Here is a 288358-nt window from a genome sequence, read left to right as displayed (position 1 = left end):
TGCGACTTTAGCTTCCAAGCTGAATTCTAGCACCTTCCAATACTGCGCTATTTGGAATTTTGTCCTGCCAGGTGATGCCAAAAATATGTCGGAGACAGCGTATATGAATGTACATTGAGCGTATATGCATATATGAATGAACATTGCTCCTAGAAGCACGAAGCTGATAACACCAGCCTGAAGATGACGAATGAGACTTCGTCGAAACGTCGCCAAGACACTTCCAATTTTACGCGGGAGAAAACCCGAATAACCAAAGACCTACATACAAACACCCGCGAAAACCTCAGAAAACATACATACATATGTACATACATACATATTACACATAGGGTTTTACCATTCCTAATATTGTAAGCCATGAGATGAGTGGCAAACAAATTTAATAAATATGCAAGCAAAACAAACACCCGTCCAGAAAAGCCGCCGAATCATTCCATGAGGCCTAGTTGAGCAAATCCAATCTTTGTGTGGAAAGAAACAGGGTGGGGGTGGGTAAGTATCTGTCAGCCCTACCAGCCTTATGGGACAGCCCCCTCCCCACAGTGTGGGTGGACAAAAAATGTGGGCCAGGAGGAAGCAAGGTGCTTGGGTGTGTGAGATGCGAGTGCAACAGGCATCAGGGATGACGCAGAGAAGAGGCCCAGCCTGCCTCACATGTGTGGTGGTGAAGATACAGCCACAGAGCGGGTTACCTTGATCTTGTGCCTCTGAGGCAGCTTGGAAACAACAAATGCCTTTCGCTGTGCTTTATTTTGCACAGCGTTATGGATGAGGAGCCATGAAGGGTCCAAGTGGGTGGTTTCTTACAGATTTAACTCCATTTCTCCATATCCTATATCCTCGCCAAGCTGCCTGCAGCACATTAAGGCAGCTGGTTCTTATTTTTTTTTGCAAAAAATGGGAGCATTAACAGGAAAATCATTTACACCTTCGTTTTGCACCCAGTACCCTTTAATCTGCAAAGGGAAATTAGTGTCTTCACTTATTTTGGAGTGTCATAAATATTCTTATGGGTTTACTTCTCCCCCCACCCCTCTTTCTTGTTAGTGTGTGGTTTATTTATTCAGTCGAACCGGTTGTTAGGCCTCTCCTGTATCCCTCTTAAGAAATAACAGTCTCAGACCTACATATCTGAATAAATAAAACTTTTGTTCATCCTGCTCTTCGGCCCAGGAGTAAGTCAAGTTTGCCGTTTTGAAGCCCTGTATAGCTCTTGGTTTAATTCCAAAATATCTCTGCAAGAGATCAGTTCAGACCACTGGTTGAAATGTTATCTGCCTCATCTCTGCAACCTGCTGTTTGGAGGAATGAGGGTGAGAGAATGAGAGGGAGTCAGAACAAAGGGGGGAGGAATCAATCATCCACACTATTTTGGTTTACCCTCAACCTATTTGTGTGTGTGTATTCTCTCTCTGTCTCTGTCTCTCTCTCTGTCTGTCTGTCTGTGTGTGTGTGTGTGTGTGTGTGTGTGTGTGTCTCTGTGTCTCTCTGTCTTTCTCTCTCTCTTTGTCTCTCTCTCTCTCTCTCTGGTCTCTGTCTGTCTGTCTGTCTTTCTCTCTCTCTCTCTCTCTCTCTCTGTGTCTCTCTGTCTCTCTGTCGCTCTCTCTCTCTGTCTGCCTGTCTCTCTGTCTCAGTCTCTCTCTCTCTCTGTGTCTCTCTCCCTCTGTGTCTCTGTCTTTCTCTCTGTCTCTGTCTCTGTCTCTCTCTCTGTCTGTCTGTCTCTTTCTCTCTGTCTTTGTCTCTCTTTCTCTCTGTCTCTCTCCTCTGTGTCTCTGTCTCTCTCTCTTTCTCTCTCTCTGTCTCTCTCTCTCTGTCTCTCTTTCTTTCTCTGTCTCTGTCTCTGTCTCTTTCTCACTTTCTGTCTCTCTCTCTCTCTCTCTCTCCCTCTGTGTCTCTCTGTCTCTCTCTCTCTGTCTGTCTCTGTCTGCCTGTCTGTCTCTCTGTCTCTATCTCTCTCTTTGTCTCTCTCCCTCTCCCTCTGTGTCTCTGTCTCTCTCTCTTTCTCTCTGTCTCTCTCTCTGTCTCTCTCTGTCTCTCTCTGCCTCTTTCTCTCTCTCTTTCTCTGTCTCTCTGTCTCTCTCCCTCCTACCTGCTATCTGGCCTCTAATAGATTATCTTGGAAGCAATGTCTCAACACAACTAAAAGTTATATATTTTTTATTATTTGTTGTTCTTACACTGGGCACTGATTCCTCTGAGTAGCTTTTATACAGTACAGTATTAGGGATTCATTAAACAGTTTGTTTGTTTGTTTGTTTGTTTGTTTACTTACTTACAAAATTTATATATATTTGGGCGAATAGGTTGCAAAAAAGTGCTTTTAAAAAGTAAAAAAAAAGGTTATGAGGATCACAGCTGTGGCATGTGATCATTAGAGCCTTTTTTTAACCTTTTAAAAGCAGGAAGTAACGACACCCGGGTGGGTGGGTGGAGCTTTGCTCCACCATCGCTACCGGATCGCTGAACTACCGGCCATGATCGCTACCGGATAATGCAATCCGGTCCGATCCGGGAGCATTTCACCGCTGCTACAAACCCAGTTAAGGTTGTTGATATTGACTTGCATGCTCTAATGATCCCTCAACCTCTCATTAAAAGCTTGCCCAGCCTTTCTGATTGGATTTGTTTGGGAAGGACATTTAGCGCCTTACTTCCTGATTGCTTAGAAAATCTGTACAGGTATCTCTCTCTTATGCCAGCCTCTTAAGTGTTAAAGAATGTTAAAGTGAATTCTTTTTTTAAAAAAAATTAGATACTAGATGCTGGTTGTTGTTAGCCACTGAGAGTAAAAGGTAGAGTATAAATCAAACCGCTAAATATTAACCAATTGTTTTTTAAATCCCAACAGGATTGTTGTCGTGTCTGTCATTAGCAGGGCTGAAAGATTACTACCACCAATATATGATTATGTAGCTGGTAAGCTGTGTATTATTACGCATTCATCGACAACACCTACAGCAGCAGGACTTCCTGCCTAATACAGCCCAATGTCCCATGGGAAGATATGGAAAAAAAAAGAGTCATGCCATTTCACCATGTTTGCTGTCACTTCACCTGGCACCTCCTATATCTATGTCCATTTAAAGCATTGCCAGCTCTAACACCTGGCATCCTTGGGTACCTGCCAGGCAATTCCACCTTGGGTGGCCCCATTTCTGATGCCTGTCCTTCTGTTTTCCCTTTCTAACTGGCGCTCTCAGCAGCAGTACCTTGCAGAGTCAAGTGGCCATATTTGTTTACCATGATATCCCTGGTGTAAGGATCGTTTCAGGGGATTTGGGGGAAATTTAAAAGACAGTCTTGTGCCACGCTGATGCCACTGTATCTAGTTAGCCAATGAGGGTGCCTTGCTTGATTAAGCATTGCTCAAGAAAGTTTTCAAATCAAGACTCAGTCCTCAAGTCAAAAACTGGCTGCAGACGGCCCAGAAAAAGACAATCGGAGGTATTTGGATGGATGCTTGTTTCTCATCCAACACTGGATCTTCATTGTTGGTGGCACAATAATCATGGAAGGAACCATTGATCTTCCCAATGTTGGATTCCAGGCTCTAATAGCCTCACCACAGGTGGGTTTCAGCAAGTTCTGACCAGTTCCGGAGAACCAGTAGCGGAAATTTTGAGTAGTTTGGAGAACCGATAGTAAAAATTCTGACTGGCCCCATCCCCACCTATTCTCTGCCTCCCGAGTCCCAGCTGATTGGGAGGAAATGGGGATTTTACAGTATCCTTCCCCTGCCACACCCACCAAGCCATGCCACGCCCACCAAGCCACGCCCACAGAACCGCTGTAAAAAATTTTGAAACCCACCACTGAGCTTCACCCAGCATGAACAATGATAAGGGATGCAGAGAGTTCAGCAGTTTTTGGTGGCCAGGGCCATCAGAGAGGGCACTGCGTGCCGCCTCTGGCACACATGCCATAGGTTGGCCATCACAGATCTAGTGGATGATCATATACACTTAAATTTAAAAAAAGAATAAACAGCTTGCTGTGTTAGTGAGCCAGTTATTGTCTTTCATTCTTCGTTTGTGCTGGACTCTGGTCCATGTTTTCTTTGGTCATCATCCAGCAAATTTCTCAAAGGAATTTTGTCTTTTCCATGAACACCATCCAGGTAGCTGCAAGAAGACCTTCTCAGAATTCCAATCATGGCCTTTTAGATGAGGGATTCTTAGGGATCCTAACTTGGGGCTCGGTTCACTCTTCAGCAACTCATTCTCCAGGTTTCCTTGCACAAATCCCTGCCTCTCGACTCCCCATACCCCTGGATGTCACATGGAAGCACTGACCTAGCTCAGAAAGGGAGAAGCAGAGATAAGGGCTGTAAAAAGAGACCTATATAATTAATAAGCCCTATTCCCAGAAGCTAAGCAGAGAATAGCAAGCGTGAACTCAGCCACCTACACACACCCAGCTGCACAGCTGTTTTGTGCTTGTTGTGAAACAATTCTTTATAGATGTCACAAGTCAGCCTGGAGCATCCTGTTGGGTTTAAAAAGTATTGGGGGTGGGGAGGGAAATAAGAAGAACAGAATATCAGTATCTCTGTGGAAAAGATTGCTAGAGCAGTGGTCACCAACTGGTAGTCCGTGGACCACTGGTGGTCCACGAGAAAATTTTGGTGGTCCACAGAAAAATTATTTGCATTTTTTATATTGCACTAAATCAAGGGTCCTTAAACTATGCCTCCTGGACTGGATACATGCAATGGACGCTTTTGTTACTGCAGAGGGTCTCCCCCTTCAGGGTCTTCTTGTGCAGGTCGGTGGGGGGGAGAAATTCTAATTTGGGGTCTGCTTCATCCTCCTGGTGTGGGGCTTTGGGCGAAGGCTGGAAGGAAGTGCCGCTGGTGGCAAGGAGGGCCTTGTTCCAGTGGGACTGCATTATGGCCTGGAACTGACTGACCATCTCAGCCCGCTGAGCTTCCAGGCATTGCTACCTGGCCTTGCACTCCTGTAGGTCTTCTCTCTCCTTGGAAATGCTCATAGTCCTCAATGAGGTGCTTCTGCTGAGCCTCCTTCTCTGTCAGATCCAATTTGAACTGAGCCAGCTGTTTTGCCAAGTCTTTCTCATGGTGGCTGCTTAGCTCCAACAACTGCTTCCTGTTGGGGTCCTAAGGAGCCTGGTGGGCAGGCGAGGAGTGGTTGGGAGGGGCGAGTAAAGGCTGGCGAGGCAACCCTCGACATGAGTGACATCGAGTTGGCCATGCCCACCCAGCCACGCCCACCCAGCCGGTCTTTAGGCAGATCATATTAGTGGTCCACGGGATTTAAAATTATGAATTTAGTGGTCCCTGAGATCTGAAAGGTTGGTGACTCCTGTGCTAGAGGACTCCACAAGACAGCTTTTGTACGCTGGAAAAAATCAATCTCAACTTTCTTTGTCTAGAAAATGGTAGAGAAGCAACTATTTTAGTCAAGTGGACTATGGCATTTCTTGATACATCAGAATAACACAGCATAGTTAAGTCAGAATTTTTCGGGGTTTAATGCAGCATGTGGTAAATATACTCAGCTGGTTGTGATTATTTCCATAAACCAAGGTCAAACCATTTTATCATGAAGAGCCAACCTAGACTTTTTCCAGTCATTTCAACCATGTATGAATATGCTTCAAATCATATGACCCAGGGGTGAAATCCACCAGGTTCTGACAGGTTCTGGAGAACCGGTAGCGGAAATTTTAAGCAGTTAAGAGAACTGGTAGCGGAAATTTTAAGCAGTTCGGAGAACTAGTAGCGGAAATTTTGAGTAGTTGGGAGAACTGGCAAATACCTACCTCTGGCTGGCCCCAGAATGGGATGGGAATGGAGATTTTGCAATATCCTTCCCCCAGGAGTGGGGTGGGAATGGGAATTTTGCAGAATCCTTACCCTGCTATGCCCACCAAGCCATGCCCACCAAGCCACGCCCACAGAACTGGTAGTAAAGAAATTGGATTTCACCACTGACATGACTTCATGCTTCTGCTAAAACAAATGCTTTCTTCGATCTTGCAGATGCTGCAAAACTGTTTTTGTTAACTGAGTAATCTTGTAATCTTCTACAAGTCACCAGAAGAAAATCCAATGGAGTTCAGTGAAGATTACTCCTAGATATGTACGGTAGTGGCCAAAATTGTGGAAATCTTTTGTGAAAAGTGTATTTTTGAGGTTTGATGGCTAATAACACCACTTTCTTTTGGAGTTTCAAAATAATCATATTCCACTGCTGGAATGGCCTGGGAATAGCCTAGACCTTAATCCAATTGAAAATCTATGGAGCCGACTAAAGAAACATGTTAGTCAGAAGCGACCCAGCAATAAAACCCAGTTAATAGAAGCAATCATTCAATCTTGTTTTCACATTATAACAGCTGCGGAACTCAAAGACTTGGTTCACTCCATGGGAAGACCGTTTTAAGGCCGTAATTCATGCTAAAGGTTACCCAACAAAGTATTCACTGGCAAGTTGATAATTTTTGTATATCTCATTTTTTCTATGGTGATAATTTTTGTATATCTCGTTTTTTCTACATGTTTCACTTTCTTCTTTATACTGTAACTGTTCTTCTAATAGCAAATCCTTCCTAAAAGTTATTGCATTACATTCTTGATTAAATTATCTTTAATATATAATTTTATCATGCTACTACTAACAAAAAAAAGTGATGTTATTAGCTAGTTTTAGAAAATACACTTTTCCCAAAAGGTTTCCACAATTTTGGCCACTACTGTAGGTTAAGAACAGAAGAGAGCTCAGAGAGCACCAAGGAACCCCTAGATAAAGCATGGCTTTATTTATTTTATTTATTTTATTATTTAGGGAGATGGACTATAACCATGATGGCAAACCTATGGCACGCGTGCCACGGGTGGCACACATAGCCATATTGGTGGGCACGTGAGCTCAGCTCCGGCACACGCCAGTGATTTTCGGGCCTTCTGGACCCACCAGAAGTACAGAAACAGGCTGTTTCCTGCCTCCGGAGGGCCTCAGCGGGTGGTGGGGAAGGCCCTTTTTTTTGCTCTTCTCAGCCCCCAGAGCCTTTCTAGGAGTCTGGGGAGGGAGAAAACAGCCTCCCCCTTCCCCAGAGGCCAAAAATGGCCCATTTGCCAACTTCCAGTCCCACCTGGCATGCATGGGCAAAAAGGTTAGCCATCACTGGACTATAACAGGGGTCTCCAACCTTGGTCCCTTTAAGACTTGTGGACTTCAACTCCCAGAGTCTGGGAGTTGAAGTCCACAAGTCTTAAAGGGACCAAGGTTGGAGATCCCTGGACTATAACATGGACTAACCCTATACTAGGGATGCCTTATATGTGTGACAAGGAAAGTCATAAAACGGGGGCAGAACTCACTTAACAAACTTCTCACTTAAGGACATAAATTTTGGGCTCAATTGTGGTCATAAGTTGAGGACTCCCTTCCATTAATCCCTGCAGCAAGGTCTGAACCATGCTAGTAGGGTTAGTCCTCAGCCACAACAGGAATTGCCCAACAAGCCCCTTCACTGCATCAGCAGCCCAAACTTCAACCAAGCTTAGCTCAGACAAAGTCCTAGGATTTGTACATGGCACCATGGGAGTCTGCCAACAGCCAATAGAATAAATGTTCTTGCACAGGAACAGGAAGCTCAAGTGCAAAGCCCAAGAGAAGGTATAAATAGCCCCCTACTCTCAACTCCATGTGGTCAGCTGCACCAGAACCACAACCCGTGTGGTCCTGTTCATCAATAAATGGACCCTCTTTCTATTCAGCCTCCCTTTAGCCAAGTAATCTAAGATCACAGGAAAGTGTTTAGAGCAGACAAGATTGTATGTTGTCTTCCCAATTTCCATTACTAGGGTGGCCGTCATGACTTGAGTCTGCTGACGTAGGGAGTCCGTTAAGGTCAAAAGGTTGCAGATTCTCCATTCCTATAGTCCCAGGAAGAGAAGTATTTCTCTTGTCACCTGCAAAAGAACAGTCAGGTTTGATCTCTTTGCAGTCCAAGGAACTCTCAAGAGCCTTCTCCAACCCCCACCCCCACCACATTCGAAAGCATCAATTCTTCAGTGTTCAGACTTCCTTACTGCCCAGCTCTCACAGCCATATATGACTACTGGGCAAACCATAGCTTTGGTCATGCAGACCTTTATCGGCAAGGTCCAGTTGCCATGATATAACCTTTTTAGATACTTCTGGCTTGGGTGTCAGTTTTCACTGTCATTTGTGATGTCTCTGTCTTTTTGTTGTTGTTGTTGTTCCCTTTAGATCAGTGGTAGAATTCAATTTTCTTTTACTACCCGTTCTGTGAGCGTGGCTTGTTGGGCGTGGCAGGGGAAGGATACTGCAAAATCCCCATTCCCACCCCACTCCAGGGGAAGGATACTGCAAAATCCCCATTCCCACCCTCCTCCTGGAGGAAGGATACTGCAAAATCCCCATTCCCACCCTCCTCCTGGGGAAAGGATACTGCAAAATCCCCATTCCCTCCCCACTCCTGGGGGAAGGTTATTGCAAAATCTCCATTCCCACCCCACTCTGGGACCAGCCAGAGGTGGAATTTGCCAGTTCTCTGAACTCCTCAAAATGTTTTCTACCGGTTCTCCAGAACCTTTCAGAACCTGCTGGATTTCACCCCTGCTTTAGGTTTGATCTAATAATATAATAGCATGTTTTGGATATTAAAAGTCGATTATCCTGGACATGCTTTGCTCTCTTTCTCTTGTTTTCTTCCTGGAGTGATTTTCGTCGGTCCAAATGAGCGAAGAACTTCCAAACCTACAGAGAGTGGCAGGGAACACTCCCAAAAAGTTGTTTTAATGTCTTTCGCCCTGCTTTAAAAAAATAATAATAATAGTAAGTATTGCTCTGGTGCACAAAAACGGCTCCTGCTTTGCCACCAGCATTACTAGTGCCAGTATATGGAGACAGACACTCACACTGTGCCCCCAGCATAGACATTTATTTCCTCCAACTGGAACGAGGGGATGTAATAACTTGTCACGCTTCTCCCATGTTCTTGCGCCATTGAGCAGAGATTCTAAAGTGGCAAAGCGCTTTAGCATGCATCTCAGGGCTAGTTCAAGACTTGCAACTCCCCAGGAAATAAAGAGGAAACCGAATGTCTTGTTATTTCCTGCACTGTGGAAATAGAGAAGTGGGATTCAGATCCCAGTCCAAAGTGGAAGCGCTGAGCAGGAAGATCCTCTGCCTCCTTTGGGAAATGATACGTGGAGTTTTGTAGATTCCTGTCCTCTTTGGCGGCAGAGAAAGTATGCTTCGGGGTGGGGCTGCTGGGGATTCGCAGGGGTTGGGGAGAACCTTTAGCTAAGATTCTGTGCACCCCCAAATCGCACTCCTGGCTGGCCCCGCCCAACCTGCCCCTCCCCTCCCAGGAATAAGAATAAGAAGAATAAGAATAAGAATAATTTAATTTCTATACCGCCCTTCTCTCGAAGGACTCAGGGCAGTTTCCAGCCAGGTAAAAACACAATAAAGCATACAATATACAGTTAATATACAGTTAAAAAAACCATTAAAAAAACCTATTCAATTTGGCCGATTAATTAAAATACACATTAAAACCATAAAAAAACATGAAAAACCCAATTAAAACCCAATTAAAATTACTAATCATTTTATGCCAGGAGTCCTCATGCAGCCTGTTTTGAATGCAGGTAAGTGCAGGACACGTGGGGAGGCTGGGGGAGGGCGAAAAATGGGCCTACCAGAAGTTCGGGAAGGCCGAAACAAGCCTTCTAGGGGGCCTCTGGACTCTCGAAAGGCCGTTTTTCACCCTCCCGGAGGCTCGAAAAAAACCTCTGGAGCCCAGGGATGGCAAAAACGCCCCCCCCCCGTGCAGGAGGCTGACTAGGCCACGCCCACCCAGCAGAGAACCCCCTTGCTAAAAATTTTGAAGCCCACCCCTGGTGTGCTTCCTTTCTTCCCCAGCTCAGACACAAACCAAGACTTACCTTTAAAACGTGAGAGTGAGGTTTGGGCAGTCAAAGGTTGTGCCAGATGCTTTCCATGTCATTTCGACCGCAGACTTTCTCAGCCTGGGCAACTTTTAAGACCTGTGGACTTCAGCTCCCAGAATTCAGCGGCACAGCTGTCTGGGCAATTCTGGGAGTTGAAGTCCACACATCTTAAAAGGGCTGAGGTTGAGAAACACTGGATTAGAGCAACATTCTCCAACTGGATGGTTTTGATAGGGGTTGACTAGCTAAGCCTGGATGTTGGGAATAAGAAGCAATTCATCAATCATTTAATTCATCAATTCATCAAGAAGGAGACAACAGGCTTGGGAATTGTCTACGCTTGGATGCAAGCAGGGATTTGCAAGGTGTGGTCAAAAAAGGTTAATATGGTGCTTGGGACAAAGAGATGGAGGCTCACGTTCAATTGCATTGTTGTGTTGCCATTTTGGCCTTTTTAATCACACCCTATAACAGGGGTCTCCAACCTTGGCAACTTTAAGACTTGTGGACTTCAACTCCCAGAAAAAAATCCCAGAACTCTGGGAGTTGAAGTCCACAAGTCTTAAAGTTGCCACAGTTGGAGACCCCTGCCGTATAAAATCACTTGGCTTGGACCAGGAGAGGGGAATTTAAATCTTGGATTGTATCTCTGCAGTTGATCAGGTGAGCCGAGGACAAGCCTCCTGGTTCCTTCACTGACTATATACAGTTGTGTTCCCCTAAGCAAGAAAGAGAACAAGCGGAATAAACTGCAGAAAGAACGGAATAGAAACCAAAACGTTTTAAAAATACGTTTTGCTGAACTATCTTAGTGGCTTAGATTGCACATCGCGCTGTTGGAAGAAATGTCCATTGGGTTCAGTTCCAAGTGGGGAGAAAGGCATTGGAAACATGTAAGCTAGAAAGATGGTTTTCATGGTGGGCAGAATCACATGGTTTGAGGTCCTGGGCAATCAAGCAAATAGGTGAGAGAGAGAGATTTATACTCTTGCGCTCCACCTTAGAGTTTCCTGTTCCTGTGTAAGGGCAGGTACCCTGATTGGTTGTCAGACTCCAATGGGACCATGAAGGGGTAACTTTGTACATTGTCTTGAGTCCCAGACTTGGTTGAATCTTGCTGGGTGATGATGTAATGAAGAAGGTTTGGGGCAATTCCTATTATGGCTGAGGGCTAATCCTACCTTTCTTGGATCTTGGGTGAGAGTATTTGCTTATGGATAGACCTAGCCATCTCTTTGTCCCTTAAGTGTTGACAGCTGGTGTGGGCTATTGAGGAGGGTGGGGGCTATTAAGAGTGAGTCTGTATCCTGCCTTAAAAAAAAACACGTTTCTCCATTTCTCATAGAATAGAATAGAATAGAATAGAATAGAATAGAATAGAATAGAATAGAATAGAATAGAATAGAATTTTTTATTGGCCAAGTGTGATTGGACACACAAGGAATTTGTCTTGGTGCATATGCTCTCAGTGTACATAAAAGAAAAGGTACGTTCATCAAGGTACAACATTTACAACACAATTGATGATCAATATATCAATATAAATCATAAGGATTGCCAGCAACAAGTTATAGTCATACAGTCATAAGTGGAAAGAGATTGGTGATGGGAACTATGAAACGATTAATAGTAGTGCAGATTCAGTAAATAGTCTGACAGTGTTGAGGGAATTATTTGTTTAGCAGAGTGATGGCCTTCGGGAAAAAACTGTTCTTGTGTCTAGTTTTTCTGGTGTGCAGTGCTCTATAGCGTCGTTTTGAGGGTAGGAATTGAAACAGTTTATGTCCAGGATGCGAGGGATCTGCAAATATTTTCACGGCCCTCTTCTTGATTCGTGCAGTATACAGGTCCTCAATGGAAGGCAGGTTGGTAACAATTATTTTTTCTGCAGTTCATCCAGAGAAATATAATATTCTGCCTTTATAATATTCTAGGAGAAGGGTGGGTGCTAACTTTCTACAATGCCAAGCCTCGTACGTTACATACTATGTTGGAAACCAAGTGCATCAGAGTTTGGTGAGCTGTGTGAGAAGAGACAATTGGGGTGACGAATCTGAAGAGTCAAGATTTGGCTGGTGCCCGCACAGTTTTGCCATCTGAAGGCCATGTGTTCCTAGGCAGCATCCCAGCAATTAACTCAGGACTCTGAGCCTTGAAAGAGTCCAGTCTCAAGATTCATGTTATTTTCACTTGTAACATTGCACTGATTTATGGAACGGGCCAAGGAACTGGATGGCCCTGCCTGCTAGTAAGTTCTCTTCTGCAATGACCATGCAGCAGAAGGCCCTGTTGGGCGCTTGTTGACACAACATACAGTATTTATAGATAGTCCTTGACTTACAGCCACAGTTGGGGCCAGAATTCCCATTCCAGTTAAGTGAATCATAGAGTCCTTAAGCAAATCTGGTTTCCACCCTTGACTTTTGCTTGCTGGAAGCCAGCTAGGAAGGTCATAAATGGTGATCGCACATGTCCCTGGGATGCTGCAACTAGGGGTGAAATGTTCCCGGTTCGGACCGGATCACGCGATCCGGTAGCGATGATGGCGGGTGGTTCGGAGAACCGGTAGCAAAAATCCCTACCACCACCCCCCATGCCCAGCTGAGCCGCGTGATCATCAGAGGGTTTTTTTTTTTACTTTTAAAAGCATTTTTTCTTCAGCCGGAAAAATGCTTTTAAAAGTAAAAAAAAAACCCTCTGATGATCGCGCGGCTCAGCTGGGACCGTCAGAACCTTTTAAAAGCATTTTTTCCACAACCTCTTCGGCTGAAGAGGTTGTAGAAAAAATGCTTTTAAAAGTTTTTCTTTAAAAAAAAGTTGGCCACGCCCACCAAGTCACATTACCCCCCACACACCAAGCCATGCCCACAGAACACAGAACACAGAACAAATTTTACATTCCACCCCTGGCTGCAACCATTGTAAATACAGGTAGTACCTTGATTTACAACAGTTCATCTAGTGGACCATTCAAAGTTACGACGACACTGAAAAAAGGGTGACTTATAACCATTTTTCACACTTTCCCGATGATCACGTGATCCAAATTCACGTGCTTGGCGGGTGGTTCATATTTATGACCGTTGCTGTGCCACCGGGTCATGTGATCCCCTTTTGTGACCTTCGGACGAGCAAAGTCGATGGGGAAGCCAGATTCACTCAACAACTGAGTTACTCAACTTATCCACTGCAGTGATTCACTTAACAACTGTGTCAGGAAAGGTTGTAAAATGGAGCAAAACTCACTTAACAAACATTTGTTTCACTTAACAACAGAAATGTTGGGCTCAATTGTGGTCGTAAGTAGAATAGAATAGAATAACAGAGTTGGAAAGGACCTTGGAGGTCTTCTAGTCCAACCCTCTGCTTAGGCAGGAAACCCTACATCACTTCAGACAAGTCAAGGACTTACCTGTTGTACATGTATCCCAATTTTTAATCATGTGGAGATGCTATGACTGGTGTAAGCACAAGGACTGATTGCAAGTCACTTTTTACAGTGTTGCTATTGTAACTTTGAACTAATTCCCACAGGACAAATTTGTCCCTGATAGACAAATATCCCCATTCATTTCCAAATTGAAACCAAGGTCATTCATCATATGAGGATCTTGGGGCAATTTTGTTTTTTGAAATTTTTTATTTATTTTTAAACATAAAATAAAAAAACCTCATCAAATCAATGCCATTATAACATGCTGTAAGGATGTTAACTTATCTTCCTGTGCATTCACAAAATAATCATCTCTTCCATACATATATCTTATACTCATTTTTCCTAACATCTCTTTTCCATTTAACCAATTATAGAATAAATCCCATATTTTATAATATTGTTTATCTTCTTGTTCTCTAATTTTAAATGTTAATTTAGTCATCTCCGCACATTCCAACATTTTTCTAATTATTTCACCTTGCAAAGGTAACTTTTCATTTTTCCAAATTTTTGCAAATACAATCCTAGCTGCTGTAAATAATATTCACAATCAAATATTTTATATCTCTAGTATATATCTCCGGTATAATTCCCAACAGAAGGATTTCTGGCTTAAAATCAATATGCTTTTTAGTCATTTTTTTCCAACCACGTGTGTATTTGGGGCAATTATTAAGTGGCGAGCAGCGTGGCCCTGTAAAATCTGAATTGCAAAGGAAAACTTGTTATGGTTGGCTTGGAAACTTAGCAGCTAAGGTAAGGCTGCTCCTCTGCAGGCTAGATCACTGAACTAAGCAAACAAAAACCACTAATTGTAGGAAACGCAGCTTCTGATTCTTAGTTTGGTTGGGTTCACTTGATAGGCTAAGCTGTGTCTGGCTAGTTACCCAGCTCAGTCTTCTTGCAATGATCCCACTCCATCTGTAGAGTTGCGATTCGGTGTTTCCGCACAAATCTAGGCAATTGAGTCAATTCAACAAAGCTAATCATGGGTTAATGTGTTGTTGTGCGAACTCAGCAATTGCCAGGAAAGATCAGCAGTAGCAGGCAAGGATTTTCTAGGAGGTTTGCCCACTCATTCCAGTCTGTTAGAATGTCAAGGAAACCCAGATAAAACTCTGAGGTACCATAACCTTCTCAATTCTTCCCCAAAGAATTTCAAAACAAGCGATTTTAAGAGTTTGGGATTAATCAGTGAAAAGCGCAACGCTATCGCGTTTAAAATTAGTGTTATTTAAAAAGATTGCTAAATGCTTCCCATTTAGGATATTTCAAAGCTGGGGTGAAATTGTTGATCCTGATGAATTTAGCAGGAATAATCATCTGGTTGCTCACTTAAAGCAAGGCATTGGCCATGCTTAAAGAGACATCTGAGCAAACTAAGTTTAAGTCTACACCCTCTTTTCCCCTCCACTGAGCTGCCTTATGTCAGCACTGAATACTGTACTCCTAACACTACAACTATTCCTAAAGCTACAACATTGTGTTTTACTTTCCCCTAGGTACAATGAGAAGCTGCTCTAAAGAGGTGTTGGAAGAAAAATCTGGCCCAGTTGCAAGCTGGTAGAAAGAAGCTGGACACAACACGGAGGCTGATTGGAAAGTTGGTTTATTGATGAACAGAACCACCAGGGTTCGTGGTTCTGGGTCAGCTGAACAACTGGTTGAATGAGTGAATGGCTCTTTAAAGGTTTCTGTGACTTTGAAGTTTGAATTGTTCTGGGGGTGGGACAATGAAGGGGCTTGTGTTTTGAAAGGGTGTTGGGCAATTCCTATTGTGGCTCATGGCTTTCGTCCAGTGATGAAATCCAAAAAATTTTTTACTACCGGTTCTGCGGCTTGGTGGGTGTGGCAGGGGAAGGATACTGCAAAATCTCCATTCCTATCCCATCCAGGGGAAGGATACTGCAAAATCCCCATTCCCTCCTCACTCCTGGGGGAAGGATATTGCAAAATCTCCATTCCCACCCCACTCTGGGGCCAGCCAGAGGGTATTTGCCAGTTCTCTGAACTACTCAAAATTTCCACTACCAGTTCTCCGAACTGCTCAAAATTTCCCCTACCGGTTCTCTAGAACCGGTCAGAACCTGCTAGATTTCACCCCTGCTTTCGTCCCATGTTGGATCTTGGGTGAGGGGCTGCTTCAAATCCTATCACTGTGCTCTTGTTAGCTGGCAAACTTTGCTGCAAGGAGTTTTGAAACATCCTGTCGTGAATGGATTTACTGCCTGCGGTATTTGCTTTGCTTATGAATAGAGCCATCTAGATAGTTGGCTTTCCTCTTTCTCCTTAAGTGCTGGCATCTGCTGTGGGCTATTAAGAAAGAGGGGGGGGGGGCTGCTTTCTGCTTTAGGGAAAAAGCAGAAAGTTCTCCATTTCTCCTTTAGGGAAATATAATATTCTGCCTTTTTTAATATTTCCCAAAATATTTCATTCTTCTAGGAAGGGGGGGGGCTTCCCACACAGGGCATTGTGGGAATTCAATATGGTGGCGAGGCCAATGCTGGTTTAAAGATGGACTTTTATTCCTTTTTAACAAAAGAACAGACTTCATTGAGGGGGAGGTGGTAAACCTGGTTACTGACACATTGGCATTGTCCGAGCATTTATTTCCCCGATTTATGTAGCCCACCCCTCACTTTTATGTGACTCTAGGTGGAAGCACTTCCGGATGGGGGGGGGGGAAATACCTCAAATCCACCTGATTCCATCGATTCCCCCCCCTCTTCTTCTTCCTCTTTTCTCCTCCTCCTCCTCTTTTTTCTTCTCTTCCTCTTCTTCCTCCTCCTCCTCCACTTCCTCTTTCTCCTCCTCTTGTTCCTCTTCTTTCTCCTTTTCTTCCTCTTCTTCCTCTCTTTCTCTTCTCCTCTTCTTCTTCCTCCTCTTCTCCTTCTTTCTCCTCCTCCTCCATTTCTTCCTCTTCTTTCTCCTCCTCCTTTCCCTTGGCCCCAATTCCACCAGAAGGGGCTAGACTAGAAAGGAGGGCAGGAACCCATCACCCATCCCTGCCCTTCTTCCTTTTCGCCTTTTATTCTTCCCCAGCGCAGAACCCAAGACTCTTACGCTGAAGCCTGCTCCCACCTGTTCCCCCCCTCCTCCCCCCTCCTTTTGAGCTGGAAAGCTCTCACCCATACGTGTACACACACACACACACACGAGGGGAAGAAGGAAGAGAGAGAGAGAGAGGAATTAATGCAAAATTGCTTTAAATTAGCAAAAAAAAAAATCCAAAAAAAATATATCCTGACACAGAGAACAATTCTAGCCGGCGCTGCTGGTGGGTCTTGGCAGCCGGTAGAAACTGATGCAATCAGCCGTGATTAACAGTGGGGAGAGGCCGCGTTTGACAGCACTCCCCCACCTGTGTTTGCCATTGTGTTCCTCTTAGCTGTTGCAGGTGTTTGCTGGCGCCAGCCTGTCTGAGCTCTCCGTCTCTACTCCTTCCACCGCCCCGCCCTGCCTGCCGCCGCTCTCAGCCTCTCGGTTTCCAACTTTTCAATGCGCTTCGCTCTCTCTCTCTCTCTCTCCCTTTCTCTCGCTCTCTCTCTCCCTCTCGCGTTCACACGTCTGCAAACAAGGCTCAGCCAAGCCTTCCACCACCACCACCCTCCCCATCCCACCCGCTTTCCCCTTCTCTCCTAGCCCTTTAATAGCCTCATTACAAAGGGCATCAATTATTCGTGAAAGGCAGAATCCCTAGCTAAGGCTTTGCCTTTTAAAAAAAACAACACACACACACACAAGGAATCATCATTTCTTTTTGCTGGCTTATTTGGGGAGGGGGAGATGGAAAGGCGCCTCTTCTTTGTGGGGGGGGGGCATCTTTTCCCCTCCCTGTTTTAGTCCTCCCTCTTGATGCTGAGCCGAGAGAGGGACTGAAATCATTCCTCAACCCCCATATGCCATCCGGGACTGGGGGCTTCCCACATACACCATCCGGGACTGGGTGCAGTTTCCACGTGCATCGGGGTCTGTTTAATTGAATCGCTGTTTTAAAAAAAAACGTGCTGAAGGGGGAAGAGCAGGGAGAGAAGAGGGGAAATGCGACTGAGCCCAGCCCTTAAGTGATTTAAAATCATTTCCAAGAAGATCGAAGAGAGGAGGAGGAGGAAGTGGGGGGGGGGGGAAAGATGTATGTTAAACAGGGTGGCGATTACCGTTGTTTTCCCCCTCTTCACCCTTGGCAAGAGAGAGGCTCCTTCTTCTGACAGCTGCAGAAGATGAACTTCCAATAAAGAGCATTTTCCCAGTCCAGCATCTCTCTAGTAGTGAAAGGCGAGGGATTGATTGTGTGTGTAAATAAATAGGTGGGTGGGCTGGTCCTTTGTTGCGTGTTTCTTTTTTGGCTTGCTACTCCCAACAGTTGCTCGAAGAGGGGCCTTTGAAGGGGATGTGGGGATGAGCTATTTTAAAGCATTTGAATGGAGTGGTTGCTCTGGTTTGCATGGGCTGGGTCTTGAGTTCAAATCCTGAGTTGCGCAGCTCTCGGGGTGAGGGGGGGCAATTTTTCTTCCCTTTAAAACTTTCTGGGATTGTGAGGATAAAAACAAGGAGGTGGGGGTTTGATTCTGGGAATGTAAGCTATTCCTCTGGTACAGGAAGTCCTTGACTTACAACAGTTCACTTAGTGACCGTTCAAAGGTTACAACGCCCCTGGGAAAAAAGTGACTTACGAATCATGTTTCATACTTAATGACCTTTGCAGCGTCCCCGTGGCCGTGTGATTTATATTTGGATGCTTGACAATTGATTCACATTTACGACGGTTGCAGTGTCCCGGGGTCAGGCTTTTTGCCCTTTTGCGACCTTCTGACAAGCAAAGTCAATGGGGAAACCAGATTCACTTAACAACCGGGTTACTAATTTAACACCTGCAGTGATTCGCTTAACGAACGTGGCCAGAAAAGTCATAAAACGGGGCAAAACTCACTGAACACATTTCTCACTGAGCAACATAAGTGCTAAGTTTATTTGGGCTCCATTGTGGTTGTAAGTCAAGAACTACCTTTTATTAACTAGGGGTAGCAATAGGAGTCAAACTTACATACCGTTTCACAGTGCTTTACAGCCGTCTCTAAGGGGCTTACAGAGTCAGCATATCTGGGTCCTCATTTTACCCACCTCGGAAGATTGGAAGGCTGAGTCAACCTTGAACAGAAAATGGGTTTTCTTTCAATTGTCTCTTTGCACGTATGTATGTCTTTGGTTGTTCGGGTTTTCTCCCGTGTAAAATTCGAAGTGTCTTGGCACTTCCAAGCCAAGACACTTCCAATTTTACACGGGAGAAAACCCAAACAACCAAAGACCTATATACAAACACCCGTGAAAACCTCAGAAAACACACATATATATATATAGTTTCCTGGTTGCTTATTTGTAGCCTATGACTATCATTAAGTGTTGTACCTTAAAATTCTTAATGATCTTTTCTTTTATGTACACTGAGAGCGCATGCACCAAGACAAATTCCTTGTTTCTCCAATCACATTTGGACAATAAAAAATTCTATTCTATTCTATTCTATTCTATTCTATTCTATTCTATTCTATTCTATTCTATTCTATTCTATGACTATCATTAAGTGTTGTAAGCGTTGTACCTCGATCAAGATATCTTTTCTTTTATGTACACTGAGAGCATATGCACCAAGACAAATTCCTTGTGTGTCCAATCACACTTGGCCAATAAAATAATTCTATTCTATGTAGGTGTGTATGTGTACAGCCAACAGAAGAGAGTTTTTGGAAAAGACTGGTTTCATCCCAGTTTGAAAGTTTCAGTATTTGGGGCTTAGGATAACGCCGTAGCCTACCCACCAGATGTCTTGAGCCACACAATGAATTGTGCCACCAGAAAGAAAAGAGAGAAAGGAAGAGCAAGCTCAGCATGTTGTGAACCACTGAGTCACAAAGTAGCCAACCCTATTTTAGCCTAGTGTGTGAACCAGCTGGGATTGAACTGCTTACTTGTATTATGCTAATAGAAAAAAAAAAGAAAGAAAGAAACATTTAGAAAATAAGATTCAGCTAATGTACTTCATTAGGTCTCAAATATAAGTTTGTTATAGTAATATCGGGGAATGCTGGGGTATTGATAATAATTGGAGAGCAAGAGAATGATGCTAGTAACTCCTCCGATCCTTGGTGTTTACCCTTAGAGGTAGTCCTTAATTTAGGACCAGAACTGAGCCCAGAATTTCTGTTGCTAAGCAAGACATGAATTTTCCTCCATTTTATGACCTTTCTTGCCACAATTAAGTGAATCGCCGGTTGTTAAGTGAATCTGACTTCCCAATTGACTTGCTTATCAGAAGATCTCAAGAGGGGATCACGTGTCCCCTGGAACATGGCAACCGTCATAAATATGAAACCAGTTGCCAAGCGTCTGAATCTCGATCACGTGACCGTTGGGGGTGCTGCAGTGGTCGCAAGTGTGAAAAATGGCCATAAGTCCCTTTTTTTCAGTGCCATTGTAACTTCAGTCACTAAATGAACTGTTGTAAGTCAAGGACTACCAGTAATTCACCATATTTCCCAAAGCGAGCGCAGTTAAAAACAAAGTTTCTGAAGATAAGTAGAAGGGAAGGGCCCTTATTAGCCAGGTTGAAGGTCATAGAATGCTGTCATACCAGCTCAGGCTATCAGTCTAAGTAGAAGTTTTCTTGTACCGGTAGTCCTTGATTTACGACCACAACTGGGATCCGAATTTCCATTGTTAAGTGAGTTTCACCTGATTCTACCATCGTTTTTGCATCAGTTGTGAAAGTCAAATTAAAATGAATCACAAAGATCAGTCAATGACAATTGCATCCCTGCAACACTGCAGATATGTGCAGCCATCATAATTACAGGAATAAAACACTCACGTTTTGAACATGTGACCATGGGGATGTTACAATGGTTGTGTTACGTTTTTTCCGGCGCTGTTGTAGCTTTGAACGGTCGTTAAACAAATGGCTATAAGTGGAGGACTACCTCTATGAATCTAGCGCCCATTTACACTTGGTGGTAAACTGTTCAGAGACCCCCCCCAAAAAAGAGCTATTTCAGGAACCAAGATAATAGCACCTAAACCAGAGGTCTTCAAAACTATAGTGGCTGGAGAATTCTGGGAGTTGAAAAAGGGGTGAAATCTAGCAGGTTCTGACAGGTTCTGGAGAACCAGTAGCAGAAATTTTGAGCGGTTCAGAGAACCGGTAGCGGAAATTTTGAGTAGTACAGAGAACCGGCAAATGCCACCTCTGGCTGGCCCCAGAGTGGGGTGGGAATGGCGATTTTGCAATATCCTTCCCCCAGGAGTGGGGTGGGAAGGGAGATTTTGCAGTATCCTTCCCCTGCCATGCCCACCAAGCCACACCACACCCACCAAGCCACGCTCACAGAACCAGTAGTAAAAAAATTTGGATTTCACCACTGAGTTGAAGTCCACAAGTCTTCAAGCTGCCAAGTTTGAAGACCTCTGACCTAAACTGAGAACTTCACGTGGGCTATACCTCAGGAGTAACTTTTCAGGCGATGAGACTTCCTTTCAGTAAAACTGAAAGGTCATTCTAATGTGAAATTGGCAATTTAAATGCAACATTTGGAATAGGGACTGGGGAAATTCTAAGGTGTGCAACTTTCTCTTACGAGTAGGTGGAGGGACGATCCTTTTCCCCCTTGCTTCAGGATTTTGGGTGAGCCTTTAAGGTGGAAAACTAAGGCCTATGACACTATTTAAAACCACCCGAGCAGGAAACCACCTTCCTCTCCCTACGTACAATTAAAAAAGAAGAAGAAATAGGTATTTTCATCTTTCCCTCAATCCCCCCCGCCCTTATCAAAATTTGGGATGAAAATCTTAGCTCCATCTATTCCGATAACATAATCTGTCGCATCACTTTGCAGCCATTCGTTGATCTAAAGAGGGGTGTCAAACTCGTGTCGTCATGGCGGCGTCACGTGACGTATCGCGACTTCCCTCCCTTTCCCTAAACTGGGCGTGTGCATGGCCAGCGTGTGACGCATCCAGCCCGTGGGCAGCGAGTTTGAGATCCCTGATGATTTTTTTTCCCCCATCTCTTTCTTTATCCAGCATTATTTTTTCTGCCCATCTTTCTGGTCCTAACTCTCCAAACTTGGCAACTTCTGGACTTCAACTCCCAGAATTCCCCAATCAGCAGTGGGAGGAGTAGGGCTGGCTAGAGAATTCTGGGAATTGAAGTCCACAAATCTTTAAAAGTTGCCAAGGTTGGATGGACACCCGTAGTGATATTCACTTACCTTCACTATTGGTTCGGAAATGTGAGCGCTCGCATGCGCCACCTCTGCAGATGTACAGAGAGTCTATGATGATGTCCGGGCGGGTGGGTGGAGCCTCCTCCTGCTGCCGCTACCAGTTCGGCTGAACCAAGTAGAACTGGTAGAATCCCACCACTGTTGGACACCCCTGGATTAACCCCTGGTTTCCAGGCCTGACACACCCTCTGAATAAAACCTCAAGAGCTTTACGTTTCTTGACCAGTTTCTATACAAAATTTCTCTCTCGATAACACCTGGAACACCCTCTGTATGTATTAATCAGTGACCTGGAACTGAAGGGCCCAACTTCCCAGGTCAACTAACTGCAAAATGCTAATCTAGTTTGGCCCCTTGGATCTTTGCATCTGAATGAAGTGTAACTCTTTGTCACCATCTACTGGATGAAACGAATAATGACCCCTAGATCGATATTTTGGAACGGGACATTGGCTGTTGTTATTTAACTTTATTAATGGCGTTCTGGGGGATAGGATGTAGAGGCCACTTCCTTCGGAAATACCCCTTAAGGTGACTGTTTTACAGTAAAAGGTAACGTAGTCGTTTCATTGGGTCTTGAGCTGACCATCTGTAAAATGGGCATAAAAAGGTTTGCATCTTATAATTTATGATCTATGACTTACTGTCTTGTTTGTGTGTACCTTGTGAGCTTGTGCCCCAGAGACCAATTCCTTGTGTGTCCAATCACTCTTGGCCAATAAAGAATATTCCTATTCCTATAAAACAACCCAGCCATTTATCGCCCATGTACTACTACTAATCTAACAGTGGTGAGTTTCAAATTTTTTTTTACTACCGGTTCTGTGGGCATGTCTTGGTGGGCATGGCATGTCTTGGTGGGTGTAGCAGGGGAAGGATACTGTAAAATCTCCAATCCCCCCCACTCCAGGGGAAGGATACTGTAAAATCTCCATTCCCACCCCACTCCAGGGGAAGGATACTGCAAAATCCCCATTTCCTCCCTAATCCAGGGGAAGGATACTGCAAAATCCTCATTTCCTCCCCAATCAGCTGGGACTCAGGAGGCAGAGAATAAATGGGGGCGGGGCCAGTCAGAGGTGGTATTTATTGGTTCTCCAAACTACTCAAAATTTCTGCTACCGGTTCTCTGGAACTGGTCTGAACCTGCTGAAACCCACCTCTGTAACCTAATCCCTTGCTTTATTTTCCAAATTCAACTCCTGGATAGATAAAGGAAAAAACAGTGTTGAATTAAACAGTTGAGGGGGGGGGAAACAACGTGGCAAAAAGCTAAGATGCTTTTGCATGAAGGAAAGTTAAAAATCACAGTGAAATAATACCCTGAACCTGGCAATCGGTGGTTTGCTTAACCTGGCTATAGTGAATTAGCCCCTGTGAATTAGGTTTAGGGACAACCCCATACATCAGACCTTAAAACATTGGAATGGCTTGCATGACATAATTCAGCAAGCCAACATTGTTGTTAGTTTTCTAAAACCACTTTTTCACATCTGGTTATGATCAGTGGAATTCAGGAGTCTGGTTAAAAAGCTATGTAACTTCTGCACCTGTGTGTGTGTGTCGGGGGGGTATACACCTATATCACGAGTTCCGAACCCCTGGTCTGTGGATTGGCACTAGGCCATGGCATGCCAGAAACCGATCCGGGCAAACAAGCATCCGTCGGATGCAGGCAGCATGCGAAACCACACCTCTTCTAATCTACAGAGAATCCTCTGTCCACAAAACCAGTCCCTGGTGCCCAATAGGTTGCCGGCTGCTGACCTATATAATCTCAGCCCCATTCCCCTGTTGCCTTACCGTAAGAGAATCTACCATATGGTGGCCACCCACAAATAATAAACAAATAAGTTATAGCACAAGCTACTAGCTGCAGCTTCCTTTGCGATTTCAAATCCATTCTGCAGCCAGCCATCCTCCGGCCCAGTTTTAGATCAATTGCCTTCCGTTTTTTTACCCACCCGCTGGATCCCTCCCGTAACCACGGTTACATGGACCAGGCAATTAATTGCCCCTTCAGCATGCAGCTGCGGGCATCGTTAACACAGTGGCAGCAGCAGGGGAGGAATTAGAGATAATTATAAGTCTGGGTAGTGTCCCAGCTGCAGAGGGCTGTGCCACCCAAGTTAACAGGCTGGCTGTTTCTTCCTGCTCGCTTGAAAATGGGTTGCAAAAGTTACTTTTGAAAAGCATTCCACTTTTTCTTCTTCTCCCACCCCATCTCCTCAACATCACTCCTCCTCATCCCCCCCCCACCCGCCCCAGCTGCATTTCCTTTCCCAGGGGCAAAAATCCCACCAGGCTAGCTCTGAAATTTTGAGCAAGCAGAAGGAGGAGGGATGGACTGTCTCAAAAGGTTGGATCTGATAAAGGCACTGGGGAGTGAAACATTCCTGGGGATATCTGGGAAGCTTGCCCTGTTGATCTTCTACAATGTGGTGACACAGATGCAGACTTGAGGCTAAAACATATAAAGTACTAGAGAGACCAGAGAAGAGGAACAAAGGTGATTAGGGGACCGGAGGCCAAAACATAAAGAACAGTTGCTAGAATTGGATATGTCTAGTTTAGGACACGGTGGCTCAGTGACTAAGACGCTGAGCTTGTCGATCGAAAGGTCAGCAGTTCAGCGGTTCGAATCCCAAATGCCGCATAACGGGGTGAGCTCCGTTACTTGTTACTTGTCCCAGCTTCTGCCAACCTAGCAGTTCGAAAGCATGTAAAAAATGCAAGTAGAAAAATAGGGACCACCTTTGGTGGGAAGGCAACAGCGTTCCGTGCGCCTTTGGCGTTGAGTCATGCCGGCCACATGACCACGGATATGTCTTCGGACAGCGCTGGCTCTTTGGCTTTGAAATGGAGATGAGCACCGCCTCCTAGAGTTGGGAACGACTAGCACTTATGTGCGAGGGGAACCTTTACCTTTATCTTTAGTTTAATGAATCCTTTCATGGATCACTGCCTTGTCATGGCAAAGGGGCTTGCGCAGCGCAACGAAGCTATGAGCTATGCCATGCAAGGCTACCCAAGATGGACAGGTCATAGCAGAGAGCTCTGACAAAACATGATCCACTGGAGAAGGAAATGGCAACCGACTCCAGTATTTTTGCCGTGAAAACCCCATGGACAGTACCAAAAGGCAAAAAAAACTAGATAGCATACTAAAAAGCAGAGACATCACTTTGCCAACAAAAGTGCATATAGTCAAGGCTGTGGTTTTCCCAGTTGCAATGTATGGCTGTGAAAGTTGGACCATAAGGAAGGCTGAGCGCCAAAGAATTGAGGCCTTTGAACTCTGGTGCTGGAGAAGACTCCTGCGAGTCCCTTGGACTGCAAAGCAATCCAACCAGTCAGTCCTAGAGGAGATCAATCCTGACTGCTCTTCAGAAGGCCAGATCCTGAAGAGGAATCCTTTGGCCACCTAATGAGAAGGAAGGACTCACTGGAGAAGAGCCGAATGCTGGGAAGGATTGAGGGCAAAAGAAGAATGGGACAGCAGAGAATGAGGTGACTGGATGGCTTCACTAAAGCTTAAATGGTCTCCGGGGGATGTAGAGGACAGGAAGGCCTGGAGGAAAGTTTTCCATGGGGTTGCGATGGGTCAGACATGACTTGGCAACTAACAGCAACAAATTTAATGAAAAGAAGGACTAGGGGAGACATGATAGCTGTGTTCCAATATCTCAGAGGCTGCCCCAAAGAAGAGAGAGTCAAGCTATTCTCCAAAGCACCTGAGGGCAGGACAAGAAGCAATGGGTGGAAACTAATCAAGGAGAGAAGCAACTTAGAACTAAGGAGAAATTTCCTGATAGTTAGAACAATTAATCAGTGGAACAACTTGCCTCCAGAAGTTGCGAATGCTCCAATAATAGAAGTTGTTAAAGAAGAGATTGGACAACCATTGGTCTGAAATGGTACAGGGTTTCCTGCTTGAGCAGGAAGCTGGACTAGAAAACCTCCAAGCCCGCTTCTAACTCTGTGATTCTGTTGAGCTCACTGCTGTTAGCTCAGGAGGCAGAAGTTCTTTCTTACAAAGGGGGATATTTGAAGCGCAGGGTTGACATGAGGGGTCCTGGGTGCTCTCTGAGCTTGGTTGTTTTTCTTGCGGATGTTTCATAACCCAAACTAGGTAACATCATCAGGGCCTTTCTTCCGTGACCTGAACAAGCCGATGGGGGGAAATCCTGATGCTCCCAAATGAGCTTGGAGATAGGATATCCTCAACTATTGTCCTTCTGCCCAGCTTCACCCCATTCACACCGCTGACAATGAAAATGCTGAAAGAAATTTCCCAGGATGTTCAGAGAAATGCGAGGACAGGGGTGCGCTGAGTCCTTTGTGCCCTCTTCAAGGATTCACAGATGTTCAGACAAAGCGTTGGCCTGAATTTTCAGCTCAGTACGAAAGACTATTGATGCCTCTCTTTGTCCTTCGGACAATATCCTTTCATTTGATTTTTTTTTTTTTTTAGGAGAGAGGGAAGGGCTTATCACAGATCTCCCATTTGAAGGTGGGAGAAAGATAAATTTAGGACATTCCTCTACCCATTTATTGCTGGCTACATGGCGGCACTAAGGCAACCCAAAAGTTTCTTGGGGAATTTTAGTTCTCCGGATTCTTTTTCTTTGAATTGGAAAGGGTTATGTGATTCCCCCCCACCTCTTATTTAGGCCACTTTAGGTAACTCTGATTTAATTTCTGCAGTAGAAAGGGAAAAGTGCCAAATCAACCAGAACTCCCCAGCCTTGGAAGGCAGAAGTGACCAAACTATTCACTTCCCAAGGATGACGACTCCCATCATCCCTCAGTATGGCCCATGCAGGTCGTCCCCGACTTGTGTCCACCATTCAACCCCAAATTTCAATTGCTAAGCAAGACAGTGGTTGAGTGAATTTGGCGCCGTTTTACAACCTTTCTTGCCTCAGTTGTTAAACGAATCACTGCAGTTGTTAAGTTAGTCACACGGTTGCCAAGGGGCTTCCCCATTGACTTTGCTTGTCAGAAGGTCGCAAGATGGGATCACTTAACACACCCCCCCAGGACGTTCTAATTCTCATAAATACATGCTAGAGGCCAAGCGTCCGAATTCTGATTATGTGACAGTGGGGATGCTACAACTGTTGTGTGAAAAATGGTCATAAGTCACTAAACAAGGGTTTGGGCTGGAAGATCCTCCAAGGTTCCTTCCAACTCTGTTCTGTTGGCCAAATAGGTTGTAAAGAAATGCTTTTAAAAGTAAAAAAGAAAAGACTCTGACCATCACAGCTGAGCCACGCGATCATCAGAGCCTTTTTTTAACTTTTAAAAGCATGTTTTAAAAAATGCTTTTAAAAGTAAAAATAAGATTGCGCACCATAGCTAATCACCTCCCCCCGCACACACACACGCTGTTCTACTTACCCCATGCCTCCTTTTGGTGTGCACTGCGCACACCTCGCATGCGCAGCCAGCAAACTGGTAGTAAACCGGTTCAGATTTCACTACTGGTTTGAATCCAGTTTTGTGTGTCAGTGCAGTTCCCCAATATTCAGTATTCAGTATTTTGATGTTCTGCCCCAATGTAGTTAAACCAGAAAAAATTTAAACAGCATTTTGCTGATAGTAATTGCAGGAAACCAGATGGCTCCCTAAGCAGTGCGTCTCAGAATGCATTAATGGGAACCAACCACAAATCCCTGAGCATTTTTTTTTAAATAAACCATTAAAATTGTAACATACAAAGCTGCCTTTTCCTCAACTGGGTTTATCTAACTACAGTCCCTGTAGGTGTCCCTCCTGGCTGGGGAAGATGGGGGTGGTAATCCTCTCCAGCTGCAAGCCACCTGGTTGGTGAAAACGGAATTAGGGATCATTACAGTAACATTGCTAATGTGTTAGAAAGGTTAACAACAGGTATGATATGCTGACATCTGCAGCTTTACAGACTGGATGGAATAAAACTGAGCTACAGGGTAGAGGTGTTGTACAAATGCAGCTGCTTCCTATTTTTTGGGGGGTGGGGAGTGTTTTATTACCTAATGTGCTAAGCTTTGACTATTTGAAGTAGTTTTGGGTGCTGAATAAACTCAACTCACCTGAATAACAGAATAGAACAAAAGAGTTGGAAGAGATCTTGGAGATCTTCTAGTGCAGGGGTTTCCAACCTTGGCAACTTTAAGACTTGTGGACTTCAACTCCTAGAGTTCCTCAGCCAGCAAAGCTGGCCCACAGGATGCTTAGACCTGGCCAGTGGGGCCGCCTTGAAAACAGTGAAGGACCGGCCTGCAGTACGTCTGTTTTCGCTGTTTTCACTGGCAGAATGCTTGGGCCGCCCCAGGCGCCCCTGACACGAGTGATGTTGAGCTGGCCACACCCACCCTGGCCACACCCACCTCTGAGATCAAACACAACCCTGATGCGGCCCTCAATGAAATCAAGTCTAACCCACTGCTCAAGCAGGAAAGCCAGGGGTGAAATGCTACTGGATCAGACCGGATCGCTCAATCCGGTAGTGATCGCGGCTGGTAGTTCGGCAATCTGGTAGCGATGGCGAAGCAATGCTCCGCCCACCTGCCCAGGTGTCATTACTTCCTGGTTTTAACCAGGAAGTAGTGTGTTTTTTACCTTCTGTCCATGCGCAGTAGGTTTTGCGCATGCACAGAAGGTCTGCGTGTGCATGTGATATGCGCACGCACACTTCCAAGCCGGTAAAGAAGGTAAGTAGATTTCCCCCCTGAGGAAAGCCTATACCATTTTAGACAAATGGCTGTCCAATCTCTTCTTAAAAACCTCCAATGTTGGAGCACTCACAACTTCTGTAGGCAAGTTGTTCCACTGATTATTCTCACTGTCAGGAAATTTTTCCTTAATTCTAAGTGGCTTTTTTTCTCGATTAGTTTCCATCCATTGCTCTTTGTCCTGCCTTCAGATGCTTTGGAGAATAGGTTGTCTCTTTCTTCCTTATGGTAACCCCTTAAATATTGCAACACTCCCATCCAGGGTCTTGTCCAGGGGTGGGTTTCACTTACCTTTACCACTGCTTCACCACATGTGTACATGCTTGCTTCGCCTGTCTGCGTGCTCTCCGCGCATGCGTCAGCCTTTCACTCATGTGCTTTGCTCACTTGCATGCCTTCCATGCATGAGACTGGCCTTCAAAATGTGCCTAAATAGTACAACTTGGAGACGGGTGAGTGGGCCCACCCACGATCTCTGCTACCGGTTCAGGTGAACCGGTCTGAACCAGCTGAATACCACCACTGGTCTTGTCCTGCTATGACACTTCTTAGGCTTGGCTCTTCCTCCCACATGGGCATTTTCTCAACAGCTCAACTTCGGGCGCCCTCTTACTGATGTACTCCTGGATGCTACAAACACCGAGACACCCAGAGACTCTTCTGTCACTCTCTCTCTCATCTTGGCTGCTCGACTCTTGCTCTCTGGGTGCACTGCGTGCGTGCGTTTGCCGCATTTTAGACAGCATCCCCCCTTGTTCAGCCAAACCAGAGATTGAACCTGCAGCTTTTTACATGCAAAGCCTGTTGTTTTTCCACTGAGCTGTGTCCCTCACAGGCCCCTCTTCTTCAATTAAATTCTGTGATCAGATCACTCGCGCTGATTTTTTCCCCCGGATTGAACACCTGTTTCAAAGAGTGCCTTACCAGCATGCTGAGAAGACCCGGGCATTCCATGAACATTAGAGAGGATCTATGAATATGCGCAGGCACATTCTTGACTCGGGCACAGGGTATGGCATGTATTTATAGTCCGTCTCATATCAGAAGTTTTTTTTTTTTTTAAGGAGAATGTTAATGGATTGCTGGCAGAACAAATAGGAACAACCCACCTAATAAAAAGTAATTTTCTTAGTAGCTATCAGCCTTCCTTGCTAGTAATATGGAATGGAAATAGTGCACCCATAGAGCCTAGAGCAGTGATGGCTAACCTTTTTACCATCACGTGCCAGGAGGGGTGGGGGTGGGTCACATGCACACATGCCCACAACCATAATTTTATGCGCCCCACCCCCATGCATGCGCATGTGACTCGCCCCCGCTCCTGTCACGCAATGGCCTGGTAGGCCCATTTTTCTCTCTCACCTGGCTCCAGAGCCTCTCTATGAGTCTGGGGAGAGCAAAAAGGGCCTTCCCCACCCCACTAGAGGCCCTTCGGAGGCCAGAAACGGCTCGTTTCTCAACTTCTGGTTAGACAGGAAGTGACTTTTTTGCTGTCTCCAGTCTCCAGAGACTCCTAGAGAGGTCTGGATGTGCGTGGAAAAGGTCATTTTCGCCCTCCCCAGACTCATAGAGAGGCTCTGGAGCCAAGTGAGAGAGAAAAACGGGCCTTCCCCACCATCCCCTGTTTCCCTATTTCGGGTGGGCCCAGAAGGCCCGAAAATCAGCTGGCCAGCACAAGCATGCGTGCCAGAGCTGAGCTCGCGTGCCCACTGATATGGCTACCGTAGGTTCGCCATGACAGGCCTAGAGTCTAGGAGCCAAGATGAGTAATGTTTTTGAAAAAGAAGCTTAAGATTGCATTAAAAGAATTGCAGCAGGTCTTCTCCTTTCAAATGAAGCAATCTATGTATATACAGGTAGTCCTCGACTTACAACGGTTCATTTAGTTTCCATTCAAAGTTACAACGGCACTGAAAAGAGTGTCAATGACCGTTTTTCACACTTAACGACCATTGCATCATTCCCATAGTCACGTGATCAAAATTTAGATGCTTGGCAACTGACTTGTATTTATGATGGTCGCGGTGTCCCAGGGTCACGTGATCCCTTTTTGTGACCTCCTGACAAGCAAAGCCAATGGGGAAGCCAGATTCACTTAACAACTATGTCCCTAACTTAACAACGTCAGTGATTCACTTAACAACTTTGGCAAGAAAGGTTGTAAAATGGGAGGAAAAAAATCACTTAACAAATATGTTACTTAGCAACAGAGATATTGGGCTCAATTGTGATTGTAAGTTGAAAACTACCTATACCCCATAAACAATCTTAGGCAACAACATCCTGGTCTGTTCCAGGAGTGAAATCCAGCAGGTTCGGACAGATTCTGGAGAACCGGTAGCCGAAATTTTGAGCAGTTCGGAGAACCGGCAAATGCCACCTCTGGCTGGCCCCAGAGTGGGATGGGAATGGAGATTTTGCAGTATCCTTCCCCTGGACTGGGGAGGGAATGGAGATTTTACAGTATCCTTCCCCTGCCATGCCTACCAAGCCACACCCACGAAGCAGTGGTGGGTTTCAAAAATTTTTACTAGCGGTTCTGTGAGTGTGGCTTGGTGGGCGTGGCGGGGGAAGGTCCTTTAAAATCTCCATTCCCTCCCCACTCCAGGTGAAGGATACTGCAAAATCCCCATTTCCTCCCTATCAACTAGGACTCGGGAGGCAGAGAATAGATGGGGGCGGGACCAGTCAGAATTTTTACTACCGGTTCTCTAAACTACTCAAAATTTCCGCTCCCGGTTCTCCAGAACTGGTCAGAACCTGCTGAAACCCACTTCTGCCACCAAGCCACACCCACAGAACTGGTAGTAAAATTTTTTGAAACCTACCACTGCTGGGGAGGGATCATCTCAGCTCTTCTGGAGAGTTCTACTCGGTGAAATTGAAATAGGCAGGTCCTTCTTTTGCAGATTGTAGGATTCCCAGCTGGCCATATCATGGGCTTTGGCTTCAGCTAAACAATGGCTGCCAACCTGCCTTCCATTGAGGACCTGTATACTGCACGAATCAAGAAGAGGGCCGTGAAAATATTTACAGACCCCTCGCATCCTGGACATAAACTGTTTCAACTCCTACCCTCAAAACGACGCTATAGAGCACTGCACACCAGAACAACTAGACGCAAGTACAGTTTTTTCCCGAAGGCCATCACTCTGCTAAACAAATAATTCCCTCAACACTGTCAGACTATTTACTGAATCTGCACTACTATTAATCTTCTCATCGTTCCCATCACCCATCTCTTTCCACTTATGACTGTATGACTATAACTTGTTGCTGGCAATCCTTATGATTTATATTGATATATTGACCATCAATTGTGTTGTAAATGTTGTACCTTGATGAACGTATCTTTTCTTTTATGTACACTGAGAGCATATGCACCAAGACAAATTCCTTGTGTGTCCAATCACACTTGGCCAATAAAAATTCTATTCTATTCTATTCTATTCTAACCTGGGAAGGCCCAGCCATTTTCTAGGAAAGTAGCACCCATCCTGTTTCTTAGTTCCCTACCACCCCTGTGTGGTCAAAAGGCATCTGTGCAGCTTCATCTGATTGCAGAAGGGACAAACGCTCCTTTCTCCCAAATTGCTGATCAGAAACTCTTTCTTGAAATATTCTTTTTTTTTTTATGATTGTGTAATGAGTTTGTGTGCAGCTAACACGGGCAAAGAAAAAAATGCTTTTACTCAATTTGGAGTAATTTCTCCAGGTTTGGGAAGCACGCTTGGGCTATTTCTTTTTTTTTTTTTTTTGGGGGGGGGGGGGAGGAATTTTTAAAGACATACAAACTTTTTTGTAGACATTTTTAATGTAGACAAATTTTGTAGACATTTTTAATGTAGACAATTTTTTAAAGACATACAAACATAAAAACATCTTTCATTCAAATTTCAGTACAATGTGTCGGTGCGTGGATTACATTTTTTTGTGCAAAAACAATTATCTATCATTAGCTTATTTAATCATCCATTTTATCATCTAACTATAATCAGATAATTTAATCAATTAATTTCTGGAACAATATTTCTTATCATCCTATTTTATCCATCATTTCAAAAGAATTATATCATTCATTTGTATCAATTCATTTATAATCAATAATTTTTAACTTATTAGAAACTAAAGTCTTCTTTATCATAATTTCTTTTCCAACCATTGATGCTTGGGCTATTTCAAGATGCAAATTTTGTTCAGCTTGTTAACAGTAAAACTCCTGGGAAATTACTTATTTTTCTGGGTAATGGGTGTTTTACAGTGGACCATGCCTGCTACGTTAGCCAACATGTGAATAAGCAAGTCTGCCCTGGCATCTTTTTTTTTAAAATAATTTTTATTCAGCATTTACATCTTTAACATCTTTGTAACATTTTTACAGCTTTCCGATATCGGCATCTTTGGTAATATCTATTTTATCTTTTAACCAACTATATACATACATTTTATATATTACTTGCTAATTCCTATACTCACTACAATTTAATTATACATTAAAAGGGACACGGTGGCTCAGGGGCTAAGATGTTGAACTTGTCGATCGAAAGGTTGGCAGTTCAGCAGTTCAAATCCCTAGTGCTGCCGTGTAACGGGGTGAGCTCCCGTTACTTGTCCCAGCTTCTGCCAACCTAGCAGTTCGAAAGCACGTAAAAAATGCAAAAATAGAAAAAATAGGGACCACCTTTGGTGGGAAGGTAACAGTGTTCCGTGCACCTTTGGCATTGAGTCATGCCAGCCACATGACTACAGAGACGTCTTCGGACAGCACTGGCTCTTCAGCTTTAAAATGGAGATGAGCACCGCCCCCTAAAGTCAGGAACAACTAGCGCATATGTGCGAGGGGAACCTTTATCTTTACCTTATTATACATTAACTATTTCGTTCCTCTGTAGTATCTTCTCTTACGTTTATACATTTAATTTTAGATTCTTTCTCCAACCAGTTATACCATCTATTCCAAGTCTGCTGGAATAGGCACCCCTGATATGAAGTTAAATTTAGAATATGCCCCGTCTACAATGCCAAGATGGCAGCATGATCAAATAATCAAAGCCCCCCTCCTTTATGTGCATTGTGCCACACACACACACACACACACACACACAAAAAGGGTTGGGACTTTGGTCATAAGATTGTGAGTACCATCTTGACTTTTCTGACACCCCCTGTGGGTGCATGATACATGCCAACCTCTCTCAAGGATTATTGAGGAGAAAAATTGGAAGAACGAAATGTTGGCACCTGGAGCTCTCGAAGGAAAAACCTGCTGTATCTGTGTAAAAATAAATACATTTAAGATATTCCTTTCCAGAAATCTTTCTTCTTTTTGCATCACAGCTCTTTGCACAGTAAACACGGGTGACATTATATTACTGATTTATAATGGAATACATTTAGTAATTTGTAGCTATAATTTTGGTCAGCATTTCAAGTTGATTGAAGTGAGTTAAGCACCAGGTGGAACTGGCGGGGTAAAAAAAAAACACCTCCAGAAAGCTATTTCTGCACTAATTATCTTTAGGAATAAAGCTTTACCTAAGAGGCTCTTAGGCGGTAAGTAGGTAAGGTTTTCATGTGAAGATGCTTATAATAAGGATGATAAGAAAGCTAGGCGTACATGAGCTGGTCTATGAGTCATTTTTCTTATTTGAAATATATGTTTGTAGTTCAGCTTGCTTTTTTTTGAAGGGGGATATGAGTTTGGGGGGAAAAAAGGGATGTGGTGGCTCAGTGGCTAAGATGCCAAGCTTGTTAATTGAAAGGTCGGCAGTTCAGTGGTTTGAACGGGTGAGCTCACATTACTTGTCCCAGGTTCTGCCAACCTAGCAGTTCGAAAGCACGTAAAAAAGGCAAGTAGAAAAATAGGGACCACGACTTCCGGGTGGCTCCACCTCTTCGCTGAGCCCTAATTAAAGGGGCTCCGCACTGAACATCGTAAAGCCAGGAAAAGCCGGCTTTAATCTTTTTCCCTGGATGAAAGGGGAAGATAAGAGCAGCAGGAAATGTTGGTAGACCTCCCCAGAGGCTTTGTTTTAATTAAGCAGAGCTCAAGGGTCGACGGGTCCCATAAATATTCCTGCCATCTCCGACTTCAGTGCGTGTCTGCAAAAGCAGGAAAAGAAGAAAGTGTCCATCTCTGCTAATTGTCTTATCTTTATGGATCTCTTTAAGCAGACGGAATGAGTGCCAGCGGACAATTATTGGATTGCAAGTATTTTTGATTTCCTGACTTCTACCTTCTAAAAAGAGAAAAATTTTTCCTTTGTTTTAATTGACTCTTAAAGATGGCGCCTGAACGGGAGTGAAAGTGACGAATGGAATTTAAACAGTCTGTGCAACTAAGAAGATAAGAAATGTTATGTGTGGATTTTAATGAAGTGAACTGAGCTCTCCTATACTTAAAGGGAAAAGAGAAGTTTCTAGACTTATATTTTGTGAATTTTAAAACTGAAATGGCTACTAAACCACCTAAGACTGGGGGCAGAAGGGTTCTGAACCAGCTTTAGAAGATCTGATTAAAGAGCAAGGAAAGTGTCTGAAGAAAGGTTTAAGGAGATTATGGATAATAATGAGAAAATAAGAGAAGAAATAAAGAGAATAATAAAAAATAAGAGAAGATATCTTGATGGCTTTTCAAGGTTTGGCAAAAGACTGGAGGTGGTGGAGGAGGAGGTGCAAGAAATTGTTCAGTCAAATCAACAAATAGAAAATAGAATGGGGGGAATGCAAATCAAATTGGATAAAATGAAGATCAAGTGGTGGTGATGCAGTATAGAATGATGGAAGGAGCTCTGAGAATTAGAGGTTTGAATGAGGAGAAAGGGGAAGATTTAAAAAATTTTATCAGAAGCTCTGGCTGAATTTATTGAACTTGATCCACAAGAGGTTGCTTATCAAATTGACAAAATTTATAGAGTTAATTCTTGGATTGCTAGGCAAAAGAAACTTCCTAGAGACATTGTGGTTTATTTTTTGAAAAGAACAGTGAGGAATCAAATTTTGCAAGTTGCTTTTCAGAAAAACTTGAAAATAGGGGAACAGGAGTTGAAGGTTTTGAAAGAGATTCCTCCCAAGATGTTAAGGGATAGAAAGGACTTTACATTTTTTACACAAGAACTTAAGAAATACCAGATTCAATTTAGATGGGAGGTTCCAGTTGGCTTGACAGTGTATTATCAAGGAAGGAGATATCGTATTGACACAGTGCTTAAGGCCAAAGATTTTCTTTCTACAGTGCTGAAATTTGAAATAGAAATAATAGAAAAAAGAATTCAAGAGACTCAAATGGGTGTGGAAGCTGAGGTGATTCCAGTGATGTTACCATCAGAGGAACAACCACAAGAACAAAGACTGACGAGGGGAGCCCTTAAGCGTAAAGAAAAGGAGCAACAAACTCAAAGTAAAGTTCAGGATTCTGCTACAGAAGCGGTGGGAGGAGCACGACCGAAGATACGGAGGACGATCTTCAGTTGATTGCTCAAAGGCTTCAGCAGCCCAGTAATGGCAAATAAAATCTTGACTTGGAATGTCAATGGTTTGAACTCAGCTCAGAAGAAGAAAAATATTTCATTATTTGAAACAATTTAAAATGATGTTATTTGCTTACAAGAAAGCATATTAAATTATCAGATCAAAAGTACCTAATAAACTCAAAGTTAGGTAAACATTTTGTTGCTTCAGCTTTGGAGAAAAAACATGGCATAGTGGTTTATTTGAGAAAAGATATACCAGCCAAGTTAATAGAGGCAGATATTCACGGAAGATATATTGCTATTGAACTTACAATAGAAACAAAAAGGACTCTCTTGCTTGGTATATATGCACCCAATCAGCAACAAGAAAAATTTTATAGAATGTTATATGATAAGTTGATTCTATGGGATTATAAATCGTGTATTATATTGGGAGATTGGAATGGAGTAATAGATACACGAAAGGACAAGAGAATTTCTTCCAAGAAGATACCTGCACATGCAAAGCTGCCTAAATCCTTTTTTGATATGATAGAAGATTTTGAGTTAAGAGATGTATGGAGACTGCGGAATTTGGAGGAAAGAGACTATACTTTTTTCTCTGATAGGCATCAATCCTTCTCACGTATTGATTTTATTTTAATTTCTAATGATTTGCTTTTTAGGGTGAAGAAAACTAAGATATTTCCAAGATGTTTGTCTGATCATAGTCCTGTTTGGATGGAATTGCAATATGGAAAAGAGGGTAGAAGAACTTGGAGATTAAATGAAAATTTGTTTAGATATCAGGATAATGTAAATCAATGTAAAAAGCAGATGAAAGAATTTTTTGATTATAATTTGAATAATGAAACATCGATAGAAATGGTTTGGGACTGCAGTAAAGCTTTTATGAGAGGTGTATTAATATATCTTAATAATAGACAGAGAAATAAGCAACAAAGACAGCGTAGGTATTTAGAAGAGGAAATTTATAAGAAACAACAATTATTAATACATAATCCACATGATCAAAAACTTAAAGATGCAATAAAGTTACTACAGAATCAATTTAATATGATAATGGCTGATCAGGTGGCAACAAATATACAATATGCCAAACATAATACTTTTGTAATGCAAATAGACCTGGTAGGTGGTTAGCATACACTTTAAGGAAAAGACAAAACAACGTACTATAGAAAAATAGAATACAAAGGTAAAGAGATATCAACAGGATAAAATTAAAAAGCTTTTTAGAATATTATACAAATTTATATCTTAAAGATAATATATTGAATAGGGATATTGATAATTATTTGAAGGAATATAAGGTTAAAATTTAACTTTAGAACAAACGGATGAATTGAATCGGCCTATAACCTCGGAAGAAATTATTTTGGTAATTAAACAATTAAAATGGGGAAAACTCCTGGTACGGATGGGCTTACAGTTAGTTATTATAGGAATTTACAGGATGAGATGTTAGGTCCACTTAAGGAATTATTTAATCAGATACAACTAGGAGAATTCCCCTCATGGAGAACCTCTTTTATTTCATTGATACCAAAGAGGAACAGGATTGTTCTAAACCTGGGAATTATAGGCCAATCTCACTTTTAAATAATGATTATAAGATTTTGTTAAAATAATAGCTAATAGATTAATGTTGATTCTGCAGCGAAGAATTCATAATGATCAATCTGGATTTATAAAAGGGAGACAGATGAGGAATAATGTTAGGCAGATTGTTAATTTACTGGAGTACTTAGAAAAGAAAAATTTTATTCCAGCAGCATTTATTTTTCTCGATGCAGAGAAAGCTTTTGATCGATTGCATTGGGATTTTTTATTTAAATTAATAGAAAAGATGCAATTTGGAGATGGTTTTTTAAGAATAATTAGGGCAATTTATGGAGAGCAAACAGCACAGATTATAATCAATGGTAGCTTAACAGAACCTTTTAAGATTGCGAAAGGAACAAGACAGGGATGTCCTTTATCACCATTATTGTTTATTTTAACTCTAGAACCATTATTGGATAAAATACGAGAAGTAAAGGAGATAGAGGAATCAGAGTTAGACAGTATGAATATAAGTTAAGAGCTTTTGCAGATGATTTGGTGATTACTTTAACAAACCCTATAAATTCTAGTAAATCTTTGTTGGAAATAATTGATCAATATGGGAATGTCTCAGGGTTTAAGGTAAATCAGAAAAGACAAAAGTGATAATAAAAATATGGCCAGACAACAGAAAGAAAAACTAGAGGAAGTAACAGGATTTGAAATTGTAAAGAAGGTTAAGTATTTAGGGTTTATATTACGTCATCAAATGTGAAATTGTATAAGAATAACTATGAGGTTTTATGGCAAAAGTTCAGAAGGAGTTGATTGTTTGGAAAAATTGCAATTATCTTTGCTGGGGAGAATTGCTGCTATTAAAATGAATGTTTTACCTAGATTTTTATTCCTCTTTCAGATGATACCAATAATTAAGAAAGATAAGAATCTTGAGGAATGGCAGAAGGGAATTAACAAATTTATATGGGAAGGTAAAAAGCTAGGGTTAAAATGAAAATAATTCAAGATTCTCGGAAAGGGAGGTTTAAAATGCCTAATTTTAAATTATATTATGAAGCAGCTGCTCTCTCTGCAATAAGTGATTGGTTTAATTTAACAGAGGACAGAATTTTGAATATAGAAGGTTATGATTTGTTATATGGATGGCATGCATATTTAATTTATGACAAAAAGTGGATAAGGCCTTTAAAAATCATGTGCTAAGAAATGCCCTTCTGCGTGTTTGGAAAAATACTCTTATAAACTAAATTATAAGGTTCCTATATGGGCAAGTCCTAGACATACAGTAGAAAATATAAACATAGAACAGAATCAGGAAATGATTACATATAAAGATCTTTTGTATACTGAAAGAGGTAATTTGCAGTTAAAATCTCTGCAAGTATTAAGAGAGGAAGGAAAAATTATACTTGGTTTCAATATGAGCAACTACGTGCTAGATGGAAGGAGAGCAGAAAATTGGTATAGAGCAGAACGAGGGAAATTTGGTAAAGCAAATTAGAAAGCAGTCTCAGGAGCATATAAAGAGATTGTATAATGTGTTACTTGAAATAGATTCTGAAAGGGACTTGGTAAAGGACTGTATGATAAAGTGGGCACAAAATTTTCAGGAGCCAATATTATTGGAAACGTGGGAAAAATTTGGGTTAGAAATGTTAAATTCATGAGCACAGAATCTGAGGAAAATTTTTATAAAATGTTTTATAGATGGCATCTAGATCCTAAAAATTATCGTGTATGTATCCAGAAATGCAAGCAAAATGTTGGAGATGTAATTGTGATGACGCTACATATTTTCACATTTGGTGGACTTGTAAGGACATAAAGGCCTTTTGGATAAAAATTTGGTGGATTTTACAAAATGTTCTGAAAAGAAGATAAAGTTCCTGCCGCAATTTTTCTTGTTGGGAATTATTACGGATTGTACAGTAATTGAGACTAAATTGATTTTAAATCTAATAACTGCAGCAAGATTACTAATAGGACAATATTGGAAGAAAAAGAAGTACCAACAATAGAAGAATGGATATTGAAAGTTGCCAATTTGGCTGAGATGGCGAAGATATCAGCCTTTTGAAAGACAATACGCAAGAAAGATACTTAAAGGAATGGAAAAATGGATTGACTATATTCAACGTAGATATCAGACTAAGAGTTATCAGACTGTTTTGAATGATTATGATGTATTATTTTTGATTGCTTTTGGGGGAAGTTAGGAATTGATGATTGTAGGGGTACAATTAAGTTGGGATGAAAAATTTTTAGCATATGTTTGTTTTATTTTTAACTATACCTTGTGCTCGTTCCGGGAAGTCGGGGAGGGGTTGCGAAGGGAGGGGAGGGGAAAGGGGGAAAAAAAATTTTTTGTAAAACTTTTTGAATAAAAAAAAAAAAAAAAGAAAAATAGGGACCACCTTTGGTGGGAAGGGAACAGCGTTCCGTGTGCCTTTGGTGTTTGGTCATGCCGGCCACATGACCACGGAGACGTCTTCGGACAGTGCTGGCTCTTCGGCTTTGAAACGGAGATGAGCACCGCCCCTTAGAGTCGGGAACAACTAGCACAGATGTGCAAGGGGAACCTTTACCTTAACCTTTATGAGTTTGGAAAAAGACTGATGAACCTTTTCTTTATTAGTCTACATATGCTTTGTTTCTTGCTATAATTGTTTTCTTCAGAGTGGTGAGTACTATAAGAAGCTGATCTCTGATGGAATATAGATTTTTCCCTTTATTTGTGAAATACTTGGGAGTCGGGAAAGGATTTGAAGAGGCCCCCATGACACCTTGGCTTCAGAATTGCAATTCAAGCTATTGGTTGTCATCTATAGCAGGGGTCTACCTCGGCTGAAGAGGTTGTAGAAAAAATGCTTTTAAAGGGTTCTGACAATCCCAGCTGAGCTGCGCGATCATCAGAGGCTTTTTAAAAAACTTTTAAAAGCATTTTTTCGGCCAAAGAAAAAATGCTTTAAAAGTAAAAAACACCCAACAATCTCTGATGACTGTGCAGCTCAGCTGGGGTGGGGTGGGGGCAGGGATTTTTGCTACCGGTTCTCTGAACCATCGTCACCATCACTACCAGATTGGGCGATCCGGTCCGAACCTGGAGCATTTCACCCCTGGTGCACATGCGCATTTTGTGCGCATGCATGCCTGAGAAGCCCCCACGCAGTGTTAAAAAAGGGACATTTTGAAGCCTTCTGAATCTGCAAAGGTAAGTAGAACAGCGAGGGGGTGTGAAATCTGCTGTGCCACGCGATTTAAATTAGATTGAAAGCAGGAAATCTGACAATTCTAGCTAATATAAATCACACATCACAGCTGATTGTCACCCAGCTGATCGTTGGAAATACCGGTTTGCCCGAACCTGTAGCATTTTTTTTACTACCAGTTCATCAGAACTGGTCCGAACTGGTAGCATTTCACCGCTGACCTGCTGCCTTCTCTCTTTTGCCCTGTTGCCGGCTCACCAGCATAGAAGGGAGCTCTGATGTCTGTGAGGTCACACTTACCAGGTTCTACAGGAGTAGGATGTTCAAGTGACAGTGGTGGACTTGCAGAAAAGGATGGAGAACAGTTATAAGGCCTCACTGGTTAGAGACTGGTTTTTGAATTCTCAATTGGGCTGATGGTGGTGGATGGATTCATCCTCTCCTTCCTTGGGTGACAGCAACAATTTGAAACTTCATGAAGTGGTGGATGAGCCAAAGAGTTTGGGGAAACCCCACTTCTAAATGGTCCATAGTCTGCCATCTAACACTGTTTATTTATTTGTATCCCACCGATATTATTTTTACAAATAACTCAAGGCGGTTAACATATCCAACACACCTTCCTCTTCTTGTTTTCCCCAAAACAGCCACCCTGTGAGGTGGATTGGGTTGAGAGAGAGAGAGAGAGAGAGACTGGCCCAAGGTCAGCCAGCTGATTTTCATGGCTAAGGGGGAACTGATAGATAGATAGATAGATAGATAGATAGATAGATAGATAGATAGATAGATAGATAGATAGAATGAATGAATGAATGAATGAATGAATGAATGAATGAATGAATGAATGAATTTTTTATTGGCCAAGTGTGATTGGACACACAAGGAATTTGTCTTGGTGCATATGCTCTCAGTGTAAATAAAAGAAAAGATGCCTTCATCAAGGTACAACCCTTACCACACTTAATGATAGTTATAGGCTACAAATAAAAAATCAGGAAACAATATCAATATAAATTGTAAGGATGCAAACAACAAAGTTATAGTCATACAGTCCTAAGTGGGAGGAGATGGGTGATGGGAATAACAAGAAGATTAATAGTAGTGCAGATTTAGTAAATAGTTTGACAGTGTTGAGGGAATTATTTGTTTAGCAGAGTGATGGCATTCTCGAAGGAACTGTCCTTGTGTCTAGTTGTTGTGGTGTGCAGTGCTCTATAGCATCATCTTTTCGAGGGTAGGAGTTAAAACAGTTTATGTCCAGGATGCAAGGGGTCTGTAAATATTTTCACAGCCCTCTTTTTGACTTGTGCAGTATCCAGGTCCTCAATGGAAGGCAGATTGGTAGCAATTGTTTTTTCTGCAGTTCTAATGATCCTCTGAAGTCTGTGTCTGTCTTGTTGGGTTGCAGAACCAAACCAGGCAGTTCTAGAGGTGCAGATGACAGACTCAATAATTCCTCTGTAGAATTGGATCAGCAGCTCCTTGGGCAGTTTGAGCTTTCTGAGTTGGCGCAGAAAGAACATTCTTTGTTGTGCTTTTTTGATGATGTTTTTGATGTTAGATGACCGTTTTAGATCTTGCGATATGGTAGAACCTAGAAATTTGAAGGTTTCTACTGTTGATGCTATGTTGTCTAGTATAGAACTAGAACTCAAGGGCACCTGATTTCTAGCCTGGCACCACTAGACCAGGGGTGTCAAGCTTGATTTAATTGAGAGCAGCATCAGGGTTGTGTTTGACCGGGGGGGGGGGCGAGTATGTATGTGCCCGGAAGGCGTGGCCAGGGTGGGCATGGCCAGCTCGACGTCAACCATCAAGGCTCTGTTTTAGGCCACAATGGCCTCCTGCAGTGCTCTGCCAAAAAAAAAAAATGGAGCTTGGGGAGGCCGCATATGACTTCCCCAGGCTCCGTTTTCACTGGCAGGGGGTTATAGGAGGCCGTCGTGGCTGAAATTGGGCACAGTCTGAGCAAGGTCCTCCCAAGCTCTATTTTTGCTGGCAGAGGCACTGTGGGCCGGTCCTTTGCGTGTTTCTAGTATGGCTCCGCAGGCCAGATCTAAGCAGCCCGTGGGCCGTATCTGGCCCCTGGGCCTTGAATTTGACACTCCTGCACTAGACCAAACTAGCTCGCTTTAAGATATTTAGCGACTGATCCCAAGAAATAATGGTCCAAATTTCCACCCTCCCCATCACTGCACCTCTAATTTTTAGAATGTGCTGCAGCATGTGGACAGATAACAGTGGATGTTTCCTTTTCCACAGGCCAGCGATCAGTATTATCGGAAGAGTTCCCTTACTGAATTTGAAACACCTCTGATTAGCTACAAAGAAATCACCCGGGCACAGGTATGCTGCTTTTCCCCTGTGGCTTTGACAGAAGGGCTCTCTTCACCTTCTGTCGTGTCCCACTCCTCCGCTGACGGCCGGGTCGGAGAAGTCCGTATCAGGCGTGCCTCTGCAGCTCTGCCAAAGTCCTAGCAAAGTTCTCAAGGCAGGCAGGAGACCAGGAAGTGACTTCAGCAAAAGGTAGACTTTGCCTGACTCAGAGAATGCCAGAAAGCAGATCCTTTATATAGGCCATGGGGTGTGGCTCCATGACTCAGCACTTATCCAGGCCTGCCCCTCCCTTCCTTTTGCTGACGCCGCCTATCAATTCTCCTGAAGCAAGGATCTCTCCAGGCTCCAGCTGTTGGCAATTCACATACCTCAGGCTCACATGCTGTGGGGTCTAGTTGCTCCGTGTGCCTGGGCATGGAGCCAGGGCTGGGGGCTGGAGGCACGTCAGGCCCTTCGTCTTGCTCGGCCTGTCTGGGCATGGTGCCAGGGCTGGGGCCTGGAGGCATGCCAGGACATTCCTCAGCGTTCGGCAGGAGATCAGATGGACCCTGCTGCGGGGAAAGTGAGCGAGACACCACACCTTCTTTCTTGGTGATGAAAACAGGATTTGGGAAAGGGATTCACGGTAATGGAAAACCAACATGGGGAAATTGCAGAGGGAGAAAAGAGACAAGTGACACTAAGACTAAAGGGGTCTGTTTTCTGCAGGGGCTCAGGAGGGTAGCTTTCACCCAGGCCAGCGGTCACCAACTGATGGTCCGTGGACCACTGGTGGTCCGCGAGAAAATTTTGGTGGTCCGCAGAAAAATTATTTGCATTTTTTATATTACACTAAATCAGGGGTCCTCAAACTATGCCCCCTTGGTCAGATATGTGCAATGAACGCTTGTGTTGCTGCAGAGAATCTCCTCCTCCGGGGTCTTTTTGTGTGGGCTGGAGGGGGGGGCAGAAATTCCGACTTGGGGTCTGCTTTGGCCTCCTGGTGCGGGTCTTTGGGCGAAGGCTGGAGGGAAGTGCTTGTGGTGGCGAAGAGCCGGGGGATCTTGTTCCAATGGGACTGCCCCATGGCCTGGAATTGACTGACCATCTCAGCCCCCTGAGCCTCCAGGTGCCTGTACCTGGCCTTGCATTCCTGCAGGTCTTCCCTCTGCTTGGAAAGCTATGCTCCTAGTCCTCAGTGAGGTGCTTCTGCTGAGCCTCCTTCTCGGTCAGATCCAATTTGAACTGAGTCAGCTGTTTTGCCAACTCTTTCTCATGGTGGCTGCTTAGCTCCAGGAACTGCTTCCTGTTGAGGCCCTAAGGAGCCCAGGCTAAGATTCTGTGCAGTTTGGAGAACCCCCAAATCCCACTCCTGGCTGGCCCCGCCCCACCCATCCCATTCCATCCCTCCCAGGAGCCCCCAATGCTGCCCGTTTTGGATGAAGGTAAGTGCAGGGGGCGCATGGAGGCTCAGGTAGGGCGAAAAACGGGCCTACCAAAAGTTTGGGAAGGCTAGAAATGGCCCCGTTTCCAGCCTCCAGAGGGCCTCCAGAGCCTGGGGAGGCCGTTTTTGTCCCCCCCACCCCGAGGCTCAAGGAAAGCCTCCGGAGTCCAGGGAGGGCAAAAATGCCCTCCCCTCCTCCATGATGTAGGAGGTTGACTAGGCCACGCCCACCAAGGCCACGCCCACCCAGCAACCGGGCAGAGAAGCTCTTGCTAAAAATTTTGAAACCCATCCTTGGGCATACCCCCCAGTTTGCTTATAATTACATGGACTGTGTACAGATATTTAGTTCTTTTATGTTGTGTTTTCATCGTATGCGAAATAAATAATAATCGGAGAACCCCACCACTCTTTCTTCAACAGGATGACTGGGACGTGGAAGAATTTATCTCAAAAACCTGCATGGGCAGGTTCCTGCACCATTCCGCTTTCAAGATTCTGTTAGCGACCGTTGTAATTGGCAACGCCATCGTCATTGCTCTCCGAACGGAGCCAGTGCTAGAAGACGTTGGTATACCGTGCCTGGCAGGAGAACTGCTTCCTGCTAAAATGTGGGGGTGGGAGAAGACCCCGTGTTTCTCCGGGGAATGCCCTGGGTCTTCTGATGATCCCTGGGCTGAATAAACAGCCCTCCTCCCCCAGCCTCATTTTGGGGGGCCATGAATGATACAGAAATTAGATAGCAAAAGATCACACTCAGCCAATGGTGACAACTAAAATTTTCCCCTACCGGTTCTGTGGGCGTGGCTTGGTGGCCGTGGCAAGGGAAGGATACCGTAAAATCTCCATTCCCACCCCACTCCAGGGGAAGGATACTGCAAAATCTCTATTCCCACCCCACTCTGGGGCCAGCCAGAGGTGGTATTTGCCAGTTCTCCGAAATACAATTTCCACTACTGGTTCTCTAGAACCTGTCAGAAAAGCTTGCTGGATTTCACCCCTGCACTCAGCGCTGCGAGTTTGAAATTATTTGTTTAGCAGAGTGATGGTGTTTGGGGAAAAACTGTTCTTGTGTTTATTTGTTCTGGTGTGCAGTGCTTTATAGTGTCATTTTGAGGGTAGAGATTAGAACAGTTATGCCAGCACTGCCAAGTTATCGCAGGACAACTCCATCTGGCCATGGGGACAACCCACCAATAGAGAAGAGAAGAGAGGAGAGGAGAGGAGAGGAGAGGAGAGGAGAGTTGACTTGAGTTGGAAGGGACCTTGGAGGTCTTCTAGTCCAACCCCCTGCTTAGGCAGGAAACCCTACACCATTTCAGACAAATGATTGTCCAGTCTCTTCTTAATAACTTGAAGTGTTGAAGCATTTACAGCTTCTGGAGGCAAGTTGTTCCACTGATTGACTTCAAATGATCACTTAAACAACTGGTTGTAAGTTGAGGGCTACTCATACACACGATGGGTCCATTTGGCATTATGCTTCAGTACAATCAGTGAGCCAAGGGAGGCTCTCAAAAGAATTTCTGCTCTTGGCTGTTATTGTCATGGCTGCCACAGGCAGCCCAGAGCTCAACATGGCAGTGGCAGTGGGTGTGAAAATAGGTAGGCCCTAGCCGCCGCCATTGCCACTCTGTGTTCTGCCCACCTGCTCACTCACCTGGCAACCTGGCTCTCCCTTCGGCTACCCATGGCGAGTTTTCCCTGTGGTGAGTTGGTCGTGTGGAGCGACTTGGTAGTGGTGATCAGGCTGGGCTGAGCTGGCCATGCTGAATTATCCTAAACCAGGGGTCCACAAACTTGGCAGCTTTAAGACTTGTGGACTTCAACTCCCAGAATTCTCATAGCTGGCTGGAGAATTCTGGGAGTTGAAGTCCACAAGTCTTAAAGCTGCCTGTTGTGGCTCCCGCCCCCGAACCTGTCCCCATGCCCGAAAGTGCCTTGGAGCCAGGCCAGCTGCCAGAAAGTGACTCAGAGCCGGGCCTGCTGCCAGAAAGTGATCTGGGCAGTGAGGGAGAAGGGCCGTCAGGACTTACCTCGGAAGCACCGGCCTCCCTGGATCAGCTCCAGGAGCCAGAAGCAGGCCAAGTGAAAGAGATAACGAGGCCTCCTTCTCCTGACTCTTTCCACCCCCAGGCCACGCCTGCAGACCCAGCTGACAGCAATCAGGCTTGGCTCAATCCCAGGTTTCGTAGGCAGGAGAGAAGGGAATGACAGAAACAGGGGAAGGGCAGGCCTGGGAAGTGCTGAGTCATGGAGCCACACCCCACAGAATATAAAAGGCAGCAAGAGCTGGTGTGTCTCTTTGCATCAGGCAAATCCACGGATTGACTAGAGCTGAAGGTTGTGACTCACCAGAGTCTTGGCAGCTATTGAGGGCTCTTGGCAGACGCTGATTCTTTTGCTGCCAGAGCTGATAAGAGCCGGCTAATGAAGCCATCGTTCAGACAGAGGCAAGGAGGACACAACACTGCCAAGTTTGAAGATCTCTGTCCTAAACCCTTGCCCAGAGTAGCCTGATGGCAAGATGGGAGGCATAATAATAAATAATAAATTTAGCAATTAAATAAGTAATCGGCTCACTGTTCTTTCCTGGACTCATTAGCATGCATGCAGAGGTAAGCATTATCATGCAAAAGAGGCCAATACCTAAGCATTAAAGGCCAAGTATGAGAACTTTAAGGGGAAAAAATGTTGGCATGCAAATCTCTTTTTGCTATTTTTTTCCTTGCATAGAAATACTTTGGCTTATTCAATGCCATTGATACGATTGTGTTGTCTTTCCTGATCTGTGAGGTCATCCTCAACTGGTACTATGGATTCGCTTTGTACTGGAAGGTGAGTGGGCCAAGTGTTGTTGTGTCTTAAAATTTTGGTCCAAAGAAACTTCATTCAGGCATTGAAACTTGGTGCAAACAGATACGTACAGGTAGTCTTTGACTTACGACCAAAATGGAGCCCAACCTTACTGTTGCTAAGGGAAACATACGTTCATCCAGTTTTGCCCCGTTGTATGACTTGCCTTGCTACAGTTGCTAAGTGAAACATTGCAGTTGGTAAGCTAGAGACACGGTTGTTAAGTGAAACTGGTTTCGCCATTGACTCTGCTTGTGTTGTGTCTTGTCCGCTCTCACCGCAGCCGGGGTCTGCTTATCTGCACGGAGGAATGTATGCCTCCCGACCCCAGTCCTGGCTCCATGCCCAGACAAGCTGCAGGGGAGGGGGCACCTCCCGGTCCCAGCCCTGGCTCCATGCCCAAGCAGGCTGCAGAGGAGGGAGCATCCCCCGGCCCCAGCCCTGGCTCCATGCCCAGGCAAACGGAGCAACTAGACCCCTCCCCCTCCTCCACAGCATGTGAGCCTGAGGAAAGTTTACTTCCAACAACAGCTGATTGGAGTGACCCTCGCATCAGAAGATTGGATAGGCGGAGGCAACAGAAGGAAGGGAGGGACAGGCCTTAATGAGTGCTGAGTCATGGAGCCACACCCCATGGCCTATATAAAGGATCTGCTTTCTGGCAGTCTCTGAGTCAGGCAAAGTCGAACTTATCTTGCTGAAGTCACTTACTGGTCTCCTGCCTGCTCTGAGGACTTTGCTAGGACTTTGGGCAGAGCTGCAGAGGCAAGCCTGATTCGGATTTCCCTGACCCGGCCGTCAGCGGAGGAGTGGGACACGACAGCTTGTCAGAAGATCTCAGAAGGGGATCACATGACCCCTGGATACTGCAACCGCCATAAATAAGGGTCAGTTGCCAAGCTTCTGAGCCTCGGTGGCACAGTGGTTAGAGTGCAGTACTGCAGGCTACTTCTGCTGACTACCAGCTGCCTGCAATTTGGCCGTTCAGATCTCACCAGGCTCAAAGTTGACTCAGCCTCCTAGCCTTCCAAGGTGGGTAAAATGAGGACCCAGATTGTTGGGGGGCAATAGGCTGTAAAACCACTTAGAGAGGGCTGTAAAGCACTATAAAGCGGTATATAAGTCTAAGTGCTATTGATATTCTGCATTTTGATCATGTGACCATGGGGATGCTGCAACGGATGTAAGACTGAAAAATAGTCCTAAGCCCCTTTTTGTTAACGCCATTGTAATGGTCACTAAACAATGACTGTAAGTTGAGGACTACTTGTAATGTCCCTCTCCCTTGTTGAAAATTGTGCTGATGGCATATATGGTTGCTGTGGTGTAACCCACATATGACTGATGTGTGGAGTCTCAGTGCAGAGAAAGAAAATTCTCCATATTTACTAGCCTCCTGGGGATAAGCACGGAATGGATCAACTCCCTGAGGTCTTCTCAGGAAGTTCTGTCTAGATCCCTGATGTTGGATTACTTCTGCTTTCCTTCTAATTTGGATCTGAAATTCCTAAATTTGCCTTACTCCCCAACTAAAGAATTTGGAGAAGCTTCATCCTTCCATATACAGTGTTTCCCTGAAAATAAGAGCTTGTCTTATATTTTTTTGAACCCTGAAATAAGCACTTGGCCTTATTTTTGGGGAAGTCTTATTATTTTGCGGCATGTGGAGGAAGACAGGGCTCCTCTTGCCGTCTTACCTGATTTCCAGCTTTGTCTCCCTAGCCCTAACCAGAGGAAATGGCTGGGACCAGCTGCATATGTGTTTAAACATTTTGGGGGGGAGGGCTTATTTTTGGGGAGGGCTTATTTTGGAAGGGCTTTTTTAGTGCATGCGCTCAAAAGCCCGATTGGGCTTACTATCAGGGGATGTCTTATTTTTGGGGAAACACAGTACCTAATCTTCACTTCCTTGTCTCTCAAGGACTTGTTCTCTCCCCTAAACAGGATGGCTGGAATATCATCAACTTTTCTATTGTGTTGTACCTATGCATTGGTTTGATCATTCCTGCATTGGAGAATGAGACACTTTTTCGAATGGTCAGGTAAGGACCTAAAATAAAAAGGTAAGATGATCTCTACTGGATGAGGCCAATGATTGGTTTAGTCCTTGTTCTGTGTCATCCAATGGCCAACTCAATATATCTGGGAAATTCACAAGGATAGACATGAAGACAAATAGTGTCTTTAAATGTCACGATGTAAAAAAGATATTGAGACTCTAGAAAGAGTGCAGAGAAGAGCAACAAAGATGATTAGGGGACTGGAGGCTAAAACATATGAAGAACGGTTGCAGGAACTCGGTATGTCTAGTCTGATGAAAAGAAGGACTAGGGGAGAGATGATAGCAGTGTTCCAATATCTCAGGAGTTGCCACAAAGAAGGGGGAGTCGAACTCTTCTCCAAAGCACCTGAGGGTAGGACAAGAAGCAATGGGTGGAAACTAATTTAGGGCGTGGGCATGCGCGCACCCCCCCTGCCCCCCCGCCTCCTGGCACGTGATGGCAAAAAGGTTAGCCATCACTGGTCTCGATTCTAGAAGCTAAACTTTGTCAAGAAGCTACAAACTCCTGCAAATGTTTTTTTTTTAAATAATTTTTATTAAACAGTTTTTTAAAAAAAGAAATATTAACACTTTCTTCTTTTCAAGAGTTTTGCGTCGGTGATCAATACATACATTTTCTTTTGCTTATCCTAATGTATCTTTTATACATATATTTCTAATATATCATATATATATCACTATAATATATTATATTATTCTGATTATTTTATACACGTGTACCCAATTTCCTTTCCACAATTTTGTTCCCCTTTTCCTCCAACCATTTATACCATCTCTCCCAGACTAGGTAATATTCTGTTTCCTCTTTTTCTTCTATCTCCTTCATAAGCTTATCCATTTCTGCACATTTCATGAATTTTTCTAAATTACATTGTCTTCTGATGGTATATTGTTATTTTTCCAGTTCTGTGCGTAAACTATTCGTGCTGCTTTAACTATGTGAATAATTAAATATTGTATTTCTTTTTCATATGACCCTGCAAATGTTTTAATACAACAGGTAAATAATAAACAAGGGCTAATTGCCACTCTTCTATGCTGAGTGTGACAAGATTGGGACACGAGATTAAAAGTACCACATAGTTCCACTAGATCAGGGTTCTGCAAACTTGGCTCTTTTAAGACTTGTGGACTTCAACTCCCAGAGTTCCTCAGCCAGCTTTGCTTGGCTTGGAGTTGAAGTCCACAAGTCTTAAAAAGAGCCAAGTTTGCAGAACCCTGCACTAGATGGACCAACAATCTGATCTAAGATAGTTTTCCTGTTCCAAAACATTTACAGGTAGTCCTCGATTTACAATAGTTCACTTAGTGACCGTTCAAAGTTACAACGGCACTGAAAAAAATGACTTAGGACCATTTTTCACAGTTATGACCTTTGCAGCATCCCCATGATCATGTGATCAAAATTCAGATGCTTGGCCACTGCTTCATAATTATGACCATTGTTGTGTCCCAAGGTCATGTGATCACCTTTTGCCACCTTCTGACAAGCAAAGACCATGGGCAAGCCAAATTCACTTAACAACCGGATTACTAATTTATCAACTGCAGTGATTCACTTAACACCTGCGTCAAGAAAGGTCGTACAATGGGGCAACTCACTTAAGTGTCTCACTTAATAACAGAAATTTGGGGGGTCAGTTGTGGCAGTGAGTCAAGAACTCCTTATAATTAAGATTTTGTCAACTTCCAGTTCCTGCTGTACAGTATAATACAGTATGTGAGAGTGCGAATTTCAGTGAAGGGTCTATTGCAGGGGTCTCCAACCTTGGCAACTTTAAGACTTGTGGACTTCAGCTTCCAGAGTAAAACTAGTTGAGGAATTCTGGGAGTTGAAGTCATAACATAACATAACATAACATAACATAACATAACATAACATAACATAACATAACATAACATAACATAACATAACATAACATAACATAACATAACATAACATAACATAACATAACATAACATAACATAACATAACATAACATAACATAACATAACATAAAACATAACATAACATAACATAACATAACATAACATAACATAACATAACATAACAACAGAGTTGGAAGGGACCTTGGAGGTCTTCTAGTCCAACCCCCTGCCCAGGCAGGAAACCCTACACCATCTCAGACAAATGGCTATCCAACATTTTCTTAAAAATTTCCAGTGTTGGAGCATTCACAACTTCTGCAGGCAAGTTGTTCCACTTATTGATTGTTCTAACTGTCAGGAAATTTCTCCTTAGTTCTAAGTTGCTTCTCTCCTTGATTAGTTTCCACCCATTGCTTCTTGTCCTGCCTTCAGGTGCTTTGGAGAATAGCTTGACTCCCTCTTCTTTGTGGCAGCCCCTGAGATATTGGAACACTGCTATCATGTCTCCCCTAGTCCTTCTTTTCATTCATTCATTCATTCATTCATTCATTCATTCATTCATTCATTCATTTATTATTTCAACTTTTATACCGCCCTTCTCCTGAAGGACTCAGGGCGGTTTACAGCCAAGTAAAAACAATAATACAAAAGTTAAGAACAATTTTAAAAAACTAATTTTAAATTGGCCGAGATATATAAAAAGTTGCTAAAACCCATTAAAAACTAATTAAAACTATTAAAAACTATTAGGCTAGTCCTGCTCGATGAAATAAAAGTCTTCAGCTCACGCCGGAAGGCTTGGAAGTCAGAGAGTTGGCGCAATGTTGGAGGTAGTTCATTCCAGAGGGCTGGGGCCCCCACAGAGAAGGCCCTCCCCCTGGGGGTCGCCAGCCGACATTGTCTGAGACTAGACATACCCAGTTCCTGCAAGTCCACAAGTCTTAAAGTTGCCAAGGTTGGAGACCCCTGGTCTATTGGGCAGCCCAGATTAGATGAAATATTAATGCCACATTTTCTCTTAAACTAGCGCCTGTGTTTCCCTAATGTTGACCTGGTAACCTGTTTGAATTTGGTGGTTGGCTTCTGAAATACGGTCGTTGGTTGTGCTTGCTGTAACAATGGGAGTTGAAATCCAGAATATCCAGAGGGCATTGGATTGGGAAAGAATGACTTAAGGCAAGACATTCCTTGGAGTTATCAACTTTATATAAATGTACATTGACACCATTTCCATTTTTCTTTCCAGAGTCATGAGGCTGATACAGGTGTGTAGCTTGGTTAGTGGTTTGGCCCGGATGATACAGGTGATCCTGCAGTCCATTCCTGACATGGCAAATATCATGATCCTACTTTTTGCCATCATGCTGGTAAGATGCCTTCCTCAGATCTCCTCTCCGCACCCTACGTTAAATTCTTTTGTCTGGAAATGAACTGATAATGAAAAGAAGGACTAGGGGTGGCATGATAGCAATGTTTTAATATCTAAGGGGTTGCCTTAAAGAAGAAGGAGTCAACCTATTCTTGAAAGTACCTGAAGGCAGGACAAGAAGCAATGGATGGAAACTAATCAAGGAGAGAAGCAATTTAGAGCTAAGGAGAAATTTCCTGACAGTTAGAACAATTAATCAGTGGAACAACTTGTCTCCGGAAGTTGTGGATGCTCCAACACTGGAAGTTTTTAAAAAGAGATTAGACCAGTGGTGAAATGTAAAATTTGTTACTACAGGTTCTGTGGGCGTGGCTTGGGGGGTAATGTGACTGGGTGGGTGTGGCCAACTTTTTTTTTAACTTTTAAAAGCATTTTTTTACAACCTCTTCAACTGAAGAGGTTTTAAAAAATGCTTTTAAAAGCCTCTGACGATCCCAGCTGAGCCTTGCGATCATCAGAGGATTTTTTTTTTACTTTTAAAAGCATTTTTTCGGCCGAAAAAATTTTTGCTACCGATTCTCCAAACCACCTACTGCCATCGCTACTAGATCGGGCGATCTGGTCCGAACCGGGAGCATTTCACCCCTGGATTAGACATATTTTTTCTGAAATGGTATAGGGTTTCCTACCTGAGCAGGGGTTGTATTAGAAGATCTCAAAGGTCCCTTCCAACTCTGTTATTTTCTGTTATTATTCTGAACTAAGATCTTATCGATTCCATTTCCTTCAGCTTCATGGGTTGGTTTCTTTATTTCCCCATGTTTTTTATTTTATTTAAATGATCAGAAAAAGATAGTTTTGAATTCTCCGTGCAGGAACATTTGACTTCTCTGTGTCAAACTTGGAGATGTCACCAGAACTCTGAGGGCCTAAATTTTCAAATTCAAGAGGGAAACTGTGTCCCAGAAAATGGATATTTTTGCACCATTCTCACTGTGTATATTTGCAGGTCTTCTCTGTGTTTGGAGTGACTCTCTTTGGCACCCTTGTTCCAAAGCATTTTGGGAACCTGGGAACGGCTCTGTATTCTCTTTTCATCTGCATCACCCAGGATGGATGGATTAATATTTATAATGACTTTGAGTGAGTAAAACATTTTTCTACATCTATCTATCTATCTATCTATCTATCTATCTATCTATCTATCTATCTATCTATCTATCTATCTATCTCTCTCTCTCTCTCTCTCTCTCTCTCTCTCTCTCTCTCTGTATCTATCTATCTATCTATCTATATCTATCTATCTATCTATCTATCTATCTATATCTATCTATCTATCTCTATCTATCTATCTATCTATCTATCTATCTATCTATCTCTATCTATCTATCTCTATCTCTCTATCTCTATCTCTCTATCTCTATCTATCTATCTCTATCTATCTCTGTCTATCTATCTATCTATCTATCTATCTATCTTCTATCTTCCTTCTCATCCTTCCTTCCTTCCTTCCTTCCTTCCTTCCTTCTTTCTTTCCTTCTTTCTTTCTTTCTTTCTTTCTTTCTTTCTTTCTTTCTTTCTATCTATCATGATCGTGATCATCATCATCATCATATTTTCACACATTAGAGGTGGTCCTCATTCTTATGCATGTAATTGATCTGGTCATAAATTGTTGCAGTCATAAGTCAAGGCATGTGTGATAGGTTTTGATTTTATGACACTTTTTGTGGAGGTCATTAATGACACAATGGGGGCTCTGTAACTATATATTCCTACTTAGACAACCTCCTACAGGTTGGAGAAATGAATTACAAAATAGATCTTGGTCCCAACTCGGAACACTTGTGTCGAAAGATCAAATGAAACAGAAGCATTTGTTGAAATCATCACTTCAGATATCAATGCTAACCAGATGAACACAAGGATAAAGTGGCTAAGTGAAAGTGAAGTTAACCATGACTCAAGTAGCCCTTGAAACTGCCCCACAGGACTCAGTGTTCATATCTGGCTTAGCACTTCCTTACCTAAGATTATATTGAGCCACAATTGGTATGTGAAATAAATTCTCACACAGCTACTTCCACAGCTCTTTAATCCATCTTTTTCTGGATCACATGACTACACTTTGCAGCTGCTGCGCAGTCCTTGGAAAAGTTAAACTGGATTTAGAACATAGAATAATAGGGTTGGAAGGGACTTTAGAGGCCTTCTAGTCCAACTCCTTGCTTAAGCAGAAGACTAAACTAGGGATGTCACTCAAGGCTCGCAGTCCTGTTCTGGCTTGCATGGTGCTTAAATCTGGCCTGCAGGGTTGCCTTGGAAACAGCGAAGGATCGGCCTGCAGTGCCTCTGCCAAATGGCTCCTTTAATGTCTGCATCTCTTCTTTCCTTGGCAGAACTGAAGGCCTGGCCTTGGAGATAGGTGGGGCCCTCTACTTCTTTATCTTCATCACCTTTGGGGCCTTCATCTTTGCGAATCTGCTGGTGGCTGTGGTGACGACCAACTTGGAGCAATCGATGACTGCGTATCAAGAGAAGCAGCAGTTGAAAACTAATTTCCCTTCCCTTGGAGGCTTCGCCGGATTTGAAGTGAGCTTGTAACGTCAAACCTCGACGCTTATGATATTTGAGTGAGTTGAGAGGGCTGCCTAATCATATGGATTTTTGAGCAGGATGGCACCGATGATGACTTCCCCGCATCCCAGTCAGAAGCGGTGCATATAAAGGAAGTAATGCAGGCAACACCCATGGTCCACCACCAGGAATTGCTCAGCCTTGGCAATTTGGGCGGCTTGAATGAGACGACTTGTGAAGATCTCTGCCTCGTCCTGGAAGCGATCCACGAGAACTTAAAGGAGTATCAGATGATCAGGGATGAACTGGACAAGTAAGTCCTACCGTTCCTCGGCTTTTTTTCACCTTGGAACAGAGGCTATTCTAGTATAGCTGGTTAGCAAGTTACCTACGGCTTAATCATACCACAATTTGATTGCTACATCAAGATCTGGGTGGAATCATGACCTGTGAATGCAGTAATTATATTTAGTTAATCACAGCACGGAGTTTAGTTTATATATTAATCCAGATTTTATATTTAATTTTATTTACTATTTTTACCATTAGCCCTCATTAGCCTCATTTCTGGGCAGGAAATTGGGATATGAATTGGAAAAAAAACAGTAATAATCACTTCCAAATATATATAATTGTACTAGGCACTTAATGTCCTTTTCTATCTAAAATTCCTTCCTTCCTTCCTTCCTTCCTTCCTTCCTTCCTTCCTTCCTTCCTTCCTTCCTTCCTTCCTTCCTTCCTTCCTTCCTTCCTTCCTTCCTTCCTTCCTTCATTGTTGCCTAGTACATGAAAGGAAGGAATGGCAGAAAAATAAGTGTAGGATGATAACCCATATTTCACTAAACTAGATTTAACATTGGTTTTTAATCCTTAAATTTTGCATTTTAGTTCCCTTGAATGTTCAGAACAAATACAGGTAATAGTGTAATATTACCGGAGAAGAAGCTATGCAAGATTAGGTTAACCCTTAATGCCTTTTTGGTGATGTTGTTACAGTGGGCTTTGGCACTTAGATCATTTGATATGAGTACTCCAAGGTCCTTCACAGAGTGAGGATCATCTACAAGATCATGTCCACTCAGCTTGTATTTTGTGTTCTGATTCCTTTTGCCAATGTGTAAGACAGAGCATTTGTTGGTTGAGATTTGGAGTTGCCAATTTTTTGACCATTCTGACACAAAGTCAAGGACTTTTTGAAGGGTAGCAGCATTGTTGGTGGTGTTAAATAGTTTTATATCATCAGCGAAGAGAACGCAGTTACTTATAATCACAAAGGTCATTTATGGTATGAAGAGTGTTGGTCCTAGAATGCTACCTTGGGGGACTCTGCTATTAACAGGTGCAGGATTTGATAGGGCGCTCCCTATTTTGATCACTTGTTGTCTTGTTTGACAGGAACACGGTTATCCAATTACGGAGGGGTCCGGAGATGCCATAGGATTTTAGTTTTAGAAGTAGTTTGTCATGTACCACTGAATCAAAGCAGGGGTGAAATGCAGCAGGTTCTGACAGGTTCTGGAGAACTGGTATGAAAATTTTGAGCAGTTTAGAGAACTGGTAGCAGAAATTTTGAGTAGTTTGGAGAACCGGCAAATACCACCTCTGGCTGGCATCAGAGTGGGGAGGGAATGGGGATTTTGCAGTTCCCTTCCCCTGCCATACCCACCAAGCCACACCCACCAAGCCACACCAAGCCCACCAAGCCATGCCCACAGAACCAGTAGTAAAAAAATTTGGATTTCACCACTGAATCAAAGGTTTTACAGAAGTCTATGTAAATGGCATCTATTGCTTTGCCCTGATCAAGATTTGTAGTCCAAATGTTTTTGCAGTGAAGAAGTTGTAAATTACAGGATAATTTTTTTCTGAAACCAAATTGTTTATTAGAGAGTAGGTTGTTTGTTTCTAGGTGGAGGGTAATGGATTGGTTGATGATTGATTCCATGACTTTGCAGGTGACATAGCATAAAGAGATTGGTCTGTAATTTTTGACTAGGCTGGGGTCTCCCTTTTTGACAGGACCCACAATGTGCCTCCTGTGCCAGCATGAGTGGGAATAAATCTTCTCTTATGTAGTGGGTGGAGGAAGAGGAATCCCAGGGAAGTTCAACAAGCACCTGAGCTTTCTCCAAAGAGAACAGGACCATGGCCAGCTCCCTATGTGTATATTCTGCTGAGCAAGCTTGCTGCGTTCTTCTTGCCATGAACTCTGGTGTTCTGACCTAGGCTTCCTGAGTCAGTAAAACACACGAGTAGTCCCAAAAACCTCTTTTATTTCAACTGCTGTGAATTCAGTTCATTCACAGATGAGTCCCAAATAGTTGTAAAAAGTCCTTTGGGATATGTCCTTTAGGATAATCACCCACCTTTATCTCCCTTGACACGCTGCCAAAGACAAAACCACATGGAATCCAGAATCAAACAGAGCTTCAGACTTTAAACTGAACAGAATTAACAACATTGCTTCCTGCAAAGGCCCACATGCCTTTGCTCCTCTTTTAAGTCTTATGGGAGGGGCCAATCATCTCCAAGTCTTACTCCCGAGTTGTCCCTTTTGTTTTAACTGTTCCTGCCTTCTGGCAGCTCTGCGCATGTGCACACTGGGAACAGGCTCCCTCTGTTCCTCTGCCTCACTGAGGTCCAACTCTGAAGGCTGTGGAGGCAGCACGTTCCTCCCAGATGGTCCTTTCTCTACCTCTGATGCAGAGCCCTCGTCCAAGCCTTCCCCAGACTCCAGGACTGGCCCATGTTCCTCCCCAACCTCCTCACCGTCCGACTCTGTTACCAGCTCCGGAGACCGCTGGCAGACCACAACATCCAGTTAACTGAGCAAGAGTCATTCTGGTTAAGATTCACTTCTGTCAACCAAGTTCTATCTATTTTGTAGACCCCTTCACATTATAAGGAGGACACGCTCTGTCACACCCACTGTTGAGTCCAACTGACATGAGAGTTGTTCCTTGTAACGGAAATGGAACTGAGATGTTAATTAGATGGTCGTAGGAAATGAGTCATAGGAGAGGAATAAGATTGTCTATACCAGGGGTGTCAAACTTGATTTCATTGAGGGCTACATCAGGGTTGTGTTTAACCTCGGAGGGCCGGAGTAGGCGTGGCCAGGATGGGCATGGCCAGCTTGACGTCACTTCTGTTGGGGGCACCTGTGGTGGCCCAAGGGCTCTGCCAGAGAAAACTAACTCCCGAGCTCCATTTTCAGCTGCGACGGCCTCCTGCAACCCAGCAAAAATGGAGCTCGGGGTGGCCACCTGCAGCCCACCCAAGCTCCATTTTAGGTTGTGATGGTTTCCTGCAACCCTCCACCCGCAGCTCTCCTGAGCTCTGTTTTCACTGGCAGAGGCACCGCGGGCTAGTCCTTTGTTGTTTCTTCGCGGGCCTAATCTAAACATCCTGCAGGCCAGTTCCGGCCCGCGGGCTTTGAGTTTGACACCACTGGTCTATACTCTAGCCCAATGGTAGTCAACCTGGTCCCTACTGCCCACTAGTGGGCGTTCCAGCTTTCATGGTGGTCAAAGCCCTGGTCAGGGTTCATATTACTTGGTGCCAATGTAATTCATGGAAATCATCCCCAGGTTTACTTGATTTTTGGACTTTTGATCTCCACAGCATAGTCCAGGAGGTGAGGTCCCTCAAATTCAACGTCGATCACGAGCAGGAGATCGTTCTACGAAACATCCGTGGGGCAAACATTTCAGAAACGATGATTGCCAACCACACCATTTTTGCAAAGACTGGCGATGTTCTCTCAACTCTGATAAACCTGGAGAAGGTATGGTTTCAACCCTGGGTCTTGAATGACGATGTTGTGGGGGGAGCAAGTACAGGTCATCCTCGACTCAATTGAGCCCAAAATTTCTTGTTGTCAACTGAGACATTAAGTGACTTTTTGACCCGTTTTACGACTGTTCTTGCCACAGTTGTCACAGTGACTCACTGCAGTTGATAAGCGAGTAACCCGGTTCTTGAGTGAATCTGGCTTCTCCACTGGCTTTGACGGTCAGAAGGTCGCAAAAGGCGATCGTGTGATTTTGGGACACCGGCAACCGTCATAAATATGAGGCAATTGCCAAGCGTCTGAATCATGATCACCTGACCATGGGGAATGCTGCAAAGGTCGTAACTGTGAAAAACGGTCATAAATCACTTTTTTTCCCCCAGTGACTTTGAACGGTCGCTAAGTGAACTGCTCTTAGTCGAGGACCACCTGTATACCACCTGTTGTTTCTAGGAGCTCAATATGCTGTGTGAACACAACCACTGTGGTTTCAGAATAAAATGCAATTATACTTTTCATGTATGCATCACTCGCATCCTCCTGGATTCCTTGCTCATCTTTTTCTTTCTTGGGTGTCTTTCTTGGACAGTCACACTTAATTGATAGAGAGTACCAGAAAGGAGAAGTAAAATCAGCAGCCATGAGAGCCTTACGACTAGCCACAGTGAGTAGAAGAGTGGGCTTGAGTGCCCTGGGGTCACTTCACATTGACACAGGCTAAATTGTGTACTAGGCCAGGGGTCACCAAATTTTCGGACCTCAGGGACCACTAAATTCATAATTTTAAATCCCATGGACTACTTATATAATCTGCCTAATGACCATATGTGGATAGGTGGTCATGTGACTGGGTGGGCATGGCCAACTCGATGTCACTCATGTCAAGGGGCGCCTTGCCAAGCCTCTGCTCGCTACTCCTCCCCTGCCTGCCCGGGCTCCTTAGGGCCCCAACAGGAAGCAGTTGCTGGAGCTAAGCCGCCACCATGAGAAAGAGTTGGCAGAACAGCTGGCTCAGTTCAAATTGGATCTGACCAAGAAGGAAGCTCAGCAGAAGCACCTCACTGAGGACTACGAGCATAGGCTTTCCAAGTTTAGTTAGTTTTAGTTTTATTAGATTTTTATACCGCCCTTCTCCCGAAGGACTCAGGGCGGTGTACAGCCAAATGATAAAACCACACAATATACACATTAAAACAAAACTTAAAACAAGCATATGCATTAATGGCCAAAATTTAAAAACAATCAATTTAAAACCCTAAAATTGATAAATAACCCCAATTAAAATGAAATAAAATTTTTAAGCCAGTCCCGCTTGAATGAATAGATGCGTTTTCAGCTCACGGCGAAAGGTCCGAAGATCAGGCAATTGTCGTAAACCAGGGGGAAGTTCGTTCCAAAGAGTAGGAGCTCCTACCCAAGCAGAGGGAAGACCTGCGGGAGTGCAAGGCGAGATACCAGCGCCTGGAGGCTCAGCAGGCTGATATGGTCAGCTAGTTCCAGGCCATGATGCAGTCCCAATGGAACAAGTCCCTCCGGCTCTTTGCCACCAGTGGCGCTTCCCTCCAGCCTTCACCCAAAGCCCCACACCAGGAGGCTGAAGCAGACCCCAAGTGGGAATTCCCCCCCCCAACCTGCACAAGAAGACTCCGAAGGGGGACACTGTCTGCAGCAACACAAACATTCATTGCATGTATCTGGTCCGTAGTTTGAGGACCCCTGATTTAGTGCAATATAAAAAATGCAAATACTTTTTCTGCGGATGACCAGATTTTTCTCGCGAACCACCAGTTGGTGACCCCTGCTCTAGAAAGAATGCAGAGAAGAGCAACAAACATGATTAGGGGACTGAAGGCTAAAACAGATAAAGAATGATTGCTAGAACTGGGTATGTCACAAATTGACTTCCGTGGACCTTACTTCATACTTAAGTGGTCAGTAGAGAGAGGGTCAAGCTATTCTCCAAAGCACCTGAGGGCAGGACAAGAAGCAATAGGTGGAAACTAATCAAGGAGAAAAGCAACTTAGGACTAAGGAGAAATTTCTTGACAGTTGGAACAATTGATCAGTGGAACAACTGGCCTCCAGAAGTTGTGGGTGCTCCAACACTGGAGGTTTTAAAGAAGAGCTTGGACAACCATTTGTCTGAAGTGGTGTAGGGTATCCTGCTTAATCAGGGGGTTGGACTAGAAGACCTCCAAGGTCCCTTCCAACTCTGTTATTCTACTATGAAGTTCATATGTTGGCTTTTACAGGATGCCTGTGGCAAGGCCCACAAAGGGTGAGGAAATAATTCAAAATGAATAACACACTTGTAGGGTTTTTTTTGGGGGGGATGAGGGGGAATATTCCCCCCCTCTTTTTAAAACTATATTGAATGCAATGCAGCGCTTGTGTTACAGATGTAGTATTTTCTGCCTGAAAATGGTGGGAATGATGAACGACTATGGTCAGAAGGAGCTTTTGTGGGTTGCAAAAGGAGATGGGACTCTTGAGACTCTGTACATGCCTAGTGAGCATAAGGTCTCATCCAGGTCCTGTTCATGAAGCTGTACCTGGAGAGCATTAGAACTGAAAGGGGAAAGGATAATACATTCACATTAAGTCCTCATATCTTGTGTTCTCTGGTTTTCCTGCCTTGCAGCTGGATGAATCTGAAACATCAGGCCGCCGACAAACTTTGGTAAGAATATTGGACTGACTTTTGGGCTATTTCTGCTTTTCTCCTATTGGTCAGCAAAAAGCCCAATAAAACATAGTGACAAGACGGATTAGAAACTGTCCATTTTTCTACATCTGAAGGCAGACAATGGATAAATGTCGGGCGCGAAAGAATGAAGATTCAATGAATCTGATTTATTGCTTTAAGGCCTATGTTCAAGAATCTTCTCAACTAACAGTCAGCATTTGGTTAGAGTTAGGTAAGGGGGGGTTGAGCTTCGTTTGTTTGTGGCTACATAGGGATTCTAGGCTAAGCCCTCTTTTCCATCCCTCCCCCAGGTTTTGCCATTCCTTCTCCCCCAAAAAATGAATGGATGTTTGGTTGGTTGCTGCTGCTATTTTTGACTGAATTTTAGACTTAGTTAAGTCACTTGGAGTCACAACATACAAATGTGAGACATGTACTTTTTAAAATGAAAGGAGGGAGGGAGGGAGGGAGGGAGGGATGGACTAGAGCTGAGGTGGCGCAGTGGTTAGAGTGCAATACTGCAGGCTACTTCAGCTGACTGCTAGCTGCAGTTCAGTAGATCGAATCTCACCAGCTCAAGGTTGACTCAGCCTTCCACCCTTCCAAGGTTGGATTGTTGGGGGCAATAGGCTGACTCTGTAAACCGCTTAGAGAGGGCTGTAAAAGCACTACAGTATATAAGTCTAAGTGCTATAGCTATTGCTATGGATGGATGGATCGAAGGAGGATTTTAGAAAGTGTGCATGTAAACCTAGGAAAGAGAGGAAATAGGAAGTAGTATCCAAGCCCTGGATTAAAGCCAGCCCTTCTAGAAAAGTCTCATTTGTACCATTCTTCTTTGCCACTCGTCAACTTCCTTTTCACTGTTTCTTCCTTTAGCCAGCAAGATTCGACAAACAACTGAAGAGCTTGGTAAGAGTTTCATGGGGTGGCTCTTCTTTCAGTCATTGTGGGGGAGAACTGTACCATGCTTAGATTCAGAGGAAATAATATAGTCTCCCAAAATAGATGTTCCATGCATGTTCATGTTGGCGCAAGGATTTTTCAACTTGTTGAGTTTCCTTGACTCCAACTTGAGAACACTGAGTGTTGCTTTCATGGTGTGGAGACAATAACTTGGTCCTTAACACCAATAAGACCAAGGAGCTCATAGTGGACTATAGAAGGAACAGATCAGACATCCAGCCCTTGCTTATCAATGGAGACCGAGTGGAGCAAGTGGCCAGTTTTAAGTTTCTGGGTGTTATCATAAAAGAGGAGCTGACCTGAGGCGCTCACATTGCAGCACTGGTCAAAAGGGCCCAGCAGAGATTATACTATCTGAAATTTCTCAGGAAACAGCAACTGAATGAAAAACTGCTGGTGACCTTCTACCGCTGCAACATAGAGAGTGTTTTAACTTATTGCACTTGTGTATGATTTGCCAACTGCACAGTGGCAGATAGGACAGCACTCCAGAGGGTCAATGTCATTGCCCAGAGGATCATTGGTTGTCCTCTCCCCCCTTTGGAAGAGCTTTATAGCTCCCGCTGCCTTAAGAAAGTTCAAAACATTCTTAAAGATCCATCTCATCCTGGGCACCCTTTTTTTGAACTATTACCATCTGGACAAATAGGCTGAAAAGCAGCTTCTATCCCAGGGCAGTAACCATATTGAATTCTATGGTATAGGGCAATATCGGGTTTTCAATTTCAATTATATAGAATGTAAAAGGATTTATGTTTGTGTTTTATTTTTATAGTTATAATGTACACTGAAGACGGCATTTAATTTCATTGTACCATGACAAGTAAAGTAAACTAAACTAATTGGTTCTGGGAAGTGTCATGAATACCAAAAACAATTTCGTATTCATTCGGTATTCAAATGATTTGTACCAAAACAAATTTTTCCCATAAGGCATAATGTATTGAGTGACAAGGCAGTTGCCTCTGTCAAGTTTTAGCTTATGTGTCGAGTACCAAATGAAGAATGAGTAGTGGGACAACATTTTGGTGTCAAAACGCAGTATCAAATTTGATGAGTTTCAAAGCAGTTGGGTACCAAGGTACCACTGTATACAGTGGACAGAGAAGGAGGAGCAAAGGAGAAAATTTCTACTTTGCGTCTGCCATCCCAAGCCGGTATGTTCTTAGATGTGTTGGATGATAAGTCCCAACTTCCTTAGTTCTATGGATATGGATAAAAGGGCCTCTGTGGCTCAGACTGGTAAAGACAGTCTGTTATTAACACAGCTGCCTGCAATTACTGCAGGTTCTAGTCCCACCAGGCCCAAGGTTGACTCAGCCTTCCATCCCTTTATAAGGTAGGTAAAATGAGGACCCAGATTGTTGGGGGCAATAAGTTGACTTTGTATATAAATATACAAATAGGATGAAGACTATTGCTAACATAGTGTAAGCCGCCCTGAGTCTTCGGAGAAGGGCGGGATATAAATGCAAATTTTAAAAAAATGGTGGTATGGAGGATATGGGTAATGGAGTTCTACAATATGGAGGATGCTTTCTTGATAACGACATAACCATAGACACTTGGATTTGAACATCCTTTTCTCTTTTTCTCTCCTCTTTCTACTCTTAATATCTGAATTTATAGAGCGCACTTAACTCAGTTTGAAACTTGCTTTATTGGTCCGCACAGTGCGTTAACACACTAAAAATGTACCCAAGATTAAAACTTAAGTATAGCAAGTTGGCCACTACACAAATTTTAACACAGCTATGCAGGTAGTCCTCAACGTACGACCCACAATTGGGACCAGAATTTTTTTTTTTTTATTGAAAAAGTTTAAAAAAAACAAAAACATTTCCCCCCCTTTTTTTCCCCCTCCCTCCCAGAAAACCCCCTTCCCCCCTCCCTTCCCCCCCCCGGCTTCCCGGGTCAATCACAAGGTATTGTTATACATAAACCAAACATAGAATAAAATTTTCCCTTCCAATCCAATTGACCTCATCCAAAGCTTTTCATCTCCCAACCCCCTCCCCATTACATAAAATAACTTCCTAATTATTCAAAGGCAATCTGATATTTCTTAATCTGAAATCTGTTTTGTAGATAATCAATCCATTTTTTCCATTCAATTAAATATCTTTCCTGCGTATTGTCTTTTAAAAAAGCTGAGATTTTAGCCATCTCAGCCAAATTAATGACTTTCAGTATCCATTCTTCTATTGTAGGTATCTCTTCTTTCTTCCAGTATTGTCCAATCAACAGTCTTGCTGCTGTTATTAAATTCAGAATCAGTTTAGACTCAATCCCTGTACAATCCGTTATAATTCCCAAAAGGAAAAATTGTGGCAGGAACTTTATCTTCTTCTTCAGTACATTTTGAATAATCCACCAAATTCTTATCCAAAAGGCCGGGACCAGAATTTATATTGCTAAGCAACAGGGTCATTAAGTGAGTTGTCCCTTATTTTATGACCTACCTTTGGCGCAAGCTAATAATAGCCGTTGTTACATGAATTATGCGGTTGTTAAGATGAACTCAGCTTCCCCATGGACTTCATTTGTCCCAAGCCAACTGGGAAGGTTGCAAATGGCATTCACACAACCCTGGGACATTTGAACTGCTGGTTGCCAAGTGGGCCAAATTTTCATCAGGTGGCCGTGGGGATTCTGCGATGTTTCTAAGGGTGAGGACCAGCTGGAATAGCACTTTTGTCAATGCTAGCGTAACTTTGAATGGCTGCTAAATGAATGTTTGTATGTCGAGGACTACCTGTGGTTCTATTGCGATGTTTGATCTTTTTTCTTTGTTTTGTAGCAATCAGGAAGCCAACCAGAAAAGTTTCAGATTCGTCGAATAACTTTGGTAAGGAGATAATAGCAATATATCTGGGCGTATATATGTCCATCCGTAGGTACTGTGCATATCCACACACATACAAAATCTTTATTGTTCAATCTTTATAAGTTGTGTCCAACTCTTCATGACCTCATGGGCCATAGCACACCAGGTCCCCTTTTGTCCTCTACTGTCTGCCGGAGTTTGCTCGAATCCACGTTTGTTGCATCGATGATGCTATCTTAACCATCTCATCCTCTGCCATCCCCTTCTTCTTTTGCCTTCAATCTTTCCCAACATCAGGATCTTTTCCAGTGAATTCTCTCTTCTCATTTGGTGGCCAGAATATTTGAGGTTCTGTATCTGTCCTTCTGTTGTGACCCAGGCCCATGTAGGTAGTAGTAAGCTCAGTCAGTTTAAAAACAAACAAACTTTATTAGAACAGCTGAGAATTAACTCATTCTCAGCGTAGTCCAAACTAAATCAAAACAAATTCTTCCTAACACAATTCTTCAGCCTTATCACCAACCTTGGTCTAATTAGGCAAACTGCCAAAGGCTTTTCTTGGCAAAAGTTCAAAAGCAGAAGACACCGACAAAAATAAATACAGCAAGACAAGGCTATCAACGTTGTTTTCCGGCAAAGAGCCCAAACACTGTTGCTGGTCTTTTAAGCCTTATGGGAGGGGCCACTCATCTCTTGGCCCTACTCCTGAGTCATCCTCTTTGTTTTAGCTGCTCTTGCCTTCTGGCAGCTCTTCTCATGTGTGCATTAGGAACAGGCTCCTTCTATTCCTCTGCCCCACTACTGTCAGCTTCTGGAGGCTCTGAAGTCCACACATTACTCCCAGATGGCCCTGGCTCCCACCTCTGCCTCTGATGCAGAGCCCTCATCCGGGCCTTCCCCAGCCTCCAGGACTGGCTCATGTTCTTCCTCAGCCTCATCACCGTCCGACTCGGTTGCCAGCTCCGCAGGCTGCTGGCGGACCACAACATCTTCCAAATAACAGTCATGATTGATTTCCTTTAGCATTGACTGGTTTGATCTCCTTGCAGTCCCAGGGACTCTCCAAGAGTCTTCTCCAATGCCACAATTTGAAAGCAACAACGCTTTGGCACTCAGCAAAAGGCAGAGGAGAGGAGAGCAGTGGAAATCCATGAGCTGATCCATGGGAAGGAAGAGCCACCACTGCTAACGAAGCCCCACCCTAGCCCTGGGGACAAAAGGCAGGGGGTGGAGACAAATAGATGTGGCAGACAACTATTCATCTTCCAGCCAGATGGACTTGTCAGCCTAAGAGAGAAATTTTTTGCCTGGGATGCTGGCGCTCCTAATAAAGGAATTTTTGAGTTCACTTCCGAGGGAACATATGAAGAACGGTTGCAGGAACTGGGTATGTCTAGTTTAATGAAAAGAAGGACTAGGGGAGACATGATAGCAGTGTTCCAATATCTCAGGGGTTGCCACAAAGAAGAGGGAGTCGGGCTGTTCTCCAAAGCACCTGAGGGTAGAACAAGAAGCAATGGGTGGAAACTGATCAAAGAAAGAAGCAACTTAGAACTAAGGAGAAATTTCCTGACAGTTAGAACAATTAATAAGTGGAACGCCTGCAGAAGTTGTGAATGCTCCAACACTGGAAATTTTTAAGAAAATGTTGGATAACCATCTGACTGAGATGGTGTAGGGTTCCTGCCTGGGCAGGGGGTTGGACTAGAAGGCCTCCAAGGTCCCTTCCAACTCTGTTGTTATGTTATGTTATGTTATGTTTGTCATGTTTCTATTACTTTTTAGGTGTTTTATTACTAAACTGTTCTGACCCAGAACAGTTTAGTAATAAAACACCTAAAAAGTAATAGAAACATTTGCAGCAACCAAGCTCAGAGAAAACCAAGGACCCATCTCCAATTATTGGTCATAATCGCAGTTCTCTCTTCCACACCTGAGGTAGTGAAAGCGTTGACAAAGAGAAACTGTAACATGATTAGAGTGCGACAGGTATTCTCCGACAACTCAGTTTCCCTACTCACTATTTTCCCTCATCTTTCTCTCTGCTAGCCTGGAGGAATTACTCACAGAGATACCACCCTGCAGTCAGACTTGGTAAGATTGTATGAGAGAACTAAAGAGGAGTGTTGTTGTTTTTTTTAAAAAATGGGGACTCATTTTTTTCTGTAAACATTGCAGAACATACCATTAGCAAAAGCCCTTAGACTTATATACCGCTTCACAATGCTTTACAGCCCTCTCTAAGCGGTTTATAAAGTCAGCCTATTGCCCCCCAACAATGTGGGTCCTCATTTTACCCACCTCGGAAGGATGGAAGGCTGAGTCAACCTTGTACCGGGACTGTATCAGGATCAAACCTCTAGCAGTCGGCAGAATTAGCCTGCAATACTGCATTCTAACCACTGCGCTATCGCAGCGTTTACATCCTCTGACATTAGGAGGTAGTCATCAGACACGGGGGCCACCTTTGTGGCTGTGTGGAAGCAGGGGTTTGTGGGTGATTTTTGCCATTTTACAAGTAATCCCTAAAACCAAGGCATATCCATATTCATGTTTAAAACTGAGCCGTTAAATTTCAGCACTGCCATCTCTAGGTTGTCTTGAAGGCTCTGGGAGATGGGTGGATTTAAGATTCACCTGTAGGCTACAAGCTGCCCATACTTCTTTCAGACGTCTTCTTCCAATGGTCTACGGCAGGAGTTGTCAAACTCGATTTCATTGAGGGCCACATCATGGTTGTGTTTGACCTTGGGGGGGGCATGGTGGGTGTGGCTATGATGGGTATGGCCAGCTTGACGTCACATGTGTCGGGGGGCAGCCTGTGGTGGACCGAGTGCTCTACCAGTGAAAATAGGCTCCTGAGCTCCGTTTTCGGCTGCGACAGCTTCCTGCAACCTTAGAGGGTTGCAGGAAGCTGTCGCAGCTGAAAACGGAGCTCAGGAGCCTATTTTCGCTAGCAGAGGCACCGCTGGCCAGTCCTTTGCTGTTTCCATGGCAGCCCTGCCAGCCAGATCTAAGCACTCTGTGGGCAATATCTGGTCCTTGGACCTTGAGTTTGACATTCCTGGTGTATGGAGCTTCTCAATAATCCAGATCATAGTTGTCTGAAAGGTGCTTTTTTTCTTCTCTCAAAAGGCAACTAGACTGGGGTTTTTTTTTAATTGAGAAATATGAGGAAGATGTTTCCCTTCTTATCCAAGAAGCTTCATCAGTTATAATTGGATGGTGGGGGGTGGGGGGAAATGGAAGGATAGATACTGACAGGATAGTCAGGGGGGTGATAGAAGGATTGTACTTCCTTGCAATCATCTGGTCATTAGCAGTCTGGGGAACTGTGGGAATTGGAAGTGCACAAGTCTTAAAAAGTCCCCAAGATTGGATACCCCTGATTGTCCTCCAGGTCAGAACCATCACCTGATTTGTATTGTCTTCTTTTGTCTGTCCTTCTTTAGACTGAAACAGATTCTGGAATAAACAATGGAACGAGCGCGGTGAGTCACTACACCTGGATTGGGCTTTGTGTGTTCTGACCTAGGCTTCCCAAAAGCATGAAGCAGACTCCTTGTCCTGACAAAAACCCCTTTTTATTAAGTTACTGAGAATTCCTCTAGTTCACCTTCAGCAAAATCTTTCAAGGGAGAATTTACAGTCACAGACCTTATCTGGCTTGGAGAGCTGCCAGGCCGATATCTTTAAAACTTGGCAAGGAGTCTCTGAGAGTCACAACCAATTAAGCGAACTTAATTGTCTCCTGCAAACTCCACTCCCCTTTCGCTCGTCTTTTATTCCCTCTGGGAGGAGCCATTTATTGTCCACCTGTGGCTTTACTCCTGAGTCGACCCTTGTTCTTTAGCTGTTCCCTTCATCTGGCAACTCTGCGCATGGGCACACTGGGAACAGGCTCCAGCTGTTCTTCTGCCCCGCTGATGTCTGACTCCGAAGGCAGCTGATAACTGGCAGACGGCCCTGGCCCCCTCTCTGCCTCTGATGCAGAACCTTTGTTCGAGCCTTCCCCAGACTCCAGGACTGGCCCATGTTCCTCCCCAACCTCCTCACTGTCTGAATCTGCTGCCAGTGGGCCACAACACTTTGTGCCTAAAGTAGGCCTAGAACTCACAGTCCCCCCCGCCCCTACTGTTTCTAGCCTGACCACTAACCACTATAGCAAACTGGCTCTCTGTAGGAAATATATTGATTTTATTCCAAGTCAGAATTGGCCACAAATTTCTGTTCTTTCTTCACTCTCTAGCCTCCTCCCTCTAGAGATTCTACAGATCAAATCCAGAAGTATCCAGGCAGCACGGTAAGATGTTAGAAGGGTACCGCAAACATAGTTGATGCTACCTAAAATCCTATTTCCCACTAACGTTGTACTTTCTGATTCCCGCCCCGCCCCCTCCAGTCTGGAAGTAGTGAAGACAAGAAACGGTAAGTCTCCGGACATTTATATAAAATGTAATGTCATTCAAAGTCAGAGTGGTCAAATGATTTGTCTTTTCTGTTTTTCCCTCTCTTCTCGCTCCCCACCAGCTAAGAAGCAATCCAGACCAGAAGCACTGAGTGACCCAGGTAAAGCTTTAAAACACAGCTGGAGAAATCAGCACTGAACATCCCTGCAGGGCTGACAATGAAGGATGCTGGGAATTGTAGTACAGCGACATTTTGAAGGCTCAGAGACCGTTTGCTCTAGGCCAGGGGTGTCAAACTCAAGGCCCGCAGGTCAGATCTGGCCCTGGGGGTACTTAGATCTTGCCCGCGGGGCCACCCTGGAAACAGCAAAGGACCAGTCCGTGGTGCTTTAGCTTTCTCTTACCTGAATGTATGTGTGTGTATACATACACACATATACACACACATACACTACACACACACACAAAGATCCTAGCCATTATACTGACTTCTGTACAATAGCCATGTTTGCCTGGAAACAGCAAAGGACCAGTCCGTGGTGCTTTAGCTTTCTCTTACCTGAATGTATGTGTGTGTATACATACACACATATACACACACATACACTACACACACACACAAAGATCCTAGGCATTGTACTAACTTCTGTACAATAGCCATGTTCAGGTAGGACATGACTGTGTTTGCATGACATACCAATGATGGGATTGATCCAACCTTCCCATTTTCATAGTCACAGTCAAGCATGAAGCCCAAGCTCATCAAAGGCCTAAATTTGCATAATATGCAAAACCACTCACCAAAGTTAACTCTTAACAAATTGCAAGGTGTTCTACAGATGCAGTTCAAGGTCTCTATTGACCTGCTTTAGGCAAACCATGGAAATCAGCTGCTACAGAGGCAGACCAACAACTCTAGCTTGAACAATGGTCTGATTTTCCAGAATCTTTACTCGTGCTATTGGGCATAATCATGTTCAGTTTCCAAATTCCCTGCAAATGGAAAATAATATTAATATTTTATCTAAACAGAATAGGATCACCTAATAGCTTGTTAAAGATCACCTAATAGCTTGTTAAAAGGTAAAGGTTCCCCTCGCACATATGTGCTAGTCGTTCCCAGCTCTAGGGGGCAGTGCTCATCTCCGTTTCAAAGCCGAAGAGCCAGCGCTGTCTGAAGACGTCTCCGTGGTCATGTGGCCGGCATGACTCAAAGCCAAAGGCACAGGGAACGCTGTTACCTTCCCACCAAAGGTGGCCCCTATTTTTCTACTTGCATTTTTTACGTGCTTTCAAACTGCTAGGTTGGCAAAAGCTGGGACAAGTAACGGGAGCTCACCCCGTTACGCAGCAGCACTAGGGATTCGAACCGCTGAGCTGCCGACCTTTCGCTCGACAAGCTCAGCGCCTTAGCCACTGAGCCACCACATCCCTTGTATCTAGTTAAATCTAAGATTCATCCATGATTGAGGATTGCTCAAAAAATTATCTTTAGTTTTTTGAGAAATTTCTCTTCCATAGATAGTTAGATTCTCTTCCACCTAACTGAACAAGAGCTTCTAGAAAAAAACATGTGGGAATTTCTTTGCCTGCCAGTACTTTTTTTTATATACATTTTTTTAAATTTTCTTTTAAAACAAGACACAAACATGAAAACATTTCCAATCCCAATATTGTGTATCGGCGGGGTGGTTACAAATCTCTTGTGCCTTCACAATTTACAAATATCCTTAATTTATCTAAATTTATATCGTCACCCTCTTGTATCCAGAACTTTAAATTAACCAATGGCTATAACCTTTATTTTTCTCATTCCATATGCATATCCGCTGGTGAACATTTTATCTGGTAACATCATTAATTCTATCGTTCTACACCATTCATATTAATATTTCAGTTAATAGTATTTTTTCTCCAATCTTTACTAATATCTCTTCCCTTCTAGCCATTGATAAAATATATCCCATATCTTATAGTATTGCTTTTCTTCCTGTTCTCTTATTTCAAATGTCAATTTACTCATTTCAGCACATTCCATTATTTTCCTAATTATTTCGTTTTGCAAAGGTATTTTCTCACTTTTACAATTTTTGGCAACTTTGCCTGCCAGTATTGATATTAGCATGGAACTGGCAGGGCCAATTCAGGCTCAGCTTATTGAAGTCTATGTGTCAGAAACCAAGAAATGGAAACAACAAATAGCTTTGTTCTGTTATAATTTAGACATTGACTTAAAAGCTTAAAAGCTTTATACTTAGTTGTGTACATTGGTGTGTCTGCGTACAGTATGTGCCTGTAGATACAGGCAGTCCTTGCCTTACAACAGTTTGTTTAATGACCATTCAAAGTTTCAGTGGTGCTGAGAAAAGTGACTTATGACTATTTTTCACACTTATGACCATTGTTGCATCCCCCTGGTCACACGATCAAACTTCAGATGCTTGGCAAAGGATTCATATTTATGACGGTTGCAGTATCCTGGGGTCACTTAATCCCCTTTTGCAATCTTCTGATGAGCAAAGTCAATGGGGAAGCCAGATTCACTTAACAACCGGGTTGCTAATTTATCCACTGCAGTGATTCACTTAACAACTGGGGCAAGAAAGGTTGCAAAATGGGGCAAGACTCACTTGTAACAACTGTTATCACTTAGCAACAGAAATTGGGGGCTCCATTGCGGTCCTTAGTCAGCACATCACTAAAGTTCCCAACAACCAAGATATCTTTGCAAATATGATCAAAGTCCTAACAATTTTATTTGTCCATATGTGAAGCCTGGTTAATTTTAATCTTGGCTGGGTTTATGACTTATGTTAACACAGGATTTCCAGCGAAGTTCATGATTCATGATGTTATGCAAACATCAACACAGTAAGTCAACAGCTAGATTTCCTAGTATGATTTGATTATTTGTACCCTATCATTAAGTGTTGTACTTTTTGATTCGGGATGAATGTATCTTTTGTTTTTATGTACACTGAGAGCCTATGCATCAAAGACAAATTCCTTGTGTGTCCAATCACACCTGGCCAATAAAGAATTCTATTCTATTAAGAATATTGTTCAAATAAGGTTGATTTTCTTTCTTAAAATCATCAATTTGGGAGAGGTTCCCAAGTCACATCCTGGTTCATGGGCATCAACTTACATGTAAGTTATTGAAGGCATTTTTTCAATGATCTCATCTGAAATTTTCACTCCTCTTTAATTAGGTGGCATCTAGACCTAGTGCAACCAGCTTAACTGACTTTAAAATAGGATTACTCAAAAATGGGTATCTCGTTTAGTTGGAGCTTTCCTGGAGAACTCAAATCATGGCGACTTGATATTAGGAAATATATTTCTGTAGCTATTTACAAGTGAGGTCATTTAGATTATTTCATTGAATGAAATTAGATTATTAAATGTATTAGTCTGTGGATCCGTTTAAGATTATATAAACTTCTCAACGAATGTAATTTATTTCTTATTACCTACAGCGTCCTGGAAAAACTGGAGTTCGAGAAGAGATACATCTTTAACGAAGATCTTGATTTATTGTATTATTTCAGGTTCATTGAATTGCTTTGGTCTGATTTATCTGAACTAACTTGCAAATGGCCTTAACAGCTAAAGATATATTTATTATAAAAACAGAATTAAACAAATTGAAATTACGTAACTTCTAATCTAATCTATTATTTAATAAAGACAGTAGCAGCAGCATTCTAAAAACAAAGGCTAAACCTAAGTAGATGCTTATAAATTATTGATTAAAAAAAAACACCCAATAGACAATCTTCAAAGGCATCAAAGACAATATTTAGTCGGGTACTGAAAAAATGGGGGAACCAAGAAAGGGGACAGATTAACCTCTTTTGAGAGAGCTCATGGAAGACCAATAAATGGTAGGTGCACTGGAAATCTGAATATACATGGAGTAATTATGGGATTCCATAGCTGAAGCATTTCATTGGCTGGAAACTATCTTTGGCTTTGGTGTGATGTGCCAGATAGCGGGAGAACAGGACAAAAGTGAAAGTTCCATTTACTTGTCACTGTGTGAGTCCAAATCAGTGTTTCTCAATGCTGGCAACTTTTAAGATAAGTAGACTTCAACTCCCAGAAGTCCCCAGCCACTTCTTGCATCATTTTGGGGACCAGGGAGAGGAGTCAAATTTGGATAATGTCTGAAGGATTGGTGCATTCTGGCTGGGGAATTCTGGGAGTTGAAGTCCTCCTATCTTCAAGTGGCCAAGGTTGGGTTGATTTGGATAACTTTTATGTGTTGTTTTTTTTAAATTGTTCCCCCCCCCACTTTTTTTTTGTCCTCTTACTTCACCTTTCTGAGGCAATTGGGATTAAGGTAGAAAGAACCTGAAGAAAAGAAGCTAACACGAGAGGTGGATTTGGATGATAAAGGTGTATTTTTTTCCCCATTTTTTTCCTCCTTTGCTGGTTTTTTAGGTTTTCCCCCACGCTATCCTCCTCTTGTGGTGGATTTATATTTGGATTACAGATAGACCAGGCATCACAACAACTTAAAACTTTTTAATTTTTCCCTGATTATGCTTTTAATGATTTTCCCTTTCTCTCACTTTAAAATGGCAATTTGGTGACGGCTTTTGGCAGTCATGGGAAGCGATGGCCAAGCTCTGTGGAGGCCATATGTGACGGGGATCTTAGGTTACACTCCTCTGAGTTCAAACCAGCACTTTAGCTCGGTTAACACATGCGTTGAGCTAGGTCTTTCATATCTGGGTTACTTAGTCTCAGGACAACACTCCATTCTCTTTGAATGCAGTAATCCTTTGGATTTCTTAGCTCAGACCCGGTGCTCTTGCAAAGCCATACAGTATTTTGTTTGGTTTTGCCTTGTGGGTGGATGGAAACACACTCTATTGTGACTTACTCATAAAACTGTGCTTAAAAATGGTTAACAGGCTAGCTCAGTAGTCTCCAACCTTGGCAACTTTAAGCCTGGAGGACTCCAACTCCCAGAATTCCCCAGCCAGCTTTGCTGGCTGGGGAATTCTGGGAGTTGGAGTCCTCCAGGCTTAAAGTTGCCAAGGTTGGAGACCCCTGGTCTAGCTTGCTACAATTAAATCTGTGTGGGTACAACTGACAGCTAACAGAGATGGGGTAATAATGTAAACATACCCTGTTCTGTCTTGAGAGAAGAGAGAGAGAGAGAGAGAGAGAGAGAGAGAGAGAGAGAGAGAAACTGGTAGATAGTGTTCTGACCTAGGCTCCCTTAAAAAGCAGGAAGCAGAGTCTTTGTCCCAGCAAAACCTCTTTTATTTAAACGACTGTGAATTCCTTTCATTTCACAGTCAGCAAGGCCTGTCCAAACAGTTTTTCAAAGGACTATTCATCAACACAGACCTTCTCTTGCCTGACAAGCTGCCACGTAACTAGTTTCCAAACGCAGTACAAGGCAAAACTTGGCACAGAGTCCCTGAGAGTCACAGAACGAACGAATTGTTTCCTGCAAAAGCCCACTCCCTGTTTGCTCCTCTTTTGTTTCCTACGGAAGGGGCCAATTACTTCCAAGGTGTGGCTTTACTCCCAAGTCGACCCTGCTTTCTGAGTTGTTCTTGTCTTCTGGCAGCTCTGCGCATGCGCACACTGGGAACGGGCTCCAGCTGTTCCTCTGCCTCACTGCTGTCTAACTCCCTCTCTGCCTCCGATGCAGAGCCCTCGTCCGAGCTTTCCCCAGGACTGTCCCAAGTTCCTCCCCAACATCCTCACTGTCCGACTCTGCTGTCAGCCCCACTGGCTGCCGGTGGGCCACAACAGGCAGACAGATAGATAACCGTAGATAGATATTATAGACAGAGAGACATTAGACTGCTGCTTTTGATGCAAACAATACTGTTCTCAGTCTGTGGAAATTCTCAGTTATCCAGGTCATGGTTGTCCCAAAGGTGCTTTTTCAAGAGGCAACTGGACTTTCTTTGTTTTTCTTTGAAGACGTTTCACTTCTCATCGAAGAAGCTTCCTCAGCTCTGACTGGATGGTGAGGAATGGAAGGTTTTATACTCCTTGCAGCCAGTTGGTCATTTGCATTCTTTTAGATAGGCTTTAAGGCCAGTCAGAGCTGAAGAAACTTCTTGGATGAGAAGACAAACATCTTCAAAGGAAAACCAGGTAGTCCAATTGCCTCTTGAATAAGCACCTTTGGGACAATACTGTTCTATATACTAATCCATAAATAACCAGCAGAGGGCAGCAATGCCATTTTAGCCTGCGATGTTTCCCAGGTTATTTACAACATCAGTTTCTCAAACTTGGCAACTTTGAAGATGTGTGGACTACAACACTCAGAATTCCCAGCCTGCTCCTGCACCATCTTTAGCAACCAGCAGAGTTATCAAAATTGGCTAATTTCTGGAGGTTGGTGCCTGGGGCTAAATTGAAAAGCAATCCTTTTGCAGGGTTTTGCAAAACAACATGTACACACACACAACGGCAGCTTGTGCTAATAAAAGTCAAGATGGCAGCCATGCCTATTTTTTTTATGTGTGTCACATGTGCACTGTAGACCCCTCCAAGCTCTGCTTCTAAAAGTGGCCACACAGTTTTGCTTTCAATGGCATCCAATGCCCTTTTCCAATTATGGAACTGCTGGATGAGGTTTAACAGGGAAAATTGCTTCTTTGTTCTAGGGCAGGGGTCTGCAAACTTGGCTCCTTTAAGACTTGTGGACTTCAACTCCCAGAATTCCTCAGCCAGCTTTGAAGTCCACAAGTCTTAAAGGAGCCAAGTTTGCAGACCCCTGCTCTAGAGCAGGGGTGTCAAACTCAAGGCCCATAGGCTGGATCTGGGTCTCCAGATTTCTAGTCTGGTATCTTAACCACTAGCCCAAACTGGTTCTCCTAATGCTATTCCACATCATCCAGAGGTTTATCAGTACATCCACATCCACATAGCGGGATGCGGTGGCTCAGTGGCTAAGACGCTGAGCTTGTCAATCGAAAGGTTGGCAGTTCAACAGTTCGAATCCCTAGTGCCGCGCAACGGGGTGAGCTCCCATTACTTGTCCCAGCTTCTGCCAACCTAGCAGTTCGAAAGCATGTAAAAAATGTGAGTAGAAAAATAGAGACCACCTTTGGTGGGAAGGTAACAGTGTTCCGTGCGCCTTTGGTGTTGAGTCATGCTGGCCACATGACACGAGATGTCTTCTGACAGCGCTGACTCTTCAGCTTTGAAACGGAAATGAGCACCGCCCCCTAGAGTCAGGAACAACTAGCACATATGTGCAAGGGGAACCTTTACCTTTACCACATCCACATTTAAGGTCATGGAACGGATAGACCTAATATAGGCTGCAGGAAGGCATGCAAAAAGGGCTTTGGAGAAATTCACGGAGAAAATAATTGGGCCCAGGAGCTGTTCTGTATCATCTCTAAATTCCTGGTTCCTTTTAGCCTAGGTTTACACATTTGCACCAAGTCGTAATACAGTTTGTTTAAAGTCAGCATGGTATTTTATATGAAGCTAGACATTGTAAGTTTTCAAATTATCATTTACGGTGTAACAATTATGCAAGCCCAAATGTGGATTACTCACGATAAAGTAAAACTGTAAAAACCTAGCTGGGTCAGAGTTTAGTAGCAGAAGGAAGAAACCTTGTTGGATCTATGCTGGTCCTAAGCCAGTGGTTCTCAACTTTTATAGTGCTGCGACCCCTTTAATACAATTCCCCACGATGTGGCGACCCCAAACATAAAATTATTTTCGTTTTGAATTTATCGCGCCTGAAGCCGTATTGGCTAGCGATCTGAACTGCTTGCGATTGCCTTGAGGACGGAGGCATTAAAGCGGAGACTCCTCCCCTATTAAGTTTATCACGCCAGAAGCCAGATTAGGCTAGCGATTGGGAGTGATTGCAGCTGGCTTGAGAGGGAGACATCAGAGCAAAGATTTCTCTCTTTTTTAATTCATCGCGCCTGAAGCCGAATTCGGCTAAAGATTTGAAGAGCCTGCAGCTGGCTTCTGGAGTCAACCATTGGAGCGTGATTCTTCGACTCGCAAGTATACTTCCCATATTTCCGATGGTTTTAGGCGATCCCTGGCAAATTGTCATTCAACCCCCAATGGGGTCACGACCCACAGGTTGAGAACTGCTGTCCTAAGCAGACTCTCTTCCGATGTTTAATATGGCCATGTGGATGGGCCCATCTCAAGACTGATTTGAATGTTGTGAATATTCTTGGCAGCTATTCCATGCAACTGAAAGATTTTTTTAAAAAAATTATGGTTTTATCCCGATGTTAACAGCCCAGTCACATATATGCGGTGGGCGGCTGTAAATTTAAATACATTTCAATCTCACACGTCAGTCCTCTTCCCATTGCAAAGAGGCTCCTCTTTTCAAGCGCTTGCAGTGATAAAAGTGGATTTTGGTGGCATGTTTGTTGAGACAAAACTATTCAGACAGTACACTTAATAGTGAAAGTAGTGGCATTGGTTCCCATCCAAGAAGCTTCTTCAGTTCAGCTTTTTCTGACAACTGAAGAAGCTTCTTGGATGAGAACCGAAATGTTTTCTAAAAAAACAAACAAACAAAAACCCAAGAAAGTCCAGTTGCCTTTGGAAAAAAGCACCTTTGGAAGATCCATGACCTGGATGATTGAGAATCGCCATACACATTTGGTATTACAATGTACTTTTTAACGTTGATACATCCTTTTTGGGGATGCGGTGGTTTAGTGGGTAAGACGCTGAGCTTGTCGATCGAAAGGTCGGCAGTTCAGTGGTTCGAATCCTTAGTGCCGCATAATGAGGTGAGCTCCCATTACTTGTCTCAGCTTCTGGCAATCTAGCAGTTCAAAAGCCCATAAAAAATGCAAGTAGAAAAATAGGGGCCGCCTTTGGTGGGAAGGTAACAGCGTTCTGTGCGCCTTTGGCGTTGAGTCATGTTGGCCACATGACCACAGAGACGTCTTCAGACAGTGCTGGCTCTTCGGCTTTGAAATAGAGATGAGCACCGCCCCCTAGAGTCGGGAACGACTAGCACGTATGTGCGAGGGAAACTTTTACCTTTACATCCTTTTTGCCTTAACTCTGTGTAGTCCCTGTGAGTTGAAAATGATACGTTATCCATCCACCAGTTCTAACTTACCCTGTTCTCTAAATTGGTTAATAAAGTAACCAGGATGAATGTGTTGTGTGAACACAGCCAAATGTACAGCTTAAGGAACTGTCCCCTCGGTCTCCATTGAATACATGCTACGAAAAGGATACAGCAAATAATAGCAATTATAGGGGGCCAGCAATTTATCAGCATGACTTTAGGCTGAAACTCACCGTACCCCGAAATGGAAAACCAAAGAGCAAATAAGTGCATTCACACGAGGTCAAGTTATTTCTAACCTACATTTAGTTAGTTCCAAAGGTGCTTTTTCAGGAGGCAACTCTTGTTTTTTTCTTTTGAAGACGTTTTGCTTCTCATCCAAGAAGCTTCTTCACCTCTGACTGGATGATGAGGAATGGAAGGATTTATACTCCTTGAAGGCAGCTGGTCATTTGCATTCTTTTAGAGGGTCTTTGAAGTACTTGGAGGTTTATCTCAGTCCTCAGGGTCACCTAAGTAGCGCTAATGGTTTCTGTAGTTTGCAGTCCCTCTGGAAATCCGTTCATAATCCTCCCACACCATTCAAAATGTGTTCATCCCAAACTGCACAGCTAAAAGTCTGTGTAGAGATTCTCAGTCATCCAGGTCATGGTTGTCCCAAAGGTGCTTTTTTTCAGGAGGCAACTGGACCAGTCAAGAGCTGAAGAAGCTTCTTGGATGAGAAGCGAAATGTCTTCAGAAGAAAAAAACAGAAGTCCAGTTGCCTTTTGAAAAAAAGCACTACTGTAAAATCTCCATTCCTACCCCCCTCCAGGGGAAGGCTACTGTAAAATCTCCATTCCTACCCCCCTCCAGGGGAAAGATACTGTAAAATCTCCATTCCCACCCCCCACAAGGGGAAGGCTACTGTAAAATCTCCATTCCCACCCTGTCCAGGGGAAGGCTATTGTAAAATCTCCATTCCCTCCCCACTCCAGGGGAAATATACTGTAAAATCTTCATTCCCACCCCACTCCAGGGGAAGGATACTGCAAAATTCCCATTCCCGCCCCACTCCAGAGGAAGGCTACTGTAAAATCCCCATTTTCCCCCCCACTCCAGGGGAAGGCTACTGTAAAACCCCCATTCCCACCCCACTCCAGGGGAAATATACTGTAAAATCTTCATTCCCACCCCGCTCCAGGGGAAGGATACTGCAAAATCCCCATTCCCTCCCAATCAACTAGGACTCGGGAGGCAGAGAACAGATGTGGGGCAGGGCCAGTCAGAATTTTTCTTACCGGTTCTCCCAACTACTCAAAATTTCCACTACCGGTTCTCCAGAACCGGTCAGAACCTGCTGAAACCCACCTCTGAAGAAAATAAAAAGCACCTATGGAACATCCATTAGACCTTGAATGACCGAGAATCTCTACAGACTGTTTACATTAAGTCAAGATTTCTGCCTTTTAGCGAGAGCCGCGTGAATGCATGGAAGGACTGCCTGCCCCACGCCGCCTCTCCTTCTTTGTTCCAAGACCACAAGGTTGACCACAGGCTCAGCTAGCCCCGTTTCGCAAGAAAGGACGAAGCCAGCAAGACCTGGACAACCCGCAGCCGGAACCGCCCGCTGCCAACCCCAACGCCATCTCCGGCCCCGGGTTACCGCCCGAAGGACCTGCCCAAGCCAGGCTCTCCTCGGCTTCCCCCCCCACCCTCCACCGGGTTGTTGCTTTAAGCCACGGAGCCGAAAGGCGTGCGAGGAAGGCCAACCCAGGGTCAGTATTTGCCTGGCTCCGCCCACGCCCCCCCGAGGGGCGGGGGGCAAGGAAGGCGGAGACCCATTGGCGCCTCGTGGAGCGCCGGGGCCACGCCGCTCTTCCCCTTTAAGAGCCGAACCTCCGGTCTTACTCCTCGCGGTACAAAATGTATCAAATCCGGTGGGCGGGGTCGCGCGGGCGTTGCGCCGGCCAATGGGAGCGCGGCCTTTTCCGCGGGAGATCCGAATTTCGCGGCACGTAGTTTGGCGCTTAAAAAAAAAAAAAAAAAAGAGCGAGTGAAGGAGGAACGGAAAGAGAAAGGGCTGGGCAGCCATCGGGTCCTTTCTTGTCCCAATCCAGATCCATCCTTGGCCCCGGCAGCTTTGGCCACGGCCGGGAAAGTCGCAGCAGCCCAGCCGGGAATCCTCTGGAGCACTGCAAGTCGGAAGAAGCCCATGCAAGGCGCTAGCGGGGCCCCCGTCGGATTCAGGGCCCGGGCCGGTGCTCGATCCCTGCCCGGTTGGTGGTGGGGCTTCCAAATGCCTCGCAGCCCTGCCAGCTTATAGACCGTAGGAGCGGAGATCGGAGGGCAGGAAATCCTTCCCTTTCGCCCACCCACCCCGCAACCCCGGGCATTTTGCAAAAAAACCCCCAAAAAACCAAAATCCTCCCCGGAGTTTTTTTTCTTTTTCAATCCGACGCTGCGTTTCCTCTGGCTCTCCCCTCCCTTCACCCCACCCCGCCACAAAAGCTTTATTTTTTAATTATTATTATTATTCTTCATTTTTGTGTGTGTGGGCAAAAGAGGCGCGGGTGGCGGGCATGAGCCTGGCCGAGCCTGCAACTTTGCAGCCCAACAACTCCCGGGAAAGTCCCCTCTGGAAAAAGCCGGCGCGAATCTCGGGGTGCTTCGGATTTGGGGGGGCCCGCGCACAACGCGCCCGCTTAGAGAAGGCGGCGGAGGAGGGCAGAGGAAAGAACCAGTGACTCCCCCACATCCCTCCCCGATGGCTGACTGGTCCAAAGAAAACAAGAAACCCGCGTGGATGAAGAGACCCCGGACTGTGTGAACGAATCTTCCCACGCTGCGCTTGCAAACCTTCGCTTTGGACTCCCCCCCTTCTCTCTCTCTTTTTTTGTTCCTTCCGCTCCCCTCTTTCCAAAGGACCCTAGGGGCCCGATCCTGGGTGGGTTTCCCCCCCACCCCACCGATGGCAGTTTTAAATGGCTAGGAGGACTTTCTCCATTGTACCTTCTTCCCAGGTCGGTCCCGACACGCGTGGCGGGAGTTGTAAGGGCTTCCTGGTGCCGCCTGGCCTCGCGGAGGAAGGCCATGCTGAGGATCCCCAAAGCTGGGCCTTCCGCCCCCGGCCGAGGGGCGCCTTCCCTCGTCCCCCCCCAGTCACAAAAGAAAAGCGTGGTCGTCGGCGGCCCCGCGGAGCTGGTGGCGGCGGCCGATCTCGCCGGCCCTCCGGTGCGGGCTCTCCCCGCAGCCTATTTCGCTCAGGTGTACCCCCAAACGGCGGTGGTCGCTCCGTTGCCTCGAGGCGGTTGCCTTTATGCCACCCCCCATGGACCTGAGATCAAAGCCATGCGATCCGCCTCCACGGGAAAACTGCCGGTAATTTCTCTTCTTTTTTTCTCTCTCCCCCACCCCCGTTTGATAACTCATTAATTCTTGTGTCTTGGGAGGGGGATTTGAGTTGGGGGGGGAGTCCGTGGGAAACTCTTTGTTATGCCTACCTGGCCAGATCCACAAACGTGGGCCTGGGGCTCACCCAAGGTGTACTATAAGCCCTGATGTAGTTTAGTTGATTTGGGGGTGATCACCTGGGGTCACCCCATCCAAGCTTGGCATGCTCCCAAACCACCAGTTAAAAGTCACTTGCTCGGCATGATGCTTCAAACCCCATCGGCCCTAAGGTTGACCTCCAGTCTACTGAGCTGGCTTGTTTCATGGCACAAAGCTTGGCTGGAAACCAGCTATGAAAGTTGTTAAAAAAAGAACACAGAAAGACAGACCTCTCCTTTGGGGTTCGGTTTTTGGGGGGGGGGGCGGAGAGAAACTCAGCATGGCTTAAGATGTTGGGTGAAGACCGCTCTTGTGGTAAGGCAAGTTCAGTGCCTTACCGAAATAGTTGCACAGTCTGGACCACCAAATTTGAGTTTGGAGAGGGGGGGGGCATTCACTTGTCCTTTCTGGGTTGATGCTGATGGGGTGGGGGGGGAGAGGAGAAGAGAGAGATGGGGAAGCGTCCGGTAAAAATACTCAAAAAGATGTGATTCTCAAGGCTGTCTTAACTTCCCCTGGTCTTTGCTTCTCCTTTTTGTTGTACAAATTATATATATATATATATATATGTATGTATGTATATGTATATATATATATCTATGTATGTATGTATGTATGTATGTATGTATGTATGTATGTATATGTATGCATATGTATATATACTTCCTTCCCTGATCTCTCTATTACATATGGAAAGACCAGGGAAGGAAGCTTCTTTCTAAATACAAAGGAGAAGAAGAATATTAAGCCCACAGTGGCATCCATCACACCTGGAGGAGAACATATGAAGAAATGGATCCAAACTTTACCTGTGGACTCACCCATCCTACAAAGTTTTTTTAAAAAAACCTTCTTGGATTGTCCATGAGTTGAAAGTCACACCTAGGCCTTTAGCAGAGGTCGATGCTGCTTCTTGAAATGGCATTATGGGATGGCGAGGGTGGCTCCAGGATGCAGGAATCTTGAGCTTGGTTTAAGGAAAGGAAAATGAAAGACAAAGGACAGGGGGGCTCAGATTCTCTAGTTTTCCAAATATTTCTCCCCAGTTTATTCAGAATCGTTTGTTGTTAGTTACGAAGTCTTGTCTGACCCATTGCAACCCGATGGACAACGTTCCTCCAGGCCTTCCTTTCCTCTACCATCCTCTGGAGCAGGGGTCTCCAACCTTGGTCCCTTTAAGGCTTGTGGATTTCAACTCCCAGAGTCCCTCAGCCAGCAAAGCTGGCTGAGGAACTCTGGGAGTTGAAGTCCACAAGCCTTAAAGGGACCAAGGTTGGAGACCCCTGCTCTGGAATCTATTTAAGCTCACGCTGACTGCTTCAGTGACTCCATCCAGCCACCTCGTTCTCTGTCGTCCCCTTCTTCTTTTGCCCTCAATCTTCCCCAGCATTAGGCTCTTCTCCAGTGAGTCCTTCCTTCTTCTTAGGTGGCCAAAGTATTTGAGTTTCATCTTCAGGATCTGGCCTTCTAAAGAGCAGTCAGGGTTGATCTCTAGGACTGACCGGTTGGGTCGCCTTGCAGTCCAAGGGACTTGCAGGAGTCTTCTCCAGCACCAGAGTTCAAAGGCCTCAATTCTTTGGCGCTCAGCCTTTCTTATGGTCCAACTTTCACAGCCATACATTCCAACTGGGAAAACCATAGCCTTGACTATACGCAATTCAAAATTGAGGAGGTTGCTAATACCCTAAAATAACTGGGCAAATAGCAGGGACTGCCTGCTTTCAAACTAAACAGCCTGGATTTGCCAAGTGATAAAGGACAGGTTGCCCTGACATTTTTACTGTGTTTTGGAATGAAGCTGCACTGGGACATAAGAACATCAACATGGAATGCAGTTCACCTAGTGCTGCTAAAGCTATTAGTATTAAGCTGACCAGAACAGATGATGGAGGAGGCCAAGATCTTGGTGAACTACCTTCTGCTTTTCAGGTTCTAAGAAAGCTTACATGTAACTTATAATGACAGTTGCTTTCTAATGAATTTCCAACTTATTTTCAAGGACGTAGTACTGCTGACTGGAGGTTTAGAGTCATAAGATCTCTGGATGCATAATCCTAGAAAATGGATGGCGAAACTTATTTAAAGTAGGGATAAAATACGATGATCCTTTGTATTTCAGCTTCCATCGTATTTGACTATTGTCCATGTTGTAGAGGTTTTGAGTCCAGTCAGAGCTGGCAGGATAGCCAATCTCTCACAGTTCTTTTGAGAGTAAATACTCTTTACCTGTTGTGGTCCGTCAGCAGCCTGCGGAACTGGCAACGGAGTCGGACAGTGATGAGACTGAGGTGGGGCCAGGGCCATCGGGGAGTGATGTGCGGACTCCAGAGCCTCCAGAGATTGATAGTAGTGAGGCAGAGGAACAGGAGGAGCCTGTTCCTAATGCATGCATGAGAAGAGCTGCCAAAAGGCAAGAGCAGCTCAAGCAAAGAGGATGACTCGGGAGTAGGGCCAAGAGATGATTGGCCCCACCCATAAGGCTTAAAACAGACCAGCAACGGCGTTTCAGCTTTGCTGGAAAACAACATTGTAGCTGCGTCTTCTGCTTCGTCTTCTGCTTCGTATACGCCTTTGTTTTTGTGGCTTCTGGATGTTTGCCAGGAAGGGCCTTTGGCAGTTTGCCTAATTGGACTAAGGTTTGTGAGATAACTGAGGAATTTGTGTTGGGAGGCATTTGTTTTACTTTGAGTTGATCGACGCTGGGAATGAAGTAATTCCCAGCTGTTCGAATAAAGTTTGTTTTTCCACGGACTAAGTTTATTACTACCTACTTGGGCCTGGGTCACAACACTACCTTAGAACAGGGGTGTTCAAACTTGGCAACTTTTAAGACTTGTGGACTTCAACTCCCAGAATTCTGGCTGAGGGATTCTGGGAGTTGAAGTCCACAAGTCTTAAAGTGGCCAAGTTTGGACACCCCTGCCTTAAAAGAATGTAATGTGTGGGTTTCTACCTAAGTGGTTGATCTGAAGGATACCAAGGGACGTGACTTGGGAGAAAACCAATACAAAGCAGTGACTCCTAGAGCAGCGATGGCAAACCTTTTAGGCAAAGAGTGCCCAAACCGGAAGGTCTGCACCCACCTGTGCGCATGCGGGCACCCCAGAACACCGGAAACCCAACGACCAGTTGGCTGGCTTGCCTTGGAAACCTGACAACCAGCTGGCTGAGCTGGGTTGATGGCGTGCGTGCCCAGAGAGGGCTCTATGTGCCACCTGTGGCACACATGCCACCGGTTTGCCATCACGATCCTAGAGGAAGCAATTTAATCCATTCTAGACTTACATATCGTATCAAGCAACTATGCTGTTACCTTGATTTTGACTTCAGATGTACAAACATAGCCTACTGTGATTTATTCACTTTATTTTTCAACATTTGAAGGACACCTAGACTCGTGATTCGCGCTACTTGGCTTGGCATAGTGAAACCTTGTGAGTTCGCTTTGCTAAGCAAAAACCGTGGTTTGCAAACCATTGCGACTGAGTTTACAGAACTCAAGTTATGTAGTGGTGCCGTGATACTCAGTGGCTCTGAAACTCATCAAATTTGGTACTCAATGCATTTTGATGTGACAAGTTTGTCCCAGTACTCGTTGTAACAGGTAACTAACAGTTGGAAGGGACCTTGGAGGTCATCTAGTCCAACCCCCCCTGCTCACGCAGAAGACCTTGGGATTCGAACCTCCGAACTGCTGACCTTTCTGATCGACAAGCTCAGCATCTTAGCCACTGAGCCATCTAGTCAATCTTTGTTGTTGTTGTTTTGGTATTTGATGCACAAGCTAGAAATCGCGATTGGCTGCCTTGTGACTCAACTACATTATTCCATATGAGAAAATTTTGAATACTCCTTTCTGGTACTCATGGTACCTCCTGGAACAAATTAACGAGTACCAAGGTACTACTGTACATCCAAGACTGAACCATGCTAAACCAAATGCAGTTAAGTCCCATATCTTTAAGATGTTGTGTGAACCAGGCAGAGCTATGGTGTTGGCTGCCTGAACAGAGGCCAGGTTTTTCTGAATGGGGACTTCAGCCTTGATGGAGCATTTCCATTATTAGCTATCGGTGTGGCATCATTAGTATAGCACAGGTTATCCATACTTCTTCCTCCAGTTTTAAAAGCACCCTTCTCTTCTTCCAACCGTGCCTCCTTCAGTATATACCCGTGATGGTGAACCTATGGCGCGCAGCACCTTCTTTGTGGGCACGTGAGCTGTCACCCTAGTTCAGCTCCACTGTGCAAGTGTGTGCGCCTCCCACTGGCCAGGTGGTCTTTGGGTCTCTGCCGCGCATGTGCGGGGGGCGTGTGTGTGTGTGTGGAGGCCCTCATGCATGATTGGGGGGCACATGCAGGGGCTGCGCATGCATTATTATTATTATTATTATTATTATTATTATTATTATTATTATTATTATTATTATTATTATTATTTATTCAATTTCTATACCGCCCTTCTCCCGAAGGACTCAGGGCGGTGTACAGCCAAGGTAAAACAAACAGTACAATATACAAATTAAAAGACAAATTAAAAAACTTATTACATAATTGGCCTAAAAACTTTGAAGCATATAAAACTAAAAACCCATTAAGAAATTAATAATAAAAATTATAAAAATTTAAAACCAATAAAATTTAAGCCAGCCCTGCGCGAATAAATAAATGTGTTTTCAATTCGCGACGGAAGGTCCGAAGGTCAGGTATTTGGCGTAAACCCGGGGGAAGTTCGTTCCAGAGGGTAGGAGCCCCCACAGAGAAGGATCTTCCCCTGGGGGCCGCCAGCCGACATTGTTTGGCGGATGGCACCCTGAGAAGTCCCTCTGTGTGAGCGTACAGGTCGGTGGGAGGCATAAGGTAACAGCAGGCGGTCCCGTAAGTACCCAGACTCTAAGCCATGGAGCGCTTTAAAGGTAGTAACCAAAACCTTAAAGTGCACCCGAAAGACCACAGGTAGCCAGTGCAGTCTGCGCAGGAGTGGTGTTACACGGGAGCTACGTGAAGCTCCCTCTATCACCCACGCAGCTGCATTCTGGACTAACTGAAGCCTCTGGGTGCACCTCAAGGGGAGCCCCATGTAGAGAGCATTACAATAATCCAAGCATGGGGGGGCATGCACGGGGCGCACATGCACATTGCATTTTGGGGGTTCGGGGCGTGCATGCAGATGCATATTTGAGTGTGTGTATGCGCGCTTTGGGCACTCGGTCTGGAAAAAATTAGCCATCACTAGTATATACTGTGCATGTAGGTTGAACAAATAAGAGAAGTCCATACAACTTTGTAGCATCCTTGCCAATCTGGGACCAGTCTGCTTCACCATGTTTTGTCTGGATTATAACTTCCTGTCCTGTGTAGAGGTTTTGCACAAGGACGATGACATGTTCTGGCATGTCCATTTTCTAAGGAAATTGCACAACTTAACGTGGTCACCAAATCAAAAGTTTTCTACGGGCAGTGAAGCATCCGTTCACTTTTGGGTATCCTTTGGCATCTCAGCATGTATCAGCAATGTGTCTTCTTCCTGGGCCTTTTCCAAAAGCAGTTTAAGCATCTAGTACAGGGGTGTCAAACTCAAGGCCCGTGGGCCGGATCTGGCCCGTGGGGTGCTAAGATCTGGCCTGCAGAGTTGGCCTGGGCTATCAAAACAAAACAAGAAATGTTTCCCCTTTTGCATTTGAGCATTGCAAGAAGGGAAAGAGGAAAGGGAAAGAAAAAGAAGGAAAATTGGGAAGAGAGCAAGGAAGAAAAGGTAAAGAGGGGAAGGAGGAAAGGGGAATGAAGAATAGAATAGATATTTTAATGGCCAAGTGTGATTGGACACACAAGGAATTTGTCTTGGTGCACATGCTGTCAATGTACATAAAAGAAAAGATACCTTCATCAAGCATTCTAAGGTACAAAGGTACAAAGTGGGAAGGAAAAAGAAGAGAAGGAAGGAAGGAGATTATAATGAGAGTGAGGGAGGGTCTCAGGGAAGTCCTGCCATATCACTTGGCCACCACAGGTGCCCCCGATGAGCTGGCCATGGCCACGCCCACTCCATGCCCTCTGAGGTCAAACACAACCCTGATGTGGCCCTCAATGAAATCAAGTTTGACATTCCTGATCTAGTCTTCCTGTTTTTAAATACAGCTCCAAACGAACAACCAATCACATGACCATTTATAAGCTAAGGAGAGTAGGATAAGAATGAATGAATGAATATTTTAATTTGTATACCGCCCTTCTCCCGAAGGACTCAGGGCGGTGAAAACCCTGCTGATGATATTACTTCGTCGGGCAATGAAACGTTCAGAAACTAAATTGAAACAAGCTTGGAGAGCAAACCACTGCCAAAATTGAAAACCCTGAGCTCCAAGTATTTTCTATTATTTCATATTAACTTCCTTTCCAAATAGGGTTCTAATTAGCATTGGGTTACCCTAAGCATTATTTAACTCAAATACTTCGGCCACCTAATGAGAAGGAAGGACTCACTGGAGAAGGGCCTAATGCTGGGAAAGATTGAGGGCAAAAGAAGAAGGGGACGGCAGAGAATGAGGTGGCTGGATGGAGTCCCTGAAGCAATCGGTGTGAGCTTAAATGGATTCCAGAGGATGGTAGAGGACGGGAAGGCCTGGAGGAACATTGTCCATGGGGTTGTGATGGGTCGGGCACGACTTTGCAACTAACAACAAGCATAATTTTACTAGTGTTGTGGTCGGCCAGCAGCCTGCGGAGCTGGCAACGGAGTCAGACAGCGATGAGGCTGAGGAAGAGCATGGACCAGTCCTGGAGGCTGGGGAAGGCCCGGATGAGGGCTCTGCATCAGAGATGGGGCCAGGGCCATTGGGGAGTGATGTGCGGATTCTAGAGCCTCCAGAGGCTGAAAGTAGTGAGGCAGAGGAACAGGAGGAGCCTGTTCTTAATGCACCCATGAGAAGAGCTGCCAGAAGGCAAGAGCAGCTCAAGCAAAAAGGACGACTCGGGAGTAGGGCCAAGAGATGATTGGCCCCTCCCATAAGGCTTAAAACAGACCAGCACCAGCGTTTGAGCTTTGCCGGGAAACAACGTTGATAGTTTTGTCTTGTTGCATTTATTTCGTATCGGTGTCTTCTGAACTTTTGCCAAGAAAGGCCTTTGGCAGTTTGCCTAATTGGACCAAGGTTGGCGATAGGACTGAGGAATTTGTGTTGGGAGGAATTTGCTTTAATTTAGTTGGACTACGCTGAGAATGAGTTAATTCTCAGCTGTTTTAATAAAGTTTGTTTGTTTTTACACTGACTGAGTTTCCTACTACCTTCTTGGGCCTGGGTCACAACAACTAGCATGTGGCATGAAGGATATTGTGTGATCGTTTTCTTTTGGTACTGCTATGTTGACAAATGTCTTACAACCTGTTAAGTCCTGTCATTCTTCAGATTTGCCAGTATAACTTGGTTCGAGCCATTTAAGAATCCCTTTGGTTGCTGTATTTCCATAGATTTGCCATCAGTTCCTCTAGTCTTTCAGTCTGGTGATCACTAGAGTGGGGGTCACCAACCTTGGCAACTTTGAACCTGGCGGACTTCAACTCCCAGAATTCCCCAGCCAGCTTTGGTGGGAGTTAATTCTGGGAGTTAAAGTCTGCCAGGCTTAAAGTTGCCAAGGTTGGAGACCCCTGCACTAGAGTGTTACTCTAACTTCATCTTCCAACCATAGAGGTTGTTAGAAGGTAGGCGAATATTTTCTAAAGTATCTTGGAAGTTCGCATATCTACTTTGTGGAATTCCCATATGCTCTTTCCATTTTCATTTGATTTTTTTAAAAAATAAATTCCGTCCGCTGGCGTCCTTTAGCAAACCAGGTTGGAACCACTTTTTGGATAGAAAAAAAAGGTTGGGGTTTTTTTTGTTTTTTTTTTTTTTGAAGACTTTTCTTGTTTTTCTGTTGCTGTTTCTATCTTTAGTGTCTGTACATTAATGTGCAGACATTGTTGTAATATTGTTTCTTGTCTCCTAACAGCTTTCTACAATTCTTTGTTAAAATCCTTCATAAGAACTTTGCTTACATAACTTAGTTTTCTTTTTTCCCCCCCTTGTTGTTCTGCATCTGCTTCTATCTTCTCTGCCTGTACAGATATTGTTGTCGGGCTGTTTCTTGTCTTCTAACAGCTTTCTGAAATCATCAAAGAATTATCATATTATCTTCCTAAGAACTTTGCTTTGTTTTCCCTTGACTTGAAAATGTCCTGTTCTGACATCCAGTTGGTTTTCTTCACTTTCCTGGTCTTTGGAAGTCTCTTTTCACATTTGTCCTTAATAACTTCTTTGATTTCATTCCACGGGTCCTTTGGTTCCTTATCAATGAAGTTTAGGATTTCAAAGTGATCCCTCACATTCTTTAAAGTGGCTCAAGATCTTATGGTGGAAACTGCTGTTTTGTTACCACTTGAGCTTGGAACTTGCACAAGAGTGGTTTGTGATCTGATCCATCTGTTCCCTCCCACAGCTATAACCGAGTTCTTCTATTTCCTGAGACCAATAATATACTTTATTTCTGTGCGCTCTGTTTATGTCCATGTAAATAAGTGTCATTTTGATGGCTCAAAGTCTAGCAGCAAATATATTATTGGAGGAACCAAAACTAATAAGTTGTTCTGTTTCATTTCTGTTTCCCAGAATATAATCCCAACTAGGCTTTCCTCTTTATGATTCCAGCTTTGGCATTCCAGTTTCCCAACCACAAACAATGCATGTTCTGTTGATTTGAACTTGACCATAAAACTTTCTCTTGAACTTAACATAACTTTCTCTCCTGCATCAGGTTTAGAACATTATGCTGGAGAAATGTCCCAAGATAATGAAAGGATTGCCTGTAAAGTTTAATTGATATTTGATTATTGACTGTATGATATCCAAGGAGCATGTTTGCTGTGCCCTTCCTGACTATGAAACAATGTGGTTCCTTCTTGGTTTTCCATATCTCAGGCATGATCTTCTGATTGAATCCGACGTCAGTCCATTTCAATTCACTGATGCCTAAGATGTTAAATGGGCAGCCAGTTCATTTTGTATTTTGCTGTGTTGGGTTATTCCATGTGGGTGACTTACACTGTTTAATGAAAAGGACTAGGGTGACATGATAGCAGTGTTCCAATATCTCAGGGGTTGCCACAAAGAAGACGGAGTCAGCCTATACTCCAAAGCCCCTGAAGGAAGGGCAAGAAACAATGGATGGAAACTAATCAAGGAGCGAAACAGCCTAGAACTAAGGAGAAATTCCATGACAGTTAATCAGTGGAACAACTTGCCTCCAGAAGTTGTGAATGCTCCAACACTGGAACTTTTTAAGAAGAGATTGGACAACCATTTGTTTGAAAAGATATAGGGTTTCCTGCATGAGCAGGGGGTTGGACTAGAAGACCTTCAAAGTCCCTTCTAACTCTGTTATTCTGTTCTGTTCTACACTCCCATGTCCCCACTGCATAGGTTGTCCCCGACGTGCGACAGTTTATTTAGTGACCCTTCGAAGTTACAGCAGCACTGAACAAAAGCGACTTAACGACCATTTGTTGCACTTAATGACCATTGTGGCATCCCCGGGGTCACATGATCAAAACTCAGACACTTGGGAACTGACCCACATTTATGACCACTGCAGTGTCCAGGGGGGGGTCACGTGATTCCCCTTTGGCGACCTTTTGTCTTGTTTTATCCGTGTGGTTTTCTTGATTAAATGCAGGAATAGTTCATTCTCCAAGGTAGGGTGAAACGAGGCTTTTTGCCATAGTCACCGAAGTAATCCTCTGCTCCAGCTTGTTTCTAGGTATATTGCTGTGGCAGGTACTAGGACTATACAGGTAGTCCTTGGCTTACAACAACTCCTTTGGCCATCATCATTCAAAGTTACCAAAGTTACCATGGTGCTGAAAAAATGTGACTTATGGCTGTTTTTCATACTTCTGACCAGTATGGCCAGTAGTAGGTGAGGATGAGGATGATGTTAACACTGATAGACCTAGCACTGGTGGGGTCCAGGGGTGAAATGCTCCCGGTTCGGACCGGATCGCCTGATCTGGTAGTGATGGTGGCGGGTGGTTCAGAGAACTGGTAACAAAAATCCCTGCCTCCTTCCCATGCCCAGCTGAGCCGCGTGATCATCAGAGGTTTTTTTTTTTACTTTTAAAAGCATTTTTTCTTCAGCCAAAAAAATGCTTTTAAAAGTAAAAAAAAAAAAAAAACCTCTGGTGATCGCGCGGCTCAGCTGGAATCATCAGAGGCTTTTAAAAGCATTTTTTAACAACCTCTTCGGCCAAGGAGGTTTGTAGAAAAAATGCTTTTAAAAGGCTCCTCTGGCGATCCCAGCAGAGTTGCCTGATCATCAGAGGCTTTTTTTCCTTTTAAAGGCAAAAAAAAAGGTCTTTTTTTTTAAAAAAAGCTTCTGACGATCAGGCAACTCATCTGGGATCTCCAGAGCCTTTTAATCGTCAGAATTCTTCGTCAGAATTCTGGGAGTTGAAGTCTTCCAGGCTTAAAGTTGCCAATGTTGGAGACCCTTACTATAGAGCATTGATGGCTAACCTTTTTGCCGTCGCATGTCAAAAGCGTGGAAAGCATGGGGGGGGTGTGTTGCGTGCATGCTTGCCCACACCCATAATTCAATGCTCCCTATGTTCATGCAACACCCCCCCCCCCGCTCCTTCCGCTTTTGGCATGCGGTGGCACGGTGTGACCGGAAGGCCCATTTTTCGCTCTCCCCAGGCTCCAGAGGCTTTCTAGGGGCCTGGGAAAGGAAAAACAGCCCCCCCACCCAAAAAAGAAGAAGCAAGGACCCCCCCCACACAACTCATTTGTCCTTAATAACTTCTTTGATTTCATTCCACGGGTCCTTTGGTTCCTTATCAATGAAGTTTAGGATTTCAAAGTGATCCCTCACATTCTTTAAAGTGGCTCAAGATCTTATGGTGGAAACTGCTGTTTTGTTACCACTTGAGCTTGGAACTTGCACAAGAGTGGTTTGTGATCTGATCCATCTGTTCCCTCCCACAGCTATAACCGAGTTCTTCTATTTCCTGAGACCAATAATATACTTTATTTCTGTGCGCTCTGTTTATGTCCATGTAAATAAGTGTCATTTTGATGGCTCAAAGTCTAGCAGCAAATATATTATTGGAGGAACCAAAACTAATAAGTTGTTCTCCTGTTTCATTTCTGTTTCCCAGAATATAATCCCAACTAGGCTTTCCTCTTTATGATTCCAGCTTTGGCATTCCAGTTTCCCAACCACAAACAATGCATGTTCTGTTGATTTGAACTTGACCATAAAACTTTCTCTTGAACTTAACATAACTTTCTCTCCTGCATCAGGTTTAGAACATTATGCTGGAGAAATGTCCCAAGATAATGAAAGGATTGCCTGTAAAGTTTAATTGATATTTGATTATTGACTGTATGATATCCAAGGAGCATGTTTGCTGTGCCCTTCCTGACTATGAAACAATGTGGTTCCTTCTTGGTTTTCCATATCTCAGGCATGATCTTCTGATTGAATCCGACGTCAGTCCATTTCAATTCACTGATGCCTAAGATGTTAAATGGGCAGCCAGTTCATTTTGTATTTTGCTGTGTTGGGTTATTCCATGTGGGTGACTTACACTGTTTAATGAAAAGGACTAGGGTGACATGATAGCAGTGTTCCAATATCTCAGGGGTCTCAACCTTGGCAACTTTAAGCCTGGCGGACTTCAACTCTCAGAATTCTGGGAGTTGAAGTCTTCCAGGCTTAAAGTTGCCAATGTTGGAGACCCTTACTATAGAGCATTGATGGCTCAAAGTCTAGCAGCAAATATATTATTGGAGGAACCAAAACTAATAAGTTGTTCTCCTGTTTCATTTCTGTTTCCCAGAATATAATCCCAACTAGGCTTTCCTCTTTATGATTCCAGCTTTGGCATTCCAGTTTCCCAACCACAAACAATGCATGTTCTGTTGATTTGAACTTGACCATAAACTTTCTCTTGAACTTAACATAACTTTCTCTCCTGCATCAGGTTTAGAACATTATGCTGGAGAAATGTCCCAAGATAATGAAAGGATTGCCTGTAAAGTTTAATTGATATTTGATTATTGACTGTATGATATCCAAGGAGCATGTTTGCTGTGCCCTTCCTGACTATGAAACAATGTGGTTCCTTCTTGGTTTTCCATATCTCAGGCATGATCTTCTGATTGAATCCGACGTCAGTCCATTTCAATTCACTGATGCCTAAGATGTTAAATGGGCAGCCAGTTCATTTTGTATTTTGCTGTGTTGGGTTATTCCATGTGGGTGACTTACACTGTTTAATGAAAAGGACTAGGGTGACATGATAGCAGTGTTCCAATATCTCAGGGGTCTCAACCTTGGCAACTTTAAGCCTGGCGGACTTCAACTCCCAGAATTCTATGAGTTGAAGTCTTCCAGGCTTAAAGTTGCCAATGTTGGAGACCCTTACTATAGAGCAGTGATGGCTAACTTTTTTGCCATCACGTGCCAGGAGGGGGAGGGCCTATACCCATAATTCTATGTGCCCCGTCACCGCACATGCGCATGTGACCCTCCCCCTGCTCCTTGCATGTTATGTTTTAGTAGTTCTGTTTTTCTCTCTCACCTGATTCCAAAGCCTCTCTATGAGTTTGGGGAGGGAGAAAATGACCTTCCCATCCCCTCCGGAGGCCCTCTGGTGGCCAGAAATGGCCTGTTTGCCAACTTCCGGTTGGACAGGAAGTGACTTTTGCTGTACCCAGCCTCCAGATACTCTGGAGCCAGGTAAGAGAAAAATGGGCTTTCCCCACCCCACCCCCACCCCAGGCCCTCCAGAGGCAGAAAACAGCCTTCCCCCCGCCTCCCAGAGGCCCTCCGGAGGCTGGAAACAGCCTGTTTCCTGACTTTCTGTGGGCCCAGAAGGCCCGAAAATCAGCTGGCCGGTGTGCGCGTGCGCTCTGGAGCTGAGCTAGGGTGACATTCACGTGCCCACCTATATGGCTCTGGGTGCCACCTGCAGCACTCGTGCCATAGGTTCGCCATCATGGCTATAGAGGAATGTTTCTGATGGAGTGTCTCTAAATGAATTCTCCAACTGTCACAGGCAGCCTCTGGAACATCATCTGAGTGCTTTGGCCAGTGGGCTTAATTGACATTTGATGCCTCCCAACAGGTGTGAACTTTCGGTTAGTTGCCCTCCTGTCAGGGTAGACATAACCCTCACTTTTCCTCTAGTTTCTCTTTCTGGTTTTTGAAATTCCTGGTTGACTGAACAGCTCCATGTGGGTCTAATGTGGATTTCATGCCATTTTCGCCCAACCGGTCAGAGTTTTTTTCTCTTGCGGCATAACTACTACCCTTTTTTCCTTTCTTATGGGTTAGTCAGTGCCTTAAATTGCCCTTTGAGAAGTTTCCCAGTTCGACAAGGTAATAATGAAACTGAAGATTATCTCCTTTAGCTTCATGCCCTAAGATTTTGGAGTTTATAATCTGGAAACTCTTAGCAAGTCAACAAAACAACTTGAATCCTATCACCGGGTTTGCTCAATTGCATGCAATTTTAAGGGAGTTTGTTTGTGGCTTGACTCATTATGTGAGCCCAGCCAACCATGTTGGTTTATGGATATAGTATGAAGCTGCTGTTTTTCAGCGTACCTCTGGGTATGCCTGGACTACAGTTCCCACATCTATGTTAATTAGTTTTGGAAATTGTAGTTCCAATATATTGGAGGAAAATTAGAGAAAGCTGGCTTATCGTGAATAGATTGGGAAAAGTTGACCTTCTCTTTTAATGCCTAAGCATTATCTCAGGGGTCTCCAACCTTGGCAACTTTAAGCCTGGCGGACTTCAACTCTCAGAATTCTGGGAGTTGAAATCCGCCAGGCTTAAAGTTGCCAAGGTTGGAGACCCCTGCTCTATTTGAATGGTGTATTTCCAGTCTCTCTTATTTACAGTCTCTCTCTATAGGACAATATAGAGCTGGGGCGAATGGGCAGGCCCACTCGCGATTTCCGCTACCGGTTTGCCTGAACCGGTCTAAACCAGCTGAATACCACCTTTTGGTTCATGTATGTAGAACAGGAGTGGGGAACAATGGCCCTTTTATGACTTGTGGACCTCAACTCCCAGAATTCTATGAGTTGAAGTCCACAAGTAAACAGCTTGTTTCCCTACTTCTGGTGGGCCCAGAAGGCCTGAAAATCAGCAGGCTGGCACATGTATGCGCACCAGAGCTGAGCTCGCGTGCCCACTGATATGGCTACATGTGCCACCTGTGGCACGCGTGCCATAGGTTCGCCATCACGGCACTAGAGCATACTCAAGAAAAGGAAGATGCTCAGCGGTTAGAACTAGAAGACAGTGAATCTTGTTTTATGGATGCATTTTGCACTTGGACTCCACTTCCTTTCATTCTGGACTGTACTTGGTCATCCTGACTCACAGGCGTCGGCCGTATAGAATTCTTGCAGGAAACTGGTCAGTGTTTGAAATGCAAGTCACTTGACTTGGCTTGCAAAAAAAGAGTTGGTGGCAGGATGGATGTGGTTTGGAGGAGGGTACACTCAGCCTTACGGGCAGTCTCTGTTTTTTTGTCTCTTTTCTTTGAAGTGACTCGCTGGCTGTTTGTCAGTCATTCCCCAAGCCGTGTGTTTTGCATATATGCAGGCACTGCTTAGATAAATGGCCCAACACCATGGTCCCCTGGGGAGTCCTGTCTTCAGAAGAACGTTGCAGAGGAATTCGGAAAACACAAGGCTCAGATGATCTGACAGGAGTTCCAGGTGGCAGAATGCATCATCTGCTCGCAGCTGCGAAGTTGTTTTTCAGATATCTCACAGTAGACGCACCTTCCGTGTGGCCATCATGCCATTAAATTTCTTCTCCAGCCTTCCTTAAGAGAATACAGTGGTACCTTGGTGCTCAACTGCTTTGAAAGTTTGGTACTCGATGCATTTGGACGTGAAAGATTTGTCCTGGTACTCCTCGTTTGTTTGGTACTTGACACACAAGCTAGAATTTGTCAATGTTGGCTGCCTTTTGACTTATTACATGATTACTCATGGGAAAGTTTTGTTTGATACTCATTGTGTTTGGTAGTCATCGCGTATCCCTGAATCTATTAACAAGGAGTACTGAGGTACCACCGCATCTGAATTCTGGATGTTGCAATTCTTAGTTCACCTGAAAATAGCAATAGCACTTAGACTTATATACCGCTTCACAATGCTTTACAGCCCTCTAAGCAGTTTACAGAGTCAGCATATTGCCCATCCCCCCCCAACAAGCTGGGTCCTCATTTTACCCACTTCGGAAGGATGGAAGTCTGAGTCAACCTTGAGCCTGGTGAGATTTGAACTGCCAAATTGCAGGCAGCCAGCAATTAGCAGAAGTAGCCTGCACTGCTGCACTCTAACCACTGCGCCACTGTGAAAGGGTTCAGGTTGGGGACTTAAGGAGATTAATTAAGTGGGATTTAATGTGCAGGTCAGCAAAATGGGTGGAGCGATGGCTTTTAAGATGCTGGGCTTGCCAGCTGGAAAGCCGACAGCCCGGGTTCATGACCCGAGCATCATGTGATGGGACGAGTTCCTGTCTGCCTAGTCCTGTCCACCTAGCAGTTTGAAAGCATGCCAATGCAAGTAGATAAATAGGTACCACTTTGCTGGGAATATAACTGCTCCGCCAGATCATGCTGGCCCCATGTCAACACCTTTGGACAGTGCTAACTCAACATGAAACAGATGAGCACTACCTCTATAGTTGGTTACAACTAGCAGGGTCGAATCCTCAGGGAATCATTTTTCCTTTTTCTGCAAAATTAGGTCTTAGTACTGTTAGGGCAGGGACGTGGTGACTTGGGGTTTAGTCGTGCCGGCCAAATGACCACGGAGACGTCTTCGGACAGCGCTGGCTCTTCAGCTTTGAAACGGAGATGAGCACCATCCCCTAGAGTCAGGAACGACTAACACATATGTGCAAGGGGGACCTTTACCTTTACCTTACTGTTAGGGCAAAGTATTTGATATGGTACTGGTCTGCTTCAAGACATCTTTTTTATCAATAGAAAAAAATATTTGTAGATCAGGGTTGAAAGGAAGAATCCTTGGTGTTTCTCTAGTTTTGACTCTTTCGTTATGAATCAACACGATGAATCAGAGCTTGGTTGTTTTCTTGCAGGTTTGTTACTCAAATTTGGCAACATCAGCAGGAATGATGATGATGTCACCTAGTTTGAATATTGAAAAATGTGCAAGAAAACAACCAAACTCAAAGGACCCCAACATTTCTTTTATGTTAACAAACTGTCCAGCTCATTGACTTTTTATACAAAGCAACCATTTATTTGTTTAAAAAGTAAATAAACGGAACTTTGGCATGCCCAAGGCAAACACCAGGCTCTACCATGGGTTGTTATTGCAGCAATGTCTTTGGATTTAGGCCAGTGCAGGTAGTCCTCAACTTACAACAGTTCATTTAGTGACTTTGAAATTAATGACACTGAAAAAAGTGACTTATGACCATTTCTCACCCTGAACAGCCATTGCCGCTTCCCCATAGGCGCATGATCAGAATTCAGATTGGATTGCAACTGACTCATATTTATGACAGTTGCAGTGGCCCGGGGTCATGTGAACACCTTTTGCGACCTGGCAAACAAAGTCAATGGGGAACTCAGATTCACTTAACTGGGTACAATGTGGGTCAAAACTCACTTAACGACTCTCAGCAACAGAAATTTTGGACCCAATTGTAGTTGTAAGTTGAGGATCCCCCTGTAGTTCTCAGCCTGGACTCCAAAACCATCGATGATCCATGAAGGTACTGGAGCTGGCTCTAGACGTGACCAAAATTAATACACACACACCCCACCATGACTCGGGAGATCACAAAGATCAAGAGGTTTCAATTCTTGGCGATGCCAGTAGACCTCAGGTTATATCTTCTAAGGTGTGTAGATTTGTGACAGATTGTTGTCTTGATTAAGAGATTAAAGTACAGTAGATGGCTTCTGATTTCCTAACTGAAGTTTCAGATTAAGTTGACCCAGTTTCGACCGTTGTTTTTAATTCAAGGAGGAAACGCTTTTCTGCCTTTGTACAAAAGGCCGTTCGGTTCACTAATCTCGTCTGAGTTAATTACCCACTTCGGGGAAGTGGATTCAGTTTAGAGATTGGATCAGATTGTTAGTAGGTCCCTGAATCAAACATCTGCACCTTGGCCGGGCTGGGAGAGCACAATGCACAACTTGCCTGTACACCGCCCTGAGTCCTTCGGGAGAAGGGCGGTATAGAAATCAAATAAATCAATCAATCAATCAATAAATAAATGGTCTTGAAAACTTAGGTCATACTGCCATGTGTCTCTCTCCCTTCCCCATCTCACTGAGCAGTTGGATGGCAAGCTGGGGAGAAGATTTGGAAGCGTGGGCATCTGTAGTTGACCATGGCTATGCCTCCCAAGGGCCATATTTTAGCTGTATGGGGTTCCCACCTTGCAGCTTCCATCTCCATTTTTTCCCCTTAATTCCCAGTGGTGACAAATAAGAATGTATACATAAGGTAAGAGACCCAGTTTGGTCTAGTGGTTAAGACACCAGGCTAAAAACCAGGAGCCTGTGAGCTCTAATCCCACCCTAGACAGGAACGCCAACTGGGAGATTTGGGGGCAATCACCAGGAGATTGTGAGTTCTAGGCCTGCCTTAGGCCTGAAAGCTGATTGGGTGACTTTGAGCCAATCGTCGGAAGACTGAATTCTAGTCCTGCCTTAGGTATGAATGCCAACTTTGGGCCAATCACTAGGAGACTGTGAGTTCTAGTCCTGCCTTAGCCATGAATGCTGACTGGTTGACTTTGAACCAGTCTCTTTCTCTCAGCTCCCCTCGCCTCACAAGAGGAGGAGGAAAAGAGGAGGAGGAAGCAGTACTATGTGTGTTTGCTGCCTTGAGTTATTTATTAAGATAATAAAGGAGGGATATAAACGTTGTTAAATTAGTAGCATGATTGTTAAGTGAATCCCCATTTCTTGTCAGAAGATCGCAAAAGGGGATCATATGACACCCCCCCCCTTGGTCATAACTGAATTGGCCACCTGATGCTGCAACAATTGCAAGTATGCAAAGTATTTATAAGTCACTTTTCAGTGCTGTTGTCCTTTCATAACAACCACTAAATAAACTGTGGTAAATAGAGGGCATAATGTATAACAGGGGTCTCCAACTTTGTCAACTTTAAGACTTGTGGACCAACTCCCAGAACTGAGGGAGTTCTCCCAGGCTGAGGGATTCTGGGAGTTGAAGTCCACAAGTCTTAAAAGTTGACAAGGTTGGAGACCCCTGATGTATAATATAATGAGCTCATTCCTGTGATCTTCTACCCAACTGATCTACTTGAAAAATTTTGTCTATTTTTCCTTGCCTTGAGGCCATCCTTGTAGCACATGATGGAGCCCACAATATAAAAAAAACCCCCATTTTCTGGCTTTTGGTTTGCAACACACGGGTTGCATAAGAGGAGCTGGCTTTTTCCGAGAGACTGTGACTTATCGGTCTCTGCAAGAGGAAGCTGTGGGCTGGCCAGGAGATTCTTCACTGGGTGGGATAATGAGTGATGGTGGTAGAAACCATCTAAGGACATCTTGAACCATTCTTCTGCCATCCTTGTAGCCGAGTCTTCATTCCGGGCACGGCAGAGGCCTCCCTTATCATGACTCAGCAGCTCTCAGGCTGTTTTTGGGGTTTTTTTGTGGTCAGGATCGGTGCTCTTAAGTCATGTGGTTTCAAGGACTTTTCTTATGAAAACGTGCACCATTGGGTGAAGAATCTTAACCGCAAGATCAGGGATGTGCAACTTTCAGCGGATGGAGATCTTCCCTATTAAAATGGGATAGGGTTCAAAGCCAAAGTAAACCCTGTGTTTGTTTGTGTGTCTAAAGAGGTGTAGTGAGGGTCTCACGTCTATGACAGGGGTTATCAAACTGGATTTCTTTGAGGGCCGGATCAGCATTGTCATTCTCCGCAGGCTGCAGTCGTGTGCCAAAAGTGGGGGTCGTGCGGGAGGGTCGTGCACACATGTGCCCATGCCCATAATCCAATGCCCCCCTACCTCTGCATGCATGCACGGCTCCCATCTTCCCCACGCTTTTGGCACACGATGGCATGCTGGGCCCGGTAGGCCCGTTTTTCACCCTCCCCAGGCTCCAGAGGGTTTTTAGGAGCCTGGGAAAGGCAAAAACGGCCTCTCCCACCCCCCACCCCCCGGAGGCCCTTTAGAGGCTGGAAACAGCCTGTATCCCGACTTCCAGTGTCCCCAGAAGGCCCGAAAATTAGCTGGCTGGTGCACACATGCGCACTGGAGCTGAGCTAGGGCAACACTCGCGTGCCCACAGATATGGCTCCGGTGGCACATGTGCCATAGGTTCGCCATCATGAGCCTAGATGGCCTCCTGGTGGCCAAAATAGGGTGTGGGAGGGCATGCAGCCCCTCCCCCCCGCGGCCTGTTTGGCTTTGGCGACCTCTTGCAACACTTTGCTTTCCAAAATGGCTCCCTACACCTTGTTTTGTCCGGCAAAGTACTGAAAGAGTCCGTCCAGGTCAAAAATGGGCCGTGAGGCCCATTTTGACTGCCAGAGGCACTGTGGGCCAGTCTTTTGCTATTTTCAGGCCGGCCACCGTGCAAGATTTAAGCACCCCATGGGTGGGCCTTGAGTTTGACACCCCTGGTCTATGAGATACAGACGTGCCTCGCTGTACCTTCAGTATTGGGACCAGAATTTCCATTGCTAAATAACATGGTTCTTAAGTGAGTCGTGCCCAATTTTACAACCTTTTTTTTTTTTCAACGGTTATCACGTGAATCGCTGCTGTCGTTAAGTGAATCGCAGTGTCATTGAGTGAATCCAGCTTCACCTATTAACTGGGGAAACCATCTTGGGAGGTTGCAAATGCCAATCATGTGACCCTGAGGCCAAGCGCCTGTATCCCAATCGCAGGGCCATGAAGATGCCACAAAGTGTGAAAACTGGCCATAAGTTCTTTTCCTCAGTGCCATCCTAATGTCAAACGGACACTAAACAAACGGTTGTATGGTGAGGACTGCTTGTTATCCTCTCTTGAGGCTTAAAAGCTGCTGGATGAGTTTGGGCAGCTCAGCACTGACAGGACTGGCAATGTGAGGAAAACAGCAGGCAGGGAGTGTGATGTACAATGCTTTGGGTTGTAAAAAATAACGGTGGGATACAATGGGATATAAATCTCTTATTGATAATGATGATCAGGAAAGTTCAAATCCTGCAGAAAAGGACAATGTTAAGATTCAATTCCCTGAAGTTGTTTTTGTTGTTCTAAAATAGCATTTTAGGAAGAGAGGGTGCAAATCGTTTTTTTTTTCTTTTAAGAAAAAGATATTTTTATGCCACTTAGTAAGTCTGTGCTTTGCTTTTTTCCAAAAACTCAATTCCTGTTCTTCTGCTCTTTATTGATAGGTGCTTCTGCATGCGTGCATAAAAAATAGAGTTGAGTTAGAAGTTTTAACGAGTTGAATTTATGGCTACATTTAATAATCCAAAAGTTACTCGAGGCATTTAATCAAAAGGGTAAAAAAATAAAATAAAATCCTGCAAGCATTTATAATCTTGAAAAAGACTACACCCCCCCCCCCCCCACTCATTCTTTCAGTCATTGGAAGGAATGCTTCTTATAAAAGGTTGGTGACATAATAGAGTTGTAAATCCACTAAAAACACAGTGTGCTGAGGGGAATTGCTTTCGGATCTTTGTCTTATCTTGCCTGCAAGTGTAATTGGTCCGTTAATCTTGTAGAATTAATGGCTGAGCATCCCTTGAAAAGCTATGCGGGGTCATTCCGGGTTAATACTGAGGTGGAAGATCAGCCAAAAATCCCAGGGCTGTAAACTAAACTGGAAAGTTGAAAAAGAATCTCCCACCAAGATCATGACAAACTCCTTCAATCTAGTGCCCACAAAATGCCCTGGACCTGAGCATAACCTTTTCTGGATGACCTTGTGGTCCGTAATTTCCCTGGATTCATTTAAGATTTTGTTATCTCCAGCCAGGATAGCTACAGGCAGTTCTCGGTCTTACCACCCGAGTAAATGAGCCTGGAATTACGGCCGTTAGTCATTGCGGTTGTTAAACAGATCCCCATAGGGCCAGATTCAATTTTTGGGCAATTTTTGTGACAGTTGTTAAATAAAGGCGGCAGTTGTTAAGGTCATTAAGCAAACCCATTTTTATTTAATGGGTGTTTCTTGCCGAAAACCAGAAATACCAGCAGCTGCCCCCCCCACCCAAAAAAAAGAAGAAAAGTTGAAAATTGTGGTCACCTGACAACGGGACTGCCATAACATTTCAGGAATTCTGGGAGTTGAAGTCCACAGGTCGTAAAGGAGTCAGAGCTGGCCCCTTCTCCTTCAGCCTATTGCTGAAAAGAAGGAGATAATCTGTGCTTGGATGAAATACAGAAAACAGAGCAAGAAGGGGAAGAAAAAAGCTTGAGATGAATGGCTGGACCACAAATCTCCGTATGATTTCACTGGGCAGCTTCATGGAAGGGCTAAAGGGCAAAGCATGAGTAAAGTGACCAGATTTCAGCAATGGCAAAGCGGGACACCATTGACGGGGGGGGGGGCTGCGCATGCGCGCTGAGTCTTGCCACCTGCCAGGCTCAGCTCTCCTCTCCGCTCTTCTCTTCCTCTCGGGTGAAGTCAAGCGGCGTCTCTCCTCCCTCTCGCGCCCCCTTCTCCGCCTCCTCTTGCGTTGCCGCCTCCCATTTTCAGAATGGGAGTGAAACAAAAAAAAAATCAGGACTTTTTGGAATTGCCGCGGGCCGCGGGACAAATTATTAAAAAGCGGGACTATCCCCCCAAAAGCGGGATGTCTGGTCACTATACATATGAGGGACTCTTGGGGGAACACTAGATGTTAAGTCACCCAACCTCTTCTGCAGGCAGAAATATTACATAAATATTACAATATTTATGATTGTAAGCCGTCCAGTGTTAGCTTGAGGTAAGATGGATACAATTATAGATACAATTAATAATAATAATAATAATAATAATAATAATAATAATAATAATAATAATAATAATAATAATAATAATAATAATACAATTGGCTGAATCCCACGTTCCTCCCTAAGATTTTTAGAATTGGTGGTGCCAGAAGCTTCTGAGAAGACGAAGCATATTAATGGCCTCAAATTCTTCTTCCTAGATCGTTCAGCAGCCTTCATACACAACTGAGCCACAACCAGATCAAGATAATCTAATCACTCGATCCTATGAGCTTTTCAAGTCACACGATGGATCACCCATCTTTCCCAAGAGAGAACGGGCTGATAACTATGTCAAATCTATGTAGCCCAAGGACTAATTTTTTTGACACTCCCCTGAGTGGTTCAACCGTTTGTCATCTTTGGGGCAATTGTTGCCCCATCAACAGACTTTTCTGGCGTGCTGGGTGCAGTGGGTGACTCCCTGTGTTGACGTTAGTCCCAAAAGGAGACGGAAAGAATGACAACATGGTGGCCAGTCTTTGGTCTTGCTCTTGAGGGAGACTGTCCTTGGCTAGGTTTGTGTGAGAAAGAGGCACAGAGGGTGTGCATCGTCCATGCGGTGTTGTGTGATAATTCAGCAGACGTGTCCCCACACCCTGAGGAAGGGTGTGTGTCTTCATTTTAGAGGAATGAGAGAGGTTGAGTTAAGGGCAAGACGTGTCTGTACAGCAAAGTTGGGAGTGAGAGAAGACCTGTCTGCAGACCACTCCCCAGAATTTCTTTAAATACACTCACACAGAGGTTGTCTTCATACAACCTGTTCAATCTGGTCACGCAAGCGTTTTCTGGCTTTGCTAGGTGAACTGAACCATGAACACATCAAGCGGGCTAAAGTCGCTCGACGTGCTAAGCCACAAAAATATCCACTACCTTTTGTGATCTTCCCAGCTGGCTTCCGATCAGAAAAGCCAATGTGGGAAGCCGGATTCGCTTAATGATCCATGGGAGCGCAGTGGTTAGAATGCAGTTTTGCAGGCAAACTCTGCCTACGGCCAGAATTTGATCCTTGACCAAGATGGCTGGGGGCAATAGGTTGACTCTGTAAACGGCTTAGAGCTGTAAAGCACTGTGAAGCGGTATATAAGTCTTAAGTCCTATTGCTGTTCACTTAAGACCAGCAGTGATTCACTTAAGAGATGTGGTGGCGCAGTGGTTAGAATGCAGTATTGCGTGCAAACTCTGCCTACAGTCTGAAGTTCGATTCTCACCGGCTAACGGTTGACTCAGCCTTCCAGCCTTCTGAGGTTGGTAAAATGTGGACCCAAATTGTTGTTGGGGAAAATATGCTGAGTCTGTAAACCGTTTAAAGAGGGCTGTAAAGTGGTATATAAGTCTAAGTGCTATTGCTATTAACAGTGGCAAAAAAAGGGTCATAAAATCAGACATGACTCACTTAACAACTGCCTTGCTTAGCAACAGAAATTCTAGTCCCTATGATGGTTGTAAGTCGAGGGCGACCTGTAAGCTCTTCAAAATGAACCATTTCTCTTTTGAGCTTTCCTCGAATGGACGCAACAATTCGTGTCTAAAACCCCAAGGGCAACTGGGCACAAACTCATCTCGGATTAAATGGGTTGCACTAAACGTACCCGGCTTACAAATTTCCCCTAAATCAAATGCCACGTTTTTTGAACTTTCACTTAATCACAGCCTTCCTGGGACGTTCTAGCTGCTGGAATTAACAGATTTACTCTGGGGATATTTAATTAATGGAAGATCTGGAATGATTCTCAGCTCTCTTTTCCCCCTCCCCTCCCCACATGGCCTTGGGGGGGGGGATTCTACCCCATTCCCAAGGGATTACAGGAGAATAGCAATCCCCCAGCCTCCCACCCCTCCGGTTAAGGCTATGTTAGAAAAATCGTCTCTTTAATAATGCCATTGTTGCAACAGAGAGCCCAGACAGTTTTTCACTTTCCTGTGCCCCCTCCCCAAATCCTCTGAACCGCTTGCAAGTAAAATTAATGCGCATAAATGTATTTTCGATCAGAAAAGGCCTCCTTCCCCGCAACTCGGTTTGCCCGCCGCCTTCAGCCTTGGGGAGGGGGCTGCCCATTCTCCCTGGCTCCTACCCCCTTCTTCTTGGCCTTGCCAAATGGGTCTGGAAAGCGAAGGGGATGAAAAGGGAGGGCTTCCTGCGGCCCCCCCCCCTCACGGTCCCATTATCAAGGCAGCAGCTTGGCTGGCCAGCTGTCAAGAGGCTAATCTCGCCTGCGGTGGAGGGAGTGACATGATCACGCTACATTGGGCCAGACAAAACAGCTGCTCCAGGGACTGTTCCGAATACTTCCTTTTGTCCCCCTTTTCTCCTACAATCCTGGCACCCAGGGGTGTGTGTGTGTGCGCGAGTGTGTGAATGCACGGCTTCTCTTCGCTTGCAGGCGGCAGGAGATGGGGGGCCGGGAGGGGTTGGCAACTGTTGTCTTGGGCACATGCTGTGGAGGCTGGAGAGTTTTCAAAAGCTTGGCCTCCCCTCTTGCAGACGAAGGGAATTGGGGTGGGGGTGGAGAAGAAAGGTTCCCCCCCCTTTTTTTCCCCTTTTTTTTCCCCTTGCTTTCAAATTGTGGCGTTGGAGAAGATTCAGAATAACAAGAGTTGGAAGGGACCCTGGAGGTCTTCTAGTCCAACCCCTAGCTCAAGCAGGAGACAAAGAATTGCCCAATCTCTTCTTGTAAACCTCCAGTGATGGAATGCACACAACTTCTGAAGTCAATCCGTTCCATGGATTCTTGCTTTTAATTGCTGGTAATCGTAAGCTTCCTTGCAAAGGATACCCCAAAACAGTCTCTCAACCTCAGCAACTCTTTAAGAAGAGTGGACTTCAACTCCCAGAATCCCCCAGCCAAACTTAAGATGCACGGACTTCAACTCCCAGGATTCTTCAGCCAGCATGCTTGCTGGCTTGGGAATGCTGGGAGTTGAAGTCCATCCCTCCCAAAGCTGCAGGGTTGAGAAACGCTGCATTAGAAGGCAAGTGGGAAAAAAATACGACAAAGAGGAAACTGGAGAAGGGCTACTTGAGAGGTTCCCTTTGGACGGCAGGGAGATCAAATCAGTCGATCCTAAAGGAGATCAACCCTGACTGTTCTTTGGAAGGACGGACACTGAAGCTGAAAGTCAAATACTTTGGCCACCTAATGAGAAGAGAGGACTCTGAGGTTGGGAAAGATGGAAGGCAAAAGAAGAGCATTATTTTTTTTTTATTTATTTGCATTTATATCCCGCCCTTCTCCGAAGACTCAGGGCGGCTTACACTATGTCAGGCAATAGTCTTCATCCATTTGTATACTATATACAAAGTCAACTTATTGCCCCCCAACAATCTGGGTCCTCATTTTACCTACCTTATAAAGGATGGAAGGCTGAGTCAACCTTGGGCCTGGTGGGACTTGAACCTGCAATATTGCAGGCAGTTGCTGTTAATAACAGGCTGCATTAGCCTGTTGAGCCACCAGAGGCCCTATGAGGGTGCATGAGGGTTAGATAGTGTCAGCAATACAATGGACATGAATTTGGGCAAACTGGGAGACGGGAGGGCAGGGGAGCCTGGTGGGCTATGGTCCATGAATTGCGAAGGCGCAACTTAGCAATGCAACAATAAATATTTTTCCTGGGTTTTTACTGCAGAGGAACTAGGTGAACTGGAAGTTTCTGTGTAGAGTTACTGTATTTTTCAGAGTATAAGACGCACTGCCCCCCCCCCAAAAAGTGGGTAGTAATGTCTGTGTCTTACACTCCGAATATTGCGGTGGGGGGAGGGGGGATTGGTGCGGTGTGGTGCGGTGCCAATCAGATGTTCCAGAATGGGCTGCAGTGGCGAATGGGCGGTGACAGCGAACGGGCAGCGGTGAACAGGCCATGGCGGCGAATGGGCCACGATGAACAGGCTGGATGAATACCGGATGGGTGCTGGGAGGCAGGCAGATTTTTTCCCCCTTGTTTTCCTCCTCAAAAGCTAGGTGTGTTGTGTCTTACCCGCTCTCACAGCAGCCGGGGCCTTCTTATCTGCTCCCGAACACAGAGGAATGTATGCCTCCCGGCCCCAGTCCTGGCTCCATGCCCAGACAAGCTGAAGAGGAGGGGGCACCTCCCGGTCCCAGCCCTGGCTCCATGCCCAAGCAGGCTGCAGAGGAGGGAGCACCCCCCGGCTCCAGCCCTGGCTCCATGCCCAGGCAAACGGAGCAGCTAGACCCCTCCCCCTCCTCCACAGCATGTGAGCCTGAGGAAAGTTTATTTCCAACAGCTGCTGATTGGAGTGACCCTCGCATCAGAAGACTGGATAGGCGGAGGCAACAGAAGGAAGGGAGGGCAGGCCTTAATGAGTGCTGAGTCATGGAGCCACACCCCATGGCCTATATAAAGGATCTGCTTTCTGGCAGTCTCTGAGTCAGGCAAAGTCGAACTTATCTTGCTGAAGTCACTTTCTGGTCTCCTGCCTGCTCTGAGGACTTTGCTAGGACTTTGGGTAGAGCTGCAGAGGCAAGCCTGATTCGGATTTCCCTGACCCGGCCGTCAGCGGAGGAGTGGGACACGACAAGGTGCATCTTATAGTCCGGAGTGTCATAGTCTGAAAAATACGGTAGTTTAAAAGCGGAATCTTTGTCTTGCATTTGAGGATGTGACCAGTGCAAAGTTACCTATCATAGGGATCTCAGAAACGTGGATGGTGTTATATCTGGGCTTTTTCAGGGGCTTTAGATCTCCTGCTTTTGAAAAAAAAAAAGGGGGGAGAATGCAGGAATCCTGTTTCTCCTTTTCAGTGGTGTGAGAGGCACCAGCTCAGGGCTTTCAGAACCTGGGTAAATTACCCAAACCTGGATAAAAGTACCATTATCCAGTCAGAACAGGGACATTAATCAGTGGAGCAGCTTGCCTCTTGGAGTTGTGATTGCCTCCATCGCTGGAGGTTTTCAAGAAAAGCTAAGGCGTAAACCATGATTCCTAAGTCACAGCAATGGGGGTTCCCTGAAGCCCTATTGTGGTTGGAACTTAGATGCGAGCCAAGCTGCCGCGGTTTATCAACACTGTCTGGTTCCTAACGTCTCAACCTTGTGAATAAACTTTCCAGGAAGAAGGGAGGTGAGAGAAAGGGAGAGAACAAAATTACCCAGTTGCAAGGGTCCTTGGAGGTCTCCTTAGTTCAACCCCCTTATCATTTCAGACAAGCAGTTGTCCAATCTCTTCTTAAAAGCCTCCAATGATGGAGCACCCACAACTTCTGAAGGCAAGCCCTTCCACTGATTAATTGTTCTGTTAGGAAGTTTCTCCTTAGTTCTAGGTTGGTATGTTCTTGATTAATTTCCATCCATGGTTTCTTGTCTTGCCTTCTGGTGCTTTGGAAAATAGGTTGACCCCCCGCACCCCTCTTCTTTGTGGCAACCCCTGAGATATTGGAACGCTGCTATCATGTCTCCCCTAGTCGTTCTTTTCATTAGACTAGCCATACCCAATTCCTGCACCCGAGGAATATAGAGTCTAGGGATCCTAGTTCTGAACTGGGGGGGAGGATCCCTGCCATCTTTCCTTGACCGCTTGACCCCCTTTCCCTGGGTAGGTGGTGCCCTCAAGGTCAGGGATCTCCAACTTTGGCAACTGTGGACTTCAACTCCCAGAATTCCTCAGTCCAGCAAAGCTGACCTTGAGGGCACCTACTCTGGCCATCCTCTTTTGGTGACTGACTCCCAATTGAGCCTTTGGGGAAGGGTAGAGAAATTGAGTCTCCGGGGAGTCGTCTTCTGTCATTTGCTCCGTTGCCAAAATGAAAAGAGGTGTTGTGGTCCGCCAGCAGCCTGCGGAGCTGGCAGGGGACTTGGACGGTGATGAGGCTGAGGAAGAACATGGGCCAGTCCTGGAGGCTGGGGAAGGCCTGGATGAGGGCTCTGCATCGGAGGCAGAGATGGGGCCAGGGAAATCAGGGAGTGATGTGTGGACTCTGGAGCCTCCAGAGGCTGATAGTAGTGAGGTAGAGGAACAGGAGGAGCCTGTTCCTAATGCATGCCTGAGAAGAGCTGCCAGAAGGCAAGAGCAGCTAAAGCAAAGAGAACGACTCGGGAGTAGGGCCAAGAGATGATTGGCCCCTCCCATAAGGCTCAAAAGACCAGCAACGGCATTTGGCTCTTTGTCAGAAAACAACATTGATAGCCTTGCTCCTTGTCTTGCTGTATTTATTTCTTGTCAGCGTCTTCTGCTTTTGAACTTTTGCCAAGAAAAGCCTTTGGCAGTTTGCCTAATTAAACCAAGGTTGGTGATAAGACTGAAGAATTGTGTTATGAAGAATTTGCTTTGATTTAGTTTGGACCAGGGGTCTCCAACCTTGGCAACTTTAAGACTTGTAGACTTCAATTCCCAGAGTTCCTCAGCTAGCAAAGCTGGCTGAGGAACTCTGGGAGTTGAAGTCTACAAATCTTAAAGTTGCCAAGGTTGGAGACCCCTGGTTTGGACGACGCTGAGAATGAGTTAATTCTCAGCTGTTCTAATAAAGTGTTTGTTTTTTGAACTGAGTGCGTCTACTACTAGCTACTTGGGCCTGGGTCACAACAAGAGGAAAAAAGACACAAGATATTGTAGAGGCAACATCAGATGAGGTGTCACAGATCTGACTGATTGTGGTGACGGTTTGGCAGGTGTTTCCCATGTGGTTGCTTTTAACCGCATGGATGCCAAAAACACGGTCTGGATTGAGGACAGGTGGTGATGGAGTCCGCATTTCCTGTTTCACGGAGTGAGCCTGTGTTGTAAACTTGAATGGTGTCTCTCCATCCTCCAAGTCCATTCTCGGGCTTTATTTAAAATTTAGGGACCTACGTAATTTAGAAACGAGGGTTTTGATGGCAGGTGGAATTGCATCGGAAGAAGATTCGAAGCTAAGTGGACAATTTGGGACTAAGGCCAAAAGATGATTGGCCCCTCCCATAAGGCTTAAAAGAGCAGCAACGGCATTTGGGCTCTTTGCTGGAAAACAACGTTGATAGCTTTGTCTTGTTGCATTTGTTTCGTATCGCCGTTTTCTGAACGTTTGCCAAGAAAGGCCTTTGGCAGTTTGCCTAATTGGACCAAGGTTGGTGATAGGACTGAGGAATTTACTTTAATTTAGTTGGACTATGCTGAGAATGAGTTATTTCTCAGCTGTTCTAATAAAGTTTGTTTGTTTTTACACTGACTGAGTTTCCTACTACCTACTTGGGCCTTGGGTCACAACGGCACTGAAAAAAGTAACTAATAAGGCTGGTCCTGGTACTTACTATCATTGTAAGTCATGTGATCAGAAGTTGAGGGCTTGGCAACCTGTGCTTGTTCACGACGGTTGCAGCATCCTGGGATCATGTGATCTTCCAGGGGTCATGTGACAAGCAAAATCAACGGAGGAAGACGAATTTGCTTAACAACTGGGTGATGCATTTAACAACTGCAATGATTTGCTTAACAGTCCTGGCCCAAAAAAAAAAAAGTCCATAAAATCAGGTGCGACTTACTTAGCCACCTTGCTTTGCAGACCAGAAAATTCTGGCCCCAACTGGGGTGGTAAGTCAAGGACTACCTGTTCAGGCTTGTTCCTGTATCTTTTTGAACAACAAAATCGAGGCGAAAGTTGGAGAAGAGATTCTGCAGTTCTGTCAATTTATTTATGAAATTATCCAGACGTTGGAATTAGTATTCAAAATTCCCTTTCAAAATTTCTACATCATAGAGAAATGTTTCTCAGTCACAGCAACTTGAAGACCTGTGGACTTCAACTCCCAGAATTCCTCAAGTCAACTTGCTGGGGAATTCTGGGAGTTGGAAGTCCTCAGGTCTTCAAGTTGCCATGATTGAGAAACACTGTACAGATAGTCCTCAACTTAAGACCACAGAAATTTGTTAAGTGAGTCCTGCCCCATTTTATGACTTTTCTTGCCACCGTTGTTAAGTGAATCCACACTTGTTAAATTAGTCACACGGTTGTTATGTGAATCCGGCTTCCCCATTGACTGCTTGTCAGAAGGTCACAAAAGGGGATCATGTGACCCTGGGACACTGCAACTGTCATAAATGTGAATCATTTATCAAGCATCCGAATGTAAATCATGTGACCACGGGGATGCTATCTTGGTTGTAAGTGTGAAACACGGTCATAAGTCACTTTTCAGTGCCGTTGTAACTTCCAACTGTCACTAAATGAACTGTTGCAAGTCAAGGGCTGCCTGTGTTTCAGCCAGCTCTGCTTGTCACTCCGCTTTGAAAACTAAAACTGTGTTTGCCTCAACAGGATTTCCTTCTTAACTTTTCCTGGGATTATTGTAACACAGACTTTCTCACAATGAGCAACTTTAAGATAATGTGGACTTCAATTCTGGGATTGCTTATCTTAAAGTTGCAAAGGTTGAAAAACTGTGCTAGCAGATAACTTTTTATAGTCAGGTTCTTAACAAGGGAATCGTTCCTGGATTACTAGTGGAGCAGAGGAATGCTGTCGATATAATTTACTTGGACTTCAGTAAGGCATTTGACAAAGTAGACCATAACCTACTAATAAAGTAGAAAAATGTGGGTTAGACCAGGGATCTCCAATGTTAGCAACTTTAAGACTTGTGAACTTCAACTCCCAGAATTCTTCAGCCACAAGTCTTAAATTTGCCAAGGTTGGAGACCCCTGGTCCAAACTAAATCAAAACAAATTCTTCATAACACAATTCTTCAGTCTTATTACCAACCTTGGTCTAATTAAGCAAACTGCCAAAGGCTTTTCTTGACAAACTTGGTTGTTGAAGTCCACAAGTCTTAAAGTTGCCAAGGTTGGAGACCCCTGGGTTAGACAGCATCACCACCAGATGGATTTGTAACTGGATGACCAACCACACTCAATGTGTAGTCCTCAATGGAACTGCATTTACATGGAGGGAAGTATGCAGTGGAGTACCCCAGGGCTCTGTTTTAGGCCCGTACTTTTCAACATCTTCATCAGTGATTTGGACAAGGGGATAGATGGGGAACTCATCAAATTTGCAGACAAAACCAAGCTAGCAGGCATGGCCAACACGCCGAAAGATAGGCTTAAGATACAGAAGGATCTTGACAGACTTGAACATTGGGCGCTATCCAACAAAATGAAACTCAATGGTGAAAAAAGTAAGGTTCTACATTTAGGCAAGAAAAACAAAATGCACAGGTACAGTATATGTGGTACCTTGCTCAATAATGGTGACTGTGAGAGGGATCTTGGAGTCTTAGTGGACAATCACTTAAATATGAGCCAGCAGTGTGCAGCAGCTGCCGAAACAGCCAACACAGTTCTACAGCTGCATAAACAGAGGGATAGACTCAAGATCACATGAAGTGTTAATACCACTTTATAATGCCTTGGTAAGGCCACACTTGGAATACTGTATCCAATTTTGGTCGTCACGATGTAAAAAAGATGTGAAGACTCTAGAAAGAGTGCAGAGGAGCAACAAAGATGATTAGGGGACTGGAGGCTAAAACATGAAGACCGGTTGCAGGAATTGGGTATGTCTAGTTTGATGAAAAGAAGGACTAGGAGAGACATGCTAGCAGTGTTCCAATATCTCAGGGGCTGTCACAAAGAAGAGGGAGTCAAGCTATTCTCCAAAGCACCTGAGGACAGGACAAGAAGCAATGGGGGGAAACTAATCAAGGAGAGAAGCAACTTAGAACTAAGAACTTAGAAACATCTTCAAGGAAAAAAGCAGGAAAGTCCATTTGCCTTTTGAAAAAAAGCACCTTTGGGACAAAATCAAATTGTGTAGGATTCTTTTTTCATATCCTGCAGTCTTCGTCTTAACGACTAAAAAGGGACTGGAAAATTCATCATTAAGCATTGCAGACGTTAAACGAGGCATGATGTGACCATTCCGATTTTTACAACTTTTTTTTTTTTTTGCCATGTTGTACAATAAGACATGCGACTTGCAAACCTCCCTGTTGCCTTTCCCATTGACTTTGCTCGTCAGAAATCGGCTGGGAAGGTGACAAAAATGATAGTCATGGGTCAAAGCGGCCATTTGTAAATGCACAGGTGCCCAAATCATGATCATATTCATGGCCTTGGAGATGTGACAGTCATAAGTACGAGGGACTGATCATGAGTCATTTTTCAAGGCTGTTGTAGCTTTGAATTGTGGCTAAATGAACAGTTGTCAGTTGAGGATACCTGTATGTGTTCTTGGTCTCTCTTGGGAAAAGATACAGAAACAGACTAGCCCTATTTCTGAAAATCTAGTGTTTCTGGCGTTTACCGTATTTTTTGGACTATAAGACGCACCAAGGTTTCAAAGACGTAAAGAAGAAGAAAAAAGTTTTTGCCCTCCCTGGTCCCCAGGAGCACTCTTCAGGCCTCCCAAAAACTCTGCGCACCCTGTTTTTGCAAAAAACTCGCCTGTTTTTTGCAAAACCGGGATGTGCGGGGAGGGGTTTCGAGAGGCCAAAAATGGCTCTGTTTGATGTAAAAGATGTACCGACATTTCTACCCTCTTTTAGGGGGTGAAAAGTGCATCTTATACTTGGAAAAATATGGTATTTAGAGTAAAGAGCGTCCTGTGAATTGGGGGCTGCTGTGCCGGGGTCCTCGCCTTGGTTGCCTGATTCCCTGGAGGACCAGCGGCCTAGTTTTCTGTCACCACCAAGCGATCCAGTATCCGAAAGGAAGCACTTGTGGGGAATAGCAGCTGCTGTGGGAGCTGTCAGGCTGAGTGGCAGGAAGTGGGCAGGAAGCCATAGAACAAGCTGCTTTTTTTAAAAAAAAGTCGTATATATTTTTTTTCCGATGGTTCTTTTTTCCGTCTTATTTTGCTCTAGCATCCACTGGAAAAGATGCAAGAGATGGCTCTTCTCTTCTTTCTTTGGTCCAACAGTTGAAGGCTTTCTAGATCAGGTGGAAGGTTAGTTAGTGTCTCTATCTCTCTAGTGGTGAAGAAAGGGGCTTGATGGATCTTTGGCATGGTTGCAGGTTTAACTCTGAAGTGTTGGGGCCTATAAACCCTTAGACCAGCATTTCTTAACTTTGGTGACTTGAAGACCTTTGGACTTCAACTCCCAGAATTCCCCAGCCAGCATAGTGTGAACCATGGCGACTTGAGGACGGTGGACTTCAACTCCCAGAATTCCCCAGCTAGCATTGCTTGAACCATGGCGGCTTCAAGACCTTTGGACTTCAGTTCCCACAAGCTGACTGGGGAATTCTGGGAATTGAAGTCCACAGGTCTTCTAGTTGCCGAGGTTGAGAAACACTACCTTAGACCCAACAATGTTTCTCCAGCTCAGCAACTTTAAGATGTGTGGACTTCAACTCCCAGAATTCCCCAACCAGCAAACCAGCCTTGAACATGAAGGACAAATTCCTGTTTTAAAGTTGCTGCAATCAGCAAACATTTACACTTAAGACCTTGTTGTTGAACTGGCCAAAGGTACGCTTTGACGCTTGAAAAATCAAAAGGGAAAGCTAATCTGCACAGCAGAAGCAGCATTTGGTGACCTGTATCTAGCACCAAAGAGGGACGCGGTGGCTCAGTGGCTAAGATGCTGAGCTTGTCGATCGAAAGGTCAGCGGTTCGAATCCCAAGTGCCGCATAACGGGGTGAGCTCCCATGACTTGTCCCAGCTTCTGCCAACCTAGCAGTTGGAAAGCACGTAAAAAAAATGCAAGTAGAAAAATAGGGACCACCTTTGATGAGAAGGTGATAGCGTTCCGTGCGCCTTTGGTGTTGAGTCATGCCGGCCACATGACCACGGAGACGTCTTCGGACAGCGCTGGCTCTTTGGCTTTGAAACGGAGATGAGCACCGCCCGCTAGAGTCGGGAACGACTAGCACATATGTGCGAGGGGAACTCTTGCCTTTATCTAGCACCAATTCTTGCAAAGGTCTGCTTAATTTTGCATTTTATGGAAGGAACAAAAACGTTTGCATAACTTGAACGCCTCTTACCTCTCGGACTTCTAGAGATTCTTGCTTTGCTTTGGGGTGGCTTCAGAGAACTGTCACCAGCTGCTCTGTTGCATCTTCAAATAATAACAAGTAGGTGGTAAACCACCTGGCAGGTGCCTGCTATTGAACATTACGCCTTCTCAGGGCTGTTTGAAATGCACATACATAGAGTCTTGGCCAGGAGGTAGGTGCTTTCCATATGTTTATGGTTGTTTATGATTTATCTGTTGGTAAAGATTCCTTTGGTTTATAACACACTAAAGAGATCATTCCTAAAGATGTTCCATCCAGTTCCGCTACAGGCAGTCCTCAACTTTAATAACACTTCATTTAGTGACGGTTTGAAGTTACAGTGACTCTGGAAAAAGTGACATACAATCGGCTGGGGGATTCTGGGAGTTGGAAGTTCCAGAGGTCTTAAAAATTGCCAAGGTTGGACAGCCCTGGCCTAAAAAGTCTTTCTTTGGAACCTGGTGTCTTCTTCCCAAAATAATCAGGCAATAAAAACCGAATTGTGTCTTGGTGCAGGCTGGGTCCCTTGAAACCAGGGTGAAATGCTCCCAGTTTGGACCAGATCGCCTGATCCAATAGTGATGGCGGCGGGTGGTTCGGGGAACTGGTAGCAAACACCCCTGCCTCCCCCCATGCCCATCTGAGTTGCACGATCATCAGAGGTTGGTTTTTTTTAACTTTTAAAAGCATTTTTTCTTCGGCCAAAAAAATGTTTTTTAAAAGTAAAAAAAAACAACCCTCTGACGATCTCATGGCTCAGCTGGGATTGTCTGAACCTTTTAAAAGCATTTTTTTTCTCAACATCTTTGGCAGAAAATGCTGTTAAAAAATTCTTTTAAAGGGTTCTGGCAATCAGGCAACTCAGCTGGGATCGTCAGAACCCTTTAAAAGCATTTTTTCTACAACCTCTTCGGCCGAAGAGGTTGTAGAAAAAAGGCTTTTAAAAGTAAAAAAAAAAAACTTGGCCACGCCTACCCAGTCACATTATCTCCCTCAAGCCACGCCCATAGAACTGGTAGTAATAAATTTTACATTTCACCCCTGCTTGAAACCCCAGTCTTCCACTTCCTCCGATATCAGCCACAGATTCATGTTGTCCTGGCCGTTTGCCAGTTTTGGTAGCAAATTGTTCGAAAAAGGCTACACTGAATCCTTTCCTTTTTTCTTAAGGAAGATAGAAGAGAAGGAAAGGAGAGTTAGGGTGGGAGGCAACATTTTAGGGGCTTCCCTTTTGTTCCTCTAAGTGCGAGAGAGGATGGAAAATAGAACCATGGACCCTTGACTTTGGTTTCATTATTATTTCAATTTTTATTTTATTTTATTTTTTAAAAAGGGAGGCTGGCAGGCTGCTTGGGAGAGCACCAGCTTCTGGTGTCCTGTTGGCTTTCTACCATCCATTCCTAGTGAGTAGTATGAGTGACTATCTGCCCATTCTTGTTTTAAAAAGGTAAAGGTTCTCCTCACACATGTGCTAGTCGTTCCCAACTCTAGGGGACGGTGCTCATCTCCATTTCAAAGCTGTCCGAAGACGTCTCCGTGGTCATGTGGCCGGCATGACTAAACACCAAAGGCTCACGGAACGCTGTTCCCTTCCCACCAAAGATGGTCCCTGTTTTTCTATTTTTATTTTTTACGTGCTTTGAAACTGCTTAGGTTAGCAGAAGCTGAGACAAGTCACAGGAGCTCACCCCGTTAGGCGGCACTCGGGATTCGAACCGCTGAACTGCCAACCTTTCAGACGACATGCTCAGCATCTGAACCACTGAGCCACCGCGTCCCTGTTCTTTTACTCAACTGCTATTCGACTGCTCGTTCCTGGTTGCAACTAGAGCTCTTGCATTGAACTGGTATTTGGCTTTTCGTGACTTGGTCCTTTGTTTAGTTACAGCTGTCTTCCGGCTATCTTCATGTTTCACATAAGTCTCTTTCCTTCATTTCTACACACACATACACACACACACATACACACAGAGTTCTGTGTATTTCTCTTAGGGAAAGCCTTTGGGCATCTAGATTTTCAGTGTGCTTAAGTGTGTTGGGAAAAGAAAAGAATGCCACCTGCATATGGAGGATACCTGGCTTGCCCATTTTTCATATTTTCAGGTAGCGCTCGACTCACGGTGACAACGGAGCCCAATATTTCTGTTGCCAAGGGAAACAGTCGCCAAGTGAGTTTTGCCCCTATTTTACAACCTTTCTTGCCACGGTTGTTAAGCGAACCACTGCAGTTGTTAAAAGTTAGTGGCACAGTGGTTCTGTAAAATCCGGTTTCCCCGTCGACTTTGCTTGTCACAAGTTTGCAAAAAGGAGGTTCCCAGGACCCCGGGACACTGCAACCATCATAAATAGGAGTCCGTTGTCTGAATTTTGTTCCCGTGACCATGGGGTGTGTATGGGCTGCAACGGTCGTTAAGTGTGAAAAAAGGGTCATAAGTCACTTTTTTTCAGTGCTGTTGTAATTTAAAATGGTCACTACACAAACATTGCAATGAATAAAGACATACCTTCAATTTTGCAGCTACTAAGATTGTTGGCCGAGCAGGTACAAAAATAGCCACGGAAATGATTGAAGGCTGGGAAACGGGCCCCTTATCTGTCAACAGGAGTTCTGATTTACCACCAGCTTATCCTAACCAAATATTGTTTATTTTTTAAAAAAACAAGATATAACAAACACTAACATAAAACATATACTCCTTCTTTACATCAGCTTCATATTGGTAATCCTCTATTATTTACATGTTTCCCTCTCGTTTTCGTTAATTATACTTATCTTTTTGTCCCATTATCCCTTATTTCTGTATATATGCCATCATACCTATCATTATAACAATACATTTTCTTTCATGCACTATCTTTTTTTTTTCTTTTTGTGACTTTTTCCCCTTTTTCGTCATTTACTATTTCTAATTTCTATCCAATTATACAATTTATTCCATATTATATAATATTCCGTATCTTCCTTTTCTTTTATCTCCTTTGTTAATTTATCCATCGCGGCACAGTCCAGAATTTTCCTTTTCACTTTCTCCGGCGATGGTATGTTCTCATTTTTCCAGTTCTGTGCATAAGATATTCTTATAGAGCACTGCACACCAGAACAACTAGACACAAGAACAGTTTTTTCCCGAAGGCCATCACTCTGCTAAACAAATAATTCCATCAACACTGTCAAACTATTTACTGAATCTGCACTACTATTAATCTTCTCATAGTTCCCATCACCAATCTCTTTCCACTTATGACTGTATGACTATAACTTTGTTGCTGGCAATCCTTATGATTTATATTGATATATTGACCATCAATTGTGTTGTAAATGTTGTACCTTGATGAACGTATCTTTTCTTTTATACACTGAGAGCATATGCACCAAGACAAATTCCTTGTGTGTCCAATCACACTTGGCCAATAAAATTCTATTCTATTCTATTCTATTCTATTCTATTCTATTCTATTCTATTCTATTCTATTCTATGTGTAGAATTAGATACCTTATTTCTTTACTATGTTTCCTATTGTGTATTCCCAGCAAAAAGGTCTCTGGTTTCCAGTCTATGTGTTGGTCAGTTATTTCATCCAGCCATTTTCTGATTTTGGCCCAATATTTTTTTGCAGATGGACATGTCCACCATAAATGGTCATACATTCTGTATACTTTTTGCACTTCCAGCATATTGGAGAACTGTTCGGGTACATTTTAGCAAGCCTTGCCGGTTTACCACCAGCTTATCAAGCACTTAGGAGCTGAGGACCTGGCAGCACAAGGCACATATTTTGGTAGAGAGGAGTTTCCCGAGGATAGTCTCCACATGACTCGGAAGACTAAACCTCTGGGCCCGGTAACCGATCCAGATTGGATCCTACGCTAAGTGAACCGTTATAAGTCGAGGACTGCTTGCATTTTATTTCATTTGCCTCTTTACTAAACCCCATGAGAGCAGACTGAAGCTTGCTTGCCGTTATGGGAACAAGAAAAACGCAGCAAAAAATGTAATAATGAAAAACATACTTTGTGAAAACGTTGGCAGGGGGCAGGGGAAACCAAAATTGAAACAGGACCATTCAGCCAACATCCATGCAGGAAATACGTTTGTACATTCATTCCAGATGATATCACTCTAGGAATTTCATGTGTACGTTAGAAAGCAGAGGGAATGGATATGCTGGCCTTCGACTCGCTTTCCCCATTGGGTCTCCTGATGGGGGAAAGCATGGGAATTGTAGTCCAACACATCTGGAGGTCGTCACGCTGGAACAGATTACTACAAGACTTTAGCATAGCAATACATTTTCATTTTTTTGGGTGGGGGGGAATCTGTGTTGAACCCCTTGGGGTGCTTCGGAATATACGTGCATGCCAATTTTTTTCTGCAGAGTTTAATTTACTAAATAGCCCCTCGAATGGGGGATGCAAACAGATACTACAACCCAGAAATGGACACGGCACTCTTGCTTTATTACATGAGAAAAGCAGATTAGATATTGGAGGCTAGGTAATGAAATGTCGCAACATGTCGCGGATTGACAAGAAATGGAAAGGCCATATTGCAGATGTCTGCAGCCAAGTTGGTGTGCTCATGTGTGGTTTTTCCCCACAAAGCTAACCGTGGCAGTCTCCGTTTCTCCTTTTCTTAGGCCAAGAGAAAACTGGATCTGGAAGGAACCGCCCAGCAGCGCATCCCAGAATTCCGAACACCAAAAGGCAAAGGAACGGCGCTCGCACACATCCCTAGTCCCAAAAGTAAGAGGCATTGGATAAGGAAATATTGGAACGGGAACGAAAGGATGCACTTGCTGAGTCTAGAGTCGCTGTCTTAAGTTTCTAGCCCTCATTGGTGATTACTGTATTTTTCTGAGTATAAGATGCACTTTTCCCCCTCTAAAAGAGGGTGAAAATTTGTGTGCGTCTTATACACCGAATGTAGCCCCCCCCCTCCCCCCCTTTGGCCTCTGCCTTCCAGCAATTTGCCTCCTTGCAGCAAACAGCCCGTTTAAGCTTCAGCACAGCCTGATTAGTACAAGCAGCTGGGATCAGCTTCCCGACCACTGAAACTGAAACAGACTGTTTGCGACAAGGAGACAAATTGCTGGCTTTCTTTTGCTTGTTTTCCTCCCCCCAGAAAGGTGGGTGCGTCTTATAGTCCAGAGCATCTTATACTCCGAAAAATACAGTAGCTTGAAATGGGGCGGGGGCAGATTCCAGTGCAAAGTGAGAAATCTGCTTCGGGATCAAGTTTTTGTTCAGCGTGACCTGCTTAGCTCAGTTTTTATTATTATTTTTTTTAATCATAAAGTGTTTGGATTTTACCCACAAGAACAGAATTTTGTATCCATTTTCCAGTAAAGGAAGCTGTCTTTTGTTTTTCCTTCTGGGAATAATGTTATATCCTAAAGAAACATTACATAACACCGTAGGGTTATTTTGGGAGCCTAGATCTAACCTAACCTGGATTTAATAGCAAGGGTGGCTGCACTGAAGCCCTTTTGGCCACTAGAGGGCAATAGAACACTATTTTTTTAGCCTAGGTGCTGAAAAGATTTCCTATTTCATAAACTTCCTTTTTCCATCTCTTCTACAAATTTTATTTTAAAAATTAAAAAAAATGTTATTTGTTTTTAAATTTATTTTTCTGCAATTATATAATGCAATATAATATGCAATTATAATTCCATCATACCTTGTCAAGATTATCTGCCTGCCTGGAATGGGGGTTGTATTCTAGCACGTTTTGAAGGCATTGAAATGAGGAAGAGAGTTTCAACAAAAATTCAAGCAGAAACTTAAATTTGCAGGAAAGGCAGTGGCCAGGATAACTTGACTTCATTTGTACATGGCCACCTAGATGTTTGGGAGGCACTCTGAGCCTTTCTGAGCAAAAAAAGGCAGCTGTACATTGTATACTGTGTTTCTCCGAAAATAAGACAGGGTCTTATTTTCTTTTGAATCCCCCGCCCAAATAAGGGCTAGGCCTTATTATCAGGGGGGTCTTATTATTTTGAGGGTGCAGGAGGCAGCAAGCGTAGGACTGGATGTCCTGCCACTGCCGTGGCCCCCACCCTCCCTGTTCTTCGCGCCTGACACGTCTCACCGCCGCTGCTTCCACGTGGAGCAGGACTCTGCAAGGTTTGTGCCGTCGCATGCACGAACTGCAGCACTGCTGCGAGCTTCATCATACCGGCACAGCTAGTGTCCTGCCGCTCACGGCTGTGCCGGTATGTCGAACCTCGCGGGAATGCTGCCGTTCCTGCATGCAACGGCACAAGCCTTGCAGAGTCCTGCTCTACGAGGAGGCGGCACAAAGACTCGTTTCCAGCAGGTGGGGTGAGGGAGAAGCAGGACACCTGTCTTACCTATCCAGTACCATTGCATTCCTCGCCGCTCGTGTCCAGGGAAAAGCGTTAAAAAACAACAACGTCTCGTGAGTTCGACTTTGATTGAACTCGCGAGAAGTTTTATGTGTTTCCCTGGACAGAACAGTGAGGAACGTGACGGTGCTGGACAGGTAAGACGCGCGTCTTGCGGCCCACCCCACCCCAATGGCTACAGCAGCCTGGCTGCTTCCCTTCCCCGCCATCTCTTTATCGAGAGGGATGGTGGGGTGGGGGAGAAGCGAGACGCGTGGAGCTCCCCTTGCTGTCACTTCTCTCCCCTTCCCCACTGGGCATGATAGGGCTCCAGCCCCTCGCTTAGCCACCTACCCCCTTTAGGGATGTAATTTGGGAGTGGCAGGTGGGTCTGGACAGGTAAGACGTGCGTCCCGCTTCTCCCCCGCCCCAGTGGTTTCTAACCATTGATAGAATCTAGGAGGAGATAGGACAGTAATGACGAAGCTTTTCCAGACTGAGTGCCCAAAGTGCGTGCGCGTGGCGAAACCCCCCAAAATGCAATGCACGCGCAGCCCCCGTGCATGAGGCCCACCACCCCGTATGTGCATGCGCCCCACCCCCACATGCACACGAGCCCCTGCATACGCCCCACCCCTACATATTCATGCGTGACCACCCGCACGCGCCCCATGCATGCGCGGCAGAGACCAGAAGAGCAGCTGGCTGGCGGGAGGTGCGCGCACATGCGCAGCGGAGCTGAACCTGGGTGACAGCTCGTGTGCCATCAGAATAGGTTCCCATAGGTCCCATAGGTTCGCCACCACGGAGATAGGAGATACAGAATACCATTCAACATGGAATAGGTTCTATAATCTTGAACCCACGTTAGTATGATTGCGATGCATGAGTTTTCTTTGTCTTCTAGCCCCCAAGTCTCCTGGGGAGAAGACTCGCTACGACACATCCCTTGGCTTGCTGACCAAGAAGTTTATCCACTTGCTCAGTGAATCGGAAGACGGGGTCCTGGATTTGAACCGCGCTGCTGAGGTGCTGGAGGTGCAAAAACGACGTATCTACGATATCACCAACGTCCTGGAAGGGATTCAGCTCATCCGCAAGAAATCCAAGAACAATATCCAGTGGATGTAAGTTGGTTGGAAAAGACTTCAGGTGCAGAGAGGTCTGGAGAGAATGGCTAATCTAGATTGGGTTGGATATCGCGAGCAAATGTGGAACAGGAACGTCATTAGTTGGCTGTAAGTCACCCTTCCCCAACTAGAAGATCTCCAGATGGGGAAGCTTCAGTTCCCAAAATTCTAGCATTCCCTTAGGAAAAGATTGCGTTCCAGACATCGGGTGTATAACCAGGCTGGGAAAACAGCTGCTTATCCAGCCTGTGCTTGAAAAGAGTCTATCTGGCAGGTGTTTCTTTAACTGGATTTCTTCATTGGAGAGAATGGTAATCTTCGACTATGACCATTAATTTATTGGCTGGTTGAAGTTCTGACAGAGCTGGAACAAATGGTGGAGTTTTTGGCTACCCCAGCATCTCCATGTTCACATGATTGCGATCTAAGTGCTTGGCAACCAGTTTGCCCATATGATCATCCTGTGTTCACGGGATCAGTTTGCAACCTTCCCTAGCAGCTTCCAATAAGCAAAATCCAGTAGGAAGCTGCAGATAAGTTTCAAGTCCCTGGGGTAAGTTTATTTTTCACCCAGGTGCCCTCCCACAGCCCCTCTGCACTTGATGTTGTGCTGACTACTTATGCACTCCTACCCACACTCCCCAAACCTCACAACACCTTCCTCACACCCCATGGACCCTCTCCACAATCTGCACTGGGCCTTTCATGGACCTTGGACCCTCTCCAACCTGATACCTGTATGCATCCTCTCCATGCCACACCTGTCATGTACCAAAGAGCAACAAAGATGATTAGAGGACTGGAGGCTAAAACATATGAAGAACGGTTGCAGGAACTGGGTATGTCTAGTTTAATGAAAAGGAGGACTAGGGGAAACATGCTAGCAGTGTTCCAATATCTCAGGGGTTGCCACAAAGAAGAGGGAGTCAAACTATTCTCCAAAGCACCTGAGGGCAGGACAAGAAACAATGGGTGGAAACTAATCAAGGAGAGAAGCAACTTAGAACTAAGGAGAAATTTCCTGACAGTGAGAACAATTAATCAGGGGAACAACTTGCCTGCAAAAGTTGTAAATGCTCCAACACTGGAGGTTTTTAAGATGTTGGAGAACCATTTGTCAAGTGGTATAGTGTTTCCTGCCTGGGCAGGGGGTTGGACTAGAAGACCTCCAAGGTCTCTTCCAACTCTATTATTATTATTATTATTATTATTATTATTATTATTATTATTATTATTATTATTATTATTATTATTATTATTATTATTATTACCATCCTCACACCTTTGCACACTTCCCCAGTACCCTCTTCCTTCCCTCCTCCCCTACCCAATGGCAGCCACTTACCTGCTTGCAAGCTTGGGACTTTCGACTTCCTGCCAGCTTCCCCAGTGACTTGGGTTGCAGGAAGCTGGCAGGAAGTTGCCTCGGCGAAAGACTAACCGTGGGATTCGGTTAACAACGACAACCGAGACTGAAGGAAGTGCCTCCCCTAAGCATTTCAGTCGCACTTTACATTTTCCTGTGGGATTGCTGTGCCAACTGACATCGTCTGAAGTCTTACTGAGCTCCCTCCAATTTTACCTGGATCTGCAGCCGAGCACTTTTTATCTAATCATCCAGATTGAGCAGTTTTCTCCCTCTATCCAAGCTGGCTGCTGGGGTAGCTGAGAAGGCCAATAAGAAGACCTTACGAGGCTTGCAATCTAAAAGACATAGTGCACAAGGAAAGGAAATGGGTTTGGAGGAAGAGTTTTGCAAACGGGGGCTCCCCTGTTCCAAATTTCAAATTTCCCTTGTTAAGTGGATCTGGCTTTCCCCCATTGACTTTGATTGACAGAAGGTCGCCAAAGGGGATCACGTGACCCTGCGACATGGCAACCGTTATAAATGTGAGCCAGTTGTCAAGCATCTAGATTTTGATCATGGGGATGCTGCAACAGCCATGTAAGTGTGAAAAACGATCATAAGTCACTTTTCAGTGCTGCTGTAACTTCGAATGGTCACTAAATGAAACCTGCAGTGCAGTTAAAGAGTGCTTTTTTCTGCAGAATCGACAAATTAGTTTTGCTCTTTTAACCCCGTAAAGGTAAAGTTGCCCCTCGCACGTATGTGCTAGTCGTTCCGACTCTAGGGGGCTAAGTCTAAGTCAAGGACTACCTGTTTATCTCTTCTCAAGTGATTGGGATAGCTCACAACCTCTGGAGATCTTTCTACTCTGCACAGGGCAGAAAGATTTCGTATCTGCCATGCAACTCCGATCCCATGTAGGTTTAAGGTAAAGGTTCCCCTCGCACATCTGTGCTAGTCGTTCCCGACTCTAGGGGGCAGTGCTCATCTCCATTTCAAAGCCGAAAGCCAGCGCTGTCCAAAGACGTCTCCGTGGTCATGTGGCCGGCATGACTCAACGCCAAAGGCGCACGGAACGCTGTTATCTTCCCACCGAAGGTGGTCCCTATTTTTTTCTACTTGCATTTTTTTACATGCTTTCGAACTGCTAGTTGGCAGAAGCTGGGACAAGGAACAGGAACTCACCCCGTTACGTGGCACTAGGGATTCGAACCGCTGAGCTGCCGACCTTTCGATCGGCAAGCTCAGCGTCGTAGCCACTGAGCCACCACGTCCCTTTTTAACCCCATCCCAAGGCCCAATTGGATATCACTTTTCTTAAAGAGAGATGCTGTTTTCCTTTGAGAATTACTTTGAATGTTTACAGTTTCTCTGGCTGTCTCTATAAGGAGGCGGCATTTTCCCAGATTTTGCTCTGCTCGCTTCTTAATGCCTTCTGCTTTTCTTTATCAGCAGAGTCACATTTTCAAACCGGTTTCCTTAATTTCCACATTTTATCTCAATCTCCTTAAGTCTGTTTCCCCATCTGCTTTGGTTTGAGCCCCTTTGTGTTCACTCGTGTTTGGGATCAGTGTCTCTGTGCCTCTTTTATTTTTTTTCCCTTAAAAACCTTCTGAATCTCCCTCCCGCCAAGAGTTCAAAGCAATTTTTTTTACCACGTTCTACTTAACTTTGGATGAAAAGCGAAATCATCTTACGTTTGTAAGACCGACATCTAAGTTGCCATTGTATACTGACAGGATTTTTTTTTACTTTTCTCCCTTTTCTTTTCAGTACTTTAAAGCTTTCTAAATAATAGAATATTCATAGTTTTTCATCCCATCCCATAAATAGGGATGGGATGCATTGAAATCTGTGTTGAAATAACCACAATGCATCAGGATGTATAATACCCCAAGGGAAAAAAAAGGAAGAGAAGAGAGCTCAAAGTGAAAACTTGAGCTCTGCTTTTGCAAATGGGACTTATCTGATCTATTATTAATATGCTGTCCAGGGGAACGGGACTCTTTGAAGATTCTTCGGTGGCCACGAAACAACATGTCTTGCGGCAAGAACTGGCTGAACTTTCAAAGAACGAGAAAGTTTTGGACAAGCTGATCCAGGAATCTTCTCTGCAGTTAAAGCATCTGACAGAAGATGAGACCAACCAAAGATATCCTTTTGAGAGTTGGGTGGGTGAAGAGGACAATGACCGGAGAACAAAGAGAGGCTTCCAGGAGAATCAAAATCATTCCTGGTCCACACTGTGTTGAAGACCAGGGGACAAAGGTTCAGAATCCAGCAGGCTCCATGCAGAGCCATTCTTGGGGTTCCCCCCTCATCACCTAAGTCAAGGTGTGCTGTTATCCTCTTTAAATATACAGTAGTGGCCAAAATTGTGGAAACCTTTTTTGGGGAAAGTGTATTTTCTAAAACTAGCTAATAACACCATTTTTTGGGGGGGGGGAGTAGTACCATAGAATTATATATCAATAGAAAGATAATTTAATCAATAGAATAGAATAGAACAGAATAGAATAGAATAGAATAGAATTTTTTATTGATCAAGTGTGATTGGACACAGAAGGAATTTGTCTTTGGTGCATATCGGGTGGAATCCAGCAGGTTCTGACAGGTTCTGGAGAACCGGTAGCGGAAATTTTGAGTAGTTCGGAGAACTGGCAAATGCCACCTCTTGCTGGCCCCAGAATGGGGTGGGAATGGAGATTTTGAAGTATCCTTACCCAGCCACACCTACCAAGCCACGCCCACAGAACTGGTAGTAAAAAAAATTGGATTTCATCACTGGTGCATATCCTCTCAGTGTACATAAAAGAAAAGATAACGTTCATCAAGAATCATAAGGTAAAACGCTTAATGATAGTCATAGGGTACAAATAAGTAATCAGGAAACAATATCAATATAAATCGTAAGGATACAAACAACAAAGTTACAGTCATAGAATCATCAGTGGAAGGAGATGGGTGGTGGGAACAATGAGAAGATAATAGTAGTGCAGATTTAGTGAATAGTTTGACAATGTTGAGGGAATTATTTCTTTAGCAGAGTTATGGCGTTTGGGGAAAAAATGTTCTTGGGGTGTGCAGTGCTCTAGCGTTATTTTGAGAGTAGGAGTTGAAACATCAAGAATGTAATGCAATAATTTATGAAGGATTTGCTATTAGAATAGCAGTTACAGTATAAAGAAGAAAAGCAAAACACGTAGAAAAAACGAGATGTACAAAAATGATCACCATGGTCAGTTAATACTTTGCTGGGTAACCTTTAGCATGAATTACGACCTTACAACATCTTCCCATGGAGTGAACCAAGTCTTTTAGTTCTGCAGCTGTGATAATGTGAAACCAAGATTGAATGATTGCTTCTATTAACTGGGTTTTATTGCTGGATCGCTTCTGACTAACATGTTTCTTTAGTCGGCTCCATAGATTTTTAATTGGGTTAAGGTCTGGGCTATTCCCAGGCCATGAATAGGATTATCTTGAAACTCCAAAAAAAAAAAAAAAGTGGTGTTATTAGCCATCAAACCTCAAAAATACACTTTTCCCAAAAGTGTTTCCGTAATTTTGGCCAGTACTGTAATCCATAATGACCTGATTGGCTTCTCACGGTAAGCTCCAGGACTGCAGGCTGCAGCCAAGAGCCGACTCTATCTCCCTCCTTTATTTATTTATAGTCTGCCTTTAATGTTTTTATAAATAGCTGAAGGTGGGTGTACATACACAATAACCCTTCCTCCTGTTTTTTCCACAACAGCAACAACCCTGTGGTGGGTTGGGCTAAGGAAGAGTGACTGGCTCAGGGTCACCCAGTTGACTTTTCTTGCCTAAGGTGGGACTAGAATTCCCAGTCTCCTGGTGATAGGGCCAAAAACATCCAGCTTGCTTTCATGTCAAGGCAGAATTAGAATTCACAGTCTCCTGGTTTCTAACTTGATATGTTAACCGCTAGACCAGTGATGGTTAATCTTTTTGGTGCCGAGTACCCAAAGCATGCACGCGTGCGCATGAATTCACGCACGTGTGCCACAGTCCCCAAAATGCAATGTGAGCGCCCCCCGCGTGTGTGCCTCACACATGCACGCATGTTCCCTGCGCATGTGCCCCCTCCCCCCTGTGCATGCACCCTGGGTCCACGTTTTGGCTTCCAGGTTGATGCAGGAGGCTTTTCAGGCCCAAAACGGGGCGTGGAGGGGTTTCGTGATCGCCACAGTTTCTACCTCCATCGCGTCCTAGCTGCCTTCCACGATCTCCAGTTTCTCCTAGCTTTCTCCTGCCTTCTGTGCCTTCCCTGATCTTTGCAGTTTCTACCCCCATGGCGTCCTAGCTTTCTCCTGCATTCCTGCCATGGAGAAGCACTTGCGGAGATCGGGGAAGGCCCCGTCCTCGTGCGTGCGTGGCAGAGACCCGAAGACCAGCTGGCCGACGGGAGGTGCGCGCTTGTACAGTGGAGCTGGGCTGGGGCAACGACTGGCGTGCCCGCAGAAAAGACTCTGCGTGCCACCTGTGGCACGCGTGCCCTAGGTTCACCATCACGGCACTAGACTAAATTTCCCTTATGATGCCCAAGATACCTCTAACAAGGATAAAAGCAAAAGGGCTTGGCTTTATTTTGTTTTAATTTGGGGGTTGGGAAGGTGAAAGAGCAGAAGGATTCCTAATTACACTCATTTTACCCCTTCAACCCAATTTCCCCCCCAATTTTTGAGAGATGGAACTCCTTTCAACCTTTCCAGAAGTATTCTGAGGTGTTTTTGAGCATGGTGAATGCCCTGTGTTCGAAACAACCCACTTTTGAGACAGAGATGTATGTTCAAACCCAAATGGGGCTGATTGAAATTCAGGAAACAGTCAGAACAAACCTGGAATACAGATAAGATTGGAAGAGCCATTTCAAAATCTTTTGATTTCCCTCCTTGGCCTAGACCAGGCTGGGCAACTATGCAGTGGTGGGTTTCAAACGGTGTTACCATTGGGTCGCTTCGCACAAGTGCAGTGTATTACGGAACAGCTGAGATGGTTTGCCACGCCTTTCAGCTGGGCTAAAAACAACCTAATATAAGGTATGTATAACACGGGCGGGAGGGCCAAGCTAACCGTCAGAGAGAACTGGTTCGTTCTCAGCTCACTATCGCCGCTATTGGCTCGACCGAACCGGGCTGAACCGGTAGAAACCCACTGCTGCAGCTATGGCAATTTTAGGGCCTATGGACTTCAACTCCTAGAATTCCTGAGCCAGTATAGCTAGCTCAGGAATTCTGGGAATTGAAGTCTCTAGGCCCGTGATGGCGAACCTATGGCACGCAGCATCCTCTGTGGGCATGCGAGCCATCGCCTCGGTTCATGTATGCCAGCTGGTCTTCAGGTCTCTGCCACGCATGCGCAAGTGGCGGGGCAGAGGCAGGGCACCTGCAGGGGGCCACGCTTGTATGCATAGGAGGGCAGAGTACATGTGGGGTCATTTTGGGGGTTCAGGCACAGGCATGCGTATTCACACATGTGGGCCCGCTTTGGGCGCTCGGTCCAGAAAAAGTTAGCCATCACTGTTTTAGGCCCTATTGTCATGACCCACTCCTCCTCCGACGGCCGGGTCTGGGAAGTCTGTAGCAAGCGTAGCCACGAAGCCTCTGCAGCTTTGCCAAATTCCTGTCAGAGTTCTCAGGGCAGGCAGGAATCCAAGATGTGACTTCAGCAACCAGATGAGACTTTGCTTGACTCAGGGAATGCCAAAAAGCAGATCCTTTATATAGGCCATGGGGTGTGGCTCCATGACTCAGCACTTATCCAGGCCTGCCCCTCCCTTCCTTTTGCTGACGTCGCCTCTCCATTCTCCGGAAGCGGGGATCCGTGTGTCTTTCCTGTGTCTTTCCGTCCTCCTGGTCTGCTGCCGGCAATTCTAGCACGTGGCTGGCTTCGTGCTCACACGCTGTAGGAGGGAGGTTTGTTTGCTCATTCTGTCTGGGCATGGTGCCAGGGCTGGGGGCTGGAGGCATGCCAGGCCGTTCTTCTTCATTATCAGACTCTGGCTCAGATAGCAGGAGATGGAAGGGGCCCGGTTGTGGAGAGGAGGGCGGGCGAGGCACAACACCTATGCTGGCTGAGGAAATCTGGGAGTTGAAGTCCACAAGCTGCCATATTTGCCCATCAGAATTCAGAGTTTGCTGTTTCTTTGCAGTGTTTTCTTTAACTTCCCTCTGTGTCTCTACGTTAGCCTATGTCACCTATCAGGATATCCGAGCCATCAGCAATTTTAACGAGCAGACGGTGATTGTGGTGAGAGCCCCCCCTGAAACGCGCCTTGAAGTGCCTGAGGTTTGTGAGGTAGGAGTGGTAACTCGTCATTCTTCATTTTGGCGGCTGCTCCATCTGTTGCTGCAGGTAGTCCTTACTTTACAGCTGGTTGCTTAGTGACGGCACCAAGCAATGACAGACCCCCCCCCAAGGGGTACTTACAACCTAGTTCCAGCGACACCACACCCCCCCCCCCGACCAGGTCACATGACCACATTTTGGGTTTGTCGGCAACTAGCCCGCATTCACAGTTTGCAGCATTCCACAGTCTGTCAGCTTTGGAAGCTATACTAGGCCGGAAGCTTCCATGCTGTCACTTTCTCATATGTGGGAAAGTAGGAGGGGGGGTTAGTAGAGGGGCTCATTAGACACAATAACATTCTTCCTGCCGATCAAGGTCAGACCGGTCCTGCATCTCGAGGAGTGATCGGAGTGATGTATCGAGATGGGATGATCGGTGATTAGAGCATGTGATCGGCAGAGGAATCGGGGTGCTTTTGGGGTTTTGATTTACTGAGGGAAAACCCGGATCTCTCAGATTCTGATTTTCCCAGATGTGCCAGTTTACCTATCCTAGTAAAAGAACTTTGAAAGATGCGTACTTCGGAGTTTTTACTTGGCGAGGGTGTTTTCTGGAACGCTGACACAGTCACCTGACTGTTTTATGACCGTTTTTATTATTATTATTATTATTATTATTATTATTATTATTATTATTATTATTATTATTATTTATTAGATTTCTATACCGCCCTTCTCCCGAAGGACTCAGGGCGGTGTACAGCCAGAGTAAAAACAAACAATACAATATACAATTAAAACAAAATTAAAAAACTTATTACACAATTGGCCGAAAACTTTAAAACATTTAAAATTCTAAAAACCCATTAAAATTCATATAAAATTTAGAAATATGGAATATAAATTTAAAAATACAACAAAATTTAAGCCAGCCCCGCGCGAGTAAATGAATGCGTTTTCAATTCGCGGCAAAAGGTCCGAAGGTCAGAAATTTGGCGCAAACCAGGGGGAAGTTCGTTCCAGAGGGTAGGAGCCCCCACAGAGAAGGATCTTCCCCTGGGGGCCGCCAGCCGACATTGTTTGGCGGACGGCACCCTGAGAAGTCCCTCTCTGTGAGCGTACGGGTCGGTGGGAGGTATGAGGTAACAGTAGGCGGTCCTGTAAGTACCCAGGCCCTAAGCCATGAAGCGCTTTAAAGGTAGTAACCAGAACCTTAAAGTGCACCCGAAAGACCACAGGCAGCCAGTGCAGTCTGCGCAGGAGCGGTGTTACATGGGAGCTACGTGGAGCTCCCTCTATCACCCGCGCAGCTGCATTCGTTAAAATCGTTCAGCTTCGGGAGGGCCTAGACCAAGATTGCAGTGACGTGGGTGAGACGGCTGAGGGTGGTCTTGGGGACATTTTATGGGATGAGTTTGACCCTGTCGCTCCCGAGGACATGGACAGGTTGCTGGGGAGGTTGAATGCCACCACATGTTTACTGGACCCGTGCCCCTCCTGGCTGGTACTGGCCACTCAGGAGGTGACACGAGGCTGGCTCCAGGCTATTCTGGCGCTTCCTTGGTGGAGGAGTCTTTCCGACCGCCTTGAAAGAGGCGGTGGTGAGACCCCTCCTCAAGAAGCCTTCCTGGACCCGGCTGTTTTAGGTAATTATCGTCCGGTCTCAACCTTCCCTTCTTGGCGAAGGTTGTAGAGAGTATGGTGGCATATCAGTTTCCCTTGCACCTGGATGAAACTGTCTATCTAGACCCGTTCCAGTCTGGCTTCCGGCCCGGTTACAGCACTGAGGCGGCTTTGGTCGCGTTGGTGGATGATCTCTGGAGGGCCAGGGATGAGGATGCTCCTCTGCCCTGGTCCTATTAGACCTCTCAGCGGCTTTTGATACCATCGACCATGGTATCCTGCTGCGCGGTTGGAGGGATTGGGAGTGGGAGGCACCGTTTATCGGTGGTTCTCCTCCTATCTCTCCGATCGGTCGCAGACGGTGTTGACAGGGGCAGAGGTCGGCTCGAGACACCTCACTTGTGGGGTGCCGCGGGGTCGATCCTCTCGCCTTCTGTTCAACATCTATATGAAGCCGCTGGGTGAGATCATCAGTGGCTTGGTGTGAGTACCAGCTGTCGCTGATGACACCCAGCTGTACTTTTCCACACCGGCCACCCCAGCGAAGCTATCGAAGTGTTGTCCCGGTGCTTGGAAGCCGTCTGGGTCTGGATGGGGAGAAACAGGCTCAGGCTCAATCCTCCAAGACAGAGTGGCTGTGGATGCGGCATCTCGGTACAGTCAGCTGAGTCTTGCTGACTGTCGGGGCGAGTCATTGGCCCCGATGGAGCAGGTGCGCAACTTGGGCGTCCTCCTGGATGAGCGGCTGTCTTTTGAAGATCACTTGACGGCCGTCTCCAGGAGAGCTTTTACCAGGTTCGCCTGGTGCGCCAGTTGCGCCTTTCTGAACCGGGATGCCCTGTGCACGGTCACTCACGCCCTCGTGACGTCTCGCCTGGATTACTGCAATGCTCTCTACATGGGGCTCCCTTGAAGGGCATCCGGAGGCTTCAGTTAGTCAGAATGCAGCTGCGCGGGTGATAGAGGAGCCCTCGTGGCTCCCGTGTGACACCTATCCTCGCAGACTGCACTGGCTGCCTGTGGCCTTCCGGTGCGCTTCAAGGTTTTGGTGAACATCTTCAAAGCGCTCCATGGCATAGGGCCGGGTTACTTACGGGACCGCCTACTGCTACCGGATACCTCTCACCGACCCGTGCGCTCTCACAGAGAGGGACTCCTCAGGGTGCCGTCAGCGAGACAGTGTCGTCTGGCGGCACCCAGGGGGAGGGCCTTCTCTGTGGGGGCTCCCACCCTCTGGAACGAACTCCCCCCAGGACTTCGTCAACTTCCGGACCTCCGAACCTTCCGTCGCGAGCTTAAAACACATTTATTCATCTGCGCAGGACTGGATTAGTTTTTAAATTCGTGGGTTTTTAAGGGGTTTTAAATGGGTTTTTAATGGGTTTTTAATGGGTTTTATTATTTGCTAAATTTTAATTGCGGCCAAATTGAATAAGTTTTTTAGTGGTATTTTAATAGTATTTATTTTGTAATAGTACTGTTTATTTTATCTGGCTGTAAACCGCCCTGAGTCCTTCGGGAGAAGGGCGGTATAAAAATTTAAATAATAAATAAATAATAAATAAATAAATTCTGGACTAACTGAAGCCTCCGGGTGCACTTCAAGGGGAGCCCCATTTAGAGAGCATTGCAATAATCCAAGCGAGAGGTGACAAGAGCATGAGTGACTGTGCATAAGGCATCCCGATCAAGGAAGGGGCGCAACTGGCGAACCAGGCGAACCTGGTGAAAAGCCCTCCTGGAGACGGCCGTCAAATGATCTTCAAACGACAGCCGTTCATCCAGGAGAACACCCAAGTTGCGCACCCTTTCCTTTGGGGCCAATAACTCGCCTCCAACAGTCAGCTGCAGCTGACTGAATCGGGGTGCCGGCATCCACAGCCATTCCGGCTTGGAGGGATTGAGCTTGAGCCTGTTCCTCCCCATCCAGACCCGTACGGCTTCCAAACACCGGGACAGCACTTCAACAGCTTCGTTGGGGTGGCCCGGGGTGGAGAAGTACAGCTGAGTATCATCAGCGTACAGCTGGTATCTCACCCCAAAGCCACTGATGATCTCACCCAGTGGCTTCATATAGATGTTGAACAGGAGGGGTGAGAGAGTTGACCCCTGCAGCACCCCACAAGTGAGGCGTCTCGCGACCGACCTCTGCCCCTCTGTCAACACCGTCTGCAACCGGTCAGAGAGATAGGAGGAGAACCACCGATAAACGGTGCCTCCCACTCCCAATCCCCCCAACCGGCGCAGCAAGATACCATGGTTGATGATATCAAAAGCCGCTGAGAGATCTAACCAGGACCAGGGCAGAGGAATAACCCCTGTCTCTGGCCCTCCAGAGATCATCCACCAACACGACCAAAGCTGTCTCCGTGCTGTATCCGGGTCGGAAGCCGGACTGGAACGGGTCTAGATAGACAGCTTCATCCAGGTATTGGGGTAGCTGCCGCGCCACAACACTCTCTACAACCTTCGCAACAAAGCAAAGGTTGGAGACCGGACGATAATTACCCAAAATAGCTGGGTCCAGGGAAGGCTTCTTGAGGAGGGGTCTCACCACCGCCTCTTTCAAGGCGGCAGGGAAAACCCCTTCCAACAAAGTCAGCCTCGTGTCACCTCCTGTGTGGCCAGCACCAACCAGGAAGGGCACGGGTCCAGTAAAGATGTAGTGGCGTGGAGCCTCCCCAACAGCCTGTCCACGTCCTTGGGAGTCACAAGATCAAACTCATCCCAAACAATCTCGACAAGACGTGACTCCGCCCTCTCACTTGGATCATCCCAATTTCGATCCAGACCATCCCGGAGCTGAGCGATTTTATCGTATAGATAACCACTAAACTCCTCGACATGTCCCTGCAAAGGGTCATCCCGCACCTCCTGATGAAGGAGAGAGCGGGTCACCCGAAACAGGGCGGCCGGGCGGATATCTGCCGACGCAATGAGGGTGGAGGCGTAAGAACGCCTCGCCTCCCTCATTGCCACTAGGTAGGTCCTAGAATAAGACCTAACTAGTGTCCGATCAGCCTCAGAACGACTGGACCTCCAGGTACTCTCTAGGCGTCTTCTCCGGCGTTTCATCTCCCTCAGCCCCTCGGAGAACCAAGGGGCCGGCTGAGATCTGCGCCGGGTCAGAGGCCGCAAAGGCACGACACGGTCCAAAGCTCCAGCCGCGGCCTGTTCCCAGGCCACAACTAGTTCTTCAGCCGTGCCGTGGGCCAGATCCTCAGGAAATGGCCCAAGCTCCGTCAGGAACCTCTCAGGGTCCATCAGACGCCTGGGACGGAACCAACGTATTGGTTCCGTCTCCCTGCGATGGTGGGTGGCGGTTCGAAAGTCCAGGCGAAGAAGAAAATGATCTGACCATGACACCGGTTCTGTTGCTAAATCATCTAAGTGATCAGCATTTACATCTGGTTTTTGGGCGAAACTGGTCCTGTAGAAAACAACTGGTTCACTTAATGGCCGCCACAAGGTTGCAAAATCAAGGTCATGTGAGTGACTCATTTTATGACCATAATGGGCCAGCTCCATTATGGTCATAAATTGAGGACTACCTGTAATTGTTTGTTCCCAGACAGGTGCCCTTGGGGCTTGAGGGTAGTGAGTCATGCTCTTTCTTGATTTGTTCCTCCTCCTCCAGGAGAATGTCCAGCTCCACCTAAGGAGTACCAATGGCCCCATTGAGGTCTACCTGTGCCCGGAAGAAATTCTGGAAGAAAGTCCTGCCAAGGAGAGTTGTTTTCCTCTTCCAGCACCCCAGGAGGTTACTAAACCCACAACGGTGAAAGGTAATGTTGGAAGCTCTGAAGGGACGATCACCTTGGTCTTCTGGGAAAGACTTTGCATAGCCTGCTAAGAAGCTGTAATCAGCCTTCTGCCCATTACTAATCATTGGAAATACCTAAAAGTAAGTACCCAGTCAAATTTATTTAGAGAGGGAATCCCATCATAAGGCACAGTCACCAAAGTCTGTTGTGGCCGTATCTTGCACCTAGTTGTGGAAGCTCGTGTGAGACCAGGTTATTTCTAGGAAAAGGATAAGGGCCATGATAGTCTCTCTGGTCTTCTGTAACTCAGAATAGAATAGAATTGAATTGAATTGAATTCTTTATTGGCCAAGTGTGATTGGACACACAAGGAATTTGTCTTTGGTGCCTATGCTCTCAGTGTACATAAAAGGACAAGATACATTTGTCAAAAATCATAAGATACAACACTTAATGATAGTCATAGGGTACAAATAAGCAATCAGGAAACAATCAATATAAATTGTAAGGATACAAGCAGCAAAGTTAATGCAGTCATAAGTGGGAGGAGATGGGTGATAGGAAAGATGAGAAGATTAATAGTAGTGCGGACTTAGTAACTAGTTTGACAGTGTTGAGGGAATTATTTGTTTAGCAGAGTGATGGCATTCAGGGAAAAACTGTTCCTGTGTCTAATTGTTCTGGTGTGCAGTGCTCTATAGCGTCGTTCTGAGGGTAGGAGTTGAAACAGTTTATGTCCAGGATGTGAGGGTCTGTAGATATTTTCACAGCCCTGTTTTTGACTCGTGCAGTATACAGGTCCTCAATGGAAGGCAGATTGGTAGCCATTATTTTTTCTACAGTTCTAATTATCCTCTGAAGTCTGTGTCTGACTTGTTGGGTTGCAGTTGCAGCTCTAGTCCAAGCGGTTGCTTCTTCTCGTCCTGCCTGCTCTTTCCTTTTCTGGGCCCCAAAGGGGGAGGGAATGGGGTGGGGGAGAGTGAGAACCCACTTTCTCATCTGGCCCCTGCTCCTTTGAAAAAGGTGGGCAAAACGGCATCCACATTAAGGATGCGGGTGGATCCTGGTAGCTTCCGGAGTTCAATAGTTGGGTTCCATCTTGAGACCTCGGCCTCACTTAGAAGAGTTCCAATATTCGCAGGGCTGCCACAGAGAAGAAGGTGGGGTCAACCTTTCTCCAAAATATCTGAAGGCAGGTCAAGACACATGGATGGAACCTAATCAAGGAGAGAAGCAACCTAGAACTAAAAAGAACTTTCCTGACAGAACAATTAATCAGTGGAACGGCTTGCCTTCAAAAGTTGTGGGTGCTCCCAACACTGGAGGCTTTTAAGAAGAGATTGGATAACCATTTGTCTGAAATAGCATACGGTTTCCTGCTTAAGCAGGGGATTGGACTAGAAGACCTCCAAGGTCCCTTCCAGCCCTGTTATTCTGTTACTTGGTGCCCAGGGGTGCCAGCTCTTAGAATAGAATCATAACTTTATTGTCACTTTGAATGAACGCTAATCGGCATGCATTAAAATGAAATTTCGTTGCATAAAAGCTCTCAAAGAGTCACCGCCTCCAATACACACTACATGAACATGACAAAATAAATAAATACAGAATTAAATAAACAAATTAACACGATAAAATAAATAAATAAATACACACACATGCACGCGTACACACACATATACAAAATCTTGGCCCTGCCGTCTTTGCTGCGATGCTCACATTGTGCCTTGACTTCCTTCTTGTTTCCACAGTGGAATTGGTGAAGACGGAGGTGCCGGACTGCCTGATGGAGGGGGAGGATGGTCTCCTGGAACCCCCTCAGCACCTCCTGCAGCAGACAGAGGACCAGCTCCCTTCTACAGCCTACGGCGACCCAGGCCCCTTTGTCAGTTTTTCCCCTCCCCTCGACCAAGAGGATTATCTATGGGGACTGGAGGAGGGCGAGGGTGTAAGTGACTTGTTTGATGCCTATGACTTGGCGGATTTGCTGAAAAATTGAACCCAGAGCTTCCCGGGGCCCTTCCTACGGTGCTACCAATAACCTGCCCTGCGCACACACAGGAGACGCAGATTCCGAAGCTTTCGGCTCGCTCTTAGCGTCTTTTTTTTTTTTTTTTTTTTTTTTTTAGCATTTTGTCCAAAGGACACAACTCGCAAGCTTGCCTCTTCCACTTCGTTGTCCCTCCATTTAAAAAATCCTGGCCCATTCAAGGCTTTCCCAAAGGATTTTGAATGGGTCCCAGTGCAGTAAAGCACCCCATATGCTGCTATGGGGAAGCCTCCCCTTTTTCCCTCCTTTCTAGCGTTTTATCTTTCTTTCTTTCTTTCTTTTTTTAAGAAGGGCCGAGGGTCAGATTTTGGACTCGTTTTTCACTCTTTCTTCCAGAAAGAGAAATTGCACGCACAATTGCCAACGCCTCGGAGGAACCAGGAAGTCTTAATTCAGTTGTATATTTTCTCAGCGGAACCCCACACGTCTCAACGGGCGGAAGGCCTCCCTCTAGGGCACCGCTCATCCCCTGAGAAGGACTTGCAAATCTTTCCTTCGTAAGGGTGCCAACGTGACTTAGCGTGCCAGAGAAGCCCCAAATTTGTTATTTTCCTTCTGGACCCCTGATCCCCAACCCAGGCATCCCAGATGTACCGTATTTTTTGGACTATAATGCACTTTTTTGTCTCCCAAAAGGGTATGAAAATGTCTGTGCGTCTTATAAACCAAATATTACCAAAGCCCCGCCCACCTGCCGGCCATTTTTGTGGGGGGGGCCTCTGCACACCCCATTTTGGGCCTTTTTTCAGCCTTTTTTGGGCCCATTTTTGAGGCTTTTGACCCATTTTTTCAGGAAAAAACAAGCTGGAAAAAGCCTCAAAAATTGTCTGGAAAAAGCCTAGAAAACGGGCCAGAAAAAGCCCAGAAAATTGGGCAGAAAAAAGCCTTGAAAACGGGCAGAAAAAAAAAGCTGGAAAAGGGCCAAAAAAGGGGCACCCATGGCCAAAACCCTTTTTTTGTTGTTTTCCTCTTCTAAATTTAGGTGCATCTTGTACTCCAAAAAATACGGTAGTTAGGTAGTTGTCCAAAAGTAAATCTCCTGGAACAGGAAATGATTTGCAGGATTCCTGGCCAGAAGCAGGAAGTCGAAAGTAGCTGTCTTCTTGATATGAGCTTCCCAATAAATATTATGATCCATCTTTCTGGATGGGGGGGGGGGTAGGCCAGCTTCTCCTGATGCCAAGGTTGTTCTCCTTCTAAGTGAGCCTGGGTCAACCAAACCTGTCTCCGAGGCTACTCGGCGCAAGGTGAACTTGGGTAGCTTCTTCCATAGTTTAGTACCCTAGCTGAATTTTGGAAAATCTCAGCATGCCCTGGTTTGAAGCTAACTTCACATGCCTTGCAAATGCTTTTAAATCCATCTCGGAGGCCATACAGCATCCTCCACATGTTTGAGGTTTTCTCGTCAGCCCAGCTGGTGAGGGAGAGCGGGAGTTTTCCAAGAAGAAAGAAAAAAAAAAGATTAAGCACATTGCTTGGTTGCACCTCAAGCGATGGATAAAACCAAGAGGGCGTTTGATTTCTTTTTCTGCTAAAAGCTGAGGTCTAAGAAGGCAGCCACGTTCTTTCCCAATATGTAGCTTAAAAGGGACATTTTTAAATCCATGCAAATACACTTTTCCCCTTCCCCAGAAAAGTTTGGTCTTTTGAGTTGGCTGTGTTCATTTCCTAATTGGACCATTTGTGATTGCCCAACTTTCATTCTTGGTTGCGTCCAAGTGTTCAACTCAAAGTCAGGCCAACTGATCCACTTCTCCAAGATCTGGATCTCGGTGGGTCCGAGGTTTTTCAGCGGTCCCTTGACCGTAGCCTTAATTCTGAAGTGTGTGTTTTTCGGTCAAAAAAATAATGGTGACCCATCAGCTATTTTATGTATTCTAATAAGTAGAATAATGTAGCCTCTGACTCACAATATAGGAAGCAGATCTGATGTTACAGGGGAACATTATACTCAGTGGTGGGATTCAGATAATTTTAACAAACGGTTCTCTGCCCTAAGGACTGGGTGGGTAGGTGTGGCCATGGTGGGTGGGGCCAGGGGTGGGTGACAGGCAGCACTCGGAAGCAAAAATGGCCAGCGGGGGTGGGTGGGTGTGCAGTGCCACCCTGGGAGCAAAAATGGGCCACCGGGGCAGGGCACTGCGCACCCACCCATACCCATTGCATCATTTTAGTTCTAGTAGGCCTCCCTGCAGCCTCCTGGGACTGAAAACAGGCTGCGGGGGGGGGGCTCCACCCCCCCTGTGCCCCATTTTGGGCCTAGTAGGCCTCCTGCGAGCGAAAATGGGGCTTGTGGGGTCTCGGGAGGGGTGGGGCCAACCAGCAATTTTAACAACTGGTTCATCCGAACCGGCTGAATCCCACCACTGATTATACTAGCGGTGGAGTTGCACATTATTCGCCTGCAATCTGAACGTTTGCAGACTCTTATAAATCCTTTGCTTCTGAGGCTAACACTGGCATCTCAGCAGTACCTGTTTATTTTTGCCAGAACATAGCTTCCTAGTATCGGTGACATCGGATTTGACCGCAACAGATCACTTTCTATCAGATAACCAGATTTGGTTGTCTACCAGAATACATTGATTATTCAAGAGCTCAGGCGATCTGAGTTCCCCTCCTGTAAGGTCACATACCTGCAGCTCTAAACAAAATTGCAGTGGGTTTCCTTTTGGGTTTGCTGCTGCTGGGTGGAAGGAGCTTCCTATTTCAAAATTAGTTCATTTCTATGAAAGGTGAAATGGCTCCTGACCTGTACTTTATTTTTCTTTCAAAAAAAAGGAAGAGATTTTAAAGATTACGCATCTCTTCCTTAAGTAGAATGGTGGCAGGGAGGGGGAGAAAAATCAACAGGCAGGGAAATCTTTTCCAGTAATTGTCTCATAATTGTCATTTCTAGCTGCCTTAGAGTGACACAAGTCCATCTGTAGTAAATGCATCTTTTCTCAGGGAACTAGAATGTCACTTGGGTTGTTTTCTGATCCAAAATTGCTGAGCTTTGGAGAGGACCGTGCTGCCCAGGAGCATCCGCTCTCATCAACAGGTAGAGTAGGGGTGTCCAACCGTGACAACTTGAAGATCTGTGGACTTCAACTCCCAGAATTCCCCAGCCAGCCATGCTGGCCTGAGGTATTCTGGGAGTTGCCACGGTTGGACATCCTTGGCGTAGAGGGAGACCAGATGCTAAATAGACAACAAGATGACCTGGGATCCAGGGATCCTCCTGTGGTTTAAAGTCTGGAGCTTTACTAATCCTTAAGCCACCAATCTGGCACGGTTTGGACCCACCCTTGATTTTTTTTTTTAAATTTTCTTCACAACTTCTGTGACTGAATTCCTTGGAACAAATTCAGCCTAGCTTCAAAGGGGCCTTAACCACATCATCGCATAGAGCTGGCTTACTGCCACGTTGGGACCCTGTATCTGGGCTGTATCTGTTCAGGAAGTCAGAAGATCTTAACCTAACGCAAAGGATATTTAGATTCCAGGATGAAACATCAGCCTAGCCTTTTTTTTTTTGACATGCTTGTTTCTTCTGCATGCGAAGGGTTATAGTTGGGCTGCTCAAAATATTAATTCCTTTGCTTGCGGTAGGTGAAAGATCTTGTCTCAGTCGGAATTAGCAGTGAATAACCGGAGGCCTGAATGTGTGTTTGTGCAGGCACATGGTGGGTGAACGTGGGGATGCAAGAGAAAGAAATTCAAAAGATTGCATCATCTGGAAAGTGAATATCAGGTTCTGAATAGTGTTTTGGGGCACCTGTCTTATGGGGAGGGGGGAGGAATCCTCAGCCTATACGCTTTTCCCTTAGCTGAGCTCTTAAAATCTGAATTGCACCCTGTGTTCCAAATTAGCTTTGCACTTTGCTCGTGCAAAGCGTAGTGATTTTATTTTTATCTTGGTTGCAAGGAAATGGGTCCACGTTCACGACGTCAGTGACGGTAGTTCACAGAAAGCTTCTCACTGCCTTATTTTTTAGAGCCCCTGGTGTCGGTTTGCTGGCTACACTCACCCTCAGTTTTCTTGCTCAAGCAGGAAACGAGGGAGCAGAAGGCGCCAAATCTGGGCGCATCGTGGCGCAGCTTTGCCCCAGGTGGCTATAGCAACACTGGCCAGGCTGAAGATCGCATTAGAATTGCACACATTATACCTCTTGACACAGATGCCTTGCACTACCCAAGAGTGAGCCTTAGCACACTTCTTTGTCCAGATGCTATTTTCTTCCTCGGTGCACAACTCTGCCGCCCGGTCTACGGCAGCTCGCCATGGCCGACTTGCTGTGGGACAAGAGTTACAGTAATATCGAAGAAATAGTGGCACAGAATCATTAAAGAAAGGATCATTAAAGAAGGGACAAAATGAAATGCAAATGGCAAAAATTAAAATATTTATTAAATTAAATTGAATTTTTTAAGAGTTGTCCTGTGGCGAGTTGGCTATGTTGTGTTAGGTGTGGTGAGTTGGCCGTGGTGAGTTGTCCCATTCCGTGCCACCCCTGCTTAAAAAGAGAAGCGGTTGTTTGGATAGGGGAGCAGTTCAGGGGTGAAATGCTACTGGTTCACTCCGGTTCGGGTAAATTGGCAGTGATAAAAACTACTGGTTCAGGTGAACCGGTAGTAAAGAAGAAGAAGCTACTGGTTCGGTTAAACCGGTAATTGAAATGGATACCGGTTCCTCTGAATTGGTATTTCCAACGATTGGCTGTGCCGCGCAGTTTAGCTTTGCTATAAAGCAGGAAACTTAGCAAACCTAAATTGCGCGGCACAGCTGATCCCCACCCCCACTGTTCTACTTATCTTCCCAGCCCTCATTTTGGTGTGCACAGCACACATTTGGGGCACATGCAGCATGCACGGCCAGAGAACCGGTAACAGACCGGTTCGGATGTCACCACTGGAGCAGTTCCATTGCTAGGTGCTGGTCCCTGCTACAGTTATTGACTTATTGGCTTTGTCTAGCTCATCTTCGTTAAATTCTGGGCGCACATATAGTGTTAGAAGTGTGTGTGTTGGGGGGGAGGGGGTGGTGGTGCCAATGTTCCCTTCTTTGAGCAAAGGGCTATGTGTTTTTTTACTATTTGATAAGCTTTTGGAAGACAGCCGTCTTAATGGATTTCTTCATCAGTGAAATTATTTGTACGTAGAGCAATGAATTTGAAGAACCGTTCACAATACCGGAAGTTTGCAGAATGCTGTTTTTTGAGCTAGGCTTATAGAGTAATTAGTTCATCATGTCGCTGTTTGTTTAGCAGAGGGTTTTTTGGGTGTTTTCTCACACCAGGTTTTAATAGGGGTTGAGCATATGCTTAATGAATTGCGGCTCAGCTCCAGTCTTAATTCTACGCACGGGAGGGATTTCTTGTGCAAGCCACCTTTTAAAATTCTTACCAATACCTTTGGCCCAGCGAACACTTGCTGGGTTTCGTCTTAAAAATTGTAAAAGTTGTATATAATTGTTGCACTGTATTTATAACAGGAACCATCTTTTGACGCTCGTTGGGCCACGTGTGGGTTTTATTTGCGTTGTTTGAAAACCAGAGTATTTAAAAAAAAAAAAGTGTTCTAAGGCTTTTTGTGATGTTTGGCTTGGCCTTGTGGATGGAGATGTGTGTGACTTAAAACAAAAAAATAACCTTGAGGCACTTGATGATGTGTTTTATTATTTTTCTTTTGTGAGCAGCAATGACAAGAAGAAGAAGAAGGAAATAAAATGTTTGAACCAAAGTGGGACTCATGGTCAGCTCTTTATGTGTGGCTCCTTTTTTGCTTTTTTTAATTTTAATTTTTTTATTTATTTATTTACATTTATATCCCGCCCTTCTCCGAAGACTCAGGGCGGCTTACACTATGTTAAGCAATAGTCTTCATCCATTTGTATATTATATACAAAGTCAACTTATTGCCCCCAACAATCTGGGTCCTCATTTTACTTACCTTATAAAGCAGGGGTGTCCAAACTTGGTCCCTTTAAGACTTTTGGACTTCAACTCCCAGAGTTCCTCAGCCAGCAAAGCTGGCTGAGGAACTCTGGGAGTTGAAGTCCAAAAGTCTTAAAGGGACCAAGTTTGGACACCCCTGTTATAAAGGATGGAAGGCTGAGTCAACCTTGGGCCTGGTGGGACTTGAACCTGCAATAATTGCAGGCAGCTGTTGTTAATAACAGGCTGTTTAGCAGCCTGCGCCACTCAAGGACCTTAATTACAGGAAGTGCTAGGTTGACATCCTTTCTTTTAGTCACCGTTCAAAGTTACAAAGTTAGCACTGGGAAAAAGTGACTTACGATCATTTTTCACAACCGTTGCAGCATTCCCCATGATCAAAATTCAGACCGGTTAGCAATGACTCAGATTTTTGATTATCGCAGGTGTTGTGACCCAGACCCAAGTAGGTAGCAACGAACTCATGTGATCCCCCTTTTGCGACCTGACAAACAACATAAATATGGGACGCCAGATTCACTTACCCACATGATTTGGTTAACGACTGCAGTGATTTACGTATACACAAACGTTATGACACAAAAGGTCATAAAATGGGCGAAACTCATTTAACGAATGCTTGCCTTAGCAACGGAGATTTGGTTGCTCAGTTGCGGTCAATGCAAGGACTAACCTACAATTAAGAAAACTCGCAAAATGTGCAATGATAAAATTAAATTGCCACCATTAACTATTAAAAAAGCAGGAAGTTGGAGGGTCTGTAATGTTTCTTGCAAGAGATTAATTCTTCAGAAATTGGGAGAGGGGGTTTTGGTTTCCTTAATTTCTTCTCTGAGGAGGCTTCTGAATTTTATCTAGTTTCTCTGAATTTATTCAGCTGGGATGGTGAAAGATGCAGTTGCTATGACTGGTAGTCCTCGTTTAACGACCAGTCAATGACCAAACTTAGGACAGACTTCAGAAAAGCTACCTGTGACCCAACCTCAAAAGCTTCAACTGCCAAACAAAGACACACACACGCACACCCTTCAGTCATATCGTCACATTTGCAACTGGTAGCAAGGTCCCATGGTCATGTGAACACAATTTGTGATGTATTTTCCCATTTTCCAACAAAACAGCAAAAAACACCCACTGGATATCCTGGGATTGGCATAATGACCATGGCTTTAACAATGGTCACACGGTGGTCCACTTTAGGGCCACAAAGAATTTATGACCAAAATTACAGGCCCAATTCCCATAAATTTGAGGACTACCTGCACTTCCTGATAAGGAAAAAAAAAATCCACACTAGAAATTTCCTTGTGATTTAATAGAACAGGCTTCAGACACTGCTGGAGAAATGATAATACAGTAGAATGGAGAAGATTCATAGGCATTGCATAGCTTTTGCAACTGGAGTTTATTCAGGATTCCCTACAGCAACTTTGAGGCTGTGTTCAAAATGTTCCCTGGGAGAAGGGAAGAGTATGGAAAATGATGCCCATCAAATAGAAGAACAGTTGAAGGGAAGAGGGAAGTGGAGAAGTTGTGTTTGAGCCAGTGTTGAAAGTATTGTGGAAAAAATGGGCTGCAAATAGAAGACTCGTTTCCAGAGCTAAGACATCTGGAAAGATAACCAGAAGATGGATTGACTCTATGATACTAAGGTAGGGTTTAATTATGGGTCATTGAATTGGTTGAGTTCATGCAATACTTTTATCTATCACCTTTATGGGTTCTTTTTTTTTTTTTTTTACAAATAACTTGGGGCAACAGACATACCTATTACTCTTATTTTCCACATACATACATATACATATATTTGTTTTCTGAGGTTTTTGCGGGTGTTTGCATGTAGGTCCTTAGCTATTCGGGTTCTCTCCCGCGTAAAATTGGAAGTGTCTTGGCGACGTTTCGACGAAGTCTCATTCGTCATCTTCAGGCTTCAGCTTCGGTTCACATTGCTCCCAGAAGCACGAAGCTGAAGCCTGAAGATGACGAATGAGACTTCGTCGAAACGTCGCCAAGACACTTCCAATTTTACGCGGGAGAGAACCCGAATAGCCAAGGACCTACATATACATATATGTATACATATATGTATACACACACACACACATATATATTATACGTATTACAGACACACATATATAATAGGAGAAAGGAGTAATAGGTATGTTATATATATATATGTATATACCCTGTTTCCCCACAAATAAGATCCCCTGATAATAAGCCCTCCCCGAAATTATTTAAACACGTGCAGCCGGTCCCCGCCATTTCTTCTGGTTAGGGTTAGGGAGACAGCTGGAAATTGGGTAAGACGGCAAGAGGAGCCCCATCTTGCTCCTTGCACCTCAATAAGACCTCCCCAAAAATAAGGCCAAGTACTTATTTCAGGTTTCAAAAAATATAAGACAGTCTCTTATTTTCGGGAAAACACTGGAAAATAGGAGAAAGGAGTGATAGGTATATTTGTTATAACTAACAAAGGGACCTTGGAGGTCATCTGGTCCAACCCCCTGCTCACGCAGGAGACCTGTACTAGGAATTCGAACTGCCAACCTTTCTGATTGACAAGCTCAGTGTCTTAGCCAATCAGCCACCTAGTCAGGAATATATAATAATATATATTCTCTAGAGGTAAAGCAATCTGGTGTTTGGATGTAGTGCTTCCAGTCAAGGAAAATAAATTATTCCTGCAAAACAAATCACTATATTTTCTTTCTATTCTGTTCTCTATTGTTCTGGATTGCTATAATTTCATCTTCAGTGAGCTAATGCAGAGATTTATCTTCCGCCTGCTGTTTTTCCCGGAAACTCATAGATTTCCCTAAAATGCTGTCTTTGGGGCCTGTTTACTTATTTAAATAGATTTCCTTGTTTGATCTTGACATTCCTTTGGCAACATGATTTATGTATTCATATTTTGCTTTCCTACTCATCATTAACTCAAACGAAGGAGATGAAGGGTAGGAAAGCCATTGATCTTACTAATCTTTTATGTATATTAATTAATGTCTCCCACAGTTGCTTTAACAATTGAGGCAATTAGTAAATTGATTAACCGTAATAGTCTCCCTGTTAAACAGAATCTTTTGGAAAAATTTAGAGATACATTAATACGACCTGCCATTACGGATAGCCCTTAATTTACGTCTGCTTCTTTAGTGACTGTTCAAAGTTACAACGGAACCCTCAAAAGATATGTAATGACCCGATTTCAAAGTTACAACAGCCACATAGCTGTACACCATGGTCACACAATCACATTTGGGGAATTTGACAAACTTGGCTCGCCTTTATGGTCATTGCAGCATCCTGTGGTCACGTGATTGCAATGTTCAATGTTTTTGTCACATTTCAAGCATTTAATTCTGGTTTCTAGCCCAAAATTTTTTTTTTGCTCATTAGGGTATAATGGATTCTCTTAACAAACTCAAAATGTGATAAGTTCAGGTCTAGTCACACAGACCTGTTAATCATCTAGCATAAAGACAAGACTAATTCCAGACTTAATTATGGTCATAAGTCAAGGACTAATAGGGACACGGTGGCTAAGACGCTGAGCGTGTGATCGAAAGGTCGGCAGTTCGAATCCCGAGTGCTGTGTAATGGGGTGAGCTCCTGTTACTTGTCCCAGCTTCTGCCAACCTAGCAGTTCGAAAGCACGTAAAAAAATACAAGTAGAAAAATAGAGACCACCTGTTGTGCCTCGCTCGCTCCCCCCACCGCAGCCGGGCCCCTCTTATCTCCTGCCAGACGCTGATAGTGCTGAAGAATGTCCTGGCATGCCTCCAGCCCCCAGCCCTGGCACCATGCCCGGACAAACCAAACAAACAAACCTCCCTCCGATAGCATGTGCGCCTGAAGCCAGCCACGAGCTGGGATTACCAACAGCTGGAGATGAAACGATGCAATGGATAGATCCACGGTTCCGGAGAATGGAGAGGCGACGTCACCAAAAGGAAGGGAGGGGCAGGCCTGGATAAGTGCTGAGTCATGGAGCCACACCCCATGGCCTTTATAAAGGATCTGCTTTCTGGCATTCTCTGAGTCAGGCAAAGTCTAATTTGGATTGCTGAAGTCACATCTTGGATTCCTGCCTGCCCTGAGGACTCTGATAGGACTTTGGCAGAGCTGCAGAGGCACGCTTGATACGGACTTCCCCGACCCGGCCGTCAGAGGAGGAGTGGGACACGACATCACCTTTGGTGGGAAGGTAACAGCGTTCCGTGCGCCTTTGGCGTTGAGTCATGCCGGCCACATGACCACGGATACGTCTTTGGACAGCGCTGGCTCTTTGGCTTTGAAATGGAAATGAGCACTGCCCCCTAGAGTCAGGAACGACTAGCACATATGTGTGAGGGGAACCTTTATCTTTAAGTCGAGGACTACCTGCATACAGCTGTCAAATTAGCAAAAGTGATCAGAGGAGGCTGAAGGAGAAAGCATTTTAGAGCTGCTACAAAGACAGTTTTGCTAAATGTTGAAGTCTAGCAGATCTCTCAAAACAAAAGCGAAGGTCTGTTTCCTATCATCGCAGGAGGCAGGAGGCTGAATAATGGATTTTAAGTTAACAAAGCAACTTCCAATAAAAAGTTGGAAAAAAATTGAACAGCCAGAGCACTTTGGCAGTGGAACTAGTGACCTGGAGAGATTGTGGGCTCCTTTTCAATGAATGCATCCAAAGGTTGGAGGAAGCATTGGTTGGAGAAGATGCTGTATTTGGGATTTCAGCGCTGAACTGAGACACAGTGGCCTTTATTCCTATGGGATGATTCTAGGCTTTTAATCATTCCCAGCCCGGCCAAAACATCTGATACAATGGGGAGAATGCTGCATTTTGACATCAGTAATCCAGGTTGAAATACCCAAACTTTACAAACTAATCCTGAATTGTGACCTGTATGTTGCTCTTCTACTTTACAACAAGGGTGAAATGCTCCCAGTTCTAACTGGATCTAGTGATCCAGGAGTGATCGTGGATGGTGATTCGGTGATCCGGTAGCAATGGAGGAGTAAAGCCTACCCACCTGGGTGTTTTTTACCTTCTGCGCATGCATAGAAGTTTTGCGCATACGCAGAAGGTCTGTGCGTGCATGTGACGCACATGAGCGAAGCATGTACTCTTCCAAACCAGTAAGGAAGGTAAGTGGATTTCACCCTTGCTTTGCAAGTAGTCCTCGACTTAACAACTGGTTACTTAGTGACTTGGAAGTTACAACAGACCTCCACAGATTACTTATCACTTGGATTTGAAGTTCGGACATTATTCCACCCTGCCCCCAGGTCAGGTGATTGCCTTTTGGTGTGCTCAGCAACTGGTCCATATTTATGGATGTTTGCAGCATCTTATGGTTAAGGTAAAAGGTAAAGGTTCCCCTCACACATGTTCTAGTCGTTCCCGACTCTAGAAGGTGGTGCTGTTTCAAAACCGAAGAGCCAGCGCTGTCCGAAGAAGTCTCCGTGGTCATGTGGCTGGCATGACTCAACGCGAAAGGTGCACAGAATGCTGTTATCCCCCCACCAAAGTGGTCCCTATTTTTCTACTTGCATTTTTTTACATGGTTTCGAACTGCTAGGTTGGCAGAAGCTGGGACAAGTAACAGGAGCTCACCCCGTTAGCAACACTAGGGACACGAGCCGCTGAACCGCTGACCTTTCTATTGACAAACTCAGAGTCTTAGCTACTGAGCCACCATGTCCCTTATCCTATGGTTACATGACTGCAATTTATTATTTATTTATTTATTTTTGCTGGAAACCAGAGTTTACTTCCGGTTTCCAGCAAAAAAAAAAGTCTGTCTACTTTAGGTAATGGATTCAGTTAATGACCATAGCATCTGCTTTACAACTGCTGTGTCCACTTAACGGCTTTCAGATTCACTTAACTGACACACAAAAAAGATCAGAAAATTGGGTGCAGTCAATGTGGTGACCTTAACAAATGGCATGACTGAGGACTATAATTCTGGGCACAAATCAGGACAGTACATTGAGAACTACTTGTATTGTGGTGGTTATTAGGCTTAAGTTATTTGACCCAAAGACCAATTGGCTTTCTTATGAGCCAGTGGCCACATCTGACCATCCTGGTTGTGGATGCTCTTAGAAAATGCATACCTGTTGTGGTCCGGAGTCGGGCAGTGAGGAGGCTGGGGAGAACAATGTGCCAGTCCTGGAGTCAGGGGAAGGCCTGAATGAGGGCTCTGCGTTGGAGGCAGAGATGGGGCCAGGGCCATCTGGGAGTGATGCGTGGACTCTGGAGCCTCCAAAGGCGGACAGCAGAGAGGCAGAGGAACAGGAGGAGCCTGTTCCTAGTGCATGCATGAGAAGAGCTGCCAGAAGGCAAGAGCAGCTAAAGCAAAAAGGACAACTCGGGAGTAAGCCCAGAAGATGATTGGCCACTCCTGTAAGGCTTAAAAGAGCAGCAACGAGCCGTAGGGTTCTTTGTGGAAAAGCAATGTTGATTCCATTGCTTCTTGTCAGCTATGTGGGGGTTTTGCCAAGAAAAGCCTTTGGCAGGTTGCCAAAGGTTGGTGATAAAGCTGAAGGACTGTTTATGAAGAATTTGTTTTGGACTAAGCTGAGAATGAATTAATTCTCAGCTGTTCTAATAAAATAAGTTCATTCAGGACTGAATTGTGTTTGGTAATCACTACCTGGGCCTTGGTCACAACAATACCATAGGAGGAGTTACCTGTGAAAAATCGACAGACACCCATTTATTAGGAAACAAGCACATGTTTGTAGCCCACACCTGGCTTTGTTTCCTAGGCAGTAAGTAGACAAACTTGGGACTACAGCCCTCATTGTTTAAATTCCTTAAGAATGCCTGCAGGGCCAACAGGGAGTCCTAAAACATTTTGGTTAATAAAAGATGATTGGAGAGACAGTTCCCTTTGCTTATTCCAGGGGTCAGGAACCTGCACTCTGGAGCATGTGGCTCTTTCACGTCTCTGCTGTGGCTCCCCGACACTCAAAATATGCGTCACAACCGCCAATGTGCAACACTCACCAGCACGCACTTTATTGAGGTTTTCAATCCCCCGGTAGGCCAACCACGGATAAATCCAAGAAAAGAAAAGTTTCAGAAGAAAACAGAACATTTAATTCAGCTACATATGCCAGTGTTGTGGCCAGTCAAGAAATAGTCAGGCACAGGAAGGGTTTTGTGGCTCCCGGTGTTTTCTTTTCTGTGGGAAATGGGTCCAAATGGCTCTTGGAGAGCCCTGGCTTAGTCACATGTCAGCTTCTTGTTGCAGCATATAGAATCCAGAATGGCAGTCCATATGAAAGTGAGGTGTTTTTTTTAAAAAATGCAGTTTTGATAGGACCCTTCTTGGCTTTCTTAATGGAGTTGGATATGGAAGGCTCCAATCTCTTATGCTTGCTGAATCCCCTGTTTCTGCAAAACAATGTTTTTATTTGATTGGCAAAGGCAGAATAAAAATATAACTATAATGTGCGTTTGTTTATTTAATTGTGAAAATTTACATGGCTGCCTAATTCACTTGGTGACTGGGTGGCTTCAGCTACATACAAAACAACCATCACAACCACCAAAAAACCAATCAGCCCCTCCCACTCCCAACTCCGCTCCAGCAACAACAATCAAATGAGACATTTGATGGGTTCTATCCCACCCTGGGGACCCCAAGCCAGTGGTGGGATTCAGCCGGTTTGCGCAGGTTCAGTAGAACTGGTAGCTAACTTTTTGTGCAGTTCGGTGAACTGGCTGAATAGCGTGCCTGGCCACGCCTGGCCATGCCTTGCCCCTCCTAGCCATTCATCGCCTCACCGCCCACTTGCTCGCCCAGCCACCCAGCCACTCACCCAGCTGGGCAGTGGGGCGAGTAGCTGGGCGTGAGAAGAAGTGGCTGGGAGGGAAGGGGTGAGGCGGGCCAGACATGGCGAGGAGAGGCTGGGCGAGGTGAGATGCCTCTCGATGTGAGTGATGCCGAGTTGACCACAGCCACCCAGTTATATGACCACTCAGCCAGGACTACCCAGCTGGTCATTAGGACAGAGAACCAGATGTTAAATTATCTGAATCCCACCACTGCCCCAAGCTCAGTGTCAAAACCTTGTTTTCAGGGTCCTTACAAAAGAATGTCAAAGTGGGAGTTGACATCCATGTATCCACAAGTTGCCAACTTTGAAAAACATTGAATTAACCCATTCCATTTGTAGAATGCTGACTTTTAAATTTGCTTACATTTATTTGTGGTTTTCATTAAAAAGTAAAGTAAATCCTCTCTACTTTTAGAGAACATCCCCTTCTCCCTCTCCCTCTCTCCTTCCACTTTCCCCCCTTCCTTCCTTTCCTTCTCCCTTTCTTTCCTTCCTTCCTTCCCTTCCTTTCCTCCTTCCTTTCCTTCCTTCCTTTCCTTTCTTTCTTTCTTTCCTTTCCTTCCTTTCCTTCCTCCTTCCCTCTTTCCCTCCCTTTCTCCCTTCCTTCCTTCCCCCCTTCCTTTCCTTCCTTTCTTCCCTCCCTCCCTCCCTCCCTTCCTTCCTTCCCTCCCTTCCCTCCTTCCTTTCCTTCCTTCCTTCCTTTCCTTCCTCCCTTCCTTCCTTCCTTTCTTCCCTCCCTCCCTCCCTTTCTTCCTTCCTTTCCCTACACTTTCCCATTTTTGATTGTAGTAGAATTTATGATGATTTTTGGACTGGATGGGTGGCTAAGTAGTCCTTATAATTACTGTAAATTTATCCTGAGTGCCTCGCTGCCTTCCCGGAATTTAGACTTTCCCCGCTTCCTTTCCCTGACTAATATCTCATCCATCTGCAAAAAATTAGTGAGTTTAGATAAAGTGTCTTTCCTGGAAACTAGCAGCAGCGAAGGAGAGAAACTGTGAGGATTATGTTCTGTTAACCATGCCAGAAGATGAAAAGGTTGAGATCTGCTCTTTCTCTTTCCCACCCACCACGGAATGAAGAGATGAGGTAAAACTCTGGCTGTGATCTGATCCCACCAAGAAGCCTTCTCTCTCCCCACCACCTTCCCAAAGGTCAAAGTTGAGAATGAGAAATTAGGAGAGCCACACGGAATTTGGAATGGGGTAACAATGCACAGCAAGGGTCTTACTCAGTTGTGAAATGTAAAATTTGTTACTACCGGTTCTGTGGACGTAGCATGGGGGGGTAATGTGACTGGGTGGGTGTGGCCACCTTTTTTTTTAACTTTTAAAAGCATTTTTTCGACCGAAGAGGTTGTAAAAAATGCTTTTAAAAGCCTCTGATGATCAGGCAACTCAGGTGGGATTGTCAGAGGAGCCTTTTAAAAGCTTTTAAAGGGTTCTGACGATCCCAGCTGAGTTGCCTAATCGCCAGAATCTTTTAAAAGCATTTTTTTAACAACCTCTTCGGCTGAAGAGGTTGTAGAAAAAAATGCTTCTTTAAAGGGTTCTGACGAGCCCAGCTGAGCTGCGTGATCATCAGAGGCTTTTAAACTTTTAAAAGCATTTTTTTGGCTGAAGAAAAAATGCTTTTAAAAGTAAAAAAAAACAAAAAACCCTCTGATGATGATTATTTTATGACCTTTCTTGCCTTTCTTGCCACAGTTGTTAAGCAAATCATTGACCAAGTTTGATGGGACACACAAGGAATTTGTCTTCGGTGCATAAGCTCTTAGTGAACATAAAAAATACATTCATCATGAATCGTAAGATACAACACTTAGTGATAGTCGTAGGACAATGATGGTGAACCATCATTGATGATGAATCCATCTGTTGGAGCACCTACCCTCTGGAACGAACTTCCCCCCGGTTTGCGCCAACTATCTGACCTTCGGACCTTTCACCGTGAATTAAAAACTTATTTATTTATCCAAGCGGGACTGGCTTGATTTTTAAATTTTCAAATTTTTAATTTTTAGTAATTTTATATGGGGTATTTTATGTCTGGGTCAATTTGATGGTTTTAATTTGGCCATTATTGAATATGTATTTTAATTGATATTTTAATTTTGTATATTTAATTGTTTTTAACCTTGGCTGTACACCGCCCTGAGTCCTTCGGGAGAAGGGCGGTATAAAAATTTAAATAAATAAAATAAATAAATAAATAAACCTTTTCGGCCCAAACCAGAACATTGTGCATGTGCGCACCAGTAGTGGGTTTCAATTTTGTTTCCTACCGGTTTGCTCGTGGGTGCGTATGCGCTTGTGCTCGCGATGCTTCTGTGCATGCACAGAAACTTCTGCACATGTGCAGAGGCGTCCGGGCAGGTGGGTAGAGCATCCTGCTGCTGCCGCTACCAGTTCTCCTGAACCAGGGTGAACCCACACTTGTGTGCACTGAGTGTTGGAAACCCGAAGATTAGCTCGCTGGCAGGCGCATGCCTGTTTTTTTAGCCATTTTTGCACTTTTCTCAGACCGTTTTCGGTCCAAAAATGGCCTGAAAATGGCCTGAAAAAGAGCCCGTTTTTTAGCTGGTTTTGGCTGGTTATCGGGCTGTTTTCAAACCATTCATTGCTCTAGCACCCGCGAAGACCAGCTGGCCGGCGTGCATGTCTGCACCAGAAACCAGAAGAGCAGCTGGTGACGGTGCGCGTGCCCACAGAGAGGGCTGTGTGTGCCACCTCTGCCACCCATGCCATAGGTTCGCCATCCCGGTCATAGGATACTAAATAAGCAATCAAAATCATACTAGGGAACTAAAAACAATATAAATCGTAAAGATACAAGCTATAAGGTTACAGTCATAAGGAGAAAATGAAAACGCGGAGGAGAGAAACAGCAAAGCAAGGAAGCAATTCTTCTTCCAGTTGCAGGCGTTGATGTTGAACTGCAGCCATGTCGAACCAGTCTTTGCTCACAAAGCAACACCGATTGCAACAGTGCCCTGTCACCGTCCCATTGCAAAACGAGGGCAGGGCCTGCAAGGGACTGGGGAGGAAAATGACATGGCAGATGAGCTGACAGGAAATCTCAGGACAGTTGAGGGGAGAACAAAGCACGCCACACAATTGTGCTGGTTGCATTCCTACACACAATCCACAGATAGAGGTAGTCCTCGACTTACAACAGTTCATTAAGCGACCGTTCAAAATTACAACGGCACTCAAAAAAGATGGTTGGGGCAATAAAAGTTGACTTTGTATATAATATACAAATGGATGAGACTATTGCTTAATACAATGTAAGCCGCCCTGAGTCTTCGGAGAAGGGCGGGATATAAATTCAAATTAAAAAAAAAAAAGTGACTTGTGACCAGTGGTGAGGATTCAAGTAATTTAACAACTGGTTCTCTGCCCTAATAATTTCTTCCAACAAACAGTTTGCCAAACTGCTCAGAAAGTTAACAACCGGGTCTCCCGAAGTGGTGCGAACTGGCTGAATCCCACCACGGCTTGTGACCGTTTTTCACAGTTACGACCATTGCAGCATTCCCTTTGATCACGTGATCAAAATTTGGATGCTTGGACAACTGGTTCATACTTATGACCATTGCTGTGTCCCAAGGTCACAGGATCCCCTTTTGCGACCTTTTGACAAGCAAAATCAATGGGGGGGGGGAGCCAGGTTCACTTAACAATCATGCTACTAACATGCCAACTGCCGTGATTCACTTAACAACCGTGGCAAGAAAGGTGGTAAAATGGGGCAAAACTCACTTAACAAATGTCTCACTTAGCAATAGCACTTGTGGTCGTAAGTTGAGGACTGCCTGTCATGGGTCCCAAAATCAAATGTCCTTTTGTATCCATCCTTTCACATTCTTCTACTCAGGGGAAGGATGGTATTCACTTACATTTGCTACCGGTTTGCAAATGTGAGCTTTTTGCACACATGCAGAGCATCAAAAACAGGATGTGATGATATCCAGGTGGGTGGGCGGAGCCTCCTGCAGCCGCTGCTACCAGTTTGCCCGAACCGGATAGAACTGGCTAAATACCACCACTGGCTCAGAAGTCCATGTCTAGGCAGTTAAGGAGAGACCCAGCCATGCGGACCTACCTGGGATTTGGGGGTTGTCCAAACCTTTAGCCCAGGGGTGAAATGCTCCCGGTTCAGACCGAATCTCCCGATCCAGTAGCGATGGCGGTGGGTGATTCGGAGAACCAGTAGGAAAAATCCCTGCTTCCCCCCCCACATGCCCAGCTGAGCCATGCGATCATCAGAGGTTTTTTTTTTTAATTTTTAAAAGCATTTTTTCTTCAGCCGAAAAAAATGCTTTAAAAGTAAAAAAAAAAGGCTCTGATGATCATGCGGCTCAGCTGGGATCGTCAGAGCCTTTTAAAAGCATGTTTTTGCGCTTTTAAAAATGCTTTTAAAAGTAACAAATTTTATATTTCACCACTGCTTTAGCCTTGCAACATCCACACAGACATCCCCTTCTTGTTGCAACACTCCATCCAGGAACCTTTCTGGAATGGTCCCAGGAAGCGAAGGATGAGAGGCTCTCTCTCTCCAAGGAAAGCTGGGCACAATGACACCAGACCAGAGCAAAGAAGTTGACGGGAATTTTGGTCAGATGGAGTGGAATGTCAAAAAACAACTCTCGGTCCATGGAGGAAACCACATCTGAACTCCCATCGCTGGGGGATTGCTTTCGTTAGGGTTAACCAAAACAGACGGAAGCATTTTGAGTTTTCCAGATGGTTTCAACATGCAAGGGGTGGGGGGGGGAGCAGGGGAAAAGCAAAGAATTCTCAAATCTGGCTGCTTCGCTCGCTCTGCCGTTCAGAGCCAGTCCTGGGATGGTGGCTGGGGGCCAAATGCAAGGATCTGTGGAGAATTGCTCCCAGCCCAAAGTCTCGGCAGGAAATGACAATGCGAGCAGCGCAGATCTGGGAATTTCCAAAATAGACGGGTGAACTTGCTTAAGATGACTCCGCGGAGATGCTTCCATCCTATCACGGTCCTACTTGACCAGCCACAGGTTCCAGGAATAGATCTGAAGAGGAAACCCTTCATCCCAAAACGTTTATGAATTGTAAAACTATTGCCAGGAGTGTCAAACTGGATTTCTTCGAGAGCCGGATCAGCATTGTAGTTGTCCTCTGCGGGCCGGATGGCAGGGGGCAGACGGGACGGATGGCCTCATGCAGCACTTTGCTGGCCAAAACGGAGCACGTGGGGCCACATGAGGCCACTGTGCCCCGTTTTTGGCTGGGACGTCTTCCTGCAGCACGTTGCTGGCGAAAGCAGGATGCAGGGGGGCTCGTGTGGGCCCCCTGCAGGCCTGCATCCCATTTTGGCCAGCAATGTGCTGCAGGAGGATGTCCAGGCTGAAAATGGCACCCTGTTTTGTTTTGTTTTTGTTTACATTTATATCCCGCCCTTCTTCGAAGACTCAGGGCGGCTTACAGTGTGTAAGGCAATAGTCTCATTCTATTTGTATATTTACAAAGTCAACTTATTGCCCCCCCCAACAATCTGGGTCCTCATTTTACCTACCTTATAAAGGATGGAAGGCTGAGTCAACCTTGGACCTGGTGGGACTAGAACCTGCAGTAATTGCAGGCAGCTGTGTTTTAATAACAGGCTTCTTACAGCCTGAGCCACACCGCGGCCCTTTTTTGGCTGCCGGAGGCACCATGGGCTGCTCCTTTGTTATTTCCAGGCTGGTCCCATGGGCCAGATTTAAGCACCCTTTGGGCCGAATCTGGTCCGTGGGGCTTGAGGTTGACACCCCTGAGCTATTGCTACCCCTACGGATTTAAAAACAGAATGCATTTGGCATCTCCTGGATTTATTTCTGTTTCACTGAAAGCCCACCTCAACAGAGGCAGTATGGTTAGCATTTAGAAGGGAGACCACCAGGAAATATTTAGGCTATACACCAAACTAGGAAATCAAGTACAGGTAGTCCTCAACTTAGCAACAGTTCGTTTAGGGACCGTTCGAAGTGACAATGGCACTGAAAAAAAGTGATTTATGATCATTTTTCACACTAATAACCATTACAATAGTATCCCTATGGCAGGGGTGAAATGCTCCCGATTTGGACCGGATCGATTGATCCGGTAGCGATGGTGGCAGATAGTTTGGAGAACCGGTAGCAAAAATCCCTGCCCTCCCCCCATGCCCAGCTGAGCTGCACAATCATTAGAGTTTTGTTGTTGTTGTTGTTTATTTCTTCGGCTGAAAAAATGCTTTTAAAAGTAAAAAAAAGCCTCTGATGATCGCGTGGCTCAGCTGGGATCGTCAGAGCCTTTTAAAAGCATTTTTTCTACAACCTCTTTGGCCGAAGAGATTGTAGAAAAAATGCTTTTAAAAGTAAAAAAAAAAAAAAAGTTGGCCATGCCCACACAGTCACATTACTCCCCACCAAGCCACACCCACAGAACTGGTAGTAACACATTTTACATTTCACCACTGCTCTATGGTCACATGATCAAAATTCAGATGTTTGGCAAGTGACTCATATTTATGACGGGGGTGGGGGTGGTCGTGATCACTTCTGGCAAGCAAAGTCAACGGGGAAGCAGATTCACTTAACAATTGTGTTACTAACGTAACAGTTGCCGGGATTCACTTGTGCCAAGAAAGATCGTAAAATGGAGGCGAAACTCACTTGACTGTCTTGCTTAGCAACAGAAATGTTGGGCTCGGTAGTGGTCGTACGTCAAGGACTACCTGTAACAGGAAGTAGGGAACGGCAAGTTGCTTTCCAATTGTTGTCAGGCAAACTGCCTGGGTGTGTCCTTGTAGTTATCAAGAAAAACTCAACTTGAAGAAATATATATATCATTATGCTGTCAGCCATGCCTTGTTTGCAAGAATCATTGCTTTATGTTTTACCTTGAACTCTTATCAGCTGCTGATTTCTCCCATTGGCAGCCATTATTGACAGAAGCAATCAGCCCAGGTGTTTTTCCCCTGAACAGCTGGCAACGAAACAGAGGACTAATCCAAATTTGCCTCTTAGACACACAAACACACACACACACAATCCTTGGCTCCAGAATTGCTGGTGAGAACCTCAAAAACCTGAGAATACAGAGCCTCCAAAGTTCTTCTGAAATTGTTTAGCATGACAGGAAGAGAACAAGGTGAAATATGTTTCATAACAATTTAAATTAGAGTAATTACGTGTCTGGAGAATGACAATGTTAACTGTGTTTAATTCTCATTTAAATAACAATTTTTCCCCATCCCACATTTGATAATATAGATCTGTGATGGCGAACCTATGGCATGCGTGCTCAAAGTGGCACGCGAAGCCATGTCTCCTGGCACCCGTGGCCTTGCCTGTTTGTCTTCTGGGTTTCTGGCACGCATGCGCAGCTGTCCTGACACACAGCAGTGCTGAAAACCGGTGTGCGCATGTGCGCCGGCCAGCTGATTGTCGGGTTTTTATGCATGCCAGATCCCAAAAGTCTGGCTTTTCCGGAGCGCAGGGTCAACAAGGACATGCGCGCACATGCGTGCAACGTTTCCGTGCGGCCTTTTTGGCACTCGGTGACGAAAAGGTTCGCCATCACTGATATAGATAGAACCTGCCTGCCAATGGATCTGGGTATCATAGCCCTTGCCTTGCCCCTCCCCTCAAAACTGGGACCCCCAGATTCCACCAATAATTCGGAAGGAGACATGGATGTAAAATAGAACTTATTATTAGATACCTGCCCAGCAGAGTCCAAGACATTTTATTTAGCTTGGGAAAGAAGGCAAGTATTATTGCAAGTTTCATAAAGAAAGTATGTAGCCGGATATATTTTAACAATCTCAATATTGCAAAAGCCAGCCAGCATTTCCTTGTTTGCGTAGAGCAGAATCTCTTTGACACTCAGTTTGCCTTTGGTGCAGGGGTGAAAATCACTTGCCTTCCCTACCGGTTCGCAAATGTGCGAACTTTGCACGCGCCGGTATCTGCGCATGCCCAAAGCCTTCTGCGCATGCGCAGAGGCTCAAATCATCAGAAAAATGGGATGGCGTGATGTCCGCACAGGTGAGCGGATCCTCCTCCGCTATCGGTTCGCCTGATCTGGATAGAACCGGCTGAATTTCACCCTTGCTTTGGTGGTAGATCTAACCTTATATAATTTTTGGAAATTTTGTAAAGCTTAAAGGACAGAATCTCTGTGCACTTCATTTTGATGGGTTCTTTTTATTTTATTTTTTTTAATTGAAAAAGTTTTACAAAATTCCCCCCCCTTTCCCCTCTCCCCCCTCCCTTCCCAACCCCGCCCCCCGACTTCCCAGAACAAACACAAGGTATAGTAAAAATAAAGCAAACATATACTAAAAATTTTTCCTTCCTAACTAAATTATAATCCTTCAATTCTCATCAATTCCTAACTTCCCCCAAAACAATCAAAAATAATACATCCTAATCATTCAAAGGCAGTCTGATAACTCTTAGTCTGATATCTGTTTTGAATATAGTCAATCCATTTTTTCCATTCACTTAAATATCTTTCTTCCGTATTCTCTTTCAAAAAGGCTGAGATTTTTGCCATCTCAGCCAAATTGGCAACTTTCAATATCCATTCTCCTATTGTAGGTACTTCTTTTTTCTTCCAAAAAAAGTTTTGATGAGTTCTGTTTGAAATCTCTGGGATTGATTGATTGATTGATTGGATCAATGTCCCAAAGGGGCTTCTTCAAGAGGCAACTGGACTTTCTGGTTTTTCTTTGAAGGTGTTTTGCTTCTCATCTGAGAAGCTTCTTCAGCTCTTGAAAAAGCCCCTTGGGACAACTTTGATCTGGATGACTGAGAATCTCCATAGAGATTTCATCAATATGATCACCTATTGACCAAATGATTTATTTCCTTGCCCAAAATTAAATTGAGGCTGGAAAATACCTTCCCGATACCCACTGCTTATGCTAGGATAACTTTACCCTAGATGTCTAGGGAGATTCTCAGTCATCCAAGTCATGGTTGTCCCAAAGATGCTTTTTCAAGAGGCAACTGGACTTTCTTGGAGTTTTTTTGGAAGATTTTTCGCTTCTCATCCAGCTTCTTGGATGAGAAGCGAAACATCTTGAAAGAAAATCCAGAAAGTCCTCTTGAAAAAGCACCTTTGGGACTTACCCCATGTGTTGGTTTCAGTGGTAAAATCCTCCACGGATTGCTACCAGTTCGCTGCCCGCTACGTGTGCATGCACAGTGTGCCAAACGCGAGCTTCATGTGGAAAAAGGAAGCTTAACAAGGTAAGTAGAACAGTGAGAGGGGAACAGCTGTGCCACGCGATTTAGATTTGCTAGAAAGCAGGATTTCCTATATATAAATTGTGCGGCACAGCTGATCATTGGAAATACCGGTTCGGACAAACTGGTAGCTTTTTTTTTACTACCAGTTCGCCCGAATTGGTAGCTTTTATCACTACCGGTTCGTCTGAACCGGTGCGAACCGGTAGCATTTTATCCCTGGTTGGTTTGCTCCAAAGTAAATGACCCGGCTTGCATTAAATAACTAACAGGCTAGAAGTTGGTGAGCTAGTTTGCAATTCAATTTCTTGAGTGTAGCCAGCGTGTTTGGATTACATTCAGGGCAGACGCTGGGGGGGATGGGGTGGGGAGGGATGGAGACAGAGAAGAAAGGCAGGCTTGCCAGAAGTTCAGCTTTTCAGCGAGACATGATCTGAATATATATTTTTTTAATTTTTAAAAATACCACCCAAGTGCCTGCATTGGAGGCTGTCTTTTGAATTTGAGGCTTGGGTCAAACAGCCATCATAGCATTCCCTGATTCTTTCCTGCAGTTCAATGTATTTTGCAAGTTCCTTAACAGATAACCCTCAATTGATGAATACAATTCAGTCCAAAATTTCTTTTGCTGAGTGAGACAGTTGTCAAGTGTTTTCCCCATTTTATGATCTTTCTTGCCACAGAGGTTAAGTGAATCACTGCAGCTGTTAGGTGCATGTATGTATTCATGTCAGAAGCACCGAAGCAGTTCTGTCTTGAAAGAATTATTTATTTATTAATCGTATTTGTATACCGCCCTATCTCCCGAAGGACTTAGCCGGTGACATTATCATTGCCCACGGGATGCCCAGTTGAGGGCTCTTTTCAAATCCTTATTAATGTGCCCACTGACGTGGTACCTATCTATTTACTTGCGGTCACTCACTTTTTATCTGCTAAGTTGGCAGGAGCTGAAGTGAATGAAGAGAGCTCGCCCTGTCACAGCAGCACCCGGGTCTCAAACACAAGCTTGCTGATTGTCAACCCAGAGTCCTAACCACATGAGCCAGCCCTATCCTTGGTTGTTAAGTTAGTAAAACGGTTGTAGAGCGACTCTGGCTTCCCCATTGACTTTGCTTGTCACAAGGTCACAAAATGATGATAATGACCAGGGGACACTGCAACCTTCATAAATATGAGTCAGTTGTCAAGAGTCCGAATTTTGATCACGTGACCATGGGGATGCTGCAATGTCATAAGAGTGAAAAATGTTCATGTTACTCTTTTCAGTGCTGTTATAACTTTGAATGGTCACTAAATGAAAGATTGCAAGTCAAGGACTACCTGTATATGTTTTACAAAGGCAGCTGCTATGGCCTGTGAGGTTTAGTCAGATAACCTATAGTAATGACCAAAATTGTGGAAACCCTTTTGGGAAAAGTGTATTTTCTAAAACTAGCTAATAACACTACTTTTTTTTTTTTTTGGAGTAGTACCATACATTATATATCAATGGAAAGATAATTTAATCAACTTTTATGAAGGATTTGCTATTAGAAAAGCAGCTACAGTATAAAGAAGAAAAGTGAAACACCTAGAAAAAATGAGATATACAAAAATTATAACCATAGAAAAAATGAGATATACAAAAATTATCCCCATGTCGGTTAATACTTCATTGGGTAATCTTTAGCATGAATTACAGCTTTACAACATCTTTCCATTCCAGCAGTGGAATAGGATTATCTTGAAACTCAAAAAAAAAAAAAAGTGGTGTTTAGACATCAAACCTCAAAAATACACTTTTCCCAAAAGGTTTCCACAATTTTGGCCACTACTGTGCCTATTGTGGGTCTCTCTCTCCCCTTCCTGTAGGATCTCTTTGCAAGATGTCAACATTTCTCCTTGTTCTCCTCTACCAACTCTTGTTTGGACTTCAGAAATGATTTCCTAACAATCCAACAAGGGAACAGAAGGTGGGAATGTAGTCTCTGCTGGGGATGAGCAATAGCTAGATGACCATCTGTTGAAGATGCTACTGTGGATTCCCGCCTGGCTGGGGGTCTTGTATCAGATGGTCTCCGTCTTTTCAACCAAAATGTTAGATGAGCCAATGACCTCTTTAAAGTGGAGATGGGAGGAACTGGACACCTCAATAATTCTGAATCTTGGCAACTTTTAAGATGTGCGGACTTCAACTCCCAGAATTCCCCAAGCCAGCATGTTGACGCCCGCAACTTTTTAAAGTTGCCAAGGTTGAGAAACACCTGTATTAGACATTGAAGAGATAGCCAAATCAGAGAGTTTTGCTTTTGAAGGATAGGGTTCAGCTCAGTGGTGAAATTCAAATTTTTTTACTACCAGTTCTCTGGTCATGGCTTGGTGGGTGTGGGTGTGGCTTGGTGGGCATGCCGTGGTGGGCGTGGCAGGGGAAGGATACTGCAAAATCCCCATTCCTTCTCCACTCCTGGGGGAAGGATATTACAAAATCTCCATTCCCACCCCACTCTGGGGCCAGCCAGAGGTGGTATTTGCCGGTTCTCCGAATTGCTCAAAATTTCTGCTATCGGTTCTCCAGAACCTGTCAGTACCTGCTGGATTTCACCCCTGGTTCAGCTGATGTGGTACAACCCACATACGAGTATGTGGGAATAAACCCATTGAACTCCCTAGGATTTAGGCATGAACAAACAAGGCAATTTGCATCTTGTTCCCAGCAACATCTTCCAGAAATTGGCTTAAATTACACAGCCACCACCCGTCCACGTTCAATTCAAGGGTGAAAATGCGCAGTCCCTGAGGATCAGTGCTGCAGTTCTTTTATTCGCTTCTAAACGGCCACCAGACATTCGGCTGTTTTTGCTGCAACAGATTAATCCAACTTCTCTTGGAGAGCATCTTCTTGAGTCCTCTAGACGTTTGTTTATATCCATATAACCATCATAAACAGACTTTATAGCACTTCACCTGTGGAATCTCATGGCCTGGGCATCATCTGCAGATCCTATTAAATCACAAGTGCGGAAATGACCTTGAAAAATACTCCTTGGGAAAAAAAAATTGATCACAAGAGTCGTTGAAGGAAATTTTCTGCAGCAATGAACAGAGAGCTAAACGCAGTTGCTGGAAAAGCCAGAAATGGATACCCCCAAAGAGAGTAAGGGAATCCTCAACTTACAACCGTCCACTTAATGACCGTTCAAAGTTACAACGGCAGTGAAAAAAGTGACCTGGGACCACTTTTTTCACATTTATGATGATCACAGCATCCCGGGAGGAGGGGAATGTTTTGCAAACTTTCTAACAGGCAAAGTCAATGGGGAACCCATAGTCCCTTTAACCATGGTGTTACTCATTTAACAACTGAAACCGTTCACTTAACAACCGTGGCAAGAAAAGTCATAAAATGGGGCAAAACCGACTTAACAATTTTTTTTCACTGGGCAACGTATAATGGTGGGCTCCATTCATCCTGCCCATCCATTGCTGGGTGGATTACTCTGGTCCAACCATCGTGCATGTCCTCTCCTCCCATGCAAGATTCGCTCCTTGGAAGTGAAAGCCTCGAAGCTTTCCCTTTTAAGCTGCCCCCTTCCCCTCGCTTTTCCCACGCTTTTCAAGATGCTTTTCAAAGTGGAATTTCGTTTATGGAGATTCTTAGTCATCCAGGTCATGATAGTCCCAAAGGTGCTTTGAGTAGAATAGAATTTTTTTATTGGCCAAGTGTGATTGGACACAAAAGGAATTTGTCTTGGTGCATATGCTCTCAGTGTACATAAAAGAAAAGATACATTCATCAAGAATTCTAAGGTACAACACTTAATGATAAGTCATAGGGTACAAATAAGCAATCAGGAAACAGTATCAGTATAAATCGTACGGATACAAGCAACAAAGTTACGGTCATACAGTCATAAGTAAAAGGAGATGGGTGATGGGAACGATGAGAAGATTAATAGTAGTGCAGATTTAATAAATAGTTTGACAGTGTTGAGGGAATTATTTGTTTAGCAGAGTGATGGTATTTGTGGAAAAACTGTTCTTGTGTTTAGTTGTTCTGGTGTGCAGTGCTCTATAGAATCCTTTTGAGGGTTGGAGTTGAAACAATTTATGTCCAGGATGTGAGGGGTCTGTAAATATTTTCACAGCCCTCTTTTTGACTTGTACATATACAGGTCCTCAATGGAAGGCAGGTTTGTAGCCATTGTTTTTTATAGAATAGAATAGAATTAGAATAGAATTGGGTTTTTTTAATGCAGTTCTAATGAACCTCTGAAGTCTGTGTCTGTCTTGTTGGGTTGCTGAACCAAACCAGACAGTTCAAGGTGCTTTGGGACTTTCTGGCCAGTTGCCTTGTGGGGTGGGGTGGGGTGTGGAGTGGGGAAGCACCTTTGGGATTTTCAAAGTGGAAATTCCTTGTGCGTCCAATCACACTTGGCCAATAAAAAATTCTATTCTATTCTAAATTCTAAATTCTAAATTCTAATTCTAATTCTATTCTATTCTATTCTTTTCTGTTCTTTTCTGTTCTGTTCTATTCTAATTCTATTCTATTCTTATTCTACACTTTTCTATTCTATACTATTCTAATTCTATTCTATTCTATTCTAAATTCTAATTCTATTCTACTCTAATTCTATTCTATTCTTATTCTATTCTATACTATTCTATACTATTCTTATTCTATTTTAATTCTATTCTATCCTTTTTTTTATTCTGTCACAATAGTATACACAAGCATAATATATAAGCAAAAGTATGCAGCAACTATATTAATTTGATATAATGAAAGGGAACAATTCTAATTCTATTCTACTCTAATTCTATTCTATTCTTAGTCTATTCTATTCTATACTAGTCTAATTCTATTCTATTCTTAGTCTATTCTATTCTATACTAGTCTAATTCTATTCTATTCTAAATATAGTTTTGCAAGCACCAAACACCAAAAAGAGCTGGCAGTTCCTCCGCCGCTGTTTCGAGCGAGAGGCTCCATTCTAGGGAGGGCATAAAAGACGTGGAGCGGGGGGGGGGAGGCGGGAGAGAGAGAGAAAACAAACAAACAAACAAAAAAAGGGCCTCAGGAACCGGAGGCGCTTTGCCTTTAACGGGCTGGGGTCCAAAAAAAAAAAAGCTGCGCTCTCCGGCTCGGGCGGCGTAACCATCTTGCCCACGTGACCGCTTAGGAAAGTCTTCCGAGGGAGGGAGAAGTGGGGCGGGGGGGGGAGTCAACTTGCAAAGGCGCTGGAAGGCAGGCGCCTCGTGTCCATTCGTACACCGGAGCGGAGCCGAGCGGAGCCAGTCAGAGCGAGGGATGTGAAGCGACGCCGAGCCGCTGTGGGGAGGGTCTCCTCAACTTGCTCAGACCCAACAGAGGCGGGGGGGGGGGCGGCGGCTTCGTAGTTCTTACCCTTCTTCTTCTTCTTTTTTTTTGTGGAACGCTCCTCGCGCCCAGGGAGACTCCTCTCCCCCTCCCCACCAGCTCCCAAAGAAACCCCACCGACCGAGCCCTTTTCATGCTCTGGTGGCTCCTTCGCCCCTTCCCCAACTTTGGGTGACTTTTCTCCCGCCTCCCCTTTCTTTCCTTCGGGGCGCAGCACAACCTCCTCCTCCTCCCATCGCCCAGGCGACCGTCCTCCATCCCCTCCTCCCACCCCGCACCTTCTCCCCAACATGCCCGAACAGCTCAGCGTCTCGGAGTTCGTGGCCGTCACTTCGGAGGATCTCAGCTCGCCGCTGGCCTCCGGCTTCGCCGCCAAGATGCAGAAGTGCCGGGGCGCAGTGGGGGCGCTGGAAGAGGTGAGTCGTGGGATGGGATGGGATGGGATGGGTGGGCTGCGGAGACGGACGCGAGAAAGGGAAGGAAGAGGCTGCTCCGGCCGAGGCAGGAGAGAGAAAGTTCACTTTCTCTGGTTTGCGAAACAAAACGAAACGAAACGAAACTTTCCTTTTTTGCGCCGGGAAGGGAGACGCGGCGCAGTGCTGGCGATGGATGGCGCGCACCTGACCCGCTGCGGTGTGTTGTTGGTTTTTTTTTTAATGCCCCAGCCTGTTTACCCGGAAGGAAGCCACCTTCCCTTTGTTTCAGTGGGGCAGGTATTTGCAGGTGAGCAGTTCTGGGGCCGCCTTGCCGTCATTCGGCTGTTTAGCTCTCTGCCACTTAACTGGAAAATTTGATATATATACATATATATATATATATAAAATTTTCCAGTTAAGTGGCAGAGAGCTAAAAAGCCGAATTAAGGCTAGGCATCCCCAGAACTGCTCACCTGCAAATACATACATACATGTATACATATGTATATGTATATGTAGCCTGTTATGTCTTATTTAGCTACCTTTTTAGCTAAATCTTTGTTTCTGGTATATATATATGTAGCCTCTTATGTCTTATTTAGCTACCTGTAGCTAAATCCTTGTTTCAGGTAAGGTGATAATCTAGTCACAAATTCTTTATATGGAGGATAGCGTGTGGTCATAGAATTTAGCTTTTCCCAAATTTTTCCAATTCTCCTTTGTGAAAGTGAAATAATATTATATATATATGTAGGTCTTTGGTTATTCGGGTTTTCTCCCGCGTAAAATTAGAAGTGTCTTGGCGATGTTTCGACGAAGTCTCATTCGTCATCTTCAGGTTTCAGCTTCATGCTTCTAGGAGCATGAAGCTGAAGCCTGAAGATGACAAATGAGACTTCGTCGAAACGTCGCCAAGACAGTTCTAATTTTATGTGGGAGAAAACCCGAATAACCAAAGACCTACATACAAACACCCGCGAAAACCTCAGAAAACAAATATATATATATATATAGTCTACCATCCCTGTCCTACTGTCCCCATGTACTCATTTCCTGTGTTCATATCTATGTTTATACATGTTCATGTGTTCACATCCATGTTTATGTTTTCTTGTACATGTTTGATAAACTAAATAAATAAATTAAATAAATAAAGAGACTACCGACCGCCTTCTTGAGCTATAAACAATCTTAGCCACAATTGTTGGCTTAGCGGGTTGGCTCGACCCCCCCCCCCATCCCATTTAGCTGGTTTATGTGCCTGGTTCAGTGCTGTCGTACAAACCTGGAACATTGGCTTAATTCCAGAAAGTCGGTGAAGTTTACTGTGGGGCAGCTTTCTCTAGGGAGGGAGGAAGGAGTTCCGACCAAGTTAAAACAGGAGCAAAGTTCTTACCAACAATTTTCCACGGCCTTTTATATTTTTTTTAAGCTGTCTTAAAACTTCCATCCGCCCCCAACTTTTTAATATCTTTCATCCCAAGCCCAGCCAAGTCTAAGGGAAGAGCTTCACATCTGGAAGTCAGAAATCCTGCTTTGCATGGGGTGTAGAAAGCCCCACACAGCACCTGTCCCAGCTGCAAGGCATCACAGCTGAGTTAAGGGAGGTTGGATTCCCCTTTCTGAGGGCAAATAACTGAGAGGATTGTAACAGTAACAGAGTTGGAAGGGACCTTGGAGGTCATCTAGTCCAACCCCCTGTTCATACAGGAGACCTGTACCAGGGATTCGAACCGCCTGAACTTTCTGATCAACAAGCTCAATGTCTTAGCCACTGAGCCACCAAGTCAAGCATATATAATAATATATATTCTCTAGAAGTAAAGCAATCTGGTGTTTGGATATAGTGCTTCCAGTCAAGGAAAATAAAGAAGGCTCTACACTAAGGGCGTCCAACATTGGCAACTTTAAGGCTTGTAGAATTCAACTCCCAGAATTCCCCAACAGGTTTAAAGTTGCCAAGGTTGGACAACTCCCCTCTATGTACTTTTTAAAAAAAAAATCTATGAAGCATATTAAAGCAGTTTTTCTTCCTCTAATATCCCCTAAGCTCATTAGATTTTAAATGTTACAGCTCCCAGTTACGTTGCTGGAAAAGACTTTGCTAAAAAAAAAAGAAATCTGGTTGCTGTAATTGTAATGTATATTGAGGCCCTCTTTAATGCTCAGCTTTATAGAAATTGGATGTCAGGAAACCCAGACCTGCCTGGGGCCAAACTAACAAACCTGTGAAAGGTGTGTGTGCAATTCATCTGTCTTGCAGGATTTACACCTCACTCTGCATAGTGATGTAGTTTGTTTTGCTGTTGTAGACCAGGCCGTGGGCTTATTAAGTGGTTTGTAGCCTGTTATGTCTTATTTAGCTACCTATAACTAAATCCTTGTTTCAGGTAAGGTCACAAGTTCTTTATATAGGGATAGCGTGTTTTCATAGAATTTAGCTTTTCCCAAATTTTTCCAATTTTCCTTTGTGAAAGTGAAATAAGTCTGAAGGGACTTCAAAAGACCCACAAATGGAGATATGCTTGAGACATACTTGTCAGAGGTGGGTTTCAGCAGGTTCTGACCGGTTCTGGAAAACCGACAGTGGAAATTTTGAGTAGTTTGGAGAACCAGTAGTAAAAATTCTGACTGGCCCCGCCCCCATCTATTCTGTGCCTCCCAAGTCCCAGCTAATCGGGAGGAAATGGGGATTTTTGCAGTAACCTTCCCCTGGAGTGGGGTGGGAATGGAGATTTTACAGTAACCTTCCCCTGGAGTGGGGAGGGAATGGAGATTTTACAGTATCCTTGCCCTGCCATGCCCACCAAGCCACACCCACCAAGCCATGCCACACCCACAGAACCGGTAGTAAAAAATTTGAAACCCACCACTGATGCTTGTGTCATCCACTGCATTTATTTTGTTTGTTTTTACAAATAACTCAAAGTGGGAAACCTATCCAACACACCTGGCTCCTCCTACTTTCCCCCACAACAGCAGCCTTGTGAGGTGGGTTGGGCTGAGAGAGAATGACTGACCCAAAGTCACCCAGCTGGCTTTCATGGCTAAGGTGGGACTTGAACTCAGGGTCTCCTGCTTTCTACTTTGGGTACCTTAACCCAGTGGTGGGGTTCAAATAATTTAACAACCGGTTCTCTGCCCTAAAGACTGGCTGGTGGGCGTGGCCATGGTAGGCGTGGCCAGGGGGTGTGACAGGCAGCACTCGGCCTCCTGCACCACCCTGGGAGCAAAAACAGACTGTGGCTGGGGGGGGAAACGTGCCGCCCTCCCCCATGCCCCATTTTGGGCCTACTAGGCCTTCCTGCAGCCTCCTGGGAGCAAAAATGGGCCTGGGTGGGGGGAACGTGACACCTTCCCCCCACACCCCGCTTTGGCCCTAGTAGGCCTCCCTGCAGCCTCCTGGGAGCACAAACGGGATCCAGGGGGGACTGCTGGAAAGGGCGAGGAGGGAAAGGGTGGGGCCAGCCAGCAATTTAACTAACTGGCCCGAATCGGCTGAAGCCACCACTGCCTTAGCCACTAGACCAAATGGGCTTTCATTACTGGTCCTTCACAAAAGGTCCAAGAATCCTGGTGCAACTGCAGTATGTTTTCCTCTGGTTTTTCTGGAATTGGTCAAGGCTACATGCATCAAATCCACTGCAGACCACACCAGCGTGACATTTGCTATTCCCGGTTTTGATGATGATTCTGCCCTCTTCTTGTCTCTGTTCCCAATTCCCTGAGGTCACCTTAACTCCCTCCAAGGTAATGGGTGACACAGGCTTAAGTGATTTTATGCACATTTGAAGCTACCATTAGGGGATGATGGAATTGGTGGCAAAGTATAGTTGTAACACTGGTTCATTAAATTTATTAAATTTGTTTGCTGCCCATCTCGCCGGAAGGTGACTCTTAAGTTTAAGGGAGTTTCACTAATGGCTTGGAGCAGAGATGATATTCAGCCGGTTCATATCAGTTTGGGCGAACCAGTAGCGGAGATTGTGGGGAGGCGCACTTCCCCGCCCCGGCTCTATGCTGTCCTATTGAGGTACGTTTTCAAGGTCAGGCACATGCGGGGAAGGTGCGCGAGCAAGCAAAGCGCTTACGTGGAAGGCCGGACACGTGCAGAAGTGTGCACGTGCACAAAGCAAGCGTGCACACATGGGGTGAACCGGTGGTTAGAATATTAGAAATCCACTGCTAGCTTGGAGGTGAGAAAAGGGTCATATCCCAGGGACAAGAGAGAAAGAAAGGCTTGCCAAGGCATAATTATGTGGTAGGTCGGTGGAAGAAGCGATGTCATAATCAGGCAGATTCCAATGAATCAAATTTGACTCCTGGTAGCAGCACGGATGAGAGATCAATTGCCACTTGAGTTATTATTCCCAGCTGCAACTTGTAATTTGCTGTAATTGATTTGATCCAGTCTGTTCTCCTTACCTCTCCCTCGTTCCCTCTTTCTATTTCCAGCAAGTTAGCCATCGTAGGTTTTCTTTGTCTGTGTAGCACATAACAGCATTGATGAAGCTTCTTAGACTCAGCAGAGGAGATGGTTTACTCTTCTTCTTACTACGAAGTTCATATTATTTCTTCCTTCAATTCTTTTGCAGCTTACAGAATGCTGAAATAAGAATTCCCACTTTTGGGGCATTTTTCTCTCTCCGCAAAAGAGGACTCTGTATCATTTTCTCCAGCTGGTTGAGAATTTCTATCACATTTCTTTTGTTGGCGTTTCTGAATTTAGTAGCTGGTTGGAGTGGCAATGGTATTGTACCAAGTAGCCCTTGACTTAGGATCACCATTGAACCCAGAATTTCTGTTGCTAAGCAAGACATTTGTTAAGTGTGTTTCGTCCCATTTTATGACCTTTCTTGCCAGGAAGGTTGTTAAGCGAATCACTGCAGTTGTTAAGTTAGTAACACGTCTGTTAAGTGAATCTGGGTCCCCCATTGACTTTGCGTATCAGAAGATCGCAAAAACTGATGACATGACTCCGGGACACTGCAACCGTCATAAATATGAGTCAGTTGCCACGCGTCCGCATTTTGACCATGCGACCATGGGAGTTGTAGTCCACAAGTCTTAAAAGAGCCAAGTTTGCAGACCCCTGCCTTAGTAAATCCATTTCCAGATTTCAACCTTTTTTTTCTGGCTTTCATCATACTGATGGCTTGATGTTCTGTATAGAGAGTGTTTACTATAGTCTCTGGTGGGTGGAATTGTCTATTTTCCCCTTTGTGAACTGAATGGGGGGGGGAATGGATAGTTGAGAGGGAGAGAAAGAGAAAGAAAGGCTTGCCAAGGCATAATTATGTGGTAGGTCGGTGGAAGAAGCGATGTCATAATCAGGCAGATTCCAATGAATCAAATTTGACTCCTGGTAGCAGCACGGATGAGAGATCAATTGCCACTTGAGTTATTATTCCCAGCTGCAACTTGTACTTTGCTGTAATTGATTTGATCCAGTCTGTTCTCCTTACCTCTCCCTCGTTCCCTCTTTCTATTTCCAGCAAGTTAGCCATGGTAGGTTTTCTTTGTCTGTGTAGCACATAACAGCATTGATGAAGCTTCTTAGACTCAGCAGAGGAGATGGCTTACTCTTCTTCTTACTACGAAGTTCATATTATTTCTTCCTTCAATTCTTTTGCAGCTTACAGAATGCTGAAATAAGAATTCCCACTTTTGGGGCATTTTTCTCTCTCCGCAAAAGAGGACTCTGTATCATTTTCTCCAGCTGGTTGAGAATTTCTATCACATTTCTTTTGTTGGTGTTTCTGAATTTAGTAGCTGGTTGGAGTGGCAATGGTATTGTACCAAGTAGCCCTTGACTTAGGATCACCATTGAACCCAGAATTTCTGTTGCTAAGCAAGACATTTGTTAAGTGTGTTTCGTCCCATTTTATGACCTTTCTTGCCAGGAAGGTTGTTAAGCGAATCACTGCAGTTGTTAAGTTAGTAACACGGTTGTTAAGTGAATCTGGGTTCCCCATTGACTTTGCGTATCAGAAGATCGCAAAAACTGATGATATGACTCCGGGACACTGCAACCGTCATAAATATGAGTCAGTTGCCAAGCGTCCGTATTTTGACCATGCGACCATGGGAGTTGTAGTCCACAAGTCTTAAAAGAGCCAAGTTTGCAGACCCCTGCCTTAGTAAATCCATTTCCAGATTTCAACCTTTTTTTTCTGGCTTTCATCATACTGATGGCTTGATGTTCTGTATAGAGAGTGTTTACTATAGTCTCTGGTGGGTGGAATTGTCTATTTTACCCTTTGTGAACTGAATGGGGGGGGGAATGGATAGTTGAGAGGGGAGAGAAAGAGAAAGAGAAAAAGAAAGAAAGAGAGAGAAAGAGAAAGGAGAGAAAGAAAGACAAAGAAGCCATAGTTTTACCATTTTTTTCTCTTTTTTATGGGCTGGAAAAGAAAGTGCTCTGACTTTGTTAAAACAAACCCCAAAAATGTCTCCATGTCGCATTTGTCTCATCAATGATATTGTGGAGGAGGAGGAGGGAGAAGTTTGCATCATAGGCAGACTTGCCGATTGGAGTGGCAAGCTTTGCTTATACAGGACTGAATTGCAGCAGGCAAACCAAACGGTGCAGGAGTTTATTCACAATAGAAGTTTATTTATATTATTCCATCTTTACTGTGTTAATAAATCAAGGTGGGGAAAGTACCGTAGCTAGCACTCCTTCCTCCTCTTGCTTTTCCCACAATAACAACCTTGCCGAGTAGATTGGGCTGAGAGAGAGAGAGAGAGAGCAGCCCAAAGTTGAGGGTGGATTGAGGATAACTTCATACATATTGATTACATACATATCTTGATTACTGCTCTCCTGTCTGGAACCCATACCATATATCTGACATCAACACAGTTGAACGTGTCCAAAGGTATTTTACGAGAAGAATTCTCCACTCCTCCGAAACCAATAAAATACCTTATTCCACCAGACTTGATATCCTAGGTCTTGAAAACTTGGAACTTCGTTGCCTTCGACAGGATCTGGGTTTAGCATATAAAATCATCCGTTGTAATGTCCTTCCTGTCAATGACTTTTTTAGTTTCAATAACAATATCACAAGAGCTACCAACAGATTTAAACTCAATGTCAACCGCTCCAGTTTAGATTGCAGAAAACACGATTTCTGTAGCAGAATTGTATATGCTTGGAATGCATTACCTGACTCTGTGGTTTCTTCTCATAACCCCAAAGGCTTTACTCAAAAACTGTCCACGGTTGACCTCACCACTTTCCTAAGAGGACTCTAAGGGGCGTGCATAAGAGCACAAACGTGCCTGTCCTATTGTTTCTTCCCCTATGTATATATATGTTTATAGTACCTCGTTTCTCCTCATATATACGTTCATATATTATATAACCCCTTATGCAATGCTTGTATATATTGTTACGACAAATAAATAAATAAATAAAAAATAAATAAATAAAATAAATAAATAAAATAAATAAATATTGGCCTTCCAAGAATGGGGAGTGTGGGCGGTACCTTCCTTTGGGATAAACTGGAAATGTGGCTCTGCCCTAGGATGCATCTGTCACTCTACAACCTCCCTGGCTGCTTCTACTTCCCAGTCTGAAAAGGTCTCGTGGGAGGAATTCCCTTGGCGTGTCCTTTCTCTGGGATGTAATGCAAAGAGGGAAGGCCAGGAGATTGCAGACAGATTGAGAAAGGGCTGTGTAATGGAAGGCAAGGCCTTTATCCACCCCTGGAGGCAAAAAACATACGAAGAACAGTTGCAGGAATTGGGTATGTCTAGTCTAGGGGTATCAAACTCAATTTCATTGAGGGCCACATCAGGGTTGTGTTTGACCGGGGCGGGGGGGGGGGCTGGCCAGCTTGACATCACTCATGTTGGGGGCACCTGTGGTGGCCCGAGGGCTCTGCCAGTAAAAACGGGCTCCCGAGATCCGGTTCCAGCTGTGAGGGCCTCCTGCAACCCTCTGCTAGCGAAAACAGAGCTCAGGAGGGCCATGTGCAGAGGCACTGTGGGCCGGTCCTTTGCTGTTTCCTGGGTGGCTCCGTGAGACAGATCTAAGCACCCCCTCAGGCTGAATCCGGCCCGCGGGTCTTGAGTTTAACACCCTTGGTCTAGTCTAATAAAAAGAAGAACTAGGAGGTGACATGATACCAGTAGCAGTGTTCCAGGGGTGAAATCCAGCAGGTTCTGGAGAACCAGTAGTGGAGAGTTTGAGCAGTTCAGAGAACCGGTAGTGGAAATTTTGAGTAGTTCAGGGAACCGGCAAATACCATCTCTGGCTGGCCCCAGAGTGGGGTGGGAATGTAGGCTTTGCAATATTCTTCCCCCAGGAGTGGGGAGGGAATGGGGATTTTGCAGTATCCTTCCTCTGGAGTGGGGTAGGAATGGAGATTTTGCAGTATCCTTCCCCTTCCCCTGCCACGGCCACCAAGCCACGGCCACAGAACCTGTAGTAAAAAAAATTTAGATTTCACCACTGTAGTGTTCCAATATTTGAAGGGCTGCCACAAAGAAGAAGAGGGAGTCAACCTATTTTCAAAAGCACCAGGAGGCAATGACAAGGAAAATAAATATGAATCAAAACTAATCAAGGAGAGAACCCACCTAGAATTAATGAGAAACGTCCTAACAGTGAGAACAATTAACTAGTGGAACAGCTTTGCATTCAGAAGATGTGGGTGCTCCATCACTGGAGGTTTTTAAGAAGAGACTGGACAGCCACCTATCTGGAATTGGTATAGGCAGGGTTTCCTGCTTGAGCAGAGGGTTGGACTAGAAGACCTCCAAGGTCCCTTCCCATTCTACTATTCTGTTACTTCTTGACCACTTAATGAATGCAAAACAGTTGCATTGCATTGGTGAGAATGTCAGGATGTACCTTCTCCTTTGAGCAAAATTTCTTTTTTTTTTTAATTGAAAAAGTTTTACAAAAAAAAAAAATTTTTTTACCAATTATTTCCCCCCCCCCCTTCCCCTTCCCTCCCCCCCCCCCAGACATCCCAGAACAAAATACAGGGTATAAAGTCTAACAATCATAAACTAAAATACAACAAAAACCATAACCCATAGTCTCTCCTCTCCTTTTGCACCCTTAACTCCCCTTTCCCATTTAAACTAATTCATTAATATACAATTCCTAGATTCACTCATAAGCTATTTGATACTTTTTAGTCTGATAGTTATTTTGAATATAGTCAATCCAACTTCTCCATTCCAATATATATCTTTCTTGAGAATAATCTTTCAAATACGCAGAAATTTTAGCCATTTCTGCTAAGTTCGATACTTTAAGTATCCATTCTTCAATTGTAGGTAAATCTTCTTTCTTCCAATATTGCGCAACAAAGAGTCTTGCAGCTGTTATTAAGTTTAAAATCAATTTAGTCTCTATTACCGTACATTCCGTAGTCATGCCCAATAGGAACAACTGTGGAGTAAATTTTATCTTCTTTTTCAAAATATTCTGCATAATCCACCAGATTTTTATCCAAAATGCTTTGATTTTCTTACATGTCCACCATACATGATAATAAGTAGCATCCTCACAGTCACATCTCCAACATTTAGCTTGCATATTCGGATACATACATGCCAGTTTTTTAGGATCTAAATGCCATCTATAAAACATTTTATAAAAACCTTTGAGCAAAATTTCATTGATAAAGTCACTTTCCTCACCCCAGCTGAGTTTTGATTGAGGGGAGGGGGATGCATCAGAACTGGATCTTAATTCCTTTTATCCAAGTGCACCTGAGATTAGGAAGATCAGTTTGTAAGGAAAAAAAAAAATAGGGAAATGGCAGCATCACAGATTTCCCTCTCCCTTGGAGCTCCTAGAAGAAAAAGTAGAATACGAGTGTAATCAATAAATGTGCTCAAGCATTTAATCTTCGATTTAATTTGAAACATCTGTTTTGGCATCTTCGATAAACGGTCCCTGTGGCATTTCCCCTTCTCCTTTTTCATTCTAGCAATAATTGAGTGCTAAACATCCGGTCTGTTTGAAATTGTGGCAGTATCTTGACATGCGCTTGCTGCAAATGTTTATTTTAAATTATGGGTATTAAGTTTAGGCAAGAGCGGGAAGAGGCTGGTGGAAGAACCGAATTCCTTCTGGTGTTAGAAACAGTCACAGCTGCGGTTGAATTCCAGGAGTTGCTGCTGCTGGACTCTGGTTTTAGGTTCATTGATAGAATGGCATTCTTCCATCTGTCAAAGGGCTTAGTTTGTTACACCCCATGGAATAAAAAGGAAGGCTGTATATTAGGGTTATTAAACTCGATTTCATTGAGGGCCACATCAGGGTTGTATTTGACCTCGGGGTGGGTGGGTGGGTGAGCGTGGCCAGGGTGGGCGTGGTCAGCTTAACGTCGCTCGTGCCAGGGGCGCCCAAGTGCTCTGCCAGTGAAAATGGGCTCCCAATCTCCATTTTCAGGTGGGACATCCTCCTGCAACCCTCTGCCAGTGAAAACGGAGCTCGGGAGGATGCGTGCGGCCCTCCCAAGCTCCATTTGGACTGGCAGAGGGTTTCAGGAGGCCGTCCCAGCTGAAAATGGAGATTGGGAGCCCGTTTTTGCTGGCAGAGGCAACATGGGCCAGCTGTTTCCAGGGTGGTCCCGTGGGCCAGATCTAAGCACCCCATGGGCCGGATCTGGCCCACGGGCGTTGAGTTTGACATCCCTACTGTATATCTTTAATGTTTCTAACCAGGAGGAAAAATTGCATCCGGTAAGAATTTACCCATATTTTTCGGAGTATAAGACGCACCGGAGTATAAGATGCACCTTGGTTTTTGGGGAGGAAAATAAGACAAAAGCTGATTGGCAGGTGGATCGGCCTCCAGGATTACCCCCAATCACCTGTTCCAAGTGGTGAATTTTAGCAACAGGTTTCTTGGTTGTGAGCTCTGTTCCTTGCTCTTTTTTTTTTTTGCTTTTTTTTTCTGCCTCTGAAAGCCTCCAAAACAGAACTTCAGAAAAAAAGCCTCTGAAGCTCTATTTTTCTGAAGCTTTTCTGAAGCTTCTTTCAGCCTCTGAAACCTCCATTTGAGAAGCTGCGTAAAAAGGTGTCTCTTATACTCCAAAAAATACGGTATGCATATATCCATATACACATGGAGGGAGTCCTTGACTTACAACCATTTGTTCAGAGATCAAAGATACAACGACACTGAAAAAAGTGACTTACAACTGGTCCTCACACTTAAGCCCATTGTAGCATCTCTGCGGTCATGTGATTAAAATTCGGGCACTTGGCAATTGGCAGGTATTTAGAATGGTTTTTAGCATCCCGGGATCATGTGATTTTCACATAAGACCTTTCCAGTTGACTTCCAACAAGCAAAGTCAATGGGGGAAGCTGGATTTGCTTAGCGACCGAGTGAGTTACTTAATAACTGCAGTGATTCAGTTAACAATCATGGGAAAATCATAGTAAAATTGAGTGCTACTCTCTTAACAACTGCCTTGCTTGGTAGGGCGTGTCAAAATTTTCAGCTTTCAGTTTCCGAACGTTAGGGGTGCTCAAAAGTTGTGACATGCCTTATATGGGATTGTAAAGATACTTTGGTTACTTTAATATAATTTAGATGTGCTTGGTAAGTAACTGCATAAATATAACTTTTTAACATTCTTGTTTCATTGGGTAATGGAAATTATATATAAGGACTTTAATAATTTTTATTAAAATATTTTTTAAAAAGGAAGATAAAACTAATACAAAGGAAAAAACAAAGCTAAAATTTCAGGAAAAGAAAAAACAGTAAAAACTGTAGAAAAATAAATACAACGAAGTAGTTTCTGATCTTCTCTACAGAAATGTATCTCTTATCTCTGGTTCAGGGGTCTCCAACCTTGGCAACTTTAAGATTTGTGGACTTCAACTCCCAGAGTTCTTCAGCCAGCATGGGAGTTGAATGGCTGGCTGGGGAATTCTGGGAGTTGAAGTCCACAAGTCTTAAAGTTGCCAAGGTTGGAGACCCGTGCTCTGGTTAGAACCTAACTCTCTTCTTTCTATAATCTATTCTGTCTAACCACCAAAACTGTAAATCATAAGGCTCTTGGTAAGAATTTAAGTTAATCTCTTGTAAACCGGGGATCCTCTGGATCACAGTGCCGATTTTTCACAGATTGCAAGTATACGCCTGCTCAATATAGTACCTCTAACTGAAACACATTGATTTAAGCAGCAGTCTGGGGAAAGCCAATTTAGGGATTGAGAATTCTTAAAACCTCCAATCAAAATCCAATGTAATCCTCTCACATCACCCTGTTGGTTATCCTTCTTGTTATCCGATTACAGATACAAGCTTGTTTCCATCTCTTGTAGCGACACAAGTTATGCACCAGAGACAAATTCCTTGTGTATCCAATCACACTTGGCCAATAATAAATTCTATTATGTCCTGTCCTGTCCTCTCCCCTCCCCTCCCCTCCCCTCCCTTCCCATGTCTACTCTACTCTACTCTGAATAAATTACGGGTGTAACAGTAACAGAGTTGGAAGGGACCTTGGATGTCATCTAGTCCAACCCTCTGCTCATGCAGGAGACCTGTAGTAGGGATTCGAACCGCCAAACTGCCGACCTTTCTGATTGACGAGCTCAAGGTACTTTACTCTCAAGGTCAAGGTACTTTACTCTCCCTTACCCTACCTATCCTATCCTATCCTACCCTACCCTACCCTACCCTACCCTACCCTACCTACTCTATCCTATCTACTCTCCTCTATTCTATTCTATTCTATTCTATTCTATTCTATTCTATTCTATTCTATTCTATTCTATTCTATTCCATTCCATTCCATTCCATTCCATTCCATTCCATTCCATTTTTTTTTATATTCTATTCCCATTCCCATTCCCATTCCTATTCCTATTCTTATTCCTATCCTATCCCCATTCCATTCCCTCCCTCTCTCTCTTTCTCATCCTTTCATTTTTCTTTTTGGCTCCCTTGTCTTTTTCTCTTTTCCTCCTTGTCTCTCCCCCCCCCTTTTTTCTTTCCTCCCTCTTTTCCTATCCCTCTTTTTTCTCTTTTTCTTTGTCTCCGCTGTCTTCTTCCCCTCCACCCCCGCCCTCCCTCTCTGCCCTTCTCCCTTTTCTCTGTCACTAAATTCTGGTGGAGCCACAACTGCAGATCCTCCAGGGCAGAAAGAGGGCATGGCATGATCTGGTGGGGAAGAGAGGCACCATCGTTCTACCCTCTTTACGTATCAGTTCCCTGCACGTGTTTCTCTTGTAGTGCCTCACCTGCTGTAACCTCAAATAAAGTACTGTCCTTGCAATTTAAAAAAAATAAAAAAATTGAAGATAAGGTGAGCGGAGTTGACATTTGTGGAGAGAGGATCCTGTAGACAGAACAAGAGTTAAAACATCTGCATGATGTTCTCCCCGCCAGATCCTGTTACTTACCCAAGGCAGCAGAGTCTTGCTGGCAGCTTAAACTAGGCAGACAATTATGTTCTGGCTAGGGCAGGGGTCTGCAAACTTGGCTCTTTTAAGGCTCTTTTAAGGCTTGTGGACTTCAACTCCCAGAACTCTGGGAGTTGAAGTCCACAACTCTTAAAAGAGCCAAGTTTGTAGACCCCTGGGCTAGGGAGTCTCTTTGAAAATAATAGATTCAGCTCTCATCTGCCCCAGGCTCACGGGTGGGGCTGCTGTGGGTTTGCAGGGGTTTGGGAGAACCTCTAACTAAGATTCTGTGCAGTTTGGAGAACCCCCAAATTCCACTCCTCCCTGGCCCCGCCCACCCCTCCCCTCCCAGGAGTCCCCATGCGACCTGTTTCGGATGCAGGTAAGTGCAGGGCCTGCTGGGGGAGGGCGGAAAACAGGCCTACTGGAAGTTGAGGAAGACTGGAAAACGGGCCCGTTTCTGGCTTCCAGAGGGCCTGTGGAGCCTGGGGAGGCCATTTTCACCCTCCCAGAGGCTTGAAAAAAGCCTCACTATGGCCACGCCCATCTAGCAACCAGGCAGAGAACCCCTTGCTAAAATTTTTGAAGCCCACTCCTGCCCAGGCTACATGAGCTATGGCGAAGGATTATGGGAGCTGTAGTTCAGAGTGTCAGGCCTGGAAGCCCATCTTTTGCATTGGATCTTCGGGCCTGTCACATTTAGTGCTGCGGGAAACTGGGAGAGGTCGGGGATTGTATGGAGCAGGGGAGATATGTAGTCATAATAACATTCCTTTCTCTTAGAGTCAAGGAGCACCTGCCCTGCACCTGGAGGGGTGTGACTGGGAGACATCTCCAGTTGCGACGGTGCTTGGATTGGGCATGTGATGGACATGCGGGTGCTGGGCAGGGACTTGGATTTTCCTTTGGGTGTGGAAAACCTGGAAGCTTTCAGATTCGGGTTTTCCCAGATGTGCCAATATGACATCTCTAATGAAATGGAACTTTGAGGAACTTGTAGTCTTCTTTCGTTGGGGGTGTTACTTGGAACCCTGACACAGAGTATCTGAAGGGCACCTAGCGATCGGTTCTTGCATAATAGCATACTCTTGTCATAGACTGTGTCGTTCATTTCAGGAGATGTGGATATTTTCTTGAGATAGGGCCAGATGCCAAGGAAATCACGACATTAGGATCTCTGTGAATTCTTTTGCAGCATCCCTTTATTTTAAATACAGGTAGTCGTCGCCTTACAACAATTTGTTTAGTGACCATTCTTTTTTTGTTGTTTTTTTTGTTTACATTTATACCCCGCCCTTCTCCGAAGACTCAGGGCAGCTTACAATGTATAAGGCAATAGTCTCATTCTATTTGTATATTTTTTTACAAAGTCAACTTATTGCCCCCCCAACAATCTGGGTCCTCATTTTACCTACCTTATAAAGGGTGGAAGGCTGAGTCAACCTTGGGCCGGGCTCGAACCTGCAGTAATTGCAGGCTCTGTGTTCTAATAACAGGCTTCTCTACTGCCTGAGCTATCACGGCCCTTCGAGGTTACACTGGCACTGAAGAAAGTGACTTCTGACCGTTTTTCATATTTACGACCGTTGCAGATCTCCATGGGTTAAAAATTCAGACTCTTGGAAACCGATTCATATTTATGACGGTTGCAATATTCTGGGGTCCTGGGATCCCTTTTTTGCGACCTCCTGACAAGCCAAAGTCAGTGGGGAAACCAGATTCACTCAACAACTGTCTTACTAACTGTCTTACTAACTTAACATCTTGCAGTGATTCCTTTGGCAGCGGTGGCGAGAAAAGTTGTAAACTCGGGGCAAAATTCCCTTAACAAATGTCTTGCTTAGCAACAGAAATTTTGTCCTCAATTGTGTTTGTAAGTTGAGGACTGCCTGTATTTAGAAGCAAGGGTGTCTTTTCCTTCATATCAGGAGCATCTGCATAAAAGCAATTTTTTTCCCTATGCCAGGGATGTCAAACTCAAGGCCTGCAGGCCGGATCCAGACCACGGGGTGCTTAGATCTGGTCCATGGGGCCACACTGAAAACAGCGAAGGACTGGCCCATGGTGCCTCTGCCAGTGAAAATGGGCTCTCGATTTCTGTTTTCAGCTGGGATGGCCTCCTGCAACCCTCTGCCAGCAAAAATGGAGCTTGGGTCAGCCCTCCCAAGCTCCATTTTTGCTGGCAGAGGGTTGCAGGAGGCCTGTTGTGACCCAGGCCCAAGTAGGTAGTAGGAAACTCAGTCAGTGTAAAAACAAATAACTTTATTATAACAGCTGAGAATTAACTCATTCTCAGAGTAGTTCAGCTAAACTAAAGCAAATTCTTCCCAACACAATTCCTCAGTCCTATCACCAACCTTGGTCCAATTAGGCAAACTGCCAAAGGCCTTTCTTGGCAAAAGTTCAGAAGACACCGATACAAAACAAATGCAACAAGATGAAGCTATCAACGTTGTTTTCCGGCAAAGAGCCCAAATGCCGTTGCTGGTCTTTTAAGCCTTATGGGAGGGGCCAATCATCTCTTGGCCCTACTCCCGAGTCGTCCTCTTTGCTTGAGCTGCTCTTGCCTTCTGGCAGTTCTTCTCATGGGTGCGTTAGGAACAGGCTCCTCCTGTTCCTCTGCCTCACTACTGTCAGCCTCTGGAGGCTCTGGAGTCCGCATCTCACTCCCTGATGGCCCTGGCCTCACCTCAGCCTCCTATGCAGAGCCCTCATCCAGGCCTTCCCCAGCCTCTAGGACTGGCCTATGTTCTTCCTCAGCCTCATTGCTGTCCGACTCCGTTGCCAGCTCTGCAGGCTGCTGGCGGACCACAACAAGGCCGTCCCAGCTGAAAACAGAGATTGGGAGCCTGTTTTCGCTGGCAGAGCACTCGTACCACCTGAGGCACCCCTGACACAAATCAAGCTGGCCACGGCCATCCTGGCCATACCCACTCCGGCCCACCGAGTTCAAACACAACCCAGATATGGCCCTCAATGAAATCTAGTTTAACACCCCTGCCCTATGCAGTACTATGGGAATAAAAATAGTCATATCAAAAGTCTTATATCACAGACTTCGCCACATATATGTATTCCGATCGCACCATTCCATTTTAGAGTATGCAGCATTATGCAGAGCACAGAAAAGGAGTCGGAAATGGTAAGCTGAGGAAATCAGGAACTTGAGCTAAGGAAAAGAAAAGGAAGCAGCTAAATCTATTTCACATTCTTTTGTAGTTGTTTGGCGTTTAGAACAAAGCTTTTTAAGGCTCAGAGTCTCCCTATTTGACATTGAGAGGGTGCCCTTAATCTACCTGTCCTGGAGCCAGATAAACTTACTGACTTTTGGAGTAAATATTTATTCTGTCACCCAATGCCATCGAGAGCAGTAGTTTTGCAAGATTCCAGATGACCTGGTTTTTTTCTAGGATTTGTGTGTTTTTATTTAATTACTCAGTTGTGGTTAAACTGATCCAATGCCTTACACCCTCTGGCTCTTTGAAAAGAAAGTTTCCCCATTTTAATACCACAGTTTCTGGATACTTCAGGAATTGCAAATAAGTAAATAACACTGAAAAAGCAAGTTGCTAAATTAGTGGCCCCCAACTTTCTGGGCACCAGGGACCAGTTCCGTGATGAGAAGTTTTTCCACAGACTGGTGGGGGCATGGTTTTGCATGCTGCCAGTATCCCGGAGATGGGGCTTGGCTTGTTTGCATGGCCCGGTGTTGTGACCCAGGCCCAAGTAGGTAGTACGAAACTCAGTCAATGAAAAAACAAACTTTATTCGAACAGCTGAGAATTAACTCATTCCTACCGTAGTAAATTAAAGCAAATTCCTCCCAACACAAATTCCTCAGTCCCATCGCCAACCTTGGTCCAATTAGGCAAACTGCCAAAGGCCTTTCTTGACAAACATTCAGAAGTCACTGATACAAAAATAAATGCAAGAAGACGAAGCTATTGAAGTTGTTTTTCGTCAAAGCCCAAACGCCGTTGCTGGTCTTTTAAGCCTTATGGGAGGGGCCAATCATCTTTTGGCCCTACTCCCGAGTCGTCCTCTTTGCTTGAGCTGCTCTTGCCTTCTGGCAGCTCTTCTCATGCGTGCATTAGGAACAGGCTCTTCTTGTTCCTCTGCCTCACTACTATCAGTCTTTGGAGGCTCCAGAGTCCGCACCTCACTCCCTGATGGCCCTGCCCCCACCTCAGCCTCATCGCTGTCTGACTCTGTTGCCAGCTCTGCAGGCTGCTGGCGGACCACAACACCCAGTTGCGGGTATGCCACAACCGGTGCTGGTCCACAGACCACTTGGTTGGGTTGGGGAACCCTTGCTCTAAATTATCATGTGATTTAGATTTGTATGGAGTTTGCAATACAGACGCTCTCAAGTTTGTAATGCTTGGCTGTACCGTGAATTAATCATCCTTCTCTCCATTGTCTCACCCCGCTGTCTCTGGCTTGGAAATAGGAGTCTTTGTGTGTAGATGGTTGAATATTCAGGAGACTGGGCGAAGGCTGTTTCTTACCATCTCCCCTGCATCAAAAAAAAAACAATTAACATTTTTTTCATAGGCCAGTGTTTTAAGGGGAAGGGGGCAGTTTGAAGCAGAGGGAAAACTGTCTACACAGATTCTTTGCTTTCGCTGTCCCAAAGGTGCCTTTCTTAAGGGGCAACGGACTTTTTGGGTTTTCTTTGAAGACGTTTCACTTCTCATCCAAGGAGCTTCTTCAGCTCCGGATGAGAAGCGAAACGTCTTCAAAGAAAAAAAACCAGAAAGTTCGGTTGCCTCTTGAAAAAGCACCTTTGGTACAACCATGACCTGGATGACTCAGAACCTCTATAGACATTTTGCTTTGGCTGGTTAGAGTCCACAATTTCTGCAAGCTTAGCAGGCATTTGGCATTCTGAATGAACATTTATTTAATTTTATTTTGGCACCGCTGGAGTCCACAGCAACTCTGGGCAGCTCTCAATGTACTACAAACATTGCCCATGTACTAACATTATGTACCAGGAGAGAATTTCTTGGCAAAGCATGTGACTTTGTTCAGCCTGACCATTGTTCAGTTGGGGCCTTTGCGGTTGTACAATTTTGCATTTCTTTCTTTCTTTTATTTTAATAAGTTTTTTTTTATTTTTTAACTTGAACATGTCATCTTCCATTAAACAGTGTGTCATCTGGGTACAAATGTCTCTGTGCTGTTACAGTCAAAATTTACAGTATTCGTTACCTTGATAATAATTCTCTAATTTTACAATAATCAGCATTATAACTCTATAAATTTCTTCCTCTTAACATATCTTCTACTGGAAATATAATATTATATTAGATATAATCTTAATCATATTAATAATCATCATCATATTGTTTACATCTCTACCTTAACATATGTTGTTTATTTCACTGATCTCCATTTATTTCTCACTTCTGTGTTTATTCTCCATCCATCCATAAAATAGCTCCCATGTCATATAATATTCAGTTTGTTTTTCCTCCTTTATAGCAAGCGTTAATCTGTTCATTTCTGCATATTCTAATATTTTCCTAATCACGTTCTCATCCGTAAGGATCTCATCACTTTTCCAATTTTAGGCAAATACAATTCTGGGTGCAGTTAAGATGTGTATAATTAAATATGCATTTCCTTTATTATAAGTTAAAACTATAATTTTGCATTTCTGTGTTTATTCTGCATTTCTGCTTGGAGTTGGAAAATCTGCATTAATTTTCCTTCTCTTACATGTCTTCCATTTTTTTTCTTTTTTCTTTTTGTTCCTGTTGGCCTGATAGCCATAATAAAGAGTAGATTGGATTAGAAGGAGGAGGTATTATTTCTGTTTATCATGGAAGCTCCTATTCATCGTGTTGATTCAAAACTAGAGGAAGATTTGGGGACAGTCAAAAGACTCTTTTTCAGAATGAAACACTCTGTCTTACCTGCATGGAACCTGAGCTCGGTTTAGACTGGTTCGGATGAACCAGTTATTAAATTGCTGTGTGGCCCCACCCCTCCCGTCCTTGCCCCTTCCAGGAATCCCCACGCGCCCCGTTTTGACTCCAGGTAACTGCAGGGAAGCCTACTAGGCCTAAACTGGGATGCGGGGTGTGTGTGTGGTTTGGCTCCCCTGCAGCCCATTTTTGCTCCCAGGGGGTGCAGGAGGATAAGTACTGCCTGTTACACCCTTCGGCCACGCCCACTATGGCCACGCACACCCAACTGGTCATTAGGGCAGAGAACCGGTTATTAAATTATTTGAATCCCACCACTGGATCAATTTGATAATGGCTGTTGTCTGGTGCTTGTGGGTCATCAGGACTTCTAATGTAGGCTGTGCTTTCTAATAGTTTGATCCATGCAATAGCTCTATAGGCCAGGGGTATCCAACCTTGACTGCTTTAAGATCTGTGGACTTCAATTTACCAGAATTACCCAGCCAGCCATTCGAGGAGTTGAAATCCACAGATCTTTAAGCTGCCAAGGTTAGACATCTCTGATGTAAGCCATTTGACACCAATCGTAAAAATGATCAATAGATGAAAAAAAAACATTAACCTAACTTGGATCCCTCTTGGAAATCCACTTTTGCAGAATGACTTACGGTAATAACATTTGTAATGCAGGAACTAGAACTTTAAAAAAAAAAAGCAATTTCTATTGGCCTAGTTTGGTTAAACTTAGATTTGTTTGAAGGTGAGGCTCTTATCCTAGACGCTTGTACATTCCAAGACTGAAGAGTGTTTAGGAAATTTACCAGGTCTCCTCTCTCTGTGTCCCCTCCCTCCCCCAACAATAAAGTTAGAAGATCTCATAACTTTCTGGGCTATCAAGTTTTACTAGCAATCGTCAGACTCTATTTGAATCTCTTTCCTTTCTTCTCTTGGGCAGCTGTCCACATCCTTGTGTTCCTTTGATCCAAAGTATTGTATAGTCATTAGGTTTTTTTTTAAACAGGGTAGCGATGGTGGTAAAAGCAATGAAAAAGAGCCATTTTTACGCCAGTCTCCATTTCCTACCAAAGACAAAATGAAGGACCCCAAAAGAGGTCCCGATTTGCATGAAATGTCCAGATGCCAATTCCTAGGCACACTGAGAATAATAATAATAATAATAATAATAATAATAATAATAATAATAATAATAATAATAATAATAATAACAACAACAACAACAACAACAACAACAACAACAACAACAACAACAACAACAACAACAACAACAACAACAACAACAACAACAATAATAATAATAATAATAATAATAATAATAATAATAATATCAGAGGTGGAAGGGACCTTGGAGGTCTTCTTTTCCAACCCCCTGCCCAGGCAGGAAACCCTACACCATTTGAGACAAATGGCTATCCAACATTTTCTTAAAAATTTCCAGTGTTGGAGCATTTACAACTTCTGCAGGCAAGTTGTTCCACTGATTAATTGTTCTAACTGTCAGGAAATTTCTCCTTAGTTCTAGGTTGCTTCTCTCCTTGATTAGTTTCCACCCATTGCTTCTTGTTCTACCCTCAGGTGCTTTGGAGAATAGTTTGACTCCCTCTTCTTTGTGGCAACCCCTGAGATATTGGAACACTGCTATCATGTCTCCCCTAGTCCTTCTTTTCATTAAACTAGACATACCCAGTTCCTGCAACCGTTCTTCATATGTTTTAGCCTCCAGTCCCCTAATCATCTTTGTTGCTCTGCACTCTTTCTTTTTTTTTTTTATTCAAAAAGTTTTACAAAATTTCCCCCCCCCTTTCCCCCCCCTCCTCTCCCCTCCCTTCACAACCCCCGACTTCCCGGAACGGGCACAAGGTATAGTTAAAATAAAACAAACATATGCTAAAAATTTTCATCCCAACTTAATTATACCCTACAATCATCAATTCCTAACTTCCCCAAAACAATCAAGAATAATACATCATAATCATTCAAAACAGTCTGATAACTCTTAGTCTGATATCTACGTTGAATATAGTCAATCCATTTTTTCCATTCCTTTAAGTATCTTTCTTGCGTATTGTCTTTCAAAAAGGCTGATATCTTCGCCATCTCAGCCAAATTGGCAACCTTCAATATCCATTCTTCTATTGTAGGTACTTCTTTTTTCTTCCAGTATTGTCCTATTAGTAGTCTTGCTGCTGTTATTAGGTTTAAAATCAATTTAGTCTCAATTACTGTACAATCCGTAATAATTCCCAACAAGAAAAATTGCGGCAGGAACTTTATCTTCTTTTTCAAAACATTTTGTAAAATCCACCAAATTTTTATCCAAAAGGCCTTTATGTCCTTAAAAGTCCACCAAATGTGAAAATATGTAGCGTCATCACAATTACATCTCCAACATTTTGCTTGCATATCTGGATACATACACGATAATTTTTTAGGATCTAGATGCCATCTATAAAACATTTTATAAAAATTTTCCCTCAGATGCTCTGCACTCTTTCTAGAGTCTCAACATCCTTTTTACATCATGGGGACCAAAACTGGATGCAATATTCCAAGTGTGGCCTTACCAAGGCATTATAAAGTGGTATTAACACTTCACGTGATCTTGATTCTATCCCTCTGTTTATGCAGCCCAGAACTGTGTTGGCTTTTTTGGCAGCTGCTGCACACTGCTGGCTCATATCTAAATGGTTGTGCACTAGGACTCCAAGATCCCTCTCACAGTTACTATTATTGAGCAAGGTACCACATATCTGGTACCTGTGCAGTTTGTTTTTTTGGCCTAAATGTTGAACCTTACTTTTTTCACTATTGAATTTCATTTTGTTAGATAGTGCCCAATGTTCAAGTCTGTCAAGATAGTTGTATAGTTGTACCTGATCTCAACATTTGGGGAATCTGGAGTTTTTGGAGGAAAGTGGGTGCTTACTGAGGGTTGAAGGAGAATTCCATCTATGCCTTAACTTTTCCTGTGAAGAGTATGGCTGTGAAAGTTGGACCATCCGAAAGGCTGAGCGCCAAAGAATTGAGGCCTTTGAAATCTGGTGCTGGAGAAGACTCCTGCGAGTCCCTTGGACTGCAGGCGATCCAACCGGTCAGTCCTAGAGGAGATCAACCCTGACTGTTCTTTAGAAGGCCAGATCCTGAAGATGAAACTCAAATCCTTTGGCCAACTAATGAGAAGGAAGGACTCACTGGAGAAGAGCCTAATGCTGGGAAAGATTGAGGGCAAAAGAAGAAGGGGACGGCAGAGAACGAGGTGGCTGGATGGAGTCACTGAAGCAGTCGGCTTGAGCTTAAATGGACTCCAGAGGATGGTAGAGGACAGGAAGGCCTGGAGGAACATTGTCCATGGGGTCACGATAGGTCGGACCCGACTTCATAACTAACAACTACTACTTCCTGTGAGGCAATGTGTCTGGGAACTCACAGCCTCTCAGTTTCTAGCTGGTGCCTTCCATCAAACTGACTCTAGAGATACGTTGCCAAGTTGAGTAAGGTGGTATATTTTGAATCAGCCTGAAAGTGCAGTTTCTCTGTTTACTTTTCCTTGTGATGATTCAAATTCCTGGAGATGAAAAACCAGTGACCGGACAGCGTGTAGATGGCAAGCTAAATTCTTGGCATCTCGTAATTCTTGGAAAGGAGCTGAGGTTTATAATCCTGGATTGACCTTATTTCCGTTTATGGGCTCCTCGGCATGGCAGCTACCCAGACTGCCCACTATTGAGTAGCCTGTGCCAGTCTCTGTCTTGGTCCCCAAGGATTTCCTTTTGTTTATTTGTAAGTATGTATTACGCTCCTCCTAAATTTAGATTATATTGCTGTCATTCTTGGGCCAGGTTTCCTTGCCAATTGGCGGCTTGTGTGCTGTACTAACTGGTACTCGCTGTATTGAGTTGACAAGATGGAGAATGGACCCATTGACTGACTAGTGTCCATTACGCAATAGAGAGAGAGAGAGAGAGAGAGAGACGCTGCCAAAGAGACCCTATTTTTGAAGCTTACTGTGATTCTCGCTGGCTGGCAAAGTCCATTTCGAATGGGTTCAAGGCCTTTTCTGGAAAGCTAAGTGTAAATGGGATCCTTGCACAGAGAGATCGCTAGGTCTAATAGAATTGAATAGAAGGGGTTTTTGTAAGGACATCTCCAGCTGCAGAGCTGATATCCCTCCTCTCTTTCAGAAGAAACTCTATGTTTCTCTTTTATTCTGCATCTCATCTCTTGGGCTGAGTCATTTGTCTGGGGACGGGTGCCCAGAGATTCTCCACCACAGTGGATTATCAGGCCAGCTGTTTAGCTTGTTTTCTGTTGGCAGGAGCATCCAAAACAACAATGAAAAAGTCCCTAAGACGCTCAAAATACACCGTGTACTGTACACCCCAATTCTCATATAAGTGAGATCTCTTTCGAATCATTGATGATTACAGTAAGACTGTCAAGCAGAAGCAGTCCCCTGATCTTGCTATATTAGCCTGTTTTACCTTAGCCCCCTTTGTTTGTAAACTTGTGCAAGCCATTGTTCACGAAAAGAGAACAACCGAATAGACCAGTCGCAGGGGTCTCCAACCTTAAAAGCTTTAAGACTTGTGGACTTCAGCTCCCAGAATTCCTCAGCCATGGCTGAGGAATTCTGGGAGCTGAAGTCCACAAGTCTTAAAGTTGTTAAGGTTGGGGACCCCGGGAACAGTGTGTCTCAGTCCTGGCAGCTTGAAGATGTGTGGACTTCAGCTCCCAGAATTCCCCAGCCAGCATGTTGAGAAACAGAATAACAGAATAGAGTTGGAAGGGACCTTGGAGGTCTTCTAGTCCAAGTCCCTGCTCAGGCAGGAAGCCCTATACCAGTGATGGCTAACCTTTTTGCCATCGTGTGCCAGGAAGGGGGGGGACAGGGGGGTCACACGGTGCGCGCCCACACCCATAATTCTATGTGCCCCACCCCCACGCATGTGCATGCGACCTCCCTTCCCCGCCCGCTCCTGGCACGTGATGGCCCGGTAGGCCCATTTTCCTTTCTCACCTGGCTCCAGGGCCTCTCTAGGAGTCTGGGGAAGGTGAAAACGGCCTTCCACACCCCCCGCTGGAGGTCCTCCGGAGGCCAAAAACAGCTCATTTGACAACTTCTGGTCCCACCAAATGGGCTGTTTCTGGCATTTGGAGGACTTCCCGGGGGAGGGGAAGGCCGTTTTCGCCCTCCCCAGACTCCTAGAGAGGCTCTGGAGCCAGGTGCGAGAGAAAAACGGGCCTTCCCCACCTGCCCAGGCCCTCCGGAGGCAGGAAACAGCCTGGTTCCCTACTTCTGGTGGGCCCAGAAGACCCGAAAATCAGAGCTGAGCTCGCATGCCCACTGATATGGCTACCCGTCATCATGGCTCTATACCCTTCCAGACAAATGGTTGTCCAACCTCTTCTTAAAAACTTCCAGTGTTGGAGCACCCACAACTTCTGGAGACAAGCCGTTCCACTGATTAATTGTTCTGTCGGGAAACCCTTTAGGATTGCTTGACGGAGGCACAGAGTTTACAGGCGTGCCCAGATTGGAAAAGATATTTGAAAAATTGAAAGCATTAAGGAGATTCCAGATAGCCTTTGACTTACAACCACAACCGAGACCAGAATTTCCATTGCTAAGCAAGGGGCTTGTGGCCAATTGTGCAACGTTTTTCTGCCACAGTTGTCAAAGATAAATCACAGAATCATTAAGCGAATCTGGTTTCCCTGATTGACTTTGCTTGTGACGCTAGGAATCTGCAGCCATCATGAACACATGCTGGTTGCCAAGCGCCTGAATTTTGATCATGTGACCATGGGGATGCTGCTATGGCAGTGGTGAAATCTAAATTTCTTTCCTACCGGTTCTGTGGGCGTGGCTTGGTGGTGGGGGTCATGTGACTGGGTGGGCGTGACTATGTGTCTGGGGGATCAAAAGACAGGAACTCACTAACAATGTCCTGCTGGAGCAGGGTTGGACTAGATGACCTCCAGGTCCCTTCCAGCCCAGGATTATCCCCTGAAGCTGCGTCTAGTGCCAGGTTTGTAGTCCTTCCTTCCTCTCCTTTTTCTCCCTCCCTCCCTCTTTCTTTCTTCCTTCCTTTCTTTCTTTCTTTCTTTCTTTCTTTCTTTCTTTCTTTCTTTCTTTCTTTCTTTCTTTCTTTCTCTCTCTCTCTCTCTCTCTCCCTCTCTTTCTCTCTCTCTCAAATGAACCTCCTCACCCCCCTCATTTTTTGCCTAAACCCCCCCATTTTTTGCCTAGCAGGCTTCAGCTTTTTTATCTTTTAAAAATGGTTTTAAAAGTAAAAAAAAAAGCCTCTGACAATCAGGCACCTCAGCTGGGAGTTTTTGTTTTAACCCTTTAAAAGCATTTTTTAACAAACTCTTCGGCCGAAGAGGTTGTAAAAAAATTCTTTTAAAAGTTAAAAAAAAAAGGCTCTGATGATTACGTGACTCAGCTGGGCATGGGGGAAGGCAGGGATTTTTGATACCGGTTCTCCGAACCACTTACCGCCATTGCTACCAGATCGGCTGATCTGGTCCGAACCGGGAGCGTTTCAGCCCTGTGCTACAGTCATAAGTGTGAGGCTTGGTTGTAGGTCACTTTTTTTCATTGGCATTATAACTTCAAATGATTGCTAATCAAAAGTTTGTAAGTCGAGAACAACAGATATTCTCCCCTAACAGGATGATAGAAATCGCATTGCAAGCTTTGCACTGTGTTGCAATGATGTGATCCCTTCTTTCCAGTCTGAGTCCTCTTCATAGATCTTGCACTGCTGGATAATAATACCTCAACCGACAGCCTGTCTCCGTTGTGCACATGATCCACCTGGGGGAAACACCCCTCCCTTGGATCCTCCTGCAGTCCTCTAACAAGATCAGGCATGCCAAGACTTCTGCTCTCGGGTCTGCCTTACCCAGCTGAACTCCTGTCATGTGAGGTACAGGAGAAACTGGAGGCTGACTCAGGTAGTTTGGGGTCCAAATCACAGCCTCTCTCTGACCTTTTACAGGTCGTGAATTCCCCCGGTTCAGCTCCAGGCAAAAAAGAGAATCGGCAGCAGATGGGGAAGGGTTCCTTTGCCGGAGACCCTGCTAGTTGGAATAGATCGGTGTTTCTCCACCGTGGCATCTTTAAGTTGTATGGACTTCATCTCCCAGAATTCCCCAGCCAGCATGGAGAAGCACTGGAGTAAATGCTTGTGCAGAAGCACATAAATTAAGTCTAATCCAGGGGTGGGGCTGCTTGAGGTTCACAGGGGTTCGGGAGAACCTCTAGCTAAGATTCTGTGCAGTTTGGAGAACCTCCAAATCCCACTCCTGGCTGGCCCCGCCCACCCTGCCCCACCCCTCCCAGGAGTCCCCACGTGGCCCGTTTTGCATGCATGTAAGTGCAGGGCGTCTGCGGAGGCTTGGGGAGGTCGAAAAACAGGCCTACGGGAAGTTTCGAAGAATCGATACTGTACAAGTTCTCTCTCCAAGCTGACTTTCCCAACAGTGGGGAAACCGTCTTCTCTTATTCATTACTGCAAATGTTATCCCTTGTTTGACCCTAAACAATGATTATCCCTCCTGCCAACGATTACACTCCTCAAGTATTTTCCAGCACTGTTATCGTGACTGAAGCTTTGCCAAACGGCAATTAACTCTTTGCTGATTCAAGCCTTTTCCCTCTTTTTCCTATCACTTGTATAGTTGTGCCTATTGTTGTTTAGAGCAGGGGTCTCCAATCTTGGCAGCTGCAAGAATTGTGGACTTCAACTCCCAGAATTCTGGAAATTGAAGTCCACATTTCTTAAAAGTTGCTAAGGTTGGAGACCCCTGGTTTAGAGCAATGGTGCAAAAACCCTATCAGTTTTTAAAGGTTAGGATACATACCAATAGTCCTCGAGTTATGACCACAGTTGAGACCAGCAATTTCAGTTGCTAAGCAAAACAGTTGTTAAGCCATGCCCAATTTTATGATTTTTCCTGACAGGGTTCTTTTTTTTTTTTTTTAAATTTGCATTTATATCCCGCCCTTCTCCGAAGACTCAGGGCGGCTTACACTATGTTAGCAATAGTCTTCATCCTATTTGTATACAAAGTCAACTTATTGCCCCCAACAATCTGGGTCCTCATTTTACCTACCTTATAAAGGATGGAAGGCTGAGTCAACCTTGGGCCTGGTGGGACTAGAACCTGCAGTAATTGCAGGCAGCTGTGTTAATAACAGACTGTCTTACCAATCTGAGCCACAGAGGCCCTATCGCTGTGAATCGCTGAAGTTATCGTAAGTGAATCATGTGGTCGTTAGGCGAATCTAGCTTCCCCCCCTTGACTTTGCTTGTCGGAAGCCAGCTGGGAAGATCGCAAATGATGATCACATAACTCCAGGAAGCTGCAACCATTATAAATACATACATTGGTTGCCAAGTTCCCTAATATTGATCACATGATTTGTGGGGAATGTTTTAATGGTCCTTTAGTGCGAACTACAGTTGCAAGTCAACCTTTTTGAGTGCTGTTGAATGGTCACTGAACAAGTGGTTGTAAGTTGAGGACTATCTGCACAATAACAGGATATCGATAAACAGAGAAATGTCCTTAGAGAAAGAGGGTGGACATCAGTGGTGAAAGCCAATTTTTTTTACTACCAGTTCTGTGGGCATGGTGTGGCTTGGTGGGTGTGGCTTGGTGGGCATGGCAGGGGAAGGATACTGCAAAATCTCCATTCCCTCCCCACTCTGGGGCCAGTCAAAGATGGTATTTGCCGGTTCTCCAAACTACTCAAAATTTCCACTGCCGGTTCTCTAGAACCTGTCAGAACCTGCTGGATTTCACCCCTGGTGGACATGTATTTGTATGAGAGTGGTTGGTGAGATGTGTGATATGAAAAATTAAGTTCCGTTGAGATAAAACACAATGCCCACATGGTCCAGTTCGATGGGAAGGCTGTTCCTTTGGTTATTTTGCCATACTATAATTACCTTTTTAGGTTAGATTTTAATCTTATGGATATCTTTCCTTGCCTTCTCTTGTTCTGAGATTGAAGTTGGTCCTAGAATAATTCTAAGATCTGTCCTTGCAGTTTTGATTCATTGATTCACGCCATAAATTTAAGCCAGGCAATCATCTGCTATTTTGTTTTGAGGTGGATATCCCGTCTCATGCCAAAAAGTAGGATGGGTAAACAGTATTACAAGCAATGAGGCCAGATGGGGTTCTTGCGTCAGGGTTAGAAATAATACTGTGAAAAAGTTGTCTTTAAATGTTTACCTAGCCTAGCACCGAGTTTTCTACTGTGGTCAAGGAGAAGGCCTCAGAGAGGTTGAAGTTGGGCAAAAAACAGCCCCTTTCTGGCCATGATCTTTTGCAGCTGATGTAAGATCATACATTCAACCATCCTGGCTAAGTTAATGTAAATTTAGAATTCTTTATTGGCCGAGTGTGGTTGGACACACAAGGAATTTGTCTTTGGTGCATAGGCTCTAAGTGTACATAAAAAGAAAAGATACATTCATCAAAAATCATAAGGTACAACACTTAATGATAGTCATAGGGTACAAATAAGCAATCAAATCATATTAGGGAAACAGTCAATATAAATCGTAAGGATACAAGCAACAGTCATAAGTGGAAGGAGACGGGTGATGGGAATGATTAGAAGATTAATAGTAGTGCAGACAGTGAATAGTTTGACAGTGTTGAGGGAATTATTTGTTTAGCAGAGTGATGGCGTTCGGGAAAAAACTGTCCTTGTGTCTAGTTGTTCTGGTATGCAGTGCTCTATAGCGTTGTTTATGTCCAGGATGCAGTTGGCAAGGAGATGGTGACAGAGACACACTCTTGGGTTAACCAGCTAGGATGGTTCAAGAGTTCATTTTGTGTGTAAACTCCTCCACTGTTTAAATGAATACTTGTAACATACAGTTCTGCACAGACATCACTTTTTTTGTTGTTGAAAAGGGGCTTAAATTAGCTACATTAACCTAACATATAAAAGCTTTTGCAATTTTTCCCCTTTTTGTATTTCAGAGTTTGGATGGAGACCAAGCCATTCTTCAGCGGATCAGGAAATACGTGAAAGCGATTCATGTTTCTGGGCTCAGTAAGTTAATGCTCTTTATCAGCTGGTGCATCAGCCTAGGAGTCCATCTGGCTGATCACCCGAGGGAGGGATGTGGTTTTGTGATGTGCCATCTGGTTTTGTAGATACAGGCTCGAAAGCAGCTGTATGTTAAGCTGTATGCACCAAAGTTAGCGTGGCTCAACCTTGGCAGCTTTTAGCTGTATGGACTTCAACTGGGAGCCCTATGCTGGCTGGGGAATTCTGGGAGTTGAAGTCCACACATCTGAACATTGCCAAAGTTGAAAAAACACTGAGCCAAGCCATCTTCAAGACCTAGGCAAAAACTGCCCCCACCCTCCCCAAGGAGGATAATAAATATAATAATCTCATACCCTCAAGAATCTCTAAAGTAAAACCTCACATTTACAGCATCCTGAGTTCACACGATAGTGATTTTTGGTGTGTGCTTTTTTTTTTTGGTATTTAGTTCTTTTTTTCTGGCAAAAAGAAAATGCCCATTGGGGAAAATGGACTCATTTAACAATTACTTTGTTCGCTTAATGACTGCTACAAAAAAAAGACTGTAAAATGGGATGTAGTTAAGTAATACTTGCTTAACAACTGCCATGACTAAGGTTAATAATTCAAGGCTGAATTACGTTCCAAGTCAAGAACTACTTGGAGTCTCTCACTGATTAAATCAGCGTTTTTCATACTTGGCTTAAGAGATGTAGATATCAACTCCCAGAATTCTCCATTGGGGGCTTTTGGGAGTTGAGGTTCACCCATCTTAAAGTTATCAGCTTTGAAAAACACTGATCTATATACAAGCAGTCCTTGATTTACGACCATACCCTCTAAGTGTCAAAGTGAGACATTTGTTAAATGAGTTTTGCTCCGTGTTGCAACTTTTCTTGCCACCGTTGTTAAGTGAATCACTATAGTTCTTAAGTTACTAATATGGTTGTTAAGTGAATCTGGTTTCCCCCATTGATTTGCTTGTCAGAAGGTCTTAAAAGACGATCACATGACCTTGGAACACTGCTATGATCGTAAGTATGAAGCAGTTTCCAAGCATCTGAATTTTGATCACATGATCATGGAGATGCTACAAAGGCCGTAAGTGTGAAAAATGGTCCTAAGTCACTTTTTTTCATTGCCGTTGTAACTTTGAATGGTCTCTAAATGAGCTGTTATAAGTCGAGGACTACCTGTATTGTCATTAAATGTAGACTGACCCTGATGTTTAGGTGCAGCCAATAGACCTCCCTTCTCGTGTTTTCCTCTCACAAACTTCTCTTGATCCTTTTCTTTTTTGCTTATTGCCTCCTCTCCCTAGACGTCTCAAACTTTTCTGCTTTTCCTGCAGTGGCTACACCGTTTATAAACATTCCTTGACAGCTGATTTCCTCCTCAGCAGCCAAGAATGTCTGCTTGTTTCCTCGGGTTACTTGTTAAGCTGGAGGTTGAATTCCTAGGTAGCCTGCGATACCTTAGCCTCCCTTCAGGGCCTTACAATGTTGGTCTGCTGTGATTCACTCCTCAAAGTCGATACCGCAAACCAGGGAGTTGATTCGGCGTCTCTTATTTTCAGACCCTCCCTATACCATTTCAGACAAATGGTTATCTAATCTCTTCTCGAAAACCTCCAGTGTTGGAGCACCCAGAACTTCTGGAGGCAAGCTGTTCCACTGGTTAATTGTTCTCACTGTCAGGAAGTTTCTCCTTAGTTTTAGGTTGCTTCTCTCTTTGTTTAGTTTGTATCCATTGCTTCTTGTTTTGCCTTCTTGGTGCTTTGGAAAATACATTGCCACCCCAGGGGTGAAATGCTCCCGGTTCGCACCGGCTCGCCCAATTAGGTAGCGATGGCAGCTGCTGGTTCAGAAGACCGGTGGCAAAAATCCCTGGCCCCGCCCCCCCTGCCTCTGCTGAGTCGCACCATCAGCAGAGGTTTTTTTTTTTACTTTTAAAAGTTTTTCTTCAGCCGAAACATGCCTTTAAAAGTAAAAAAAAAAAACCTCTGATGATCGCGGGGCTGAGCAGAGATCATCAAAAACCTTTAAAAGTTTTTTAAAAAAGCCCTCTTCAGCCGAAGGGGAAAAAAAAGAAGAAAAAAACCGAGATTTTAAAAGCCTCCTCTGGCGATCCCATAGGAGTTTCCTGATCCTCACAGGCTTTTAAACTCACTTTTTAACAGCCCCCACTTACAAGATCCCCAACCCATGCCCAGCCAATTCCCCCTCCTCACTTACCTATAATTACTGCTCTTTCGGGCTGGCAACGCCATGCTTTCTTCAGCTACTGAAGAAAAAAAAAAAGCTTGCTTTGTCTTTCTGCTTTGCTGGCTGAGGAACTCTGGGATTTGAAGTCCACAATAAAATAAAATAAAATAATAAAATAAAATAAAATATTTGTGCAGCTTTCTAAGATTTGGTATGTTTCTGTAGTGTTTCACTCTAACTACACAAACACACAAAATCTCAGAAAGCTGTATGTGGCATTTTGTGTGTGTGTGTGTGTGTGAGTGAGTTGTGTGTGTGTAAAGTGAAAGTTGGTTTTTGAGCTTTTTGTGGCTGTGTGAAGTGTGAAATGCAGCTGCTTTTACATTGTCTGTGATTCAGTTGTGTTGTGTTGTGCTGTGTGTGTATAAAATGTGAAAGTTGGTTTTTGATACCTCTTATTGTTTTTTATATATTTTTTATTTTTTTATTATTTATTGTTATTGGCCACGCCCACCCAGTCATCTGACCACCAAGCCACGCCCACCAATTAAGCCACACCCACAGAACCGGTAGGGAAAATTTTTAGATTTCACCCCTGGCCACCCCTTCTTTGTGGCAGCCCCTCAAAACCCTGTCTTGTGACCTGCCTATCACACTCTTGGGCAAAGCATGTGAGCCATTTCTTCCTTTCAGTGGTCCATGAAAGTTCATCTAAAGTATGTAGGTGCAGGTAATAAAGTCAAAAAAGGTGAACAACATTTTTACAGAACTATAGATACATTGAGGCCGGGGGTGACAAGGAGTGGCTGGGAGGGGAGGGGCTGGGCAAAGTGCCCCTTGACATGAGTGACGTCGAGTTGGCCACACCCACCCAGTCACATGACCACAGAGCCATGCCTACCCAGTCACATGACCACAAAGCCATGCCCACAGAACCAGTAGTAAAAATATTTGAATCCCACCGCTGGATCCAACTACAGGTTGTCCTCGTCTTACGGCCACAATTCGAGCCCCAAATTTCTGCTGTTAAGTAAGACATTTGTTAAATGAGTTTTGCCCTGTTTTATGACCTTCCTTGCCACGGTTGTTAAGTGAATCTGGCTTCCCCGTCGAATTTGTTTGTCAGCAGATTGCAAAAGGAGATTCCCATGACCTTGAGACACAGCAACGGTCATAATTATGAAGCAGTGGCCAAGCGTCTGAATTTTGATCACATGATCATGGGGATGCTGCAATGGTCGTAACTGTGAAAAAATCACATTTTCCACATTTTTGTCAGAAAACGAACTGTTCTAAATCAAGGACTACTTATAGTTTGTATGTCTTGTTTTAAAATACTAGGTAAAGATAAAGTTTCCCCTCGCACATATGTGCTAGTTGTTCCCAACTCTAGGGGGTGGTGCTCATTTCCGTTTCAAAGCCGAAGAGCCAGCACTGTCCAAAGACCTCTCTGTAGTCATGTGGCCGGCATGACTCAACACCAAAGGCGCATGGAACGCTGTTACCTTCCCACCAAAGGTGGTCCCTATTTTTCTACTTGCATTTTTTACATGCTTTCGAACTGCTAGGTTGGCAGAAGCTGGGACAAGTAACGGGAGCTCACCCTGTTACGCGGCACAAGGGATTCGAACTGATGAACTGGTGACCTTTCGATCAACAAGCTCAGCTTTTTAGCCACTGAGCCACCCTTTAAAAATACTAAGGGATCGCTTTATCAGATCACTTGTCTAGAATCACTTGCAAGAATTCCAACAAGCCACTCGTGCAAAAGTGATCAAGCAATTTACGCATTGTCATTTGTTTCCTTTTTTGCCCTTTTAAAAAGAGCAGTGAATCCACAGGGATAAAAAAAAAAGATGGATTGGTTCTTCTGTTCCGATTCATTTAATTTTAAGCTAACATCAAAAACATCATCAAAAAAGGACAACAAAGAATGTTCTTTCTGCGCCAACTCAGTAAGCTCAAACTGCCCAAGGAGCTGCTGATTCAGTTCTACAGAGGAATTATTGAGTCTGTCATTTGCACCTCTATAACTGTCTGGTTCGGTTCTGCAACCCAACAAGACACAGACTTCAGAGGAGAATTAGAACTGCAGAAAAAATAATTGCTACCAACGTGCCTTCCATTGAGGACCTGTATACTGCACGAATCAAGAAGAGGGCCGTGAAAATATTTACAGATCCCTCACATCCAGGACATAAACTGCTTCAACTCCTACCCTCAAAATGACGCTATAGAGCACTGCACATCAGAACAATAAGAAACAAGAACAGTTTTTTCCCGAAGGCCATCACTCTGCTAAACAAATAATTCCCTCAACACTGTCAAACTATTTACTAAATCTGCACTACTATTAATCTTCTCATAGTTCCCATCACCAATCTCTTTCCACTTATGACTGTATGACTGTAACTTTGTTGCTGGCCATCCTTATGATTTATATTGATATATTGACCATCATTTGTGTTGTAAATGTTGTACCTTGATGAACGTATCTTTTCTTTTATGTACACTGAGAGCATATGCACCAAGACAAATTCCTTGTGTGTCCAATCACACTTGGCCAATAAAAAATTCTATTCTATTCTATTCTATCTATTCTAATTCATGTTCATGCTGATGCGGAGGAGAATCTCAGACCTCCAGAGATCTTCCATCCTCACCTTTATTTCCCCCCCCTCTCCTGTTTATTTCCTCAGCTCATGTGGAGAACGAGGAACAATACAGTGAAACTCTGGAGAACTTTGGCAATAACCACCTTTCTCAGAACAACCACGAACTTTCCACGGGCTTCCTCAACCTGGCTGTTTTCACCCGGGAAGTGACGGCGCTTTTGAAAAACCTGGTAAGGAGCAGTATTGGGCCTGGATTGTTCCTGGCTGGTTGTTTGCTGATTTCCCACCCCACCTTTTTTTTTAAGATTCAAATTTGAGTCGGAGGTCCCCTGGGCTCGACTTCCCCAGTTCAAAGTAGTGAGCATCAGTCGAGACAAAAACGTCTCTATAGAAGGCAATCATGATGGTTGATTACGGCCCAGGCAGCCACAAAAAGCCGGCCTCATTGTGGGCAACTGTTTCCTATGTTAGCTTGGCTGCTGTTATCCCAAACGCATGTTTTCCTGCCTGGCGGGCGGCCAATTCCCTGAGCTGAAAGGCTGCCAGCGAGGGATCACAGAGGAGCTGTTTCAAGGTGGTCTGTTCAACGGGAGGGTGTGGAGTAAGATAAGAGGAGCTTTGCTCTACAGCTGAAAGTCTCTGGGGTTTGTTTGGGTTAAGTGCAGCCCCCACCCCCATCTCAGTAACCAGGGACGATTTAGCATTTGTTGAGCCTTTCCTGCGTCAGAAAACCCTTGCGTGCATTCTGTTGCTAACTCTCTGGAGCGGTGTGTTGTCCCCAATTCGGGTCTGAGCCTAGTGCCGAGGCCAATGAAGGAGGCCAGACACAAGGTACCCCAAGGAAAAGGGCTGCTGGCCAAAATCCCAAGAGAGCCAAGAACAAAGGATTAAGAAAGCTTTATACATTTTCAGTAAAGAAGAAGGCGGGACAAGGCGGGATAATAAGAAATATCATCTAATAAACATTTTAGCAATAATTCTACAATTTGCTCTATTGGTCTCTGGCTGTCCCTGTTCCTAAGCCTTGGCTAATGAATGCCCCAGGAGTTATCTAACACACATTTTATTTGCTGCAGACCATCTCTATTTCAAACTTTTAGCTGAGGTCTGTAAGTTGCCTAACTCTTTGTTATTTTTATCAGCTTTTTAACTACCCAGAATTGTTACAAGCTTTACACGTGCATATTTCTTGTGAATAAGCATTCTTTGTTCTTGTCAGACAGATTCCACAATTACAGGCTTCCTGATTTACTTTCAAGTGTGTGTCATGACCTGGCTTTATTTTAGCAGACAGCCCATCAGGTATTTCTCAGTCTGGGCAATTTTAAGAGGTCTGGACTTCAACTCCCAAAATTCCCCAGCCAGCATGGTGGCTGGGGAATTCTGGGAGTTGAAGTCCCAACCTCTTGAAGTTGCCAAGATATTGAGAAACACTGCTCTGGAGAAACCTTTAAGCAGCCTGGGTAGCAGCCATGGGCACCAAGGGGAACGGTCTGAGGTCAAAAGTCCCCAGCCCTTCCCTGTTGCAAATCTGGAGGTGAAGATGACAAGTTATGCTAAGCAGTGGTGAAATGTAAAATCTGTTACTACTGGTTCTGTGGGTGTGGCTTGGTGGTAGTGGTGGTAATGTGACTGGCTGGGCTTGGCCAACTTTTTTTTTACTTTTAAAAGCATTTTTTTACGACCTCTTCGGCGGAAGAGGTTGTAGAAAAAATGCTTTTAAAGGGTTCTGACAATCCCAGCTGAACTGCGCGATCATCAGAGGCTTTTTTTTTTACTTTTAAAAGCATTTTGTCAGCTGAAGAAAAAATGCTTTTAAAAGTAAAAAAAAACAAAAATCTCAGCCGGGCAACGGGGGGAGGGGGGGGCAGGGATTTTTGCTACTGGTTCTCCGAACCACCCACTGCCATCGCTACTGGATCGGGCAATCTGTTCCGAACCGGGAGCATTTCACCCCTGATACTAAGCCTATCAAATTCAGCCCCCCTGTAGTAACTTTCTCTGGGATTTTTTGCTAAGGAGGGAAGAAAATTTTCCAAGCCTGAGGTTTGGGAATTGAGGAAATTGCACAGGAATGGAATTGAAATTCCATTTGGATTTGTACCCTGTCCAACATTTGGGTTTCTCTCCGCATGAAGTCTGTATTTTAATTTCATAAAACATCCCAAATAATCATCTTTTAGTAGCACGACACGATTTATTGCAGTTTACGCTCTCCTGATTTCTACTGCGCTGACCCTGGTTCCTGGTATTTATGCTTTGCTTATAGCTTAATAGTGGTTGTCAAGCTTTTAAAATGACATAACATCCAGTTATTCACAACCATTCGTAGCATGCTAGAAAATTATAGTCTCGATGACATTTGTAAATCCCTTGTTGATTCATGTGTAGCCTATTCTTTTATCCCTAGTTTTGTTTTTTTTGTTCTTTTCTTTCTTCCCTGTTTATGTATTTTTTTGTAAAATGTCTAATAAAGATATATTACAAGAGAGAAAAGAGAATGCAATTGCACATCAACAGCTGGGCCTTTTAGCCTGAAAAGAAATCTGCAGGAACAGACTTAAATGTCGATGGAGATTCTCAGTCATCCAGGTCGTGATTGTGCCAAAGGTGCTTTTTCAAGAGGTAACTGGACTTTCCACAGGGGTGGCCTTCAAAAATTTTAGCAAGGGGTTCTCTGCCCGGTTGCTGGGTGGGCATGGCCATAGCGGGCGTGGCCTAGTTGGCCTCCTACATCATAGCAGAGGGGGGCGTTTTTGCCCTTCCCAGGCTCCAGAGGCTTTCCTCAAGCCTCCGGGAGGGTGAAAACGGGTGGCTCAACAGACTAAGCAGTCTGTTATTAACACAGCTGCTTGCAATTACTGCAAGTTCAAGTCCCACCAGGCCCAAGGTTGACTCAGCCTTCCATCCTTTATAAGGTAGGTAAAATGAGGACCCAGATTGTTGGGGGCAATAAAAGTTGACTTTGTATATAATATACAAATGGATGAAGACTATTGCTTAACACAATGTAAGCTGCCCTGAGTCTTCGGAGAAGGGCGGGATATAAATTCAAATAAAAAAAAAACCAGCCTCCCCAGGCTCCGGAGGTCCTTTTCTGGCATTCCTGAACTTCCGGTAGGCCCATTTTTTGCCCTCCCCCAGCCTCTGCGCGCGCCCTGCACTTACCTGTATTCAAAACGGGCTGTGTGGAGACTCCGGGGAGGGGAGGGGGTGGACGGGGCCAGCTAGGAGTTCTCTGAGCTGCACAGAATCTTAGCTAGAGGTTCTACCGAACCCCTGAGAACTACCAGCAGCCCACTCCTGACTTTCTGGTAAAAAAAGTCCAGTTGCCTCTTTAAAAAAAAAAAAAAACAAACATATTTGGAACAACAGACTTAAATATTTCTCAAAATCAGGGCTGGGTGCTGGGATGGCAGTGGGAAGTAGGAACATCATGCTGCTAGAAAAACATGGATACAATGGCTGGGGAAACATTGATCTGGATTTTTATTCATTCATGTATTTTTCACATTTCTGCACTGTCCATCTCCCTCAAAGTTGGATTCTGGGCAATGTACAACAACATGTTAAAATATAAAACAGTAGAGGTAGTCCTTGATTTACAAACATTCGTTTAGTAACTGTTCAAAATTAATTAATCAGTGGAACAGCCTGCCACCAGAAATTGTGAACAGCAATAGCACTTACTTATATACTGCTTCACAGTGGTTTTCAGCCCTCTCTAAGCGGTTTACAGAGTCAGCATATTGCCCCCAACAATCTGGCTCCTCATTTTACCAACCTCGGAAGGACAAAAGGCTGAGCCAACTTTGAGCCGCTCAGAATCGAACTCCTGGAGTGAGCAGTGAGTGACCCTGCAGTCCTTCATTCTAACCACTGCTGGAAGTTTTTAAGAAGAGATTGGGCAACCATTTGTCTGAAATGGTTTCCTGCCTGAGCAGGGGGTTGGACTAGAAGACCTCCAAGGTCCCTTCCAACTCTGTCATTCTGTTATTCATACTTCCCCACAGCCAAGCACCACAGAGGCAGGTTGGAGAAGAGGTCGCTTTGCTCTGGGTTTACTCTTTTAAATTTATTTATTAAGTAAATATTCTCTCAACTCTGCAAAGCAGCTTCTGGATTCCTGTGATCCAGAAATCCATCCGGACCCCCAGAGGACCTCTAGATCAAAGATGAGAGCCTGCTAGACCAGGGGTCTCCAACCTTGGTCCCTTTAAGATTTGTGGACTTCAACTCCCAGAGTACCTCAGCCAGCAAAGCTGGCTGAGGAACTCTGGGAGTTGTAGTCCACAAGTCTTAAAGGGACCAAGGTTGGAGACCCCTGTGCTAGACAGCTGATCAAGGCAAAAAAGCAACTGCAAATCTTTTTAAGAGAAATAATAATTTGAAATGACCAGATTTCTAGTTTCATGGGCACGAGGCAGACATTGGAGCCTGCTGTCTTCCTACTCCAGATCTTCGTAGACATTCTCCTCCACATATTTCAACAAATTATTTCTTTTGCAATGGTGTGCAGCTGAGGCAATGCTGGCTGGCTGCCAGTGGGTGCTTTCATGCAACACACGCTGCCCATCGGTGCAACTAAGGAAGAGGATAACGGAAGAGGAGAGCAGGCAGGCAGGCAGAAGGGGTCTCTAACAAAACTAACAAAATCCAATCACTCAAATTCACAGCTACCTGGTAGCCCGAGAACAAATGGATTTTAAAAGGGGAAGAGAGAGCCCTGGGAACTAAAAACCCCTTCATGCTTTAAACAACCAGACAAATTAAATGACTAACTCCGACACTAATCCTACATGACAAAGTATTTAGGTTTTCGAAAGACTTGCAAGAAATAGGAGAAGTCGTCTTCTCTACTACCTCTATGTCTCACCCGTCAGTATTTTGGGAAGAAGACTTAAACGGGTCTCATGCTATGCTGTAAGCCATGGTTTAATTAACATTGGTTTCTAGAATAAATAATGGGACACGGTGGCTCAGTGGCTAAGATGCTGAGCTTGTCGATTGTAAGGTTGGCAGTTCAGCGGTTCGAATCCCGAGTGCCGTGTAACGGGGTGTGCTCCCGTTACTTGTCCCAGCTTCTGCCAACCTAGCAGTTTGAAAGCACGTAAAAAATGCAAGTAGAAAAATAGGGACCCCCTTTGGTGGGAAGGTAACAGCATTCCGTGTGCCTTTGGCATTTAGTCATGCCGGCCACATGACTACGGAGAGATCTTTGGACAGTGCTGGCTCTTCAGGTTTGAAACGGAGATGAGCACCGCCCCCTAGAGTCGGGAACGACTAGCACATATGTGCGGGGGAATCTTTACCTTTTACCTGGAATAAATCCTTGTTAATTTGGAGTAGACCTCCATGGTCCCTTCCAACCTCCATGATTTTATGACTAGAGGGTACATTTTGTCATGCCTTGCCACCTTGAATGGCTGGCTTTGCAGATTCTCTCTCAAAAACCCAAATATTGGCTTAGTGTGTTGATGTGTAAACCGGCTATGGTTTGTTTGAAGCATGACTTGTCGAAGAATCCTCCATGGCTGGAATACTCATGTTATGCTAAGCCATAATTATGGTTTACGGTCCGTGATGGCTGGCTTCAAAAATGGAGGGTTGTGTCTGCCTCAGATATGAACCTCACATCTTTTTAACTGATCTTGAATGATTCAGTCATTCCTGTAAGTTGTGGGAAGTTCATCCTTCCGCACACATGAATTTGGTTAGGCATAAAGAGGTCTACTAATCTCCTCCATCCTGAATTGGGGAGACTTTTTCTCCTTAAGGTAGAGAACTATGGATGTTAGCATCCTTAGCCAGCAGGATTGTTGGCTTTGCTGGAAGAAGATGATGGAAATTCGCACCTGAAGCATATCTGCAGCTCGTAAGGTTGGAAAAGGCTGCTGTTATTTATCTAGTTACATGTGAAGCTGCCGGAGCTTCCTGGTTGGAAGGCTCCGTGATATCATGTCCAGATAGTCCTCAACTTACAGCCATTCATTCAATGACTGTTCCAAGTTACAACGGCACCAGGGGTGGGCTTCAAAAATTTTAGCAAGGGGTTCACTGCCTGGTTGCTGGGTTGGTGTGCCCCTGGTGGGTTTGGCCTAGTCGGCCTCCTGCACCACGGCTGGTGGGGGGGCGTTTTTCCCCTCCCCAGGCTCTGGAGGCTTTCCTTGAGCCTCTGGGAGGGCAAAAATGGCCTCTCCAGGCTCCGGAGGTTCTCCGGAGGCTGCAAATGGGTCCATTTCCAGTTTTCCTGAAATTCTGGTAGGCCCGTTTTTCACTCTTCCTGAGCCTCCGGGCTTACCTGCATCCAAAATGGGCTGCATGGAGACTCCTGGGAGGGGTGGGGTGGGGTGGGGTGGGCGGGGCCAGCCAGGAGTGGGATTTGAGGGTTCTCCAAACTGCACAGAATCTTAGCTAGAGGTTCTCCCAAACCTCTGCAAACCCCCAGCAGCCCCACCCTTGAATGGCTCTGAAAAAAAGTGATTGCTGACCATTTTTTTCACACTTAGATCATCACAGCTTTTCCAGGTCACGTGATTCAGGAACCAGCGTGTATTAATGATGGTTGCAACATCCCGGGGTCTTGTGATTGCCATCTGAGACCTTCCCAGCTGGCTTTTGACAAGCAAAGCCAATGGGGGACTTTGATTAACAACCACCTCATTCACTTAACAACAATTGTGGTTCGCTTAACAGCCGTGGGGAAAATAAAGGGTTGTAAAATTAGGCGCAGCACCACCTAAGAACCATCTTGGTTAACAGCAGAAATTCTGGTCCAAATTGTAAACTGAGAGCTGCATGTTATGACTTCGGGGTGGCACATATTCTATAACAGTGGTCTCCAACCTTGATCCCTTTAAGACTTGGGGACTTCAACTCGCAGAGTTCTCAGCCAGCTTTGGTGGCTGGGAGTTGAAGTCCACAAGTCTTAAAGGAACCAAGGTTGGAGACCACTGTTATAGAATATGTGTCATTTTCATGACACGGGTGAAGCCCCTTGGATACTCATTTCCCACATTTTCCTTGCTCAATAGAAAAGCCAGTTTTCCCCGGCAAAAATATTTAAAGATAAATCAGCTAAATGCTGGAAATGTCATCAGTTACCAGGATCTTATTATCATATGAGGTGGACATATCCAGAAGCTAAAAGTTATTGGAATCAAATAAAGGGATGGTTAGAAGAAATGACCCAACAACACATTGACTTAAAACCAGAGCTGTTCTTATTGGGTATCCTACCAGAGAAAATCAGTGAGGAAAACATTCATTTGATTATGCATGTAATAACAGCAGCAAGAATTGTTTTTGCGCAAAATTGGAAAACAGAGAAAATACCCCTGGAAGGAGAAATTATTAAAAAAAAATTAGACTGTGCAGAAATGAATAGATTAACTTTGATGATCAAAGAAAGAGAGGATTCAGAATATTTTAAGATATGGGATAGATTTTACCATTGGTTAGAAAAACTACAGATAAGCAACCGGTAATTATGTAAAGAAAGGTATAATTAGAATACTGTGCTTGTGAAAAAATGGTAATAGATTAAATTGAAGTGAAGAAAAAAGAAACAAAAAAAAAATGGAGCCATGAAGAAAACACTGAGATGTCACACGGAAGGAATGGTTGATGTACTAAATGTTTGTTTGTCTATAAAATAAAAAACTTTTTAAAAAAAAAAGAAAAGAAAAGGCAGTTTTAGGCTTCCTAGCAGCATCTCCAGCGCATCTGTACCTGATCAAAACTATCCCACAGCTTCTGTTTATTTCAAGCCTGTGGGTGGCGCTTTTAAAAAAAAATTAAAATGGGGGGGGGGCAGCCATCTGGGCTCAGATGATGGTGGCTTTGCCCCCCCCTCCTCCAATTCCTCTCCTCTTCCAAACCCAATCTTTCCAATGGAGGTTAGTTGGGAAACTTGAATGCTGCCATGTGGTTTCGTCTTCCAGCTTTTTCAGACTTCTGGCTGAACCGAAAGGATTTCTCTGTCTTTTGGCCTCTTTTGATTTGGAGCTTTGGGAATCTCCACCCCAGTTTTAGAATGTGGCCTTTGGGGAAGGGCTGGCTGACTGACTGCCTGCCTGCATGGCTGAACAGGAAAGGTGGTTTGTGGCAGGGTTCAACTGCCAACATTCTTCTGAGGCCGTCCTAAAAATCCTGGAATTGGGGAAAGGCCTCTCTCTAGCCATTGAGGGAAGGGAAGCTGTTATAGCATACGGCCCGTATCTCATCTTTTGCACATTGAAATTCACACACACAAAAAAAGCTTTGTCGAAATCTATTCAGGTTGTCCTTTATTATGACAAATTGAAAGACAAAAAGGACAAATATAAAAAGTGGAAAGAGGGGCAAATAACTAAGGCAGAATATCAGCAAATAGCCCGAGCCTGTAAAGATGAAGTGAGGAAAGCTAAGGCTCACAATGAACAAAGGCTAGCGACAAAAGTAAAAAATAACAAAAAAAGCTTCTTCCAACAAGTTTAAAAAAAGAAAAAAGGCAAGGAAACAATTGGCCCATTGCTGGGAGAAAGTGGCAAGAAGATGACAAGCAACAGGCTGAAAGCAGATCTACTTAACTCATATTTTGCATCTGTCTTTACACAAAAGGAAAAAACAATCCAACCTATCAAAAACAGCACTACAAAAAACAGATTAGAAACACAAGTTAAAATAGGGAAGAAAATGGTAAGTGAACACCTGTCTACCCTAGACGAGTTCAAATCACCAGGACCGGATGGATTACACCCCAAGGTTCTGAAGGAACTGGCAGACGTGATCTCAGAACCACTGAACTATATCTTTCAAAGATCCTGGAGCACAGGGGAGCTGCCAGAGGACTGGAAAAGAGCTGATGTAGTTCCCATCTTCAAAAAAACAGATCCAGGAAACTACAGACCTATCAGTCTGACCTCAATACCGGGGAAGATTCTGGAAAAGATAATCAAGCAACGAATCACCGAACACCTAGAAGCAAACAAAGTAATAACCAAAAGCCAACATGGGTTTGTCAAAAACAGATCATGCCAGACTAATCTTATCGCATTCTTTGACAAAATGACAAAATTAGTAGACCAGAGGAATGCTGTTGATATAATTTACTTGGACTTCAGTAAAGCATTTGATAAAGTAGACCATAACCTACTACTAGATAAAGTAGAAAAATGTGGGTTAGACAGCACCACCACCAGATGGATTCGTAATTGGCTGACCAACCGCACTCAATGTGTAGTCCTCAACGGAACTACATCCACATGGAGGGAAGTATGCAGTGGAGTACCCCAAGGCTCTGTTTTAGGCCCAGTACTCTTCAACATCTTCATCAATGACTTGGACGAGGGATAGATGGGGAACTCATCAAATTTGCAGATGACACCAAGCTGGCAGGAATAGCCAACACTCCAGAAGATAGGCTCAAGTTACAGAAAGATCTTGACAGACTTGAACATTGGGCGCTATCTAACAAAATGAAATTCAACAGTGAAAAAAGTAAGGTTCTACATTTAGGCCAAAAACAAAATGCACCAGTACCGTATATGTGGTACCTTGCTCAATAGTAGTACCTGTGAGAGGGATCTTGGAGTCCTAGTGGATAACCATTTAGATATGAGCCAGCAGTGTGCAGCAGCTGTTAAAAAAGCCAACACAGTTCTGGGCTGCATAAACAGAGGGATAGAATCAAGATCACGTGAAGTGTTAGTGCCACTTTATAATGCCTTGGTAAGGCCACACTTGGAATATTGCATCCAGTTTTGGTCGCCACGATGTAAAAAAGATGTTGAGACTCTAGAAAGAGTGCAGAGAAGAGCAACAAAGATGATTAGGGGACTGGAGGATAAAACATATGAAGAACGGTTGCAGGAACTGGGTATGTCTAGTTTAACAAAAAGAAGGACTAGGGGAGACATGATAGCTGTGTTCCAATATCTTAGGGGCTGCCACAAAGAAGAGGGAGTCAGGCTGTTCACCAAAGCACCTGAGGGTAGAACAAGAAGCAATGGGTGGAAACTGATCAAAGAAAGAAGCAACTTAGAACTAAGGAGAAATTTCCTGACAGTTAGAACAATTAATAAGTGGAACGACTTGCCTTCAGAAGTTGTGAATGCTCCAACACTGGAAATTTTTAAGAAAATGTTGGATAACCATCTGACTGAGATGGTATAGGGTTTCCTGCCTGGGCAGGGGGTTGGACTAGAAGGCCTCCAAGGTCCCTTCCAACTCTGATGTTATGTTATGTTAAATAATGGGACATGGTGGCTCAGTGGCTAAGATGCTAAGCTTGTCGATTGTAAGGTTGGCAGTTCAGCGGTTCGAATCCCGAGTGCCGCGTAATGGGGTGTGCTCCCGTTACTTGTCCCAGCTTCTGCCAACCTAGCAGTTTGAAAGCACATAAAAAATGCAAGTAGAAAAATAGGGACCCCCTTTGGTGGGAAGGTAACAGCGTTCCGTGTGCCTTTGGCATTTAGTCATGCCGGCCACATGACTACGGAGAGGTCTTTGGACAGTGCTGGCTCTTCAGGTTTGAAACGGAGATGAGCACCGCCCCCTAGAGTCGGGAACGACTAGCACATATGTGCGGGGGAATCTTTACCTTTTACCTGGAATAAATCCTTGTTAATTTGGAGTAGAAGACCTCCATGGTCCCTTCCAACCTCCATGATTTTATGACTAGAGGGTGCATTTTGTCATGCCTTGCCACCTTGAATGGCTGGGTTTGCAGATTCTCTCTTGAAAACCCAAATATTGGCTTAGTGTGTTGATGTGTAAACCGGCTATGGTTTGTTTGAAGCATGACTTGTCGAAGAATCCTCCATGGCTGGAATACTCATGTTATGCTAAGCCATAATTATGGTTTACGGTCCGTGATGGCTGGCTTCAAAAATGGAGGGTTGTGTCTGCCTCAGATATGAACCTCACATCTTTTTAACTGATCTTGAATGATTCAGTCATTCCTGTAAGTTGTGGGAAGTTCGTCCTTCCGCACACATGAATTTGGTTAGGCATAAAGAGGTCCTCTAATAATCTCCTCCATCCTGAGTTGGGGAGACTTTTTCTCCTTAAGGTAGAGAACTATGGATGTTAGCATCCTTAGCCAGCAGGATTGTTGGCTTTGCTGGAAGAAGATGATGGAAATTTGCACCTGAAGCACATCTGCAGCTCGTAAGGTTGGAAAAGGCTGCTGTTATTTATCTAGTTACATGTGAAGCTGCCGGAACTTCCTGGTTGGAAGGCTCCGTGATATCATGTCCAGGTAGTCCTCAACTTACAGCCTTTCTTTCAATGACTGTTCCAAGTTACAACGGCACCAGGGGTGGGCTTCAAAATTTTTAGCAAGGGGTTCTCTGCCTGGTTGCTGGGTTGGTGTGCCCCTGGTGGGTTTGGCCTAGTCGGCCTCAGCAACGTGCTATTTCCCGCTCTAATTTCCCTCCAAAACTCTTAAAGATACATTACACTCCTTCCCTCCCAGAAAACATTTTACCCCTATTTGCATCAAATTAGCATCTTATTTCTCTATGTAGTCACGCAAGTAGACTGGGCGTCTCCTAACTCTTTCAGACCTGCGCAATTCACTCTCTGGGAGTGAGTCGAGCTGGCTGGAGGGACTGTTTGTTCCTCTCAGCTCCTCCTCTAGGCCATCCGGCCCTGGATTATTTGCAGAATCGTCCCTGCTTTCTTCAGGAGGGACCGGTTGGTGTCGCTGGACCTCATCGAACTCAGATAAGTCCCACGTTTGCCCCGGGTTTGAGTCAGCTGTGTATTCAAACATTGGATAGTCAGGGCCTGTTTCTGGACTTTTGGTTGTTCTTTTTCTTAATTGGTCTATGTGGCGCTTCCAAACCCGGCCATCCTCTATCTCTACCCGATACGATTTGGGTCCGGTTGTTTCAAGGATTGTCCCCTTTACCCAATTTGGGCCTTCTCCGTAATTGTGTGCCCATACTGGACTTCCCACTGTCATTTCTCTTGTTTTACCGTTTGTCCCTTTGTACCCGTCTGGGGTGTAGTTTGGGTTTAACCGGTCTAATGGGCACCTAAGCTTCCTGCCCATCAGTAGCTCTGCTGGGCTGCGGCCAGTTGCTACACAGGGGGTTCTGTGTTGTACTGCTAGGAAGGTGTCAATTTTAATTGCCAATCGCCTGGCCTGATTCTGGACAATGCTTCCTTTGCACTCCGACGAAACGCTCTGCAAGGCCGCTCGTCGCAGGGTGGAACGGCGCCGAGAGGACATGCCGGATGCCCTCTTCTGCCAAGTACCCTCAAACAGGGTCGCTGTGAATTGAGGGCCGTTGTCGGAAACTAGGGTGTCGGGTAACCCGTGGGTTACAAATAGGCGCCGAGGACTGAGATTACGGCCTCGGCTGTCATGGATCTCATAAGAATGATTTCCAGCCATTTGGAATAGGCATCGACTACCACTAGGAATGTTTGCCCATGGAAGGGCCGCAAAATCGATGTGGATCCTAGACCATGGGCCCTGGGGTTTCTCCCACTCCCGAGTTGGGGCCGTTGGTGGTAGTGGTCTGGACTCCTGGCAGGCTTGGCATTTTCCTACCCTGTCACTAATCTCCGTGTCCATCAAGGGCCACCACACATAGCTCCTTGCTAAACCCTTCATTCTCACGATCCCAGGGTGGCCTCGTGCAGGAGTTCCAAAACTTTTTCCGCAATTTCTCCGGGATCACCACTCTATCCCCCAGAGCAGACACCCTCCTTGAGCTGACAACTCCCGCTTTCTTTACATATTCCTTAAACCGCTCGCCCGGCACAACAGGCCATCCTCTTTGCACCCAACCAATTACAGTTCTTATTGTAATGTCCTTGTAAGAAGCCCGAGCCACCTCCTTGGAAGTGACTGGACCAGAGTCCAAAGAGTCAATTAGCAGGACGGGTGTGCCCGGAGTGGGGTCTTCGATAGTCTCTGGTAGTGGGCATCTGCTCAAAGCGCCTGCATGCCCTAACTCTTTCCTGGCCGATGCAACAATTTGTAAGAATACGCAGCCAGAAAGATAGTCCATCGGGTCAGTCTAGGCGAAAGTGCCACGGGCGTTGGGCGGTCGCCTGCCAACAGACCTAGTAGGGTCTATGGTCTGTGACGATTTCAAGTCACGCCAAATACATATTCATGGAACTTCTTTACCCGGAAACTATGGCCAAGGCTTCTATCTAGCTGACTATAGTTTCTTTCAGCCGATGACATTGTTCGGGAGTAAAATGCTATAGGGGCTTCTGTGCCATTTGGCAACCTGTGGCTGAGCACAGCCCCACCCGTAGGGAGATGCATCACAACTAACACCAATGGCAGCGTGCCATTGTATTGAATCAGTAGGCTATCGCTAGACAGAAGGTTTTTACTGCTTGAATGCCCTAGCTTCCGCCTTTCCCCAAGACCACACAGCTGTCTTCGTTAGTAATTTGTGTAGCGGTTCGGCTATGGTCGCTTTATTTTTAAAAATACCGCGTAAAAGTTGACCAGACCTAAGAATGCCTGTAACTCCGTTTTGTTTTGGGGAGCTGGGGCCTTCCTGATTGCCCTAACCTTGCTCTCAGTGGGTGGATTCCTTCCTTGTCTATCCGTAGCCCAGGAATTCCACGGATCCTACCCCGATCTGGCATTTATTCAGTTTGACTTTGAGACCGGCGGACCGGAAAATGCCCAGAACTTTTCTCAGCCGTACCCCTAATTCTTCTAGATTGTCGGCGGATACCAGTACGTCATCAAAGTTCGGTACCACCGGGAGTCCCTGCAATAGCCGCCCATTAGGTTCTGAAATAACCCTGGAGCCACACTAACCCCAAACTGTAACCGGGTGCATTTAAAAGCACCCCTGTGCGTTACTATCGTTTGTGCTTCGGCCGTGTTGCTATCTACGGGTAACTGTTGATAGGCTTGGGCCAAATCTAGCTTTGCGAAGACCTGGCCTTGCCCCAAAGAGTGCAGTAAGTGTTGTACTACTGGGACGGGGTAGGCACTCTTTTGCAATGCTTTATTAAGCGTTGCCTTGTAGTCAGCACAAATCCGGACCGACCCGTCCGGTTTGATTGGGGTGACTATGGGTGTCTCCCACTTTGCATGGTCAACTGGCACTAGTATTCCCTGGCTTACTAGTTTGTCCAGTTCCCGGTCAATTTTGGGCTTTAGGGCGAACGGAACCCTCCTAGCCTTTAACTGGATAGGGGCAACCTGTGGGTCAAGGTTAAAGGAGATCGGGGTCCCCTTGTACTTGCCCAAACAGTCTTTGAAGACGTCCCCGAACTCCTTCATTAGTTCGTCTTTTAGGTCGACGTCATTTCGGAAGACTCCGGTCACTCCCATGCCCAATGCCCGGAACCAGTCCAGTCCCAACAAGCTCGGCAAGGTTCCGTCGACCACGGTGATGGGCAGGGTCTTGTTGTGCTGTCCATATTTGACTTGGACAGACGTTACCCCTCGGACGGGGATGCGATTTCCTTGGTAATCTTGTACCCTTAGTTTCTGTGGTTGCAGCTTGCGCTTCGCGATGGCTGGCAAACGTTTCACGAGAGTGTCCCAGGACATGATCGTGATCGATGAACCGTGTCCACTTCCATTCGCACGGCACCCCTTCAATGTGCGTTTTAGTAAAATCTTTTTCAAGGCGTGTGGCTGCTTGGCCCACTCTCACGGCAGTCTGATTAAGTTTCGCGCTTTTTGAATCGACCAATCACGGGCCTCTTCGCGTTCCGCGCTCTGATTGGTCGGTTTGAATTTTGGCGGAAGGTTGGGGCGCCGACAGGCCTGCGCTATGTGCCCTTCCTTCGCACCGACAAGTCGCATCCTTAAACTTGCAGTCTTGTCGCTTGTGTTGTCCCCGCAACTCGCGATTCGCCCGGTCTTCTTTCTCTGGCCTCCCGGTGGAAGACTTCTTCCTCTTCCTCGCCTTCCTCCTCGGCCTGGACTTCCTCATTGTGGACCGGGTTGTTTTCGCCCAGTCCCGGCGTGATCGGCGTTTGCAGGGTTTCTGCCGCTTGGGTGGACATCTCATGAGCCCTGGCTCGCCCAAGGCGACTGCCAGTGTTAGGTTGCTTCTGGACAGCAGCCGCCGCAATCGGATGTCTCTGACCCGCAAATGAGTTGGTCGAGTAATGCGCCTTCCAAGTCTCGATATTTGCAATGGTTGGCGGCTTTTCTCAGCGCTGCCATGTACACGCGAATCGATTCGCCTCTCGTTGCATCCGTTGCGCAACCTTTGAACAAATTTTGAGGCGTCGTGGTCGTGGAGCCCAGGCGGTCTGCAGGGTTTGCCACGGTACCGACTGTACCGGCGTTGGCTCAGCGACTCTGCGGTGTCGAAAACTTCCGAACCGCAGTGGCTTAGGAATGCTCTCTTCCTGTTGTCGGAGACCCCTGAGTTCATTTGCTTCGAGGAAACACTCAAACGAGCCATGTATGACCCCATTTTTCTTTGGCTGGGTCGAATGGCGCTGGCGGTGTGTAGCTGGACATCGCTGCTATCCGCCTTATTTTGCTGGGTTCGTTCCTGGTTAGCTCAGCTCTTTCCTGGCGCTCTTTGCCTCGAGATCCCACCTTCGCCGCCAGTGTTAGATTCGGGCAATAACGAGGCAGGAGACCAGATGAGTGACAACAGCTCTTTAGTTTATAGTGAACCCAGCAACAACAGAAAACCCCTCTTTATATACAGTTCAGTCGGAGGCAACAGCCAATCAGCAACGTGCTATTTCCGCTCTAATTTCCTCCAAAACTCTTAAAGATACATTACAAGGACAGGTCGTAAATCTTTTTCAAGGCGTGTGGCTGCTTGGCCCACTCTCACGGCAGTCTGATTAAGTTTCGCGCTTTTTGAATCGACCAATCACGGGCCTCTTCGTTCCAGCGCTCTGATTGGTCGGTTTGAATTTTGGCGGAAGGTTGGGGCGCCGACAGGCCTGCGCTATGTGCCCTTCCTTCGCACCGACAAGTCGCATCCTTAAACTTGCAGTCTTGTCGCTTGTGTTGTCCCCGCAACTCGCGATTCGCCCGGTCTTCTTTCTCTGGCCTCCCGGTGTGGAAGACTTCTTCCTCTTCCTCGCCTTCCTCCTCGGCCTGGACTTCCTCATTGTGGACCGGGTTGTTTCAGTCCCCGGTCGCGCGATCGGCGTTGCAGGGTTTCTGCCGCTTGGGTGGACATCTCATGAGCCCTGGCTCGCCCAAGGCGACTGCCAGTGTTAGGTTGCTTCTGGACAGCAGCCGCCGCAATCGGATGTCTCTGACCCCGCAAATGAGTTGGTCGAGTAATGCGCCTTCCAAGTCTCGATATTCGCAATGGTTGGCGGCTTTTCTCAGCGCTGCCATGTACACGCGAATCGATTCGCCTCTCGTTGCATCCGCTGCCGCAATTCGAACCTTTGAACAAATTTTGAGGGCGCGGTGCGTAGTGAGCCCGAAGGCGGTCTGCAGGGTTTGCCACGGTACCGACTGTACCGGCGTTGGCTCAGCGACTCTGCGGTGTCGAAAACTTCCGAACCGCAGTGGCTTAGGAAGCACGCTCTTCCTGTTGTCGGAGACCCCTGAGTTCATTTGCTTCGAGGAAACACTCAAACGAGCCATGTATGACCCCCATTTTTCTTTGGCTGGGTCGAATGGCGCTGGCGGTGTGTAGCTGGACATCGCTGCTATCCGCCCTTATTTTGCTGGGTTCGCGTATTCCTGGTTAGCTCAGCTCTTTCCTGGCGCTCTTTTGCCTCGAGATCCCACCTTCGTCGCCAGTGTTAGATTCGGGCAATAACGAGGCAGGAGACCAGATGAGTGACAACAGCTCTTTAGTTTATAGTGAACCCAGCAGCGAACAACAGAAAAACCCCTCTTTATATACAGTTCAGTCGGAGGCAGCGGCCAATCAGCAACGTGCTATTTCCCGCTCTAATTTCCCTCCAAAACTCTTAAAGATACATTACAAGGACAGGTCGTAAATCTTTTTTTTTTTTCAACGCCATCGTGACTTGAAGCAGTCACTGAAGGAACGGTTGTAAATTGAAGACTGCCTGCAGTGTTTGCGTGATGTTTCCATCATTACGATCAGTATGAACAATTTCACTGTTATGATTTTAAATACAAAGCAGTTTGAGAAGGGCTTCTCAATGGACTTCTCTGGCTGTTCATCTGGCTTTAGCTTTTAATGCTGTTTTGAACTTAACAGGATTTTTTTTTCTCTCTCTCTCCCATCTGGCATTATTTTCAACCGTTTGTAAATTGGACATAACCAGGGGTGGGCTTCAAAAATTTTAGCAAGGGGTTTTCTGCCTGGTTGCCGGGTGGGCGTAGCCATGGTGGGCATGCCTGCACCATGGCGGGGCGGTGTTTTTGCCCTCCCTGGCTCTGGAGGCTTTCCTCGAGACTCTGGGACAGAGGTGGGTTTCAGCAGGTTCTGACCAGTTCTGGAGAACTGGTAGCAGAAATTTTAAGTAGTTCAGAGAACTGTAGTAAAAATTCTGACTGGCCCCGCTCCCATCTATTCTCTGTCTCCCAAGTCCCAGCTGATGGGGAGGAAATGGGGATTTTTTTAAAAATTTCATTTTGTCACAACAGTATACACAAACATCGACATAAAACAACAACACATCATAAAAGAAAAACATATAAATAAGCAAAAATATGCAACAATTATGTTAATTTGATATAATGAAAGGGAACAATAGGACAGGAACGGTAGGCACTTTTGTGCTCTTATGCACAAAATAAAGTTCACTTTTGCAGTGAACTTTCCCCAGAGTAGGATGGGAATGGAGATTTTACAATATCCTTCCCCTGGCACGCTCACCAAGCCACGCCCACCAAGCCACGCCCACAGAACCGGTTGTAAAAAAATTTGAAACCCACCACTGCTCTGGGAGGGTGAAAACAGTCTCCCCAGGCTCCAGAGGCTCTCTGGAGGCTGGAAATGGACGCATTTCCAACCTTCCTGAACTTCCGGTAGGCCTGTTTTTCCCTCTCCCCGAGCCTCCACGTGTACACTGCACTTACCTGCATCCAAAACGGGCCGCATGGATACTCCTGGGAGGGGTGTGGAGGAGTGGGCGGGACCAGCCAGGAGTGAGATTTGGGGGTTCCCTGAACTGCACAGAATCTTAGCTAGAAGTTCTGCGAACCCCCAGTAGCCAGCTCTGGACATAACAAATTACTGATGAGCCTGGGAAGATTTGATAATAATTTAAGATTGCTTTTTCTTTGTTTTGAGGTGTATAAGTGAGTCTCCTCTTATTCCAGGTGCAGAATCTGAACAACATAGTCTCCTTTCCTCTGGACAACCTGTTGAAAGGGCAGCTGAAGGACACCCGGCTGGTAAGGTTTATTTTTTTCTCTTAAGGCATTGGGAATCATTTACCTGCGGAAGAAATGCAGGCTTGGATTTGGGATGGGCAGACAAATATTTGAGAGAGCTCAGATGGCGCAATGGATAGGAGGCAGTATTGCAGGCTGACTCTGCCCACAGCTTGGAGTTTGATCCTGCTGGGGCCCAAGGTTGACTCAGCCTTTTATCCTTCCAAGGTCCATAAAATGAGGACCCATATTGTTGGGGGCAAGATGCTGACATCGTAAAGAGTCCATAGAGTGCTGTAAAGTGCTATGGGGTGGTATATAAACCTAAATGCTATTGCTATAAAGGTAAAGGTTCCCCTCCCACATATGTGCTAGTCATTCCCAACTTAGCTTGATTAAAAAAAAATGCTATTCAGATACTTTATCAGTTCCTCTGATATGAAAAACGAAGGTCATTTAAAAAAAAAACCTTGGGAAATTAAAGCACAGTAAATTATGAATTATTGAGCTGAATTATGCAAAACTATCATATCGTGTGTAATAAGACTTGCTCTTTCCTGCAGTTCTGTGGGAGAAACTATGGGCTTTGCCTCCATGCATGATTATTTATTTATGTTTTAATTTATGTGCTTACATTCAGAAGCAGGTTGCAGGTGGCCATAGTAACGGTGGGGACTGCTTATTTTTAGAGACCTCATTCCATACTATGGCTTTGGAAATATCGGCAGATTGCAAGTTTATTTCTTTAACTGGAATTTGGGTGGAATGGATCCGTGACTTTTATTTTAGAAAACGGTACCTTTGCAGGAACAGATATAAATTTCTCAGCCTATTTGCATGATTTGTCTCTGTATGTTTATTTGTTTGTGGAAAGCTTGGTTTTTTTTTTCTTTTCCTGCTAGCCAAAATGCTTACAACAGCTCTTGCAGCGTAAGATAGGCCAAGAATAGAGGCTCATTTCATGGCCATAGAAAATGCTCTGCTTGCTTTTGTTAATTTCCCATTCCATTCTGAGATTTTCCAGACTCTTCAGAATCATCTCATATTGGTAACTTGCTTTTTTCATTCCATTATTTCATTTCAAGCTTCTGCAGTTGCATAGCATACCGGCTCTATCGACAGACCATGATTCTGTACGGTTCGAACGATGGCTGTCAATGCATGTGCACGCGGTTAAAATCAAGCACCATTTCTGCTTGTTTTTTTCCTTTTCTTGCTGTGTTTCTCTGCTTTCTGCCCCATGCCTAATCCATTGTAAACTGGCTAAACAGGAAAACCCGCTTTGTTCCATAAAACAGGCTCACTCAGTTTTCTGTTTTCTTTGCGGGCCCTTTCTGTGGTGTTGATTTTCTGGCAGAGGGAAATATTTTTTCCCCATTGCTACAGGCCATTTCTTTACATCAAATGGTTCCCTGCGTGCTGTTTCTAAGGAACCGATTCTTTAGTAGCTGTGGAGTTTTTTTTTTAGGGGGCTGCCAATCAGTAGGACTTAACAGATCACAATGCGTTAAGTAAAGCAGGCTGGGTGGGAAGTAGTAGATCTAAAAAAGTTGCTTACCTCACTACTTAAGAGCAAGTATTGGGCAATGCATGAATGACCACCTCTTGTCCAGTGGTCTGTTGGCAGATGTCAGAAAGACTTGCAACCATTAAAAGAAATACTTTTTACTCAGTTCATAATTAAATTGCAGAATTCACTGCTGTTCGTTGTGATAAAGGCAGCCTATTGGGTTTTAAAAGAAGAATAGAAGTATCAGGATATGATGGCTGCTGGCATTAAGGGTTGCTTGCTAATTAGGTGCAATTAAAAATATTCCTGCAATTAAAAATTAGGATAAATGCTATGGTGGATTCAGTGCTGAAATCGATTTTTTTTTACTACCGGTTCTGTGGGTGTGGCTTGGTGCGTGTGGTGTGGCTTAGTGGGCATGGCTTGGTGGGTGTGGCAGGGGAAGGATACTGCAAAATCTCCATTCCCACCCCACTCCTTGGGGAAGGATACTGCAAAATCTCCATTCCCACCCCACTCCTGGGGGAAGGATATTGCAAAAACTCCATTCCCACCCCACTTTGGGACCAGCCAGAGGTGGTATTTGCTGGTTCTCCGAACTGCTCAAAATTTCCGCTGTCGGTTCTCCAGAACCAGCTATGGTATCACCCATGGATGGATACCATATTGGCGGGGAGGGGGGATTGCAATAGAGAAAAACATGCAAGTTGCTTCCAGAGGAACGCCTAATTGAAGATAATCTCACTTTTTGGTGTTCTGAGGAATGCAACAAGCATTGATGCTAGAATGTTAATCAAGAGCTTATTTTTCTTTTTAAACTTCTATTTCCCCTGCAAAAAAAATAAATAGATTTTTACTTTATTAGACTTTTCCCAATATATTTTTCTTCTATCTCCAATATCACCCCCAATAGCGGAACGAGTACGTATATGTGGTGAAGGAGAAGTCGAAGATATATGACACATGTTTTGTTGTACTGTGAGTTATACAGAGTTTAAAGGTCAATGTATATTCTTCCCTTATTAGAGAGATTACCAGGCAGAGTAGATAATTTTTATGTAGACTATCTCCTTCGGGACTCAAATCCAGTTACCACGCCTGCAATAGCAGAATTCTGTGCTGCTGCAATGACCACAAGGAAAAATTCGGCTACAGAATTAAAGAAGTGTACTTGCATCAATTTTTTGTAAATATCTCTAACAATTTTTAGAGAAACTATATTTACACACATACTTATCCGCTGTTCAATTATGTAAACAAGGACATGAGCCAAACTGTTTGAGATCATATATTTTATTACCATGAATGTTACTATCCACTATTATTATTAGTACTATCTTTTAACACTATTGTAAACAATGATGATTCTTGTCTATTGCTGGTCTATGACCATAATAAAGTTTATTATTATTATCTCCAATATCATACTTCTTTGGACAACACACCTGGCCATAGGGCTCCTAAACCTATCTTCTCCATGGGCCAATAACATTGGGTTCCTAAAATGACAAAAGTGCCCTGATGGATGCAATGTTGAAAGGTACCCTGGCGATTCCTAAAACGATGAAGGCGCCCTGCTGGCGCCCTGGTTAAAATGCAGTATTGCAGGCAAACTCTGAAGTTCGATGGGACTCAAGGTGGACTCATCCTTCCCATCCTTCCAAGGCCAATAAAACAAGGACCCAGATTATTGGGGGACAATATGCAAATGATGCTTGTACTTTTTAAACCACCCAGAAAGTGCTGGACAGCGCTATGGGGCAATAAATAAGCCTAAAACGCTATTGCTATTAGCACTAGCACGTAGACTTATAGCATTATTGCTATTAGCACTAGCACGTAGACTTATAGCACTATTGCTATTAGCACTAGCACATAGACTTTACGGTGCTTTACAGCCCTCTCTAAGCGGTTTACAGAGTCAGCCTATTGCCCCCCCAACAATCTGGATCCTCATTTTACCTAACTCAGAAGGATGGAAGGCTGGGTCAGCCCTGAGCCTGGCGAGAATCGAACTGCCAAATTGCAAGAAGCTGGCAGTCAGCAGAAGGAGCCTGCAGTACTGCACTCTAACCACTGCGCCACCGTGGCTCATTGCTATGAAGGTGCATGAGAAACCCAGATTTCCAGCCTCCAGTCCCCATGGGGATGGTCCAAATATCATCAATGCAGGGATCAATATGTGTTTGCAGGGTTTTTTGGGGGTTGGGGGGTGGGCAGGAGGAACTTTGGCCAAATGACATGGGTGCTTGTGTCTGCATGTTCTTACCCTCGAGTGACTCCCTTGCTGATTCCTTCTCCTTTCTTCTCTTTCCCTGGGCAGGATTCCAAGAAGCAAATTGAAAAGGCTTGGAAGGATTACGAGACCAAAGTGTGAGTAACCAACCCCTATTGCCTCTGGCAGGAGTGGATTTATTCTTCCATCTTCTCCTAAACAAAAGTGTTTTGTTGTGGACAAGCCAGAAGGGAGGTTGTGGGATTTGGGTCAGCCAGCCAACCAGAGTGTCCTTTACAACGTTGCCTCTGGGCTATCCAGTATTTTCCTGGCCATAGTGATAAAATGACATGTTTGGAAGAACACTTGGACGCTCACCTAATGCCTGTCAATCACTTCTTAAAGCAGCCACTTTTTTTTTCTGGGAATGCTTTGTTGTCTTTTGCAGCTGCAGGGCAATTCCTGGAGACAGGTATTGAAGAAGTTGTAGACAGGTACTTTATAGGCCTAACAAATGCCCCGTATTTTCTCAGGATGGCACTGCTATTCCAGAAAGCAGCCATGCAATCCTCAGAAAAGAAGCAACTGCTGTAAGGAGTGGTTGATGGGCCTGGGGGGGGCGGAGGGGAGTTTCCAAACTTGGCAACTTTAAGACTTGTGGACTTCAACTCCCAGAACTCCTGCAGAGGAATTCTGGGAATTGAAGTCCACAAGTCTTAAAATTGCCAAGCTGGCTGAGGAACTCTGGGAGTTGAAGTCCACAAGTCTTAAAAGAGCCAAGTTTGCAGACCCCTGGTCTAGGAGAATGCCCATAAAAGGGTATTCACCAAACGGGCTTTTTCTCTTTGAACCCAAAGGCAGGGTGCGCAGCCCAAATTGAGAGTATCGTTTGCAGACTGAACCTGGGATCTTGAAAATGAGCTGGGAAAAAATATCTGTGTAAACCCTGGGATAGATACAGGCAGTCCTCGACTTAACAACAGTTCATTTAGTGACTGTTCAAAGTTACAATAACAATGAAAAAACTGACTTACGGCCGTTTTTCACAGTTTCCGACCTTGACAGCATCCCCATGATCATGTGATCAAAAGCGGGGCAACTGGTTCATACTTATGACGGTTGCTGCGTTCCAAGATCACATGATTCCTCTTTTTGGGACCTTCTGGGAAAGCCCAGATTCACTTTACAACCAGGTTACTAACTTATCAACTGCAGGGATTCACTTAAAACAGGGGTCTCCAAGCTTGGCAACTTTAAGCCTGGCGGACTTCAACTCCCAGAACCCCCCAGCCAGCAAAGCTGGCTGGGGAATTCTGGGAGTTGAAGTCCGCCAGGCTTAAAGTTGCCAAGCTTGGAGACCCCTGACTTAAAACCAATTTCGTTGTATGCGTGATGTACAATGACAATAAAGGCTATACTATACTATAAAAATTGGTGTCAAGAAAGGTCATAAAATGGGGCAAAACTCACTTAACAAACATCTCGTTTGACAAGATAAATTTTTGGGCTCAGTTGTGGTCGTAAGTTGAGGACTCCCTGCAGTTGAGGTGAAACGCCTCAGCGTGATCTTAGCATCTTTGACAAAAGGCCGCCACGTGATTAGCAGCTGCCAGTTCGTCTTGTGACCCGGATTGAGCCGAGTAGATCACGGCGTGATCCAGACCTCAAGGCATTTCCTTGCATTGCAATCTGTATTAAAATATGACCGCAAGTTCCAGACAGATTGCAGCCTCATACACCTGTAGAATTCCCCGCACACCATTCGTACGATTGCAAATGATTCCAACTCTGTCTTTCCCTGTTGCCGCCGGGTTTCTCTGTTGCCTTAGAGCTAAGCTGGAAAAGGAGAAGGAGAGAGCCAAGATATCTGGAGTCATCCAGACAGAACCTTCGGCCGCCGAAATCACGGAGGACCTGCAGAAGGAACGCCGCACTTTCCAGCTGCAGATGTGTGAGGTAGGAAACGGCTTCTTCTACTCATAAGTAGTAAGTAATTCCACTTTCATGAGCGGAAAAGAATTTTTGGCCCAGCAAATAACTTCGTTGTATCTGAAAAGACAACCCATCTGCATGCTTACAGTCAACAGGGAGCTTGTTAACACTTTGGTGACCCCGCAGTGATTTTTTGGGTGGCTCAGACATGGTGGCGCAGTGGTTAGAATGCAGTATTGCAGGCTGACTCTGCTCAGTACCAGGAGTTCAATCCCGATCGGCTCAAAGTTGACTCAGTCTTCCATCCTTCTGAGGTTCGTAAAATGAGGACCCAGATTGTTGGGGGCAATATGCAGGGGTGGGCTTCAAAAAATTTAGCAAGGGGTTCTCTGCCCGGTTGCTGGGTGGGTGTGGCCATGGTGGACGTGGCCTAGTGGGCCTACTGTACCACGGCGGGGGGTGGGTGGGGCTTTTTGCCCTTCTCGAGCTCCAGAGGCGTTCCTCAAGATTGAAAACAATCTCCCCGGGCTCCGGAGGCCCTCTGGCTAAAAAAATAAATAAAACAAAACTCTTAACAAACAAAAAAGATATCTTAAAAAAAAGCTAAAGGAAGGGTCCCGTCCCCCCGCCATGGTGCAGGAGGCTGACTAGGCCACGGCCACCATGGCCACGCCCACCCAGCAACCACACAGAGAACCCCTTGCTAATATTTTTGAAGCCCAGCCCTGATTGAAGTCCACAGGTCACAGCTGCCGTAGCTGCCCAACCCTGCCCTATCCCTGTACTATGATCCAGTTCTTGTTGGCCTTCACTCTGGCATGTTACATCAAACTGGACTTTCTGTCCCAGTTAAAAACTTTGGGAAGGCTACCAAAGGCAAGTTCTGTTCTTGGGGGTTACATGATATGCTTACTCTTTGTCCCCAGTTGAATTGGACTGCAAGGTGTACGTGTGTTTCGAAGGAGTCCAATCTACTCATCTGGATTATCACATTTCAAGCTGCAAAGACTTAGAACCTTCCTTGGTGCCCTTTTGGCAAACGTTTTCTAGCTGAGACTTTCCTCCTCCTCCTTCTCCTCCTCCTTCTTCTTCTTCCTCTTCCTCCTCCCCCCCCTCCTCCTCCTAGCGTATTCCTGCAGGTGCAGGGTCTGCTTTTCAGATCAATGAACACCACTTTGCACGGTCAGCTGCATCTCCAGGGTGCAGTTCCCGCGGCTTGCATATCTTTGTCGAATGTGTCTTGCCGTCTCTGTTTTGGACGCCTGCATGGTTGCCGGCCATTGACTTCTAGCTGGTAGGCAGTCTTGGCCACGGTGGAAGGTGCTGCTCTCTGGACGTGTCCATAACATTTTCTAGCTGGGACAGTATTTAGCCAAGAGCTTAATGGAGATGGGAGACAAAGGGTGGAGATGAAATCAGGCTAATGGCAAATTGGCCTCCTTGGTTGGATGCTATCCAAACAGCTGGAAACATTTTGGGGTTGCGGCGCATACTCTCCTTGCTTGCTCCTGGCCTCCTTCCAATCTGTTGCATGAAGTCACAGTTTCCCAAAAGTGTATTCACTCTTTTGATTGAATAACCAATCCAACATTTAGATGATTGGGTCTCTTCTTGGATCTCACAACCAACACTGCTTGAGTCACTCCCTTTTCTCTGTCGCAAATGTCTTTTTTTTTTTTAATTGCATTCTGCAAATCCTGTTTGCTTTGCAGAGCAAGATGACTTGTGTGTACTTACAGGGAGCACCTGATCTGTAGTATCGCCAAAAAAACAACTTTGACTTAGGCCAAAGGGCTTCCCCCACCCCCACCCCGCTCTCTCTCTCTCTCTCTCTCTCTCTCTCTCTCTCCTCCTCCCCCCCACTCCTAGCGTATTCCTGCAGGTGCAGGGTCTGCTTTTCAGATCGTTGAACACCACTTTGCACGGTCAGCTGCATCTCCAGGGTGCAGTTCCTGCGGCTTGCATATCTTTGTCGAATGTGTCTTGCCGTCTCTGTTTTGGACGCCTGCATGGTCGCCGGCCATTGACTTCTAGCTGGTAGGCAGTCTTGGCCACGGTGGAAGGTGCTGCTCTCTGGACGTGTCCATAACATTTTCTAGCTGGGACAGTATTTAGCCAAAGAGCTTAATGGAGATGGGAGACAAAGGGTGGAGATGAAATCAGGCTAATGGCAAATTGGCGTCCTTGGTTGGATACTATCCAAACAGCTGGAAACATTTTGGGGTTGCGGCGCATACTCTCCTCGCTTGCTCCTGGCCTCCTTCCAATCTGTTGCATGAAGTCACAGTTTCCCAAAAGTGTATTCACTCTTTTGATTGAATAACCAATCCAACATTTAGATGATTGGGTCTCTTCTTGGATCTCACAACCAACACTGCTTGAGTCACTCCCTTTTCTCTGTCGCAAATGTCTTTTTTTTTTTTAATTGCATTCTGCAAATCCTGTTTGCTTTGCAGAGCAAGATGACTTGTGTGTACTTACAGGGAGCACCTGATCTGTAGTATCGCCAAAAAAACAACTTTGACTTAGGCCAAAGGGCTTCCCCCACCCCGCTCTCTCTCTCTCTCTCTCTCTCTCTCTGTCTCCCCCTCCCTCCTCCCCCCCCCCGTGTTGAAATAGGCTGAGTGTTTTGTATACTGTGCACATTAAGGCTACTTCCTGGTGGTTTACAAAACCTTGCTCAGGCCTATGCGTTCAGACTTGTTCAGGCTTGCTGCCCGAGCTATTGCACGCAAGATAGACTCCTTAAGGTAAATAGCTACAGTTATTGTGAAAAAAGACTTGTCATACATCAGATTAACAGAGTTGGAAGGAACCTTGTAGGTCATCTAGTCCAACCCCCGCCCCCGAGCAGGGGCTGTGCCCCCTCCTGAGCTCCATTTTCACTGGCAGAGGGTTGCAGGATGACGTGGCAGCTGAAAACGGAGCTCGGGAGCCTGTTTGTGCTGGCAGAGCACTTGGGCCACCACAGGCACCCCCTATAGGTCGAGCTCCCCCCCCCGGTCCCCCCCCAGGTCAAACACAACCCTGATGCTTCCCTCAATGAAATCGAATTTGACACCCCTGCTTTAGAGGATAAGCCTTATGGTAAATGATTGAGGAATTAGTTATGTCTAGTCGAGGGGTGACATGATAGTAGTCTTCCAGTACTTGAGGGCCTGTCACAGAGAAACAACAGAAGAAAGGGAAAAAGGAAAATCTAAATTACTATGTCTTTTATTTTTAATACGCCGCTGTTCTCTGAGGCAAGTTGGAAAGTGATTTTGAAATACTTAAAGCAGTAAAAACTGTACATTAGTTAATGGGTGAAGAAGAAGAAAAATAATTATTTTGGAGTTATGTAGACACTTAAAATTAGAACAGCTTTTAAGAATTGTCCACTGACCTTCTGAGAACCGTCAAAAAAAATGTGCTAGAATTTTTGCTGTCTCCTTTTAATTAGAAGGGACCTGAATTGGAAAAAAAAAATCTGGGTCAGAAATAGCTGATTTCAAACACGAACATGACAATTTTGATAGTTTTTAGAGGAGTTTCAAGTTCGAAATGCTATAAATTCAGCTTAAAACTCCTCCAGAATAGTTGAAAACACCCTATTTTGCACGCAGACTTTTAACTATGAAGCAGGGTGATTGGTTAGTAGGGTGTTTGGAATTTAAAACATTTTGCACTCGCTGATGACAACCAATGGACATAAAAATGCTTTCAAAAGAAAGACGTAGGTGCCACAAGATCTCGCTATCTCTGAAGATAGAAAAACATGCTTTCCATCTGAAAGGAGTTTCTCTCTCATGTTAAGTCTTCTAATATTCCCACGTCAGCATCTGCCACATTCAAACCTACCATCTTGTGGGAAGTTTCCAGAACGTCTTGCTGTGGGGAGTGGCAAATTTCCATTTCCCAGAATGCCTTTAATTTAGCATGGCTCTGGTGCATTGTGGGAAATGCAAAACAGTAGTTTTAACCACAGGGCGCGCCGGGGTGGGGGGGAGGAGAAACAGCCTCTTTTGCAGGGTTAGCACAATTCTGAGCCTTTAGCAAGACTAATTTGTTTAGTGGTAGTTCTTCATGTGAGAAGAGCTTATTAACATGAGTATCAGAGCAAATTGGAGGCATTAAAGATGCTGAGCTTGTCAGCTGGAAAGCTGACAGCCTGGGTTCGAGACCCAAGTGCTGCGCATGACTGGGTGAGCTCCTGCTACTTGCTCCGGCTCCTTTTGAACTCTTTAACAGTTTGAAAGCAAGTAGATAAATAGGCACCACTTCGGTAGGAAGGTAACCACATTCTTTGCACCTCAGTGCATACTCATGCTGGCCACATGACCACGGAAGCATCTTAGGACAATGCTGGCTCCCTTGGCTAAGAAATGGAGATGACCACCGACCCACTAAAGTCAGGCACGACTGGACAGGGGAAACTTTTACCTTTACCTTTATCAGCGCAGCTAGTGAGAAATAGTTGAATGCAGTTTTTAAGATGTGTTTTCACGATATAGGTTTATTGCGTTCATCAGAGAAAGGGGGACGGTTCCTCCATCCAAACCTCTCATAGCAATACTGTTTGCCAGATAGAGATTTAATCAGAGGTGGGTTTCAGCAGGTTCTGACCAGTTCTGGAGAACCGGTAGCGGAAACTTTGAGTAACTCAGAGAACCGGTAGTAAAAATTCTGATTGGCCGTGCCCCCATCTATTCTCTGCCTCCCAAGTCCCAGTTGATCGGGAGGGAATGGGGATTTTGTAGTAACCTTCCCCTGGATTGGAGAAGGAATGGAGATTTTACAGTATCCTTTCCCTGCCACGCCCACCAAGCAGTGCCACGCCCACCAAGCCACACCCACAGAACCGGTAGTAAAAAAATTTTGAAACCCACCACTGGATTTAATGGATATTTTGGCTTTAAAGAGGTACTCAAGGGAAGCGATCCAACTCTGTATAGAAGTAAGAGAGAAGAATGGCTGAGTTGTGGAAGAGTTGCAGGAGTTGGATAGGGTTAAAGAGTTTTGGGATGCCAGGCAGTGGTGATTTCCATTTGTGTGTGTGTGTGTGTGTTTTCCTTCTTCTGGGTTCTGTGGAAGGATTGGGGCTGGGCCAGAGGGTGAGTCATCTCTTTGAATAGCTTCACTGTTAAATAAATAACAGCACATGGAAGCGCTCAAGGATTCTCTCGCATCTTAGGAGGGCAGACAGAGGAACTTGATGGAAATCGACATCTCTCTTGGAGTCTGGTGTTGGAAACAGTTTTTTCCCTAACCTACTGTAATTTATCAGCACCTGGAAGTTGTAGTTCAGCAAATCTGGGAAAGCGAGTGATCTTATCATAAGGCTAATCCCTCCAGAGTGCTTTGCCTGTAGAAATCAGAGGATTAAAAGTTCAACCTTGAATTGTTTTGTTCATGTTATCCGCTTTACCCAGCCACTTAATTCTTCAGATGCGATTGGGTAACCATCTCCAGAATTCCCAGCCTAACCCACATTTGCAAAAAGTTCCCCAAACACACCAGCCTCCCCCCCCCCCGATGATTTTTCTTCTTCTTCTGTTCAGTCGTGTCTGATTCTTGGAGACTGCCTGGACACTTCCCTGCAATTTTCTTCGCAAGGTTTTTCAGAGATGGTTTTGCCATTGCCTCCTTTCTAGGGCTGAGAGATTGGGATTGACCCAAGGTCACTCAGCTGACTTCATGCCCAAGATGGGTCTAGAATTCCTAGTCTCCTGGTTTCTAGTCTGTTGCCTTAACCACTGCACTGAACTGGCTCTTTCTCCCACATGATTACATCTGACCAGGGGTGAAATGCAGCTGTCTCTATCCGGCTCGTGCAAGCCGGTAATACCGGCGGTGGGTGGTTCGGCGAACCGGTAGTTCCAGCAGTGGCAGGCTCTGCCCACCCCAAACCGGGATGTCATCATGTTCAGGTTCTGACCCTCTGCGCATGCGCAGAAGGCTTTGTGCATGTGCAGATGATGGCGTGCATGCATTAGCGCGCCGGTAGGAAAGGTAAGTACATTTTACCCCTGGATCTGATTAACTCATATAAAGGCAACTGGATTTTGCAGACGGGAGAGGCAGTCCAATGGGAAGTCATACATGAACTCTAATGGAGTCTAAGTCCAACCATAAAGGAGAAGGGTATATATCAGCCTTCTTTCATATAGCACATGCTAAATAGGTTAGAACTACATTTCCCAAAGTTCCCAGTCATTGGGCACGTTGGTTATGGATTCTAGGACATGTAGTTCCAGCACATCTGAGGTAGATGGTAGGTTGGAAAAAATGAGGTAAAATCTCCCTAACTTTTAATACCTTCATAGACACATATTCCTGGGCAGTAATACAGAGATGGTTTATCACAGGAGTCTGCAAACTTGGCTCTTTTAAGACTTGTGGACTTCAACCCCCAGAGCTCAACTCCCAGAGATGAAGTCCACAAGTCTTAAAAGAGCCAAGTTTGCAGACCCCTGGTTTATCATTGGCTTTTTCTGCACATTTTTCAGCCTTAGTCTGAAGTCTTGATTTTCTTTGGGTGACTTTCTCAAGATCATAACTGGGCCTGACCTGCTCAGTTGAGATATGGTTGGTTGCATGCTGCCACCTCCTGTTCAACCAAAGCCTTGTCCAACTTTTTTGGCCTGCATTGAGGGAAAAGGGAATTGTTTTGGGCCGCCTATAAAATATATAATGGCATAAATAACCGACTTACTTTTTATATAAATGTTTAATATATCATGGGGCCATGGGTTAGACCCGCCTGCTTTAAGGCCAGATTTAAAATTAGTTCTGTAAACAACAGGAAAAGTGGTTTTATTTGTTCGTTGGTGTTTATTAAAGTTTTTATGCCCCTCTCTTATAGAATAGAAGCCACGCCTACAGAACTGGTAGTAAAAACTAGACCGTTTTAAGCATGATCCTAGGTGAGTGACTTTAGGTCAGTCATGCTCTTAGAACCTGGAAAGCAGACAGTGGTAAACCACGTCTGAAAATCTTGCAAAAAGCAGTCACTCGGTGTTGCAAAAAGCAGTTGTCTTTCTTAAGAAAAGCAGTCGTTAGGAGTTGTGAAAGGCAGTTGCTTTTCCTAAGAAAAGCAGTTGCCAGGAGTCAACAATGGGCACACACACACACACACACACACACATGTACACAAAAACCATATACTGAAAGGTAGTATATATGCTAAAGGTTGGGCGCCAACGGCCTTTTGAAATTCTCTTCCAAATTGAGAGATCGCTCTGAATTCAATTTTTCTATTTTCTCCAACCTAGCCTCTCTGAAAACTACAGATAGTCCTTGACTTATGACCATAATTGAGCCTGGGATTATGGTCATTAAGTAATGCCGATCACTAATGACTGCCCCCCCACCCAAAAATTGGTAAAATCAGGTCAATTTTACCACATTTCTTGGGTGGTGGTGGTCATTAAAGATATCACAATGGTTGTTAAGCGAATGCTACAGTTGTTTATTGAACCATTATCTGCAATGGGCTTTTTTTGGCCAGAAACCATAATAAATCTCAGTCACGTGACCACACATAACACTATTTACAGCCATAAATGTGGGCTGGGTGCCGAGGACTCAAAATGTCATAAGATGATGCATGGGAGTGGTGGTAAAACTTTGACCCTGTGTTGTAAGCACCTTTTTCTGGGTCCCTTGTAATTTAACGGTCACCAAGAAACTCATTGTAAATCATGGATTATATAGCACCAATAAGGAAGCAGCCTCAGGGAGTTCCTTTGTGATGTTTGCCCTTGAGATTCAATTCTTACTTTTGGAAGCCAAATTGCAGGATCCAATCAGAGTTGGTCACTGGGACCACAGGTTTAGTCTTCTGAGTTTTGGACTTGTGCTAAGAGCCCATCCACAGGGAAACTTCTCTCTACCGGAATGTGTGCTTTGGGTTACTCTATATCAGCGGTTCTCAACCTGTGGGTCGGGACCCCATTAGGGGTTGAATGACGATTTGCCAGGGGTCGCCTAAGACCATCGGAAATATGGGAAGTATATTTGCGAGTCGAAGAATCACGCTCCAGTGGTTGACTCCACAAGCCAGCTGCAGGCTCTTCAAATCACTAGCCGAATTCGGCTTCAGGAGCGATGAATTAAAAAAGAGAGAAATTTTTGCTCTGATGTCTCCCTCTCAAGCCAGCTGCAATCACTCCCAATTGTTAGCCTAATCTGGCTTCAGGCGCGATAAACTTAATAGGGGAGGAGTCTCTGCTTTAATGCCTTTGTCCACAAGGCAATCGCAAGCAGTTCAGATCGGTAGCCAATACGGCTTCAGGCGCGATAAATTCAAAACGAAAATAATTTTATGGTTGGGGTCGCCACATCATGGGGAATTGTATTAAAGGGGTCGCCACATCGTGGGGAATTGTATTAAAGGGGTCGCAGCACTATAATGGTTGAGAACCACTGCTCTATATGTATGCATACTTTCCGATAGTCAAGGAAGTTCCCTGAGGAACCGATATGTAAAGAGGGTAGAACGATGGTGCCTCTCTTCCCCACCAGATCATGCCAGGCCCTCTTTCTGCCCTGGAGGATCTGCAGTTGTGGCTCCACCAGAATTTAGTGACAGAGAAAGGGGAGAAGGGCAAAGAGGGTGGGGAGAAGAAGACAGCAGAGACAGAGAAAAAGAGAGAAAAGAGGGAGAGGAAGAGAGGGAGGAAAGAGAAAGTGTGTGTGGGGGGGGAGACAAGGAGGAAAAGAGAAAAAGACAAGGGAGCCAAAAAGAAAAACGAAAGGATGAGAAAGAGAGAGGGAGAGGGAGGGAATGGAATGGCTTGTCTGGGTTTCATTGGCTGAAGAGGAATTGTCTTGGGCCACATATGAAATACATAATATAGTTCATGTATATAAATCAAACCATAAATGTTGAAAGTTTACAATCTTGTGGGGCCGCGTTACTAGCTGTCCAGGGCTGCATGCGGTCCCTGGGCCATGGATTGGATGCAGCTGGTTTAAAGAAATGCAGACAAAGTTCTCTGCTTAGCATTAATGTCAGTACTAATAAATAAGTAATAAAATAAGGCCATATCTGGGGCAATATGGATGAAGTTGGCCTGGCCCCCGATTGCTTTTGCAAACCAAGGAAACTGTATGCATGCACACATATACCCAGCTTTAAATCCCCAAGAACTCAGTCACATATGTTTAGATTTAAACAAAATTATACTGTAGTGGCCTTTCTCCAGAGAAATGCTACAGTAGAATGCAGATGAGAGCTGTTGAATGTCCGTGCTAATAAGTCATGTTTTTCCCAAACACACCTCCCCTTCCCTTGGCCTTTTGCTTGGCTTATCCTGGCTCTAATATTTCTGAATCTCCAATTCTCTGGACTCCTATTTAGTCACACTCTTGGCAGGAAGACCGTGAAAGACATAAATATTGTGGCTGTCTTAGCTTGTAAAGCTGTGCTGTACAGAAAGCGGTTTTCAAAACCCAACACTTCCCTCCCTCTGGGACCTTACGGAGTCTTGCTTGTAAGGTTTTTTTGCGAGACCTCCATTGCAACATTTGGTGGCATCTAGCTTTGCTAAATGCTGTTTTTTCTTTCTTTCTTCATTGTGTCACTGTGAAATCTTCCCCCAGCTGAAAGAATTTGGTTGAATTCTAAAGAGGGAAGGGGTGGTTGTTTGTGGTGGTTGGGGGAAGCACAACGGATAGTGTCCGACTCTTAAAATTGCTCACAAGGCTTGGCAAGACTTTCAACCGACCAGATGGGACATGGATTCTCTACACATGTCCGTGAGAATGTATTTTACTGTGGGGAAAAAAAAATATCCAATTTTGTGAAAGACCGTATGGCAATTTTGATGCGTTGAATGCCGAGCATTCTGGGTGGTGGGGGAGGGAAAGCTGCAAGCACCAAGGGATCGAAACATTAATGTTCAGGTTTGCTTTTTAATTTGTCTTGTTGGTGGTTTTAAGGTTCGGTAATCGTGGAGGCAGTGAGGAAGCTTCCATGGATGCCATTTTTGTTACAAGACAACTCCATGCTCTGAAATCTCCCTAGTTACTTAAAAGTTTTCAATCTTAAAACACCTCCAGGTGAAAGTCCGTCTCTCCATGTTTTCCTTTAGGATTTAACTGAAGCATGGGAAGCCAAGGGCTGCAGATTGCTGCAGAGAGGATTGTACACAGGGGTGGCCTTCAAAAACTTTAGAAAGGAGTTCTCTGCCCGGTTGCTGGGTGGGCGTGGCCTAGTTGGCCTCCTGCACTATGGCGGTGGGTGGGGGAGGCTCCAGAGGCTTTCTTCAAGCCTCCGGGAGGGTGAAAACGGCCCCTTCAGGCTCCAGAGCCGGGGTCTCCAACCTTGGTCCCTTTAAGACTTGTGGACTTCAACTCCCAGAGTCCCTCAGCCAACAAAGCTGGCTGAGGAACTCTGGGAGTTGAAGTCCACAAGTCTTAAGAATAGAATAGAATTTTATTGGCCAAGTGTGATTGGACACACAAGGAATTTGTCTTGGTGCATATGCTCTCAGTGTACATAAAAGAAAAGATACCTTCATCAAGGTACAACATTTACAACACAAATGATGGTCAATATATCAATATAAATCATAAGGATTGCCAGCAACAAGTTATAGTCATACAGTCATAAGTGGAAAGAGATTGGTGATGGGAACTATGAGACGATTAATAGTAGTGCAGATTCAGTAAATAGTCTGACAGTGTTGATGGAATTATTTGTTTAGCAGAGTGATGGCCTTCGGGAAAAAACTGTTCTTGTGTCTAGTTGTTCTGGTGTGCAGTGCACTATAGCGTCATTTTGAGGGTAGAAGTTGAAACAGTTTACTATGTCCAGGATGCGAGGGATCTGCAAATATTTTCACGGCCCTCTTCTTGATTCGTGCAGTATACAGGTCCTCAATGGAAGGCAGGTTGGTAGCAATTATTTTTAAAGGGACCAATGTTGGAGACCCCTGCTCCAGAGGACCTCTGGAGGCCAGAAATGGCTCATCGGTCAGTTATTATATGTGTGACACTTTCCTTCTGAGCTCTCTTACTTACAATACCTAATATTCTCTTTATCCATTTTTCTCTCAAAAGGAGAGGCCTGTGCGTTGGGTTGAGAGAAAGAGAGAGGGACATAATAATTTTGACAAAGAGAGTCAAAGCCCTTTCCTCTTGTATGAATGTCAGGCTTCTAATTCAATCTTTTTTTATCAATATGCTAATGTTACCTACCTTTCTTCCCTTATATAATATACACATTGGCTTCAGTTGACTAGATGATGAATAAAGAACAAACGGGTTGGCTCAGTATCTCTTTTACTTACTGCATATTGGCATTTTGAAGAAGTTGTTGTCATTATGTCTAGTCCAGGGGTCTTCAACCTTGGCAACTTTAAGCCTGGTGGACTTCAACTCCCAGAATTCTGGGAATTGAAGTCCACCAGGCTTAAAGTTGCCAAGGTTGAAGACCCCTGGTCTAGTCAGTATGGCTATTACAGTATGGCTATTGTAGTAATGTAAGTTACAAATGACGAGAATACTTAGAATACTTCTCTAATGACGAGAAGGACAACAGGTGATATGATAGCAGTCTTCCAGTACTTGACGAACTGTCAAAGAGAAGGGGGGGTGTCAACCAGTGATGGTATTCAGCCGGTTCTATCCGGTTTGGGTGAACAGGTAGGGGCGACTGCAGGATGTCCCGCCCACACACGTGGACATTATGACGTCTCATTTTTCCGTGTTTTCGGAAAACACGTGCGCAGAAGGTCATGCGAGAGGAGCGAGTGCTTGCACACACACACACACTGTTCTGTTTCCCTTCCCCCAATACTCCCAGCAAAGAGTCCGTCAGAGGCCTTCCTTTTTTTCCCTTTTATTTACATAGATACATGTCCTGGCCACGTCTACCCACGGGCCTGCCAAGTTTCTGGAGATAACGAGGAAATTATAGATAAGGCCAGAATTACTCACGAATATATTCTTCCCTCCATGAATTAGCTTGCGCCAAATTCATTGTTTTGTCCGAGACAAAAAACCAGGAAGTCCCGCCTCCTATTTATAGTCTCTGCAGATGTCACTGCATGACAATTATGACTTGGCTTTGTCCCAACTCTTCCGCTGCTGCGCACGCCGATCAAGCCTTCGTAACCTTGCGTCCCTCCAAAACTGTTCTTGGGGCGTAGCCAAATCAGAAGAAAGCCCGGGAGAATCAGGCCTTGCCGGCCCCTCACTCTGAGTGGGTGCCAGGGAGGGAGAGGGCTCAAGAGAAGCAGGGCTTGCCAGGTCTTCTCCCTCATTTTCTGAATCATCCGAGTCCAGGAGTCTGGGTCCAGGAACCTGGGTCACAACACTATCCCTCACCGCAGGGCCCTTCCCCCGGGGCTGACGATCGGGATGCGGTCGGGCTGGGTTCTGCTCATGGAAGGCCTGCACCAGGTCAGGGGCATGAACGTCGGAGGCATCTACCCAGGAGAAATCAGTCCCGTATCCCTTCCACGCGATCAAATATTGGAAACGACCCTTTAGCCAGCGAGAGTCTCGTACGCTGTGGACTTCGTATTCCTCAGATCCGTCCTCAGCGACAGTGACGGGTGCTGTTGGGCACCGAAGGGGACTCCGTGTGGCCTCAGGAACCAGAAGGGACCGGTGAAAAACGGGGTGGATCCGCATGGATCGTGGCAGGGTCAGTCGGTAGGCTACCGGGTTGATGACTGCCTCGACAGGGAACGGGCCGATGAATCGGTGGTCCAACTTCTTTACCGGGCGGTCGGACGGGAGGTGTTTGGTGGAGAGCCACACCCGGTCTCCAACTGCCAGCGGGGGCGTTGCCCGTCGGGAGCGGTCGGCGGACCGTTTGTAGTCCTCCTTTGCCCGATTCAGCTGCTGACGTACCAACTGTTGGACCGCATGCAATTCCGTCAGGAAGGTCTGCGTTTCGGGAACAGGAGAGTCCGGTGGTGCCAGAGGGAAGAGCCGCGGATGGTACCCCACATTGGCAAAGAACGGGGTCATCTGAGTAGAGGTGTGCTGAGAGTTGTTAAAAGCAAACTCCGCCAGGGACAGGTAGTCAGCCCAGTTGTCCTGTTGCTGGTTGATGAAGCAACGGAGATACTGTTCCAGTATACCGATGACCTTCTCTGTACCCCCGCCGGTCTCCGGATGGTGCGATGACGACAGACATACCTGCACCTCCAACGCGGCCATCAGGCTCTTCCAGAAGCGGGCTGTGAACTGAACTCCGCGGTCCGAAACCACCCTGTCCGGTAGACCATGGAGGCGGAAGATGTGCTGCAGAAAGAGACGGGCCGTTTTTGCGGCTGTGGGCAGTCCGCGGCATGGGATGAAGTGTGCCATCTTGGTGAGCATGTCCACCACCACCAGCACCGTGGTGAACCCAGAGGACGGCGGCAGGTCTGTCAGGAAATCCATAGAGATCGCCCCAGGGTCTGTCGGGTGTCGGCAAGGGCTGGAGGAGCCGGGAGGGGCCCCGTGGCGGTCTTGGCTTGCCGGCAGGGTAGGCAGGATGTCACGTAGGCATGTATATCATGCCGCACTGGGGGCCACCAAAAGGTCCGTGTCACCAGGTGGAGGGTCTTGAAGAACCCAAAATGTCCTGCTGCAGGGTTGTCGTGGCACTGGGTCATGACGAGGGCTCGGAGTGGTCCTGTGGGCACATATAATCGCCCAAACTTGAGTAAGTCCTCCTCCAAGGTCCAAGGAGACGTGGGGCCCACCTCCGCTCTCCTTTGCTGCGACCAGGCGTCCTGGCGCTGCGCCTCGCACCTGGGCCCGCAAGTCCACTGGCTCCGTGCTGCGCCAAGGCTTCTGCCGCAGCACTGTCCGTGGAGGAAGGGGGTCCTTGGCGCAGAGGTACTCTGGCTTGCGGACAGGGCATCCGCCCTCCGGTTGTGACCGCTGGGAATGTAGGTCACGCGGAAGTTGAACCGGCAAAACAACGACCACCGGATCTGCCGCTGGTTCAACTTCCGAGCTGTGGTGAGGTGCTCGAGATTCCGATGGTCCGCTCGACCTCCACCTGATGTCGGGCCCTCCAGATGGTGTCGCCAAGCCTCGAATGCAGCCTTGATAGCCAGCAACTCTTTTCCCAGATAGTGTAGTTGCGCTCGGAAGGGTTGAGTTTCCGGAGTAGTAAGCGCAGGAAAAGTGTGCCGCCATTCGCCGGAGCCTGTAGCAGCACCGCTCCCAGAGCCACATTGACGCGTCCGCTTCCACCACAAAAGGCCGGAGCGGGTCGGGATGCCTCAGGACGGGTTCCGTGACGAAGGCTTTCTTGAGGGCTGTGAATGCTTCTTGCTGCGGGGGACCCCACCGGAATGCAACCTTCTTCCTGAGGAGCTGGGTAAGTGGAGCTGTCAGTGTGGCGAAGCCCGGGATGAAGGTCCGGTAGTAGTTGGCGAAGCCCAGTAGGCGCTGAACATCCTTCACCCGACGAGGGGCTTCCCAGCTACACAAAGCTTCTACTTTACATGGGTCCATGGCTATGCCCTCGGGCGAGATGATATGCCCGAGGAATTCTATGGAAGTCCGGAAGAAGACGCATTTCTCCAGTTTCGCATTGAGTTGTTGCTCCCGCAAGCGTTGCAGAACCAGACTGACGTGTCGAAGGTGGCTTTCCCTGGACCGGGAGTAAATCAGGATGTCGTCGAGGTAGATAACCACGAACCGATCCAACATGTCTCGGAACACGTCGTTCATGAAGTGCTGAAAAACGGCGGGAGCATTGGTCAACCCAAATGGCATGACAGTGTATTCGTAGTGTCCGTATCGGGTGCCGAATGCCGTCTTCCATTCGTCTCCTTCTCGTATCCGCACCAGGTTGTAGGCCCCCCGGAGATCGAGCTTGGTGAAGATCGTGGCCTCCCGCAACCTTTCCAGTAGCTCCGGGATGAGCGGCAGGGGGTAGCGATTCCGCACCGTAATGGCGTTTAGCCGGCGGTAATCACAGCATAGGCGCAAGTCCCCTGTCTTCTTCTTCACAAAGAGGACCGGGGCCGAGAGAGGGGACTTTGAAGGCCGGATGAACCCTCGGGCCAGGTTTTTGTCCAGGAAGTCCCTGAGGGCGCCAACTCGGCCCGACATGGAATACAGGCGTCCCACAGGCAGTGGTGCGTTGGGCAGAAGGTCCACGGGCAATCGAGGGGCCGATGCGGGTAGTCGGTCCGCCTCCTTCTCGCTGAACACGCCGGCGAAGTCCGCCAGCTCAGGAGGCAAGGTGATGGCAGCGGTGGGGACGTTCTGGCCGGCACAGGTGTGGCGGATGTGATCGACGCACTGCAGACTCGGGAAAGAGATGGCGTTCGCGACCAGGCCACCTGAGGATCGTGGGTCCGCCAGGCCAACCCAAGGACCAAGGGAAAATGAAGGTCCGCCGTGACATAAAACTGGATCGCCTCCTCATGGTCCCCAATAGCCAGGCGCAAAGGCTGGGTGGCGAATTTAATGGGGCCGGACACCAGTTCTCGCCCATCAATTGTCTCTACCCGCATCGGAGGGTCCACGGAACCACGGGACCGCAAACTGGGTCACAAAGGCCTGGTCCATAAAGTTTGTTGTGGCCCCTGAGTCCACCAGCGCATGCGCCTGGAGCCCGTCCGACTGGTTCCCCAACCATATCCGTGTGTCCAGAATCAGATGCCGAGGGGGCCCAGAGTCTACTTCCGCAACGCCCAGTGGGGCTTAGTACGTGCCCGACCTAGGGTTTCCCGAGGTCGGGCCTGCCCGCTTCCGATTGGTCACGCTGTGATTCGGGACCGGCGTGCGTGCCCCACTTCGCTTTCTGGGGCAAGAAGCGGCGAAGTGGCGGGCTCCCCACAGTACAGGCACAATCCCCTTGGCGCCCGGTTCCGCCTCCTGGGCTGTTAGGCGAGGTCTGGCCGCCCCAACTCCATGGGCTCTTCCGCAGCGGTTACAAAACGTGGGGCGACCCTGGGTGCTGGTGGTGCAGGAAGTGGGGTGCAGATGTCGACGGAGGGTCCCGGGGTGCGACGGGACGGTCGCCGCTGCAGACGGGCATCGAGGCGGAGACAAAGGCACCAAGTTGTCGAGGGTCCGCGGCGCCCACGCGGGCCAGCTCGCCTTGCAATTCCTCTGAGAGTCCCTCCTGAACGCGCCCACCAGCGCTGCATCATTCCAGTCAGAGTCCTGGCACAAAAGACGAAATTCGCGATGTACTCCTGCAGGGGCGTTTCCCTTGACGGAGTTCCTTAAGGCGCCTGGTTGCCGCCAGCATTCGAACGGGTCCTCATACATGGTGCGAGGTGCTGCCAAAACGCTGTTGGTCCGCCAGCAGGGGCTGTCCTGGAGCAAGAGGGCGTGGCCCATCGAGCAGCCGAGCCGGAAAGAAGGTTAATCACGAAGGCCACCTTAGCCCGGTCATCTGGGAAATCCTCTGGCCTCATAGCCATGTAGAGCTGGCACTGTCCCAAGAAGGTCGGGAACATCTCAGGCTGCCCAGAAAACTTATCCGCACGGTTATCGGGCACTGCGACGAGGAGGAGGAGTGGGAGGATGGGGGCTGCAGGCACATTCCTGGCAGCAAGTTGGCCTGCCAAGTGAGCCACTTGCTGCTGGAGCTGTTGATTAGCCGCTGTAGCTGCTCTAACTGCTGCTGTACCTGCTGCTGATCCATCTTTGGTGGAAGATGTTTTAGTCAGGTCTTGGACAAAATGTTCTGTTTCCTTCCCCAATACTCCCAGCAAAGAGTCCGTCAGAGGCCTTCCTTTTTTCCTTTTATTTACATAGATACATGTCCTGGCCACGCCTACCCACGGGCCTGCCAAGTTTCTGGAGATAACGAGGAAATTATAGATAAGGCCAGAATTACTCACGAATATATTCTTCCCTCCATGAATTAGCTTGCCAAATTCATTGTTTTGTCCGAGACAAAAACCAGGAAGTCCCGCCTCCTATTTATAGTCTCTGCAGATGTCACTGCATGACAATTATGACTTGGCTTTGTCCCAACTCTTCCGCTGCTGCGCACGCCGATCAAGCCTTCGTAACCTTGCGTCCCTCCAAAACTGTTCTTGGGGCGTTGCCAAATCAGAAGAAAGCCCGGGAGAATCAGGCCCCGCCGGCCCCTCCCTCTGAGTGGGTGCCAGGGAGGGAGAGGGCTCAAGAGAAGCAGGGCTTGCCAGGTCTTCTCCCTCATTTTCTGAATCATCCGAGTCCAGGAGTCTGGGTCCAGGAACCTGGGTCACAACACACACATTGGTGAACAGGTAGGTAAGTGAATACCGCCCTTGGGGTCAATCTATTCTCCAAAACACCTGAGGACAGGACAAGAAGTACTGAGTGGAAGATCATGAAAGGGAGATCCAAGCTAGAACTGAGGAGAAATTTCCTGACAGTGAGGACAATTAGTGGAACGCCTTGCCTCCATCATTGGAGGTTCTCAAGAAAAGACTGGACAGCCATTTGTCCACTTGAGCAGGGGGCTGGACTAGAAGACCTTCAAGGTCCCTTCTAATCCTATTATTCTATGTTCTAACTAAGAGGGTAAATAAGCAAACAAATAGGTTGGCTCATACGGTATCTCTTTTACTAATAAAAGTATTGACATTTTGAAAAAGCTGTTATCGTTAGACCGTAACCTGTTGTTCTCATCTCCTTTTTTTCTTGCCCAGTATCTTCTGAAAGCCAACGAATGCCAAACGAAGCAAGGGCCAGATTTTCTGCAGAGCCTCATCAAGTTTTATCATGCGCAACATAAGTAAGTTCGCTCGGTGGTAGGTTTCAAAAAATGTTACTACTGGTTCTGTGGATGTGGCTTGGTGGGCGTAGCATGGCTTGGTGGGTGTGCCTTGGTGGGCGTGGCAGGGGAAGGATACTGTAAAATCCATTCCCTCCCCAATCCAGGGAAAGGTTACTGCAAAATCTCCATTACCACCCGACTCCAGGGGAAGGATACTGTAAAATCTCCATTCCGTCCCCACTCCAGGGGAATGTTACTGCAAAATCCCCATTTCCTCCAGATCAGCTGGGACTTGGGAAGCAGAGAATAGATGGGGGCGGGACCAGTCAGAATTTTTACTACCGGTTCTCCAAACTACTCAAAATTTCCACTACCAGTTCTCCAGAACTGGTCAGAACCTGCTGAAACCCACCTCTGAGTTTGCTACAGCGTTGGGTCTGCAGTTTATGATGGCGTGTCAGCATTACTCCTTTGGGTGGGCTTCTTGAGCAGAGCTCAAGTCCTTGAGCCCGTTTCAAGGAATAGGAATATTCTTTATTGGCAAAAGTGTGATTGAATACACAAAGAATTTGTCTCCGGTGCATAAACTCTCGGCATCCATGCAAACAACAAAGTGATAAGTCATCGATCATAAATTATAAGATACAATCGTAAGGTGCAAACAACAAATTATAAATTATAAGATACCAATAGGAGAAGGTAGTTAGAAAGATGAGACGTTGAAAAAGATAAGAAAGGATAATAGCAATACAGCCCTACTTTGTGGTTAGATATCCTTAGGCATGACAGTGTTGTAGGAATTAGGCGTTCGGCAGAGTGATGGCATGTGGGGAGGTGGGGGAGGGAGAACTGTCTTTGTGTCTGGCTGTTTTGACATGTAATGCTCTATAGCAGGGGGTCCCCAACCCCTGGTCCATAAACAGGTACAGGGCCACAGCAGGCTAAAAACCAGGCCGCGCAAGAAAGCAAAGCCCCATCCATGGGATGCAGTGGCATGAAAATCCACGTCTCCTCCGGTCCACGGAAAAGCTTCTCTCTGTGGAACCGATTCCTGGTGACCAAAAGGTTGGGAGCCATTACTCTGTAGCAGTGTTCTTGTTGTGTCCCACTCCTCCGCTGAGGGCCGGGTCAGGGAAATCCGAATCAGGCTTGCCTCTGCAGCTCTGCCCAAAGTCCTAGCAAAGTCCTCAGAGCAGGCAGGAGACCAGTAAGTGACTTCAGCAAGATAAGTTCGACTTTGCCTGACTCAGAGACTGCCAGAAAGCAGATCCTTTATATAGGCCATGGGGTGTGGCTCCATGACTCAGCACTCATTAAGGCCTGCCCCTCCCTTCCTTCTGTCGCCTCCGCCTATCCAATCTTCTGATGCGAGGGTCACTCCAATCAGCTGTTGGAAGTAAACTTTCCTCAGGCTCACATGCTGTGGAGGAGGGGGAGGCGTCTAGCTGCTCCGTTTGCCTGGGCATGGAGCCAGGGCTGGGGCCGGGGGATGCTCCCTCCTCTGCAGCCTGCTTGGGCATGGAGCCAGGGCTGGGACCGGGAGGTGCCCCCTCCTCTTCAGCTTGTCTGGGCATGGAGCCAGGACTGGGGCCGGGAGGCATACATTCCTCCGTGTTCGGGAGCAGATAAGCAGACCCCGGCTGCGGTGAGAGCGGACAAGACACAACAGTTCTAAGGGTAGAAGTTGAAACATGTCTGTTTCACATGTGGTCAAACACCTGGAGCTATGGTGGCGCAGTGGTTAGAGTGCAGTACTACAGGCTCCTGCTAACTGCCGGCTGACTGCAGTTTGGCAGTTCGAATCTCACCAGGCTCAAGGTTGACTCAGCCTTCCATCCTTCTGAGGTGGGTAAAATGAGGACCCAGATTGTTAGGGGCAAGAAGCTGACTCTGTAAACCGCTTAGAGAGGGCTGTAAAGCACTGTGAAACTGTATGTAAGGCTTAAGTGCTATTGCTATTGCTATTCTGTGGCAGCAAATTGAGCTAACCTCTCCCTGTTTTTTTTTCTTTTTCTTCCCTATCCTTGGCTTTTCAATATTTCTCCACTGATTTCAAAATGTTTCCAGTTTCTTCCAAGATGGCTGGAAGGCATCTCAGAACCTCTACCCATTCATCGAAAAACTAGCCGCCTCCTTACATGCAGTAAGTTGTCACTGGATTTCCACAGGGCTGTGAACTAATTTTCAGCTCTGGATTTACAAGGATTGCTTTCCTAGCTAGGAAAAGGATTGGGTTCTTCAGTGAGCCCAGGTAGTCCTTGACTTACAACCATTCGTTTAGTGACTGTTCGAAGTTACAGTGGCGCTGAAAAAAAGTGACTTATGACCCGTTTTTCACACGACTATTGCAGCATTCCCTGTGGTCACATGATCAAAATTTGGACCTTGGCCACTGGCTTGTATGTATGATGGTTGCAATAGCCCAGGGTCATGTGATTACCTTTTCTGACAAGCAAAGTCAATGGGGAAGCCATATTTACTTTAACAACCTTGTTACTAGGATTTAATCTGGGTCAGTCACCGGAACCAGAGCTGTAGTCTTCTGAGCTTTCGGATTTGTGCTGGACCCCATCCTCCAGGAACGTCTCTCTACTGGAATGTAGTAACCCTGTTACTAACTGAAGTGATTCACTTAACAACTTGGTGGGAAACTGCAGGCTCCTTCTGCTGCCTGCCGGCTGCCTGCAATTTGGCAGTTCAAATCTCACCAGGCTCAAGGTTGACTCAGACTTCCATCCTTCCGAGGTGGGTAAAATGAGGACCCAGATTGTTGGGAGCAATAAACTGACTGTGTAAACCGCTTAGAGAGGGCTGGAAAGCACTGTGAAGCGGTATATAAGTCTAAGTGCTATTGCTATTCACTTAACAATTGGTTTACTAACTTAGTGGTTACACTCGTATCACATGAAGCATGTTATTGATTTAAATTGGGCTTCATCTGATGTGTGACTCCAGCTGAATCTTTATTCTTTATTATGAGCCGTGGTGGCGCAGTGGTTAGCGTGCAGTACTGCAGGCTACTTCTGCTGACTGCCGACTGCCTGCAATTTGGCAGTTCGAATCTCACCGGGCTCAAGGTTGACTCAGCCTTCCATCCTTCCGAGGTCGGTAAAAGGAGGACCCAGATTGTTGGGAGCAATAAGCTGACTATGTAAACCGCTTAGACAGGGCTGTAAAGCACTATAAAGTGGTATATACGTAAGTCTAAGTGCTATTGCTATAAAGTAGGGCAAAACTCCTTTAACAATTGTCTTGCTTAGCAACGGAAAAGTTGGGGTCAACTGTGGTCATAAGTCCAGGACTACCTGCATATTTTTTTCCCCGTGCTTAACCTGACCCATTCAATACCATGCTCACCCTTTCATTTCTCTTCTGGGTTTCCTCTCCATGCATGGTACTTTCCCTCTGCAAAGCGTAGCCTTTGCTTTCTTTCAAATCCCACTTCAGAACTTAGTGTCTGTCCTTTTCCGCCTGTCCCTTGAATGTGAGAAGTCCATGCATCTTCAACTTGCCAAGACTGAGAAATACCATATTTTCCGGAGTATAAGACGCACCGGAGTATAAGGCGCACCTTAGTTTTGGGGGAGGAAAATAAGAAAAAAGCTGATTGGCAGGTGGATTGGCCTCCCGGAATACCCCCAATCAGCTGTTCCCTGAGGTGAATTTTAGCAACAGATTCCTTGGTTGTGAGCTCTGTGCCTTGCTTTTTTTATTGCTTTTTTTTTCTGTCTCTGAAACTCTATTTCAGAAAAAACTTTTTTCTGCTTCTGAAAGCCTCCGAAACAGAGCTTCAGAAAAAAAGCCTCTGAAGCTCTATTTGGGGGCTTTTTTTCTGAAGCTCCGTTTCTGATGCTTTTTTTCCAGCCTCTGAAACCTCCGTTTGAGAAGCTGGGCGGGGCTGCATTCGGAGTATAAGACGCACCCAGATTTTCACCCTCTTTTTTGGGGGAAAAAGGTGCATCTTATACTCCAAAAAATATGGTACTCTTCTAGGTTCAGCTGACTGCAAAGGAGTTCTTGAAATCCTCTGCTAAGGTACCCAGTGGAGACGCTTGTGCAGATGATTTCTCTGCATTTTTGTCTGGAGAACAAGAAATTATCCAGGGATTTTTTCCCCCCCGAAGGCAAGACGCTTTTCTTTTAAAAGGGGCATTGCAACTCCAAAAGTACAACGGAAGTGTTCTCCTGCCTCCTGTCTCCTCTTGGGATTTCCTCCAAGCCAAAAAGACTGCACGAATGTTGGGGAGGAAAGACTCTTCATTAGAAAGCAGGAGAGCCACACGATTCCCTTGCCGAAATTGCCACTAAACAAGCCCCATCCTGTATTCCCGCAGGATAATTGCTTTGGGATTGTTTTTTTTTTTCTCTTTTGAAATAAAACCCCAGAGCAATTTTTGTTTCCTCGAACAGAAGGAGACCTGGACGATGAACAGTTCTCTCTACCTGACTTTTCATTCTGAGGAATTAAGGATGGTGGCTGGCAGCGATGAGAATCTGGGGAAAAGGACACGAGGGGGGGAAACAGTGATTTAATCTACACATCTGTGTAGATGGTGCTGCTTGCATAAAAATCTCTAGGTTTCCATAGAGGAAATTAGGAAGAAATCTTACTATTTTCTGTCCTGCAAACGAGTTTCTGTTCCCTCAAATGGACTGAGCCTATATTAAAGTAAGTTGGGCCCTTCTAAGGCCTGAGACCCCTGTGTTAGAGCGATAGGATAGCTCCAACTTGCTTGTCCTTAGCAATTTCTGATCTTATTTTAGCTTCGTCAGGCTAAGGAAGAAGAGGTAAAACAGCTCACTCAGATCCGTGATTCCCTCCGAGGGATCCTGCAGCTGGAGAACAAAGGGGTAAAGCTTCAAGGGTCCTTTGGGAAGGTGGGGAGAGGGTGAAATGAGGGTGTGTGGGCTTAATCAGGGATTCCCAGGGGTCTATGACAAATTACAATGGATGCAATGATTTGCTTTTTCGCAAAAGTTTGTTCACACATTTTGAAGGACTGTCTGGGCATTGCACTGTATATATTCATGTATTCTATCAAATCAGAGTGCATTTAGCTGCAGTTTGATTGCATTGCCTATTTTTTGGCTCCCTGTATGTGCAAACAGAGTGGTGCAGTGGCCTAGAGGTGGAGCTCTCGCCTCACGATCAGGAGGCTGTGAGTTTGATCCTAGGTAGAGGCAGATATTTCTCTCTCTGGGCATACGGGATATATCTGCTGAACAAAACTCTGCATTGGTGACTGGAAGGGCATCCGGCCATTAAAACACTCTGCTAGCTCCATTCAGTTGCCCAGACTCCACCCCACAAGGGATTATGGGGTCATTAAATGGAGATGATGATGTGCAAACACCTACCCAGGTAGTCCTCAACTTACAACCAAGGTTGTTCAGTGACCATTCAAAGTTACAATAGCACTGAAAAAAGGAACTTACGACCGTTTTTCACATTTATCGACTGTTGCAGCACACACACCCCAAGGTCACGTGATCAAATTTTGGATGCTTATCAACTGGTTCATATTTATGATGTTTGCAGTGCCCTGGGATCATGTGATCCACCTTTTGTGACCTTCCAATAAGCAAAGTCAATGGGAAATCCAGATTCACTTAATAACTGTCTTGCTAATTCAATAACTGCAGCGGTTCACTTCAAAATAGTGGCAAGAAAGGTTGCAAAATGGGGCAACCCGCATAGCTACTGTCTCGCTTAGCAACAGATATTTTGGGCTCAATTGTGGTCGTAAGCTGAGGACTACCTGAACGCAGGAGCGGTTGGATATATGTGACGTTTGTGGATATATATGACTAAAGAAAAGGATGTAATACAATAGCTAAAAAACAAAGTAATTTCCCGTATCCTTCCTTTCAACATTTACAGTATTTTTCAGAGTATAAGACGCACCTTAGTTTTTGGGGAGGAAAATAAGAAAAAAGCTGATTGGCAGGTGGATCCGCCTCTGGAATACCCCCAATCAGCTGTTCCCAGAGGTGAATTTTAGCCACAGGTTCCTTGGTTGTGAGCTCTGTGTCTTGCCTTTTTTTTTTTTTTTTGCCTTTTTTTTTCTGCCTCTGAAATTTCTGAAACTCCGTTTCAGGAAAAAACATTTTTTCCTGCCTCTGAAAGCCTCCAAAACAGTTTCAGAAAAAAATCCTCTAAAACTCTGTTTGGGTTCTTCTTTTCTGAAGCTTCGTTTCTGATGCTTTTTTCAGCCTCTGAAACCTCCGTTTGGGAAGCTGGGCGGGACTACATTTGGAGTATAAGACACACCCAGATTTTCACCCTCTTTTTGGGGGGAAAACGGTGTGTCTTATACTCTGAAAAATACGGTAAGTGCTGGTCTACACAGCAGAAAGTTAAGTGTGTTGATTAGTTGCTGAAAAGTTGCTGATCTCTCTTTTAGCTTAAATATTTTTCAAACTTGGCAACTTTAAGATGTCTGGACTTCAACTCCCAGCATTCCTCCGGCAGCTCAGCAAAGAACTCAGCTGGCTAGAGAATTCTGGGAATTGAAGCCCACGCCAAGTTTGAAAAAAAAACCACGTTTTTAGATTGTTTGGAATCCAACTGCTCCCCCATCACTCCTGATTTATATGCTCTTTCAACAACACTAATTAACAGGCTGCAAGCCTTTCCAAGAATATTTTTAATTTGCTATCTTTTTTCAGCTCAAACAGGTCAGTCTGGCAGATTGGATTTTAATAGCTTGCTTTGGCTTGCCAGTGTGTGGAAGGAAGCCATCAGATAGTTTCAAAAAGGATTTTAAACAGTAGCAGCATCATGAGATGCCATGAAATACCCTAGGAACTGTTGAGTGGCACCTGGTGGGTACCAATAGATGTACGGACTTCTGTCTTGGTCCCTACCAGCTCTTAGCCCCATGGCATGTTAGAGATGGTTTAAAAATACATGTATTTTTTTTTTAAAAAAAATAAAGGACGTTATTTGCCAACTTCCAGCTTTATTTTTTATCTAGAAGGAGGCCACTTGGACTCAAAATAAGTTCTATTAGCTTTCTTAGAAAATAAACAAAAGAAGAAGGATGAGAAGGGTAGAAAGGATTAAGGGAGGGAGTGGCGGTCGAGCAGCCCTGATTGAGTATAATTTGAGTATAGGATCGATTGTTGGATAAGTGATTGTATTGTACACTGGTCAAATTGTGGGAATTATTATGGAAAAATAAAAACTTTTGCCCTGAAAATAAACAAAAGAAATGTTCCCAGGATCAAATCAAAGTGCTGGTTGGGACCTTCATGGGGTGGGCTCTGTTATTTGAGGGACTCTTCTCCCTAATTATATCAGTCCATCCCATCAGACGTGGGGCACTCTAGGAGGCTACATTTGGTGGGTTCCACAAGATAGGCCTGCTCTGTTGTGGTGTTTGCCTTAAGGGTCATCCCTCTGCCCCTGAAGTGAGGTTGGCTCCATCCTTGCTGATATTCTTGGAAGTCCCTCAAAACCTGGTTATGCCATCCGGCTTGGGATCTCCAGGGGACCAGTGAGATGGTCTGTGAGGTGACTCCATTGTTATTAAGATCTCCTGTTTTCTCTTGGCCTTTTGTTTTTAATTTTTTAAAAAAGTTCTTATATATTTGTTTTTTAAAAATTTATTATAAGTCACCCAAAATCACTTTTTCATCGGACGAGCAGCCATATAAATTTGACAATTAAATAAGTAATTGCGTACTGTATATATCCCAAGGGTTTTTGGAGTACCTGACATTCCATAATGGATAGCAAGAAGCCAGAATAATTGAGAGCATTTATGAAGGTGAGGTTAAAGCAGTATTTTTCAACCCTATCAACTTTTAAGATTTATGGACTTCCAACTCCTAGAATTCTCCAGACAGCACACTAGCCCGGGGAATTCTGGGAGTTGAAGTCTAGAAATCTTAAAAGTTGTTAATGTTGAGAAACACTGGGCTAAAGGATGGGGCAAATACAGGGGTGGGCTTCAAAAATTTTAGCAAGGGGTTCTCTGCCCAGTTGCTTGTTGGACGTGGCCATGGTGGGCGTGGCCTAGTTGGCCTCCTGCACCATGGTTGAGGGGTGGGGGACGTTTTTGCCCTCCCTGGGCTCCGGAGGCTTTCCTCAAGCCTCCGGGAGGACAAAAACGGCCTCCCCCAGACTCTGGAGGCCCTCTATGGGCCATTTCCGGCCTTCCCAAACTTCTGGTAGGCCCATTTTTCACCCTCCCCGAGCCTCCACGCGTGCCCTGCACTTACCTGCATCCAAAACAGGCTGTGTGAGGACTCCTGGCAGGGGTGAGTGGGGCCAGCCAGATATGGGATTTGGGGGTTCTCCAAACTGCACAGAATCTTAGCTAGAGGTTCTCCCGAACCCCTGTGAGCCCCCAGCAGGCCACCCCTGAGAAAATAGCAAGATGGTAAACCAGGGCTGTTTACCATCTTGCTATTTGCGAGCCACTGGCAGCCATCTTGCCAGAGCACCCATAACCCATAATTTATTTCTCTTGCATTCAGGAGAACCTCAATAGAAAGAATTCTGGCAGTGGGTACAGCATCCATCAGCATCAAGGCAATAAACAATACGGGACTGAGAAGTCTGGCTTCTTATATAAGAAAAGTGACGGGTAAGTGCTTTGTGCTGCATCACAGGGTGGGGTGGGTGGAAATAAGTACCTTTCAAAAGCACCACAGCGGGGAGGGATCGCTTTTGCCCTCCCCGGGCTCCGGAGGCTTTCCTTGAGCCTCCGGGAGGGCGAAAATAGCCTCTCCAGGCTCCGGAGGCCCTCTGGAGGCTCGAAACAGGCCCATTTCCGGCCTTCCTGAACTTCCGGGAGGCCCATTTTTTGCCCTCCCCAAGCCTCTGTGCATACCCTGCACTTACCTGCATCCAAAACGGGCCGCGTGGGGAGCCCTGGGAGGGGCAGGATGAGCAAGGCCAGCCAGGAATGGGATTTGGGGGTTTTCCGAACTGCACAAAATCTTACTAGAGGTTCTCCCGAACCCCTGCGAACCCCCAGCAGCCTACCCATGGATGCACTGCTACCAAAGGGTGGCAACCCCGGATCTACAATAACACAGGCTAATGTGTAACTCTGACACAGGCTAATTCTCAATATTGTGTTCATATTGTCCTTCCTCTTTGCTTTTCCTAGAATTCGGAAGGTGTGGCAGAAGAGAAAGTGTGGGGTGAAATACGGATGTCTCACTATTTCTCACAGCACAGTAAGTGGCATAGAGGGAGGAATTCCTTCGCTGAAAAATTCCACATTAAAATTGCTTTGTGTTGCTACTCCATTGGGGGAATGTTCAAAGTAGTCTCTTCATATGCTTAACCTGGTTCTGATGTTGTCCATGTTTTGGTTTTGCACAGTACATCGAACCACGCATTAACTGAGCAGGATGGATACAAAGAAGGTGCTAAGACTGGACAAAAGAACTAATAGAGCAAAATGCTTTGTATGAACATAGCTGATAGGCTTGAGCCACAGTGGCGCAGTGGTTAGAGTGGAGTCCTGCAGGCTACTTCTGCTGCCTGCCGGCTGCCTGCAATTCGACAGTTCAAATCTCACCAGGCTCAAGGTTGACTCAGCCTTCCATCCTTCCGGGGTCAGTAAAATGAGGACCCAGATTGTTGGGAGCAATAGGCTGACTGTGTAAACCGCTTAGAGAGGGCTGGAAAGCACTGTGAAGCAGTATATGAATCTAAGTGCTATTGCTATTGTCCAGATGGAAATTCCATTTCCTTCTGGATATTCCACAGATCATCCCCAGCACAGCATAGTTCTGAAAGAGGTTCTAGTGTGTTCTGGAAATAAACAGAACATTCTAGAATTCTCCAGAACTTTCTGTTCCCGGATTGAGGATCTTTGCACACCTCTGTTTATACTGACCTGATTAAACCTATTGCCTGAACCTTAGCCAATCGGAATGGCATGGAAGAAGTCCAGTATGTTATTTGATTGTGCTTTCCAAGGAGAGTGCAAGGTACTATTTTTTGTAGTATGTGCTGCTCTGGTAAGCCCCAGGTCTTCTCACATGATTTAAAGATGTAATTCATCATGGCTGTCTTCGACACTGAAAGGCTGGGTCCCTGCAAAGTAGATTTCCCTGCAGAGATGGTGACAAAGGAACAACGTTGACTATCTTGCCTTGGCTACAAAACTTTTAGGGCGGGGAAATCAGCCATTCATGAATATTGAAAGTGAGCGTGTAAAATTTATAGAGAAATGGAATAAAAAGTGGAATAGAAAAATACAGGTGGCTATTTAAAAAACCTCGTAAATTGCACACAAATCCACTGAGATTCCTACATGACAGCAAATTTTACAGGCAGGTCTTAAGAAACTAATTTGTGGAGAAATCTGGTGAATTTCCGCATAATTCCAGGCTTTTTCAACTTTCAGTCTTAATCAGATTATATCATCTGCTTTACATCCGGTTGCGTTCTTCTGCGCTGCACAGCAAATAAATACCTGTAATGCAGAATGAGAGAAAATGTCAGTAATTTGATTTATCAGTAATATTTCTCTATTATTACTCAATCTGAGAACGTGATGAAAGAATTAGGAAATATAGGTAATCCTTGAATTACAACAGTCCATATAGTGACTGCTCGAGGTTACAACGGCATTGAAAAAAGTCACCTATGACCGTTTTTCACACTTACGACTGTTGCAGCATCCCCCATGGTCACATGGTCAAAATCTAGACACTTGTCAACTGACTCGTATTTATGACGGTTGAAGTGTCCCGGAGTCACGTGATCCACTTTCGTGACCGTCTGACAAGCAAAGTCAATGGGGAAGCCAGATTCACTTAACAACCGTGTTACTAAATTAACGACTGCAGTGATTCACTTAACAACTATGGCAAGGAAGGCCATGAAATGGAGCAAAATTCACTGAACAAGTGTCTCGCTTAGCAACAGAAATTTTGGCTTCAGCTGAGGTTGTAAGTTGAGGACTACCTGTAATATTTGTATTTGTCGGAGATTCCGGTTCATTATCCCAACTTCTCTTGAACAGATAAACCGTCCTCCAGTAAAGTTAAATCTCTTGACCTGCCAAGTGAGGCCGCATCCAGAGGATAAGAAATCCTTTGATCTTGTGACACGTAAGTAAACATTTTATCTGTAGTATGTACACTACTTGGGCTGTGCTGTCCTCTTTAAATACCTTGCGCCGGATTAGCTGAGGACAAAATGCTTTTCCTCACATTTCTTTCATGTTAAGTTTAAAATTGGTTGGAGATAGTTACTTGAAGCAGTGAGAACTAGATTAAAGTGAAAAGAAATTGTTATCATCACTGCCCACTCATCATAGCTACGAAATGTAGAGTTGTGGGTTTTTTTCTACAGTGAAACATATGCAAGTCTCTGTTGCTGTTAGTTATGAAGTTGTGTCCGAACCATTGTGACCCCGTGGATAACGTTCCTCCAGGCCTCCTGTCCTCTACCATCCTCTGGAGTCTATTTAAGCTCACACCAACTGCTTCAGTGACTCCATCCAGCCACCTCATTCTCTGCCGTCCCCTTCTTCTTTTGCCCTCAATCTTTCCCAGCATTCGGCTCTTCTCCAGTGAGTCCTTCCTTCTCATTAGATGGCCAAAGTATTTGAGTTTCATCTTCAGGATCTGGCCTTCTAAAGAGCAGTCAGGGTTGATCTCCTCTAGGACTGACCGGTTTGATCGTCTTGCAATCCAAGGGACTAGGAAAGAGTCTTCTCCAGGTCTCTATGTTATGCAAGTCTCTACGTAGGAGTAACTCTGCACTGCTCATGAATTTTGCTCTGTGTGTCTGACTAGTGCAGGGGTGTCAAACTCAAGGTCCGTGGGCCAAATTCGGCCCATGATGTGGTCGGATCTGACCCGCGGGGCTGTCCTGATCTACCCAGTGCCAAGAGGAAAGATCAGACCAATATAGCTTCAGCCTGGTCTACCCAGTGCAAGGAGGAAAGATTGGGCCAGTGTAGCTTCGGCCCAGTCTACCCAGTGCGAAGAGGAAACATGCCAGCAGTTTGGGGAATGGCATGAGGCTGGCCATGCCCACCCAGTTGGCCACACCCATCCAGTCGGCTACGCCCACCCAGCCCCCCAAGGTTAACCCCAGCCCTGATGTGTCCCTCAATGAAATTGAATTTGACACCCCTGGGACTAGTGGAATAATTAATTCTCATGACTTGAAAACTAGGGCGCTGTTAATAGTGCCTAAAATCACCTCCCCCCCTTTTTTTTTGCAGTTGCATTGCACTGCCAACCCATTCTTAGCTTACAACTTATCTAACTATCAACATTTCCAAGAAGAACATTTCAAAAAGAAGCAAGTTTATGGATGAGACAGAGTTAAGATCCACTCTTTGGTACATGTGTTGACCCATGCACAAAAGGAACATAACTTCAAACATGCTACCATCCATCATCTTGCCTCTTTTGGAGACACCTGCAGTGCATAACACATTATATGCTTTCTTGAGATGTAGAACTTTGTTTTTGATAACATTCTGCCTTACGGGACATGTTAATTATTCCTATTTGTGAACATTTGATAAGAATTTGCTCCATCCTTCAGTTAAGTCATGGGCGAACAATAGAGTCAGTACAATGTCTTTTGACTCTTCAGTTCAAAGGCTCCTGTTTGATATGATTATAATAGTTACACACCCTTATGTGATGATTAGGGGACTGGAGGCTAAAACATATGAAGAACGGTTGCAGGAGCTCGGTATGTCTAGTTTAATGAAAAGAAGGACTAAGGGGGACATGATAGCAGTCTTCCAATATCTCAGGGGTTGCCACAAAGAAGAGGGAGTAAAACTGTTCTCCAAAGCACCTGAGGATAGAACAAGAAGCAATGGGTGGAAATTGATCAAGGAAAGAAGCAACTTAGAACTAAGGAGAAATTTCCTGACAGTTAGAACAATCAATAAGTGGAACAGCTTGCCTGCAGAAGTTGTGAATGCTCCAACACTAGAAATTTTAAAGAAAATATTGGATAGCCATTTGTCTGAAATGGTGTAGAGTTTCCTGCCTGGGCAGGGGGTTGGACTAGAAGACCTCCAAGGTCCCTTCCAACTCTGTTATGTTATGTTATGTTATGTTATGTTATGTTATGTTATGTTATGTTATGTTATGTTATGTTATGTTATGTTATGTTATGTTATGTTATGTTATGTTATGTTATGTTATGTTGGTGTTAACTCTTAGCAATCATGTAGATAGATTTCCCCCCCCCCTTTTTCCAAGGGTGACCTCATCATTGATTCAATTGAATCCATCCACCTGCTGCTGGTTGTTCATGCCTTCTTTTTCCTTCCACTTTTCTTAGCTTTATGGACTGCTGCAGAGAGTTAGGTCTTCATGTGTCCAAAACATGATAAACATTTATATAATTATTATATTGAAGCCCAGTTAATTATGCCTTGAGATACAATTCTGGATTGTTCTATGGTTTATTTGGGTTTTTTTGGCTGTCTATGGTCTTCTCAAGAACTTTTTTCAACATCAAACATAAAATAATGACAACAGTCTTTATGTTCTGCTTCCTCAAAGTCTATAGAGTGTCACAGGGAACCCTGTTGTATTAATAAGCCCCTGTCCGGATATAGTTAATTTTTCTACCAGGTATGAATCCCTTGGACAAGGTTTCGGACCATGCCTAGGCGAGCCTAAAATGGCATTACTGAAATTCAGAGACAAAATTTCCAAAATTTCGATTTGATGCATGATTCAGAAATATTTTAGGATAAATAAGCAAGGGTTTTTGATCCGTGGAGATCTCTCCCAGTCCTATAATCATTCTTATTTAAGGCATATACAAAATAATGTTACCCAAAATAATAATTCAATTTTGCTGTTGAATTTTTACAATATAATTTTGGGCTGGATGCAGTTGCAGTTGGGGAAGAGGACATGGCTAACACCCATGCACCACTCTGTGTGTGTGTGTGTAGAAAAAGCTGAAAATAACAGTACAAACTTTTTTTTAATTTGAATTTATATCCCGCCCTTCTCCAAAGACTCAGGGTGGCTTACACTGTGTTAAGCAATAGTCTTCATCCATTTGTATATTATATACAAAGTCAACTTTATTGCCCCCAACAATCTGGGTCCTCATTTTACCTACCTTATAAAGGATGAAAGGCTGAGTCAACCTTGGGCCTGGTGGGGCTTGAACCTGCAGTAATTGCAAGCAGCTGTGTTAATAACAGACAGACTTAGTCTGCTGAGCCACCAGAGGCCTTCCTTGCGTAGCTAATATTTGTTTTCATTATGTTATCTCTGCACTCTCTCCAGCTTCTCCCACTAACGATAAACATTAGGGTTTTGTTTTTTTATAAACTGCCACCACTGTTACTTATCCATTTCTTATCTTCAAGGGATTCTCTTATTATTTCTTTCTTTCTTTTTTCTTTTGCAGACAATAGAACATATCACTTCCAAGCCGAAGAAGAGCAAGACTGTATAGTGTAAGTTTGAGGGTTTCTCTATTTCCTGTTGCATTTTGTACAGGAAAACCATGAACTTAAGACATATTACTGGAGGAGTGAAGTTTGGATTAGGGCAGAATGCCTTAGGTCCTCTACTTTATTTATGTCTACAGGTAGTCTTTGACTTACAACGGTTCATTTAGTGACCGTTCAAAGTTACAACAGCACTGAAAAAGGTGACTTATGACCGCTTTTCACACTTACAACTGGTTGCAGCATTTCCATGGTCACATGATCAAAATTCAGGCGCTTGGCAACTGACTCACACTTATGACGGTTGCAGTGTCCCAGGGTCATGCGATTGGCTTTGGCAACCTTCTGACAAGGAAACCCACTTAACAACTGTGGCAAGAAAAGTCGTAAAATAGGGCAAAATTCACTTAGCAAACGTTCCACTTAGCCACATGAATTTTGGGCTCAGTTGTGGTCGTAACTCGAGGACTACCTGTATTATATTTGTGTAATAAATTCAGACCTGGATGCTAAAAGAGAATCAACGGTTCCTTTCTGCCAAATTTGCAGACTCATTGAGCAAGCAAGAGGGTAGTGAAGGCAGATGGAGACGTGAAACATCTTGATAAAGTTGCTGCAGGAAGGGATTATCAATAGCAGAGGCTCCTGTAAAGGTGGAGTACGAGTAATCTAGCACAGACATTAGCAGCTAGAGGAGTTTATCCAACAGGCTTATATAGCAATAGCTGTGAGAAGGATCTTGGAATGAATGATATATTATTCCCCATAGGAAGGGAAGCTGAGATGGTTAAAATGTTTCTTTTATCCAAATAAGAGATTATATTTGATTTTGTCTCTAGTTTGAAATCGCTTCCGGATTTTTTGTTTGCAATGAGAAAAAAATATATGAAACTTTGAATCTTTTTTTTGTAAATTAGAAAGGCTTATTGTTATAGAAAGGGTTTGTACATATAGCTGTGTAAAAGCAAAACATTGTAGTTTTAATGTTGTTACCTTTGACTGTCCCAAAGAGACTCGGAAATTGGGCGCCTTTTTTTCCTTTTTTCTCCCATTATACTATATCACCCCCCTCTTTTTCCCTTCCTCTCTTCTTACTTTTCCATGTTTTTTTTACTTTGTCATTTATACTTTGATAAACTAATAAAAAAGTTTTAATAGTGAATTCTGGCCTTTGGATTAAACCGTCAACATCCTATATGCTGAATTCCTTCGTTCAATCGGTTGCTTGCTGGTTGATGCTTTCTCCCATTCCCCCAGGTGGGTGTCGGTGCTCCAGAACAGTAAGGACGAAGCGCTTAGCAATGCTTTCAAGGGGGACCCCGGAGGCTCCGTGTCTTCATCTGGAAGCGTGGCTGACAGCGGATTGCAAGAACTCACCAAGCTCATCATCGATGAAGTGAAAAACATGCCAGGAAATCGATGGTGCTGTGATTGTGGAGCCCCAGGTAGGTTTCAGCCAGGGGTGAAATACACTTACCTTCGCTACCGGTTTGCAAATGTGAGCGTGTGCGCCTCCTCCACGAATGCACAGCGCCTTCTGCGTATGCGCAGAGGGTCAAAAATGAGACATGATGATGTCCGGGCTGGTGGGCGGAGCCTCCCGCCGCTGCTACCGGTTTGCCCAAGCCGGATAGAACCAGCTGAATTTCACCCCTGGTTTCAGCAGCTTTTTCATGCAAGGGCTCCCATGTGCTCAAGCACTTAGAAGTAGTCCTTGACTTACGACCTCAATTGAGCCCAGTGGTGATATTCAAATAATTTAACAACCAGTTCGCCCATGGTCAGGTTGGTTGTCATGGGATGCCTTGGTCCATCACCATCCTCCAGCTCCGCCGCACATGCGGGATGAGCCTCCCGTGATGGCCAACCTAAACCTGGGCAAACCGGTTGTTAACCCTCCCCCCGCTATCCCTCCCCCCACTATCAAAGTGGATCCTGGGTGCTGTGCTGCAATGGAGAAACAGGCAACGGAGTGGCCAGCGCGAGGGAAGGAGGAGGAACAGGGAGAAGAAAGAAGGAAAGCGGCCTTCTCCTTCCCTTGTGCCGGCCACTCCGTTGCCTGTTTCTCCATTGCCGCGCAGCACAGCACCCCACTTTGATAGCAGGCGGTGGATATGAATTTAACAACCGATACAGCCGAACCGGTGCAAACCGGCTGCATCTCACCACAGATCAAGCCCCAAATTTCCATTGCTAAGTGAAGTGGAGTTGTGCCCTATTTTATACCTTTTTCCCTCAGAGTTGTTAAGTGAATCACTTCCATTGTTAAGTGAGTCGTGCGGCCATTAAGTAAACCCGGCTTCCCCCACTGCCTACTTATCGCAAGCCAGCTGGGGAGATTACAAATGGTGATCGCATGACTGTGCCACTGTCATAAACACATGTCAGTTGGCAAGTGCCCGAATTTTGGTCACATGAACGTGGGGAATGCTGCAATCTTCATAAGTGGGGAAAACCGATCATAAGTCCCTTTTTTCAGTGTCATTGTATCTTTGAATGGTCACTAAATGAATGGTTGCAAGTCAAGGACTGCCTATACATTGAGGGCAGTGGCCTCCAACCTTTCAGGTACCAGGGACCAGTTCCATGGAGAAAGGTTTTTGCGTGGACTGGAGGGGATGTGGTTTTGTGTGCTGCCTGCATCCCGTGGATGGGGCTTTGCTTGTTTGTACACCCTGGTTGCTGGCATGCCATGCAAACAAGCAAAGCCCCATGGCCTGGGGGTCGGGGAACCCTGATTTAGGGGACACTGATTGAGATTGAATTGGATCGAGCGAGCAGGATGAACTTTCCCACCTAATGCAGGGGTTTCAAACTCAAGGCCTGCGGGCCGGATCCAGCCTATGTGATGCTTATATCTAGCCCGTGGGCCACCCTGGAAACATGGAAGGACCGCGGTGTCTCTGCCAGCAAAAATGGAGCTTGGGAAGGCACACGTGGCCCTCCCAGGCTCTGTTTCCGCTGGCAGAGGGTTGCAGGAGGCCGACGCAGCCAAAAACAGACCTTGGGAGCTCCTTTTCGCTGGCTGAGTATTTGGGCCGCCACAGGCGCCCCCCCAACATGAGTGACATCATGCTGGCCATGCCCCCCCCCCGCCTCCTCTCCAAGGTCAAACACAACCCTGATGTGGCCCTCCATGAAATCAAGTTTGATACCCCTGGCCTAATGCGATTTGATTCACGAAACACTCGGAAATCAGTAGGCAGAAATGCTCAGTCTAGTGAAGGGCAGGGAAGAGAGAATGGAAAATGGCACAACTGTAGAATCCAGACGAAGAGCATGCCAGACTGCAACTGTTGCAGCCGGCTTAATGGCCCTGAGTACGAATTTCAGAACGTCTCTGTAGGCCGTGAAGAGCATCCCATCTGCAGTCAAGAACTGGGGCATGTTTTGTCTTTCATTGAGCTGGGCAAGAAAGGTCTGTTTGCAGAATGAGTAGAATGAGTTGGGGAAGGACCTGTCATGGTATGTATGTTAAAGCTTCTCCCTGGGTTGCTATCTTGCAGATCCCACCTGGCTCTCCACCAACCTTGGAATCTTGACATGTATCGAATGCTCAGGGATTCACCGTGAATTAGGGGTGCACTATTCCCGCATCCAATCTTTGACCCTAGATGTGCTCAGCACGTCGGAATTGTTGGTAAGTGCTAACTCTCTGTCGTGTCCCACTCCTCCTCTGACGGCCGGGTCTGGGAAGTCTGTATCAAGCGTGGCCACGAAGCCTCTGCAGCTTTGCCAAATTCCTGTCAGAGTTCTCAGGGCAGGCAGGAATCCAAGGTGTGACTTCAGCAACCAGATGAGACTTTGCCTGAGTCAAGGAATGCCAAAAAGCAGATCCTTTATATAGGCCATGGGGTGTGGCTCCACGACTCAGCACTTATCCAGGCCTGCCCCTCCCTTCCTTTTGCAGACGTTGCCTCTCCATTCTCTGGAAGCAGGGATCTGTCCACTTTTCGTCTTCCTGCTCAGCTGCCGGCAATTCTAGCTCGTGGCTGGCTTCATGCTCACATGCTATAGGAGGGAGGTTTGTTTGCTCAGTCTGTCCGGGCATGGTGCCAGGGCTGGGGGCTGGAGGCATGCCAGGCCATTCTTCTTCACTATCAGTCTCTGGCTGAGATAGCAGGAGATGGGAGGGGCCCGGCTGCGGAGAGAAGGGCGGGCGAGGCACAACACTCTCAGGTTAGAGCAAACATGTCCTTTCTGCTATTCTTTGACTCCAGCGTCTTCTTTTTCATGTTAGGGCCAAAGGGGCTTCTTCACCACCAGGTTTTGGGGCATCCTAAACTTACTGGTGGGGGGGATGCAGTGGCTCAGTGGCTAAAACGCTGAGCTTGTTGATCAGAAGGTCGGTAGTTCAGAGGTTCGAATCCCTAGTGCCACATAATGGAGTGAGCTCCCGTTTACTTGTCCCGGCTTCTGCCAACCTAGCAGTTCGAAAGCACGTAAAAAAAATGCAAGTAGAAAAATAGGGACCACCTTTGGTGGGAAGGTAACAGCGTTCCGTGTGCCTTTGGCGTTGAGTCATGCCAGCCATGTGACCATGGAGACGTCTTCGGACAGCGCTGGCTCTTCGGCTTTGAAACGGAGATGAACACCGCCCCCTAGAGTCAGGAACAACTAGCACATATGTGCGAGGGGAACCTTTAAACTCATTGGTACATTGTGAGAAAGCCACATCTAGCAGAGACCAGATAGGAGGGTACTTGGTGCTCTCTAAGCTTGGTTATTTTCTTGCAGGCGTTTCATTGTAGACGTCTTCTTGCAGAGGTTAGAGACCTATTTATAAAGTTGAGAACAGGTTTTAAAACTAGCGGAGTTGAGTGGAATATTCGTGATGAGAGACGGGGTGGTGTAGCAGTAAAGCCTTGAACTAAAGCAAGCGATAGAAGGCTCCTCAACCATGGAAACTGGCTTTGAACTGGTCACCCTCTTTCAAGCCAGCTTATCTCACTTTGACCTCCCGAGAAAAGTCCGAAATAATAATAACAGGTGGACAAAATACCAAATCCAGTCTAAATATCCGGCTGACTATGCAGGCTAACCATGATGATGATAATTTAAGGTGGCTTTACTTGGAATAGCTAATATCCTGCGATGATACCTGTGACATTATCAAGCATCCACCTCTGCCTGCCCCAGGTCCTTGGAAAGAAATCGACACATAGACCAACATGCCAAATCCAGTCTGAACATCTGGCTGACAGTGCAAGAAGAGACCATAATAATAACCTATCCCAAGTCCTTGGGAAGAACTCGAAAGGCAGACAAAAATGCCAAATCCAATCTGGCAGACTGTGTGACAAACCGTAATAATGATATTCTTCTATTTTGCACACTAGCCAAACTTTATATAGAATAGAATAGAATAGAATAGAATAGAATAGAATAGAATAGAATAGAATAGAATAGAATAGAATAGAATAGGCACAGGCACAGGCACAGGCACAGGCACAGGCACAGGCACAGGCACAGGCACTGGCACTGGCACTGGCATAGAATAGAATTAGAATAGAATAGAATAGAATAGAATAGAATAGAATAGAATAGAATAGAATAGAATAGAATAGAATCTTTACTGGCCAAGTGTGATTGGACACACAAGGAATTTGTCTTTGGGGCATATGCTCTCAGTGTACATGAAAAGAAAAGATGCCTTCATCAAGAATCATAAGGTACAACACTTAATGATAGTCATAGAATAGAATAGAATAGAATAGAATAGAATTTTTTTATTGGCCAAGTGTGATTGGACACACAAGGAATAAGCTCTTAGTGTACATAAAAGAAAAGATACGTTCATCAAGAATCATAAGGTACAACACTTAATGATAATAATAGAATAGAATAGAATAGAATAGAATAGAGTAGAATAGAATAGAATAGAATAGAATAGAATAGAATAGAATTTTTTATTGGCCAAGTGTGATTGGACACACAAGGAATTTGTCTTTGGTGCATATGCTCTCAGTGTACATGAAAAGATACATTCATCAAGAATCATAAGGTACAACACTTAATGATAATCATAGAATAGAATAGAATAGAATAGAATAGAATTTTTTATTGGCCAAGTGTGATTGGACATACAAGGAATTTGTCTTTGGTGCATAGGCTCTCAGTGTACATGAAAAGATACATTCATCAAGAATCATTAGGTACAACACTTGATGATAGTCATAGGGTACAAATAAGCAATCAAATTGTACTAGGAAACAATATCAATATAAATCGTAAGGGTACAAGCAACAAAGTTACAGTCATGCAGTCATAAGTGGGAGGAGATGGGTGATAGGAACGATGAGAAGACTAACAATAATAGTAATGCAGACTTAGTGAATAGTTCACTAAGTGAACTATTGTTGAGGGAATTCTTTGTTTAGCAGGGTGATGTGTTTGGGAAAATACTGTACTTGTGTTTAATTGTTCCGGTGTGCAGTGCTTTATAGCATGGGTTTGAGGGTAGGAGTTGAAACAGTTTATGTCCAGGATACGAGGAGTCTGTAAATATTTTCACAGCCCTCTTTTTGACTCGTGCAGTATACAGGTCCTCAATGGAAGGCAGGTTGGTAATAATTGTTTTTTCTGCAGTTCTAATTATCCTCTGTGTCTGTCTGGTTGGGTTGCAGAACCAAACCAGACAGTTATAGAGGTGCAGATTACAGACTCATTTAGTTAGTAAAGGGAGATGGGTAGAAAATAGCACGTCAAGTTTTCTTTCTCAACCCTCTTGCCTTCATTTTTACCTTACTGGCTAGTCCAACATAGCTTGTGGATGCTCTTGATATGATATGATGGTTGCCCTTCCTGCCAGTGACGCAGTGGTTCTTGTCTCACTCACAGCTGGCAGTCAGCATTGGAAACGCCAAGTTTAATGACATCATGGAAGCCACCTTGCCAATGCAGAACAGCCCCAAACCTTCCTCGAGCAGCGATATGTGAGTGATACGGCTATTGTGAAGTTTCTGAAAGATGTCCTAATTAATTCATGAGCCTTGAGCCAAGTTTCAAAAGAAATCGAGTCATTTATTAGGAATAACATTCCGGCAATTACTCAAATGGAGCCAGCTCTGACCCCCACGTGATTTGCAGGCCCCCCCCCATGACCCTGCATAGGTCGGAACGTAGACGGCGTAGTTCGAGGCTATCCAGACCTAAAATTTCAAGCCTGGTGGTATAGGGAATTGTATTTCCAGCAGAAGATTTGAGTATTCTTCTAGTAAAATATCTCTGGACCTTCTCTAATGTATTGATGTCTGAAATACAGTGAGGGTTCCAGGCAGGTGAGCAGTATTCAAGTATAGGTCTGGCAAAGGTTTTATATGCCCTAGTTTGGGGTATAGCGTTCCGAGAGAGAAAACTTTGCAAAATAAGATTGACAACTCTTAATGCCTTTTTTGCAATGATATTTTGCAATTCTGGAAGTCGGAAGTCCAGAAATCATAAAAGGGCCCTCCTTCCTCACCCCTGCTCTAAGGTCTTTTTTAAAAAAATCACTTTTGGAGAACTTTTTCTCTTCCCAAATGCAGGAATACCAGGAAGGAATTCATCATGGCTAAGTATATGGAACGCAAGTATGTCCATAAAGCTACCAAAGAAGATCCTTACCGAGTCTGGGAAGCTATCCGAAGCAGGGATCTCTTGGCACTGCTCCAGGCTTTTGCTGAAGGCCACGATCTGTCCAAACCTCTCATCAGTCCTGAAGGTCAGGTAAGTAGGACAAAGTGAGCCCCAAGAAACAGAAGTTGGCAAAAACGTGGCTACTTTGAGAATGACCTTCTGTTATATAATAATGGCTGTTGTCAAAAAAATATATATTTTGTGGTTTTAGCTTGCTAATGGCTACCGTGGCATAGGTATTCTTGACAAAAGAATTAACAATTATAGGTTGAATCTCTTATAATGGAAGCCCACATCTGACACCTATGAGGCATCCTTTAATATAACTTAGGATATTAAGGAGCCCTGGTGGTGGCTCGATGGTTAAAGTGCAGTATTGCAGACTAACTCTGCCCACAGTCTGGAGTTTGATCCTGATGGGCTCAAGGCTGGGGTGAAATGTAAAATTTGTTACTACCGGTTCTGTGGGTGTCGCTTGGTGGTGGTGGGGGTAATGTGATTGGGTGGGCATGGCCAACTTTTTTTTCTTTTAAAAGCATTTTTTCTTCAACCTCTTCGGCTGAAGAGGTTGCAGAAAAAATGCTTTTAAAAGCCTCTGATGATCAGGCAACTCAGCTGGGATCGCCAGAGGAGCCTTTTAAAAGCATTTTGTTTACAACCTCTTCGGCCGAAGAGGTTATAGAAAAAATGCTTTTAAAGGGTTCTAACGATCCCAGCTGAGTTGCTTGATCGCCAGAACCCTTTAAAAGCATTTTTTCTACAACCTCTTTGGCGGAAGAGGCTGTAAAAAAATGCTTTTAAAAGGTTCAGATGATCGCAGCTAAGCTGCACGATCATCAGAGGCTTTTTTTTTTCTACGTTTAAAAGCATTTTTTTAGCCAAAGAAAAATGCTTTTAAAAGTAAAAAAAACAACCCTCTGATGATTGTGCGGCTCAGCTGGGCATGGGATGGGCAGGGATTTTTGCTACTCCGAACCACCCTCCGATCAGGTGATCCAGTCCGAACCGGGAGCATTTCAGCCCTGGCTCAAGGTTGACTAAGCCTTCCATCCTTCCAGGATCGGTAAAATGAGGACCCAGATTGTTGGGAGCAATATGCTGATATTGTCAACTGCCCAGAGAGTGTTGTAAAACACTATGGAGCAGTATATAAGTCTAAGTGCTTTTGCTATTGCTTGGTGTAATGTAATTCAGATGTCTTTGTGGTTCATTTTTTAATTTTAATTTTTATTTGACTTCTATCATAAAAAAGTTTTGCAAAATGTTGCTTCTTCTTCTTCTAATAGGAACAAGGTGAACCAGCCTTGCATTGGGCAGTACGCTATGCCAACAAAACTTCCCTTCCATTGGTGGATTTCATTATTCAGAATGGGTAAGTTTTAGTATGAAGGACCTTTGTTACTGGATTCCGGGGCCTCTTCTGGGAAGTCTTCTTCTACTCCTGGTATGGTTAGATTTGTGTTGAGGGGAGAGTAAGAATGAAACTCACTAGCCTTGAATATAGCTCATCTGTCTAGAACCCGCACTGCATATCGAACATAAATACAATTGAGAGAGTCCAGAGATATTTCACAAGAAGAGTCCTCCACTCCTCTACCCACAATAAAATACCTTATGCCACCAGACTCCACATTTTGGGCTTAGACAATTTAGAACTACGCCGACTTCGGTCTGACCTAAGCATAGTACATAAAATTATCTACCACAATGTCCTGCCTGTCAATGACTACTTCAGCTTCAACCACAACAATACGCAAGCAAATAATAGATACAAACTCAAGGTAAACCGTTCCAAACTCGATAGTAGAAAATACGACTTCAGCAACAGAGTGGTCAATGCGTGGAATGCACTACCTGAGACTGTGGTTTCTTCCCCAAACCCCCAGAACTTTAAGCTTAAACTGTCTACTGTTGACCTCACCCCATTCCTAAGAGGTCTGTAAAGGGCGTGCATAAGTGCACCTGTGTACCTAACGCCCCTGTCCTAATATTCTTTTTTATTTACTCTTTTCATGTATATCCAAATTATGTTTATACTTTTACCTGTTATCTTATATATGATTGACAAATAAATAAATAAAAATAAAATAAATGCTTTCAAAGCAGCAAGCATCTCGACTTATTTAGACTTCTGACGCAGTTTGCAATAGATGCTGCCCATTTTAATTCCTTCTCATCCCCTCAACCCATCTGCAAATTTATTTGCAATCTTTAGAAGTATAAATTGTAATATTTATTGGGAAGATTGCACTGGCAGAACCGGGGAGAAAAGGGGTTGGCTGTTCAAACAAAGCTGTGTTGCTGTTTGCAGGTCACTTTGGAAGTACAAATGTGTCCCTTGTGCGGTTGTGCAAATTGAAAGCATGTGTCTTATGTCCTTTTTAAGAACTGAGGTTTTCCATGCTTTACTGATTAAAAAACAAACAGACTTGAAATTTGCCACTTTGCTATCTATCTGTACTTAGGGGAAATCTGGACCGACCCACTGCGGATGGGAACACAGCCTTACATTACGGAGTCCAATATAATCAGCCCAATTGCATCAAGTTGTTACTGAAAGGGAAAGCTTCTACAAAGGCAGGTAGGATGCCCACCTGGTTGGAAATGGAGGGAGAAGGATTGGTAACTTCAGAGTCTTACTGCAAGGGAGTCTGTAGCCGATGCTACCATAAGGCAGAATGAAGCAACCACCTTGGGTGGCCAGATGGCTGGAAACAACCCTCATACATTTTCCTCTTGAGCTTCTTGTTTATTCTTGCTTTCTTGGAGGATATGTGTCAAGCTAGTTTTATGACCCCCAACCTGCCTCCTGTTCTCAGCATGATAGAATACTGGAGCCCATTGCCAGTAGTGGAATAAAAATAAAATATAGCTGTCTGGTCAGTTCCTGTCAATGGCTGGCTGAGAATATCATCCTTTGGCAACATCTTGGATTCAGAAAAGCTTTTTCCACGGAAAAGTTTGGGGATTCTTTAAAAAGAAATGCTTTCTTTGATTAGGTGAATAATTTGGTGCAGGAAGGTTGGGTGACTGGGCTTTGATGAATGTCATACCATCCTATTTCCATTAAAATAGATAATAAGCTTTATGTGATTATCCCTATGCGGTGCAAGTATCCACACGCCATACAAAATGATGGTGCACCCGTCCTCGCTGTTTGTGCGTAGCACATTGTTTGAAAATCTCCGGATTCAGATTGATGTGTCCTTTTGGTTCTCCTCCAGTAAATGCAGCTGGTGAAACGCCTCTAGACATGGCAAGAAGATTCAAGAATGCTGAGTGCAAAGACTTGGTAGGTGGAGGTAAGGGGGCCTTAGACTGTAGGTGGGAGAATTGTGCTTCCCAGATAATGTTACTTCACAATGGCCATCCTTCTTGATCAGGGTTGATCAAGAAGATCATCCTTCTTGATCAGCCAGGCTCAGGGGTGGGATTCTACTGGTACGGACCGATTCGGGTGAACCAGTAGCTCCGATGATCAGCTGGGAGTGAACCAGTTCTCTCCGACGATTGCCACACCTCAGCTGTGTTACTCCCAAGTGGTAACACAGAAGGTTAGTATTTGTACAACTGTGCAAGCACGCAAAGCACGCGATCACCCAACCGGTTGTTAGACCGGCAGCAGCCCATCACTGGCCAAGCTGTATTGACAACTTTTCTATAGCAGGAAGGTCTCAGTTTGAGGAGTACGTAGACTGAGATGTTGGAGAGAGCAACCATTCTGAAGGCCATTACCTTGTTAGAACAAGATTTGGGGGGAATCAGACCCTGGATGGGAGCTCCAAAAGGGAGGTGAGCTTTTCTCAGACTGCTGTCTAAGGCAGAGGATTCTCTCTGCGTGACAGGCACGGTGTCAGCCTAGAGAAGGACATCATAACCTTTGAAGGAATAGGAGAAGCTCTTAGATGTTGAACTGACCAAGGATGTTCTTTTTATCCTTTTGTGTTAGCTGGAGCAGGCCCAGGCTGGGAAATTGGCTATGCAGATGCACGTGGACTACGACTGGGAAACTTCTCAGGAGTTCTCGTATGACAGTGAAGACGAGCTGGATGAAAAGGTGCTGGGATAGCAATTCCATTTGTTGTTGTGTCCTGTCATATAATGTTCCAGGTGGTACAGTCCTGTGTCAGTTTGCCTTTCTATCAAGAAACATGGCAGTGATATTAAAGCTTTGTCTATACCTTCCTTCAGCTTCCCCTAGTTGGCTATGAAATGGAACACCGAAAGATTAGTTGACCTTAAGGTGTACAAGGAAGGATTTTATAGGGGTCTTCAAAACCTTGGCTACATTCCCCCAATGATCCTAAACTGGTGATTGAATTAATCCATTTTCTAAAAGGTAAAGGTTCCCCTCGCACATCTGTGCTAGTCGTTCCCGACTCTAGGGGACGGTGCTGATCAAAGCCAAAGAGCCAGCGCTGTCCGAAGACGTCTCTATGGTCGTGGCCAGCATGACTAAACACCAAAGGCGCACTGAATGCTGTTACCTTCCCGCCAAAGGCGGTCCCTATTTTTCTACTTGTATTTTTTACATGCTTTCGAACTGCTAGGTTGGCAGAAGCTGGGACAAGTAACGGGAGCTCACCCCGTTACGCAGCACTCAGGATTCGAACCGCTGAACTGCCGACTTTTTGGTTGACAAGCTCAGCGTCTTAGCCACTGAGCCACCACGTCCCTATAATCCATTTTCTACTGAACTATAAATTGACCAAATAGGCTTGATTTTTCATCACATGCTAAGCCACCAAGATTCCCCCTAAAGAAGCTCAGTATACTGTACAAATGCATTTGCTAAAGCTTTTCTGGCCTCCTTTAGCATGTTGTGAGAACATAGCCAGACTGAGGGTTGCTTCAGTAATAAGTATCCCCATCTTCTCATCTAACTCTCTGTGTTTCTTTTGTCTCCTTACTTCCACCCAACCTTCTGCAAGCTCCAGTTCAGAGGACACACATTTGGCTTCGTATTTTTCCTGGGTTGTGCCTAGGCCAGTTGGTCACAATGAAAAATAAGATCTTGGATTAGAATTTGATGGATCTTTCGCCTGATCCCACCAGATTCTTCTTAGCTTTGTTTCTCTGGTCTCTGCTTGCTTATATCCCACCACCCTTCATGTTTGCCCTGTTCCGACGATCTTATTTGTTTCCTCAGTTTCAGTCTTAGTAGCATGGAGGGTATCAAGTCCCATAGAATTCTTGGATTCAATTCTTTAGGGAAGGGTTGGATGCAGGGGTGGGTTTCAAAAATTTTAGCAAGGGGTTCTTTGCCCGGTTGCTGGGTGGGTGTGGTCATGGTGGGCGTGGCCTAGTAGGCTTCCTGCACCATGGTAGGTGGGTGGGTGGGTGTGTTTTTTCCTTCCCCAGGCTCCGGAGGCTTTCCTTGAGCCACCGGGAGGGCAAAAATGGCCTTCCTAGGATCTAGAGGCCCCTCTGGAGGCCAGAAACGGGTCTGTTTCTGGCCTTCCCAAACTTCCGGTAGACCCATTCCCCTCCCACCCCCCGAGCCTTTGCACATGCCCTGCACTTACCTACATCCATGGGCACGTGGGGACTTCTGGGAGGGGAGGGATGAGCGAGGCCAGCCAGGAGTGGGATTTGGGGGTTCTCCGAACTGCACACAATCTTACCTAGAGGTTCTTTCTGAACCCCTGTGAATCCCCAGCAGCCCCACCCCTGGTTGGATAGTATAAGAGAGCTGGGGATGGAGGAAGGAAAAGCAGAAGATCTACAGGGTAGGTGACAGAAGGTTCCAGGTGCTGATGACATCTGCTGCTTTGTCTGATAGATTAGCCCACTGCACCGATCTTTTGGGTCTTCACCATCTCCAACCACCGGCCAGCCCATTCTCTTCTCTCCAAATCGCTGGGGCTGCTCTGGCATGGATATCAGCAACAAGACCTACGAGACCATTGTGATCCCTTCTCAGCCTGGTCAACGAAACTCAACCAATGAGAAGACCCCACCGCCACTGCCGCTCAAAAAGCCTCCTAAAGGGAGCAGCAAACCAAAACCAGGTGAAGCAAAAATGTTGGCAAGCCAACCAGGGCAAATGTCAAAGTCCTTTTCGTGGGTGAAACTTTGCACTGCCGCCCCATCCGTTCAAGCAGGATGCTTGCAGTGTCCTTCGGGATTGTGTACGCAATGATTTCTTACAATATGTATTAAGAATGTGGACTGATATCTTCAGGGTGTCGTGTCCCACTCCTCCGCTGACGGCCGGGTCAGGGAAATCCGAATCAGGTGTGCCTCTGCAGCTCTGCCAAAGTCCTAGCAAAGTCCTCAGAGCAGGCAGGAGACCAGTAAGTGACTTCAGCAAGATATGTTCGACTTTGCCTGACTCAGAGATTGCCAGAAAGCAGATCCTTTATATAGGCCATGGGGTGTGGCTCCATGACTCAGCACTTATCCAGGCCTGCCCCTCCCTTCCTTCTGTTGCCTCCGCCTATCAAGTCTTCTGACGCGAGGGTCACTCCAGTCGGCAGCTGTTGGTAATTGACCTTCCTCAGGCTCACATGCTGTGGAGGAGGGGGAGGGGTCTAGTTGCTCCGTTTGCCTGGGCATGGAGCCAGAGCTGGGGGCTGGAGATACTTGCTCTTCTTCAGCCTGTCTGGGCATGGAGCCAGGGCTGGGGCCGGGAGATGTCCCCTCCTCAGCCTGTCTGGGCATGGAGCCAGGGCTGGGGCCGGGAGGCATGCTAGGACATTCTTCAGCGTTCGGAAGCAGATAAGCAGACCCCGGCTGTGGTGGTGAGATCGGACGAGACACAACACAGGGCTGAGAAATGTAATGACCCTGAAGTTGTGGTTGAACTAGAGTGCCTAAGAACTGGAGCCAAAATGACCAGCGATGCAAAGTGAGAAGACTTGAGATCTTGATGGGCAACAAATTCCCTATTACTCTTCAAAGGGCTGGGTTCATTCGCCAGGATAATGCAAGTATTTAGAGCAGGGATGTCCGCCCTTGACACTAATCAAGAAGCAAATCCAGGCATGGGCTTCCAAAATTTTAGCAAGGGGTTCTCTGCCTGGTTGCTGGGTGAGCGTGGCCATGGTGGCCATGGCCTAGTCGGCCTCTTGCACCAAGGGTGGGGGGGCGATTTTGCCCTCCCCAGGCTCTGGAGGTTTTCCTCAAGCCTCTGGGAGGGCAAAAACAGCCTCCCCAGGCTCTGGAGGCCCCCTGGAGGTTGGAAATGGGCCTGTTTTTTTCCTGGCCTTCCCAAACTTCTGGTATGCCCATTTTTCACCCTCCCCGAGCCTCCATGCATGCCCTGCACTTACCTGCATCCAAGACTCCGGGGAGGGGAGGGGAGAGGTGGGAGGGGCCAGCCAGGAGTGGGATTTGGGGGTCTTCAAACTGCAGAGAATCTTAGCTAGAGGTTCTCTCGAACTCCTGCGAATCCCCAGCAGCCCCACCCCTGGAAGCAACTTGGAATTAAGGAGACACTTCCTAACAGTGAGGACAATTAACCAGTGGAACAGCTTGCCTTCAGATGATGTGGGATGCTTCATCACTGGGTTTTTTAAAGAAGAGACTGGACAGTCACTTGTCTCAAATGGTATAGGGTCTCCTGCTTGAGCAGGGGGTTGGGCTAGAAGACCTCCAGCTCTATTCTGATTGATCTTTGAAGGACTTCCAACTCCCAGAATTTCCCAGCCAGCATGGCTAGTTACGGAATTCTGGGAATTGAAGTCCTCAGGTCTTAATGTTGCCAAGGTTGGACATCTCTGATTTAGAGCTTCTGCTCCTGTGAGTGATTGTTTCCTTTGCTTCCCAGATGCCTCTGAATCACTACCCCATTCGCCAGAAAGCCCTGACATTTGGAACTCATCTGTTTCCAGCATCCCCGGCGTGTTGGAGGGTGGCCCATTCTGGCAGTCGCCCAACTTCCGTAACTCTATGGAAGTCAAAGGCACAGCCTATTGGGAGACCTGCTCTGACGTCGGGGGTGCCTCCCAACGGCGCAGATCAGAGCCTACTCAGATGACAGCTCTGCAGCCTTCCCCTGGAACCTCTCCTGAACCAGGACAAACAGCCCCAGTCAAATTCAGGTGAGAACAGAAGCTATCAGACCAGCTGGTGGCATGCTGTCCATGAGAAGGGTGGCCATATACATCAACATTAATAAAATGAAAATGGATCTGTTGTGTAAGTTGAGCAGCTTAGTAAGTTGAGCGCCCTGGTGGCACAGTGGTTAGAATGGAGGATAACTCTGCCCACAGCCAGGAGTTCGATCCTAACTACGTAGCTCAAGGTTGACTCAGCCTTCCATCCTTCCGAGGTCAGTAAAATGAGGATCCAGGTTATTGGGGGCAGTAGCTGACATTGTAAACAGTGGTGGTGGGTTTCTACCGTTTTGCCTCACTTCGGGCGAACCAGTAGTGGTGGTGGCGGGGGCTCCGCCCACCGGCCTGGACACCATCACTGATGCTTTGCGCATGCGCAAAAGCGCTGTGTGCGAGCGTGCTCCCGGTTATGAACCGGTAGCGAAGGTAAGAGGAACTCACTACTGATTGTAAACTTCTCAGAGAGTGCTGTAAAGCATTATGGAGTGGTAGATAGGTCTTAAGTGCTATTGCTATTGCTATTATTATCAGCAGCTTCCATTGCCTATACAGCTAAAACCTATAGGACGACTTGGGTTCCTTCTGTTGTCTCTGATTAAGGCAAAGCATTCAACCATTTAATGGTTTAGCCTCATAAGAACCCGGCCACTGCAACTTCTAAACCATCATTAGTGGCTTAGCAAGTAAGGAGCCAGGCAACTGGAGTTTATTGAATATACTATGAGTAAGCAAACCATAATTTCTAGTTCTCTGTATTTGGATCCCAGCTATTTTTCCAGCATGGCGCATGAAGCCTTCTGTAGCAGGGGTCTCCAACCTTGACAATTTTAAGACTTGTGGACTTCAACTCCCAGAATTCCTCAGCCAGCAAATGGGCTGTGCACAACACTCCTGAGGTCCGTTTTCATTGGCAGAGGGTTGCAGGAGGCTGTTGCAGCCAAAAACGGAGCTCAGGAGCCTGTTTTTGCTGGTAGAGCACTTGGGCCACCACAGGCACCCCCGACACAAGTGACGTTGAGATGGCCATACCGCCGTCCCCCACCCCCCCGCTCCCTGCCCCCTGAGGTCAAGCATAACCTGATGAGGCCCTCAGTGAAATTGAGTTTGACACCCCTGCCTTAGGAAGTCTCTTTCTCATGCCAAACAGGTATCACTTTGGACAGTCCCACGAGAAAACACTCCCCACCACCAGGAATGATTTCTGAGACAACTTCTTTTCCCCTACAGCTCAGAGAGCACCAGGTCCTATCGACGGATTAGTAGCAGCTCGGTGGGTAAATTTTCCAGCAGCCCCCTTTCCCCGCAGGGCCCCGGTTGCCTGGAAGAAGCGTCTTTATGCAAAACTGCGATGCCAGGGCCGTCACCTCTGCCTGTGCCAACGCCACGAAGATTTGCACCAGTGAGTTGTGGAGAGACACCAAGAGGTCGTGGGTTTTATATATATATATATATATATATATATATATATATATATATGTATATATATATATAGTTTGAGGAGTCTGGAGTTGGGGGTCTCCTTTCTACCCAGGCATTAGCATGGCATCCCTGGTATCCCTAGGCAACCATCTGGGCTCAGTTATAGATGGGTATCCCATTTCAGCCTTAGAGCTGATGGCAGCAATCTTAGAAAGCCGGGGGGGGGGGGGCAGGGGAACGTGGTTGGCCTTTTCCTCCCAAGTTTCAAAATAAGAACCCCTGCCAAGAGGCAGTGATGGATCTGCCGTGTGTTTTGTAGACTCCAGCGGGCATAGAGTAATACTGTGTTGGCAAGCGACAGCAATTGGCTTTGAATGCCCATTTGTGTTACGGTTCCAGGATCTGAAAGGCTGCCCTGTCAATTATGACACATATGCGTATGTGTCAATTTTCCATTTTTAAAGCAATGACTGCTCCAGCTAAAATGGTTGTTGTTCATTTATGTCTATGCATATAAAATATATGAGTGTCCCTATAGCCAAGATTATCAAAGAGGAGACAAAGACAAAAAATAAATAAATGGGAGCCAGTTTTTAAAAAAAAAATCAGACTTACAGTAACAAGGAGATAGCTTGTGATCTTGACCTGTTGAGTCATCAGTTCAGAGATGTTTACCAAATTCCTTAGTATAGTGATCCCCAACCTTTACAGCTTGTTGTTAAGTAAGATGTTTGTTAAGTGAATTTTGCCCCGTTTTACGATCTTTCTTGCCACAGCTGTTAAGTGAATCACCCCGGTTGATATGTTAGTAACCCGGTTGTTAAGCAAATCTGGTTTCCCCGTTGATTTTTGCTTGTCAGAAGTTTGCAAAAGGTGATCACGTGACCTTGGGACCCAGCAACGGTCATAAGTATGAATCCGTTGCTAACCACCTGAATTTTGATCAGAGGATCGTGAGGAGGCTACAAAGGTGGTCAAGGGTGAAAAATGGTCGTAAGTCACTTTTTTTCGGTGCCGTTGTAACTTTGAACAGTCGCTGAATGAACTGTTCTAAGTCGAGGGCTGCCTGTATTGCATCCTGAAGGGATGTAAGGACCGCCACTGCCAGAGTGATGTGAACAACATACCCATTAAGTCTCTAGGAATTGGGTCTGACTTTTCTTGCAACTTTCCTCAACCTGGGCCCAAAGCTTTGGACTTCTCCCAGAATTTTCAGCGACGACTAATGCCAGCTGGAGAATTCCGGGAATTAAAGTCCATACATTGCCCAAGTGGTGCCCTATGATCAAAGCAACTTAGAGAGACTTGTTGAAGGTTCATTAGGGCAGAGAAGACCCCATGCTGCTATCCTGCAAATTTGTTTGCGCCTAGCACCCGCTGTCACCTCTCTGCCTCTTCAGGCATAAAAGCAGGGGTGGGCTTCAAAAATTTTAGCTAAAGGTTTCTCTGCCCGGTTGCTGGGTGGGTGTGGCCATGGTGGTCGGCCTTCTATACTACGGCAGGGTGAGGGGGCATTTTTGCCCTCCTTGGCCTCCAGAGGCTTTTCTTGAGCCTCTGGGAGGGTGAAAACGACCTCCCCAGGCTCCGGAGGTCCTCCCCGAACTTCTGGTAGGCCAGTTTTTCGCCCTCCCCAAGTCTCCATGCATGTCCTGCCCTTACGTGCATCCAAAACAGGCCGTTTGGGGCAGAGGTGGGATTTCAGCAGGTTCTGACCAGTTCTGGAGAACCGGTAGTGGAAATTTTGAGTAGTTCGGATAACCGGTAGTAAAAATTCTGACTTGTCCCACCCCCCATCTATTCTCTGCCTCCCAAGTCCCAGCTGATCGGGAGGAAATGGGGATTTTGCAGTATCCTTCCCCTGGATTGGGGAGGGAATGGGGATTTTGCAGTATCCTTTCTCTGGAGTGTGGTGGGAATGGAGATTTTACAGTATCCTTCCCCTGCCACGCCCACCAAGCCATGCCACGCCCACCAAGCCATACCCACAGAATGGTAGTAAAAATTTTTGAAACCCACACTGGCGTGGGGACCCCTGGGAGGGGCAGGGTGGGGTGGGTGGGGCCAGCCAGGAGTGGGATTTGGGGGTTCTCCGAACTGCATAGAATCTTAGCTAGGTTCTTCCGAACCCCCAGCAGCCCCACCCCTGCATAAAAGCCATCTGGGGAAGCAAGGGATCTTATCATAAAACTGATAACAACTTTTCTGCCCTTCATAGGCCAAAGGACGGTTAAAACGAGTCAAGGCCTTGGCTGACTGCAAAGGGGACAAGGCCCGCGAGTTGACTTTCTCCAAGGGCGAAGTCATCGTAGTAACACGGGAAGAGGACGAACAAAATTGGGTCAGTATTGCTGCTTTTCCTCACCGAATTAGAGTAGAAATACAATTTTCCTCTTAGCTTCAGAAGAGAAGGAGAAGGTTATCCTTTAAGAGAAACCTTTTGGGAAGCGTTCTTGCAAAGGACACTCACATTTTCATCTAGATCAGGGATCTCCAAACTTGGCAACTTTAAGCCTGGTTTCTTTCTGGGAGTTGAAATCCGCCAGGCTTAAAGTTGCCAAGGTTGGAAATCTCTGGTCTAGATTATGATTTTTGTTCCATCTTCCCCTCCAAAATCTATCTTCTGCTTACATGCAGCCCTTGATTTAATATCTCAGAATTTGATTTTATCTTTAGATCAGTAACTTTAAAGAGCCACTTTGGGAGAAACGAGAGCTAAAATTTCAACATGCAGAAAAGAGCAAGGAAAATGACCTCGATGGATAGATGCACAAGATTTTGGCTAGTCAAAAGGGGATAAAACCAGGGGTGAAATCCAGCAGGTTCTGACAGGTTCTGGAGGACCGGTAGCAGAAATTTTGAGTCGTTCAGAGAACCGGCAAATACTACCTCTGGCTGGCCCCAGAGTGGGGTGGGAATGGAGATTTTGCAGTATCCTTTCCTTGCCATGCCCACCAAGCCATGGCTGCAGAACCGGTAGGGAAAATTTTGGATTTCACCCCTGGATGAAACCATTGTTGAGTCCAGAACAGTCCAAACAGCCAGAGAAAATTTAGAAGTTGCTCAGAAAGGCTTATCCCATATTCAATAAATTAGAAGAAGATTGAGGTGGTTGAGCACAATCAGACTTGCAAGATTGTGCTGCAATAGCCAGTCTCAATAAAAAAAAGAGTTTTAGCTTTTCCGTAAGGTGGGTTTCCTTGTTTGATTTACTCAGAGCAACCGACAACAACGCTCCAACTTTCCCGATTGTGAAATTCTAATTTAGGGCTCTGTGTTAGAGCCATTATTTTACTTGTAGGCAAATGAAAACAAAAGCCTGCCAGCTTTTTCACTCTTCAAACTTTCCATTAGGGTTTGATCCACCAATCCTAATTTGGTGCCTTCCAGATGTGTCGGGACTAGAACTCCCAATGTAACTAGAAAGTGCCAGCTTGGAAAAGGTGAACTCAATAATACATGAATTGAAGAGGGCAAAACAAAACCTCCCCGAGCAACTGAGAAGTGAGATGTACAATTCTCTTTGAAAAGAGCGAGCAGACCTCTTAGGTAGCTGCAGATTCAGTGGTGGGATTCAGCCGGTTCGGGCAAACCGGTAGCTAAATTGCTGGCTGGCTCTGCTCCTTCCCTCCCCACACCACCCCTTCCAGGAGTCCCCACGTGCCCCATTTTTGCTCCCAGGTAAGTGCGGGGACGCCTCCTAGGCCCAAAACAGGCTGCGGGGGTGGGGTGGGGCAGCACGTTCCCTCCCTCCCGTGGCCCTTTTTACTCCCGGGGGTATGTATGCAGGAGATCCGAGTGCTGCCTGTCACACCCCCTGGCTATACCCACATGTCCATGTCCACCCAACCGGTCATTAGGGCAGAGAACTGCTTGTTAAATTATTTGAATCTCACCAGATCTAATAAAGCAGGATTACTTGTACACAACTAGTTCTTGTCATTTTTTCCTATGGGAAGAACCTGGGACCAGAGCCTAATGTGCTGCTACTGTTTATCCGTAGTTTCTCGTTCTCATGCAATGTTTTCTTTCCAGGTTGGATTCATTGAAGGTGATGGCACAAGGACAGGTGTCTTTCCTTCCAACTTTGTCCAGCCGTTGCAAGACTGAGTGGACCCAGGTTGGTCTTCTCTGAAAAGATGAGGCAGCATGGACTGCTCTGGAGACGGACAAGGGGTGGAACCTTGCCGGATCTCCATGGATGCCCTGGTCTTCATGGGATGTCACTTCCTTATTCAGTTCCATGATAACGTTGCTAGGAAGAGATGGTGGAATCTGGCTTTTGAGACTCTTTTTTTTTTTTTGGTAGACAGAAATGGGGAGGGGCCATGGAGAAAGGACACATATATGTCAATGTGACTTGATGGACCACTTTTTGTCCCTTCAATTGCGGAGGGTAGTATGTGACACTCATCGTGTAGCATAGAGGGTCTACTACGAAATCATCTATTTTTGCCATTGGGTCTCATTCAGATCGTCCTGTGCCCACTTTGAGCCGTTGAGGAACGGATCCAAGTTCTTCAGTGCACCACTTGATTTAATATCAGTCTCAGTTTCCATGTCAACAACCATGAGGGAGCAGGAGTATTTAGAAAGTAGTTTTCGGGGTGGTGGGGTGGAAATTGCAAGGAACCAATGCTGAAGATTGTTTGGGAAGCCTTGGGGGTTGGTCAGTAATCCTTGCTCCAATCGTATGAGTCACCTTTGTGTTTTGTTCATGGGGAAATGATTCCTCTATTGCAGACTATATGACTCTCTGCAATAGAAGATTCTGGATTTTGCCTCAGTCTGGTTGACGTCGTCGTTAACTCAAGTCGAAGGGATCTCCCCTCAGCAGAGTATCACCACCTTATTTTCTCAGAATCTGTCTCCCTTCTAGGACACCTCTAAACAATTTTTCTCTAAACCAGGGGTCTCCAACCTTCTAAACCAGAAGTTGGAGGAATTCTGGCTGAGGAATTCTGGGAGTTGAAGTCCACAAGTCTTAAAGTTGCCAAGGTTGGAGACCCCTGCTCTAAACAACTTCATTAAAAAGAAAAACCTCACTTTGATGGGTAGAAATCCCTGCTGTGCAAAGTTGTTTTAAAAATACTGCAGGCAAGAACTAATTGTCTGAAAGGGACAAGGGGCCATTTAAGAAATCTGCAGAAAAATATTTGAGGCAGCACCGTCATGCTTGCTTGTAGTCCTCAGCTATTATTTTATCTGCTCAGTGTTGAACATTATACGTCTGTAATTTGAAGGGGCTTCTGACACGAAGAGCTGATAAAAAACCTCAGTTTTCAATAGATAGAAATTTGGAAACATTTCAATGGACTTGCTGATTTAGAAGAAAAAAGTACTGCTATCTGAAGCTTCATCACGGTCAGATCTAGATTAAATAAACTGAATGTAGATTTCCATGAAACTTACGGGTTGAGTCCTGACAAATACTCTCTGCATCCACTGGGAGTGAAATGCAGCTCACTTCATTGGAATTCAACCTTTTTCCTCAAATGCCAAATATAACTTGCAGTTTTCTCTACCTCTTGCTGAGCTCAAATGGAGGGCATGAGAGTTTTGGCTAAGTGGAAAAAAATCCAACAGAGGAAATCCAGCTGTGATCATCCAAATTTACCTTTCTAGTACTATTGCTAAAGTAAGACTTCGACTTTTTTTTTTAAAAAAAGTCTTGTTATTTAAAATAAGTATAATACAGGTAGTCCTCGACTTACAACTACAATGGAGCCCAAAATTTTTGTTGCTAAATGAGAAAGTTGTTAAGTGAGTTTTGCTCCAATTTATGACCTTGCTTACCACAGTGGTTAAGTGAATCATTGCAGTTTTTAAGCTAGTAACACGGTTGTCAGATGGCTTCCCCATTGACTTCGCTTGTCAGGTGGTCACAAAACGGGATCATATGAACCTGGACACTGCAGCTGTCATAAGTGCAAGTCAGCGGCCACAGTCTGAATTTTGATCATGTGACCTGGGGATGCTGCCACGGTTGGGTAAAAAATGGTCCTAAGTCACTTTTTTCCAAGGCTGTTGCAACTTTGAACGGTCACTAAATGAAACTGTTGTAAGTTGAGGACCCCCTCTAATGAAAACAGATGTGTGTCCCTTCAAATGTTACTTCTGAAGCTGCCTCCAAGCTTTAGATGTTAACCAAATATCATGCAAAGTGCCTATGTGGTTATGAAAAATTCCTTAAGAGGTTAAATCTCTTCATCGCTCGGATTTTCCCAGTCTGGTTTGACCAGTTTTAAAGAGTCAGACTTTTAAAACTACATATAGCGCCCCCCCCACCCAATTCACCATTGTGCAAACCTTTCAATGCCAGGTCTTTTGCAAAATCCGCCCGTCTCTAGGCTTATTTAAAATTTGCAAAATTAAAAAAAAGAGAGAGAGAGTCAGATAGAGAGAAAAACACAGTGACACAAAGCGAATGTTTGCTGTGTTTTAAAACAGTAAGAGGCTGAATTTTGCGGTACAACCTGATCTCAACAAACATGGTTTTATTTTATTTATTTTTGTTTAGCCAAGGTAACAACCGGAGTTTTTTCATTTTCCCTGAACAAACAATAATCAGGAACATTGTTAAATGGACTGGATAGAAAATTAGACCGATGAAAAGTGTGTCTTAAGAACAATGCCACTTAATCCCCATTTTCTTCGAGTCCTATGAATGAGAGGCATTGCCATTTTTCTTGTTCGTGCAGGATTAATCACAATATAGAAAAGTCCAGCAGTTCAGATACATAGTCAGGCAAAATAAATAAATAAATAAAAACCTAGAGCAGGAGGTCTTCAAACTTGGCAGCTTTAAGACTTGTGGACTTCAACTCCCAGAATTCTCCAGCATAGCTGGCTGGAGAATTCTGGGAGTTGAAGTCCACAAGTCTTAAAGCTGCCAAGTTTGAAGACCTCTGACCTAGAGAAATGGACTTGTGGATACTAGTAACAGGTAGAAGGAATTATGAAGAAAGATTTTAACGCCGAAAGGCAAAGAGGTCGGTCAATGTACAAAGGTATATGTAACAAAGCCTTGGCTTTGGATTTTCAGTTTATTAACCTAAAATTTTCGTTTGTTTTTTTAAACGTAAATCCTCTGTAAGGAAAGAGGAATGAGAATATGAGAAGGAAATGCTAATTACGGACAACATTCTTGATGCAGGAGACTTTTGCTTATAGGAATGATAGCTATACAGATAGTCCTCAATTTACAACACTTCATTTAGTGACCGTTTGAAGTTACAACAGCACTGGAAAATGTGACTGATGCCCCCCCTTTCATGCTTAACAACCATTGCAACATCGCCGTGGTCATGCGATCAATATTCAGATACTTGGCAATCGACTCATATTTATGACAGTTGCAGAATCCTGGAGTCCTGTGATTTGCAACCTTCTGACCAAGTCAGATGGTCAAACCAGATTCATTTAACAACCATGTTGTTAACGACTGCGGCCATTCCTTAACAACTGTGGCAAGAAGGGTGGTCAAAAGTCAGTCAACGATTTCTCACTTAGCAATGGAAATTTTGGGCTCCATTATGGTCGTAAGTCGAAGTCTATCTATACCTAACTCTATTGTGTAGCCCGGATTAGAGTTGTGACAGTGTCAAATGGCCTTGTTGTGACGTTTGATGCAGTGGTGGGTTTCAAATTTATTTACTACCGGTGCTGTGGGTGTGGCTTAGTGGGCGTGGCATGGCATGGTGGGTGTGGCTTGGTGGGTGTGGCAGGAGAAGGATACTGTAAAATCCCCATTTCCTCCCGATCAGCTGGGACTTGGGAGGCAGAGAATAGATGGGGGTTGGGCCAGTCAGAATTTTTACTACCGGTTCTCCAAACTACTCAAAATGTCCGCTACCGGTTCTCCAGAACTGGTCAGAACCTGCTGAAGCCCACCTCTGGTTTGATGGCATTAGACGTTCCTCCATATTTGGAGTCTGTGACTTCTGCGAGCAGCATTGGCTCTCGCTATCTTGAGATCAGCGTCCCTGCTTATTATAGAATTTGTACATTCGGTTATTTTCTTGTCTCCAGCTAACATGCTAATGAAATCTCAGGGACGAAACCTTTGACAAGAGCATGGCACATTTGAAAGCATGCATCTGTCTTGAAAATGAAAGCCCCATATTAACCGTTTTATCAGATTTCCTCTGTTCTACAGAACAGTCTGGGGTAGCAGCTCATTTTTCAAATAGCATTAGTTTTGCTCTGAAATAACTTCCGACTATCTTCAGCAGCAATTTTAAAGGAAAAAAAGCATCGCTAAATAGACTCAAGCATGAAATGCCATTTTAGCTCCAAATGCTGTGATGAAACTGCAGTCCACAATAGGACATATTGAATATTTCAGGGGCTGCCATAGGAAGAGGGATGGAGGGGTGTCAATGTATTTTCTAATGCACCAGAAGGCAAGACAAGAAACAATGGATGCGAACTGACCAGGGGTGAAATGCTACGGTTCAAGCCAGTTTGCCTGAACTGGTAATAAAACTGCTACTGGTTCATAGTAAAAGTAAAAAAACTTTTAAAAAAAGTTCCAAAGATCAGCTAAGCGATGCACAATCGTTGGAACTTTTTTTTTTTACTTTAAAAAGTTTTTTTTATTACCCGTTCTCCACAGAACCAGTAGTTAAAAATGCTTTTAAAAAGAAAACAAAAGTTCTGACAATCTCACGTCACAGCTGTGATCGTCGAAACCTTTTTTAAAACCTTTTTAAAGCCTTTTTTATTACTGGTTCCGGAAAACTGGTAGTAAAAAATGCTTTAAAAAAGTTTTTTAAAAGGTTCCCAAGCTCGTGCGCCACGGCTGATTTCCCCCCACTGCTGTTCTACTTACCTTTCCAAGCTTCCTTTTCATGCGCACTGCGCATGTGTGCGCACGGCGCATATGCAAAGCCAGCAAACCGGTAGCAAACCGCTTCACATTTCATTACTGAAACTAACGAGGGAGAGAAGCAACCTAGAACTAAGGAGAAATTTACTAACGGTGGGAATAGTTAATCAGTGGAATGCCTTGCCTTCAGAAGTTGGAGGTGCTCCATCACTGGAGATTTTCAAGAAGAGTATGGACAGCCATTTGTCTGGAATGGTATAGGGTCTCCTGCTTGAGCAGGGGGTTGGACTACAAGACCTCCAAAGACCCTACCAATTCTATTGTTCTATGCTCTGGATCTATTTCATTATCTTTTTTTTTTTTAAAGAGACGATTTCCAAATGAATTGTCAGCAACATCTTATGGCAAATGAGGAAATGTCAGATGTTATTCTGTTATCTCCTTGTGCTTGGATCCTGGATGATTCTTATTCCCAGATAAATATTCCTGGAGACAAAAGTGCAATTCTGTGGCTCTATGAATCAAAAAATGAACCTTCCTATATTCATTGCTTTTCCCAGATAAGGTTGTCCAAAATTACATCTGTTTAGATCAGAGACATTTTAGTCTCCCAGTGTTTAGGGATTTAGATCCATCATCTTTAATTTAGCATAAATTAAATGTGGTCAAAGATTTAAGTAAGAATGGAGAGAATTTAGCTTCTTTTAATCCCTTATACCTGGAGGCCAATAGTTTGCCAGTGTCAACTCATTAAAATATGTGGTTAACTAAACAGTTTCATCTTAGCAGATCATGACACATGATTCATCTTGTCTGGGCTTGGAAGCTAAGCAGAGTCAGGCCAGGTTAATACTTGAATGGGAGACCTCCAGGGTTGTTAGCTAGATGTGAATTTGGGGGGAAAGTGTCCTGGAAAAAGTTAATGGCAAACCACTTCTATCTTGTTGTGAGAAAACAATATAGACAAGCCTATGATGTCATCGGGAGACAAACTTGAGTCAGAGATTTCCTTTTTTAAAAAAAGCACTTTATTAGTAAAACTGCAGATTAACAAACTGCATCTAAGAATAATGCGCCACAAAACAGCTCTTGGGCTCATCCTTTTAAGATTGCCCATCACTTTTGCAGAGATTTTCTTACTAGTCACAAGAAAAATATCTGAAAGATATCTAGTAGGATTTTCTGGAAAGAAAACGTGCTTTCAAAGGTGAAGGGACTTCTCAAATTCTTCCTTGGTGGCGTATGTAATTTGTTCAGTGTCACAGCAGTGCTGTGTGTGTTTGCATCCACACACTACCTGTCATGGAGAATTATTTGTCAAGCGCCAGGAAAATTAAGAGACCTGGACCGTTGTTATAGGTAAAAAGATTGATTGCAAGCCTAAGCTGTCTACAAGAACCTGAACTATCAACAGCCGAGGGAAATTAGTGGGAGATAAGAGTAGAAGGTATTCAAGGTGGGCTGGATTTAGATCTTTTGTGGGGACTCATGACTGATGATGCATTCGACCCTGCCCCTTGGCCTCATCTCCTACATCAGTGATTTTCAACCTGTGGTTTGTGGATTCCTGGGGGGGGGGCTGCAATGTCACAGAGGGTCTGCAAAGACTTGAAGCAATTTTATAATTTAAATCTTGAATTAAGTCTTGGTGGTCCATGGCCACAAAAGGTTTTTAAAGGGGGTCCATGGTGAAGAATAGATTGAGAGCCACTGGTCTACATCAGTAGTGGGTTTCAATTTCAATTGCTACTGGTTCGCTCATGAGTGCGTGTGCACTCATGCGCACACATGACGTTTCTGCACATGCACAGAAGCTTCTGCACAGAGACATCTGGGCAGGTGGCCGGAGCCTCCCACTGCCGCTACTGGGACGAACCAGTAGCAACCCACCACTGGTCTATATCATTTCATTCCCGCTGCTGACGCCACACTTCCATTCAGCCCCAAGGAAGGACATCAGGAAAGAATCCTCCCCCCCCCCCCCCAGATTTGAGAAGAGTGAGCAGCCAGGAAGCCTACAGGATGATAGGAAGCCATATTATAAGAAACAGTTTCAACAATAGTTGCACTCTCGCTCACTTCTCAAATGTACCCAAGAACTTCAAAAGAAATTCCCAAGAATACTGCCTGAGAAACAAAAGAAAAACAAAAGAAAAAGAAGGAAAACGGTAGCACTTTTTCTGGCTAACAGAGTTTATTAAAAAGCATCATCATTAATGAACTAAAGTGCACTCATTTAATCCTGTGTTTTAATAAGATTTGTTAATCAGCAATGGTGATACCCGGATTTTTGATATTTTTGCCTACAGGATGATAGGAAGCCATATTATAAGAAACAGTTTCAACAATAGTTGCACTCTCGCTCACTTCTCAAATGTACCCAAGAACTTCAAAAGAAATTCCCAAGAATACTGCATGAGAAACAAAAGAAAAACAAAAGAAAAAGAAGGAAAATGGTAGCACTTTTTCTGGCTAACAGAGTTTATTAAAAAGCATCATCATTAATGAACTAAAGTGCACTCATTTAATCCTGTGTTTTAATAAGATTTGTTAATCAGCAATGGTGATACCCGGATTCGTCCTGATATTTTTGCTCCCGTGATTAGAGTCACCCTGGAGGGGAGTTGGGTGGCATAAAAAATTAATAATAATAAAAAAAACGAATGAATGAATGAATGACAACTTTTCTACAAAGAAACAAGCCTTTTCAGCAGGCAAAAATACTTAGAAATTAAAAGGAAGATTTTTATACAGCCTTAATACAATTAGGACTGTCTTCTTTCTGATATGATTCAGCAGTGGGCTGTCACCTCTACATTTACTAGTTGCAAATGCTTAAAAATGAGGGTGTCTCATTTCCTTCGTGTATATCGCAAGATATATTCAGACTAGAAACTTGAAAGGATATCAATGTTCTTGAAAAAGATCTTTTGGTACTATGACTAGTTTGCTGGACCCAATTGTCTCTCGTTGCAAAATGAAATTACAACAAATAGCCTCTTTGTGGTAATAATGCATTTTAAAAAAAGACACGATATTGTTTCTTCTTTTTTTATTACTGAATGTCTCATAACAAAAAATACCTTTTCCGTCCTCGGTTTCTAATAAAGTTTTTAAAAATGTATAGTGTGGCAGTGCTATGTGGTCCATTATCATAGATTTATTCAAAATGCTTGTGTTTTAAGCTGGGTTCTGTAGAAAACTCAAGAGAAATATAAGCAAGTAACAGCTACCGTCCCAATTTTTTCCTAAAAAAAATAAATCACGAGATTCGAGTTTTCTGGATAATGATCAGAACTCAGTTTTAATCATGGATGTTTGCTCTATTTTGCTATTTGAATGAATTGCATTTAAATACCTCTGTTTTGGAACAAAAGCAGCTGTTTGAAGTCAAGATTTCTAATTTCTCAATTCTGCATGGAAAATGTGTTTGTTTTATACTTTTAGGGTGCAGCTAATAGCATTTGTGCATCATGTGCTAGAGATGCAGAGGTGGGATTCATTTACCTTCCCTACTGGTTCACATTACGTGTGCATTACGTCCAGGTGGGTGGGTGGAGCCTTCTGCAGTCGCCACTACCAGTTCTCCAGAACCGGCTGAATCCCACCTGTGTAGAGATGTCTAGGATGAACAGGTTGAGCCTCTGGTGGCTCAACAGACTAAGCAGTCTGTTATTAACACAGCTGCTTGCAATTACTGCAAGTTCAAGACCCACCAGGCCCAAGGTTGACTCAGCCTTCCATCCTTTATAAGGTAGGTAAAATGAGGACCCAGATTGTTGGGGGGGGCAATAAGTTGACTTTGTATAATATACAAATGGATGAAGACTATTGCTTAACACAATGTAAGCCGCCCTGAGTCTTCGGAGAAGGGCGAGATATAAATTCAAATAAAATTAAATTTAAAAAAACCATCAAGACCTCTGGGGAAATATCCAAATTACCTTTTGGGAAGAGGTTCTCCCTAATTCCACTGTATGTGGTTTGTTTTGCATTCAAAAGACCCCAAGTCATTTCTTCCAGCTGAAGGATCTCAGAACCTGCCTAACTCCGGGTTACTAAATGAAGACCCTGTCTGGATTCACACAGTCTGCTCAACAAACCAATAAACCCTTTGTGCTAAGTCACCATCCCCCCATTCAGCACATGGGATGTGTAGAAAGTCAGCACCCACCCCTCTCCAAGAAGAATGAAATATTTTGAGAAATATTTTAAAAAGGCAGAATATTATATTTCCCTGGATGAGAAATGGAGAAACATGCTTTTGGAAAGCAGTCCCGACCTTTCTTAATAGCTCTCAGAAGGTGTCAGCACTTAAAAGAGATAAAGAGATAGCTAGCTCTATTCATAAGCAAATACCCTCACCCAAGATCCAACAAAGGTAGGATTAGCCCTAACCCTAACCCTAACCCTCAGCCAGAATAGGAATTGCCCAA

At 45.0% G+C, this 288358-nt stretch overlaps 3 protein-coding genes across 4 annotated transcripts; all 3 read left to right on the top strand.

Moving 5' to 3' along the window:
• Nucleotides 1-42664: 42664 nt before the first annotated feature.
• CATSPER4 (cation channel sperm associated 4) lies at nt 42665-81067 on the top strand. Its single transcript, XM_058195920.1, has 15 exons — nt 42665-42694; nt 42890-42973; nt 44811-44954; nt 47124-47225; nt 49188-49285; nt 52421-52541; nt 53553-53686; nt 54943-55135; nt 55219-55433; nt 58745-58907; nt 59503-59577; nt 61555-61593; nt 69642-69695; nt 69795-69820; nt 80959-81067. The coding sequence occupies exons 1-15, from the start codon at nt 42665-42667 to the stop codon at nt 81065-81067; spliced, it is 1587 nt and encodes a 528-aa protein (XP_058051903.1).
• On the top strand, nt 80921-144679 carry E2F2 (E2F transcription factor 2). The gene is made up of 7 exons (XM_058196251.1): nt 80921-82219; nt 121025-121130; nt 123642-123861; nt 127206-127364; nt 131419-131533; nt 136785-136932; nt 138663-144679. The coding sequence occupies exons 1-7, from the start codon at nt 81932-81934 to the stop codon at nt 138908-138910; spliced, it is 1284 nt and encodes a 427-aa protein (XP_058052234.1). The 5' UTR covers nt 80921-81931; the 3' UTR covers nt 138911-144679.
• A 22524-nt stretch (nt 144680-167203) lies between these two features.
• ASAP3 (ArfGAP with SH3 domain, ankyrin repeat and PH domain 3) lies at nt 167204-287046 on the top strand. Of its 2 annotated transcripts, XM_058196335.1 has the most exons (26): nt 167204-167773; nt 197113-197185; nt 202068-202213; nt 220195-220269; nt 224082-224131; nt 225803-225929; nt 243506-243591; nt 245641-245716; nt 248338-248424; nt 252058-252167; nt 252696-252765; nt 254568-254655; nt 257957-258005; nt 259257-259444; nt 261506-261639; nt 264840-264934; nt 265526-265706; nt 266903-266988; nt 268082-268197; nt 268841-268908; nt 269566-269673; nt 271399-271627; nt 273388-273661; nt 274904-275075; nt 277311-277433; nt 279128-287046. In XM_058196335.1, the coding sequence occupies exons 1-26, from the start codon at nt 167648-167650 to the stop codon at nt 279200-279202; spliced, it is 3012 nt and encodes a 1003-aa protein (XP_058052318.1). In that variant the 5' UTR covers nt 167204-167647; the 3' UTR covers nt 279203-287046. The 2 variants fall into 2 exon arrangements, with proteins under 2 accessions (XP_058052318.1, XP_058052319.1); XM_058196336.1 differs by lacking the exon at nt 248338-248424.
• Nucleotides 287047-288358: the final 1312 nt, after the last annotated feature.

Source organism: Ahaetulla prasina, chromosome 10, assembly GCF_028640845.1.
Source record: "Ahaetulla prasina isolate Xishuangbanna chromosome 10, ASM2864084v1, whole genome shotgun sequence".
Classification (NCBI taxonomy): Eukaryota; Metazoa; Chordata; class Lepidosauria; order Squamata; family Colubridae; genus Ahaetulla; species Ahaetulla prasina.
The sequence above is the reverse complement of the archived record's forward strand: the minus strand, read 5'-3'. Positions and strand labels throughout refer to the sequence as shown.

Coding starts and splice junctions, on each gene's coding strand:
- CATSPER4 (XM_058195920.1), top strand. CDS start 42,665: ATGGCTCCGCAGGCCAGATCTAAGCAGCCC. Junction 55,136..55,218: donor GAGGCTTCGCCGGATTTGAA/GTGAGCTTGTAA, acceptor ATTTTTGAGCAG/GATGGCACCGATGATGACTT. Junction 55,434..58,744: donor ATCAGGGATGAACTGGACAA/GTAAGTCCTACC, acceptor TGATCTCCACAG/CATAGTCCAGGAGGTGAGGT.
- ASAP3 (XM_058196335.1), top strand. CDS start 167,648: ATGCCCGAACAGCTCAGCGTCTCGGAGTTCGTGGCCGTCACTTCGGAG. Junction 197,186..202,067: donor GATTCATGTTTCTGGGCTCA/GTAAGTTAATGC, acceptor TTATTTCCTCAG/CTCATGTGGAGAACGAGGAA. Junction 245,717..248,337: donor TAGCCGCCTCCTTACATGCA/GTAAGTTGTCAC, acceptor ATCTTATTTTAG/CTTCGTCAGGCTAAGGAAGA.
- E2F2 (XM_058196251.1), top strand. CDS start 81,932: ATGCTGAGGATCCCCAAAGCTGGGCCTTCCGCCCCCGGCCGAGGGGCG. Junction 123,862..127,205: donor AAGAACAATATCCAGTGGAT/GTAAGTTGGTTG, acceptor TATGCTGTCCAG/GGGAACGGGACTCTTTGAAG. Junction 136,933..138,662: donor TAAACCCACAACGGTGAAAG/GTAATGTTGGAA, acceptor TTGTTTCCACAG/TGGAATTGGTGAAGACGGAG.